This window comes from Moschus berezovskii, chromosome 13, assembly GCF_049115385.1.
Source record: "Moschus berezovskii isolate FMDL1 chromosome 13, NW_MosBer_1.0, whole genome shotgun sequence".
Taxonomy (NCBI): Eukaryota; Metazoa; Chordata; class Mammalia; order Artiodactyla; family Moschidae; genus Moschus; species Moschus berezovskii.
In genome coordinates this window covers 62,068,852-62,357,209 of record NC_142472.1, presented here as the reverse complement: position 1 = coordinate 62,357,209, position 288,358 = coordinate 62,068,852, and the positions used below count along the sequence as shown (strand labels likewise).

General features: G+C 40.4%; 5 protein-coding genes across 20 annotated transcripts; 3 read left to right on the top strand and 2 right to left on the bottom strand.

Annotated features, from left to right (window-relative positions):
- Nucleotides 1-80,835: 80,835 nt before the first annotated feature.
- SUPT20H (SPT20 homolog, SAGA complex component) lies at nucleotides 80,836-117,133 on the top strand. 12 transcript variants are annotated; one of them, XM_055426221.2, is made up of 26 exons: nucleotides 80,836-80,893; nucleotides 83,129-83,225; nucleotides 86,082-86,117; nucleotides 86,775-86,833; nucleotides 87,292-87,358; nucleotides 90,308-90,437; nucleotides 91,407-91,510; nucleotides 93,113-93,229; nucleotides 93,344-93,397; nucleotides 94,767-94,906; nucleotides 96,346-96,502; nucleotides 96,595-96,651; nucleotides 98,424-98,495; nucleotides 98,803-98,960; nucleotides 100,722-100,748; nucleotides 101,267-101,299; nucleotides 101,855-101,972; nucleotides 102,574-102,676; nucleotides 102,848-103,006; nucleotides 104,704-105,010; nucleotides 105,461-105,615; nucleotides 107,750-107,805; nucleotides 109,694-109,816; nucleotides 114,400-114,505; nucleotides 115,770-115,873; nucleotides 116,631-117,133. In XM_055426221.2, exons 2-26 carry the CDS (start codon nucleotides 83,223-83,225, stop codon nucleotides 116,766-116,768), a joined length of 2,583 nt encoding a protein of 860 aa, XP_055282196.1. In that variant the 5' UTR covers nucleotides 80,836-80,893; nucleotides 83,129-83,222; the 3' UTR covers nucleotides 116,769-117,133. The 12 variants fall into 12 exon arrangements, with proteins under 12 accessions (XP_055282196.1, XP_055282199.1, XP_055282200.1 ...); XM_055426224.2 differs by lacking the exon at nucleotides 80,836-80,893 and adding an exon at nucleotides 80,907-81,206 and having other exon boundaries at nucleotides 102,577-102,676; XM_055426229.2 differs by lacking the exon at nucleotides 80,836-80,893 and adding an exon at nucleotides 80,908-81,206 and having other exon boundaries at nucleotides 90,311-90,437; nucleotides 104,941-105,010.
- On the bottom strand, nucleotides 117,055-124,206 carry EXOSC8 (exosome component 8). Its single transcript, XM_055426233.2, has 11 exons — nucleotides 124,146-124,206; nucleotides 122,720-122,756; nucleotides 122,424-122,487; nucleotides 121,360-121,433; nucleotides 120,385-120,430; nucleotides 119,555-119,660; nucleotides 119,423-119,468; nucleotides 118,578-118,674; nucleotides 117,873-117,993; nucleotides 117,559-117,665; nucleotides 117,055-117,268 (listed from the first exon to the last, which is right to left on the bottom strand). The coding sequence occupies exons 1-11, from the start codon at nucleotides 124,160-124,162 to the stop codon at nucleotides 117,153-117,155; spliced, it is 831 nt and encodes a 276-aa protein (XP_055282208.1). The 5' UTR covers nucleotides 124,163-124,206; the 3' UTR covers nucleotides 117,055-117,152.
- A 284-nt stretch (nucleotides 124,207-124,490) lies between these two features.
- ALG5 (ALG5 dolichyl-phosphate beta-glucosyltransferase) lies at nucleotides 124,491-157,465 on the top strand. 2 transcript variants are annotated; one of them, XM_055426235.2, is made up of 10 exons: nucleotides 124,491-124,817; nucleotides 131,433-131,604; nucleotides 132,002-132,048; nucleotides 132,383-132,451; nucleotides 132,983-133,075; nucleotides 134,460-134,573; nucleotides 143,219-143,278; nucleotides 148,149-148,300; nucleotides 155,136-155,221; nucleotides 157,273-157,465. In XM_055426235.2, the coding sequence occupies exons 1-10, from the start codon at nucleotides 124,758-124,760 to the stop codon at nucleotides 157,386-157,388; spliced, it is 969 nt and encodes a 322-aa protein (XP_055282210.1). In that variant the 5' UTR covers nucleotides 124,491-124,757; the 3' UTR covers nucleotides 157,389-157,465. The 2 variants fall into 2 exon arrangements, with proteins under 2 accessions (XP_055282210.1, XP_055282209.1); XM_055426234.1 differs by lacking the exon at nucleotides 124,491-124,817 and adding an exon at nucleotides 125,712-125,867.
- An 11,988-nt stretch (nucleotides 157,466-169,453) lies between these two features.
- Nucleotides 169,454-239,006, top strand: SMAD9 (SMAD family member 9). 4 transcript variants are annotated; one of them, XM_055426238.2, is made up of 7 exons: nucleotides 169,454-169,677; nucleotides 170,705-170,892; nucleotides 209,512-210,148; nucleotides 216,324-216,581; nucleotides 219,911-220,132; nucleotides 231,173-231,429; nucleotides 235,234-239,006. In XM_055426238.2, the coding sequence occupies exons 3-7, from the start codon at nucleotides 209,737-209,739 to the stop codon at nucleotides 235,375-235,377; spliced, it is 1,293 nt and encodes a 430-aa protein (XP_055282213.1). In that variant the 5' UTR covers nucleotides 169,454-169,677; nucleotides 170,705-170,892; nucleotides 209,512-209,736; the 3' UTR covers nucleotides 235,378-239,006. The 4 variants fall into 4 exon arrangements, with proteins under 4 accessions (XP_055282213.1, XP_055282212.1, XP_055282215.1 ...); XM_055426240.2 differs by lacking the exon at nucleotides 169,454-169,677 and adding an exon at nucleotides 175,786-175,928 and having other exon boundaries at nucleotides 170,004-170,892; XM_055426237.2 differs by lacking the exon at nucleotides 170,705-170,892.
- A 4,097-nt stretch (nucleotides 239,007-243,103) lies between these two features.
- On the bottom strand, nucleotides 243,104-256,967 carry RFXAP (regulatory factor X associated protein). The gene is made up of 3 exons (XM_055426244.2): nucleotides 256,298-256,967; nucleotides 251,964-252,071; nucleotides 243,104-250,282 (listed from the first exon to the last, which is right to left on the bottom strand). Exons 1-3 carry the CDS (start codon nucleotides 256,784-256,786, stop codon nucleotides 250,172-250,174), a joined length of 708 nt encoding a protein of 235 aa, XP_055282219.2. The 5' UTR covers nucleotides 256,787-256,967; the 3' UTR covers nucleotides 243,104-250,171.
- Nucleotides 256,968-288,358: the final 31,391 nt, after the last annotated feature.

Sequence of the window (288,358 nt, the reverse complement as noted above, 5' to 3'; positions counted from 1 at the left end):
TGAGCACTTATTATGTATTGGGCTTCCCTGGTGAACCAGTGGTAAAGAATCTGCCTGCCAATGCAGGAAGCAAGAGAGGCTTTTGACTCCTACATCAGAAGAATGCCTTGGAGGAGGAAATGGCAATCCATGCCAGTATTCTTGCCTGGGAAATCCCATGGACAGAGGAACCTGGAGGACTTCCATCTGTGGGGTCCCAAGAGTTGGACACAACTGAGCACATACATACGGTGATAAATTAATGTCACCTGAATGGTGTTGGAAGGATATCAAACCTGATTAATGCTGCACACACTGAATCCCCACACACTGCATCACCCCTATCTATTTTTCAGAATAGAAAACTAGAATTTCACGTGAGTAAGTGGCCTCATAAATAATAAAGTGGAAGCCAGAACTCAAGCCTTGTGATCTTCGTCCATTGCACCACCTCACATCCCTCATAACAGTAAAAATGGGGATGATTATTAAATCATAAGGTCTATGTAAGAACTGATTATGTGAATAAGCTTTTAAATGTGTTAACTTTTAAAGCTATCAAAACTATGCAAATGCTAGAAAGCATTATCATTACAAAGTAATGGGAAGAAGGATATATAAGCAATGAATAAAAGATAGAATGTGAAAAGTGTCACCACAGAATACAGATAAATTGCTACGGTGGTTCATTTCAGTAAAGGCCAAGGTTCAATGAGGGTATCAAGGAAGACTTCATGAAGAGAACAGCACTTCTGCTCTGCCCAGAGGTATGAGCTAGCAAGGCTTCAATCAAGGATAGGGCTTCTCTGGTGGCTCAGATGGTAAAGAATGTGCCTGCAATGCAGGAGACCCAGGTTCAATCCCTCGGTTGGGAAGATCTACTAGAGAAAGGAATGGCAATCCACGCCAGTAATCTTGCCTGGAGAATTCCATAGACAGAGGAGCCTGGGGGAGCTACACTCCATGGGGTTACAAAGAGTCAGACACCCTCAATAAGGGATAATGAAAATAATCAATATTGTGCTTACAATTTCATTTATCAAAATACTGCAGTTATTCATTCATCAATATCATTCTCCTCACTCTGGTTGGTTGGTGTTTACCTAAGAATCATACCAAAATTAAAATATGTGCACCCGCATGCCATTTCTGTTGATACTGAGGGGTCAGAGGAGACAGGCTGACACTCTGTCCCCTGACACACAGTGGCCACTAATCACTTAATTCCAGTACTTTTTTCTACTGGCCTGGAAATCATTCTCCCCACAACTCTTTAAGCAGTACCACATAAGTTCAAACCTGTCTGAAATTAAGTGGTTAACACCATATTGGATTTCAGAAGGTTTTGCTGAAAAAAAAATTACTGAATTCAATTGCTCTAGGGAATGTACCAGTTTGGTTTATTTTGATCTATTTATAAGAGGTGAAATTATTTCCAACTGAATACACGTAATCCTAACTAGAAGTGAAACTTACAATCATTCAGATACTAAAGCATTATCTGAGAGCAACTTCATGTATATGCAGACTTGGAATATATCACATGATTATAACTACTCTGTATCTGAAGATAAATTCAGAGAACTGCTTATCATTCTTCTCTGAGACCATCCTTGGGCTTATTGCTCCTTTCCATGTCTTCATCAGTCACTGGTATTTTTAACACTAATCAGGATATTTTGACTCTTTTTGATTCGGATCCTATTGAAGTAGCACATTCCTTATTTTTCTAACCCTATGTGACTGAGTAGGAGAAAGAGTCCAGATTTAGGAATGACTCATTATTAACAACCTAATAAAAATGAGAATGATGCTATGGTCTAAAATCTTAACAAGTTCAGGGACTCTCCTGGTGGTCCAGTGGCTAAGACTCCATGCTCCCAATAGAGGGGCTCCAGTTTGATCCCTGGTCAGGAAACCAGACCCCACATCCTGCAACTCAAGAACCTGCATGAGACAATTAAGACCTGGCAAAGCTGGTAAAATAAATAAATATTAAAAAAATAAGAGTGGTAAACCATATTTTTCAAAAAAATAAAATTTTAATAAGTTCAAATATTCCATAGACTCTTTCCTTTACCCCTAAAAGGAAGTAAATTCTAGTGACAGATCATAGTTTCTTTAGCATCATGAAATATTTAACAAAATAACTGAAAAATGAAGATTCAAGTGCAATGCAAGTATATCTCTATTATCAATTTATAATCTAATTCGAGATTGCTGGTACTGGGTGTCAGAGTTACTCAATTGCTGAAGAAAATACCAATATTCTCCAGTCTTACCTTTCCCTGAACACACCTCATGTGCAGTGAACATTTTTTTTTAATTTTGTCACTATATAAAAGCTACACTTTTGAAATAATAATAAGTCTGTTTTCTATCAAGTTCCAAAAGTTATGTGACATGTTACCCGACAAACATTAAAATTCTTTTAGTAAGTTACTATGATACTTATTCTATTATCTGGAATACTCACCACATAGCCAAGTTTATTAAGTAATGGGTAAGTCTACAGCAACATTCCTTCCTTTTAACTCATTCTCCATATGTTCTGTGCTCTTCTGGAATCAAAGCAGTGTGTGAGGTCTCTATTTGATTGCCTGGAATGTAAGTGTATAATATAAAAGTTTAAATGCCTGTGGTGTTGGAGAAGACTCTTGAAAGCCCCTTGAACTGCAAGGAGATCCAACTAGTTCATCCTAAAGGAGATCAGTCCTGAGTGTTCACTGGAAGGACTGATGTTGAAGTTGAAACTCCAATACTTTGGCCACCTGATGCGAAGAGTAGACTCATTGGAAAAGACCCTGATGCCGGGAAAGATGGAAAGCAGGAGGAGAAGGGAACAACAGAGGATGAGATGGTTGGATGGCATCACCAACTCGATGGAGATGAGTTTGGGTAAACTCCAGGAGTTGGTGGTGGACAGGGAGGCCTGGTGTGCTGCAGTCCATGGGGTCACAAAGAGTCGGATGCGACTGAGCGACTGAACTGAACTGAATCACTCAACAGTAATAACAATGAAAAGAGATCCTGAAAATTGCTTTTTTAAAAAGGAAAGTGAGTTGACTCACTGGAAAAGACTCTGATGCTGGGAGGGATTGGGGGTGGGAGGAGATGGGGACGACAGAGAATGAGATGGCTGGATGGCATCACCGACTGGATGAACATGAGTTTGAGTGAACTCCGGGAGTTGGTGATGGACAGGGAGGCCTGGCGTGCTGCGATTCATGGGGTCGCAAAGAGTCGGACACGACTGAGCGACTGAACTGAACTGAGGCACCCGGACCACCTTAAGAAAAACGGAGTTTATCACAAGGATATAGAAGATCTAGAACTACAGCTGTTAACTGACAAACAGTTGGAACTGATAAATCTCTGGAAAGCAGTATCTCTGTCTCTCAGGTTCCCTCTCCTCTGGCTTTCAGTTTGCTGAGTTCTCTCCCACTAGACCAATGGCTTATCCTTTCCTTCATTTTGCATTCTTTTTACTATTTCATAGGTCCATTTTTTTTCACCATCCCTGTCATTGTGATATCTTTGATCTTAAATCTCTCTGTATCTTATGTATGAATAGATGATGAAGGTGAAGGTGATGGTGAAGAGAAAGAGAAGGGAGCAATGAAGAGGAGGAGGAGAAGGAAGGAAAGGAAGAGGAGGGAGATGGGGAGAAGGAAAAGAAGAAAGATTAGATAATAGATACAGACAGATACATAGATACCTATCTAGTTCTAGATAGAGATCATGGATTTCCATTCATTTTGATATTTTCCATGTCCTTCAATTGAGTTTTAAGATTTTTCTTTTGTTCATTCTTTCTTAGGTTAATTCCTATATAATATAGAATTGCTTTCTTTTTACAAATACCATTCTATTCTATTGTATTTCTTGTTGGGTTTTGTTAGTCTAGAAAGAGAATGTTGACTTTTATAAGTTGAAGTGAATTTTTATTTCTGAGTTAATCCTTATTGTGTTCCCCTGGATAATTCCTCTTATAAGATATATTCTCTGTCTCCATTCTGTTTTGTTTTGTTCCCTTTTTATTGCATGTTCTTTATGCTAGTTCATTTTATATTATCATCTCTCTCTGAAACTGGTCAGCCATTGGTGAAAAAGAAAAATTTGAGTTTTATGCTAACCAAATATGCTTTTTGCTTAGCACAAATATTTGGTATTAAAAAGTTTTATGTGACTCACAGGAATGTCGATAAGTCCCGGCTCTGTGCTGTGATCCACACCCTCCCTTTCCTTACTTGACCTCTGGAAATCTTACTCAACTAGGGGGTATTGTAGATAATATAAATGTCATGTCATTGAACTTCTAGGCAAAATGGTTATCTAAACAGATACAGTCTCCCTCCCAGCATCCATCATAAGTGTGATTTTGTCTAGGAGCAAAAACAGTGCCAAGAAATCAAATTTTTTCTCGTTAGGCTTATTGTTAGCAAGCTTGGTATAATAGTTTGTAACTATTCTCCGTATATTGATCAAATAAAATATAAGTAATTATATAAGGTTTTAGGAACTGTCTTATTTTAAATTGTCCCAGAAGCAGGGCTTGAGACAGGAATTCAAGTGAGAGCCGTTGGAAAGCACAAGTAACACCGGTGAGGAATGGGAAATTAATGTGGGGAAAAGAAGGCATCCCGTGGTGGCTATGCCACTACACCACCTACGACAGTAAGCAACCAAAGTTTAATCCCACAGAGGAACTCTGAGGGTGCATGCAAAATACACATCTCAGAATTGCCCAGCACCTGCTTATAAGAGTCATTGACTGAGGGTTGCCCTCCGGGACTGTGGCTTCACCGGTATTTTCAGTCTGTCACGTGGACAGGCAGCTCTCCGTAGTTGCAGGAGAAAGAGCCTGAGCCACAGATGCAGACACCAGCAGTTGTCAACGAGCAGGATCTCCCACAGTTATGAACAGGGAACTGACCGTATTCGCCACTCTATCCCTTGCACCAATTAGATGTACTATGTTCCCATACTAACTTGTATCTTTTTTTTTTTTAATTGAGGTAAAACTGACATGCTTCCCTGGTGGCTCAGGAGTAAAGGCCAATGCAGGAGACTTGGGTTTGATCTCTGGGTTCAATCCATGGCTTACAGTCTATGGGGTCGCAAAAGAGTCAGACACGACTTACTGACCAAACAACAACAAATAATTAACATATAACATTATGTTAGTTTCAGGTGTACAGCATAATGCTTCAATATTTACATATATTGCAAAACGATCACCCTCATAAGTCTAGTAAACAGTCATCACCATATATATTAATATTATAGTTACAAAAGATTTTTTATGATAATTTCACTTCTTCTAGTTACTGTTTCTGGTAGCCAGTCACAATTTTGATTAAAAAAGAAAACTACTTGGGTATAATTACTTAATTGGTATAATTACTTAATATTACTATATAGTTACCCTGGCAAGCAGCCATAAATCTCTTCAGGAAAAGATTGTGGACATTACTACTGCCTGTGCTTGCTGAGGCTGCAAAGTTCTTCATTGGGATGGCCCATCTTTCTCTTGGATCAATTCTGGGTCTGAGAACTGCTTCAGATCTGGACACTGGATAAGGGATCATGATTTTTGTTTGCTGTTGTTGGCACCTGACATCAATACCTGTTCTTGACCTTTTCACTTAACAGAGGTACGACAAAACTCTCACTGGGTGCCCCTCCACCTCTCTGTCTTTATAAAAACACTGAGAATTGAAGTGTTTTATTTCTTTGTTTAAAAAAAATAATCCCTACTGGGCTTCCCTGGTGGTTCAGTGGTAAAGAATCTCAGCCTGCCAATGCAGAAGACAGGGGTTCCATCCCTGATCCAGGAAGAGCTCACCAAAAAAAAAAAAAAAGATTAAAAAAATAACCTATCAAGAATAATTTGAACAGTGCTTGCCTTCTTCTTTCTGTCTATAACTTAGGATATAAATCAAGGATCTTTTCATGCCTTGGCAAATTGTCATATGACTTTCTAAGTTGGAATCCGCTTCCAGTACTTTATCCTTCCCACTTTCAGTGTGGTGAAATATCTCTGAGCATTCCATGAATGTGAAGTTTTTCACTGGCATCCCTTTCTCTGAGATATCTTCAACCTGTCATGACCATTTTTCTCATTTATGCTGATAAGGCTGCCCTCTCTGAGTTTCTCTGATCACATGTCTGGCGTCTCTTAGAGGCGGTGTCCATATTTCCATGGTCAGCTATTTCTTCTCTAACCTCACTTACATTTGATCAGAGTTTCACTTCTAGCATTGTCATTTTTCTTTTCTCTAGTTGATTTTTGATAGCCAATTCCTTCTTTCAGTTATCCATTTCGGTAAAAGGTTACATGACTGTGTCACCGGGTGATAAACAGACAATGCAGCTCTACTCTTCCACTCGTGTGGGAACTGAGTAAGACATGCAGTGACCAATTACCCACTCACTTTGAAAAAAGTGACACAGCTGGTCACTGATCACAATGTGCCTCTGTTATCTACATAGTGATGTCTGCATTGAAGAGCTAGCAGCAAAGTTTATGCTTTATGCAATTACTTACAGTTAACATATCTTAGTAATTGCAATTTGAACTATGTCGTTGGAGCGCTGGTAGTTTTTAACTGAACTGCAGCAACTGAAATTCATGTATGTCAGAACCGTGCAAAGCAAGGACTGCAAATCTGTTCTAACAGGCTCACATCTCTGAGCCTTTTGACTCCTTCAGTCTCTGCCATGGTAGTTTCAGCATCTCCACCATTCAAGCAGAATATTACAACTGACTCCTGGTGTCCTCATCAGGATACTAAATTCTTGAGTCAAGTGAGAGTACACCTATCAGTCAACTCTACTTTACCAAGCCTTATTTTGTAATTTCTGGTACAGCACTCTCAAAATTTATTTCTAGGCACAATTTTCCTGGTTCCTGACAATACATTTTCGCCTGGTCCTGCAAGTCATCTGGTGAATGATTCCTTTCCTCCCAAAGCAGAGATAGTACTTCCCCCAAGGTTATGCTGAGGTTGATCTTAGATACCATAGGGTCAGTTGGAGCAAATCTAGAGGTAAGTATACTTGCAAGCATTGTTGTTGTTGCTGTTTAGTCACTAAGTCATGTCTGACTCTTTTATGACCCCATGGACTGTAGCCCACCAGGCTCCTCTGTGCATGGAATTTCCCAGGCAAGAATACTGGAGTGGGTTGCCATTACCATCTCCAGGAGATCTTCCCAGCTCAGGGATCAAACCTGAATCTCCTTGTCTCCTGAATTGGCAAGCGGATTCTTTACCATTGGGCCCACCTAGGAAGATACTTATAAGCATATTATCCAGCAAAACATCTGCCTCAGGTAAGGACTGTCTCTCAGTGATGTCCAGGCAAAGAAGGATTGAGAGAGGTAAAGGACTTAGCAATTTCTACAGGCCCAGGAATTTAAGGAGATTTTGGGGGAATTCAGTAGGCTACCTTTATAAGTCCAAGAGTTCACAGAGCTCTTGAAAGAGTTTAAGATTCTAAGTCAATCCATTCTAGATAGCAGGGTCCCACTCTTTTCAGCTCCTTAATTTTAGAAGGAGACTTGCCAGAGCTGTTATTCAGCTTTTTTTGTAATTCTGCTACTCTCACAACCAGATACTGGACCTAATTTTCAACACAACCTGTCCTCCACCTTTAGAAGACTAGAGCTTCCTCAAATACTGTCAAAGTGATTGTCTGGCTTTCACACAGTTCCCATGGTTCATGACTGGCTAGTGTGAGTGTGTGGTTTTCTTCCTTTCTTCATATGTTAAATGACATGCTAAGTGAAACAAGTCAGACAGAGAAAGTCAGATACCATATGATCTCACTTTTATATGGAATCTTAATTTAAAAAAAAAACAGATACAGAGAATAGAATGGGGGTTGCCAGAGCAAGGGGTGAGGTTTGGGTGAAAGGGCGAAGGTGGTCAAAAGATACAAACAACTTCCGGTTATAAGCAAGTCTGGGGTTTAAATGTACAACATGGTGATGATAGTTAATAACACTGTAGTATACATTTGAAAGTTGATAAGAGAGTAAATCTCAAAAGTTGTCATCACAAGAAAAAAAAATTATGTTATATAACTGACACTAATATTATTTGTCAATTATATCTAATCAAACAATTAAATAAAAATTTTAAAATAAAATGTATACATTAAAAGAAATTAGCACACAATAAGGAGAGAGAGAAAAATTTCAGAATGGCAAGAGAAAATACAGAAAAGTACAGGCAAGAGAAAGTACAGGAAATTGGGAACTGGTTCAGAAATCACTCTCCAAACTACATATACCCCAGGATAGTTCTCTTCTGGTGGTCTAACATGGTTTCCCCAGTCTGAGGAGGAACTTCAAAGAGTAAAGTCCTTACAGAAGGGATGGACTCTCAGTGAAGATAACTTCACCTACTTCATATCTTGTCCCAGGGCTTGTGTTAATCAATGGGTAATGTTCTAACTTTCACAAATTCTGTTATTCTAGGTCTTAAAGATAAACACCTAGAATTCGATTCCAAATTAAACTCATAAAGTACAAAAAGATTTATGCATGCAAGTCACACACATATACACACACATAGAGCATATATATATATATATATATATATGAGATGAAGAACCATTATATCAATCACCAATATATGTGTAGCAAATAGTCTTAAGAAAATAAAATTCTTGCCAGTACCATGAGTTATGATCATTTAGGATTTAGAAATAAAGTTATTTTTTCCATAGCATCTCTCTGTTTTTTCTAAACATCTGAAGCATTATCTAAGCACAAATATGAAATATCTGATGGAAAAAAAATTCTTTGACTATTCAAAATGCCTTCTGGAGCACAGACAGATTTTTCTGATGCAACAAATATTGAAATAGATGAACTGGCTGATAGTACTTTTCCTTTAATAACATGCTCCGAGGTTATATATGTTTTCCCAACTTGAGCTCTAAGCGAACATTCCTTTTCACAGTTACTCTTCCAAAAACAATCCATTAGAAACTTTTACATTATAAAGATCCAGTCTACATCTTAACTTTATAAATCATATTCATGCATACACATATTAAATTTTATCAACAGATAAATTATAATGGCAAAGAAAGAACTGTCATTATTTGGGATGAAAATTTAAAACTGAAGTTGTCTATTACTTATATGGACATCAAGGGCCCCTGATGATTTTTTAATAATAGATGTTTATTCTTATTTCCATTTATTGCCAGAATTTTTTGCAACTAACCAGTAAACTAGGGGCCAGCTTATTTCCCCAGAGATATGATTACATTAGTCACTCAGTAAACTTTGAATCAATTTAGTTCCAAGGTTTTCTACGGAACTCATTAGGTAATCTCTGGATCTAGGGAAATTAGTCACAGGGCCTAAAGGAATTCACCTTCGCTGAACCAAAAGGAGAAAAAAAATCAGTAGCAGCAAATATGCTGAAAAGAATCTTAACCAAAAGACTCCCCAATTCTTAACAAGTATGAATTCATCGTACATTGAGTATTTTTGCTACAAAGTAAATAATCGAAACCTATATTTATAGCATCATAGGCTAAATGGTCTGTTAATGTCAAGATCTGGTGTAAACTGGTGATTTAGTTGGAGCAGCAGAGTTCTAGGTCTAGCAGCTGTTGGAGTGGTTCTTCAAAAAGGGACAGGTTAATAAATGCACAGACTTGAACTAATGTTCTGATGTGTCACTGACAAATCTCTACGCTGCTGGAAATAACGTCTTTCAAGGACTGGATGAAATTGTAGTTCTCTCACCAACACCCTGCATTCACCCTTTTCTCCCATTATGTTTGAATCACATTGAGGAGATAAGCAGAGCCACGTTGTCGAATATTCTCTTAGCTTCATCCCAGACAGCCCTCTCAGTGGCACACTCTCTCTAGATTACTTGCCCCAGAGAGCACACTGGCAAGAAAAGCAAATAAGCTGTAATTAGACTCCAATCCACAGAAATACATCATCCCTACCCACCCCCCTATTCGGTGTATGATGCTAGAAATTCCATCTAACATCATACACTGAGTAGCTCTAGAACCAGTTCACTCATTGCATTTCCAGATCGATTTTCTATCACATAACTTTTCTTTCATAAAATTTCAAAATGGCCTTAGAAGGAAGATACCAATTACTTCCTTCCTTTAACTGCCTGGAAATAAACTCCAAACATCATAAAAACAAAACTTTGTTTCATAAATAAACAAGACTGATCCTGTCCACACTTTTTATATTTATCTGCAGCAAATTGAGAACAAAAGGTACCATGGGAAATTAGAGTGCTAATAAAGGCAAGTCAAAGCAAGTATCAAAAAATGCACTGTTAAGTCGTGTTACTAATTAGCAGTAAAGAGTCAATGGAATTCAGAAAATCCTTGTAACCGTGGGCTCTTTCATCACTGTGCTATGTTAGAGAAGGTTGCTTTTCACTGAGTTGTGTCCTCACTAGAGTTTAATTTCTTTCCAGCAGTGGTAAGTGACAATCAAAATCTAAACCCTGCCTCTGAGGCCTCTTAATGGCCAGTTTTCACTGGAATATAAAAATCTTATGAAATAAAGTGTATTACAGTGAATAAAGTGTATTCCAGCTGGCCTTGGTCGCTTAAAAACCAGAACAGCTGTGTGAACCCCTTCATAAATTTGCCCCTTCAGTGAAAGGAGAGGTTACAGGCTACAGTAAACAATGCAGGGGTGCTAAGCTGACCAAAGGAATTCTGCTCCATGCAGGAAACACCCAGGCCCCGATGCTCAGTTGCCCATAACCTGTAAGCTCTCACATATTCTCAGTTTTTTTTTTTGTTTTTTTATTTATTTATTTATTTATTTTTATTTTTTTGTGACTTTCTCAAAATTTATTTATTTTTTTTTTTTTTATAATTTTTTTTTCTTTACAGTTAAAAGTATTTTTATTAAAAAAGCACAAATGCAAAGAAATGAACAGAGGAAAAATTATGCGTCGAACCTGGACTGGTCACTTATGATAATATACATGCTACAATTCCATTCTCCCCAATCATTCCACCTTCACCCTCTCCCACAGAGTCCCAAAGACTGTTCTAAATGCCTATGTCTCTTTTGCAGTCTCTTATACAGGGTTCAGGTTACCATTTTTCTAAATTCCATATATATGCGTTAATATACAGTATTGATGTTCTTCTTTCTGGCTTACTTCACTCTGTATAATTGGCTCCAATTTCATCCACCTCATTAAAACTGATACATATTCTCAGTTTTTACAAAGATTTTGCTGTTACAGTCTATATCCATCTTGAAAACAGACACATGAGAAAAAAAAAAAAGGATAAATGGAAGGGGAAAAGGAGAAGGGAGGAGAAGGATCTTTGCAAGACTGATCCTTTTCAAGATTGGAGAGCTTCTTAACTAAGGGCAATTTGCCCAAAAAGCAAAAACATCTTTGTATTTATGCTATGGAATAACATATTTAGATAATTAGGGAATGAATAAAATGCTAGGACCATAATTTTTTCCCCATGGAAAAGTATAAAGTCTGTTTTTATAGCCCAACTGTTGCCCTTTCTCATATCTTTTCAAGTATTTTGCTTACAGTGAGTTTTCCCCAAAGAATTACTTATCTGAGCAAATCATCTGAATTCCGTGAGTCAGGCCAGCCCCAACAAAGATCAGTTCTGATATCAGCAAGTTGCTATGAAGCAAAGGGAATAAAATTCACCATCACCCACCAAATCATAATATACATCCATTACATATTGTTTAAATTGAGCACTGCAAGAGAAGTTTAAAGAGTAACATTTTATGAGAAATATAGTCTGTTAGTCCACTTTTTAATCTTCTGAAGCATATATATTACAAGAGATTCAACAGAGATATAAACACCTGACAAATAAAATTTCCATTCCTGGCATTTATAGATCTATAAATTAAAACTGATTATCAAAATGTTCTTTTTCAACCTGTGTAGAATTTATCTGTCTGATAATTTATGAACACTTGTTACTCGGATTTTAGAGCTCTTCCTGAATCAACAGCAGACTCACAACAACCAAATGCCTCTGTGAACTCTTTTTTCTCAATATTCTACACGAGGTGTTCACAAATTATGACCCCCCTCTCCAGCACACTTTTATAAATGAAGTTTTATTGGAACACAGCCATGCTCATTCATTTACATATTTTACTATGGCTGCTTTTGAACAGAGTTTAAAAGTTGCAGCAGAGAGTCTGTATGGTCCACAAAGCCTGAACTTTGTGGTATTCTAACAAAAAAGGCATTTTAGCAAAAAGTTTTCTGAACAGTGCTCATTACCCCCATCTACCTATCTTTACTTTCCCAATTTTACTCTCTTTCCAACTGAAATACACATTTCTAATTCCTAATTTACTATAAACCTTAAGGATCATTCACCATACTTTCAATATTTGGCTTGAAAAACACTTACAGTAAAATTTAGTTCTTTCCAAGGAAATAAGAATTGCTGTCACCCTTCATAATATAAGCCCTACCCTTTATCCCCTGCTTGTTCTACATTTACTGGCAACACACTTACCAGGCAGGCCACATACAGTTGTGCAGGTTGCTCACTGCACAAAAGAGCCCAGCAAAGGGGATGAGCTGAGGCTGGATGCAACCCCCACACCACTTTTCTAGCCATAAACCTTGACACAATGCTATATCCTTCCAGAAGAAAAGTCAGCTTTATTCTAAATTGCATAAAGTTCTCTTCTGCTCATGAAGCTTTGCACCTATGTGGTTGATTATGCCAATGTGAACAAAGGTATCATCTGATCCAGCAGAACACTATGTTCTCTTGTTCTTTTTTAGCAGATCTCTGACAGCACCATAGAAAATGCAGGTAAAATTCCTAAGTAACATTCTGAATGTACCAACTTTTGCATAGCCTAGCTCTGGTATTATGCACAGATATTCAGCAATTTATAGTGATGAAGTAGACACTAGAAGTTGAGATAGAAGATAAAGGTAGGCTGATAAACAGGATGTATTTATGCATTGTGTTGAGGAAGTGAGAGGAAAGAGGCTTTACTTGTATAAGTCAAATCCTGGCCCAATTTCTGTGTGGAATTCATACATTTCCAGAGTTAAGCAATTATTTCATAAAAAAATAAAAGAGACGAGGAAAGAGATTAATTTCTAGGGGGAGCGGGGGAGGGCAGTAGTGATGGAAAAAAATGGTCTATGAGAGAAGAGGTTGAAAGGCAGGTAAAGTAATGGTTAAAAAGAGGAAGCAGATTCTCAAGGAAAATTCGGATGAGGAAAGGTCAAGGATGAGAATTAAAGGGGAAAAGATGACTGGACATGGAGAAGGGTCTGAGTATGGAGTGTGAGAGGAGGTTCTGAGATAAGGAATCTGAGTTACAGAGAGAAGAAAAAGAAGATCCACAGCTGTGGCTCTAATCTTCTGGCTAATAAGTAATTTTAAAAGATCATTGATCTATTTTACCTTAATACAATATGCAATTACCCTACAAACATAATGCATGATGGACTTCTCCAGTAGCTCAGAGGGTAAAGAATCTACCTGCAGTGCAGGAGACCTGGGTTTGATCTCTGGATTGGGAAGATCCCCTGGAGAAGGGAATGGCAACCCACTCCAGTATTCTTGCCTGGAGAATTCCATGGGCAGAGGAGCCTGGCGGGCTACAGTCCGTGGGGTCGCAAAGAGTCGGACACGACTGAGCGACTAACACTTTCACTTTCACATGATGCATGATAGTAGAGCTGAAAGAATTTCTGAAGAGATCAGTGTTAGAATTTCAAGGAATTAAATATTCAAACATTTCATACTAGGGAAAGAAGATAAAGAACAATGCATAACATTAGATCTGCATTTTTATATCTTTCTCAAGAAGTTTCTAACTTCACACCTTTGGATTCTTTATTCAGTCTAACCCTCTTGAAATAAATATATTATAATTCTGAGTATTCAAACTATTATATTGAACTTGTGAAAAGCTTCTGGAGATGATGTATGGCTTACCAGTTAGAAAGTGAATTATTTTTCAAAAAAGGAATTAGCCCTCAGCCACTCTAAACTGAGGATTACAATGTGATCATCTGAGTCACATACCTGAGTTTGAAATATTATCAAATTTTGAACTAACAAATCAGATGACTATTCTAAACTCCATGTTCATAGATATATTAATGATAAAAAAAAATGGTGACCCAAATATACCTATGCACATTCAGAAAGTTTATGGGGAAAATACACTTTTAAACTTGTTCCTAGATTTTACAAGGATTGAAGTGGACCTCTCCAGAAGGAACCACCTTTCCATTTTGGGAGGTCTTCTTCCAGCTGCGTCACCTCACCATTGAGATCATACCTTTCTGTATGTTACCTGAATAGAGCAATAGCACCACAAGACCAATTTCAACACAATATCACATCCAAAACAAACAAACAAAAATTGGATAAAAGTTGTTTTGTTTTCCTTTTTGTCTTAGTTTTCTTTTCTCTGTTTGTTGCACAACAAAGTACCACAAATTTACCACAAAATACCACAAAAATTCTAAACTCACTCACAATTCCGTAGTTCTGACATCCAGAGTGGTGTGACTGGGTCCTCAACTCAGTGCATCATGAGGCAGAAATGAAGGTGTCAGCTGAGCTGAGTTTTCATCTGGAGGCCCTGAAAAAATAAAATCCACTTCTAAGCTCATTCTATTGTTGATAGAATTTAGTTCCTGAAGGTTTTATGACTGAAGTCCCTGTTTCCTTGTTGGCTGCAGACCAGGGCATCTGTAACTTGTAGAGGCTTCTCACTGTTCCCTGACAAGTGAGCCTTTCCATAGCAAGGCACTTGTTTCTTTAAGACCAGCAGAAATATGTCTCTATTGCTTTGAAACTCTGTGTTCTGAAACCAGCTGGAGAAAACTCTCTGCTCTTAAAGGGCTTCCCTGATTAGTCCAGGCCCATCCAAGATAATCTTTCTTTTGCCATACATATAATCACCTCATCATGTTCACAGGTGCACCCTTACTCCCAGAGGAGGGTATTATATATGGGTGAGGGTCATTGGGAATTATCTTAGAAATCTACCTGCCAGTTTTGTTTTAATTTTATTCACACTATAGAGTCGGTGATGCTGTCATGACACATGCACTGTCATATGGCCAAAAACTAGCCTCTCAGAAACTTCTCAACATAATAATCCTCCATCAAACATGGCAGTAATTGTCCTGAAAACACAGTAGCTGGCAAGACAGCAGCTGGTAAAATCAGGATCTTACTATAGAAAGGAGACTGGGGGAACTATGAAAAAGTCATTAAATGTGTTAGGGTCAGTGTATTCTTTCTTAAGGCATTTGCTTCCTAAACAAACTGTATTAGTTGACATTAAGCTGTTTGAATAAACAGTTGTTCTGACTCATCTTTGATTATTCAGGGAACAAGTCTGCAGACATCATGATTTGCTAAGATCTGTAAACTTTGGTTTAATTTGCTTGTAAAATTTTATGCTTTTATAAAGTTTTTAAAATCAACTCTTGCAATCTTATAAATCTAGTATCTTTTGCACTTGCAATTTCCTTTACTTATTTTCACAAGTTACAACAAAGTGCTTGTGTTGCTCCCTAGCTTAACACATTTTTTTTTTTTTTGGTCTGGATCTGATCTTGTATCAATATCATTGCATTAGTCTCAGTGACTGTATCTTCAATAAATGCTTGTTGAAAGACCGACTGACTGAATGAATGCTGAGTGGGCACAGCATAAAGAAATGTCTCTACTCTTTCCTAAATCTAAAGGAGAGGGCAAAAATAATTATCACACTCTTTGTTTTAAAAGAGTTGGACTGAACTGTTTATATATATATGAACAGATAATGAATTTTTAATTTGGGGCATATTTTTGTTTATTTCAGAACAGCATCTAACAGTAGTGGAACTCCTCAGGTATAAATGAAGAAGGGGACGTGTGATGTTAAGTTTTGGTGTCAACTTGGCTGGGCCACACTGCCCAGATATTTGGTCAAGGGTGTTTCTGATGAGCTTGACATTCTTATCAGTGGACTATGAGTAAAGGAGATTGCCCTCCACAATATGGGTGGGTTTCACCCAATCAGATGAAGATCTGAATAGAACAATATCTGACCTCCCCTGAGCAAGAGGGAATTCTGCGAGCTCTCCCTTGGGTCTCTAACCCAAAAGCCCAACCCGCAGATTTTAGACTTGCCAGCCAGCCTCCAGGATCACATAGGCCAATTCCTTAAAATAAATCTGTCTCCATTTCTGCACACACACGCACACACATACCCCTATTGGTTCTGTCTCTCCAGAGAACCCTGGCTACCACAAGAAGTCTCAAGGAGGCACACCCACACTCTCAAAGTGGGAGCCTGCTTCTGTTTTCTAGGAACCCTCCCTCCCTCACAGCAGCTGGGGCTGTACTGCTGACCCACAGTCACCATTTAAGGTGGACTGTCCCTTTGTCAACTTGACATCACAGCCACCCTCTCCGGAAGTCTCTTCTGCATCCACTGAAGAGAAACTGGGAACTGCATCTCCAGAATCTACTTCCTTGTATAATTACAAGTTAAGAGTCTACCAGCTACGGGCATTAGCATGCACTCTAGGGGACAGAAGAGATGGAGAGGCTGTTACCCTCTGGAGGCAGCTGCAGATAGACACGTGAGCTGACATGAGGATCAAAGTCACTTGAGCTTCTTTCAGAATCATGGAAATCACTTCTGTGGGATGAAATCATCTGTACAGCTTTCCTGCCCTTTGCCCCCACAGCGTTTCAACAGTTACATAAGCCTCTATTTCCCTATATTGAAACTCTTCCTATTCAGAACACATACAATGACTCTGTGTTCTGACCAGACCCACACTCCATCACTGATACATTCTTTGGAATTAGAAGGGGAGGAAGCTCTTCATTGTCCCATTATCCTAATGTATCAGATAGGGTATAATCACACTGAACTCCAGGAACAATCATAAGCCTCTTCCATCCAGAAATTCCCATGACTCCTATGAAAGTCGGTCACCTCCTCATCCTCCTGTCTAAATCCACGGACCTGAGATCCCTGGGCAGAAGCAGCAGAGCAAGAATGAGGTGATTCCCCTGGAAACATATTTTCCATTACACATCCCTTGGAATAGCAGGTTTCAACGTGTCTTCTATGATCATGACTGAGACACTAAAACAGTTCTTCCCAGAATGAAGAAGATGAACTCATAGTTCCACCTTTAAAAATAAAATTTCTGACAATATTAGAACAGCTTATCCTTCTTAAATATCTGTGTGCACTGTGTCTGACCTTCATTTCCATCTCACAGGCATCCTGTTACAACAGGATAAACCTTAAACTCTTAACCTAATTATGACAACCCAGTCCATCCAGCCTCTGCATACCATCTCAAACTTCCTTCACTCGTTCTGAATTCAGCCCTCATTAGCCTCTTTAAAAGTCGATCCCATTCCTTTTGGTCATAGGGCCTTTGTGCCTTCCATTCTCTTTGCCTGAAAAAACTCCCATGGAGTCCTAACCTCACACCCTTTGTCTCCATAATTTCTACTCACCCTCTAGATCTCCTTTTAAACATCACTTCCACGGGCATCATCCTGTTATTTACACATATATTATCCACTTTGCAGTGCTTGTTACAACTACAATTCACTAATTTTAAAATCTTTTCTCCCTTCTGGACTAGAGCTTCCTTGTGTCCTGTTTTCACCATGGTATCCTTGGCCATGAATCAAGGCAAATTGGAAGTGGTCAAACGGGAGATGGCAAGAGTGAACGTCGACATTCTAGGAATCAGTGAATTAAAATGGACTGGAATGGGTGAATTTAACTCGGATGACCATTATATCTACTACTGTGGGCAGGAAACCCTTAGAAGAAATGGAGTAGCCATCATGGTCAACAAAAGAGTCCGAAATGCAGTACTTGGATGCAATCTTAAAAATGACAGAATGATTTCTGTTCGTTTCCAAGGCAAACCATTCAATATTACAGTAATCCAGGCCTATACCCCAACCAGTAATGCTGAAGAAGTCGAAGTTAATTGGTTCTATGAAGACCTACAAGACCTTTTAGAACTAACACCCAAAAAAGATGTCCTTTTCATTATAGGGGACTGGAATGCAAAAGTAGGAAGTCAAGAAACACCTGGAATAACTGGCAAATTTGGCCTTGGAGCACGGAATGAAGCAGGGCAAAGGCTAATAGAGTTTTGTCAAGAGAATGCACTGGTCATAGCAAACACCCACTTCCAACAACACAAGAGAAGACTCTACACATGGACATCACCAGATGGTCAACACCGAAATCAGACTGATTATATTCTTTGCAGCCAAAGATGGAGAAGCTGTATACAGTTAGCGAAAACAAGACCAGGAGCTGACTGTGGCTCAGATCATGAACTCCTTATTGCCAAATTCAGACTTAAATTGAAGAAAGTAGGGAAAACCACTAGACCATTCAGATATGACCTCAATCAAATCCCTTATGATTATACAGTGGAAGTGAGAAATAGATTTAAGGGACTAGATCTGATAGATAGAGTGCCTGATGAACTCTGGACGGAGGTTCGTGACATTGTACAGGAGACAGGGACCAAGACCATCCCCATGGAAAAGAAATGCAGAAGAGCGAAATGGCTGTCTGAGGAGGCCTTACAAATAGCTGTGAAAAGAAGAGAGGCGAAAAGCAAAGGAGAAAAGGAAAGATATAAGCATCTGAATGCAGAGTTCCAAAGAATAGCAAGGAGAGATAAGAAAGCCTTCCTCAGTGATCAATGCAAAGAAATAGAGGAAAACAACAGAAAAGGAAAAACAAGAGACCTCTTCAAGAAAATTAGAGATTCCAAGGGAACATTTCATGCAAAGATGGGCTCGATAAAGGACAGAAATGGTATGGACCTAACAGAAGCAGAAGATATTAAGAAGAGGTGGCAAGAATACACAGAAGAACTGTACAAAAAAGATCTTCCCGACCAAGATAGTCACGATAACGTGATCACTGACCTAGAGCCAGACATCTTGGAATGTGAAGTCAAGTGGGCCTTAGAAAGCATCACTACTAACAAAGCTAGTGGAGGTGATGGAATTCCAGTTGAGCTATTTCAAGTCTTGAAAGATGATGCTGTGAAAGTGCTGCACTCAATATGCCAGCAGATTTGGAAAACTCAGCAGTGGCCACAGGACTGGAAGAGGTCAGTCTTCATTCCAATCCCAAAGAAAGGCAATGCCAAAGAATGCTCAAACTACCGCACAATTGCACTCATCTCACACGCTAGTAAAGTCATGCTCAAAATTCTCCAAGCCAGGCTTCAGCAATATGTAAACCGTGAACTCCCAGATGTTCAAGCAGGTTTTAGAAAAGGCAGAGGCACCAGAGATCAAATTGCCAACATCCGCTGGATCATGGAGAAAGCAAGAGAGTTCCAGAAAAACATCTATTTCTGCTTCATTGACTATGCCAAAGCCTTTGACTGTGTCGATCACAATAAACTGTGGAACATTCTGAAAGAGATGGGAATCCCAGACCACCTGACCTGCCTCTTGAGAAACCTGTATGCAGGTCAGGAAGCAACAGTCAGAACTGTACATGGAACAACAGACTGGTTCCAAATAGGAAAAGGTGTACGTCAAGGTTGTATACTGTCACCTTGCTTATTTAACTTATATGCAGAGTACATCATGAGGAACGCTGGGCTGGAAGAAGCACAAGCTGGAATCAAGATTGCCGGGAGAATTATCAATAACCTCAGATATGCAGATGACACTACCCTTATGGCAGAAAGTGAAGAGGAACTAAAAAGCCTCTTGATGAAAGTGAAAGAGGAGAGTGAAAAGGTTGGCTTGAAGCTCAACATTCAGAAAACAAAGATCATGGCATCTGGTCCCATCACTTCATGGGAAATAGATGGGGAAACAGTGGAAACAGTGTCAGACTTTATTTTGGGGGGCTCCAAAATCACTGCAGATGCTGATTGCAGCCATGAAATTAAAAGACGCTTGCTCCTTGGAAGGAAAGTTATGACCAACCTTGATAGTATATTAAAAAGCAGAGACATGACTTTGCCAACCAAGGTCCGTCTAGTCAAGGCAATGGTTTTTCCCGTGGTCATGTATGGATGTGAGAGTTGGACTGGGAAGAAAGCGGATCGCCGAAGAATTGATGCTTTTGAACTGTGGTGTTGGAGAAGACTCTTGAGAGTCCCTTATACTGCAAGGAGATCCAACCAGTCCATTCTAAAGGAGATCAATCCTGGATGTTCATTGGAAGGACTGATGCTCAAGCTGAAACTGCAATACTTTGGCCACCTCATGCGACGAGTTGACTCACTGGAAAAGACTCTGATGCTGGGAAAGGTTGGGGGTGGGAGGAGAAGGGGACGACAGAGAATGAGATGGCTGGATGGCATCACCGACTCTCTGGACATGAGTTTGAGTGTACTCTGGGAGTTGGTGATGGACAGGGAGGCCTGGCGTGCTGTGATTCATGGGGTCGCGGAGAGTCGGACACGACTGAGCGACTGAACTGAACTGAACTGAACTGGAGAGGAAAAAAGACCTTCACAGAAGGATACAGTGTTCTTTCTGGCAAAAAATTAATGCCATGCTGGATCACTGAAAGAAACCATGTTCTTTTAAGATGGTGAGGAAGACAGAAACTGGACAGGGTTCTGTGCCCCGTCTGCAGTTCGGGGAAGGTAACTAAGTTTTTAAGGAAAGTAGGTGGACATGGTGGGCCAGCGGAAACCGCACTACCTCCATTTGTGGAAGCATTTGGCTGCAACTGTTCCCAACGGAACTCGGTGGACTATGTCAGCGCACAATGGCTCCAGGCTTTTCTAGTTCCTGGCAATATAAAATAGCCTGAATCAAAGGACAGGAAACAAAGCAGACGTGGACTGTTCTCCCCTGTGCACAAAAGCAGCCACTTGCCGCATGAAAAGGAAAGAAGTGGATACATGATGACACCCACTCAGAATATGTATAATGACATAATGAAAGGAGCTCCTCATTTGAATCAGTTTGTTCAGCAACATCTACTGAAGTCCTGTAGTTCCTCTCCAACTTCTTTATTCTACCTTTATAACCACCCCCTCCCCCACTAAGAGTCAACAGAGTAAGTTTTCCCAGGGATTTGTGTGCATGTGTGGGGGTGGGACACACACACAAGCAGAACAGTCACAATTAGATAAAGTCAGATGAGGTCAAAGAGAAAGGTCAGGTCAAGAGGAAACGGGAGATACACAGTGAAGGATTCATTTCTTTGGAACTAGATTTATGGATGTTTGCCAGTGCTGCACAACTGCTTATTGTGTGGAAGAAAGGCAAAATGTGACAGCAAGAAATTTCCACAAGTAAGACAATAAGAGAGTCTCTCTCTTTGAGGGCTTAACGCACTGAAAAATAAAAACAAATTCAGTTTTACAGCTTTAAATTATAGGAAAGACAACTGAGTGAAAAGAGAAATAAAGTTTTAAAATGATGTGTACTGAGGAAAAACCATCCAATCCATACTACATAGAACAAAGGTGCCGCACCCAAGGCGTGTAACGTTCTAAAGTGCAAAGTTTTTAAATCTTTCCAATTCTCTGGAGATGAAAGAATCAAACATACAGATATGGATACACAAATACACATTGATTTTTTTTGTTGTTTTTCATCATGAACTTTTTTGCATCAATTTTTATTTTTAGTTATTTCTTGGCCACACCCCCAGGCATGTGGGATCTTAGTTCCTCCATCCGGGTTCAAACCCATGCTCCCTGCAGAGCAGGCAGAGTCTTACCCACCCTACCACCAGGGAAGTCTCACAAATACACATTGATGTCACAAGAAAAATAAGGGGAAACTCAGCTTCATGAGGATTTTTATGAGAATTCTTGACCATCAGACTTCATTTCAGCTTTCAGAATTGTATTCTCAAATTGATTGCTCTTTCCTACTTTTCTTACATGACTGTTAATTCAGGGCATCACCTGAGTCTTGATCACGTTCTTTCCTAAATCTGCACAATCTTCAGAGATATTTTCTCTGCTAGGAACCGTTTTCCTTTCTTCATCAGTTCAGTTCAGTTCAGTTCAGTCGCTCAGTCGTGTCTGACTCTTGGTGACCCCATGAATCACAGCACACCAGGCCTCCCTGTCCATCACCAACTCCCGGAGTTCACTCAAACTCATGTCCATCGAGTCAGTGATGCCATCCAGCCATCTCATTCTCTGTCGTCCCCGTCTCCTCCCACCTATTTCTTTATATGTTTCAGGTCCTTAATATCCCCCAAACCATGATAAGTCATCTTTCAGAAAGACTAGGGTCTAGTCAAGGCTATGGTTTTTCCAGTAGTCATGAATGGATGTGAGAGTTGGACTGTGAAGAAAGCTGATCACCGAAGAATTGATGCTTTTGACCTGTGGTGCTGGAGAAGACTCTTGAGAGTCCCTTGGACTGCAAGGAGATCCAACCAGTCCATCCTAAAAGAGACCAGTCCGGGGTGTTCATTGGAAGGACTGATGCTGAAGCTGAAACTCCAGTACTTTGGCCACCTCATGCGAAGAGCTGACTCATTGGAAAAGACCCTGATGCTGGGAGGGATTGGGGGCAGGAGGAGAAGGGGACAACAGAGGATGAGATGGCTGGATGGCATCACCAACTCGATGCACATGAGTTTGGGTGAACTCCGGAAGTTGGTGATGGACAGGGAGGCCTGGCATGCTGCGATTCATGGGGTTGCAAAGAATTGGACATGACTGAGCAACTGAACTGAACTGAAAGGGAAAAAAGCATTTAAAAATTTTCTTTAAATATCTATTTATTCCATGTTACCTGTACGTCATTTGGAAATTTTGTCCAGAAATCCCACTTATAGTAATTTTTCTTTTTTTTCCCCTCAAACCATAAAGTCTGGCTTAGTCCATAGTTCAGTTTGCTGTTGCCTCTAATGCAATATTATACAGATTGATTAGGCAGAATGATTGATCCTCTCCTAATTTTCACCCATTGTAATAAATAACTTTTCAGTTTCAGTCAGTGGGTGAGTAGAAATACATGGAGGAAATATAAATGCACTTTTTTTCCTTCTATAGATCACAGCTTTTCCCATGTTTTTGGTAACAGATGATTTTGAAAAACGGACACTAAAACACACTGTTCCCAATCTCTTGTGCAAATTTGTACTAGTTTTAAAAAAAGCCCTGGAGGAATTATTCAAAGAATTAATGTATCACTGTATGTTAATAGCAGTTGCTCAATAAATAAAGAATAAACATGTCATGAACAGATTAATAAATTAAGATAGATTAGAGAGAGAGAGTGTGTGTGTGTGTGCACGCATGTGTCTTTGTCTGTTTGGCAGCTGTAACAAAATACTATAAGCTGGGTAGCTTACAAACAACAAACATTTTTTTTCTTATGGTTGTGGAAACGGAAAAGCCCAAAATCATGGTGCCAGCAGATATGGCATCTGATCAGAGCTCATTTCCTAGATGATCATCTTTTTGCAATAAACTTGCAGGACAGGAAAGGGACAGGGAAGCTTCCTAAGGCCAATTTTAAGAGCATTAATTCCATTCTTGAGGGCTCTGCTTTCATGACTGAATCAACTTCCAAAGGCCCCTACCCAATACCATCACCTTCTTGGGTTAGGATTTCAACACATGAATTTGGGGTGGGCTGGGAGGGACACAAACGTTAGATCTAAGATAGACAGATAGATTAATTAGACAGACAAAGAGCTACAAAGGTAGATAGATAGATGGGTAGATAGACAGGATTTCCTAAAAATCCAAATTCCTGGGACAAACTTATGGAAACAGTGATTAGGCAGGTGAACCTGAGAATCCACTGACTCTTATGACCCTTCTGGTCAAAGATAGATAGATACAGGGAGGGAACCACTCTCTTTGGTAAAGTCTCTGAACACACGTATCTAACTTTAAGGGCAAAAGAACCATGAAAGTGAGTCATTCGGTCGTGTCCAGTTCTTTACGACCCTGTGGACTATACAGTCCATGGAATTCTCCAGGCCAGAATATTGGAGTGGGTGGCCTTTCCCTTCTCCAGGGGATCTTCCCAACCCAGGGATAAAACCCAGGCTTCCCACATTGCAGGCGGATTCTTTAACCAGCTGAGCTACAAGGGAAGCCCAAGAATACTGGAGTGGGTAGCTGATCCCTTCTCCAGCAGATCTTCCAGAGCCAGGAATTGAATAAGGGTCTCCTGCATTGCAGGCAGATTCCTGACCAACTGAGCTGTTGGGGAAGCCCCAAAAGAACCATAAACAGTAAGAAAAAGCGGCATCCTTCAGAATACATTCAGTTCAGTTCAGTTCAGTCTCTCAGTCATGTCCAACTCTTTGCGACTACATGGACTGCAGCATGCTAGGCCTCCCTGTCCATCACCAACTCCCGGAGTTTACTCAAACCATGTCCATCGAGTCAAGTCGGTGATGCCATCCAGCCATCTCATCCTCTGTCATCCCCTTCTCGTCCTGCCCTCAATCCCTCCCAGCATCAGGGTCTTTTCCAATGAGTCAACTCTTCGCATGAGGTGGCCAAAGTATTGCAGTTTCAGCTTCAGCATCCGTCCTTCCAATGAACACCCAGGACTGATCTCCTTTAGGAAGGACTGGTTGGATCTTCTTGCAGTCCAAGGGACTCTCAAGAGTCTTCTCCAACACCACAGTTCAAAAGCATCAATTCTTCGGCACTCAGCTTTCTTCACAGTCCAACTCTCACATCCATTCATGACCACTGGAAAAACCATAGCCTTGACTAGACAGAACATTTTGGCAAAATAATGTCTCTACTTTTTAATATGCTATCTAGGTTTGTCATAACTTTCCTTCCAAGGAGTAAGGGTCTTTGAATTTCATGGCTGCAATCAGCATCCACAGTGATTTGGGAGCCCCAAAAAAATAAAGTCTGACACTGTTTCCACTGTTTCCCCATCTATTTCCCATGAAGTGATGGGACCAGATGCCATGATCTTCATTTTCTGAATGCTGAGCTTCAAGCCAACTTTTTCACTCTCCTCTTTCACTTTCATCAAGAGGCTTTTGAGTTCCTCTTCACTTTCTGCCATAAGGGTGGTGTCATCTGCATATCTGAGGTTATTGATATTTCTCCCGGCAATCTTGATTCCAGCTTGTGCTTCTTCCAGCCCAGCGTTTCTCATGATGTACTCTGCAAATAAGTTAAATAAGCAGGGTGACAATATACAGCCTTGACGTACTCCTTTTCCTATTTGGAACCAGCCTGTTGTTTCATGTCCACTTCTAACTGTTGCTTCCTGACCTGCATACAGGTTTCTCAAGAGTCAGGTCAGGTGGTCTGGTATTCCCATCTCTTTCAGAATTTTCCACAGTTTATAGTTATCCACACAGTCAAAGGCTTTGGCATAGTCAATGAAGCAGAAATAGATGGTTTTCTGGAACTCTCTTGCTTTTTCAATGATCCAGTGGATGTTGACAATTTGATCTCTGGTTCCTCTGCCTTTTCTAAAACCTGCTTGAACATCTGGAAGTTCACAGTTCACGTATTGCTGAAGCCTGGCTTGGAGAATTTTGAGCATGACTTTACTAGCGTGTGAGATCCCTTGGTATCGCTCATTTTCTTGATGAGATCTCTATTCTTTCCCATTCTATTGTTTTCCTCTATTTCTTTGCACTGATCACTGAGGAAGGCTTTCTTATCTCTCCTTGTATTCTTTGGAACTCTGCATTCAAATGGGTATATCTTTCCTTTTCTCCTTTGCTTTTTGCTTCTCTTATTTTCACTATTTGTAAGGCCTCCTCAGACAACCATTTTTCTTTTTTGCATTTCTTTTTCTTGGGGATGATTTTGCTCCCTGTCTCCTGTACAATGTCACAAACCTCCATCCACAGTTCATCAGTCACTCTGTCTGTCAGATCGAGTCCCTTAAATCTATTTCTGTCTTCCACTGTATAATCATAAGGGATTTGATTTAGGTCATACCTGAATGGTCTAGTGGTTTTCCCTACTTTCTTCAATTTAAGTCTGAATTTGGCAATAAGGAGTTCATGACCTGAGCCACAGTCAGCTCCTGGTTTTGTTTCTGCTGACTGTATAGAGCTTCTCCATCTTTGGCTGCAAAAAATATAATCAATCTGATTTCAGTGTTGACCATCTGGTGATGTCCATGTGTAGAGTCTTCTCTTGTGTTGTTGGAAGAGGGTGTTTTCTATGACCAGTGCGTTCTCTTGGCAAAACTCTACTAGCCTTTGCCCTGATTCATTCTGTACTCCAAGGCCAAATTTGCCTGTTACCCCAGGTGTTTCTTGAGTTCCTACTTTTGGATCCAGTTCCCTATAATGAAAAGGACATCTTTTTTGGGTGTTAGTTCTAGAAGGTCTTGTACATTGGGGGCCTAAGAAAATCACCTCTATGAGCCCTCCAACAAATCCTGACGCAAAAGGAGAGAGAGTCCTTCAGACTCATTGCCCATTTCAGCATAAATCATCTCACCCCGAGAGCTCTGGGCCATGGTCTATGGAAAAAAACTAGACTCAGGAGCACATTCTGCCTGGAGTGAGGAAATCACTGCCAAGTCAGTGGGGTTTGGGGAGCAGCCCCAGCAGCCACCACATTCGCCAAGGACAGATTTAGGTATGCAGTGGAGTGGCACAAGTTTGTAAAACATTGCCCAGCTCCTGGAAACACTCCCTGGAGAGTCACAGTAAGGCTTAGGAGGACTGTCCTGGGGCTTGACTGCCTCCTCTGAGCAGAGGGAGGATAGACCTGGAGTGATAAATAATATACGTGTTCAAGAAAAGAATCTGTGAAATATTTCTCTGAAGAAAGTCCTTACTTTTACTCCTATCCCATACACAAGAAAATAACAGTTTTTAGAAGTAGTATATCACAGTCAGATTGATAATGCACCTTTTCATTCAGTTGAGTCACACAGTCGTGTCTGACTCTTTGCAACCACATGAATCATAGCATGCCAGGCCTCCCTGTCCATCACCAACTCCCGGAGTTCACTCAAACTCACGTCCATCGAGTCAGTGACGCCGTCCAGCCACCTCATTCTCTGTTGTCCCCTTCTCCTCCTACCCCTACTCCATCCCAGCATCAGAGTCTTTTCCAGTGAGTCAACTCCTCGCATAAGGTGGCCAAAGTATTGGAGTTTCAGCTTTAGCATCAGTCCTTCCAATGAACAACCAGGACTGATCTCCTGTAGGATGGACTGGTTGGATCTCCTTGCAGTCCAAGGGACTCTCAAGAGTCTTCTCCAATACCACAGTTCAAAAGCATCAATTCTTCGGCGATCAGCTTTCTTCACAGTCCAACTCTCACATTCATACATGACTAGGATCATGCAAAAATAGCTCCTCTCCTTTTTATAAAAGACATTGTTCATCTGGATAATAAGTAACACAAATAAAAGACTTTTCTTTTCAAGTAAAATGTGAAGTAGCATGTCAGACAAGGTTTTCCTAGTTAAAAACAAGATGAACCTATGACTCACTGGTCTGAATAATTCGAGAGGAAAATTATCTTATATTTATCTCCTTTTCAATTTCAGTTTTATAATCTAAGTTGTCCACAAGCCAACTATTTTGGTTATGTTTGCTTTTAATAAAGCACTAACATTCATTTGTCATTTCTCTAATGTTTCAGAATATAGTTCACACCACTTAAAGGTGAAGGGGGATATTTAAAGCATTGATGTGGGGGGGCTATTTCTAGTTCTCTTCCTCACACTCAGGCCCACTGTTTCAACACAACCTTGCTCCACTCCAGCTAGCCCGCATCTCTGGCCTCACCTTCAAAGCTACACTTCCTAAAAGCATTGTGCACATCATCACCTTCATTTCCTCACCCTTCATTCACTCCTCAACCCACTCCAGTCCGGCTTCTACCAAAACCACCCTTGCAAAGATCATCCATTATCTCCATCTCCAATGACAACATTTCTCTGAAGAATTTTAGAACGCTGACCCCTTCTCTCTCTCCTGCTTGTATGACTCCACCCTTTTACCTCCCCAGCCACTCCTTTCCTACCTCAGCTCCAGAGTTCCCATCTACCAGCCTTTATATGTCGGATTTCCTCCAGTTTTTAGTCATAGGTCCCTTCCTCCTCCCACCCTACACCAGTGACTGTGCTCCCAGATGCCTCAAGAGCGAGGCAGGTAACGGAATCCAGTGAAACAGACCAGGAAAAGCCCTCCAGTGAAGGAAAATTCTTCCATCTGAAAGGGATACCCAGCCCCAGTTTATCATGGACTTGCAGGAATGCAACGGAAATATGGCTTCCTAGCTTCAATTACTAAATAAACATCAACTCCTAATTACTTATCGCTAGTATCAGTTCAGTTCAGTTCAGTTCAGTCGCTCAGTCGTGTCCGACTCTCCGCGACCCCATGAATCACAGCACGCCAGGCCTCCCTGTCCATTTTAAAAACTCTAGCGTTAAAGATAGTCGCTCAGTCATCTCCAGCTTTTTGCAATCCCATGGGCTGTAGCCCACCAGGTTGCTTTGTCCATGGAACTTCTAGGCAAGAATGCTGGAGTGGGTTGCCATTTCCTTCTCCACAAAACTCTAGATATATACATTCAAACACCTACTGACTGTTTTCTTCCAGATGTCTCAAAAGGGTTTCATACCCAACACATCCAAAACAGAATTCATGATCTCCCAACACAGTTCTCTTGGACAGCAGACTCATTTTACTCTCTGCAATAATTGGCGTCATTATGGTTACTAAAAGCTAGATGCTGAGTAGAGTGGGGCATCATTCAGCCAATTGTTAACAACATATTCACAGATCACACAAAGTATGTTTTCAGAATATATCTACATAGTATAGATGCACATGAATATGTGCATAAATACAAATTTGAGCCTTGCATGATCGCCGAAGAATCGATGCTTTTGAACTGTGGTGTTGGAGAAGACTCTTGAGAGTCCCTTATACTGCAAGGAGATCCAACCAGTCCATTCTAAAGGAGATCAATCCTGGATGTTCATTGGAGGGACTGATGCTAAAGCTGAAACTCCAATACTTTGGCCACCTCATGCGACGAGTTGACTCACTGGAAAAGACTCTGATGCTGGGAAAGGTTGGGGGCGGGAGGAGAAGGGGACGACGGAGAATGAGATGGCTGGATGGCATCACCGACTCTGTGGACATGAGTTTGAGTGTACTCCGGGAGTTGGTGATGGACAGGGAGGCCTGGCGTGCTGTGATTCATGGGGTCGCGGAGAGTCGGACACGACTGAGCGACTGAACTGAACTGAACTGATGTATGTTATTAATTATTAATGTAATACAATTACTAATATTTATGTTAATTATTATATTAATATATTGATAATTAATGGTATATTCAGTTCAGTTCAGTTCAGTTCAGTCGCTCAGTCGTGTCCGACTCTCCGCGACCCCATGAATCACAGCACGCCAGGCCTCCCTGTCCATCACCAACTCCTGGAGGTCACTCAAACTCATGTCCACAGAGTCGGTGATGCCATCCAGCCATCTCATTCTCCGTCGTCCCCTTCTCCTCCCGCCCCTAACCTTTCCCAGCATCAGAGTCTTTTCCAGTGAGTCAACTCGTCGCATCAGGTGGCCAAAGTATTGCAGTTTCAGCTTTAGCATCAGTCCCTCCAATGAACATCCAGGATTGATCTCCTTTAGAATGGACTGGTTGGATCTCCTTGCAGTATAAGGGACTCTCAAGAGTCTTCTCCAACACCACAGTTCAAAAGCATCGATTCTTCGGCGATCCGCTTTCTTCACAGTCCAACTCTCACATCCATACATGACCACGGGAAAAACCATTGCCTTGACTAGACGGACCTTGGTTGGCAAAGTAATATCTCTGCTTTTTAATATATTATCAAGGTTGGTCATAACTTTCCTTCCAAGGAGCAAGGGTCTTTTAATTTCATGGCTGCAATCAGCATCTGCAGTGATTTTGGAGCCCCAAAAAATAAAGTCTGACACTGTTTCCACTGTTTTTCCATCTATTTCCCATGAAGTGATGGGACCAGATGCCATGATCTTTGTTTTCTGAATGTTGAGCTTCAAGCCAACCTTTTCACTCTCCTCTTTCACTTTCATCAAGAGGCTTTTGAGTTCCTCTTCACTTTCTGCCATAGGGTAGTGTCATCTGCATATCTGAGGTTATTGATATTTCTCCCAGCAATCTTGATTCCAGCTTGTGCTTCTTCAAGCCCAGCGTTCCTCATGATGTACTCTGCATATAGGTTAAATTAGTGGTTAATAATACATTAATACTGTAAATATATCAATATATTGATGGTTATAACTGATCATATAATATTAATGTGTTATTAATACAATGATTGATATAATACTAATATATAACACATACATAAATCGCTTATATATGTAAAATATATGCATATATATGCATCAGTATTATAGAACAAGTGCTTCCAGATTATAGTAAAGAATTATGTCAGAAAATATTGGTAAGACTTGGAATTGACTCTGAGGAGAGTAACTTACACGACAGTCACAGTGAGGAAGGTTTCCACCCGACAGAGGGCTGAATGCTTTACCTACAGGGCTCATCTGATAGAAGCAGTGATGCCCAGGTGCCCCTTGGCAAAGGAAAGACTCCTTCCCTTAGTTGCAGGAGTAGATAATCTTCAGTTTTTAACTCTTTTTGAGGACTGCCTCAGTCTAAAAAAACTGCCTCACCCAAGATTCAGTGATTGGTCAATACAAGAACATAAAAGTCCAGCCCTCTAGCCCAAACTCGTGACAACTCTGGTGGCCCACTGCAGCCCCGAGCTTGCCCTGGGTTGCTCTGAAGCTTTCACAGGGACTGACTGCATGACAGCTTGACTTCTCCCTCTGCCCAGTCCTGCCTCCCTGCCTCCCTCCCTCAGGTAATGGTGTGAAGAGCACCCTCTGATATATGACCTTCACCCTAATTCCTTCTTTGAGTTTGCTCATGAGGAACCTGACCTGTGATACTTGCCAAATATAGAATGACCTGCTCCCTAAAGAATATGGGCCCATTGCCAGAAATGTCCAAATACGGGGCAATTATTTTTAAATGTTACAGAAAAGGTACATTGAGTGGATGTTGTCTATACATAATTTTATCTTTTAAGTTTTGCACATTAGAAATCATACAGCTAATATACTTTGTATGTATATTATTTTACAGCTTGTATATTACTTCATTCAAGCACAAAAACCAGATAAAGTAGGGAGAGTATCAGCTCCATTTTACAGAAGAAGAAACTGTGGTTCAGAAATATTATTTGGCCCAAGGTCATAGAGTCATCAAATAAATGATCTAGTGCTTGAAATGCGTCTTTCTTAGTTCTCAACTTACAACCAAGGTTTCTTTCACTGTGTTAATTATGAAAGAGAACTATGGGTTTTCATAAAAAGTACTGTCCAACCAAAAATTATATTAACTTTTTAATTTGCTCTGTTATTGCCAGTATTTTAATGAGTATTTTTTTAATCATTGAAAATGCAGCTGTGTTTCTACTTGCCAGGTATAAGTAATTCCTTCCAAGAATTTTGATGGGATCTTTGAGACTTATAGGAGTCCTTTATTATTTCATTTGGTTCCACATGAGAGCCTGCCTTTCTGCCCGGTTGTATAGGCATGTCCTATGACATACCTGGCAGCACACATTTCACAGCCTCCAGACTACCAGGACCAAAGCCAGAGGTCTTGGAGCAAAATTTTGGATGTTCATAAGAACATTACAATAGCAGATGAGGGAAGCTTTGTACAAAATATTTCTGAAATTAAAAGTTAGCATATAGACTCTATCCTAGCATCCTCCATGCTGGACAAAGAAAAGACTTGGCCTTTGGGTTGTTGGAACTTAACACTGCGTGGTAGAAAGATGCTTGAACAAAGGCCAGCAAAGGCCACAATCATCTTGAGAGTTACATTAGAGTCCCGGAATGGTCAAAGCATTGGACTGCACTCTGAAGAGAGGCAATAACATCTTTCTCTAGCTTCAGATTATGTCCTTTGAAACAATGGTATAATCCAAATTAATCTGTGTGCCTGCATGATGTCGCTTCAGTCATGTCTGACTCTTTGTGACTCCGTGGACTGTAGCCTGCCAGGCTCCTCTGTCCATGGGATTCTCCAGGCAAGAATACTGGAATGGGTAGCCATGCCTCTTCCAGGCGATCTTCCCAATCCAGGTATAGAACCTGCATCTCCTATGTCTCGTGCATTGGCAGGTCGGTTCTTTACCACTAGCACCACCCCCAGGAAGCCATTTACCATTCTAGAGGATGTGAAAGATAATCTCACTATTCTTACAGTTTTAATAGACTTGTTTGCATCTCCTTGTCTGTAAATTGTCTCTATATACCCTTAGGTCATTAATAGGGTGATGGTGGTGATATAATGACAAAACCCACTGGGTGGAGTTTGGAGCAGGCACTCTCAGCTGAAGTGGACTAATGCATTCAGCATGTATTGTCTCAATGTCCACTCTAGGCCAAGCTAGTTACAGTCTCTAGACATGAGAGTAACAAGGTACTATAAACTCTATGAGTTAAAAAAAAAACTATATGGGGTGCTTTTGGGGTACAGAGGGTGACTAGTAGTATATCCAGAGAGGAAGAAGAAGTTTTATAATCCAAGTGTATGTTTATAGTCAAAGTATACATTGCTACAGTTTAAGCCAAGTTAAGGGCTTTGCAAGCATCCTAGCTGAAACTTTGGTGGTATTACTTCCTCTATGCAAATAAAAAAAGTGAAGTTCATTTTTTCTAGGATCACTTGGCTTTTAGGTAATAGAGCCAGTACTTGAGCTTCTAGACCCAGAATCTGAGCTCTTAAATGATGCTTGACCTGCTTTTTCTAAGATCTATAAAATGAAAAACATTCCATTGGAAGTCATCTGAGAGCGTCACAAATTGTGCAAAAACCAATCTGTGAACTATGAAAATGGAGCAAACCTCATCTCGTATAGCAGCAATAACTCTAGCTGAAAAGAACTGGAGGATTCCTACAATGTACTATGTATAGGGCAACCTGTGCCATAGAGAAGAGGGACTGTGTCTGAAACTTTACCCTGGAGTGGGCTTCCTACTAAGGAGTCAAAGGGGATAACCTCACTGACTATGATTTTGAGTTTCCTTGAAGAGCAAAAGAGAGTAATAGTTTAAGGGGCCAAGAATCATAACTGCTAAAGAAGCTGTGGTAATAATCAAAATGCACATTTTCCAAACATACCAGAGTCCAGAGGCTTAGGAAAATAAGCAAGTCAAACATTAGTAATCAACATTATTCTAAATTCATTTAATGCAAACAATTTGTCAAATAAAGTGAAAATAGTCTAGCTGTGCATAGCTTACAATCTCTTGAGGAAACCAGAGAGAGAAAGCCAGGAAGACTTTCCCAGAAATAAATCAAAGGTTTAGCAATGATATTCACTACTGAAATATGGGACAGAAGTACGAGGCCAAAGAAGAGGCAGAACTATTAAATGGTTTCTGTCAGGAGCCAGAGTTATTGTAAATAGATTTGAAACGGAGAATTAAAAGGCTATTACAGAAACATATGGCTTATAATACCACATGCTATTCAAGGGAAATATAAATAAAGCAGTTCAATGCTCTGTGAAACATAAAATATTTCTGTAGGTGGAGTAAAAGAATGAGGTATGTTATACTACTAATTCCTTCCAGTTCCATAAGCCACTTCACCGCCATTGCAAACCACCAAGCAGAGGCTGCCGTGATTACAACTGCTTGTCAGTTATCTACCTATCCCCCAGAGTCACTGAAAACCGTGACATGATTAGAAACACAACTTTTTAACTAGTGCTGATATATGAGAGAAAACATTATATATAAAAGATGAGCCCAGATCTTTAGAATAGTGGAGCTATTCTGCATGAAACTATCACGGTGCATACATGTCAAAACCCATATAACATAAGCACTCATTGTTGCTCAGTCACTCAGCCGTGTCCGACTCTGCGACACTTGGACTGCAGCACACAGGCTCCTCTGTAGGGTTTTTCAGGCAGGCAAGAAAACTGGAGAGGGTTGCCATTTCATCTTCCAGGGGATCTTCCCGACCCAGGGATCAAAGCTGAGTCTCTTGTGTTTCCTGCAACGGCAGGTGGATTCATTACCTGGTGAGCCATCAGAGGGGGATGGGGTGAAGCTCATACAACACTAAAAGTGATCCCTCGTGTAAACTACGGACTTTGCAGGTTCATCGATTTTAACAAGTGAACCAGTCTGGTGGAGGATGTCCCTAGTCGGGGAGGTTGTGCACAGAGGAGCAGAGGTTATATTGAGTTGGCCAAAAAGTTCATTCAGGTTTTTCCATAAAATGTTATGGAAAAAAAACAAAAGAACTTTTTGGCCAATGCAATATATGGGAACTCTCTATACTTGCCACTCAGCTTTTCTGCAGTGAATCTAAAACTGCTACAAAAATTAGCCTTAAAAAAAATTAAGAAGGCAGCTAACTCACTGGTCACTGATGGACCACAGAGTCCGTAGACAACACCTTAAAGAAAAAGGAGGATGAACAAAACAAATTCTGCAGCTCCACCCTACTGCACTAGAGCTGTTTGTTCTGTTACGGCAAAATGGCATTTGCACTGAGTTATTTGTTTTTGAAAATATATCATCAGTGTGTCCATTTCAAAAGGAAATATTTATAGAATAACAAGTTAGTAAAAGCCATTATTGAAAAAGTTTAATTACAAATTTAAAACTTATCAGTATTTACCCTACCAAAGTCAGTCTATAATTATTTCCCTTTTGTAGTGAAGATGAGCATGGCAAGTAGAAATTTTAGCATTCATAGAAAAAGCGCAAAGCTGTGTGATGGGGACATACATGAAGGATCATGATATTATTATCTACTTTTGTATCTGTCTGAAAGTCGCCTTAATATAAAGTGTTTTTTTAAAAGTTCAACTAGAAAGTTAAAATACATACCTGCTTAACGGACCAATAACTCAACATAAGGCCATTTGATTGCTATCAGATAGAATTATTATAGTTGCAGAAAAAATATTTTATATTATATAGCATCAACATTTGAAAATTTAGCCTAGTGCCTAAGGATATGAATCCAGAAATGAGATTGTCTTCAGGTGCATTCCACCTGTTCTGCTGCTTAGCTGTTGTAACCTTGGGAAAGGAATGTATTCTACTTAAATTCCAATCTCCCCATTCAGAAATGGGGATAATACTACATGGGTGATTGCAGAATTAAATGACATTAAAAAGTACCGAGACGGCACAGCATCGAGCTGATAATAGGCACTTAATTAGCTATTGTTAACATTCCAAAGTTCTCTATTGATATTAATGATATCTAAAACTGACAGAATCCATCTGCAGATGAATGGATAAGAAAGCTTTGGTACATATACACAATGGAGTATTTCTCAGCCATCAAAAAGAATGCATTTGAATCAGTTTTAATGAGGTGGATGAAATTGGAGCCAATTATACAGAGTGAAGTAAGCCAGAAAGAAGAACATCAATACCGTATATTAACGCATATATATGGAATTTAGAAAAATGGTAATCTGAACCCTGTATAAGAGACTGCAAAAGAGACATAGGCATTTAGAACAGTCTTTGGGACTCTGTGGGAGAGGGTAAAGGTGGAATGATTGGAGAGAATGGAATTGTAGCATGTATATTATCATAAGTGACCAGTCCAGGTTCGACGCATAAATTTTCCTCTGTTCATTTCTTTGCATTTGTGCTTTTTTAATAAAATTCTTTTTTAGAAATAAAAAAAATAAATAAATAAATAAATAAAAATAAAACTGACAGAAACACTAAAGGTAATTAAGAATTCTATTTTGTAGGTGGGGAAAGAGATATCAGAGATTCACAACTCAGATTAAAAAATTCTTCCCTAGTCTAGTGTATTTCTAAATTAAATATTTAGAAATTACAGAATTTACAGCCATAGAAGACATTATATAATCCTATCTTGGCCTTCAACCCTAATTAAATAACCTAAAGAAAGTTTTGCCACTGGATTAATCAATCAGTTTTCAAGACCTCCCTGGCTTTTACCTCCCACCATGCCTTCTACACTGGAGAAGGAAATGACAACGCACTCCAGTATTCTTGCCTGGACAAGTCCATGAACAGAGGAACCTGACAGGCTACAGTCCATGGGGTCACAAAGAGTCGGACATGACTGAATTGACCATCACTCACACCCACTCAGGCCTTCTGCACAGGTGTATGGTCTCACACGTAGCCAGGGATATATGGATCTAGGGGACTTCTCCAGTCTCTCCTGAGTGGATATGAAGGAGAGGTTTTCAAGACCCTCTGTGGCTATCTCATTTCCCAGATCTCTCAGTTAAATTTCAGGCTAGTCCGCCAGTCCACCAATTTGTTGCAAGCTGCACTACAGCCTGAGCCATTGATCTCCCTCATTCCTTTGCCTCCAAAATTAAGACTTTACTGACAACACTCCTGGATGTGAGGTTTCCCACCCTCAGCTCCAAGCAAAGTGAGCCCCTTCTGGCAAAGAAGCTTCTGGTGTTCTGGTTCTGCAGAGCCCTCTTCATTTCTGCTGAGATTCACCTTGTGGGTAACAGTCGATGAGAGAAGCCCCATGCAAGAATGCCAGAGACTCCCACCATTCATAGCTGACACATGGTATTTTTTCAGAATAAATTGCTTCTCAATTTGTTGTATGCCTTCGGTCAATTTTAAAAGCCCCTAAATGGTGATTTTTTTATCATTTTGTCCAGTTTTATTGCTGTATAATGCTTTATCAGAAAACACAATCAGAATATACCTTGTTTTATCACAAAAAGTAAATAGTAGGGAGTGACCTAAATTGTCTAACTGGTAACGATCATTATTCGCATTTTGTTTGGGGGATCACAAAAAATATATGCAAAATAAAATGTTCATCTGATCTCAATAAAATATTTGCCCTTTTCTATATAATGTTTATATTTTTTCTATAGAAAGTATACAAGGGCCCATGTCTATATAACATTTCAATTTAATACCTGTATTTTTATGTTATGTTCCCATATTATCTTTATGATTCAATAAAATGTTAATGTTCATCTAATCTCAATAAAAAATTAGTCCTTTCTTATATAATATTTATATTCCCTAACAGCTAAATTATTTCAGCTCTTCATAAAGCAAGGATTCTGAAAGCTGGAAATGAACAATAATCCATTTTTCTGAAATTCTCTTTCATCTAAAGACAAGTCCTTTCTAAAGGATGATTCGAATCTGTTTTTTAAGCAAGATATTAGAAATGTACTTTAAGTAAGAGTTGGGTAAGATGAAAAGTCTCTATTAACATAATGATATTATTACATTACAATATCCAGGTTGAGACTCTGAAAATAGGTATATTTGACTACAGAACCCATAACTATCAAAGGTACTTGTGGTCTGCAAGAGACACTCTCTCCTAAACAACAGTGTTAAAAAGGAACTCACTAGGATTAAATGCAAACCCATGTCTATCTATTCAGAGTGCACTGAACTGTAGTTTGACCAGTTCTCTTATTTTCTGTGCCATTATCCTTCCTGACCATAGTCAAACCAATAGCAAGATGAACCCATAGAATAATTAAGGCAGGCTTAATTAACGTCACCTGTACTCAACCCCATTCCTTTTGAACATCTGACATAGATATAATCTACAACTTTTCTTTTCTTTTAATTATGGGAAATAACTTTGTTAGAACTTGAGCACAATTAGCTGAAAGGCAACTGAAAGATATGTGTGATATTATATTATGTACTCTTGCCATGCAATTTTTCTCATCTGTGAATAAAGTAAAATAACTTGCCCGAATGTGTTTTCATAATAATCTGCCAACAAATTGAATGGTCTTAATAAAAACAGTAACAGCCTGAAAGAAAAAGCAAAAAAGGGTATACAATTCTTCACTGTGTGTGGATGGAAGTGAAGAAAGATGTCAAAATTTCAACATCTTCACAGGAACCAAGAAGAAACATAATGGTTTTTAGGGCTTAAATTGCATCCTACATTCCCAATATAGTAAAATTGGTATTAAAAAAAATTTTTTTCCACATAAACATACTGCAAGTTTCAAAATAAGAACAGATGCAGAGCAATGGAGAGAAAAATTCATGAAGAAAGAAAAATCTAGCACATTGCAATGAGGCCCTCTGCTGCCATCTTTTAAATACTACACTAAAAAGCCTAATTTCCAGTGGTATCTCATTTTCTTTGCAGGAGCCAACACTTCAACAAAGCTTGAAGGAAAAAATGACTTGAATTCTTCAGCAAAGCTTAGTCATTCCCAAGATTTTTAAAAATGGAAGTGACAATTCTAGGTAATGCTATTCTGAACATAGTGTCAGCCACATAAACCTCAGCTAAATCCCTTAGTGACAACATTATTTACTTAAGAACCAATTTTCATTACTTCTTTTGTATTCTATTTAAACATTTCCAAAATTAAATTATGTTCATGCTAAATGGCTTCTATGAAGACAGTAGTCTAACCAATGCTATGGCTAAAAATTTTTTTTTATAATTTTAAAGAAATCTTTGTATTTGAAAAGGCTATTCCCTAGTAAAATATCTCCATTTGTTGAGAAAAAGTACCAAGAAGTTCAAAAATTAACTCGAAAACTCATATGAGACTAAAATCAATTGCATTTGACTGTAGTTTTTGAATGGCCAGGACCAGAAGTGGACTTATGGGAAACGAATAAAGCCTCATGTGCAGGGTCACCGTGAGTGTTGGGTGAGGCCAGGAGCTATGAAGCACCCTGGGTGAGTGGGGAGGAGAAGCCCAGTGATCAGGTGGCAATAAGGAAGCATGTTTGTAAGCATTTCTGGTACACTGCCCCAGATAGATTAGAAAAACAGGAAGTTGAACCTCCAACACTCAAGTAAATTATTGTGTTTTCCTACACTAAATATGTCAGGCTTATTTTTATGTTTATACTTTTATCTTCATTTTCTTAAAGAAAGCCAAAAAGTTCTATAAGCTCAGGACTCATAAAACCTGAATCTACCCTAGGCAGTACAATTTACTCTATACAGTCCACCCAGAAAATGTTATTTCATTTTTAATGGGATCATCTAGGATTCATACGGACAAAAAAACGGTTTTAATGACAATTTTTAAACTAAGACTAACAGGAGTTTAAACAGGCATTGGTGAAACACTTCATACAATTTTTTAAGAAAAAGAAATAAAATTAATAGCTGCCCAACAGTGAAGCCAACTAGCATTCAGGAACCTCTAGCTATTGATATCTATATAATGATTAAGTGTACTGGTTGTAGAGTCAGGCAATTCTGGATTTCAACCCTGAATCAGTCGGTCTATATAGCCATGTCACCTTTGGCGAGTCAACTGTGTCTTGCAATGAAAGACATTGAATAACTACTTGTTGAAGAAACAAGAACACACATCAACTCCATACACTGTCCAGAAGATTTTCAATTTAGCAAATGTAACAATTTTTAAAACTATTTGTTGCACATCTTTTAGAGGAAAGGTATTGGGCTAAAGAGTCAGTTCAGTTCAGTCACTTAGTCGTATCTGACTCTTTGCGACCCCCATGGACTGCAGAACGTCAAGATTTCCTGTCCATCACCAACTCCTGGAGCTTGCTCAAACTCAAGTCCATTGAGTCGGTGATGCCACCCAACCATCTCATCCTCTGTCATCCCCTTGTCCTCCTGCCTTCAATCTTTCCCACCATCAGGATCTTTTCCATTCTTTGCATCAGGTGGCCAAAGTATTGAAGTTTCAGCTTCAGCATCAGTCCTTCCAATGAATATTCAGGACTGATTTCCTTTAGGATGGACTGGTTTGATCTCCTTGCAATCCAAGGGACTCTCAAGAGTCTTCTCCAACACCACAGTTCAAAAGCATCAATTCTGCAGTGCTCAGCTTTTTTTATAGTACAACTCTCACATCCATACACGACTACTGGAAAAACCATAGGTTTAACTAGACAGACCTTTGTTGGCAAAGTAATATCTCTGCTTTTTAATATGCTGTCTAGGTTTGTAATACTTTAGTAAGAAGGAATACTGGAGTTTACGCAAAGCATTGTTTGGATTTTTTACTGGGATGTGTACTTGTATTTGATGAGATTGGGAAAGTCCTGCCTGGAGCAGAAAGCATTTAAGGATAGAGCCTGAAAATTTATCAAGATTAGACCTGGGTGATGGAGAAGGTGGAGCAGGCTGGAAGCATTTCAGGCTGAGGGAATAGACTAAGTCAAGACCCAGAGACAAGAAAATGCAGAAATCTAAGGATTCTGGGAAAAGTCAGCAGCCCTGACACCTTAAGATTTAGAGAACTCATGGGAGACTGGAAACAATTCAGGGTCATATCTCCACTTTCATTAACAAAGCACCTCAATCTGGAGATGCTTGCAAAATTCCTATTCACTAAAAATCCACACAACCATCACTATAAATTATATTTGGCTTTAACTGATACAATGTCTTTAATTGATGCAAAGAAATTTGAGATTTAGGATTGCTAAAGGAAAATAAAGTTAATCTAGTTCCAGTGTTGGAAAGGGATTTTATTTGTTAATTTTTCACCCAAGAATGGACTATCGGTAACTTACAAAATATTTCTCTCAGGTGGAACACATTTGCATTTCAAAGCCATTTTAAAGCCGTTTATTGGAGAATTGAAAGGGAAGGAAGCGTAATGGGCACTGGGTTAACTACTTTCCTAGGAAGTCATTATGAGGAAAACTGTTCTCAAGACAAACAGCAACAAAGATGGATGACTAAATGAAGCTGCCATTTTTGTTGGTATAATACAAAAAAAGTAATGGCCTTGGGTCAAAATTTGAGATTCCAAGTTGGCTTCTGCCAGTTGTCAGTGGTGTGAACTTGGACAGTTTAACCTCTCTAAGCACCAGTTTCCACCCCTGTAAAATAAGAAGCACAATCACAATAATAAAACTTCCCAGTGATGTACTGCATTATTATTGTACACTTTCAAAGCAGGCTTCCCGGATAGCTCAGTTGGTAAAGAATCTGCCTGTAACGCCAGAGCCCCTGGTTCAATTCCTGGGTCAGGAAGATCCGCTGGAGAAGGAACAGGCCATCCACTCCAGTATTCTTGGGCTTACCTTGTGGCTCAGCTGGTAAAGAATCTGCCTGCAGTGCGGGATACCTGGTTCAATCCCTGGGTTGGGAAGATCCCCTAGAGAAGGGAACGACTACCCACTCTAGTATTCTGGCCTGGAGAATACCATGGACTGTGTAGTCCATGGGGTCGAAGAGAGTCAGACATGACTTAATGACTTTCACTTTCGCTGTCACTTTCAACCCACTGTCTTTGGATCCAATCATATGATGTGTCCACTGGCATGTGATGCTTGTCCCATCTCTTTGTTATTACAACAGTGTGCCTGTAAGGAAGCTGCTCTTTCAGCTGGAATTCTAAAATGACGGGGACATGGGAAGCAGAGATGCAGTTGATCTACAGCCTACACTAAATGTAAATGTTAAATCAACTTTGTTGCTGTAAGTCACTCAGATTTGAGGGTAAGCCAAGTAATATGCTGTGCTACCCACTTCACATACGTGTTATAAAGACTGAATAAAATAATATATGTTAAAGCACCTTGTAACTTTCTATGCCCACTCATTCCTCAAACTATCTCCTTCTCTCCCCTCAGGTTGTTGCAGATCAGAAACTTGTGATGTGACAGAATAAGGAAGAATGGAATACCAACTGTCAAAGCTGCACTTCCCTCTCCTGCCTCTCTGCCACTGTCTCCTCAAATTCAGTGCTACTGCCCCATTAGCAGTACACTCAAATCCTGTCCCATCTGCTTACCATACCTCATAAAACAAAAGAATCTTGGGTTGTTTTTTTTAAATTAGTTCTGATGTGAATTCCCATAAGAATAATAAAGCTGGGATATCTTTCAAATGATATAGCCTTTCATGCTACTGCTTGCCCCAATTCTTCTGAGAAAATGTTCAGAATCACTTAAGTCTTGTTTCCCTTTGAATTTCAGTAAAATCTTACTCAATTCTTTGTTCAGCCAGAGTTTAATCAGAACTTCTCTATGGAACCCTGTTTAACTTGAAGGATCCCATGGGGAAGAAAAAAAAAAACCAACATTTAAAAGATAGCTTAAAAAAAAAAAAAGGCATTTCAATGTAACTAATAGTTTAAAAAAAAAAGAACTTTGAGTAAATTCAACAAGGAAGTAATAAAAGAGATAGCAGAGGAAAAACCCAACAGATGGTACCATGATTTTCCATGAGGGCTAGGGAAGCAGGTGAGTTCAAGACTGGGCAAGAAAACAAGAAAACCTTTTTTTTTCCCCCAAGTCCCTGGGACTCCCATTTCTGTATGAGGAAGTTGAAAGAACACAAAGTTCAGAGTTACACAAGCCTCAGAGCTTTGAATACCAGCTCAGTCATAATCTCTGTACAACCTTAGGCCAGTTATGCAATTTGAGACTTACCCCCCTTATCCAGTAAGTTAAGGGAAATAACAGCTACCAGATAAGACTGCTGTTAAGTACTAAATGGATTCAGGTGAAGTGAGTGAAGTTGCTCAGTCGTGTCCGACTCTTTGCGACCCTATGGACTGTAGCCCACCAGGCTCCTCAGTCCATGGAATTTTCCAGGCAAGAGTACTGGAGTGGGTTGCCATTTCCTTCTCCAGGGGATCTTCCGAACCCAGGGATCAATCCAGGGTCCCCCGCACTGCAGACAGGCACTTTACCATCTGAGCCACCAGGGAAGGATTAAGGTGAGTGGAGCACTAAAATAGCATTTGGACAGTAATAGCTTCTCAAAAAAATTCCCATTCTTGGCTCTTTGACATTAACTCTTCTCTCCATACCCTGAATTAATCAACAATCCATGTGCAAGTCCTTTTGTGTCCAGGTTGGGGATCTCTTATAGAGTAGTAAGTGAAAGTTCCTCAGTCCAACTCTTTGTGACCCCCTGGACTATGTATATGGTCCATGGGATTCTCCAAGCCAGAATACTGGAGTAGGTAGCCTTTCCCTTCTCCAACAGAGTAGTAAAAATGACTTTAATCTACCACATAAAGATGGATGATAATGAAACATTTTATGTTTTAAAGTTCACAGCATTTTTTAAAGTATGCATACATTTATATGTAGATATTTTTCTTAACATATTGATACCTTTACACGGGACACCAAAAAAGCACTTATCAGAAATACATAGAAATAAAATTACACATTTTCCAAAGGCACATCATCAGTTGTCTGTTTATTTGACTTTCAACTCTGAAATCCCCAGGAACTAGAAAAACGAGAAAGGGAGCCCCCACCCACCAAGAGGTCATACTGAGTGATTCCAAGGAACAGCAGAAAACCTATACTGAATCCAAGTTTTTAACTGCCAGGTTTTTAACTCCTGGCTACAGTTCCCAAGTATGATATAATTTAGAAACTTGGCGTAGGCACAGGAGAATCATGGAATTTAGAAGTGTCCCTCAACATGTAAAACTTTAATGAAAAACCCAGAAAAGTCATAAATTATCATAAAGAAATTCAGAAACAAACAAAAAATTTGCAAAATGCTAGGGGGAACTTTTTAAACCAAATAAGAGGTAAAAAGGAAGGACAGCTCTTTTATTCATGTGTAAGTTGAAACTGCAATACTTTGGCCACCTCATGCGACAAGTTGACTCACTGGAAGAGACTCTGATGCTGGGAAAGATTGAAGGTGGGAGGAGAAGGGGACGACAGAGGATGAGATAGTTGGATGGCATCACCGACTCTGTGGACATGAGTTTGAGTGAACTCCAGGAGTTGGTGATGGACAGGGAGGCCTGGCGTGCTGTGGTTCATGGGGTCGCAGAGAGTCGGACAAGACTGAGCGACTCAACTGAACTGAACTGAAGTTGAATGGAGGGCTTCCCAGGCGGCTCAGTGGTAAAGAACTCACCTGCTAATGCAGGAGACATTAGTTCGATCCCTGGGTCAAAAAGATCCTTTGGAGTAGGAAGTGGCAACCCACTCCTATATGCTTGTCTGAGAAGTCCCATGAACAAAGGAGACTGGCAGGCTACAGTCCAGGGGGCCACAAAAGAGTCGGACACAACTTAGCAACTAAACAACAAGGTGAATGGAATCTCCCTAGTCCCTCCGCCCTCTTCCTGTTCTCCAGGCATCTTCTGCTCCAGTGACTCCCGAGGGCCATTATGCCACCTACTACGAAGATGGAACAGCCAAGAATGGTGCTACATTTCCAACCCAAGTTGATCACAGAAGTTTGAAAATATACATTTTTCATCCCAATCATACAGTACAAGCATGACTACCCACAACAGTTGCACACATAAGGACTTGTTCATATAAACCCTGGGGAAAAAAATCCCAAAGGCTTCCTGCTGCATTTCTTTGAACCCATTTGTTGACTCTTAGTCTGATATTTGACTTGAAAATTGTAGATAAAATTAATTTTTACTGTAAGTCTCATATTTACCCCTCAGATCCCTTATGGTCAATCTCAGTTATCCCTGTCACAGAAAGGAGAATGCACACGGGAGAATTTATCAATTCAGACAAAATAGTTTTCCTCTGTCCCTATTAACATTTAACCTTAGACATATTCTGATAGATAAACACCTATCTGGGCATGAGTGTTGTTCTCCATGGTCAGGGAAATAGTTCCAGAATTAAACAGTGGAGAGAAGAGTCAAGTTCCAACGCAGTTCATTCCCATCTTCACTTATTCATTCAGTATTCATTTATTGAGTACCCACTACAGGCCAAATAATGTACTGGTTGCTGGGGTTTTATCAGTGAACAAAAAGACAAAAATCCCTACTGTCACAGAATCTGTACTCTAGTGGGGGCAAATAAATAAAAGAAGTAAATTAAATTACTGATAACTGTGATGAAGAATAACATAGTGGAGGGGATAAGGAGTATTGTACACAGTTACAGACATAAATAGGATAGTCATGAATACCTCACTTAGAAAATTCCATTTGAGCAAAGACATGGCGCTGAAGGAGCATTTCAATAAGTGCGAAAGTTCTGAAGCAGGCACAGGCTAAGACTATCTGAGAAATGGCAGGGCTTCCCAGGTGGTGCTAGTGGTAAAGAACCCACCTGCCAATGCAGGGGACGCAAGAGACGCAGGCTGGATCCCTGGGTTGGGAAGATCCCCTGGAATAGGCACCCCACTCCAGTATTCTTGTCTGGAAAATCCCATGGGCAGAGGAGCCTGGCAGGCTACAGTCCATAGGCCACAGGGTCAAACACAACTGAGCATAAGAAGGCCACCAAGGCTAGAAAGTAGAGCAACAGGGGATAAGGTCAGAGAACTGGGAAGAGAGGAGAGCAGGTGAATGAGATGAAGAAAGGTTGCACGGTCTCAGGCAGAGGAGTGGCATGACCTGATGAAGGTTTAATGGAGTCAGTTTGGTGTGTGGAAAACAGCTTGAAGGAAGGATGACAAGCTTGGAAGCAGAAATCCCATTCAGTTTCTACCACAAAAATCTAGGTTCTCAGGTGACCATGGTTAGGATCAGGCTGAGAAAGAATAAGAAGTTACTGGATTCTGGATGTACTTGAAAAGTAGAGCCAGTGGTGTTCTTTATCCATGCAGGAAAAAATGACAAAGATGACATTGATGTTTGGACTCAGTAACTAGCTGAAGACAGTTACTGTAAATGTTACTGTAAATGGAGATGGAGAAGACCTTGGCAGGGTGTATTCGGGGCAGGGCAAGATCGGGAATTCAGTTTTGTGTGTTGTTATATGTTTGAGATTACTGTGAGCTATAGATACCTAATGAAGACTGCCGACTGCTAATACCTACAGGGATACCTAACAGGCAGCAGTCAATATGGCTGACCCTTCCTCTACAGCGATGTAGCTTTATCTACCTCCAGGGGTCCTTGATGGTCTCTCTAAATACTTTTACATTTTCTCACTTAGGGGATTGAGACAGCACAGAATTTTTATTGCTGATTCACCCGTGAGTCAAGATTTCCTTTATGCGTTGCTTAGGCAATAGTGTGAAAGATAAACACAGTAAGGGGCCAGCAGGAAAATCTTAAAGAGACTCAGTTATCCTGGAGATAAGTCAGAATTTTATAATCACATGCAAAAAAGAAAAAAACTCAAAAGTACATTGAGAAACCAGCCACGGCTGAAACATGGTGACCATGAAGGCCACTGACCAGTGCGAGATATTTGCATAACTGATTCTTTATAAGATCAAATTTTCCCTGCCTTTATTATTAAAATAATGCATGTCAGCTGCTGTGTCCTGTGGTTTACAAATCATCAGGAGCTTGGAAAACTCGTGGTCATATGAAGAGCCAAAAAACATGACATTTCTCAAATTAAAAACTGATCTTAATAGGAACAAACATAAATATGATGAGCAACGAGGCAAACCACAAACGCAGGTTTGCTGCAGATCTGTAAACTTTCCACTGGGGCCAAGTTCCAACAGGGGTGATGCTCTAAATTAGATGACAATTCTAACATCTGAGTGGGTAAAGATTTGTTCTCAAATTGAGTATTTAAAGACACATAGTGTGCCATTAATTGACTATATTCCAATACAAAATTATAAAAATTTAATAGAAAAAAAAAAGATACACAGTGTGGACCCTGCCTGCTAGTAGAGTACATTCTAAATCTTAAAAGCAAAGATATATATAAGTATATATATCCTGTATAATATATATTTTGTTGTTCAGTCACTCAGTCATATCTGACCCTTTGCGACACACAGACGGCAGCACACCAGGCTTCTCTGTCCTTCACAATCTCCCAGAGTTTGCTCAAACTCATGTCCATTGAGTCGATGATGCCATGCAACTATCTCATCCTCTATCATCCTCTTCTCCTCCTGCCTTCAATCTTTTCCAGCATCAGGGTCTTTTCCAATGAGTCAGCTCTTTGCATCAGGAGGCTGAAGTATTGGCGCTTGAGCTTCAGCATCAGTCCTTCCAGTGAATATTCAAGGTTGATTTCTTTTAAAATCGATATATAACATATATATCACATATAATATACAGCATATGTATAACATATATATCATATATAACAATATATATAGAGAGAGAATTCTTGAGCATTGTCATTCTATCTCAAGATAAGCAAAAGCCTACCTTTCCCATACCTATTAACACTTCTCAATAAGTGATACAGAGCTACTTCTGTTCAGGTTTCAAGTAGATTCTTTCCATTCTTTTGCTTGTTTATTTGAAGAAACTCCCATCTGAATAAGATTACCCACTCTTTCCATTGTGCAGTTATATTACTTAAGGCAGAACTAATTACAGGTTAATGTAAGCAGTTTTTACAATTAGTCTCATGTCTGAAAGGGCAAATCTTGGAGTCTGAGCAATTTGTTGCAGATTCCCAGACGATTATTATCTCCAGACAACCTCACTACTTGTGGTTAATGAGTCTGTTTTATTCATTTCAAAATAAATGTGGATCACAATTGCATTTTAATAGCTCTACAGAAGCTAACAGTTCAATCTCTGAGCCAGTAGCCCCATTCCAAGCCCATTTCTGACTCTTCTGAGCTAGGAGACATTTGACAAAGTTACTTAACATCTCCATGTTTCAAGTTTTATTGTGTGTCAACTGAGGTCAGCAATAGGACCTATCAATTGGCTAGTATGTGGATCATATGATAAACGACACTTGGCACTGTGACAGGCAAATAATAAATGCTTGGTAAAAAGCCCACACCTAATATCTGTGGATGTGAGAGTTAGACCATAAAGAAGGCTGAGCACTAAAGAATTGATGCTTTCAAATTGTGGTGCTGGAGAACATTCTTGAGATCCCTTGGACTACAAAGAGATCAAACCAGTCAATCCTAAAGGAAATCAATTTTGAATATTCATTGGAAGGACTGATGCTGAAGCTGAAGCTCCAATACTTTGGCTACCTGATATGAAGAGCCGACTTACTGGAATAGACTCTGATGCTGGGAAAGACCGAAGGCAAAAGGAGAATAGGGCGACAGAGGATGAGATGTTGAATGGCATCACTGACTTCAATGGACATGAACTTGAGCAAACTCTGGGACACAGTGAAGGACAGGGAAACCTGGCGTGCTGCAGCCCATAGGGTCACAAACAGTTGAACATGACTTAGTGACTGAGCAACAACAACAAGATCTGTGGAGTCTGGACAGGACTATAAATGAAGATTCTTAAAACTGTCAAAGAGACCTGAAGCCAAATACTCATCAAGTTGGTGAAGTAGGATTTTATTCAGAAACTATTATAATCGAGGAAAAGGAGACTTAAGTATAGTATAAGAAGGATAAACAGTAATTTATAGCCAAAGAACAACATGAGGAGGTCAGTCAATGAAAGTTACTATGAGGAAAGAGACCTCAAGAGTAGGGGAATTCTTGTTAAATCAATATAACAGGATTCTTGCTGAAGGTAAGCCAGGGAGATCATATATCAAAGGTGGAGAGATTCTCTATAAACTGACTTAGAAAGATTCTTCTTGTCTTTGTGTGCCTAGCTTATTTTACTTAACATAATGCCTTCCAGATTCAACCGTGTTGTCCCAAATGGCAGGATTTCTTTCTTTTTTAAGGTCAAATGTATACCACATTGGAATATATTTCCGTTGTGTTTACATATACCACATTTTCTTATTCATTCATCCATCAATGGACACTCAGTATGCTTACATGCCTTTTCTATTGTGAATAAGGCTGCAATGCACATGGGAATGCAGAAGGAACGAAAATTCAGAATCCTCCTATTTTGCCATCCTGGTGATGTCTTTTCTAAAATGTTGGTAGTTGCCCATGTTAGAATTAAGTAGGGTCATTCATTCCCTCCTCCTCAACCTTACTACCAGGTAGCATGTTACAATGAAAACAAGTCCCCAGGTGAATTTAACCATCCTCTCCAGATTCAAAGTTGATCAAGAAATACAGAAAAAATATTGAAATCAAAATATAGTCTTTATTATTATTGGAAAAACAAGATTGGGACCTCAAGTGGTACTGTGTAAGAATGAGTTTTAACATTTTATTTTAACTTGACAACCATCAGGAAGAAATATCTAGGCAAAGAGTTTCAAATATATTCCTATCTAAAGAGAATTTACAAAGTTTACATATGAAGAGGGTCAATTTTATTAAAATCAATGAGGTCACAGTCAGTGGGTTAATTATCACAAAGCTGGTGAGCAAATTCAATTTCCTAGGACAAACATAACTTACAACTTTAGTGAGCGAACACAATTTCCTATAGCAAACATTTGATTAAGCTTTGGGTTAACATGGGCTTAACATTATAGGTTTAACATGAGAACAACAATAAAATTCTGTCCTTCCTTAATCATTCTTATCTGAAATGAAATAGTAAACATCGTAAACTTATACTTTGAATTCTTAAAGCACTTAAGTCAACAATGTTTATTCTGATGCTGTTTCTTCCATATTAAACAAAGTTGAATTTACCTGCTCAATTTGGACCATCCCAGGCTTGTCTAATATGCTTACTTTCAAGAAAAGAATATCACAGAAGACTTGGAAACACAAGGTGAAAAGAAGAGGAATGGGTAAGAAGGAAAGAGACAGAGAAACAGAGGGAGAACTCTAGCAATCCAAAAGCTACATTTATACACAGAGTCCCCTTTTCCCAATGTCATCAAAAAGTAAAGTCATTTCCACTTCTGGGCATAAAAGTAGACTGGAGGTATGAAGAAGATGGGAGCTTGTTCCAAATGAGTGCTTCTATGTGTGTGAAAGTGTGGGTGGAATTTCCTATTTATGACCCAAAGGAACTTTGGGAAAGGAAAGAATAGTTTCCCTGGTGAAAATATTGCTCAGGCAGAGTATGGCGAATGGGAAGAGGAAACCCATGATGGAATCTCAGGGGAAATAAAGAATAGAAAATCAGCAAAGGTGAGGGGCAGCCAGAAAGATAAATTGAGAAATGAGGGTAGTGTCTCAGAAACGTAAATCAGACAAATATGGACTAGAGAAAGTTTAGACAAGGAGAAAAAAATATTCAAGCTACCAATAAAGACCATGTGTTGTGAGTCCCTACGTGTCAGGCACAGTGGGACACGTGCACCTCAGCCAATCCTCCAAATAAGAGGTCGTCCTACTTCAGAGAAGAAAAGTAAGGTTAAGACAACTTCAGTAACTCTTACAAAGTTAGGCTTTGAACTTCTCTCTGACCATGGGGTCTATTGGGTCTTCACCATGTTGTAAAGCCTCTAAGAATGGGGGATTTGGCAAATTCATCATCTTCATCTTATGCACCTCCTTGGGGGTTTATTGAGGCCATTACTAAACTCTCTGGTGCTTGCTCCTTCCCAGTTATCCTACAGCTGCTCCTTTCATGACCCGGCCTATCAACTCCACTGGGCTTCCCATTAGTCCCGCTGCCTGGGGTTGATGTGTTGCTTACCCAGCATACCGGCTATTTATTGCTGCATAGAGAATAGCTTTTAATTTTATAGTTTCTGTGGGTCAGGAGTCTGGCTTTCTCTGGCTTCAGAACTCTCCAAGGGCTGAAACTAAGGTGTTGAGTGTTTCTTAAATCCCTCTGTAATTGATGAGCATTTATTGGGTATCTCTCCTCCCCCCATCTCCCAGACACTTTTTGTTGTTGTTGTTGTTGTTGTTTTAATGTTTCTATCCTACCAATAACTTTAAGCCTACCTGAGGTTGCTTTCAGCCTCTCATCATTTCCTCTCAGGAGCCCCACTTCCTTCATTCCATGGGATGCCATGGGGGCTGCCAATCATCAGACATCACCTCTCTCGTCCTGGGAACATGGACAAGACCCAGACCTGTCAATCAGAGACACTTCTGCTCCCTAAGACTCAATGACTGGTGTACTTAACTTCAGGGAAGATCACTTGGAACCTTCTTTATCTTTAAGGGGCTAATTTGTTGCTGTTCACTCAGTCATGTCCGACTCTGTGACCCCATGGACTGTAGCACACCAGGCTTCCCTGCCCTCACTATCTCCCAGAGTTTGCTCAAGTCCACTGAGTTGGTGATGCTATCTAACCATCTCATCCTCTGCCACCCTCTTCTCCTTTGGGCTTCAATCTTTCCCAGCATGAGGGAATGAGGCAGTTCTTCCATCAGGTGGCCAAATGGACTCATAAAAAGTAGAATACTCCAGGGTAGAGTTATAAGGGCTATTTTGATCCAAATATATGTGAAACCATCTTTCCTATCATTTGAAAGAGAACCTGACACAGAAATACAGCCAACAGAAAGAATATAAGCCAAGAAATGAACAAAATAAACAGATACCTGACAACATTATTTAAGTAGCTGGGGACTGTCATGTCTGAAGAATTGAATCCCTGAACTTTTCAAGTTATATGAACCAATACATTATCTTCTTTTCCCTAAGATGGTTCAAGTTAGATTTCTGTCACTTGTAAGAAAAACAACCGAACCAATTTATCTCCATTTCCACAGAGCAACTCCACAGTCACTTTTAGGGAAGGGAAAATATTTTACCGCCATCACGTGTCTCAGTGGTAAAAGAATCTGCCTGCTAATGCAGGAAACATGGGACATACGAGTTTGATCCCTAGGTTGGGACAGTATCCTGGAGTAGAAAATGGCAACCCACTTCAGTATTCTTGCCTGGAAAATCCCCTAGACAGAGGAGCCTGGTTGGCTACAGTCCACAGGGTCACAAAGAGTCAGACACGACTGAGCACACACACCACCATATATTTTACAGTGTCACAGAAATCATGTTCTTTCTTTTTGAACCTCAACCAGTTAAATAACTGTGATGAGCTTCCCAAATTGTCAATATTTAATAGGCCTATTTTATTTTTAAACCTACACTGCCTTCAAGTATCTGTGGAGAGGTGTGGTCACACAGCTGCAGAGCGACTGGCTTGTTCCCAGCACAGAGGTAAGCCCACCTTCTATTTGTCAACATGGCCATGCTCACTCTTTCATGGTTAGGCCATGACATACACACAAAACCTGTGTATTAGTGGCCTGAAACTTAGAGGAAAACAACATGCCACCAATCTCAACTAATAATTATCCCTTCCCAATTTCCTCATTCCTATCAAAGTTACCCTTTCTCCTTTGCCAGCTACTTTTGATCTATTATTATGGTCTGTTGCTTCTTTTTGCATGAGGCCTCTTAGGTGTGATGCTGTCTTTTTACATTCACAGTCACATTCTTTTAGGGTCTGGTTATAAGCACTCTCAGTCACCCTTCATCGCATGGGTCCTGGGAATGTGTTAAAATGAAATCCACTGCCACTGTATCCCGTCCAGGCTCCTCACCACTCAGCACTTCCTCCTCCTCTCACCTACTACTTCCAATTTCTCACCTCCATTCTCTTTTTTGATCCTCTTCTATTTTTTAAATATCTATTTATGTCACTAACCTATGTGGGGTCCTCCCTGTCAAAATCTGTTTTTAAATTTTTCAAAAAGAAAATCATGTTTAGGAAATGCAGGTGTTATATTAATTACACAATTCCTAGGAGCAATTTTACGCTGAGTGAAAAGGAAAAAACTGTGTGGTTTGATATTTTAACTTGATAAAAAAAAAAAATGCTTTCTAGGTTTCACTGTTCCAATGTATTAGTTAAATAATACACTAAGTGCTTCCATATGACAATGACCTCATTTCTGTGAACAAATAAACTGACCTAAATACATGCCAAGAGAGTTTGCTCAACTAATCCATGAATGTTGGATCACAAAATATAATGAAACTCTAGCCAAAAGAGTAGAGGCTGAGAATATAAAATACTGTATATAGTTCAGGTCAAATATGTGGTTTTTTATTTCTAAATCCTCTTTAAACAGTTAAAAATAGAAAAAACAGGAGTGTGCTCCTGAGAGAGTCAATCAACTGAAAGGTGTTTTTCCCACATTTTGAAGTTCATTGTCCTTCAAGTTCATTCTATCTGAAGAAGTAGTTGTTTTGAACAGATACCCTTAAAAACTCTTGCCAGAAGTCTCACCAAAAAATAGTTAAGATACATAAATTACCCTACATGTATGAGCCACCAAACTCTAAGAATAGTTATTTGCTGAATCCTGAGATTCTGATTTTACAGTCTTCTTGAGAACTTATTTTAAATGGCATCTCCCCATTGAAACAAAAAAAGAATACTGAATTAACTGCAAAGGCTAAATTTCAGACTAGGAACAATTTACAAGGTCAACAATGTGACTTGCAAGGTAATCACCAAGCAAATAATTTGACTTCACAGTCTATGCAGTTAAGATTATTGAGGTTCATTTTATTAACTCAAACCAGATCTGAACATGAGGATATTTACAGTCTTTGTTGTTTTTATTTACCCACTTATTGTGAAATATTAATGGAGAGTACTACCTCAATGAAGAGGAAAGATTCTAAGTTCTAAAACAATCTGGCTCCAAGGGTTCTGGAAGAGGAATGGGGACCTGTCCCTTTATTTTGAAATACTGGAAAAGTTGATCCTGTTTCTCCACTGTGTGTAGACTTCAGAAACTAGATTTAACATCAGTGTCTTCAACAGAAAATTCCATAAGTGATGAGATTAGCCATCTTCTCACCTCCCTCATTACCAAATATTATTTATTACTGACCAGGTTCTCCAAAAAGAGCACTGTTCCAGGCACTGAGGTAACAAAGAAAGAAAAGGCATGATCCAGATGCTCACAAACTAGTTGGGGAGTTGTGGGACATGCATTTTTTTAAAATCCATCAAATCTGTAAGTAAATTCTTTAGGATTTCCAAGGAAAAAATGGTCACTCAAGCCTTTAATCTCCTGGGGACTCTATGAAAGAAGTGAGATTCATGCTGGAGCTGGAAGGATACATAAGAATTACTCAAATGGAAAAGAGAAAGTGCATTCCAAAATAAGAGAAATGGTATAAACACAAGAAATTGGAATGTGCAGGGCCAGTTCTGAGAACAATGAGATGACCAATTTAGGTAGAATGGAAGAGATAAGGGATTTATTTAATACTTCTCTTTTTTTTTTTTTGCCAGCACTCAACTAGAAACTTGAAATACAACTGATAAATAAGAGAGTAACTATGCTCTAGAAGAGTTATAATACAGAAATATCTATATAAAAAATTTGTCCTAAAATTTTATACATTTGTTGTGATAGTGTGACATGACCATACACAGAAAGAAATAATCAAATCTTTGTAGATGGCTAAGGAAAGGCTTCTTAGTGATGGTACTGATTGAACTGGGTCATAGAAAATATACTAGGATAACCACATGTGCAAAGTCAGAGGCTGTTCTAAAATTTTCTTAACTTAAATGGATCTGTGTTATAAGTTTAAAGCTCTTAAAACATAAAAATTCTGCCACTTCTTTTGATAACCCGTTCTAGCATTCAATAGCCTTACAATATTCTTGCTTACAAAATTCTTTTTGCTCACCATGTTGACGCCTCTCCTCTGATACAGCTCAACCTGGAGTATTTTACAACTTCTGGTTTATGTGTCTCCCATTCATAGTAACCTTTTCTATATGGGACAGTTCAGCGGGAAGATATATTACTTAAAGCCCAAGATAGACAACATTAAGTCTGTGACTCTGATACAGAAAAATATCTGATTTAGCATCAAAATGCTGGAAATCTACCCTTGTTTGGCTTCCATGGGCTGCTATACAAATATGGAGAACATTACTGCTTTGGGAAATAGGATTAACTAAAATTCAGGCGTTTACATACTCCCCAGTGCAAATATAAACAACCAGAGGAGCTGTTTATCCAGCAATCATTCCAAGCACTCTTCACAGGTTATTTTATGCCCCACTTTAGTTTACTCTTTGTAATCCCTTCTGAACATACTCAGACACCCCATTAAACAATAACAAAGATTTTCTCTTTCTGGTAGATGGAATCTCTCTCTTTCCATTGATAGACTACAAACATACACAAATCCCTTTAAATTTTAAGATAATCTTATTGCTTAAGAGTCAAGCTCCAAAAAAGAGAAAAAAAAAGAGAAGCTCCCCCAACCATCTTCTTAATAGACTTGGTGTATTTTTTTTAATTTTTTATTTATTTTTTTTTTAATTTTTATTGGAGGCTAATTATTTTACAATATTATATTGGTTGGTTTTGCCATACATTGACATGAATCCGCCCCGGGTGTACATGAGCTCCCCCTCCCAAACCCCCCTCCCACCTCCCTCCTCTCCTTATCCTCCCTCTGGGGTATTTTTTTTTTAATACTTGGTCCATTAGCCCCCAATTTTCTTACAGTAATCACACTCCTGGTTTTCATGTACTCAGAGAAAGAAAGTTCCCATATTTTCCAAAGAAAACATCTTTTTTGTTCACATCCCCATATGAATGGATCCATTCTACCATATATATTTAGAATTTTATCATAGTTGATTCTTCAAAACAGAAGATCACCTTTTCATTCTTAGGCCTACAGTACAACTTCTGGTACATAATAGTGGTGTCTAAATAGTTGTTCATTGAATTAAGTATAGAAATAAAATTAATGAATTTACATTGTTATGTGCAACACTATTTTAAACCTATGGTGCAAATATTAAAATTAAAAGCTCAATATTTTATAAATTTCAAAATCATTAACAAAATAAACTATATCTAGAATTTGAGTTTCTTTGTGAAAAAGTTACTTGAAAGAGAAAATACCAGTATAGTTTTACTTTCTGGGAACTAGGAACCTTGCAGAAATGGGGGGAGAAAAGTCTATTTGTGCACATTGAGTGATCTGGTATCTCCCTACCTTCAGTGTTCCAGGAGCTGTTTTTATCTTAAAACCAAATAACTTTTTTTGACAAATTTATAACTATTAGCTCATCTGTCACTAATCAAAATGTGCCAAGGAGTATGGGTAAGATGTTTTGGGGCAGAGCTGCTTTCCCAAGAGACCCGGCAAGACGGATGGTACTGCCAAATCTATCTGCAGGGCAGCAGTGGAGACGCAGACTAGAGAACGGGCTTATGGACACAGCAGGGGAAGGAGAGGGTGGGACGATAAGAGAGAGTAGCATGGAAACACAGACATTACCATATGTAAAATGGATAGCCATCAGCAATGTGCTGATGCAGGCAACTCAAATCCTGTGCTCTGTGACAACCTAGAAGGGTGGATGGGTGGGAGGTGGGAGGGAGGGTCAAGAGGGAGGGGGACGTATATATTCCTATGGCTGAATCATGTTAATATATGACAAAAACCAACACAATACTGTAAAGCAACTATCCTCCAACTAAAAATAAATAAATTTAATTAAAAAAATTTTTTTTAATAGAGGAGCCTCAGGGCAGTTTTCTGTGCTGCTAATCCTTCATGTTTCTAGAAGCCAACTCTAAAAATGCTATTTTCTTCACAGCATTTACAACTCCTGTACTGGCTCCACAGTTCCTGACTCAGGCGCATTTCATTATTTTCCTAGGAGTTAGGTACACTCGGTAACTTTGGTTCTAGGTTTCTGCCACCCAGATTATTGTCAGTTTTAGTTCATTATGTGTGCTGTGCTTAGTCACGCAGTGGTATCTAACTCTTTTCAACACCACGGACTGTTTGTAGTCTGGCAGGTTCCTCTGTCCACGGGGATTCTCCAGGCAAGAACACTGGAGTAGGTTGCCATGCCCCCCGACCCAGGAGATCTTTCCAACCCAGGGATTAAACCCAGGTCTCCTGCACTGCAGGCAGGGTCTTTACCGTCTGAGCTACCCCCTGCCTTCTAATCTGGTGGAGCCATGTACCGTGCTGTGGTTGAAATTGCTCTATGGGAGTAGAATGCAAATTTAGGTTAGTGAAGAGAACTCAGTATGACAGATTCCTTCCAGAACCGATGACAACATATTTTCTGAGAACTTTACTATTAACAAAGCATTTTCAGAAACAGATACCTAATTCAATGCTTTTTCTTTAGAGATGTGCCTTCATCATGTCTTTCCAAAGATCTATTTATTTTTCAGAAAAATAACTTTTCCTACTCATTATTTCATACATTACACAATACCTAACTAAATTATATCACTGCAATCACAAATACGAGGACAAAAAAGACTGATTCATGGTAAGAGCATCACTTGTGTTAGTCACCTTGTGAAGTGAAAGTTTCTCAGTTGTGTACAGCTCTTTGCAACCCCAGAATACTGGAGTGGGTAGCCTTTCCCTTCTCCAGGGGATCTTCCCAACCCAGGGATCGAACCCAGGTCTCCTGAATTGCAGGCAGATTCTTTACCAGCTGAGCCACAAGGGAAGCATTAGTCACTTTGGGATGCCATAAAAATACCAGATTCAGTGGTTTAAACCATAGAAATTAAAAACAAACTTTTAAAAGGCAACAGAACTCTATTTTCTCACAGTTCTGGATGCTAGGAGGTCCAAGATCAAGGTGCAGCCAATTCAGTTTCTGGGTACAGCTCTCCTCTGACTTACACATGGACAGTTTCTCCCTGGGTCTTCATAGGTGAGAGGAAACATGAAGAGAGAGCTCCCTTGTGACTCCTCTTACAAGAACATAAATCCTATCAGATTAGGGCTCCTCCATAGCCTCACTTAACCTTAATTACTTTCTCACTCCAAATCTAGCCACAATGAGGGGGCTTCAACATATGAATCTGGCATTCCCTAAAGAATCTGCCCACAATGTGGCAGACCTGGGTTTGACTCCTGGGTGGGGAAGATCCCTTGGAGAAGGGAATGGCAACCCACTCCAGTATTCTTGCTTGGAGAATTCCACAGACAGAGGAGCCTGGTGGGCTACAGTTCCTGGGGTCGTGATGAGTCAACACAACTGAGTGACTAACACTTACTTACTTAAAGAGGTTAAGTACAGAGTTATCAGATGATTTAGTAATCCTATCCCTGGATAAATTCCCAAGGAGGGGCAAAACAAAACAAAACATGTGCACCATAAAACTTATACATAAGTGTTTATAACAACATTCATCAGATTAACCAAAACATGAAAACAAACCAAATTACCCTAAACTGGTTAATAAATAAATGTAATAGATCCATAAGATGGAATATTCAACAATAAAAAGAAACGAGGGAACTTACCTGGTCCAGTGATTAAGACTCTGCGCTTCCACTGCAGGAAGTACTAAGATCCCCCATGCGGTGTGACCACAAAGAAAGAAAGAAATGAGACTGGGACTCTACAAGTATCCAGCAAGGGAAACTGAACAGAAGCAACCAAAGAAATAAGATGAAAACCCAGTCCTTGCAACCACCCAGGCAGCTCTAGGTCTCATTGGTCCTGCTTTCAGTTCAGTCCAGTCGCTCAGTCGTGTCCGACTCTCCGCGACCCCATGAATCACAGCACGCCAGGCCTCCCTGTCCATCACCAACTCCCGGAGTTCACTCAAACTCATGTCCACAGAGTCGGTGATGCCGTCCAGCCATCTCATTCTCGGTCGTCCCCTTCTCTTCCCGCCCCCAACCTTTTCCAGCATCAGAGTCTTTTCCAGTGAGTCAACTCGTCACATGAGGTGGCCAAAGTATTGCAGCTTCAGCTTTAGCATCAGTCCTTCCAATGAACACCCAGGATTGATCTCCCTTAGAATGGACTGGTTGGATCTCCTTGCGGTACAAGGGACTCTCAAGAGTCTTCTCCAACACCACAGTTCAAAAGCATCAATTCTTCGGCGATCAGCCTTCTTCACAGTCCAACTGTCACATCCATACATGACCACAGGAAAAACCATAACCTTGACTAGACGGACCTTTGTTGGCAAAGTAATGTCTCTGCTTTTTAATATATTATCAAGGTTGGTCATAACTTTCCTTCCAAGGAGTACGTCTTTTAATTTCATGGCTGCAATCAGCATCTGCAGTGATTTTGGAGCCCCCAAAAATAAAGTCTGACACTGTTTCCACTGTTTTCCATCTATTTCCCATGAAGTGATGGGACCAGATGCCATGATCTTCATTTTCTGAATGTTGAGCTTCAAGCCAACCTTTTCACTCTCCTCTTTCACTTTCGTCAAGAGGCTTTTGAGTTCCTCTTCACTTTCTGCCATAAGGGTAGTGTCATCTGCATATCTGAGGTGATTGATATTTCTCCCAGCAATCTTGATTCCAGCTTGTGCTTCTTCCAGCCCAGCGTTCCTCATGATGTACTCTGCATATAAGTTAAATAAGCAGGGTGACACTATACAACCTTGACGCACTCCTTTTCCTATTTGGAACCAGTCTGTTGTTCCATGTCCAGTTCTGACTGTTGCTTCCTGACCTGCATACAGGTTTCTCAAGAGGCAGGTCAGGTGGTCTGGTATTCCCATCTCTTTCAGAATTTTCCACAGTTTATTGTGATCCACACAGTCAAAGGCTTTGGCATAGTCAATGAAGCAGAAATAGATGCTCTTCTGGAACTCTCTTGCTTTCTCCATGATCCAGCGGATGTTGGCAATTTGATCTCTGGTGCCTCTGACTTTTCTAAAACCTGCTTGAACATCTGAGAGTTCATGGTTCACATATTGCTGAAGCCTGGCTTGGAGAATTTTGAGCATTGACTTTACTAGCGTGTGAGATGAGTGCAATTGTGAGGTAGTTTGAGCATTCTTTGGTATTGCCTTTCTTTGGGATTGGAATGAAGACTGACCTTTTCCAGTCCTGTGGCCACTGCTGAGTTTTCCAAATTTGCTGGCATATTGAGTGCAGCACTTTGGTCCTGCTTTACATACAGGTAAACAGAAGCTCAAAGTGGCTATGGTACAAGATGCCATAATGAAGAAGAGTCAGAATCTACACCCTGAGCTCTCCGGGTTAGTCCGTGCTTTTCTACCCCTGTAAGATTGCTCATTGGAGAAAAGATGTGATTCTAACAATGTACTGCTATTATCATACTCATCTATTGTTTTGGTGTTAAGGTTTTGGGCCAGTAATTTATCATAACAGTTACACTGCTGAGTTAAATTTCTCCCACTTGTGAAGAACACAGATGAAGCATAGCAGCAACCCCAAACAAAACTCTTAAAATGATTAAACTGAAGAACTTCTTTGGACCCATAAGGCTACCCATAGCAAGGCATGTTTCATACACAGTGCTGGAGATAGCACTGGGAAACAGCCTGTCCCAGAGAGGAAAAAGTCTTGGGCTGCCACTGCAGCCACGGATAACATACATTTACTTCTTCTTCTCCTTCACTGCTTGGTGCTTTTTATTCCACGTTTGGGTTCACCAGTATTTTCCTTCTGTCCTATATTTCCTGTTTTTCCATTTTACCCAGAGTACTATATTGAGTTAAAGCAGCATACAAAGTGACTTGAACTTCTAGGGTAAAGGAGTATTTAAATCTAAGAAACAAAATTTTAGCATAGTAATAATCGTTAAACATGGGAAAATTATATTGCAAAAGAAATGTATTCAACCTTTCAAAGTGACATTTATATTTCAGTCAAAAAAATTTACCCATAAACTCCTAAAGATGACACCTTATAAACATAGTTGTTTTTACTCTTTTATAAAACTTACGTCTAGATCCTTCATGAAGCACTTATTTTTAAAATAAAGTCCTGACCTCTAGTGGCTAAACTGAATTAATTCAATACCTGAAACTACTGAACAATCTTGACATCAGGAAGAGAGACAGCCGGACATTATAGCCTCACGTTAATGTAATGTAATAGGCAAAATAAGGAGATCCAACCAGTCCATTCTAAAGGAGATCAGTCCTGGGTATTCACTGGAAAGACTGATGCTGAAGCTGAAACTCCAATACTTTGGCCACCTCATGCGAAGAGTTGACTCACTGGAAAAGACTCTGATGCTGGGAGGGATTGGGGGCAGAAGGAGAAGGGGACGACAGAGAATGAGATGGCTGGATGGCATTACCGACTCGATGGATGTGAGTTTGAGTGAACTCCGGGAGTTGGTGATGGACAGGGAGGCCTGGAATGTTGTGATTCATGGGGTCGCAAAGAGTCGGACACAACTGAGCGACTGAACTGAACTGAACTGAACTGAATAGGCAAAATACAAACACATCCATGAAATAGTTGTGAAAAAACTCAAACTTGAATCTGATCTAGACTCAGTTCTAATAGCCAGGCTAGGGGAAATAAACAGAAGATAAACATGTTAAACAATATTAATCTAGAAACAGAAATACTACCTCACAAAAGGCCCAATCCGTTTTCCTTTTTTTAAAACAAAACATTAAAAAACAGAGATAGAACTTCATAGATTTAAAGGATCTTAAGAGACATATTGGGTTTCCCAGGTGGTGCAAGTGGTAAAGAACCCACCTGCCAATGTAGGAGATTTATGAGACATGGGTTTGATCCCTGGGTGGGGAAGATCCCCTGGAGGAAGGCATGGCAACCCACTCCAGTATTGTAGCCTGGAGAATTCCATGGACTGAGGAGCATAGAGAGCTATAGTCAATGGGATTACAAACAGTCAGACATGATTGAATGACTAACATACACACACAACATTGACAGCAGCTGGAACCTTGCCTGGTAGATACAGGCTCTCCGTAAATACTTCTTGAATGAATTAATGAATGAACAGTAAGCACTCAGATTTCAGTAGGCATTAGAGGCGCAAGCATGAACCAGATCAAGTCCTTGAGATGTTCAGAGTGAGACTGGTTCAAATATGTTTGCCTGAGGAAAGGAAGAGAGAGACGGGCAGAGACGAAAGTCAAATTCTACAGTGGGGACTGCTGTGTAACTCTTCTGTCCATTCTTGCTTTTTTTTTTCCTTTGCTTTCTTTCCTTATCAGGGTCATCCTTGGGAGAAAGTCAGACACACTCTCCTCAGTGCCAAGTTAAAAAAAAACAAGAAACTATGGCTTTTCCTGTGCCAATGAGAACTGAACATGCTACGGAATCGTCATGCTAAATCTATAAAATGTAGTCGTTATGGCCTCACTGAGATAATAATTCAAGAATGAAAGTCATTCATTGTAATTTAGAAACCCTTCTAATGGTTCTCAAGTTTAATAGCATGTAAGAATCCACTGAGGAGTTAGAAAAGGAGACTACTTTTAATCAAAACAAAATTTACTAAGTTTATAATAAAATAAGTACCTTGAGTTTAAAGGTCTAAAAGATCTAAGTTGAATATTCATTAAAACATCAGCAACTGTAAATAGTTTTTTTCAAGCACAAAATCTTCCTTCAAGACAATTGGCAAGCCTTGTGCCTCAACAGCCAACACACATACTTCTCCTTTTCCTTGGTTTCAACTATCACCTTTATGTCAATTATTAATAAATTAATCATTATTACTTAGGAACTCTCTTAAAAATGTGACTTTCCCGACCTGGTTGGGGCTGTGGAACTGTACCAGATAGGCTCCAGCCACAGAACAAAAGCATCCTTTAGCAATACCTTATCCTTTTACCCCAAACGCACAATGCTTATTTGGGGTAAACTTTTTAAAAGATATAGAAGATCCAGATTTTTTAACAGACAACAATTTGTTTGAGAAAAACACTGATAGAATTCTTGCAATTCCATTTGGTGCCACAAGATGTCACCCGTATACAAGAAAACTTTCCATGTACAACAGAAACAATTTAAATTGTATTCAGAAACATGTTTTGAGGCTCTAATTTGTAAGGACACCAGAATGTGCATTCTGGATGATGAAAACATGAACACAGCATGGTTCCTAACCTCAAGGAGCTTAAAATGCCACATGAAACAGATGTGTGCTCAAACAACTATACATAATGCATGGAACATACCAGGAAAAAACTGCCCCAACAAAGTTAAAAAGGTTAGGAAGACTTTACTCAAGGCTGTCTAAATAGTTACAAGAGATCAGAACACAGTCTGAACTCATCCCTACTGAAACAAAGAATCGGAGAGTTATTTTGGTGGCTTTTAAACATTTTTCATTATAGTAAAATACACATAACATTTACTACTGCAACCTATTTTAAATATATAATTCAGTGGCACTGAGTAAATTCACAGTTGTTGTGCATCAGAATTATCTATTTCTAGAACATTTTCATCCTCCAGAATGAAACTCAATACCCATTAAACAATAGTTTCCCATTCCTTCCATCCCATAGTCCCTGATAAACTTTTATTTTCTGTCTCTATACATAGTTAAATAGAATTTAACTATTTTAGGTATCTCATTAGAAGGAATCATACAATTATTGTCCTTTTGTATTTTGTTTATTTCACTTCGTATAACGTTATCAAGATTCATCCACCTTATAGTGTGTCAAAATTTTATTCCTTTCTAAGGCTGAAAAATATTCTGTTGAATATATACACCACAGTTTATGAATTTATCTGTTGATGGACATTGGGTTGTTTCCACCTTTTGACTACTGTGAATAATATTACTATAAACACTGGTGTACAAGTATCTCTTCCAGTCTCTGCTTTCAGTTTTTTGGGGAATATACCTAGAAGTGAAATTGCTGGATCACATGATGATTCTATATTGAACTTTTTTAGGAACCACAATACTGTTTCTTGGGCTTCCCTGATGGTTCAGCAGTAAAGAATCCACCTGCAATGCAAGAGATGCAGGAGACACAAGTTCAGTTCCTGGGTCAGGAAGATCCCCTAGAGGAAGAAATGGCAACTCACTCCAGTATTCTTGCCTGGAAAATCCAATGGACAGAGGAGCTTGGAGGGCTACAGTTCATAGGGTTGCAAAGAGTCAGACACAACTGAGCATGCAATATTGTTTTCTAGCACATCTGCACCACTTCACATGCCCACCCTCAAAATCCAGGGCTTCTGATTTCTTCACATCCTTGTCAGTACTTATAATTTTGATTGGCAGGGGGTGGGGGGTGGGGGTGGGCGGTAATAGCCATCCCAAGGAATGTGAAGGTGGTATTTCCCTAATGATTAGTGATGTTGAACATCTGCTGTATATCTTTGGAGAAATATCTATTCAAGTCCTTTGCCCATTTTTTTCAAGTTTCTTATTGCACTTTGAGTTATAGAACAGAAATTGAAATGGCTATCTAATTGCTTTGAATATATTATTTCACTGGATTGGTATTTACATAAGATGATTAGTCCTCTTAACAGTCAAAAGAAGCTATCAACACTAAAGAAACAATTAAAAGTATATTTCTGACTCTCTGAGGCACACGCTAGTAAAACTACTCCCTCTTGGGAGGAAAGTACTTGTCCATATTAGGTAAACTGTCTAAAGGAGCCAAATAATAATTTCAAAAGGTCAAGTAATAATTCAATGATAAATAAAATTTTTCCATAGCGAGTATGAGTCTGGAGTGTTAAATTCCCTCAATATATATATATTTATATAGCAAATGGCCAATAATTTGCTATTTTCTAAACCTAAATGTATTTACCTAACATGTAGCTGGTTATCAGAGCTCACAACAGTACTTATGACATGAGTGTTGGCTCTGTAGGGGTATATACCAATATAGTCTTTATGACATATTTAAAACTTTAAAATGTAGTTTATCAGGATATAAGCTACTGAGTATCTACACATTCAGAGTAACAGTTGAATAATTACAGGTTATACACACCTATTCCCTCTTAAGGATATAGCTAAAAATCAGTCAGAAATGTTGCCACTTGTCATGAAATGTTTTCCTTTGTTTTCTATCATGGAACTAGCCACAGTAGATGCTGAGGTCAGTGATAACAGAAGTATGTTTGTTTTCAGTGTTTTCTCAAGGTTCTTCTTTATCATTAGCAGGTCTTTCAAATAAATGTACAGATCTCCATAGGGCTGACAGAGAATTACATCCATGGGCAGTGGGTACTTCACATGGTGGGAAGCAGTATGATTTCTCTGCCAAGATGTGTTTAGTCCCAGTATAGTCAATAAAAAAGTAAACACGGCTGAGTCTTCAATACAACCTAAGACAGCCTTCCTTCAATACAAAGTACAAAGGTGCAAGGTGATTGAAGTACAAAGGTGCAAGTCCAAAATAACTAAATATTCAGGGGAAAACAATAGTACATGTTCTCAAGTAATGAAAATATATATCAATCTATCACACTATTTTTTCTGCATTTGACTTTCAGTTTTGATAAAGAAGAAACTGTTGCAAACTCATCTTCGGCACTAGTCCTGCCATCGCCTTCATTTTATTTTCTCATTCTCTCCAAACAGCATTCTCTTGTATTTCCTCGCCCCCACACACACACACACAAATCCCTTACATAGCTTATAAGCTCTCATAATTCCAAATGCCCTTTGAAACAATCTCTTACTTGATAAAATGACACAAATGACAATCCAGAAGAACAAGAGTATAGGAATCAGGAGAAAGATCCTCTACCTGTTTACTGTGAAGGATATTGTAAAGGATACAGAAGAACAGCCAGAAGAAGAGGTACACAGGATGGAGTACAGAAGGGTTTTAGGCCCGGGAGCTTCTGTCTCCAAGGAATCAAGGTGGCCACACCCTCCTGGCACGTGGATGCATTCACCAAAACCAGAAGCTCCTCCTTTGGCCATTTTGCAATTAAATTGTTTGGGGTTTTTTGTTGTTAAGTTGTAGAAGTTAATAATATATTCCAGATATTAACACCACATCAGATACGTGATCTGCAATAGTTTCTTCCAGTCCATGATTGCCTTTTCACTCTATTGACTATTGATTCTTTTCAATCCTTTGAAATATGGAAGTTTATAGCAGGAAAGGTTTCAAGAGCTGGGGTGAGGACTTTGTTGGTCACTTGTGTTAACTGGTCTTGCCCAAAGGAAGAGTACATCTTCTTTTATCTTCATGATGGTGGGTATTTTACAACCTAGAGCTAGGCAGCCTTGCTAACTCTCCCAGCAGGCACTATCCTACTCTCCCAGCAGACAATAGGAGATGGGACCGTATCTTCCTTGATGACTGCATTTCAAATGGATGGCTGGGGGAGAGAAGAGGTTAAAGGCTTAGAGGTTAAAGGCTTTTTTAAAATGTGTTTCTTTACAGGTTCCTTAAAAAATAAAAATAGAGTCACCATACGATCCAGCAATCCCACTTCTAAGCATATATTCAGAAAAGATGAAAACTCTAATTCAAAAAGATACATGCACCCTGATGATCTTAACATGATGAAAATCTGATCCTACCAGTCCTTCTGCATTTATTAGCCTTCATACTTCTTTAAAAGGAAATGTCCACTCATGAATTAATCGGATCCCTTGAGGTACAGTGAATTATAAAAATAGGATAAATGCTTAATTCTATTTATTTACCAGTTTTCATCAGTATTAGTAACAGGAGATATAAGTATTTCTCTATGTTACTTTTTTTTTGATGTGGACAATTTTTAAAGTCTTCATTGAGTTTATTACAATATTCCTTCTGTGCTATGTTTTTTGGGGTTTTTTGGTCACAAGGCGTGTGGGATCTCAGTTCTATGACCAGGGATCGAACGCACACCCTCTACACTGGAAAGTGAAGTCTCAACCACTGTACCGCCAGGGAAGTCCCCTGTATCTATTATATTGCATACTATGTTAAATAGCAGAATAAAGCAAAAAACTAAAACATAATGGTTACCAGTTGAGGGAAGGACAAACAGAATGAAAAACTGGAATGGAAACTAAAATTTCTGACTTCAATTTTATTTTGTAGATTTGATTTAAAACTATATGATTATTTTAAATACTTATGAAAATAAACTGTAAAATAATTCCTAAGAACCAAAAAAGTTTCAGTTTCTAAAAGCAAAAACAAACACCTCTGTGTATCAAGTTGCTGATAGAGACAACCAGAGAGAAATTATTTTAAACAACTTTAAAAACTCATAATTTGTATATATATTTCTAGTAGTATACAATCTAAGGTCAAATACCTTCAATAAAAATCTTTAAATGTCCCAGAGATCATACTGTTGATGGTGAGCATTCCTGTTGTCATTCTGAGATAGCAGCAATTGTTATGTGGGATAAAACAATCATGATTTTGATGCAGTTGGGGACCAATATTTTCAGTGCGAGAAAAAGGCTATCAGATATAGGAGCTAGAGGTTAAATAAAAATCTTATAGTACCAAATTTTTTATGTGACAAATCTTGTTTTATTACCTCCCGACCTTATTAATGTTTTTATTTAATTAAGCCTAAAAGATTAATAATAATTTTAAGGCACTGTTCTAGACAACAATTTATCTACCAAGCTTAAGCTCTGAAATACATTTTTTGGACATATTAAACATTTAGTACAGGTTTGAAGTTGCCTCCTTTTTTTTCAAGGAATATAAAATATACAGATAATTGGGTTTGTGTATAAACAGATTATACTCGGCTTATTAATGTAAAAAGGATTTAAAATTCTAACAGAATTTTATCTTCTCCTTTTCTTTTTTTTACTTACTTACTTGTAAAAGGTACATTTTGTATCTCTAATAAATGAAGTCCATTTTTTTCTTATTCTCATAATGAAAAAATCCCTATTCCACCTAATGTCACTGTATTAGTTTGCCACAGCTGCCACAACAACGTACTGCAGGCTAGGAGATTTAAACAACAGGAGTTAATTTTTTCAGCATTTGGAGGCTGACATCCAAGATCAAGGGGAGGGCAGGTCTGGTTTCCTCTCTGGCCTCTCTGATTGGCTTGCAAATAGCCCCTTATTGATGTACCTCAGAAGGTCTACTCTCTGAGTGCTGGCAGTCATACTGGATTAGGGCCCGCCCTAACAACCTCATTTAATTTAAAGGCCCGATCTTCACAACGTGATTGTGAGGTACCAGGCCTTAGAGCTTCAATATATTAATTTGGGGGATGGCACAATTCAGCCTGTAACAGTTAACAGTAATCCCTTAGTGTTAATATCACATAGCCAATTCACATCCAATCTTCCTACACTTTACTGCACTATGCATTGGGCAGATTGTATTATCAAGCTGTCACTTTAAACTGTTACCCTGTGGCTCTTTTCTCTAGTATACTGACAATTAGACCTAGGGGCTTGATTCAGTTCAGTTTCAATTTCTCTTTTTGTGAAGATATTTCATAAACAGTAATAGTATGAAGTACCCTATGTCAAGAGGCATATAATACTTGACCAGCTCACTTTTTGTATTGCAAAGATTGATCAAGTGTTGTCAGCCTGATCCATTCCTTATAAAGTTCCTTTTCACACTTCCACTAATGGAAACCATTAGTTATTATTTCCTCAGTCATATCCAGTCTATTAATACGTCCATCAAAGGAATGCTTCATTTCTGTTGCATTTTTTTCATCTCTACCATTTCTTTTTAATTCTTTCTTAGGATTTTCATTTCTCTGCACACATTACCTATCAGATCTTGCATGTTGTCTATCCCTTAGAGTTCTTAGCATATAAATCATAGTTTTATTTATTGAAGTATAGTTTATGTATTGTCCATTATATTAGTCACAGGTGTACAATACAGTGATTCACTATTTTTAAAGGCTTTACTTCATTTATAGTTATTATAAAATATTGGCTATATCCCCAGTGTTGTACAATATATTCTTGTAGCTTATTTTGTCCATAACAGTTTGTACCTCATTAATCATAGTTTTACAGTGCCAGTCTGATAATCCCAACATCCATGCCACATCTGATTGTGATATTTGTTCTATTTCTTTAAACTGTATTTTTGGCCTTACAGTATGCCTTGTAATTTTTCTTGATAGCCAGAAATGATGGAGTGGATAAAAGGAACTACTGTAAGTCAGCTGTTAATTATGTGGTGGTGGGACTTCCCTGGTGGCTCAGACAGTAAAGAATCTGCCTACAGTCCCTGGGTTGGGAAGATCTCCTGAAGAAGGAAACAGCAACCCACTCGAGTATTCTTGCCTGGAAAATCCCATAAACAGAGGAGCCTGGTAGGCTACAGTCCATGGGGTCGCAAAGAGTCAGACACGACTGAGCGACTTCAGTTAGCACTTACGTGGTGGTGAGGTGTGGGGAGCGGAAGCAGTCTACAGCCCTTTGATTAGCTCTCAGTCTTTTAGTGAGTCTGCGTCCCTGAAGTGTTTTTCAGACTTCCCAAGTGTTTCTCAGACTCCCCTGCCCGTAGGTGAGAGAAGACAGCTACAGTTGATTGGATTCAGGTATTTCCTTTCCCCCAGGTCAGCTTCATGTTTAGTCACTAAGTCATGTCTGAATCTTTTTTGACCCCATGACTGCTCCTCTGTCCATGGAATTTTCCAGGCAAGAATACTGGAGTGGGTTGCCATTCCCTTCTCCAGGGGATAAAACTCCAGCAGATCAGGCTTTGGTTAACTAGTTTCCCCTGAGGGCAGCTCTTGTTAAAACAACAAAAGAGATCTGGCATTTTCATCCTACCAGCTTGCCTTATAGATTTCACACCTGCCAGCCTCTACAATTGCACGAATTCAATTCTTTAAAATGAAGGGATGACTAGCCAGAGCAATTAGGCAAGGAAAGGAAATAAAAGGCACCCCAATTGTAAGGAATAAGTAAAATTTGCTCAATTTTTAACAGATGACATGATTCCATATATTAAAAATATTAAAGAACACATACACACACACCATATACAACTATTAGCACTAATAAACAAATGTGGCAAGTTTTCAGAGTGCAAGATCAATACTCAAAAATCCATTCTTTTTTAATACATCAACAATGAATAATCTGAAAAGATAATCCAGTAATGATTTTATTTATAACTGAATTCACTATAGTTTGGTGACCTGATGCGAAGAGCCAACTCACTAGAAAAGACCCTGATGCTGGAAAAGATTGAGGGCAGGAGGAGAAGGAGGGTAACAGAGGATGAGATGGTTGGATAGCATCATCAACTCAATGGACATGAGTTTGAGCAAACTCTGGGAGATGATGAAGGAGAGGGAAGCCTGGCATGCCGCAGTCCATGGGATCACGAAGAGTCAGGCATGACTGAGTGACAAAACCACAACTATAGACTAAGTTGTGTCCCCCAAAGTTCAGATGTTGAAGCCCTATTCTGCAGTGGGATTGTTTTTAGAGAGAGGGCCTGGTATCCTTAGAAGAAGAGTTACCAAGGATTCCTTTCTCTCCTTCACCGTCACATGAGAAGAAGACAGCTTTCTACAAGCCAGGAAGAGAACTCTCACCAGAAACCAAGTCTGTCAGCATCTTGATATCTGGACTTCCCAAGCAGAACTGTGAGAAAGAAACTTCTGTTGTGCAAGGCACCCAGCCTGTGGCATTTTGCTATAGCGACCCAAAGCAGACGAAGATAGCATTCAAAAATGAAAAGAAATATAAAGGAATAAATTATCTAAAAAGATGAAAGACTTGTACCCTGGAAACTACAAATATTGCAAAAAAATTAAAAAGGATCTAAATAAATGGAAAGACATCATGTTCACAGATTTGAGGGCTTAATGTTTTAAGATAACAACACTTGTCAAAGAGACCTACTACTTCAATGCCTAATTCAATCCCTATCAAAATCCCAGTTGCTTTTTTTTGCACAAATGAAAAAGCTGATCTCAAACTCATATAAAATTGCAAGGGGCCTGAATAGCCAAAACAATATTAGAAAAGAAGAACAAAACTGGAGCACTTACACTTCCCAATTTCAAAACTGAGTACAAAGCTACAGTGTGGTACTGGCATAGGACAGACATATAGAACAATGGAGTAGAATTAACAGTCCAGAAACAACCCGTACATCTATGGCAAACTGATTTTTGACAAGGATGTCAAGTTCATTCACTGAGGATAAGAACATTCTCTTCAACAAATGGTTGAGGAACAACATGCAAAAGAATGAAATGGAATGCCTACCACAGAACAGATACAGAAATAAACTCAAAATGGATTAATAACTTAATATAAGAGCTAAACTATAAAACTCTTAGAAGAAAATAGTGGTAAATCCTGTAGAACCCAAACTAAAGTGATGTCACTTATACTGGGGACAAAATGGAGGACAATAAAGGTGTATTAAAGAAAAACAAAACATTATCTAATGTAATTTGCAAGAATTTACACCCTTCTCAGAAATCAGCAGAGGATGCCAGTCATCCTCAAAGACCAAGTCTGTTCATGCTATCTTTGGACTTCCTTTTTCCCCTGACACAACTACCCTGATCCAAATAAAGATCAGCTGAAAAAGTCAAATTACTTCTGCATATACCCTGTATACACCCTTTAGTCTGTGAGGAACTCAGAACTCCCACAGCCTGGAGTTTCTTGGCTTGCAGGTTGAAATCCCTGGGATAAACTCGCTTTCTGCTTTGTGTAAAACAAAATACAGAGATGACTTTCAACAATCCTTATGACCTTGGATTTGGCAATGGATTCTTAAATATGACACCAAAATAACAATTCACAACAGAAAAGAAAAACCATAAATTAGACTTCATAAAAAATTTGTTTGTATATCAAAAAAATATCAGAAAAGTGAAAAGACAGTTTACAGAACTAGAGAAAATACTTGCAAATCATATATCTAATAAGTGGCTAGTATCTAGAATATGTAAAGAACTCATAACTTAGACAATACAAAGACAAACAACCCAATTTAATAATGGGCAAATGACTTGAATAGAAATTTATGCAAAGAATATAGACAAATGGCCAATTAGAACATGAAAAGATTTGCAATCAAATTCACTGGCCATCAGAGAACTGCACATCAAGACCATAGTTCAGTTTGGTTCAGTCGCTCAGTCATGTCCTTGACTCTTTGCAACCCCATGGACTGCAGCACATCAGGCCTCCCTGTCCATCACCAACTCTCGGAGTTCACTCAAACTCATGTACACCGAGTCAGTGATGCCATCCAGCATCTCATCCTCTGTCATCCCCTTCTCCTCCCGTCTTCAATCTTTCCCAGCATCAGGGCCTTTTCCAATGAGTCAGCTCTTCGCATCAGGTGGCCAAAGTACTGGAGTTTCAGCTTCAGCATTAGTCCTTCCAATGAATATTCAGGACTGATTTCCTTTAGGATGAACTGGTTGGATCTCCTTGCAGTCCAAGGGAGCCTCAAGAGTATTCTCCAACACCACAGTTCAAAAGCATCAATTCTTCCACACTCAGCTTTCTTTATAGTCCAGCTCTCACATCCATACATGACTACTGGACAAACAATAGCTTTGACTAGATGGCTCTTTGTTGGCAAAGTAATGTCTCTGCTTTTTAATATGCTGTCTAGGTTGGTCATAGTTTTTCTTCCAAGCAGTAAGAGTCTTTTAATTTCATGGCTGCAGTCACCATCTGCAGTGATTTTGGAGCCCCCAAAAATAAAGTCTGTCACACTTTCCATTGTTTGCCCATCTATTTGCCATGAAGTGATGGGACCAGTTGCCACGATCTTCGTTTTCTGAATGGTGAGTTTTAAGCCAACTTTTTCATTCTCCTCTTTCACTTTCATCAAGAGGCTCTTTAGTTCCTCTTCACTTTCTGTCATAAGGGTTGTGTCATCTGCATATCTGAGGTTATTGACATTTCTCCCGGCAATCTTGATTCCACCTTGTGCTTCATCCAGCCCAGCATTTCTCATGATGTACTCTGCATATAAGTTAAATAAGCAGGGTGACCGTATACAGCCTTGACGTACTCCTTTCCCTATTTGGAACCAGTCAGTTGTTCCATATCCAGTTCTAACTGTTGCTTCCTGACCCACATACAGGTTTCTCAGGAGACAGGTCAGGTGGTCTTCTATTCCCATCTCTTTCAGAATTTTCCACAGTTTGTTGTGATCCTCACTATCAAAGGCTTTGGCTTAGTCAATAAAGCAGAAGTTGATGCCTTTCTGGAACTCTCTTGCTTTTTCGATGATCCAACATCAAAAAATTGATGGCAATTTGATCTCTGGTTCTTCTGCCTTTTCTAAATCCAGCTTGAACATCTGGAAGTTCACATATTGCTGAAGTTCACATATTGCTGAAGCCTGGCTTGGAGAATTTTGAGCATGACTTTGCTAGCGTGTGAGATGAGTGCAATTGTGCGGTAGTTTGAGCATTCTTTGGCATTGCCTTTCTTTGGGAGTGGAATGAAAACCTACCTTTTCCAGTCCTGTGGCCACTGCTAAGTTTTCCAAATTTGCTGGCATATTGAGTGCAGCACTTTCACAGCATCATCTTTTAGGATTTGAAATAGCTCAACTGGAATTCCATCACCTCCACTAGCTTTTTTCCTGGTGATACTTTCTAAGGCTCACTTGACCTCACATTCCAGGATGTCTAGCTCTAGGTGAGTGATCCCGCCATCGTAATTATCTGGTGTGATAATCAAAACCTTCTGAATCTATGCCCTGACCAGTAACGCTGAAGAAGCTGAAGTTGAATGGTTCTATGAAGACCTACAAGACCTTCTAGAACTAACACCCAAAAAAGATGTCCTTTTCGTAATAGGGGACTGGGATGCAAAAGTAGGAAGTCAAGAGATACCTGCAGTAACAGGCAAATTTGGCCTTGAAGTACAAAATGAAGCAGGCCAAAGGCTAATAGAGTTTTGCCAAGAGAATGCACTGTTCATAGCAAACACCCACTTCCAGAAACACAAGAGAAGACTCTACACATGGACATCACCAGATGGTCAATACCAAAATCAGATTGATTATATTCTTTGCAGCCATAGATGGAGAAGCTCTACACAGTCAGCAAAAACAAGACTGGGAGTTGACTGTGGCTCAGATCGTGAACTGAACCTTGTGCACACCAGAACACAGGTGACAGGAGCAGTTACACCACAAGAGACTCACCCAGACTTGCCCATGAGTGTCCAGGAGTCTCCAGTGGAGGCGTGGGTCGGCATGGCCTGCTGCAGGGTTGGGGTTACTGAGTGTAGCAGTGTGTGCATGGGACCTTTTGAAGGAGGTTGCCATTATCTTCATTATCTCCACCATAGTTTGGCCTCAGGTCAAGTAACAGGGAGGGAACACAGCCCTGCCCATCGACAGAAAATTGGATTAAAGATTTACTGAACATGTCCCTGCCCATCAGAACAAGACTCAGTTTCCCCCTCAATCAGTCTCTCCCATCAGGAAGCTTCCATAAGCCTCTTATCCTTCATCAGAGGGCACACAGACTGACCACAATCACAGAAAACTGACCAATCTGTTCACATGGACCAAAGCCTTGTCTAACTCAATTAAACTATGAACCATGTAGGGACACCAAAGGTGGACGGGTCATGGTGGAGAGTTCTGACAACGTGTGGTCCACTGGAGAAGGGAATGGCAAATCAGTTCAGTATTCTTGCCTTAAGAACCCATGAACAGTATGAAAAGGCAAAAAGATAGGACACTGAAAGATGAACTCCCCAGGATAGGTGCCCAATTTGCTACTGGAGATCAGTGGAGAAATAACTCCAGAAAGAATGAAGACATGAAGCCAAAGCAAAAACAACGCCCAGCTGTGGATGTGATGGTGATGGAAGTAAAGTCCAACACTATAAAAAGCGATACTGAATAGGAACCTGGAATGTTAGGTCCATGAATCAAGGCAAATTGAAAGTGGTCAAACAAGAGATGGCAAGAGTGAACATCAACATTTTAGGAGTCAGCAAACTAAAATGGACTGGAATGGGTGAATTTAACTCAGATGACCATTATATCTATTACTGTGAGCAAGAATCCCTTAGAAGAAATGGAGTAGCCAACATACTCAACCAGAGTCCAAAGAGCAGCACTTGGATGCAATCTCAATAACGACACAACGCTCTCTGTTCGTTTCCAAGGCAAACCATTCCAGGCCACAATGAGACCACAATTTCATAACCACTAGGCCTGCATGTGTGCTCAGTTCAGTTCAGTCGCTCAGTCATGTCTGACTCTCTGCGACCCCATGAATCACAGCACGCCAGGCCTCCCTGTCCATCACCAACTCCCGGAGTTCACTCAAACTCATGTCCACAGAGTCGGTGATGCCATCCAGCCATCTCATTCTCTGTCGTCCCCTTCTCCTCCAGCCCCCAACCTTTCCCAGCATCAGAGTCTTTTCCAGTGAGTCAACTCGTCCCATGAGGTGGCCAAAGTATTGGAGTTTCAGCTTTAGCATCAGTCCTTCCAATGAACACCCAGGATTGATCTCTTCTAGAATGTACTGGTTGGATCTCTTTACAGTATAAGGGACTCTCAAGAGTCTTCTCCAACACCACAGTTCAAAAGCATCAATTCTTCAGCGATCAGCTTTCTTCACAGTCCAACTCTCACTTCCATACATTACCACGGGAAAAACCATAGCCTTGACTAGACGGACCTTTGTTGGCAAAATAATGTCTCTGCTTTTTAATATGCTATCTAGGTTGGTCATAACTTTCCTTCCAAGGAGTAAGCGTCTTTTAATTTCATGGCTGCAATCAGCATCTGCAGTGATTTTGGAGCCCAAAAAAACAAAGTCTGACACTGTTTCCACTGTTTTTCCATCTATTTCCCATGAAGTGATGGGACGAGATGCCATGATCTTTGTTTTCTGAATGTTGAGCTTCAAGCCAACCTTTTCACTCTCCTCTTTCACTTTCATCAAGAGGCTTTTGAGTTCCTCTTCACTTTCTGCCATAAGGGTAGTGTCATCTGCATATCTGAGGTGATTGATATTTCTCCCAGCAATCTTGATTCCAGCTTGTGCTTCTTCCAGCCCAGTGTTCCTCATGATGTACTCTGCATATAAGTTAAATAAGCAAGGTGACAATATACAGCCTTGACGTACTCCTTTTCCTATTTGGAACCAGTCTGTTGTTCCATGTCCAGTTCTGACTGTTGCTTCCTGACCTGCATACAGGTTTCTCAAGAGGCAGGTCAGGTGGTCTGGTGTTCCCATCTCTTTCAGAATGTTCCACAGTTTATTGTGATCCACACAGTCAAAGGCTTTGGCATAGTCAATGAAGCAGAAATAGATGTTTTTCTGGAACTCTCTTGCTTTCTCCATGATCCAGTGGATGTTGGCAATTTGATCTCTGGTGCCTCTGCCTTTTCTAAAACCTGCTTGAACATCTGGGAGTTCACGATTCACATATTGCTGAAGCCTGGCTTGGAGAATTTTGAGCATGACTTTACTAGTGTGTGAGATGAGTGCAATTGTGCGGTAGTTTGAGCATTCTTTGGCATTCCCTTTCTTTGGGATTGGAATGAAGACTGACCTCTTCCAGTCCTGTGGCCACTGCTGAGTATTCCAAATTTGCTGGCATATTGAGTGCAGCACTTTCACAGCATCATCTTTCAAGATTTGAAATAGCTCAATTGGAATTCCATCACCTTCACTAGCTTTGTTCGTAGTATTCTTTCTAAGGCCCACTTGACTTCACATTCCAAGATGTCTGGCTCTAGGTCAGTGACCACGTTATCGTGACTATCTTGGTCGGGAAGATCTTTTTTGTACAGTTCTTCTGTGTATTCTTGCCACCTCTTCTTAATATCTTCTGCTTCTGTTAGGTCCATACCATTTCTGTCCTTTATTGAGCCCATCTTTGCATGAAATATTCCCTTGGAATCTCTAATTTTCTTGAAAAGATCTCGTTTTTCCTATTCTGTTGTTTTCCTCTATTTCTTTGCATTGATCACTGAGGAAGGCTTTCTTATCTCTCCTTGCTATTCTTTGGAACTCTGCATTCAGATGCTTATATCTTTCCTTTTCTCCTTTGCTTTTTGCTTCTCTTCTTTTCACAGCTATTTGTAAGGCCTCCTCAGACAGCCATTTTGCTTTTTTGCATTTCTTTTCCATGGGGATGGTCTTGGTCCCTGTCTCCTGTACAATGTCACGAACCTCCATCCAGAGTTATCAGGCACTCTATCTATCAGATCTAGTCCCTTAAATCTATTTCTCACTTCCACTGTATAATCATAAGGGATTTGATTTAGGTCATATCTGAATGGTCCAGTGGTTTGCCCTACTTTCTTCAATTTAAGTCTGAATTTGGCAATAAGGAGTTCATGATCTGAGCCACAGTCAGCTCCTGGTCTTGTTTTTGCTAACTGTATACAGCTTCTCCATCTTTGGCTGCAAAGAATATAATCAATGTGATTTTGGTGTTGACCATCTGGTGATGTCCATGTGTAGAGTCTTCTCTTGTGTTGTTGGAAGAGGGTGCTTGCTATGACCAGTGCGTTCTCTTGGCAAAACTCTATTAGTCTTTGCCCTTCTTCATTCCGTGCTCCAAGGCCAAATTTGCCTGTTACTCCAGGTGTTTCTTGACTTCCTACTTTTGCATTCCATTCCCCTATAATGAAAAGGACATCTTTTTTGAGTGCTAGTTCTAAAAGGTCTTGTAGGTCTTCATAGAACTGTTCAACTTCAGCTTCTTCAGCATTACTGGTTGGGGCATAGGCCTGGATTACTGTAATAGTGAATGGTTTGCCTTAGAAACGAACAGAAATCATTCTGTCGTTTTTAAGACTGCATCCAAGTACTGCATTTCGGACTCTTTCGTTGACCATGATGGCTACTCCATTTCTTCTTAGGGATTCCTGCCCACAGTAGTAGATATAATGGTCATCTGAGTTAAATTCACCCATTCTAGTCCATTTTAATTCACTGATTCCTAGAATGTCTATGTTCACTCTTGCCATCTCCTGTTTGACCACTTCCAATTTGCCTTGATTCATGGACCTAACATTCCAGGTTCCTATGCAATATTGCTCTTTACAGCACCGGACCTTGCTTCTATCACCGGTCACATCCACAACTGGGTATTGGTTTTGCTTTTGCTCCATCCCTTTCTTCCTTCTAGAGTTATTTCTCCACTGATCTCCTGTAGCATACTGGGCACCTACCGGCCTGGGGAATTCCTCATTCAGAAGCCTATCATTTTGCCCTTTGATACTGTTCATGGGGTTCTCAAGGCAAGTATACTGAAGTGGTTTGCCATTCCCTTCTCCAGTGGACCACATTCAGCTGTGATCCATGTGAACAGATCGACTAGTTTCCTGTGATTGATTTCAGTGTGTCTGCCCTCTGATGCCCCCTCACAATACCTACCGTCTTATTTGGGTTTCTCTTACCTTGGGCGTGGGATATCTCTTCACAGCTGCTCCAAGAAAGCGCAGCTGCTGCCTGCTGCACCTTACCTTGGATGAGGGGCATCTCCTCAAGGCCGCCCCTCCTGACCTTGAACGTGGAGTAGCTCCTCTCGGCCCTCCTGTGCCCGCGCAGCCACTGCCTATTGGACGTGGGGTAGCTCCTCTCGGTCGCTGGCCATGGCCTCAGGTGTGGGGTAGCTCCTCACGGCCGCGCCTCTTTGCGTGGTCGGTTGCACCGGGGCCAGCGTCTCTCGCGTCTGCGCCGCCGGGGCCGGCGTATAATATTGATAGGTCCCTTCAGTTTAACTTCCACCTGTGGCTGGAAGACTCTTATTAAGATAGAAAATATACCACGTCACTCCTCAGCTCTGTCCTTCCTGGGGATTCAGAATCACTTAAGAGTAAAAGAAAAGTCACTATATGGATGGACAAGAGCTCAGTGGTGTCCAACTCTTTGCAATTGCATAGACTACAGCCAGCCAGGCTCTTCTGTCCATGGGAATTTCCAGGCAATACTGAAGTTGGTTGCCATTTCTTCCTCCAGGGACCTTCCTGACTCAGGGATCCAACAACCCAAGTCTCCTGCATCTCCTGCATTGGCAGGCAGAGTCTTTACCACTGAGCAACCTGGGAAGACCCACGGATGGCTATCAAAAACAAAACAAGACAGAACTGTTGGTGAGGATGTGGAGAAATTGAAAATGTCATACATACATTGCTGCTACTGCTGCTTCTAAGTCGCTTCAGTCGTGTCCGACTCTGTGCGACCCCATAGATGCCAGCCGACCAGGCTCCGCCATCCCTGGGATTCTCCAGGCAAGAACACTGGAATGGGTTGCCATTTCCTTCTCCTATGTGTGAAAGTGAAAAGTGAAAGTGAAGTCTCTCAGTCGTGTCCGACTAGTAGCGACACCATGGACTGCAGCCCACCAGGCTCCTCTGTCCATGCGATTTTCTAGGCAAGAGTACTGGAGTGGCTCGCCATTGCCTTCTCCGGTCATACATTGCTATCAGCATGTAAAACATCTCCGCCACTGTGGACAACAGTTCATCAATTCTGCAAATATTTAAGCATGGAATTACCACATGACCCAGCAGTTCCATTCCTGCATATCGACAAGGAGTGTTTCCTTGACTTTAGTCAGGCTCCTCTAAGCCCTCTCAGCCTCTACTTTAGAATTGGTTTTGTGGGACCTGCATCAACTAGTTGTCATAAGAATCCAGTCAGGTCAGTTTGGAGAGAACCTCTACCGGGATATCTTATCATCCTCAAAGTTAAAGTGAAAGTGAAGTCGTCAGTCGTGTCAGACTCTTTGCAACCCCGTGGACTGTGGCCCACCAGGCTCCTCCGTGCATTGGAGTCTCCAGGCAAGAATACTGGAGTGGGTTGCCATTTCCTTCTCCAGGAGATCTTCCCGACCCAGGGATGGACCCCAGGTGTCTCGCACTGCAGGCAGAAGCTTTAACCTCTGAGCCACCAGGGAAGCCCTTATCATCCTCCATATCTCAGCAAATTCTTCATCCCCTCCCTTCAATATTACATCACCCTGGTCCGGCTTCAGTTAAGAATCCTGTTAAAACTGTTTGGCCAGAATTTAGCCCTTACATATGGTGTTTCATTTTAGGAAATTTCCACCCGCTGGCTACAGGTTCTCACTTGTTTATGATATTTTTGTTTAACTGACCCCAGTTCTACACTAAGGTCTCTTTTCTCTATTGCAATAATTCCTAAGTAAAATGTTTCGTTTTGTTTTTATTCACTGATTGAATTGTCAGATTCTGATTTTCTTCAACAGTATATACACCAAAGCGTTGAAAACAGGGTTTAAACAAATACTTCCACACACATATTCATAGCAGCACTATTTACAATAGCTCAAAGGTGTAAACAACCCAAACGTCCATCGCTGGATGGATGGGTAAATTGCAGTATATACATACAAATAAGATGGAGTATTAGCCATAAAAAACAATGAAATACTGATATTTGCTATAAGGTGGATGAACCTGGAGAACACCTTTGTGTGCGAGCAGACAGAACAAAATGATCATATAATCCATTTACGTGAAATACTCGGATTAGATAAGCCCTTAGTCTGGGCTTCGGTCCATGGGGTCTTAGAGTCTGACACGACTGAGCGACTTCACTTTCTTTTTTTAGAGTCTGAAAGCAGTTGTTCCTGCTAGGTTCCAGGAGCGATAAGAATAGAATGTAATTCTTAATAGGAGTGAAGAAAATGGTTTGCAACTAGATATTGTTAGTGGTTTCACAACATTGCGATTATACTACACCGAATTATATATTTAAAAGATGTTTCATTTTACGTTGAGTGTCACTTCAATAACAATTTTTTAAGTTTATAACCCAACAGCTGAAGTTGTTCAAAAGTGCGGAATTACAATCAGACACTGCAATGTGCGCTCATTATTCTGAATTTTTAGAACTCTTCAGCGGAGTGTTTTGTTTTTTAACATTAAATTCATTGGCACTTGATTGGTACACCAAGGCCGGCACCTTGCAAGGCCGGCACCAGTATAAGCAGGAATGGTGTGGTTCCCTAGCATGAGGATGGACTGAGCAACAAGGAAAGTTCTTTACAAGCTTCTTTCACTGTAGTATTTCAACCGGGCTTCCTACCTCACAAATAGTCACAGGCTACCGGCTCAGACGGTAAAGCATCTGTCTACAATGCGGGAGACCAGGGTTCGAGCCCTGGGTTGGGAAGATCCCCTGGAGGAGGAAATAGCAAGCCACTCCAGTACTATTGCCAGGAAAATCCCATGGACAGAGGAGCCTGGTAGGCTACGGTCTGTGGGGTCGCAGAGTCAGACACGACTTCACCTCGCCTTTTACGGACCCGGACGTCGGGTCGGCGAAGGCGCCCGTGGACCTCGCCCCGTCACCAGGCTCGAGTCACTCAGGGGCTGGCGGGTGTGGACTCAGGCGGGAGCATCGCGGCGGGCCGCGGCCCAGCCTTCCCACCTCCACCACTTCCGCCCGCGGCCGGCCGCCCGCCCCGCCCCGCGCGCCAGTCGGAAGCGTGGGCGCCGGAACAGGCGGTCGGCGGGCCAGAGCCGGGGCGGGGCGTGCGGGGACAGCGCGCAGTAGCCGGCGCGGGGCCGAGGTCGGTGCGTCGCGTTCTGGCCGAGCGGAGGGCGCGGTCGAGAGTCGGCCGCCTGCACAGGCGGGCCGCGGCGGGAGAGCAGGGGCGCGCCCACGGCGGGAGGCGTCGGCGCGCGAGACTTGGGGCGGGGTCAGAGGGCAACGAACGGCTTCCCGACTGGCTTTTGGCCGCTTCCGGGGCCCGGCGCCCGCGGGAGGAAGACGGTGTTCTTGGAGACCCGGCGGGCTGGGCCGAGCCAGCAGCCCCCCGGCGGTCGCCTTCGTCGCCTCCCGCGTCTTTTATTTTAGTGTTGACGTTTGGTTTGCAGTTACAGGTATTTCCGGAGATTCGCTGGAATTTCGCGGAGCGCTATTTGTAGGGAGGGGGACGGGGTTTTTGGTGTCCATATTGAAAAAGGCTGTCAGCTGGGCTGTGGAATTGGGGCGTTTTTCAGGTAAAGTCTAACAAAGCTCGAGCAGTTGCAGGAGACTCGCGTCCATCAGGGAAGTCGGTGGGATTGATGGCGGTATTTAGAATTGGATTGATGACCGATCCTCGCCGTGGTTCCTGGGAGTTCAGAAATAAACTTGGCGAATAGCCGCCCCTGGAAGCCATCTCCATAACCACCACCCGAGAGGGGCCGCGCGTATCCTAAATAGTCTCTGTTAGGACTCGGGATAGAAAGTGGTTAGCGCGGTTTTCGGAGTTAGATTGAGTACAGTGAAAAATGGTTGAGAACCATGATGTAAAAATAGATCAAAATTAAGACAAAAGTATTAGTCTGAGCAGCATCAAGTTCTTATTTTAAATGCTTTTAAAAATTCAAAAACGGGTGCTGGGTTGAGTGGTCTGAAGGTTGTAAGATTTAATAGTAAAAATCTCAAGATTAAAAAGAGGAGTCTGAATTCCGGTCTAGTTGTGTGATCCTGAGAAAATCACTAGTTCTGAGAGCCTTATTCTGTAAAATGGTTACGATGATAATTACAGTGGTATTCTAACAGTTCTAGTAGATTCTGTATTACGGTTAGACTGTTTGGATTTGTAAATGGTTATGGGGTTTTGTAGTACTTAAATATTTAAAGTCACTAAGCCCTCCTCTCCTCCGTCCCCCACAGTTTAGTGAAAAGAGATCTGATTTTAAAGTCATCACATTTTGCCTATACCTAGTGTATCTTCATCTTTAGATTCAGTGGTCAGAAAAATTTCACCTTAAGTTCATCTTAAATCTCCGATGAACTTTTGTAGAATAGGATTAACATCTTATTCATTTGTGAAATGCTTATTCCTGGAACCTGTACGATGCTTGTCATTTTTGGTGGGTTTGTGAATTTTTTCCTGTCATACCTTCTTTTTCAAGACCGAACTGGCAAAACTTAAGCTTTGGGTTCACCGAAAACAAACCAAAACTATTTTACATGGAAAATACTGTTTTCTGTTGCTTAAAGGTGTGCTCAGTTGTATATAGACACGCGGGGTGATTACAAGGAGTTAGGTAAAGAATTAGATTACAAATAAGCTTTATTTAGCATCACTTTCAGAGCAAACATAGCATCTCTGTGAGAGGCAGAGAAGATCTAGCAGTAGACTTCAACATTGGCAGCACTTTTGAATTGCTTCTGGAGAGTCAAAAATGCTGACCCCTGGGCCCTAATCCAGACCAATTAATAAGAATTTCTGGAGGAGCTTGTGTATCCCACCTGTTAAAAGTTCCCAGGGTTACTCTTGTGCAGCCAGAATGAGACCTTGTGTATTAGAGGAATGAGGTTCTTCTAGAATGTGTCTTGTTTGCTTGAGGAGAGGACAAGCTGGAAGGACTGGAGCTACATTGGATAGTGTAGCCAGGGGCATTTGGGAGAATGTTAAAGAGGACTTTTATCTGCAAGTGTAATGAAATGTTTTGATTTGTAAAATGAACTGTGCTGTGACCAAGGCCAAAGGGCAGGCTGTTAAAATCCTGAGTAACAGAGTAGTGACTGTGAAGATAGAAGAAATTAAGCAAACATTCTCTCCTGGATGTTAAATATTTTTGAGAAATTGAGTAATGATTTTAACTTGGAAACTTTTTTTTGCCCTACCTAGTTAAAACTATTTTTCAGAATGAGTGAATAGACTGTCAATGTGTGAATTTGTGACTAGTTATTTTTAAAGTGTCATACAAATATATATATTTCAAACAATTTTCCTCGTTAATTACTAAGTAATCTCAAATATATTGATTTATGTTAATTTAGGGGTTTTGTCATTTTTGTTTTTCAGTACTCTTAAGATTGATTTCTAAAGATATGGTTTTCATCCGGCTTCATCAACGCACATAAATTTTCTCCTTTTTGGACTCCTGTTTTATATCACAATGGTGAGCTACAAATTAATATGTTAATATTCTTAGAATATTCTCTTCCCTCAAAAAATATCAATATGAAACAAATATTCTTGTTAGCTTCCCTAGTTACCCTAACTGGGAAATTACTTAGCAATTGCATGCAAAATCTTAAAATATGAGGCTCATCTCTCAATTCAGTATTACAATCATATCCAGGTTACATAGATAATCTATCTGTCCTTATTTTTGTGAAATAGTAAAAAAAAAAAATTACTTCCATAGAATTCTCCAGGCAAGAATAATGGAGTGGGTAGTCATTCCCTTCTCCAAGGGTCTTCCCAACCCACAGATCGAATCCTGGTCTCCTGCATTTCAGGCAGCTTCTTTACCATCTGAGCCACCAGGGGAGTCCTCTATTTACTTTCAGTTCAGTTCAGTTCAGTTGCTCAGTCGTGTCCGACTCCACAACCCCATGGATCACAGCACACCAGGCCTCCCTGTCCATCACCAACTCCTGGAGTTCACTCAAACTCATGTCCACAGAGTCGGTGATGCCATCCAGCCATCTCATTCTCTGTCGTCCCCTTCTCCTCCCTCCCCCAACCTTTCCCAGCATCAGAGTCTTTTCCAGTGAGTCAACTCGTCGCATGAGGTGGCCAAAGTATTGGAGTTTCAGCTTTAGCGTTAGTCCTTCCAATGAACACCCAGGATTGATCTCCTTTAGAATGGACTGGTTGGATCTCCTATTTACTTTACCATAGTCCAAATCACTGGCAAGAACCTTGGGTATAAGTGTAAATAGTTTGGGGGGCACAGGTTTCTCATATTTAGAAGTTCTTGTTAGTACAGATTTTTTTTAAAAATTAACAAGTATAACCTGCTTACTGCAATTAACATTTATGCAGCATTAGGATTAGCCTTCTAATGGCACATTTCTGCTTACCACTTACAGTCACTAAACATACTTAGGGCTGGGCATTTAACTTTAGACATTAAAAAATTAAAAGCAGAAGAAAAAGATCACTTTCTAATGTTATAAAGAAACAGCATTTGACAGAGAATAAATGAGCACTGATGTTGAATCCACCATGTTGAATAAACTTCAGAAAACATGTGTCTTCTCTTGTTGGGATCTTGCCTGTGTACCCTTGCCTTTTTAGAGAAAAGTAGAGCTATCGCAATGGGGTTCTTACCTTATATTTTGCTTTCATATTGTCTTAAGTATTTGAATGCAGTCTTGAGTAAATGATACTAGCATTTACATATGCAGGTATATCTCACTAGACCCTTTACAGTTTTAATATCAGAAGATTAAATATTTGAGAAGAGTGGCTGTTTGAAATGGTCTTGGAATATACATTTGATTGTGTTTGATAATTTTTTGATAAGTTATAAACTTACTCTATAAGGTTTTATGGCCAAAATAAAAGAACCTTGTGTTTTTGTCAAGAGTATATATTGGAAAATAGTTTATGCTCAAGAATCTAATCTTGAGTCCCTGGGGAACAGTTTCACTGAATTCTGCCCATGAGATTTTTTTTAATAAATTGATATAAATTTAACAACCTTTTGAAGTAATGGCATATTTCAGACTTTTTTTTACCTACTCCGTTTAGATGCTTGATAATGTACAGGTTCTATTGCTCTTTTAAAAGACTGGCTGTTTTTGTAATGTTAATTCTCCATCCTTATAACTAGGATGACAGGGTCACTTCAACCTTCATGATTTCTGAAACCTGGCAACATACTTACTCCTGCCCTCTTGGGATTTTGATGGGTGCTAGGAGTTTTTACTCCATGGAACTTGGTAGACTGAATTGTTGGAGAGTCCAAAATAACACAGAAAAATAGAGGTTCTTAAAAAATGAAAATTCTTTGCCTCTCATTGAAATTAAAAGTGATTGTCATTGAGAATGAAAAATGGTATATCTCTGTGTGATACCCAAACCACAAAAATAGAAAGAAATTATTGGTGGTATATTGGCTTAAATTTTTTTAAATCTAGTACTTTTTATTCTTGGGTATCATTACAAAAGAATACTATACAAATAAGGAAGACAGTTTACCCTTCTTATTAATCTCTCTTGCCCTATAAGACAGGTCTCTAAGAAATCAAAGAAGAATGGGGATCTACTAGTAGATCTCAAACTATATGTAATAATAATACTGTATTTTCATCAGTTCTAAGGTGCATCTGCTTTTGCTTTTACATTTTAATTACTGAATTGATACTGTATCTGTGATACAGTCAGTGACATCTTAAACTTATTATTGGCAGCGTACTCTTCTTCCCTAATGTTAAATAATAATTCAGGCACGTAATTGATGGTATCTTAAATTCATTAAAAATTGGTAAAGGTAGCCATCGTTCTGTTTCTACCAGGCACTGGCCTAGTTTCTATGCATAATGTTAAGAATGTCTAAGTTGATATTAAGCACCAACATAATACCCCCCTCAGTTTTTAGGATTCCTAGCAGCTTAAGGGATTTTAGCTTTTGCTTCACTTTAATTGCATACCTGATGGCCAGTATATTTTCCTAAATGATGCTCTTAAAATGCTGAAGTTTATAAAATGGTAATAGTTACCATATAGAACCTTCAGCCCTATATCAGCTGTACAAGCATGACCAGAGAAAATCATTATAAAATCATTATAACATTTCTTAACTAATTTGTAGTCAGAATCAGGTGTCTGAGATGACCATATCTTTTCCTGTAATATGTCTTGAGCCTGCAGTGGGGTGGGTGGAGGAGAGAAAGGAAAATGTTAGACCTATTTTAAAAGATAAAACATATTTGAACACTTAATTAGAAAATGTTACATGTATATTAAGTTATTTTTGTGTGAAAATACTAATATGATAAAATACACCATTTACTTTTTACAGCAACAAGCTTTAGAACTAGCTTTGGATCGTGCAGAGGTGAGGCATGACTAAGTTACGTATTGAAATAGTGTTGTCTTTAATTGACAAAACTCGGTTTTAAGAGATTTTCATATGTGACTGTCCAGGGCATACATTAATATTAGGATGAGTATTTACTTTCTGTAAATATGTATGTAAGAATACCAGATGATGTTTGAATCATCTGTTACTTGAAATGCTCAGATAGTAATGCTGTGGAATAAAAACTGAACAGTATTGTGAGTTAAATATTTGAACAAGGACATAGAGTTTCTGAAACTATGTTTTCTGTTTTAACAGATTTTCTATTTGCTTAATTAAAGGGGAAGTAGCTCAAATATATAGTCTTTGTAATTGGGTATGCTGTATATATTTGAACAACTATGAAACATTGAAAATATTATTGACTGTGAAATCACAGTGGTGAAATGGTATGATTTTGCTTATAACATGCAAGTAAATATTGAGCTAAATTTTACTGCATTTTAAATTTCACTTGTTTGTTACATATATTTAGAAGTTTAGTAGGTTTCCCTAAAAGGTATGATTTACTATGCATGAGAGACTCGAATGACTGAACAGTCTTTAGCCTTACATATGATTTAAATATATTTAATGCAGTTGTTCATGCACTAAGCAAAAGGCCTGCTGTTTTCTTAAACTTTTCTTTTTTAGTATGTCATTGAAAGTGCCCGGCAGAGACCTCCTAAAAGGAAATACCTATCTAGTGGAAGGTATGAATACTTAATTGATAGTATCTTAGATATGCTGAAATGTGATGATAGCCACCATTTATTTCTTACTAAACACTGAGCTAGAAATGTTGTTATCATGGGCACTTTGCATATACAGTTGATCCATGAACAGTGTGGGTTTGAACTGTGCGGGTCCATTTATTTGCAGATGTTTTACAGTAAACACTACTGTACTTCATGATTGAATCTGTGGATGCAGAGGAACCACAGATACAGAGGGCCAACTATAAGTTACATGAGGATTAACTTCCATGTTGTGCAAGGGTCAGCCGTATTAGTAATTTCTAAATTGATGTTAGCTGTCATGTCCAGCCCATCTTCACCACCCAGGTTTTGGAAAATTGGGGGGGGGGGGTGGAATGACAGGAAAATTCAAAATTTTATTTTATGATTATTAGATTCACAGCACTTTGTATGTTGTCCTTATTTTATTTTAGAAAATCTATATTTCAAAAACTTTATGACTTATATATTGAAGAATGTGAAAAAGAGCCTGAGGTTAAGGTAAGTATAATTTTTTTATATTATTATGGTTTTTGAAATGTAGTGGAAGAAGGGAAGTTTGAAGGAAATAGATTTGAAGCAGGTAACCGTTTGTATTTTTGTTAGTGAACAAATATACTCCTTTCTAACCAGACTACCTGGTTCTGCAGCTAAACCAGAGCTCTGGCTAATCTGGCACCAGGCAGATAGCCTACTTGGGTAGGAGAGGTGAGCAAACTCAACATGTTTGCTGAGTAACAGACTGTCTCTTTGGGAAGTTAGAAGAAGCAAAACCACCATGTATATTGTCTTTTGCTTCTTTTTCTTCCTGAGAAGTTATTTGTAGACCAAAGATCAGGAGAAAAGTAACCTGTCTCCTCATGGTAATTTGCACTGGAAAGTTAAAACTATTGCAGGACATGTAGGAAATTTAGATATGATAATAAAAGGTGAATTTGGTCACAAAAATTAGTTCATGGCCAAGTTAAATTTATTTTTATTGAGCATGAACATATGGGCAGTAGAACTATAATAGAAATTGATTTCTTGATATTTTTTGGACCCTTGGGTTGTAAGGGCCTTAAAGGCTCTAGTGAGCTTCTGTTGTGTGTCTTTAATTTAAAAATGAATACCTCTTAGGCAAAAAATTAGTGGAATTCTAATAGTATCTGTTTTAAAATATTTAGGAAAAACATGATTGTGAAACTACGAGTTTTATGGCATGTTTTCCATACATTTTATTGGGGTATAGTTGACCTACAATAATTTGCATATGTTTGAAGTATGTAACAGATTTTGTAAGTTTTGACATGCATTGTTTTTAAAAAAAATTGAGTAAATTTGAAGATCTAATTTGCCTTATTAAATGACTCATGAATTGGACAGCATCTCATCAGACAGAGATACTCTAAGGAGTCACACAACATGGAAGAGGTATATTGTTAAGGAGCGCAGGACAAGGAAAAAAAGTCATCAGCAAGGAAAAACTGAGTTCACTGGAGGAAAGTGAAACTTCAGGAGATGCTGGCTTTTCATTGCCTGAGCTACAGGTGTTTTCCATTGCCTGGGCTGCAGTCCCTTCCCACTCACAGAGCTTGTTGCTGGGCAAGAAGAAAGTCTTCCCCCAGTTGGGGAAGGAAAATAGTTGCATTTCCTGTTTAGGAGTGCAAGGTTAATTCTCTTCCGGGTGGGATCAGTAATTGATGTCTTCCTGGTGGGGTAATGGATGATGAGTGGTGGGGCAGGAGAGTTCCCTCTGCAGGCCTTCCCCACTCCAGTTTTAGTTGAGATTTCCTTTTATTAATTTTCACATTATATCGCCGAAGAATTGATGCTTTTGAACTGTGGTGTTGGAGAAGACTCTTGAGAGTCCCTTGTACCGCAAGGAGATCCAACCAGTCCATTCTAAGGGAGATCGATCCTGGGTGTTGATTGGAAGGACTGATGCTAAAGCTGAAACTGCAATACTTTGGCCACCTCATGCGACGAGTTGACTCACTGGAAAAGACTCTGATGCTGGGAAGGGTTGGGGGCGGGAGGAGAAGGGGACGACCGAGAATGAGATGGCTGGATGGCATCACCGACTCTGTGGACATGAGTTTGAGTGAACTCCGGGAGTTGGTGATGGACAGGGAGGCCTGGCGTGCTGTGATTCATGGGGTCGCGGAGAGTCGGACACCACTGAGCGACTGAACTGAACTGAACACCCACGAGTTATCACCACAGTCTGTATGATGAGCATACATAGAACTACAGTAGGAGAGATACATAAAAGATTCCAGACTGGTGTTGACAGCCACTGTCCACCAGCCAGATCTGGCTCACAGCATGTTTTTGTAAGTGAACCTTTACTGGAATCCAGCAGCACCCCTTGTTTTATGTCTTGTCAGTGGCTGATTTTGAGATAATAACATAGTTGAATAGTTGCAACACAGAACTTATGGCCCCCAGGCTAAAGTGCTATGTGGTCCTTTAAGAATAAAGACATTTTCCAGCTTTCCACCACAGTGGTTAAACGTTGCGTTGCTTTGCTTTTTAAATATTTATTTATTATTTTCAAAATACAGTTTTTTGTTTCTATGTTGACTATAGATTAAGAATTCATAATTTTTGTGTATGACTATATATATACATGTTGAAAACAATAGTCTAAACAGGCTTGTTTTTTGAGGTCATGAAAAATATTCTATTAACTCATACCTTTCACAAATAAGATTTGATGAAAGAAATTATTATATCTATAAGTGGGTGTCAATTTAAATTTATGAGTTTCTAGAGAGTCGGACACGACTGAGCGACTGAACTGAACTGAACTGAAAGAACGGATTTTGATGTATATGTTTCCTGATTGTTTTCTGTTTTTTGGTTTTGTTTTTTTGTTTGTTTGTTTGTTTTTTATTTTTTTTTTTTAGTTTTGTTTTTGTTTTGTTTTTTAAGCAAAGTGATTTCTAGGAAGCTGTTCAATTCAATTTACAGAAAATTACTTAAATCACTTTCATCCTCTTAACCAGTTGGATATCTTTGAATTTAACATTTCAGCTAATTAGAGCTGTTGAGCTTATTTGGATCTAATTTAGGCCATAAAATGTTTTAAAAATGTGCTCTGTAAGTACAACCAAAGAGGATGCCTCAAATTATTTATGTTCATTTAAACCTAATAGACACTAACTATACATTATAGCCTTTTTTAAAAAAAACTTACATTTAATGGTTTTCCTTTCTAAATATTTTTAATATTTGCTACTTGTGTACTCAGGTGCATATATTTATTTATGTTAGTGGTTTTATTTTGTGGATCACTTTTTCTTTGTGATATTCATTTGCATAAAACAGTAATAGATCAACAAATTAATTTTATATAGATGTGGAAGGAGCATCAAAGATTAACTAACTCAGGTCTAGTTTCGTTAAGTGATTGCATTATTTGAAGTTATGCTAGATTATTTTCATGAGCTCTGCCTCTTTTTAAAGCAGAAATTAAGAAGAAATGTGAACTTATTAGAGAAGCTTGTTATGCAAGAGACATTGTCATGTTTGGTGGTCAACCTATACCCAGGAAATGAGGGATATTCTCTGATGCTCAGGGGAAAAAATGGATCAGGTAAGACCCTCCAGAGGGCAGCAGCCACGAACTTCTCACCCTGCTGAATGATCTGTCCTTTACATCAGTGATGCCTTGACAACAGAAAACTTTGATTTGAGATTTTCTTTATGATGTTCTGTTAGAATATGAGAAGTTAACTCTCTTGTGGTTATCCTTGCTGAATTTGAGAAATATTCTGATTGAGAAAGGTCTTTGAAATTAAATCATAAAAGATGTACTTTTAAAATGTGTCAAAATTTCCTTTCATTCTGTTGCTGTTAATGTATTTAAGATAGTGTAAGGTGTTTTGATCTATGTTTTTCTTCCATGATTTGAATATATTTTGAGTGTGAAACTTTCAGTTAAGCAGACTCAACTACCTTTTGAATAGTCTTCAACATCTTATTCTGATTAATGTGAATGTCAGAATAGAACTTTACAGTATTAACACTCTGAGATGTCACCAAAGAGGCATTTAAATTTTGATTCAGTGATGACACTATAAGTTATGTAAGGAACTTACCTAGTTAACTATTTTTAAGGATTTTTTTCTTGTGTTGGTCGTTAATTGTAAAATGTAATACCAAGAGAAGTTTGGCCTGTAAGTAGTCATTTTTCAGAAGCTATACCAGATTATCAATCTGACTTCCAGATTAGATTAAGGAATCTTCAAGGAAGTTTTAGTTAACATTCGGAATGTTCTCCCACTCTCATTATTGTACTGCTGGCTGGGATTTGTTTTGTGATTGTTGGGCCAGGTGTTTTCCTATAGGATATTAGGTATTTTTCTCTCTTCCAGTCTAAAACTGTTTATATACAGTTTATCAAGATTTTTATGAGGTGATTTATTTTTTAGACTTAAGTGAAGGACTTCAGGAGAGCTTTTAGTTTTATTCTCTTTATTTTTATAAAAAGTTACTTCAGTTATTACCTAAGCTTTTCGGTGAGCCTGATCACTTTCAGAAACTTTTATGTTTTAACATTAAGATTCTGAGACCATTCGACTGCCTTATGAAGAAGGAGAATTGCTTGAATACTTGGATGCAGAAGAATTACCTCCAATTTTGGTTGATCTCCTTGAAAAATCTCAGGTACAAAATTTTTCTCCATAAAATGTCCTTAGATTTGCTAAATACATGTTTTGTGATAAAGAGTATTTCGTTTTATTCTCATTAGTTCTTGGAAAGGGAAGTGAGACCTAATATATATATGCCTGTATGAAAATTGGTTTATTGTGGGATATTTATCCTTTAGGCTATATGCTGAAATATATAGATGTAGTTGATTAAGCTTCCAAAACAAAAACAGAAAACAACAACAAAGTTCCCTGCTTAGAGTTCTCCAGTGTCCTCTCACTGTACAAAACCCCTGTCTTTGTATTTGTCTTCACCTCCTGGTTCTAATCCCCACTCACTACACTCCAGCCATTCATGCCATTTTTCTAGATTAAAACACACCAAGCTTATTCCTGTCTTATTCATCTGCTCTTCTGTCTGGAGTGATCTCTCCCAGGTGTCTGGCCCTTTGCTGTGATTCAAGTCTCAGCCGAAAATTACTCTTTATCAGAGAGTTCTACCTGAGCACATAGTCTAAATTAGTCACTCCCTATTTTATTTCTCTGTAGCATTCACTCTCTCAAGTTACCTTGTTTTTGTTTACATGTTTATTGCCTGTCTTTCCACACTGAGAGCAAGTTATCTCACCACTTTATCTGTGAAGCTTCTTGGATATTTGGACAGTGCGTAACAACAGTTCACATTGTAGTGGCTCAGTAATTATTGGTTAAAAAGCATGAGCAGAAAAATGACTGATAACATGGAAATCTCAGTACTCACTCAAGTTCTAAATGGTGAAAAAAAACAAAAAAGACCATAAGCAACTGTAACAAGTGATAATTAGCAATACTTAAGTGATATAGTTCCTTACCTTGGACTTAGAACTGGAAAATAATATCATGAGCAGATTATTATTTGAATTAATGTTAGCTTCCTTCCTCTTATTAATGAAACCTGTCTCCTGGAAATTTTAGCAGAGCAGATACAGCAGTTCTATCTGTAAGCTGAAATTCTGGCCTGGTTTATTAACAAATTTATAACAGTGACAGTGTTAGCAGAGTACAGCAGTGACCCACTGAGTGTCAAGAACAGCAGTTCCAGTAATCTGTATCATTAATAGTAAGTGAAAGTGAAGTCGCTCAGTCATGTCCGACCCTTAGCGACCCCACGGACTGCAGCCTACCAGGCTCCTCCATCCATGGGATTTTCCAGGCAAGAGTACTGGAGTGGCTTGCCATTGCCTTCTCCGCTATGCAGTTAAGCAGTTTTCTTTCTTTTCTTTCTAAGTCACTTCAGTCGTGTCCAACTCTGTGTGACCCCATAGACAGAAGCCCACCAGGCTCCCCCGTCCCTGGGATTCTCCAGGCAAGAACACTGGAGTGCGTTGCCATTTAAATGCCAAATGTCAGTCTGAAACTAGGAAACAGTGTTAAACTGCTTCCTGAGTCACAGTGATGAACATAAAACAGTTCCCTTTTCAAAGAGTTTATCAGGTGGTTATTTCACCAAGGAATTTTGAGTATGTGAATGGTCCGAAACATTGCATGAGAATGCTAAGAACCTGAAACATTCAGTATAAACGTACGTACTTAGGCTTTTGAAAAATGGCATTTACTTAAATATTTTCACTCAAAATAGGTTAATATTTTTCATTGTGGATGCGTCATAGCAGAAATACGTGATTATAGGCAGTCCTGTAACATGAAATCTCCTGGTTACCAAAGTAGGCACATTCTGTTACGTCCAACAATGCAGGTAAGGAATGTTTAATTAAGAAATATTTCAGATTTCATTTTGAGTTTTACCTATTCAGTGTTTTCATGTGTTCGTATGCCTGTATATTAATATTTTTTTAATTGTTTCTTTTAGACTTTGATCTGTGATGTACATTCAATAACAAGTGATAACCATAAGTGGACCCAGGTTAGTTGTTCTGTTGTTTTTTTAATCCCAAACAGGTAATATATATAGGATGAAGCAGTGCTTACTAAGTTAAGCAAAAGATATTTCCTGCTCATAATTTGATTTATGAGTAAAGTATCTGGTTCATTATGAGCTCTACAAAGATGCATTTATCCTGCATCTTTGGATGCAGGTTTAAACTAAACCAGTTCAGTTCCAGTTGCTTTAGGACATGGTAAACTAGGGTGAGATTGACCTAATCTATCCAGTGTGAAACTTAGTTTTTTATCCGCTCTCAAGTAGAATGTTGTGTTTGCACAGTGGATACAAATAGATGCTGATATTCTGTCATCTTGGGTTTTAAAACACAACCTAACCTGTCTTTTTGCCATCTGCACTGGGTAGAGCCCTAGGAACTGACCTCTCTCACTCAGAGAATAGCCAGTTAGTCCTCCAGTGCTGATTCAGTGAGGTTCCCATGTTCACTTCTCTGTTACTATAAAGAGGAATAGTTACAAAAGAAACTGTCAGTAATGGAAATTATTCTAGCTGTGAAATAGGATTATAAAATAAGATTCAGTTCATCAGTAATTATCAAGCATTGTGTTGTAGTTTGGGCTGTAATCTTTCATTTATAAGGTTCAGTTCAGTTCAGTTCAGTTCAGTCGCTCAGTCGTGTCCGACTCTCCGCGACCCCATGAATCACAGCACGCCAGGCCTCCCTGTCCATCACCAACTCCCGGAGTTCACTCAAACTCATGTCCACAGAATCGGTGATGCCATCCAGCCATCTCATTCTCCGTCGTCCCCTTCTCCTCCCGCCCCCAACCTTTCCCAGCATCAGAGTCTTTTGGTTAAAAGCTATTAAAAGACGGTTCAAAAACAAACTCATTGGTCATCTGGAGGTTCCAAGGGTATTGATTTCTCACTCTGGCAATTGGTAAATAATGGGAGAGGCTGTATCCTTTATTGTACCTTTTCAAGGAAAATTCTTCAGAAAAATGTCATTTTCATTTGAAAATGTCATCAACCTGAAAATATTAATGAATCTAGACAGCTGTATTTCTTAGTTATGAAAAACCTATAGTCTAAACAAAAACCCCCTGACATCTAGAACAGTGCCTTACATATTTTAGGTGTTTCGTAAATGTTTGTTGGGTTAACAGATAGGCATTCTTACAGTTTGACCTCTTTGTCCAAATTACTGAAATTCCATTCATGGTGTCATGCTGTTCAGTTTGTAAAGTTGACACACTTAAGTTGGTACTTGAAATACTACATTTTACTCTATTCCTTAGCAGAAGTACTTCAGGAATATTTCTAGGTTAAGTGATATGTATGATTTGAAAATCTGAAAGCTAGTATTGATATTTACTCTTAACCATTTCAGGAAGACAAACTTTTGCTTGAGAGCCAACTGATTCTGGCTACAGCGGAACCACTGTGTCTTGATCCTTCCATAGCTGTAACCTGCACTGCAAACAGACTGCTCTATAACAGGCAAAAGATGAACACACGCCCGATGAAACGGTAATCCCCTTTGTGGAAGGAGAAAACAAAAGAGAGCTAGAGAGAGAGCTCTGAATTTTGACATTTATGGTATCTTTTTCCTCTAAAGAATAAAAGTGTAAGAGTTAGGATTTTTTTTAATACTCTGCTTTATTTTGAAATGATGCGTTCTGTGCATTCTTTTGAAGAACAAACTACCTATAACTTTAGTCTGTTCACCAAAAAGAAATTCTGAGCAGAGACAAGTATGAGAATAAAGAATAATTTATCCCTTCCTAATACCAGTGTAATTTTTGTTAATGTTACCTTTAAAAAAATCAATTTATAATTTCTTTTACAGATCTGGGGAAAACTGGTAATAGTTTGAGAAGTCAGTTTGTAACTAAATGCCTTTTTATAACATGGTAATTTGTCTGAATATTTTAGCCATCTCAATAAAGTAAAAGAATGCATAGTAATTTAGATTGCACTTATAGTTGGCTCATCATTAAGTTCTCTTTGAGTAATTATTTCAGTTGTCCACTTTGGATCTTCTTCAAGTTTGAAGGGGCTGAAATAACCTACCCATTTTCTAAATTCTCTGTTTTACTGTTGAAGTAATATATGCTGAGGAAAAGGTACAGCTTTGGAAATAGTGCAATAAGTCCATAGAGAATCCGTCAGCAGTCCCATAAAGTGTCATGGGACCTCTTTGCACGTCTCTCCACACCCACTGCCAGTATCTTAGACCAAGCCACTGTCATCTTCATCTTGACTTCTGTGATAAACGCCTTCCTACCGTGTCTGACTGCTTCACCTTTGCTCCCTTTTGGTCTGTTTGCCACGCAGGCAAACCAAAGTAATGTTTTAAAAACCTCAAAGCAGATCATGCCACCACTTGCTTAAATTCCTCTAAAACCATCCCATTGTACTTTATGTTATCATTCATCTGCAAGGCCCTTGCCTTGCTCTTTGACCTCATTTCCTGCTGGTGCTCTGGTCCCACCTATATTTTTCCTTTTTGAAAACAAGCCAGCTTTGTTTCTGCCTTAGAAACTTTTAAAATTCTCTGCTTCAAATAATCATTCCCTGATCTCTCCACAGGTTGTTTCTTCTTGTCATGTCTTAGCTCACACAGTTTCTTCAGAGTCCTTCCTACCCTCCCCTAGTGTTGCCCTCCATATCACTTATTCCTCCCAGGACCCTGGTTTTTACTTGTACTCTACTGGAGTTGTTATCTGAGTGATCTGACCTGTTCCTTTGTGAATGTGTGTCTCTCCTTCTTGACTGTCAGCTCCATGGGAGCAGGAATTGTGTTTGTCATGTTCATTTTTATTTCACCAGTGCCTGGAACATTGCTTGATAAGTGATAGTGTTCTACAAATATTGGTGATTTAGTTATACATTTTTTAAACCGTATTTATTCTGAGTTTATTTTATTAACTTGTCGTGTCAGTAGTTCTAATCTCTTAATATTCCAGATGTTTCAAGAGATATTCCAGGTCCTCTCTGAATCGGCAACAGGATCTGTCTCATTGTCCACCTCCTCCTCAGCTAAAATTACTTGATTTCTTACAAAAAAGAAAGGAAAGAAAAGCAGGTCAGCATTATGACCTCAAAATTTCTAAAGCAGGAAATGTAAGTATATGTTTTTAAATGAAGCTTATTACGCCAAATGCCTTATTTTGCATTTTAAGTATATTTATTTATACTGTTTTTAATTTTTTTAGTGTGTAGATATGTGGAAACGGAGTCCCTGTAATTTGGCTGTACCTTCTGAGGTGGATGTAAGTCAGTTCATGAATTGCACTTATTTTCATATATAAGATTCCTAAATCTCACTAATAGCATCTTATACTTTGGGAAAATGAAGATTCTTATTACTGCTACTTTTCTCTTTTAATTTTATTGAATGAAAGATTCTTTAAATTATATGGTGCTTTATAGTTTTCAAAATTTTCACACATGATTTTATATAATCCCATAATAACCCCCTTTTTTTCCCTAGTTTTCACCACTAGTTCATTCTCCATGTTTGTGCAAAAACACTTAAGTCAACTGCTCATTTCCAGAAGCTGTTCTTTCATATTACTTGTCTAAGTATGTAATTCCTTAATATAGGTTTGTATTTAGAGCAGGAAAAATAAGCAAAGTATTTCCAAATGTGTAAAAGTACATATTACATAATATGCATAAAATGCCTCTTTTTTTCATAATATTTTATCATAATTTCCTGATAATACTTCTCACTGGTTAAATTTTAAAATTAACAATATTGGAGCGGTGGGCAAGGTTTGCATCCTTGAGTAGTATTCTTTGCTGGTCCATAATGCACATGAACTAAGCAACGACAGGAAAGAGATCTTTTGATAGGAGGTCCCATATTTCTTTTATTTTCCTATTTCTCCTGTTTTTATTATTCATTAAACTCTAGAAGTGGTTAATTATTTTAACAGATGTTTGCTCTGTGCATACTTCCTAGGCTAGCACATGTGTAAATCTTATCTGTGATTTTTAAAAAATTTTCAAAAGCACAAAGCCAAAAGCATTAGAAGTAGACTGTATATACAACTCAAGAAAGTAAGCCACATTATCTTTCAATGTGTATCTGTGTATACACCCCTCAAGGAACATGACCTGAGAAGAGATGTTTGGTGCAAATACCAAAGGGAGGAATTAAATGCAGAGAGCAATCTGGGTATATAAAGCAGCGCTTCCCAAACCTTTATGTACATAAGAGTCACGTGGGTTGCTTATTAAAATGCAGATTCCAATTCAGCAAGTCTGGGCTAGGGCCTGATCTCCTGCCATACTTGACAAGCTTTTAGGTTGCATGGTACTGGGTTCTGCAGACCTTGCTTTGAGTAGAAAAGCCGTAATACAAAGTTTCTCAGTCTGACTGATCAGTTGAAACATCTAGGACACCAGTTAAAGCCCTACTTCAGTCCACCTTACTGAGTCAGGTCTCCAGGGGAGGGACATGGGAATCTGAATTTTTATCAGATACCCAAGTGAGTCTATTACTCTTAAAAATCATGGTTACAAGAAAGATGAGAACTTTCAGTTCACGGAGTCTGGTAGAAAATACATGGAAAATATGGTTTGAGTTTGATGAAAAAATGGAGATTTACAAAAATTTTACCAATTTTAATGTAACTCCCCTAGTCTCTTTCTAGCTTTGTCCGCACCGTTACATGACAATTCCAGTAAAGACCCAGCCAAAAGAAAAGACCCTGGTCCTAATCGCCTTTCTGACATCCCAGTTTTCCTAAAAGACAAATATGATACCTACTTACGGAGTAAAAGGAAGAGGCATTTGTGTTTATTACATTTGTTTAATGGCAAAAGAGATCCTAATTTTGTTTTATTGTAAAAGCAGTTGGTCTAATTGAGTATATATCAGGAGAATTTTAAACTACTTAAGCATCAATAATTGGTGTTATTAGTGATTCAAGAATTCTTGTGCTAAAAAGCATATTGTATTAAGTTACTTAGGTTTTTGTCTATGGTCATAATACTGGTTTCATTATATCTGATGTCTCTTGATTTGGTTGCTTAGGTGGAAAAATATGCCAAAGTAGAAAAATCTATCAAGTCTGATGACTCACAACCAACAGTCTGGCCAGCCCATGTAAGTAACCACTGTAGGCTCCATTTCTTTAGATGTCGTTTCTGATCTGGAATCTGAATTTATTAAACATAAAGTACAATAGCCTTTACTTTGGGATCTCCTTCTGTTTTTAAAGAACGGCAGGCAGATTCTTTGCCACTGAGCCACCAGGGAGGCCCTCTTAGACAGTTTTAAATAGGTCTACAGACTATGTTCCATGTGTGTTAATTGCTAGATGTAAGTTAGTGTGTCATTTATTCCTGGTTTTTGTTAATTCTGATTATGTATTTTCGGAAGAGGGTATTTATTTGGGATGCTTTTTTTTCAGGATGTAAAAGATGATTATATATTTGAATGTGAAGCTGGTAATCAGTATCAGAAAACAAAGCTGACCATTTTGCAGTCACTTGGTGATCCACTTTACTATGGTAAAATCCAGCCATGTAAAGAAGATGAGGAGAGTGACAGTCCGATGTCGCCATCCCAGTGAGTTCTGTTAAATACATGTATTTGACTAAGTAAACCATCAAGAGTTTATTCAGTGATTACTGATGAGCTTTTGATGAATAAAAATTTCCCTTTTTTGTTAACTTCAGTTAGATTTGGCAGCAGACCTCAGTAAACTTAAATTGTAGTTACCATTCTTTTTTAAAAACTATGCTTAATTATTTTTATATTTGCTATAGAATCTATGCCTGTGCTATTCCTTTTGGTGTATTTATATGCTGCCACTTATGACTTTGGGAGGCTTCCCTGGTGACTCAGACAGTAAAGAACCCACCTGCAATGCAGGAGACCTGGGTTCGACCTGAGTAGGGAAGATTCCCTGGAGAAGGGAATAGCAACCCATGCCAGTATTCTTGCCTGGAGAATTCCATGGACAGAGGAGCTTGGTGGGCTACAGTCCATGGGGTTGCAAAGTGTCAGACTTAACACTTTCACTCTCACTTATGACTTTAACCTCTGTGAGCATCAAGTGCTTCTGGCAATAATTCGTTTAAATGGGAAGCAAGGTTACTGTAAATGTAAAAGCAGTTTAAATGCTTGATATTTCAGCACTGCCTGTAAGGACACAGACTCAGTGCTTCATGTAGTTACTGGCTCTAGAAATATATTTACATGGGACTTCCCTGCAGTCCAGTGGATAGGACTCCACACTACCACTGCAGGGCCAGAGATTTGATCCCTGGTGATGGAACCTGGATCCTGCATGCTATACGGTGTGGCTAAAAACGGTAGAAAGCAATATGTATCAAGTTGTTCCTCATTATCTGCAGGACACCGGTCCCATGACCCCTTGGGTACCAAAATCTGCAGATGGTTATGTCTCTTACATCAAAATAGTACATATTTGCAATTTACGCACATCCTCCCATATACTCTAGGTTACAATACCTAATACAATGTAAATGCCATGTAAATAAGTAGTAAATACAACTTAAATGGTGTATAAAGAGTTGCCAGCCCATAGCAACTTCAAGTTTTACTTTTCGGAACTTTCTGGAATATTCCCCACCCGCCAATATTTTCACTGCATGGTGGTTGAATCTGAGAATACAGAATCCACAGATATAGAGGGCCAAGTGTAGTTGAACTTCCCAAATTTATGGATTGCATATGTTTACTACAAGGTACCCAGTATTTTGTTTTAATGTTTTATTATTAGCTCTCTTCTTTTAGTCAAGTTGATGCTGTTTTGAAAAGAAGGAAAAAGAGAACCTGAGCAGAAAAAAAGCAAGAGCCAGCTCTGTGTTAAATGATAACAAAATACGAGTTGAAATTATCGCAGAAAGATGGATTTTAAAGAATAACCTCACCAATACCTAAGTAAAAGTCACTAGGAGAAAACAGTAGCAGTCAGGGGATCCTCAGCTACTATTCTATTTATATTTAGTAGAAAGACCAGATATTTTGATTAGCCATATTTTTTTTAAGTCTTCCCTTTAGAAACACATGTTGATCACTTTAAATAGTTAACTTTTCTGAAACACAGTGGAATGACATGTGATCTCTCATTTAAAAAAAATTTGGTTCAGAAAGCCAACTGATTATATTTGTTTGACAATTAGAGAATTGAATTTTTTGCCTTTTACTTCAGGACATTGCTGCAGAAATGCTCCGTGGCTTATTACCTTCCAGTCATTCTCACATATTCATAAATTATTTGATTTAATAGCTATGAAGTTAAAGTTTGAGCTGCATTAACAAGTTTTTTCTTCTTTTTTTTTTTTACATTTTATATTTCAGCTTCTCCACAGATGATCATTCAAATTGGTAATTAAAAAATAAACAAACTCACTATTTTAATCTGTTAAGAAATCATATAAATGTCAAATCCTTTTAAAAGAGTTGGTAAAGACTTTATTTGAATTGGCGATAAAATCTTCTTTGTCAAAATGTACTCTAAGGTCCTGCTATGTAAACATTAATAATGACTTCCAAAATCAAAAGTTTAAAGCAAGAGGAAGGCCACAGGCCTTCACACAAGGTAGTTCAGTAAATTTTGCTGTAGGACAGACACTTGTAAGGCTGTGTAGCACTTGGCAACTTTCAGCCCCAAATAAATCTCCCTTAAATTAAATCAGCCAATTTATTCACAGAATTATTTCGTAATGCATGCAAGACTTGGTCATCATTTAATATTTTTTACTGTGTTTTCAATATTTTTTTCATGATATCTTGATAGATTTTAATTCTATATTTAAAATTACTGAAAGACTTCAAAAGTAATCTCAGGGCTCCTTAAAACAAGTCTATTTAATACTTTTCTCTTTTCTTAAAAAACAATTTAGGTTCGTTATTGGATCAAAGACTGATGCTGAGAGGTAAAAGTATTTGCATCTTTATTTTTGATTGGATGGATATGATAAACTTTACTCTTATAGGATAGAGAATACTCCGATAGGAGTCAAGCTTTGCTTTTCATTATATCTTAGGTACTCCTAGGATTTTTAAATAGAAGTAAGAAAGTAACAATTAAAAGGATAATGTTTAAAATACAGTTTTTTAAAAATAAAACTTAGATATATCTATAGTAGCTAAGGAAAATGAGTTTTCGGTAGTACTTTAATCAGAATATAAGTCAGAGTCAATGGTTAATTCTTTCGGCTGCTTATTGGTGGAATAATCCCTGTGATTTTATATTAGAGACAAGATACTGAAAGGATCTTTAAATTGTTAATTAGCAAAATGTTTTCAGCTTTAGCTTGTTACTGAAAATATTAAAAGGCTGCTTTTATCAAAGATAAATTGTCTAAATTTTAATTTTTGTGTTATTTTTCATAGAACTTTTTTCATTAAGTTATTCATTTCCTATGTAATAAATTTATGTTTAAAATAGAGTTAGCTAATCATTACTTGTTTTCCCCCTAATATTTCAGGGTAGTCAGTCAGTACCAGGAATTGGTCCAGAATGAAGCCAAATGTCCAGTGAAGATGTCGCATAGCTCCAGTGGCTCAGCCAGCTTGAGTCAGCTTTCTCCAGGGAAAGAAACAGAAGTGTGTTTGGTTAACTTTTTTGTGCTGTTACTTTTTCCTGCCTGATTGTTCTCAAGGAATCTGAGAAATATTAAGGACTAGTTTTTGAGGGATTGTTGCCATCCAGTTGCTAAGTCATGTCTAATGGACTGTCCATGGACTGCAGCACACCAGGCTTCCCGGTCCTTTACCATCTCCTGGAATGTGCTCAAACTCATGTCCATTGTTTAGTTTTGTATTTACTTTTAACTTTAATTTTCTTTTCATTGTTTAACTTGATATAATGGAAATTTTCAAACGTACACAGAGGCATCAAACAAAAAGTGTAATGAACATCTATGTATATTGATCACCTGCCTGGCTTCCACAGCTGTCATTTTTCTGGGGAAGATTTAAGGGTGAAGCTTTGCTGTCATCTTACTCTGCTCTTCTCCTTCAGACTCTTTCTTCACCTTTTTACTCAGAAATATTTTTCCCTTTGTGAAGTTGCAGTCTTTTGAAATATGTGTAATGCCTAATTTTTTTAAACTGTGTTTTCATCCAGAAGTTACAGTGTTGTGAATTTGTGAATTTCTGATTTGACTTCATTTTAACGAGTATGCCTAATGTCATTGTTTCTCAGCAGCCTGAGACCGTGTCAGTTCAGTCTTCAGTACTGGGGAAGGGAGTGAAACATCGACCTCCACCCATCAAACTTCCCTCAACCTCAGGAAATAGTTCCTCAGGTATTGCAGTCCTTAATTTTCTATAATCTAGAGTAAGAAACAGATGATCATAATCCATTTACTCATATTTTGATTTGCTCAGAAGTTTTAATTGTAAATCTAATAAATAGCAGAATTCATGGAATCTTACATTGTAAACCTAGCAAATAACTTCTATATTTTTTTCCCTAGGTAACTATTTTACACCACAACAGGCCAGCAGCTTTCTTAAATCTCCAACTCCTCCTCCTGCTTCTAAGCCACCAAGTCTTTCTCGGAAGTCATCCGTGGATCTTAATCAAGTTAGCATGCTTTCTCCAGCTGCCCTGTCTCCTGCCAGTTCATCACAAAGTAAGTTGTAACTTAAATTCTTCATTAACTCTTCATAAGCTTTTGCATTAGTGTTTCTTAAGATAGTTCTTCCAGTGAAATAGTGAAATCTGAATGTACTGTCTACCCCAAATGTACAAGTTTTAAGAAGCTTCAGGCAGATCTCTTGTTGACTGTATGTATTGTGTGTTTATTGTAATTGTATTGTTTTTCTGTATTTATGTATGCAGCTTGTGTATACCTTTCTTATAGACTTGCAACCTACACATCTCCTGAAAAAAATAATCTGATAGCTAAATGTAGCAGTAAGATTCCAAATTGGTTTTTATACCAGTGTAACTTAGGACATTTTACATTTTATGTAAACTATGCAGCTGATACGAAAAAAAAAGTCATATGAGTTGTTGCTGCAATCCTATCTTCGTAAATGTAAGAAGTAAACTGAAAGCTAGTTTTTTAATAATACCCGTACACTCTCATTAATTGCTGTCAGTTACTAAAATGTGGGATGATCATAAAGCATTCTGAAGATAATAAAATGTAATTTTTACTACTGAATACTTTTTTTAAACATCAAGAATTGCTCAAGAATTTTAGCATTAGTTTGAATTTCTTCAAATTAACAAATATCTGAGATATTTAGGTACCAACTTGCAAGTAAAAAAAGCATTCCAGTTTTTTAGATTTTTTAATAAATGACTAATATGTGCTGAAAGTTTTAGTACACTGCACAGTGACAGGGTGGTCTTTGCATTAGATGTAAACATCTTCATCTTGATAGCTCAAAAGGTGTAATTTTTCTGCCTTCTTGTTTTGCACAAAGAAAAAATTTATAAATTTCCTGAAAGTCTTATTCACACTTCTTATGTTGTGGGTATGGATTATTATGTTAATCTACTGAACACAGTTGTTACTTTAAGTAAGGGTTGAGTGACAGCTTCTGGACATTCACATTTCTTTCCTTTCTTTCTGCAGGACATGAAAGCTAAAAAAGAAAACACCTCAAGAGCTTTTGGTTTTATTTTTCTGGTTTTTGTTTTTTTATTTTTTATTTTTTTTTTTTAAAGTTGATAAACTGTGCATACTTCATTCACAACAGATTTTCTATACATTCTACATTTAAACCGAAGTACACAGTTACTGTTAAAGATGCAGTATTATCTATCAAATACTTGCTTTATTACTGTGTTTTGTAAAATTTGTTTGTCAGGGTAAACTTGATGTGTTAGGAATTAAATATGTATATTTAGGTGCCAAATAACGATGGTTAACTGTATGTAATTTATTAAATATGTTCAGAGTTTTATCTCAGACCGTTAACAGAAAATAAGCAATATTTCTAAGTGATGTCCTAAATTAGAGAAATCGTAAATAACAAAAATTAATTTGAATTCCTTTTAAAGTTTTTAGGCCAAAGATAGCATGGTAGGAAACTAACTTTTAAATGGGTTTTGTGATAGAATACGAATGTATATTTTTACTGTTAGTGTAATAGCATCTCTGATGGCATTTGTAGGTGATATACTGCATCCTTAATTGTAATTGAGTGTAGCAACACTCATGTATCATGTGTAGAAATTAACACTTGCAGTTAACTGCTTTAAAAAAAAAAAAACTGGAACAGACTGTCAGTGCTAAATAAGATTCCATTAACCTTATTTGAAAAAGGACTGGCCATTTATAACAAACTAGCAATTTTTATTTTTCTCAATGAGCAGGATCTGGAACTCCTAAGCCATCTACTCCTACACCAACCCCTTCATCGACCCCACACCCTCCTGATGCTCAGAGCTCAACTCCTATTACCCCTTCAGCTACCCCTACTCCCCAAGATTCAGGCTTCACCCCTCAGCCCACTTTGTTAACTCAGTTTGCTCAGCAGCAAAAGTCTCTGAGCCAGGCAATGCCTGTAACGACCATTCCTCTTTCCACCATGGTAACATCTATAACTACAGGAACCACAGCCACCCAGGTCATGGCAAACTCTGCTGGACTTAACTTCATCAACGTAGTGGGCTCTGTTTGGTAAGTTTGCATCGAAGCCCTGATTTTTTTTTTTTTTTTAAGATAATCTCACCCATCTAAAGAAATTACTTGTGAAATTAAAAACAAATTGTATATTGTTGAAACTGGAAAAAAATGGTTTCTGCGTGACTAGAATTTATCTCAACAAGTATGTTTGAATTTTAGGTAGTAATACATCCATTATAGGCATCAAGGTGGCATGTTGACAGCAGCTTAGATTTTTCCTGTTTATCCTGTGTTACCATCTTTTAATCTATTGATGAATACATTACCAGATGATATTTTAAACCTTGGTAGATACATAGTACTTCATTTTTGCCAACCTCGCTGTTAATATTTAAGACAGAAATATCTGTGTTTGTGAAGCAGTTTGTTTTTTTATCCAAGGATTTATGTAGCTGATTTTTCTTTTACAGCACTAGCCTAATGCCTTGTCTTACTCTCCTGCAGTGGAGCTCAAGCTTTGATGAGTGGTTCAAACCCTATGCTGGGCTGTAACACTGGTGCCATAACTCCTGCAGGAATAAACCTGAGTGGCCTTCTACCCTCAGGAGGTCTGCTACCAAATGCATTGCCAGGTGCAATGCAGACAGCCTCTCAAGCAGGTCAGAATATTGGAAATAATAATCTGTAACAAAGTTACACTCCATGCTTATGTTAAAATGTCATTTAAGTGTCATTAAGTGATAAACATTTAACATCCTTTTTTAATGAAATATTATGTTGAAAATATTTCCTTTCAAAAGCTTTTAAAATTCTGATATTTGAATTAAAAACCATCTGGCTATCAAATTCTCTGAAGAAACTTGGTAAGCCTGTAAGTCTCTGCAGATTTTATCTTGACTTCCAAACATTATTATAAAAGTAACTTTGATGGTTACCAGTGTAGTCCTGCTCCAGGTAAAAGAAACATTTTGAAAACATATGTAAGCAAGAAAAGCAACATAGCATGACATTTAAAAGCCTCAGTTCTGAAGCTGGACTGCCCGGATTGAATCCTTCTTTTGCAACTTACCATAACTGCATAATCATAGCAAAGTTACCTTTGGGCCTCATTTGCCTCATAAATAAAATAAGGATAATAATAATACTTTACCTCACAGTTGTGAAGATTAACTGAATAAATACAAATGAGGTGTTTATGCCTGAGACATGATAAACATTCAAAAATAACTGCTGTCCCCATCATTAGTAGTAGTTTATTGTGGTAGTTGTAGTAATGTAATTACATGTACTGGGAAAATGTTTTAACAACTTCTGCTACTTTTAAAGTTCTTTACGAGAATGTATCGTAGAACAGTCTCATTTCTTATTCAGAAAAAAAAAGATTAACAGAAAAACAAACTCAGCATAGTAAGAAAAACTTACTGTGAGTTAGGAGAAACTTTCTATGAGTAGGAGAAAGAGAACCCAAAGAATATAATTTAAATATGTTTAATATATTGCTGTGATTTTCTGATTCTAGTTTATTCTTATTTTACTGTGTATAAGTTAGCTTTAGTGGTAGGAGCCCTGGAAAATGGAATCAGTGTTGAATTTGGGATAATATATTTACATGTAATTCTTTTAATTACTGGTAGCTACAAATTCTTACTGTAGGGCCCGGAAGAAGTCACTTAATTGTTCCCCTTCAGCCTCAGTTTCATCTGTTCTAAAACCGGAGTAAAAGTAGCTAACTTAAGTTGCTACTTACAAGAAAATGAATGAAGTGATGTGGAAGTGCCTTTCGTAAGCTAGAAAGCATTACCCAGATGTCATCCAACCTTAAGGGGAATTATCTCTTTTTTTTGTTTTTTTTTTAAATGAGAATTCCTGGACGGGCTATCCGTATTGTCACATTTTTATCTGATTACGCTTTTTCCATTTTTCAGACAAGGCTTTCATACTGTCTTTTGTGCATTATCTACTCTTTATCTTTTTTAAATACAATTACCTGCTTAGAGGACTAGTTATCTTTTAAACTAGAGTTCAAATTGGTATATTTAGTGAGGAGATATATACATACTTGAAGACTGCCATCAGCAAACTGTAACACACAGTTCAAGCTAAGAATAGTTTTACATTTTTAAGGTTTGTTTTCTTAAAAAAAGATATGAGGAACAATAAGGGACAGAGTCTCTGTGGCCCACAAAGCCTCCTGGAAAAGTTTGCCAACGCCTGCTTTAGGATTTGCTCTGTGTTGTGTCACAAATTTGAGGGAATAATTTCAGAATTAACAAAGCGTTTTTTCCTGACTTTCAGCCTGATCCTTAAACACAAAATTCGGTGTTCTTCAGCATTATTAATATTACCATTTGCACTTTAAGAAATAGCACAAAGCACACTGGTTCTCAGAGACAGGATTGTTATCACATACTGTTTAGCACTGAGAAATATAAGTAGATAGCAATATGTGAAATGTATTTGCACAGTAGTGATAGTTTTATCATACCTATGGTGTCTGCATGCTGCTAGATTACTTTTCTAGCCAGTAGTTAAAGTAGTTATAAAGAAGTCTCAGTTTCTGAAATACAGAATATAAGGTACATCTGGTGCTTCACATCTTTGAATAAGATCTCGTTATCAACAAATAGTGATGAAATTGGGGGGCTGGTTTTAAGAAAATTTTAAAGTATAGAAAATAAGCACATCTGTGCAGAGAGTACTTAAAATGTTATATTTTTATATGCTAAAGTATAAAGTACCTCCAAGTATAATAAAGTTTTAATTTCCTGTTTAACCATGAGTTTTATTTAATAGGTGTTCCATTTGGTTTAAAAAATACTTCAAGTCTCAGGCCCTTAAATCTACTCCAGGTAAACCTGAAACACTGCTTTTGATAGTTTGTTTTTTTAAGTTTTTTATAGTGCTTTTTGTTTTATAACCATGTATGTTTGCACCTTTTAGCATTTGAAGTTCTGAGGTTGTTGAGAATCATCTAAAAGTATGATTAAGTGGATAAGTGGGAAAAAATTGGTACCCATGTACCACACTTCCATTGGCTCTGACAGCCCTGCCAAATTAAGAACTAGTTCCAGAGGGGAGAGTTCACAGCTGCCAAGAAGAATAACTTGCCTACAGTAGTAGCAGCAAATATACTTAGAAATTAATTGTTCTGTAACAGACATTTTATGTATATACAGTATTGCTGTTTGCTTCCAATAGATTTTATACATGAATAGAAGCTTTTTAGATTAGGTGTGTGTGTTCTTTTCCTGAGGAGAATATGACTTAATAGCACAGTGCCGGGCAGGTGACTGTTCAATCACTATTAAATAGTCATCCAGTAAATGTCCATTAGGTTACAGTTTGTGTCGAGTGATGAGACTTTTCTTATACGTTTTCTCAGTATTAACATAAAGAAAAAAGGTAGGTAGAAAATTTAGTACATGTTGTGAACTTAGAGTATTCTGGGCTATGCTTGGTCCTTTAAGGGTCGCGTTCACTGTTAAGCCTAGTAGGTTGGAAATGGATGAGATTGTCTACAGAGAATTGTTAGAAAAGGTAGACATGAAAATAAAGATTTGGAGACACAGAATAGCAGAGCTAGGGATTATTGGAAAATAATAATCACATCCATCCAACCTGATATTCAGAAATAATAAATCAGGAAATACATTTAGAACTAAAAACTTACTTCCTATACAGTATGCAGACAGTGTCAGTATTTACAGACTCATTGCAGAATAATCTAATTATAATATGGACACATTGGGTTAGCTTGTTTAGCCCGCTTTCCTGCATTTTGCTGTAGGAATTTCTGTAGGGATCAAGCTCAGTGTTAAGAGTAGTGGCATTCCTTAATAGCACTGATAATAAGGGCAAAAACCACCTTACAAATTATATTCTGCTACTTTTTTATTATCTAAGTAATTGAGAAGGAAACACTTGACCTATGCTTTGTCCAGATTTACCTAACAATAGAGCTTTTGACCCTAGACACCTCTTTTTTGACTGTACAGATCTAAGAGTTTCTCACTTGGTATTTGCTTGGGACTTTGCCCCAAAACTTCAAAGTGCTTCTAACTTAAACCCCTACAGAATAAAATGGAAAAACATTTGTTTTCTGATGCAATTGGAATGCATAGTTTTAGTGTTTAATGTAGAATTTTCTGGATGCTGCTTGTAAAAAAATTTTTTTATTAATTTAGATTCATAATGACAGAGCTTGTAATGTCTCCAAACTAAATATGGACGTCTAATGCATTTTCTTTTCAGCTTTGGACTTCCTGGCTATGTTATATAAAAACCTATGCACCTCTGGGTTTGGGCAAAACTAGACCAAATTTAGGGAAATGAGCTTTTTTAACTTATATCCCTCATTATCACTAGCTTTTTTTAATACTTGCAAATCCATTTAGTGCTGTTTTGTGTTGATGTATAAACAGAGTTAAGCAAAAGCAGTGTGTTTGTTTAGACAGCTAAGTATTAACTTGAAGCAGAAAGATTTATGTTTGAGATTACTAACGTATTTGAGAACCAGAGTTAATAGCACTTGAAAATTGTGTTTAAAGAGATTGTCCCTATTTTAAAAAAAAAAAAAAAGAGCAGGGAGTTTGTTTTGTTTTCAATTTTGTTGACTTTGTTTTCTTCATCCCTGGAAGACTACCTGACACATAGGGAATGCCCCAGAAACATCTGTAGAATAAGGAAATTTAAATAATCTGAAATTGCCTAATTATTTCTTGCTCAAATTCTTAATAGCTTCCAGGTGGATCGCTCATTTTTAACACTCTGCAGCAACAGCAGCAGCAGCAGCTCTCCCAGTTTACACCACAGCAGCCCCAGCAACCCACAACTTCTAGTCCTCAACAGCCTGGGGAGCAGGTATGTCCTTTCTGCTTTCCATATGATATGCTTTGTATTGTAGAATTAAATTTGTTTTTGGTATATTCCAGGCCTATTTCAAGTGTTTTTAGACTGTTTGAACAAACTTTTCATATGCTGTCCTTTCTTTATTAACAGTAGTAGCTATCAGTTATCAAGGCCTATTTCTGATTCTCACAAGAGCCATACTGAACAGATGATGTCACTTCCATCTTGCATAGTCTGACATAGATTCAAGTAAGCAACTTGCTCACAACCATACAGAGAGTGGCAGAGCAGGGATTCAGGTCCAAGTCTTTCTGCCTCTATAGGCCATGTATTTTCTACCCCATCATCATCTTTCTGTTTATAGTATTATTGTGAAGCTTAAAACAGAAAATAGACAAAAACAAATACTCTGTATACTGCCAAAGAGAAATTGAATAAGAAATGCAGTAAAGTAGTAAAAGGAACTTTACTTTTAAAATGATCAGGGTTTTCTGAACATTTGCTGTACTTTGGAATAATCTGGGAAGCTAAAAAATACTGATTCCTGAGTCCCACCTCCAACATTTCCTTTCAGTTTAGTTCAGTCACTAGTCGTGTCCAACTCTTTGCGACCCCATGAACTGCAGCTTACCAGGCCTCCCTGTCCATCACCAACTCCTGGAGTCCACCCAAACCCATGTCCATTGTGGCGGTGATGCCATCCAACCATCTCATCCTCTGTCATCCCCTTCTCCTCCTGCCCTCAATCTTTGCCAGCATCAGGGTCTTTTCCAGTGAGTCAGCTCTCTGCATCAGGTGGCCAAAGTATTGGAGTTTCAGCATCAACATCAGTCCCTCCAATGAACACCCAGGACCGATCTCCTTGAGGATGGACTGGTTGGATCTCCTTGCAGTCCAAGGGACTCATAAGAGTCTTCTCCAACACTACAGTTCAAAAGCATCAATTCTTCGACATGCAGCTTTCTTTATAGTCCAACTCACATCCATACATGACTACTGGAAAAACCATAGCCTTGACTAGACAGACCTTTGTTGGCAAAGTAATGTCTCTTTTTAATATGCTGTCTCGGTTGGTCATAACTTTCTTTCCAAGGAGTAAGCGTCTTTTAATTTCATGGATGCAATCACCATCCACAGTGATTTTGGAGCCCAGAAAAATAAAGTCAGCCACTGTTTCCACTGTTTGCCCATCTATTTGCCATGAAGTGATGGGACTGGAAGCCATGATCTTAGTTTTCTGAATGTTGAGCCTTGAGCCAACTTTTTCACTCTCCTCATCAAGAGGCTCTTTAGTTCTTCTTCACTTTCTGCCATGAGGGTGGTGTCATCTGCATATCTGAGGTTATTGATATTTCTCCTAGCAGTCTTGATTCCAGCTTGTGCTTCATCCAGCCCAGTGTTTCTCACTGCGGATGCTGATTGCAGCCATGAAATTAAAAGACGCTTACTCCTTGGAAGGAAAATTATGAGCAACCTGCTGCTGCTGCTGCTGCTAAGTCATTTCAGTCATGTCCGACTCTATGCAACCCCATAGACGGCAGCCCACCAGACTCCGCCGTCCCTGGGATTCTCCAGGCAAGAACACTGGAGTGGGTTGCCATTTCCTTCTCCAATGCATAAAAGTGAAAGTGAAGTCGCTCAGTCGTGTCCAACTTGTAGCAACCCCATGGACTGCAGCCTACCAGGCTCCTCTGCCCATGGGATTTTCCAGGCAAGAGTACTGGAGTGGGGTGCCATTGCCTTCTCCGATGAGCAACCTAGATAGCGTATTAAAAAGCAGAGACATTACTTTGCCAACCAAGGTCCATCTAGTCAAGGCTATGGTTTTTCCAGTGGTCATGTATGGATATGAAAGTTGGACTGTGAAGAAAGCTGATCGCCAAAGAATTGATGCTTTTGAACTGTAGTGTTGGAGAAGACTCTTGTGAGTCCCTTGGACTGCAAGGAGATCCAACCAGTCCATTCTAAAGGATATCAGTCCTGGGTGTTTATTGGAAGGACTGATGCTGAAACTCCAATACTTTGGCCACTTCATGCAAAAAGTTGACTCACTGGAAAAGACTCTGATGCTGGGAGAGATTGGGGGCAGGAGGAGAAGGGGATGACAGAGAATGAGACGGTTGGATGGCATCACCGACTCGATGGACCTGAGTTTGAGTGAACTCCAGGAATTGGTGATGGACAGGGAAGTCTGGCATGCTGTGATTCATGGGGTTGCAAAGAGTCTGACACGACTGAGCAACTGAACTGAACTGAACTCTGCATATAAGTTAAATAAGCAGAGGGACAATATACAGCCTTGATGTACTCCTTTTCCTATTTGGAACTGGTCTGTGGTTCCATGTCCAGTTCTAACTCTTTCTTCCTGACCTGCATACAGGTTTCTCAAGAGGCAGGTCGGGTTAGCTCACTATTAAATATATGAAATGTTCACCATCAGTCCTTCTGCCAAAGATTGCCCAGTCAAGTCTTGGTTGGATAATACTCATCCTCTATTAGATTTTTCAAGAAGGGCATACTTAAAACTACTTTTTGGACACATGTATATGTGTGGCTGAATCCCTTTGCTGTTCACTTGAAACTATCACAGCATTGTTCATTGGCTGTACCCCTTTACAAAATAAAAAGCCCTTTAATAAAAGAGAACTTTAAGTCAAAAAAAGCAAAAAAAAAAACTGGTTTATTAACACATGAAGGATTACTTAGCTTGATAAAAAATTCTTGATTTGTACTTTTCTTTACAAAATTGTGGTAAAATACATACAAAATTCACCATCCTACCCATTTCTAAGTGTGCACTTTGGTAGTGTTAGATATATTCTTACTATTGTGTAACTAATCTCCAGAACTCTCTCATCTTGCAAAACTAAAACTGTATACCCATTAAGGAATTCCTTATTTCCCTCTCCTCCTAGCCTGCTTTTTGTTTCTATGGGTTTGACTACTCCAGGCACCTCATAAAGGTGGCATTTTACAGTATTTGTCTGTTTATGACTGACCTATTTCATTTAGCATAATATCCAAAAGGTTCATCCATGTTGTAGTGTGTGTCAGAAGTTCCTTTCTAAGACTGATTTGGGTTGCTTCCACTTTTGATGGAAGTCGGAGTTTTTTTTTTTAATGAATTTTGCTTTAGGTGTGAAGTGTTAAGAACTCCTCTCTGGCTTCTCTGCCCAAAAGAATTTTTTATACTTTCCATTTTTAATCTATGATCCATTTTCAGTTAATTTTGTACAAGGTGTGAGACGTTGGTCCAGGTTCATTTATGGGGGGTAACTGTTGGCCATTTGCTCCAGCGCCATTTGTTATTAAAGCCATCCTTCTCAGTTGAATTACTTTTGCACCTTTGTCAGAGGTCATAGTAAATCTTAAAATCAAAGGGAAAATCCTCTCGTGTTCTTTTCAAAATTGTTTAGCTATTCTAGATCCTTTGCTTTTCCTTGTAAATTTTAGAATCACCTTGTCTATATCTACAAAAAAAAACCTTGCTGGGATTTTTAAAAGGAATTGAGTTTGAACCTATAGGCCATCTTGGGAAAGGTTTACCATATTTATGTGAGTTTTCTAGTCCATGAACATGGTATGTCTATAGGCTAAAATCAGCTAGTTTTCAGCATGCAAGTCCTATATGTGTATTACAGACTTACACCTAAGTTTTGTTTTTGTCCTTTTTCCATTTGGGGGGTAAATTGTTAACGGTACTATTTTTCATTTTCTACATGTTCATCACTAGTATGCAAAATTGGTGTTGATCTTGTGTTCTGTGATCTTACTGACCTCACTTATTCTGGTTTTTTTTGTAGATTCCTTAGGGATTTTTTTTTTCCTGTAATAGTCCTGCTATTTGCAAATAAGAATGGGTTTTTTTCCTTTATAATCTGTTTCCTTCTCTTGATCTAATGTGCTCACTAGAAATTGTAGTATTGTGTTGCAAAGAATGTTTTAAGCTTTTTAAAAAATGTTTTGATGAACCTTTATAGAAGCAATATCAAAAAAAAACAAGCAGCCCTATCAAAAAATGGGCAAACCTAAATAGACGTATCTACAACGAAGATGTATAGATGACCAACAGGCACATGAAAAGATGCTGTCAGCATTGCTAATGATTAGAGAAATGCCAATCAAAATCACAATTAAGTATCACTTTACATCGGTCAGAATGTTCATCATCAAAAAAGTCTACAAATAATAAATGCTGGAGAGGGTGTGGAGGAAAGGGAGCCTTTGTGCACTCTTGGTGGGAATGTCAATTGATGCAGCCACTAAGGAGTTACTTTGCTGTACACCTGAAACTACACAGTATTGCAAATCAGCTATACCTCAAAGTTCTGATGAAGCTTTCTAGACTTCTTAGTAATTATTAATATAGCATCAAATAAACTAATCCAGAATCAATTCTGAAAATTAGGTTTCTTGCTTTTGAAATAGTTTATTCTTGCTAATTCTAAATACTTTTGAAGGCTTTTCCTTGTTACTCTTTTTATAAGACCTAGTCTAATGTTGATTTTTAATACAGGAAAAAATACCAATCCTTCCCACCAACCCAAAATTGTTTTTTCTTTTTGTACATGTGATTTTTTCTTTTTTTAATTCAGGGTTCTGAACAAAGTTTGACCAGTCAAGAACAAGGCTTATCTGCTCAGCATGCTGCAGTTATTAACCTTGCTGGAGTAGGAAGTTTTATGCATTCACAGGCAGCTGGTTGGTATCTTCATAACTAATGCTGAATTTATTAAAAGTATCTCTTGGGATCTCACCATTGCAAGCAAAAACAAGGAAAATTTTCAGTTATATTTAACGTGTGTGGACTGTTGATTGAGATACTGAGATGTTTTCCTCATTTTGATAAAAGTGCTTTGACCCGCATATAGTAATAGGGGTTGTTTACCTCATGCTAAATTTTGTACAGTTACGGTAGGATGCTTCCAAGCAGTTGACTCTAGTTTATCGAGACTGCACTTTTCTAGATTGCAGTTTTTTGTCTCATTGTAATAGCTTATAGTGCATGAATAATAGTCAAGTAGCAAAGCTTCTTTAAGACAATTGTTAAAAAAAAAAAAAAGATATACTAAATGACTGCTCACCACTTCTCGTAATAAATGGTGAACCAAAGATTTATCTTTAGTGAAGATTATTTCATCAATTTAAGACAGCAGTTAAAAGTTCATATTAATACAAGTCAGTCACATGTCTGCAGAAACTGAGATAGTGTGTCAAGACTAATGAGTGAACTTGTGAATATTTTGAATTATCACTGGGCTTACTATGAATTCAGTACAGTTTCCAGTGTCTGGAATATCTACATAAGGTTCTCATTTAGAGCTAGTGAATTTCCAAATGGAAATTTATTATTAATAAACCTTTACCCTACAAACTATAAATTTCCTAAAATAACAGTAGTATAGTTTTAATGGAGCTCCAGACTTGCCATTAAATTACCTTGTAGCCAGTCCCTCAGACCATTGAGGCCTGCAGTTTCCTCATCTGTACAGAGTTGAACTTAACCCCTGATCCCACTCAGCTCTAAAAGGTTCACCACCTTTGTTGCTAATAATGTGGTCTGAATAGTCATCATATCGTCTTTTGGCATTTGTCTACCAGTTTTGTCCTTACGGTAGTTTGGGTTTCTCCCACTCCATTTCCTACTTGACTGGTTGTATTTTAAACATAGCATAGTCAGCATTTTGCTAGAAAGCCTTTTCAGGGAAATGGCACTGAGACGCAGGAAGAGAGAGGGCACAGTGCTCTGGCCACATGCTCTCCCCTCTTCATGTCCAGGAAGTCCTACAGGCAGTGGTTCCCCTCAACTGACAGGATACTGTACTAAATTTATTCTGAAGCGTCTGTGACTTGATTCAGGTTAATCATACTGGTACTTTCCTGTTTCACTTTCTGTGTTGTCCTTTTCTAACCCTGGTAGCCTTCACTTCCTGACTGGCCTGCTTTCCCCTTCTCCTCTCTGTAGTGTTGTCTCAGCTTGGCTCTGCCGAGAACAGACCTGAGCAAAGCCTTCCTCAGCAGAGACTCCAGCTCTCCTCTGCCTTTCAACAGCAGCAGCAACAGATCCAAGTAATCCAGCAACTTCACTCTGCTTACATTTTTAAAGATACTTTGCTCCAAAAGTACTTCAAAATACCTTACTTCAGTTTTATGTTACTGTCTTTTGAGACTATACAGTAATTGGTAAATAATTTAGCAAATTTATTTAAACGTCTGACAACTTTAGTGAGTCAACTTGGAGCACTGCATATATTTTGTACATTTAAGTCATACTCTCTGCCTAATTTAAAATCTTTCATGAAGTGCTGGTGGCACATTAACATACATTTCGATTGCTTTATATTCTGAAATAGTCAGTTGTAAGTGCCAATGGTTAACTTCTTAATAATGTACTGCAGAAAAAGGCAAGTATACCAGTGTTCCTATTTGTAAATTGTCCTACCTGTTTTAGAAGTGTTATTCCATTCTTAGGAAGTCAGAATAGTATACTTGACTATCTTTAATTTGCAGGGTGGTTTTATACTGCTATAAACTATCATACAACACAATGGTAACTGAAGTTGCTGAGTTACTGCAATATAGACTGGCCAGGCAAAGTAACAGAGCTTCTTCTAAAGTTTAAAAAGCCCTGTCTTTAAAGCCCTCAGCAGGCTTCTGTGCCACTGGTGCTGTCTGACTGTGCATCGTCTCGATGTGGTTTAGTCCCTTTTTGTTATCTTGGTGCTCTCTCCCTTTCAGTTTTGTTGTTCTCATCACTCTCAGGAAAATCATCTTTCCATACCTACCTACATTTAACCTAACTAGATTTTTTTCCCTCTGTTTGCAGCAGTTACGATTCTTGCAGCATCAAATGGCTATGGCAGCAGCAGCAGCACAAACAGCTCAGCTACATCGTCATCGGCATACAGGCAGCCAGTCAAAAAGTAAAATGAAGAGAGGCACGCCAACCACTCCAAAATTCTGAGTCTTGAATAGTTTTCCTTTCTTTTTAAAAACATAAGACCATTGAATCAAAAGGATTCGGAGTTTCTACTTCATTTTTGTTTTTTAAAATGTGTCAGTATTTTACATTGCTAGATATACAAACTTTATACAAAAGTTTGATTTTTAAATAAAAACAAATAATTTTTAAATAAAAACAGGGAAATGGTTTAACAGACCATTAGGGTTGGTTTGCCTAAGTCATTGTTTTTTAAAAATGGTTTCACTGTACATAATACAGAAGTGTCCTGAGAAATACTAGAAACATCTTTCAAAAGAATGTAGTTTGGTATTTATTTAGTATAAAAGGTTTGTGCCCAGTGTAACAAATACAGTTTTTACAAATCTGTTTTGAAAATGTGGCTGCTCATTTGGGTTTCATACTCTTAAATACTTCATCCATCAGTTTTTTTACTTCTTTGTGTCTTGTAACCGCTCGGCTCATACAGTCTTGAAGTTTAGCTCCAGTCAGTCCACTTCCACCTGAAAAATTGTGCCAACACTTATTCTTACATGACCTACATCATGTCAAGTTATAAAAAATTTGAATAATATAAACCAGTGATGATATGGTCTCAAGATTTGTAGGTTATATGTTAACAAGACCTCCTGAAGTTTAAGAACCACTGACATATAAGATGCAAGGCATCTTAAGTAAATTTACATTAGATAAAAAAACATCCCACATTCCATTTGGCCCTCTCTAATGTAAAGAAGCTCACTCTACGTTTGCATCTACATGTTTAGTACTGAGATGGAAGGAAAGTGCGTGCCTGGTTTGTGAAGACAACAGAGCCTGCCTTCCTCATCCATTACAACTGTTAAGGTTCCAGTTGCCAGATGTTCCTCCTCTTCAGTAGGATCAACTATAAGCAGAGTGCTGTTTTAAAAATAAAAAGGTATACATTATCAACCCATGATACACATTTTATTTTAGAAAATTAAATTGAACTTACTACCTGCATTTTAGCTTAGGTGGGAGCTAGACAGAATTGGTAGAAACCAGAAAAGCTAGTAGCAAGCTGAAAATTCTACTTGTAAGAATCTTTGCCCTTCAGTTAAATACACAGCCTTTTGATTAACTTACTCATCAAACACAGCAAAGGAAGTTGCAACTGGATGAGCTCTAATATTCAAGTAACTTTTCTTCTTTAAATTAACTTCTGCTAAAGCAGTTTCTTCATTTATAGTAACTTCAGGCAACTGTACTACAAAAAGCAAATATGTAAAGTCAGTTTCTCACTCTAGCTGAATGGCATTCTATGCTTGGTTAATGCACTTTTCCCTCTGTTTAAACTTGTCCAGAAGTATTTTTTTGTTTTAAACTTTATTTTGTATCAGGGTACAGGAGGGCACAGCAACCCTCTCCAGTATTCTTGCCTGGAGAATCCCAGAGCAGCCTGGTGGGCTGCAGTCCAAAGGGCTGCACAGAGTCGGACATGGCTAAAGAGATTTAGCACTCACGCACACATAGCCAATTAACAAACAATGTTGGCAGTTTCAGGTGAACAGGGAAGGGACTCGGCCATACATATACATGTATCCATTCTCCCCCAAATCCCCCTTCCCAGCCAGGCTTCCACATTAACACTGAGCAGAGTTCCATATGCTATACAGTAGCAGAAGTATTACTTAAAAGAACAATTAAAGCAAATATGGTGGATACAAACATTGTTTTTCCTTAGTTGAGAAACATGGATAGGTGAATGCTCACAAAAACCTTTAGAAAATTTTACCAAAACGGAACACTGGCCTATAAGTAGGAATATTCCCTTTTATTAAAGTTGCTTACCATTTTTTAAAGCTGCTAACAAAGCAAAGGTACAAGCATCCAAAATGTTTCCATCATGGTTGAGGCAAATGAGATCACAGTACAAAACCCAAGCAAGCTAAAACAGAGTTGACAGAGAAATTAAAGCTTTCTGATGGGTCTAATGTGTTTGTTTCTACTCACACACCACATCCTTGGTTAAACATTCAACTTCTGAGGCAAAAACTTTTAAAAAATTCACCTTTATAAAGTAAAAAAGTGAGCAAGTTTGTTAAAAGCTTGGCTTCTAACTACCAAAAGCTGACAAGTGAACATCTCCGTCTCCCCTCAAGGGAGCTACAGATGTAGGAGGAATTTCCATTCTTACTGCTAAGTTAGCGATGAGGAAATTGCTTCTGAATATCCCAGATGAGACTCAAAATGTATTTTACCACAGAAACCTTAATACATGAAATTTTTAGGTCTTACACTGCTTAATAAATCAATATAATCAAACATGAAAAGCATCTAGGTACTTGTCAATGTAGTTAAAAGTTTTCAAACGGACTTGAAATTTATAATGTGGATTCACCTTAAACACGTTAGCTGATCAGATATTAACTATGCTGGAAAAAATTTTTAAGTGACTGCATTATTAGCCGAAAAAAGATTACATCAGCTTAAAAGATAGTTTCTAGCCAGGCAATGAAGTAATCAAAATTTACTGGGTTTTTTTTTTTGTGAACTATAGTTACAGAGTAAGAGTGATTTTTTTAATTCCATCTAGAAACAAGATATCTGTATTTACGGCTACTGTGTTTTTTTAATTTTCCTCACCCCAAAAAACACTTCAGAATTAATAAAAACACAGCTTTACTCCCTCTTACCTTTCCTGAAGAGATGCATAAATCTTCTTTCTGAATTATCTGTGAACTTGATTTAAAGACAAAGAGCACAGTAAACAAAAGTTCAAAAACTCTAAAATGAATGACAGTCAAACTTTATCATGATAATCTTACTTTTCAATGACATCTGCAATGAACTGGCTGGCCACTTGGGCCTCTTCTCCAGGAGGTCCAGACCGAAATCTCCAGGAACACAGAGGGGATAGATCCACGTTAGGAACTGAAAGAAACACTGCAGCTGTGAACCAAATTTCACCTCTGGTTTAGTTTTAAAGGCGTTATCCACTGCAAAGGCAAGTGGAAAGCATTATAGAACACATCACATTCTTTTCCATTTTTTGTGAAAATCTTAGGCTTAGATAAAATTTATATTTTCTGACTTTCTCTGCACAAAAATAATACACCACCACACAGCACCCCAAGCATCTATTTAAGACTTCCTTCAATCGTAAATTACTCACAAAAGTTTTTAGGTTTCTTTTAAAGTACCCCAATCTGTAACAATATATAGCCTCACTAATCATACCAGCTGTTCGGGATTTTTAAAATGTTGGTTCCCACCATAAAGAAAAGATGGTCCAACTTAAGAAAAAGAAAATCATAGTGGTATAAAGGAAGTGTTTATGGAAACAGAAAAGTTTGCAATTACAGCCCTTTGCCTAAGAGTCAAAGGTTGATGATTGATGACACCTGTATAAACAAAACTGATCAAGTCTGACAAAGGTGTTTACAAAATTCTATACTTTGCTGTTTGTTATACTATCTTAACAAGTTCAATATTTAACAGGATTATTTAACTTAATTTACACTATCTTCTAACATACATACATTAAACTTTTCAGGACTGTCTGAAGCTTCTGAATAATTTTCAATTCACCCACTAAGATTTAACTATAATAATAATAATAAAGTATTTATTAAAATTACAAAACTATTTAACTTACCAACATATCCTTTATCAGGGGCATCTGTTGGTGGTGCTCCAAATTCCTAGAAGCATACAAACGTTTCCTATGAAAGAAGCTACTAGAAAACTCTGAAGACAGCAATCAGTCAAGGAAGGCTCTACCAAAGACCATATTAGCTAGTTAGCAACATCATGAGCATCCACTGTGCCTGGGAAGGTGGGTCAGGGGCTCTGGAGACATCAGCACCACTCGCACTAGCTCTGCAAGGCAAGAAGGCGGTATCGCAAAGCTGCCTAGTGCACCTCAGCAAAATGACCAGAGGTTCTTAAAAGTTCTGCCCCACCTCTCTTCTCCTTACTCAGTAGCCAAGAATCTGAATTTAAACCCCAACCTCAAATGAGACAATATTAAGCCCCTAACCTGGCAAATCTTGTGAAATGTCCCCACCTTTATTGAGGAAGAATCTCAACTTTGAGTAACTCAGAGCTCAGTGTAGTCAAAGCAGAGACTTTGGAGTCAGCTTATACTGAAGTATTTGGAGAGAAAAATTTCCAGTGACTCTTCAGAGGACTAAAATGGGCAATTCTGAAAGCACCCAACGTAAGGTGCTAGAAACAGCAAGTACTCAGTAAATGGTAGCTATTACTCCCTCAAGCTTTTAAGCAATTTTCTACACATTTGCACAGATTAAATGCCATCACTGGATAAAAATATGTCACCAAAAACCTTAAAATTTCTCAAATTACAACCAAATTCTTTAAAAATAAAGGCAGTGAGGATTTTTTTTAAAGTTTCATTTCAGCACATTTCCAAATGTTCACAAATTATAATTAAGTCACTAAACTTCAGTTTTATTATCTAAAACTCAAAGGTGAAAACTTGGGAAATGAAAACAAATACTAAAACACCTGATTGCCTGATGAACAGAATTATAGATGTATATCATAATCTAATAAGTATATGAAGCTAACTTAGTAACTCAAATCTTGGTAATAAGTATATTAAACCTACCGCTTTAATTCCACAAATTACTGTAGTATTTCCCAGCTTCACTAAAGAAGAACCATCTGCAGTCCCAATCGAACCTGAAAAGTATTTTTAAAAAATGAAAAAGTTTTCTTCTTTTACGTATGATTTTTATTTCTAAATACCTAAGATGTCCATGAAAATTTACTCCTTGCTTGAGTCTTTATAAAATTACAGTTGACCCTTGAACAACATGGGCTTGAACTATACCAGTCCACTTATACAAAGATTATTTTCAATAAATACTTCCACAGTACTACATGATCCACAGTTGGTTGAATCTAAGGATGCTGAACCTTGGATATGGAATGCCAATCCATAATGGTAAGATTATACTCAGATTTTCAACTCTGTGAAGGTCGGTGCTCCTAACCCCCACACTGTTCAAGGGTCAACCGAATTGTTTTAGGAATTATTCATTTTCTTGATTTTGAGTGAATCATTTGTCGTTCAATCAAAAGGCTGTTATAAAGATTAAAATCTCTTGACAGAAAATTCATTGTAATCCCTTAGACATGGTAGAATTTGTCTGAAATACTGTTTAAATGGCTCAGAGCCTAAAACTTGGGAATGTCATATCGGTAAAATTGGAAAATTCCATGTTTGCAACAGAAGATTTAATAAGTGTAAGATACAGAAGGAAACCAAACCTTACAACTTGTGAAGGAAGGGGGGAAAACAGAGTTACTTTAAAATTTAATATGAACATAAAAACTGAAAGGATGTGCTTAGTTGCTCAGTCGTATGCGACTCTTTTGTGACACCATGGACTGTAGCCTGCCAGGTTCCTCTATGGGATTTTTCAGGCAAGAATACTGGAGTGGGTTGCTGTTTCCTTCTCCTGGGGATCTTCCCCACCCAAGGATCGAAATTGTCTCCTTCATTGCAGGTAGATTCTTTATGCACTGAGACATTTGGGAAGCCCACTAGTGAGAGGAGAGCGAGTTAAAAAAACTCTACAAATAAAAACTTGCTATTAAGAAAAAAAATTCTATTTTCAGAACTGAAGCAACTTCAACATTCTCTTTTAGAACTCAAAGTACTCTCACCTACGTTGACAGTTGTGGTTCTGAATTCACCAAGTTCCCTTCCATCAGGACGGCAATTCTCTTTCTAAGTAAATATATGAAAGTAGATTACAGTTACATGTATATCTTACACAGATCGGGGAAAACACACTGAACCTCATTAATTCAAATAAATTAATCTGTATTACTTTGCAATTGTCTTTTAAAAACTGAAATGTAATTGGCACATTAGGTGTATAACATGATTAATACTTGTATTTATGAAAAAAGCATATGATACCATTATCAAAAGGGATCACGTTATCACCTTTACTTACCAGAAATCTCCTGTAATACTCCAGAGGTTCCACAGTTCTGAAAGACATGTGAAAAATATGAGATAAATTATAAATCAATATAAATCCAGAAACGCAACAATCTTAATAGTGGGGTGATGGAGCAGAAATCTCCAACATTTGTAACTAAGCTTCTGTTATGAATTCTAGTTTATGTTGCCACATGTTGCTAATTATAAAAAGTAGCTACCTTTGCCGGAGAAGGCAATGGCAAGCCACTCCAGTACTCTTGCCTGGAAAATCCCATGGACGGAGGAGCCTGGTAGGCTGCAGTCCATGGGGTTGCTACGAATCAGACGTGACTGAGCGACTTCACTTTCACTTTTCACTTTCACACATTGGAGAAGGGAATGGCAACCCACTCCAGTGTTCTTGCCTGGAGAATCCCAGGGACGGGGGAGCCTGGTGGGCTGCTGTCTGTGGGGTCACACAGAGTCGGACACGACTGAAGTGACAGCAGCAGGAGCAGCTACCTTTGCAATAACAATCGCACTCAAAGACTGACTTTAATTCTGCTTTAAACAAGTGTAAGGATGGAGACCAAAACCCTAGGTCTTTTTAAAAAGAGAATTAATCCAGGTGTGCATCACTCACACTTTGAAGCAGGAATACTTCGTTAGTATGGGGGTGGGGGGAATTACGTATTTGCACTACCCCGTGACTTAAATTTAGCATATTCTTCGATTACTATCATAAGCAATAAACCACTATAATATGAGCCCTACCTGAGACTTCAACAACCACAGATTAAATGTTTTCGTTTTTACTTTATAGTTGCCTAAGGTAACTGTAAGATGTATCGTTACTTCGAAATTTCAGGAGTTACTTTAGACTTCCCACTAGGCCTTATCTAAGAAAGGTAATTTCAAAACAGATATTTCCCTGTGTCAAAAACCCGTAGTTTATACAAATACATGATCGTTTCAATATAACTGGTTTCCTTTGGAATCCTATTTATTTCATCCATTTAAAACAACTCAGAACGAAAAGCTATAGCCTTCCCCAGAGAGTAGGACCAAAAACGCTTAAGGAAAACCTTTCTAACGAGGCAGAATGCTTTTACACATAAACTGCTGGGCAGGGAAAGGAGGGCGCCTTGAGGTTTTGACGCAACGCTTTTTACAAGGTTACAAGTGTCTCTCCTGGGCAGCGAAGTCCATACACAGAAGCCTAGCGCTCGCGGCGGGTACCGGCTCAACGCGGTCCTTCCTGCCGCCCGCCTCACTGGGCAGAAGATGCGCCCTTTCCTTTCACCACGACCACCTCCAGTTCTCCCGCCCAACGTCTGCTTCTGCGTGGAAACAAATGGGAACCAGGTGGGGTGGCCTCCCGATGAGAAAATCCCAAGCGCAGAGTAGCCGCCGACCGCTAGGCTACAGACTCGCGGCCGCCTGCCTCCCGCACTCACTTGAACCCCGCCGCCATCTTCCGCCGCGGCTCTGCGCCTGCGCCCGCGCCCGCGCCTGCGCACCACCGCCCCTCCGGCCCGCGCCTGCGCACCACCGCCCCTCCGGCCCGCGCGGCTGTTTCGCTTCAGCACTTTCAGCGCTGATTCTGCCACCTGATTCTAGGAGGCAGGGTTGTGTGGGCCAGGGTAGAGGTAGGAAAGGTGAGGGTGGTTTCCCGCATGGCTTCGCTCCCACCACCCCTCGCCGGACGCCCCTTTAGGTTTTCTTGACCGTGATGATTTTTAGCGAATCGGCTTTTACGGAAGTTACGAGTGTTTGTTTAGAAACAGTTCGATAGTTCAAGCGTGCTTAGTCTCTTCTGTAGACTCAGACTTTTCGCGACCCGCTGGACTAAAACCCACCAGCCTCTTCTGTCCCTGGAATTCTCCAGGCAAGAATACTGGAGTGGAAGGATCTTCCCAAACCAGCAGTGAAACCCTGTCTCCTGTGTCTTCTGCATTGAAGGCGGATTCTTTATCGCTGAACCACCAGGGAAGCCCACCATTCAAGAGTTTCAGAGAAAACCGACCTTATAGTAAAGAATCAAGTGTTGAGCGTGGAGCATTATTCCAATGTTTCAGCGTCCTTTTCCCCTCCTCCTTAGGCTGAGCCCTGGACTTGCCTTCTTCCAGGTAAAAGCCTCCTGCTCGAGCACCGAAAATTTAAAAATTCTATGCGCTTGTTATCCACATCAGGTTACATTACGCAGCTGCCAAGAGTGGGCTCCAAAGAAACAACTTTCGTTGTAGACTGTGTCGTGGCTCAAAACCTCCACTCCACCTCCTTCCTAGAAAGGGTTGCCGATAAAACGCAGGGCATCCGATTCAATTTGAATGTCAGGTGAACAGAGTACACGCAAAATAGTTCATGTTAGTTGTTACAGAAGCTGGGGGAGAACTGGGAAAGTTTTAGAAATAGTAGTGATGATGGCCCAGAGGTTAAAGCGTCTGCCTCAAATGGGGGAGACCCGGGTTCGATCCCTGGGTCCGATCCCTGGGTCGGGAAGATCCCCTGGAGAAGGAAACGGTAACCCACTCCGGTATTCTTGCCTGGAGAATCCCATGGACGGAGAAGCCTGGTAGGCTACAGTCCACGGGGTCGCAAAGAGTCGGACACGACTGAGCGACGGAACAGAACGGAACGGATGGTTGCAGGAAGCTGTGAATGCAATCAGTGTCACTGTAGTAGACACATAAACTCGTTAAAATGGGAAATTTTGTTTTATCAGTTTTTCAAAATTAATATAACAAAAAGCTCTCAAATGGGTGAACTTTATGAGTGTGGGTTATATTTTAATAATGCTGTTAAAAACCGATCCGCTGCTCTCTGAAATTCAATTTAAGCGGACATCCGCTTATTTCTCCTTGTTGATTCTGACAGCCCTGCTGCGTTTGAACAGAGCCGCTCGCACACAACATAGTCTTCGTCCCGTCACGCGGTGGCGCTGTGGGCAGCGCGGGTCCCCGGGCGTGACCGGGTCTGGCCGCGAGGCGGCGCTGTGGGCGGCGGCCGCCCGGCTGGCGTGGCCTCTCTGCGGGCAGGAGGCGGGGCTGCGCGGCCGCACTTCCGCGTGTGTGTAGGCGCGGGATAGGGCGGCTGGCGGCCCGGCATGGAGGATGGCTCCGCTCTTGCTGCAGCTGGCGGTGCTCGGCGCGGCGCTGGCCGCCGCGGCCCTGATTCTGGTGAGGAGAGGGGTTGGGGACAGACGCGGGCCTGGGTTCACTGCGCTCCTGGAAGCGCGGCCCCCCAGGCATCCTCTCCACCGAGCTGTCCGCTTTTTGACGTGTCCTTGCACCACGCTTCCCCAAGCCTAGACCCAGAATTTCACACTCCCTTTCCTTCCGTTCTTTATTTTTATTTTGGAGCTCCTTCTCCCTGCGTGCCCAGAACCCAGCGCTTGCGTTCCCTGGGACGTGCCCACCCCGACTTCTCTTAGTCCCCTGGTTCCTGGACCTTCTGCCCATCCGCCTTCTCAGCCCTGACCTCTCCAAGATTCCTTCCCGGGTCTGCAGTTCTGGCCCTACCCGGGGAGGTCCTGAGCACCCCCAGAAAGTGTGTCCTTTCTAGACACTCTTTCTTGGTATAGTTAAAGCAAATGGAAAGTGGTGACAGCACTGACCAAAGCCAGCTATTAGCAGAGTAGATAAATCAGCGGATCAGAAGACCAAACTGGTCAAGGCCTGGTGTTACCGTATGGTTGGGGGTCGTTATGTCCTAGAATTCAGCACCCTAAGTTTACCGCATCTGCACAAAACAGTACAGTGATATTCAAACTCAGATTTTCTTTGCCACTACTGTGGGGTGTTCATTGGAAGGACTGATGCTAAAGCTGAAACTGCAATACTTTGGCCACCTCATGCGACGAGTTGACTCACTGGAAAACACTCTGATGCTGGGAAAGGTTGGAGGCGGGAGGAGAAGGGGACGACAGAGAATGAGATGGCTGGATGGCATCACCGACTCTGTGGACATGGGTTTGAGTGAACTCCGGGAGTTGGTGATGGACAGGGAGGCCTGGCATGCTGTTATTCATGGGGTCGCAAAGAATCGGACACGACTGAGCGACTGAACTGTACTGAACTGTGGAAACACAGAAACATTGTAACACTTCCTGATCAGTAAGTAGTAGAAAATTTGCCAAGTGAACTTTCTCCCATATAGTTTGGGATGGGCCGGCCATCTAGTTAGTAAAGGGAGAGATTTCTGCTTCCTTGACGTTGAGGTTAGCAGCCTAGGTAGCATTGCTAGGGACGCCACTGGGCCATCTTCTCAGAATTTACAGCTTAGAGGTAGTTTAGATAGAGAACAAGCAATGTAGCCTGACGTGTTTAGTGTTTGTGTCTGCGTGAGAGAAGAGGTCTATTTTTCCCTTAGCACTATATGGAGGTTTGTTTGTTTCTTTCAGGTTTTTGGTGGGGCAGAGTTTGACAGAATCCTAGGTTGAATCCGTCTTGTGTTGACCCTGTTAAATGTGCACCTCATGAGGTTGTACTAGAAGTTTTTGATCCTAGTAGCTCAAAGTGGTTATAAGAGCTTTCATTTATTGAATACTTCCAATATGTTGGATATCGTATTCAGCTTTCAACCGGGATTATTTCTTTTGATCTTTAAAACAACAACTGACAGAAATGTTATCATTAGTTTCCCTTGACGGGGAGGAAGCTGATGTTGGAAAGATGGACTCGTGGAGGCAAATGTCACCCAACTAGTGGAACTTTTCTTTTTTAGATGCCAGATAAGGAAATCATTACAGAACACATCGGTCTTGTTTCATATATAATCTCCGCACCCACTTCTTTTCTGAATTAATTTTGAAGCAAATCCAAGACATAACATTTTATCTGTAAATGTTAAGCATTTTTCTCTGAAGTTAGGACCCCCTTCCAAAAACATAATCATAATAAGGTTATCGCAGTTTTAAGTTTAACGTTGTTAAGTGATTTAAAATACACTGTTGGTTCAAATGCCTTTGTATTAGTATAACTGGTTTGTTTCATTCAGTATCCACACACACTTAGCTCTAGATCAGTTTGTCTCAAGTCTCTTAAACAATTTCTCCTCTTTTTATTTATTTTTTTCTTGTCTTTCATAAACAGTCATTTGTTCTGTTGAATTTCTCACAATCCGGATTTTACTAACTGCATCCCTTCGGTGACTTTTAACATTTTGCTCTGTCCCCTGAATTTCCTGTGAACTGCTGGTTACAGCTGCAATTTGATGAAATGCATATTTGAGTTTCAATCAAGAGAAGTGTGTGAATCGTGCTGATTACTCCTTTTGTGTAGTATCAGGAAGCATGTGATGTCTGATTTTCTTTGGTGTCTAGTGGGTTTCACAGCTTCTGGAGTTACAAGCTTGACTCACCGATCAAGTTTGTCATTGCTGCTGCTGCTGCTAAGTCGCTTCAGTCGTGTCTGACTCTCTGCGACCCCATAGATGGCAGCCCACCAGGCTCCCCCGTCCCTGGGATTCTCCAGGCAAGAATACTGGAGTGGGTTGCCATTTCCTTCTCCAGTGCATGAAAGTGGAAAGTGAAAAGTGAAAGTGAAGTCTCTCAGTCGTGTCTGACTCTTAGGGACCCCATGGACTGCAGCCCACCAGGCTCCTCCATCCGTGGGATTTTCCAGGCAAGAGTACTGGAGTGGGTTGCCATTGCCTTCTCCAGTTTGGCATTAACCTAATGGTTTTAGCAGCCACTGATGATCACTGCCTGAATCCACGTTTCACTGGGGATTGCAGAGTGGAATATTCTATCGTTCCTTCGCGTGTTACCTAGAATTTTATAATGAAAAAGATTCATCCTCAGCTATTTAGTTACCCTGAAATACCTTTCATATTTTAAAAGGTAAAGATAAAAGGCAACTTTTCAAAATAATGAGATGATTCCTTGGCTTCTTACAAAGGTGATTAGTTAATTTTTTATTTTCAGTATCATTACGAACCCATGATATAAAGTTTTTCCTGTGTTTTGATAGACTGCACTAGTTATTCTTTTTGAAGCTTCAATTCTTCCCTGTCAAGTTGGCTACTTTGTCATTATGTTTGTATCTTCCTAGCCTGACTGCTACTCCACTTGAATCAGCTATTCCTCTTAGGAATACTGGTTACTTTTAGTAGGAAATTGAATTTAGTAACCACAATCTGGTCGCTTGGAGTTCAGTTCAGTTCAGTCGCTCAGTTGTGTCCGACTCTCCGCGACCCCATGAATCACAGCACACCAGGCCTCCCTGTCCATCATCAGCTCCCGGAGCTCACTCAAACTCATGTCCACAGAGTCGGTGATGCCATCCAGCCATCTCATTCTCTGTCGTCTCCTTCTCTTCCCGCCCCCAACCTTTCCCAGCATCAGAGTGTTTTCCAGTGAGTCAACTCGTCGCATGAGGTGGCCAAAGTATTGCAGTTTCAGCTTCAGCATCAGTCCCTCCAATGAACACCCAGGATCGATCTCCCTTAGAATGGACTGGTTGGATCTCCTTGCAGTCCAAGGGGCTCTCAAGAGTCTTCTCCAGCACCACAGTTCAAAAGCATCAATTCTTCGGTGATCAGCTTTCTTCACAGTCCAACTCTCACATCCATACATGACCACGGGAAAAACCATAGCCTTGACTAGACGGACCTTTGTTGGCAAAATAATGTCTCTGCTTTTTAATATATTATCAAGGTTGGTCATAACTTTCCTTCCAAGGAGTAAGCGTCTTTTAATTTCATGGCTGCAATCAGCATCTGCAGTGATTTGGAGCCCCCAAAAGTAAAGTCTGACACTGTTTCCACTGTTTTTCCATCTATTTCCCATGAAGTGATGGGACCAGATGCCATGATCTTTGTTTTCTGAATGTTGAGCTTCAAGCCAACCTTTTCACTCTCCTCTTTCACTTTCATCAAGAGGCTTTTGAGTTCCTCTTCACTTTCTGCCATAAGGGTAGTGTCATCTGCATATCTGAGGTGATTGATATTTCTCCCAGTAATCTTGATTCCAGCTTGTGCTTCTTCCAGCCCAGCGTTCCTCATGATGTACTCTGCATATAAGTTAAATAAGCAAGGTGACAATATACAGCCTTGACGCACTCCTTTTCCTATTTGGAACCAGTCTGTTGTTCCATGTCCAGTTCTGACTGTTGCTTCCTGACCTGCATACAGGTTTCTCAAGAGGCAGGTCAGGTGGTCTGGGATTCCCATCTCTTTCAGAATGTTCCACAGTTTATTGTGATCCACACAGTCAAAGGCTTTGGCATAGTCAATGAAGCAGAAATAGATGCTCTTCTGGAACTCTCTTGCTTTCTCCATGATCCAGCGGATGTTGGCAATTTGATCTCTGGTTCCTCTGCCTTTTCTAAAACCTGCTTGAACATCTGGGAGTTCACGGTTCACATATTGCTGAAGCCTGGCTTGGAGAATTTTGAGCATGACTTTACTAGCGTGTGAGATGAGTGCAATTGTGCGGTAGTTTGAGCATTCTTTGGCATTGCCTTTCTTTGGGATTGGAATGAAGACTGACCTTTTCCAGTCGCTTGGAGTACAGAGCAGGAACTCTTTAACCACTAGGCAGCACACTGCCTTCATACTCATGATAATCAGAAGCACGTTCAATTTCAGTCTGTTTCCAGTAGGATGTTATAAATGGTCATTGAATTACAAATGAATTGCATTCTGAAAGTTGGTAGGTTGATTGTTTTGAAAGCAGAAAGTATATCAGTAGAAACAGTGCTACAAGAATGGTTATTTCCAAAGCCAGTTCCCTAGTGAATCTGGAAGAGGGCTATATGATGTTAGCAATTCATAATGCCTACATAGGCTCCAAATTTGATACTCGACTCCAAAATTCTGTGTTCCGAACTGAAATCTGGGATGAGTATATATTCTTCAGCTTTTTTGTCCTTATTCTGTGGCCGGCAAATGCTTTCCTTGCAACCCTGGATCAGCCTGGTCGTGAGTGAGAGGTCTGCCCTTGCCCCCAGGCTCTCCCTGAAATGTGTCCTTTGTCACATAGGCTCTGGGGGGAGTGGGGCAAGGTATTGGGGGTTCCGGGCATCTCGGGGTAGGTGGCACTTCCATAGTAACTGTTCCTTCTTAGATCTGAGATGACAGAAGCCTGGGGCATGACAGGACACAGAGAGCCTCCTGGGACATTGGCTCAGAGGTTAAAGCGTCTGCCTCCAATGCGGGAGACCCGGGTTCGATCCCTGGGTCGGGAAGATTCCCCTGGAGAAGGAAACGGTAACCCACTCTGGTATTCTTGCCTGGAGAATCCCATGGACGGAGAAGCCTGGTAGGCTACAGTCCACGGGGTCGCAAAGAGTCGGACATGACTGAGCGAGGGATCGGAAGGGACAGAAGGACAATAGTAATCAGTTTACAAGAAGAGCTGAATGGTCGGAGTTTTGAAGTCACCTCCAGACCATTGTTAATGGACTAAAAACAGTAAATATTTCACCTCATGGGGGAAGCACCATGTAAATGATGTATTCACGTGTAACTGTTAGTCATTCAGTCATGTCCGACTCTTTGTGACCCCATGGACTTAACCCGCCAGGCTCCTCTGTCCATGGAATTCTCCAGGCAAGAATACTGGAGTGGGTTGCCATTCCCTCCTCCAGGGGATCTTCCTGACGCAAGGATCAAACTCAGGTCTCGTGTACTGCAGGCAGATTCTTTACCATCCAAGCCACCAGGGAAGCCCCTATTCTAACGTAACACATGTTTTAAAAGGTCACCACAATATAATCTCTTATTAACATATCTGCTTTTAGATTTCGTTTGTTGCATTTATAACTGCTACAGAGATGCCACACCTTCATCGACATGAAGAAGAGAAGTTCTTCTTAAATGCCAGGGGCCAGAGGGAAGCCTTACCCAGCATTCAGGACTCACCTACCAAACAGCTTTCTGTGGTCGTGCCTTCATACAATGAAGAAAAACGGTGTAAGCTTCCCTGATTCTTCTCCTAAGGGGTAGTTTGGGAAGAAAAGGAAATTGAAAGTCTGGACCTGGCCAGAGCCTTGATACTTGTAGGCTGTAGACAGCGGGCACAGTTGGTGGTTGTGGATTAGACAAGAAAGGATGAGTGTGGATTAGACGAGAAAGCAGCATCCGGTCCGAGGCTGAAGTGTTGAAGAGAAGTGATGAGCGAGAGGGGAGCAGAAGATAGACGTTCCAGATAGAAATAGCCTCTAGGGGGACAGCGCAGGAGGGCTTACTTAGTCAGGCTTCTTTGATACATAAACTGTGTGCTGGGACAAAGTGATTTTCAAAAGCAATTTATATATGTATATGTGTGTGTGTATATATATATATATATATTTTTTTTTTTTTCTTTAAGTGCCTGTAATGATGGATGAAGCTCTGGGTTATCTGGAGGACAGACAGGTATCATGCTTTCTCTGACGTCTAATTAATACGAGAACGGGTCACCAAGCTGTGGCCCTCAGGCTGGATCCGCAAAGAGAGGCTGTGCCGGCCATTCTCGGGCTGTCACGGCCCTGGCCTCTGTGCTCAGCCTGTTGCCGTGGCCTTTTTACACATTATGCACTTTGTACAGTTACATTCTGTAAGTGTGCTTTGTACACTTAAATTTATATTCATATTTATACACATAAACAGTAAAAAAACACTAGTTGTTTTTTTAGCTTCCTTACAACTTGATTAGAATTCTTGATGTTGGCCGTGCCGAATGGTGGTATTTTATTTTTGCTTTTCGCAGAAACAAGATCCCACCTTCACTTATGAGGTGATAGTAGTTGACGATGGCAGCAAAGACCAGACTTCAAAGGTAAGTCTGCTGAGGAGCCAGCAGAGAGACAGAGGTTGAAGACTCAGAGGAGGACGAGTCTGGTGGGGTTCTCTGCTGAGAGTGAGGAATTCGAGGAGATTTGGGGACAGTGCTGTAGGATACAGACAGCTTCTCTGGGGAGTAAGGTTGGCTGCTGACAATAAACAGGTCTTCAAGCGGTTCTGAGAACCCAGTCACAAATGTGTAAGAGTCAGGGAGCACGTGGCTTTTAGTTTTATTTTCTCTAGAAGCTCTGTAGCTTCAGCAGAGGAGTCAAGAAAAAAGAGACAGCCACTGCCTGTTCTGGTGTCTCCTCTGAGGGAAAGGGAGCTGTGACCTCAGCAGTCAGGCTCGGATCTCAGCCCCAGGGATTCAGCAGCTTCTCTAGGCCACCAGAGCCTGCTGTGGGTGTCGCCTGGTCACAAAGAGGCAGCAACTAGAATAGCAAGTGTTTACACCAAAATCAGAAACCCAGTTGCTGTTACTGTCTTGGAATTCAAATTCGTTTTAATTCTGACTTTAATTTGACAGGTAGCTTTTAAATACTGCCAGAAATACGGAAGTGACAAAGTGCGAGTGATAACGCTGGTGAAGAACCGTGGAAAGGGCGGAGCAATTAGGATGGTAATAACCTAATTTCCGCATTTTTATTTGAAATATGAGGGTATTTTGAATAGCCTTCAAATAATGCTGGTAAATTGCTTTTAATAATAACTTCTTACATATATGTATATATGATGCGATCATAATAAAAAGAAAATATCATGCCATAGCTGTGATGTGCTGGGTGATTCGGAAAGAAGTATTCATCTTGATCTAGCAGTGAGGTGGAGGCCCTCAGTGGTAGAATCAAAAGGGTTGCCCACATTCAGGAAACCCCCTATTGTGTATCACTGAGTTACTCCTTTATTATTATTTTAATCTCAAACGTATAGCTACAGATTTTGTACCTTGTAATGTTTCTCTTTTCAAAAACTTAATATATGATGTTCAGATGTTAAATACAACTTTTTATTTCTGCTTTTTCACCCATATTCTAATGAGTATGATAAAAAGACATCACATTTACTAATAAGTGGCTTCATCGTGTAGAACAGATGATCAGATTTCTGTCTAGATTTGTTTGTGCTGTGCTGTGCTTAGTCACTCAGTCATGTTCCAACTCTTTGTCACCTCATGGACTGTAGCCCACCAGGCTTCTCTGTCCATAGCATTCTCCAGGCAAGAATACTGGAGTGGGTTGCCATGCCCTCCTCCAGGGGATCTTCCCAACCCAGGGATCAAACTGGGATCTCCTGCATTGCAGGCAGTTCTTTACCAGCTGAGCTACTGAAGAAGCCCCCTGGATTTGTATGTGTGTCTTATCTATAGGCACATTGTTAAGTGACAATATATTTACACTTAAGAAACAGTGTGTCCACTGAAATGCACCGTGAAATTAAGAGTTGATGCATAGTTTCTGTGTGAAGTATGCATTGGTAGGGCCATATTCTGTCCAAAGATTGATCAATTCAAAATTGAGTGGCATAAGTTTGCTAAGTGTCAGATGCCTAAAGTAATATTTGAATATATCCACACTCTCTAAATTTTAGTGGCATTCTACCTTTCTTTATTGAACAATTAATTTTAAATATTTTAGATCCCATAGTAAAAAATACCAAAGCTCTGTCATGTTATGATGTATTTCACAGCAAAGCTGTCTGTATTATATTTGTTCAATCTCTCCATAAATATCTTCTCCATATACTCTTCTCAGGAGCCCCTGGTCCCTGTTAAGTGCCATTGTACTTGCATAATACAGATATAATATTTATAGTAGGTATTTTACATTTTTATTCTTACTGATGTAGCATATCTTTATCCAAGTCTATTTTCTCATCTCCTTCTGCCATGTCATACCTAATATTTCTTTCTTGGATATTTTAAGTAAAGCAGAACAAATTGCTATGTCACCAAATTTAGCTTTGATTTTAAGCAACTTTCTTTTAATTGAAATTTTGACATATAGGGTGTATTCAGTTCTCGAGGAAAAAAGATCCTTATGGCAGATGCTGATGGAGCCACAAAGTTTCCAGATATTGAGAAATTAGAAAAAGGACTGAATGATCTACAGCCTTGGCCAGTGAGTATAGAGTATAGTTTAAATGATATTTGATAAAGAACAGAGGGGGCCTAAAGTAAAATCAAAATGGTGTTTTGTTTTTTTTTTTTAATTTATTTAAAAATCTTTTATTTAATAAATGGTACAAAGCACAATGCCATAGACAAAATGGTGTTTTTAAGTTAAACAGTTGGGAAATTTTTTTTTTTTTGGTATGAAATTCCTATATGCAGTCCTACAAAAGTACTAACATTCACTGATTTTCTGAGGTTCACTTCACAATTACTTATTTAATATTCTGTCCATCTCTCTCGATTTTAAATTGCTTTACTCCCACCAGAGTTTTAATATTTATCATGCATATTCAGCTAACTCTTTTATGTAAAAGCACAGACTGACACTTCTAGGTGGAGATATGAAATGAAACTGGATCACAGAATCTTATTTTTATGAAACAAAAACAAAATACACTCAACAACCACTCGAAAAAGATTACGTGTCTATTTGTGCCACAACTTCAAAAAGTGGAGGTTGACTTTCACTCAGTATAATGCATCTGAAATTCATCCCAGGTGCTGTGTATATCAGTGATTTGTGCCTTTTAACTGCCAAGTGGTATTCCATTGTGTGGGTATACCACAGCTTGTTTATCCATTCAACTGTTGGAGGACATTTGGACACTTTTCCAGCATTTGGCAATTATGAAAAAAGGCAGAATCAACATTTGTTTTAAAAGAAAATAAAAAAAGTAAAGGTTGAGGAAAGAAAGAAAATCCTGGTGCCATTTCTAGCCTTTAAAAGCCATTTAATCCAACAACACATTAAGAAGGTCATACATCATGACCAAGTGGGCTTTATCCCAGGAATGCAAGGATTCTTCAATATCCGCAAATCAATCAACGTAATACACCACATTAACAAACTGAAAAATAAAAATCATATGATTATCTCAATAGATGCAGAGAAAGCCTTTGACAAAATGCAACATCCATTTATGATAAAAACTCTCCAGAAAGTGGGAATAGAAGGGACATATCTCAACATAATAAAAGCTATATACGACAAACCCATAGCAAACATTATCCTCAATGGTGAAAAACTGAAAGCATTTCCCCTAAAGTCAGGAACAAGACAAGGGTGCCCACTCTCACCACTACTCTTCAACATAGTTCTGGAAGTTTTGGCTACAGCAATCAGAGCAGAAAAAGACATAAAAGGAATACAAATTGGAAAAGAAGAAGTAAAACTTTCACTGTTCGCTGATGACATGATCCTCTACACAGAAAACCCTAAAGACTCTACCAGAAAACTACTAGAGCTAATCAATGAATACAGTAAAGTTGCAGGATATAAAATCAACACACAGAAATCCCTTGCATTCCTATACACTAATAATGAGAAAATAGAGAAATTAAGGAAACTATTCCATTCACTGTTGCAACGAAAAGAATTAAATACTTAGGAATATATCTACCTATAAGACTTGTACATAGAAAACTATAAAACACTAGTGAAAGTAATCAAAGAGGACACTAATAGATGGAGAAATACACCGTGTTCATGGATTGGAAGAATAAATATTGTGAAAATGAGTATACTACCCAAAGTAATTTATACATTCAATGCAATCCCTATCAAGCTACCAACGATATTTTTCACAGAACTAGAACAAATAATCTCATAATTTGTATGGAAATACAAAAAACCTCTAATAGCCAAAGCAATCTTGAAGAAGAAAAATGGAACTGGAGGAATTAACCTGCCAGACTTCAGGCTCTACTACAAAGCCACAGTCATCAAGACAGTATGGTACTGGCATAAAGACAGAAATATAGATCAATGGAACAAAATAGAAAGCCCAGAGATAAACCCACGCACCTATGGACACCTTATCTTCGACAAAGGAGGCAAGAATATAAAATGGAGAAAAGACAGTCTCTTTAACAAGTGGTGCTGGGAAAACTGGTCAGCCACTTGTAAAAGAATGAAATTAGAACACTTCCTAACACCATACACCAAAATAAACTCAAAATGGGTTAGAGAGCTAAATGTAAGACCAGAAACTATAAAACTCCTAGAGGAGAATGTAGGCAAAACACTCTCTGACATAAATCACAGCAGGATCCTCCAAGACCCACCTCCCAGAATATTGGAAATAAAAGCAAAAATAAACAAATGGGACCTAATTACAATCAAAAGTTTCTGCACAGCGAAAGAAACTCTAAGCAAGGTGAAAAGACAGCCTTCAGAATGGGAGAAAATAATAGCAAATGAAGCAACTGATAAAGGATTAATCTCCAAAATATACAAGCAGCTCCTGCAGCTCAATTCCAGGAAACTAAGTGACCCAATCAAAAAATGGGCCAAAGAACTAAACAGACATTTCTCCAAAGAAGACATAAAGATGGCTAACAAACACATGAAAAAATGCTCAACATCCCTCATAATCAGAGAAATGCAAATCAAAACCACAATGAGATACCATTTCACACCAGTCAGAATGGCTGCTATCCAAACGTCTACAAGCAATAAATGCTGGAGAGGGTGTGGAGAAAAGGGAACCCTCTTACACTGTTGGTGGGAATGCAAACTAGTACAGCCACTATGGAGAACAGTGTGGAGATTCCTCAAAAAACTGGAAATAGAACTGCCATATATGATCCAGCAATAGCACTCCTGGGCATACACACCGAGGAAACCAGAATTGAAAGAGACACGTATACTCCAATGTTCATTGCAGCACTGTTTATAATAGCCAGGACATGGAACCAACCTAGATGTCCATCTGCAGATGAATGGATAAGAAAGCTTTAGTACATATACACAATGGAGTATTTTTCAGCCATCAAAAAGAATGCATTTGAATCAGTTTTAATGAGGTGGATGAAATTGGAGCCAATTATACAGAGTGAAGTAAGCCAGAAAAAAAAACATCAATACAGTATACTGACGCATATATATGGAATTTAGAAAGATGGAAACCTGAACCCTGTATACGAGACTGCAAAAGAGACATAGACATATAGAACAGCCTTTGGGACTCGGTGGGAGAGGGTGAGGGTGGGATGATCGGGGAGAACGGCATTGTAGCATGTATATTATCGTAAGTGACCAGTCCAGGATCGACGCATGATACAGGATGCTTGGGGCTGGTGCACGGGCATGACATGGAGGGAGGATATGGGGAAGAGGGAGGTGGGAGGGGGGGTTCAAGAAAGAGAACACATGTACACCCGGGGCAGATTCATGTCAATGTATGGCAAAACCAACCAATATATTAATGTAAGGTAATTTGCCTCCAATAAAATAAATGTTAAAAAAAAAAAAAGAAACACCAGCTAAAAAAAAAAAAAAAGGAGATCCAACCAGCGCATTCTAAAGGAAATCAGTCCTGATTATTCATTGGAAGGACAGATGCTGAAGCTGAAGCTCCAATACTTTGGCCACCTGATGTAAAGAGCTTATTCATTTGAAAAGACCCTGATGCTGGGAAAGATTGAGGACAGGAGGAGAAGGGGAAGACGGAGGATGAGATGGCTGGATGGCATCACCGACTCAATGGACAAGAGTTTGAGTAAACCCCAGGAGCTGGTAATGGACAGGGAGGTCTGGCGTGCTGTGGTTCATGGGGTCGCAAAGAGTCGGGCATTACTGAAAGACTAAACTGAACTGAAGATGAATTTTGCTTAGATTTTTCTCTAGTTATGTTATTCTAGACTGGCCCAAGCTAGTCAAGGTTCTGTTAACTCTTTTAAAATCTACTTCATTTCTGTTTTTTTTTTAATACAAATATTTTATCATTTAAATTTAATGACATGTAAAACAGAATCTAGCTACAGAATCTTTGTCACATAATATGTACTTTCTGCTTCTAATTGATAAATTTATTCGTTTACTGTAACAAAGTCTGCAATTCACAATTCTGGCCATTAGCAGCTTTCCACAAAATACCATTGTCTTAAATGTAGTAAATTAGCTTTTGAAAACTTTTCATAAATATTTAATGCCTAATAGGATTAAATATGAAGAAAATATGTGAAATCCCAGTTTGATTATGAAATAAAATTTTGAAAAGATATCTTAGTTCTGACACAGCATATCACCAATTTATTTTTATATTACCTATGAAAATATTTGTTATCACTGAAAAATCATTGATATTTGTAATGTTTTCTGAAAATTCAACATATTTTACAAATGAATTTGATTTCTCAATGAAGTTTAACTTTAGACTTGCAAGGTGCAACTCAAATCACTCAGAGTTTCTCCATGCAGTGATGTTTTATGATAGCTGATAAATGCTGAAATTACAAGTTTGAATCATTAAAATATATTTCTGATACATGCCCTGATTTCATTAACATAAGCAGAAGTCAATAAATTTTCTGCTATCAGAGATTAAAAAAAAAAAAAGCCATTTAGAGAAAGAAGGTAACTTTACCATATTCTGAGCTTTTTACCAAATACTCCTGATCTAGAAAGATTCAGACTTTGAGGATGAGTTAGTGCCTATGACAGCATTCACTGACACACTGTATCCAGGATTTAGCAGGTTACTAGGGCTCCCCTTTGTCAGGGCTTCAAGCTGGGTGTGGATCCATTCCTCAGAGCCGTGCACCCTTGTACCGGAATGACAAAAATCTCACAACAGCGAGGAACCTGGGTGACCCAAGAAAGCTGCATAGGACTTTATCTGTTTTCCATGTCTTCCTGACTTTGGCCTGTCAACAGTTATTTCAGTTTTTGAATAGCAGATTTCTTTTTCTTATCATCCTGGCCGTCTTCTACCAAAGCTGGTGATGATCCAGTTAGGACATGACCCCGTTCCCTAATCGATACTGCCACTGAACCTTGACTCCCATCCTTATACTGGGGCCTCTGTACCTCTTGAGAGGTGTTACCGCTGTTTCTGTATTTCTTTTGCTTTGTTAAGAAATGGAAATATGGCTCTGAATTTATTACACATCAGCATGTTCAGTTTCAGTTTCTCAGGATACAGGCTCTTGTTCTATCCTTAATGTGATTGGTGTTCCCTTTTCAATCCATTTGAGCCACAAAGCCCATAAGCATGCCTCACATGTATCTCCTTAAACCCTAATGAAAACTGACTAGAATAGTTCTGAAAATAATGAAGCAGGGACATGAATTTCAAAGTAGTCGAGTTCTCTAATGAATACACAGCTGACTCACTGGATGGCAGAAGTTAACTTAAAGGTCTTTTATAGCATTGGTGTGACAGGATCGCCAACATGTCCTTCAGTGGCTTCCACTGTTCTCTTTCTTCTTGGCTGGTTTTATTTTTAATTGCAACAATAGGAAGTCTGCTGCTCCAGCTGACCCTTGAACAACAAAAGGGGTGTAGGAGTACCTACACCCCGCCTCCCTCCACAGGCCCGGGTCAGCCCTGTGTTGTTCAAGGGTCAGTGTACTTCTTTCTTGTGTATCCTCTTAGAGTAATCAGGTCACATATTCTAGGCTAATTATTCTTACCTGGTGAACTTTAAAAAGTTTCCTGCAATCCCTTCTCTGAAGATGATTTTTCTTTTAAGGTTGTGAACTAAATGTGTATAATTCAAGTAGAGCTTTATATGACAAATGAATGAAATAGGGATCTACAGTTCCAAGTATTTTATCTTTTTTTTTTTTTTAATGTAAAGCTTTTCTCCCAGCTTTTCAGTTTCCTAACCTGTAGTATCCTACCGGAATAAAATATATTTGATTTTATAAAATAATTTTTTGAGCAAAGTATATGATGATCACTTGTTTAGTAGTTTGGCCACCTGATGTAAAGAGCTGACTCATTTGAAAAGACCCTGATGCTAGGCAAGATTGAGGACAGGAGGTGAAGGGAACGACAGAGGATGAGATGGCTGGATGGCATCACCGACTCAATGGACATGGGTTTGGGTGAACTCCGGGAGTTGGTGATGGATAGGGAGGCCTGGTGTGCTGCGGTTCATGGGGTTGCAAAAAGTCAGACACGACTGAGCGACTGAACTGAACTGAACTGTTTAGTAGTTTAACTACTATAAACAGAATCAACTGGGACTAGCATGCAGGGAGTGATTTCTTAAGCCAGTTTTTTTGGTTTTCTCGCCCAGACTGGGGTAAATAGTACTTGAGAGAGGAGAGCAAAACCAAAAAAGCCACAAGGAAAAAATACAAAATGTTAGCAGTGGCTGCTTTTAGGTAGCAAGATTATGCATAAGTTTTTATAACTACTTTTTTTCCATATGCATGTAAATGTATATGCTTACAAGTGTTTTTTACAATGAACACTTTTTTAAAATTTATTCTGATTAATGGTTCAAAGTTCAAATAGTATAAGAAGGTATGCAGTGAACCTAGCTCCTCGTTTCTCAGTCACGCAGTCACTCTCAGAAGTTACTGTTACCCATTTCTGCATTTCCACCTAGAAGATGTGTGTTGTATCCTTTAGTTTTTAAATGCACACTATGCATCATTCCTGTTGTTTGCATTTCACAACACTGCTGGGAGATTGAGCCATCTGTGTGCATCAGAATCCTTCTTATTCTTTCACAGCTCCATAGCCAGTCCCTTTGGATGGACATACAGGTTTGCTTCTTCAAACAGTACTGAAGCGTTCAACCTCATACAGATGTCATTTTACACATATGCAAGTTTATTATGGGAAGAATCCCTAGCTGTAAAATTGCTGCGTCAAATTATGTGTATATTTGTAATTGGGATGACAGTTTTCAAATTGCTGTCTATATAGAATGCGTGTGTATAATATGGTAAAAAAATTAATAGATTTTATTTAATTGCTCTTGGTAAAAGTATGATTGCAGTAGGAATCTCATCAGTGATTTAAGAGGTATTTCCACTTCCTATTTTTGTGAATTTGTGTTTATAACCTTCACCTCTTTCCAAATCAGTTGTTGAGTACTTTTTTTAATAATTTGTAGGAGCACTTTATATATTTTGGAAATTAGTCTTTTGTCTGTAATATAAATTATTGCTGTATTTTGCCCCAATTTATTTGTCTTTTAATTTTTAATGTGGTTGGATTTGTCTTGTTTTGCCACACAATAATCTTTAAGATTTTCTTGTCGAGTTGATAAATTCTTCTGGAGTTTGTGTATTTGTGCCTTCCTTGGAATCATTTGGAGAAGGAAATGGCAACCCACTCCAGTATTCTTGCCTGAGAAATTCCATGGACAGAAGAGCCTGGTGGGCTGCAGTCCCTGGAGTCTCAAAGAGTCGGACACAACTGAGTGACTAACACACACACCTTAGTTTTTCGGGCTTCCCTGGTAACTCAGCTGGTAAAGAATCTGCCTGCAATGCAGGAGACCCTGGTTGATTCCTGGGTCAGGATGTTCCCCTGGAGAAGGGAAAAGCTACCCACTCCAGTATTCTTGGGCTTCCTGGTGGTTCAGACAGTAAAGAATCTGCCTGCAATGTGGGAAACCTGGGTTCAATCCCTGGGTTGGAAAGATCCCCTTGAGGAGGGTATGGCAGCCCACTCCAGTATTCTTGCCTGGAGAATCCCCAGGGACAGAGGAGCCTGGCAGGCTACAGTCCATGGGGTCGCAAAGTCGGACACAACTAAGTTCTAAGCACAGCATAGCACCTTAGTTTTTCTAGCTTTCCTGGTGGCTCAGTGGTAAAGAATCCCCCTGCAGTGCAGAAGACATGGGTTCAATCCCTGGGTTGGGAAGATCCTCTGAAGAAGGAAATGGCACTCCAGTATTCTTGCCTGGGAGATCCCATGAACAGAGGGAGTACAGTCGGGGGTTGTGAAAGAGTCAGACACACTTAGCGACTAAACAACAACAACTTTAGTTTTAATTATTTTTAGTTTTATAATGTAACTTTAAATCCTCTGGCAACAGTCCTTTCTCACTCTTAGAATATTCTTGGCTCTTCTTGGTTCTTTATTTTCAATATTAACTTCCAAATTAGCTTATCTAAATCGGTGAAAAAATATTTTTATGTTTCTGTTGGTATGGCTTTAAATTTAAGGTTAGCTTAGGGAGTTGTGTTTTTAATGCTGTAATCACATCCTCTCATCCATGGTCATGGTCTGCCCTCTGTGATTGGATATCTTTCTTTCCTTTGGTTGCATTTGTCTGTTTCCTTTACTTGGATCTTGCTACATTTCCTGTAAATATTATAAATTTTTCCTTTTCATTCATGTTATTAATATTGTCTTTGCTTCCATTATGATTATCTGATCATTGTATCTACATGTAAGACTAAAATATTACATATATATTCATTTTGTGCCCACTCATCTTTTACATTCTCTTATATACATTCTCTTATTTGTAATCAGTTTTCAGTTGATATTCTTGGCTTTTCCATAATGCAGTGATTACATATAAAATCACACTATCTACAGATAACCCTTTTCTTTCTAATACTACTAACTTTTTTTATAATTATATTCACAAAGTATTTTCAGTTAGAAAAATCACTTAAATATATGAATTCTGAAATAATCCATGAATCTTATGTTTAGCAGGGAAAACTGTCATCTCAGTAAATTCAATTAGACTTCTTTAAGATTCTGAACTCCTCAGTAAACCTTTAAAGATATTTAACATTACTTAAAAAAAATAGTTTCTAAAAAATAAGATATTTACATTGAAAGCAAATGTTTTTATTAGTGATACTGATTTCATTGCTTCTTTCTTCAGGATCAAATGGCTATTGCTTGTGGATCTCGAGCTCATTTGGAAAAAGAATCAATTGCTCAGGTGAGGCTTTCATCAATCATGCATCCTTTTTTTTTTTTCTTTCTTTTTTATATATACATTAGCATGAAATAAGCTTAAGCTTTCATAATTAATCTCATAAAAATGAGGTTCCTTTCAAAAGGAAGTATTGGCACATACAGGAATTGATTTTTTTTTTTCTTTTTCGTGAGTGTAACGGGAGAGTGTAGACTTCACTTTGATTTAGGGGGCAAGCAGCTCTTTTTCGAAGATACGAAGAGCGTCCCCATTTAGTTATCGTATAAGGCAAATTTCTCCAAACGATGCGTTTTTGAACCAATCAACTTGCCTTTAGTTTTTCTCGTGTCAGCACACTGAAATACTATATTTTAAATTTTATTCAAAGTTTAAGTTTTTAAAACCTGTTTCCCTTAGAAAAGCAACATAAGTTCACGTGAGTACAGTTGTGCTGCCCTTTTCAGTATATTTAAAAAATCATTGAAGACATTAACTTCTCCAGGTGGTAATTTACAGATCAGGCTAAGAAGTGGAGTGACTTCGAGGAAAAAATATAACACTGAATCATTCTATGCAGTGTTTTTTATTTTAATTCTTTTTCATGTAAAAATGTAGACCTAATGTATCAGGCTCAGTAATTGTCCATTGTATTCTTATATGTTCATCTGCTAGAATGGTCACATAGATTGAGCATAAAGCTGTAGTTTTCAGAGGAAAGTGAAAATCATCTGGGGCGTTTTTTCTTTGTTTCTGTTTTTCTTTAATGCACGTTCCTAGGCCAGTCTCAGACACTAAATCAGATTCTAGCTATGGGACCAGGAGTCTGCATTTTTAAGTTTCCCAGGTCACCCTATGCAACCAGAGTTTGAGAACCAATGGAATATAACATTGACCCTTTCCCTCGGTGATTTTGAAATAGGACATAAAAAATTTCTAATGTTTTCCCAGGATATACTGATAGCAGAACCATTAAATCCCTTAAGGATTTTGCTCAAATGTGAAAACTTGAACTCTCCTTTTTTTTTTTTAATTTAAGAAATAAATTATTATATCATCTTCAGCATCTAGTCCAAATGTAACTCTGTAACCCTATGAACTCTTACTGGTATTTGGAAAAGGGTAATCTGTTAACCATAGAGAATATCAAACTCCTAGAAGTTTAGTGCTGAAAGCGTTTAGAGGCTAGCTAGTCCAACTTCATCACTTCACTGATACACAAGCGATAAGGAAAGGAAAAGTGTATGTGCAAGATGTTCAGAACATGATTTTTAATTGTGAAATACTAGAAACTATAAAATACTGTATCCCAATGCTAGAAACTGTACATATTTCCCCTGGATGAAATGGCATACAGCAATAAAATAGACAATAGTGGGCTTCCCTTGTGGCTCAGCTGATAAAGAATCTGCCTGTAATGCTGGAGACCGGGTTCAACCCCTGGGTTGGGAAGATCCCCTGGAGAAAGGAAAGGCTACCCATTCCAGTATTCTGGCCTGGAGAATTCCATGGACTGTATAGTCCATGGGGTCACGAAGAGTCGGACACGACTAAGCCACTTTCACTTCACTTCACAGTGGAGACTGTATAATAATGTAGGGAAATACTAAAAGGTTGTATGGAAAACACTATGATACTATAAATGCAGTATACTTGTTTGTGTAAAAAATCTATTCAAACAAAAACACTTAATGAAAACAGACATATTAATTTAAGGGTTTTGTGAGTAAATTTTTTCCTTTTTTAAAAACATATATAAATGGGGAAAAATTATAATAAACTTGGAAAGGAAAAAGATTGGAGAAATAGGAAGCAGTTGAAGTAATCTAGAAAAGAAATGGTTGGGACCTGTTAAACTGTCGTTGGCAATAGACGGGAATTGTGGTTTTTGGTTTTGTTTTTAATGATGTAAATTCTTTTCACTTAGAACTTCCATTAGTTGAAAGCTTTTTTAATTTTTTCTTAATCGTATTTAGAATGAGACTGTGCTATGGTCTGGACCTTCTTTCACTTACTGCTGCTTTTAACCAGTCATCAAGGGATCTACCCCCGGATCTCTTTCCTCTTGTCATCTGTCCATCCATTCCTCCATCTCTAAAACTTAGTGACTGACATAGTGCTTTGGGGCTCTATAGAACTGCCAGCTGCTCCAGAGAGAAAGGGTAAACTGTTCAGCAGTTATCCACTGGAGCCGCTGTGTATAACTCCCGCTGAGTAGGCTAGTTAAAGTCCAGGTAATTCTCATAGAATTATATCTGTCATAGAGAAGGTCATCTCTAAGGGGCAACACATCCATTGGCCACATGTCCAAGAAACTGTCCATCCACTTCTTGGACACTCGGGGTCTTTTAACGTGCTACAGGCGATGCAAATCCTCCATGGTGATCAATCTGTGGACAGTGAGAAAATTACAGGAGTATTAATTAGCACAGTAAACAGCAACTTTGGTAACTAAACTGTGTAGTTTTCAGACTGCTTTCCTGAATACCTTTATACATATCCTCAGTTAATCCTACCGTCTGTTCTTTTGCCCTCTTGGAAGACAAACGTGCATGATACAGCACTGGTGGGGTCATTTAAGCATCCTTAAATGTGTTCGTATGCCCGTATGTTCTGTGTAACAGTTAAAACAGTTGTGTTTATATTGTCTGGGTATTCTCAAATTTATCATTTTTAAAGGATTCAAAATAGAATCCATTCCTGCTTGTTTGATCTCTTTAGGTTATATTTTTGAAGAATCTTTGCTTAAATCTTGAGACTTCTTTAACTTTTTTTTTTAAGATAATAAAATTACCAGTCAGCTTTAAATTTCATCTGAATTCCTTGTTTATGTTTCATAAATATTAGAAATTATTGTTAATATTAAAATAGTAAATATTTCAAAATACCTACTTCAGAAGTTCACATAATGCTCTCCCATGACTTTGTTACCCTCATTTAACTAAATAGGTCTGTGTTTTCAGATGTCTTCTAAACTTTAAGATACTTTTTCATGTTTTAAAAATTAAAGATCCTGTTGTTTATATTGTTATGCTTTTCAATATATTAGAAACCAAATAAGTTAAAGTCCTCATGTGAACTCCACATGTTTGTATTTTGTTTTGTTTTGTTTTAGATAGCCATTATCCTAAAACAAACAAAAATCTTCTATTAACATCCAAGCAAAAGCAGTCATGAATATTTTTATTTGGCTACTAGTAAGCTCATCTCAATCACATTAAAAATCATTTGAGAACTAGTTTATAGGTATTGTTTTTCTACCTTTTAATTTTTATTTTTCTATCTTTCGATTTCTATTTTTTCCTTTCCTAAGCATAAATGCTCTTTTGGAGGTTTAATCAGTCAACCAGTATTTATTGGAAATATATTAAATGGAAGGCACTGAGCAAGCTGTTGTGAGATTCCCAGAGTATTTTAAGATGAGGTTTCTGCCCTATCTGCTTAGCGAGGTAAGACATACTTACATCAAAACGTAACTCATGATTCTAGGTGATCAGTGAGAAGTGTTAGAGCTTTCCAAAGACTTTGTTTTAGTACCATCTAGATAAATTTGATATTTTATTCTTCCTTCCCTTCTTGTCCTATTTAATACACAAGTGAAATTCTGTCAGGAGGTTAAAGTGAGCTTTCAAACCTCCTTCCTTTATTAAAAGCATTTATTAAGTGTCTGTTACTTCCTGTACCAAACACCAGGCCAAAGACTTTAATATTATACCATTTAATCTTTACTTTTGTGAGGCAGGCATTTTCATTCTAGATGAGGGAAGTGGGATTTAGAGCGGAAGTAACATGCTCAAGGTCAGCCTAGTTATAAATGGAGCCAGGATTCAAATACAGGCCTGCTCAGTACAGTGGCTTTTCTCTTATGTCATCTTATATGACTGTTGAGTTATGATTTTGTTCCTTGGTGATAGAAAGAGTCATGTGAATGAAGAACAATCCTAAAGATTACAGTAGTGAAAAGCCAAAAGGAGGAAAGGACCTTGATTTACTAGGATGAGATATTATTCTGCATAGACTTTTACTGGGTTTCTTATGTGCATATGTAATATATCATTCCATGGGTTTCTATTACCATAATTATAGAAAATTTTAAGAGGTCTTATCTTTTTTTAATTGTAAATATGAAAGTCTTGACTGCCATGATAATTACTGATCTGTTTTTCTTATGCTTTTAAGTTTTCAGTGTTTTATGAATAAAATATATGTTGTTACAACTAATAATAAAATTAATGACTGCTAACAATAGGGAATACTTAGATAAAAGACCACTTAAATTTAATTTCCAAAATATTAAAGAACTTAGTCTGTTAACATATATTTTGTCAGAAATATCTGTCATACTTAATTAGGGAGACTGGGTATTTGTTTCAAACTCCTTGATGGTCTGTGGCTTCTGTGACACTCCTGCTGACCCCTGCTGTTGTATTCTCATTAGCCAGGTATCAAACTTCAGGTTGAAATCATGTTTCATTTTTCCAAGATATTCTGGTAACTTACCCTTTTTGAAACCAAAATATGTTTGGGGCACAGAGGTACAAAAGATGGGGTGGAGGAAATATTCCTCTTGCTCATAGCAGCCCCCCCCTCCCCCAACTGCTGTGCAGGTTTCTGGCCAGCTGAAGCCTCGACTCTCACAGTCACTGGATTCTTCTTGTCTGACTAAACCTCCAGGAAGGAAGCAACTACTTCTCTAGCCCCTGCCCAGCTCCAAGCAGTAGGCATCCTCAGTGTCTAGAATAGACTTCACCAGGGCAGTTAATGGGATAATGGTGTTCATGTGTGAGATCTGCCCAGTCAGTTAAATATAAAATTGCAGTTCTCTGCAGCCAGATTTTTTTCAATGTCTCCTTTTTAGGTAAATGGAAAAGTCATTTATATTTTGTCTTTGTTGCAGCGTTCTTACTTCCGTACTCTTCTCATGTATGGGTTCCACTTTCTGGTGTGGTTCCTTTGTGTCAAAGGAATCAGGGACACACAGTGTGGGTTCAAATTATTAACTCGAGAAGCAGCGTCACGGACGTTTTCATCTCTCCACATTGAACGATGGTAGGTTCCTAACCGGCGTATGTCTGGTATGTCTTCTTATGCAGCAGTTACTCCAGGTAATGGGAAGCAACCCTGTATTCTCATAATGAACCTCCAGGTTTAGACGAAATTCATACTTATGTCTGTAAACTTAATCTGTGCCTATACTGGTTTGGTTCTTAGTTTTAAAATCTCAAACCAAATATAGGGTATGAAGTTATATATTCACCTTAATTATAGACAGTATCAATCAAGAGGCCTGAAAACATCCTGTTTCCTTAAGCTTCCTTTTTTCCTTTGAAGAAAAATTCAGAAATATCAAAGCAGAAAAGGGTATCCAGTTTGTCTTTTTTCTTTTACAGGAGTGAGTTCCCTCTCCTGCCCAAGGCCAATTCTTGGATCTCTGCATCCCCTTCCACCTTCTAAGAACCCAGTCCTGTTCACTTACTTTCTCTCGTGTGTTTAGCCTTTTCTCTCAACCATGTTTTTCTCATCAATTTTTTCAAGTTTAAATTTCCCTCGCCATTAAAAAAACTTGGTCTCCATTGACACCAGCCACCAGCACCCCTCCAGCCCTAGCCCTCTTTCCTTCTGCAGCCAACTTTTTCCTAGAAAAATGGTCTGTATTCATGTCTCCATCTTCCTACTTGCCACTCCTCACCCGTCCTCCCATCTAAACATCTCTTACCCTCCTATCATTAAATCCAGTTGTCTTGTTTAATATGACTACTTACCATCTTGATGAATCCGTCAGCAACATTGAATACTTCAGAGCACTCTATCTTAAAATACACTGTTCTCTCAGCCTCTCCTCATCCCAGACCTCGTGTCAGCTCTCAGCCTGTTTAGGGACTAACAGTATGACACAGAAGCCTGAAACCTGGAGTCATTCTGACTGTCCCTTCATTTCTCTACATCTTCACCACCATCACTTTGATCATTTTAATTCTGAAACTCCAGTTTCAGAATTTAAAACTCCATAGGACATCAGTTCCTATGCTGCAGCCAAGGGGATTCAAACATTAGAAATGATCAGACACACCTCTTTGCTTCCCATTGCCTTTGAGGCCTTGAGAGTGATAATGATATCAGCATTAATATTGATTTTATGATTTTGCCCACCTGAGTCTCCACATGCAGTTTCTTCCCTTCTCACCACCCACTGCCTCTCTGTCAGCATCCGCTTATCCTTAAGATCTTCCTTAGGACAACCTGCCCTCACTCTGTAGTAGACCAGATGCCCCTGCTGTATGCTGCTGGAGCACCATAAACCTCTCTTGTAGCACCTGTCACATCTGTAGTGTTTTATTTGTGTAATGTTTCTCTTTCTCTATTAAAACATAAACTCCACAAGAGCAGAAAATCCTAGCCGGTTGCACACTTTAAAAAAAAAAAGTAAATGGATTTGCGATGATTAAATGTCATAACATTTATGACAGAATATAAAATATTAACATATGGTATAGTTCACTGTCTAAGAGAGTGCCTGACCCATCATAGCTACTCAGTAAATATTGTTGAAAGAATTAATACTCAGTGCTAGTTCTGGGTTTTTTGTGAATTCTGTTTGTGGCAGGAGTCTGCATAATGATTCTAGTAGATATTCATTCATGTAGTCTGTATAACTTTCATGCATGTGTTTGCAAATATTTATTACCCTCTAGAAATAGATGCCATATAATCTTCCCAAATAACTTTAAAGAAACTGAAGTTTCAGAATTAAAGTGATCAACATATTTTTAAATCCTTTTTCCCTCGGTTACATTTTCTTTTTTAAGTACTTATATTTGGTCTTTAAATTTAAACACATGTTTCTGTTATGTTGTTGGAGAAGAAAATATACTAATAGTTAATGGACTCCAAAATCAGAGACTCCAAGAAGCCACTCCAGAAACACACCTCTGCAGTAGGTATTTTTCATTTAGTGGTTATATCCAAATCTAGGTCAAAGAGCTAGGTTCTTTGTAGTTTGAAAGGAAGGATTTAAAAATGGAGAACAGTAGGGTTTTAGGCTTGATGACTTTAAAATCATGAAATTTCCCTGTCAGGATTGTTCTAAGGCAGCACTGTCCAACAGAAATACAATAGGAGACACGAATGCAAGCCATATATGTAATTTTAAACTTTTTAGTAGCCACATTAAAAAGTAGAAAGATGAAGTTTAATACTATCCTTAACACAATATAAGCATGGTCGTTTTGGCATGCATTCAGTATGAAAAAGATATTGAACTCTTTTACATTCTTTTCTTTGTACTGTGTCTTGAGAGTATAGTACCTGTCGGTTCAGACCAGACTCACGTCAGTGCCCAGTGGATAGTGGATATGTGGACATGTGGATGGTGGCTGCCCTAGTGGCCAGCGCCATTCCCAGGTTTTATGTGTTTTTTTTAAGTTAAAGAATGTGTTTTGTTTTGTTTTTTCTTCTGTAAATTTTATGTTCACGTGCATGCCTTTCTAATTACTTATTTGAGATTTGATTGACTTAAAATTTTAACCTCTCACATCTCTTTTAAGGATCCAATAATGTTTCTTTTGTGCCCATAAAGGAGAACCATCAAATAGGCATGTATCAGCCTGATAAGCAATAATGTCTCACTGTTTTTATTTAAACATCTCTGTTCTTACACTTCAATCAAGAAACACTATAGAGCTGATGTGGGTTTTTTCTTATGCAGTGTAAGTCTTAGAAATCAAATTGTGCATCTACTCGTTTCCATGTAGGTGTCACCTTACAGTTTTCTTAAGAGGACTTATTCTAAAGATTCACTGAAATTTTTCTCCTAACTTTCAGGAAATACAAGTCAAGTAGAGTTTCTAGGTGTTAGAAAACATCAAGGTATAACACTGTATTGCCCAAGTTGAAAGACTACAGCCATCTCTTTGATTCAGAATTGCTTGAGTATGAGTAACATTAAATGTTAAATATAAATATATATAATCTCCATCCTCTGAACTCTACCTCACTTAAAGTTTTCCCATTTAATGTTAAGGTATAATTTGACCCTGTTTATGAGTAATTTTTAAAATGGGTTCTTTGAACTGTACCTTCTGCTAGTAAATAGTATTTTTTATTTTTAATCAGTGTTATTCATGTTTATAATTTAAAACTACTCCATCGGTTTATAAGAAGCAGACTGTTGTCTTTTGCCCCATCTCCTTTTACCCCCCGCCCCCCATTTCTGCTCCCTCACTGTAGCCACTATCATTTCTTTACTGCTCGCTTGTGGCATTTGCTTCATACTCAGAACAAAGTGTCTGCGTAGCTGTGTCTCAGTTTTTTCAGTTTTAGATATTACTTTTCAAAGCAGGAAATGAATGTTTAAGTATTCTCTTAAACTCCTGTCTACCCTCCACACTTATGTGCCTACTGAAGTTTTAAAATAATTTTGCTCAGCTCAGCATTGCTCATTCTAGCTGGGTGAGGAGAATTCAGATTTGATCTGTAGCACGCAATGAGATTATAGACCCGTATAATTGTAGCGCTTTTTGTTTTTCCTAAAGGTAATAACTGCCTGGAGCTTTTTGCTGGCATTTCTTGACTGTGGATCTGCCACTTGCTCATGCTTCCTCTGACAGGAGCGTGAATTCCCAGAGGCATCAGATTGTGCCTCAGTTCCATCTTTTTCTCAGGGACAGCTCCTTGGCTCTTCCTCTCTAGCTGTTTCCTGGTCTGCTGCAGCTCCTGTCCTCCATCTCTTTCTCCTTGGCTTCCACCCTATTTCGGTAGAGCACGTCCTCTATGAAACTTCCTGAAAATGTGAAACAGGCACTGCAAGACCCCGTGTGTGGAGACGTGCCTTCACTCCACCCTTAATGCTCGTTTGCCATTTAGCTGGAGAAGGAGTTACAGGTTGGAAACCATTTTTCCTCAGGATTTGGAAAGCGTTGCTCTGTTTTCTTTGGCACTCAGTGTTTCTGTGGAAAAGTCCAGTTCTGTCGATAATCTAATCTTGATTCTCTTCTGTGGCATATTGTTTCCACCCGCCTTTGGAAGCCTTTTTTTCCTCCAGAGTGTTTTGAAATGTCATGATTCAGCGACATTAATATGGCTCTTTTCCATGCATTTTGTTGAGAACTCAGTAGGCCTCTAACTCTGGAAACCCATGTCCTTTGTTTCTCAGAAATGTCCTTTAATCCTTTCTTCAACAATTTCCTGTCTCTTCTCATTTGTAAAACACATGTAGAACTTGCCAGTTGATCCTCTAATTTTATTTTCTCTTCTCCTTCCTATTTTTCCATTGAGGTTTCCTCGATTTTACCACCTGACCTTCCTTTTGAATTTTTATCTCTGCTGTCAAAACTGCAATTTCCTACAACTCTTATATTCCAGCATTCATTTTTCTCTGTTTTACGACTATAGTATCTTCCGCTACGTCTCTTAATGTCTCATTTAACACTTTGAGATTTTCTTCTTTCCTTGCCTTGTTTCTTTTGCTCCAGTTTTTTTATGTTTATTTCTATCATTAAGGTTTACCTTCAGCTATCTTTGGTATGACCCTGTAAAGCTCATCAGCAGCTGTGTGCATGGTCAAAGAACTCTGGACCAACTGGTAGATGTCACTGTGGACTAAACGAGTGGGGCCACTTTGTATGGGTAACTCCCAGCTGTCACTATGTTTGGGGGCTGGTCATTTTCACTAAAGTGAGATCCTTCAATCTCCTGTCTAGGACACATGAGCCTGGCTGCCAGAATTAACAGAACCAATTGGAAGAAAGGAGAATCTCATATAGATTTTCAGTGAGTCCTCCAGTTTGCAGCCCACTGCACCTCCACTTAACAGAGGTCCCTCGAGGCCCCTGATGCCTGAACCTCAGGGGCCTCTGTGACCATTAGCTGCTCTGGGCTCCTCTCTCTGCCTGGTTACTTGTCCAGCTGCTTTCCTACATTCAGATATTTTTTTTTTGCTACTCTCATCATCTTTTGTTCTTATCTTACTATCCTTTCATTGCCTTTTTAATTTTAGTGGTCTTTCAGGAGGGAGCAGGAGGGTGTGTGTGTATCTGCCGTTTAACAGAGTCAGCACACTTCATTCTCCAGAAATAGATCTGTTCATAAGGGAACAGATACATCAGGAACTAAGTCACAAAAGAAAACATGGCAGCTTTGCCCTCTCCACACTTAAAAAGCTCGAGAAGTCACTTAGTTGGAGAATGACCCTTCTCTTTATTATCCAGCTAGAAGGACTTGGTATTTTAATTATAATGTTTGCTTTGGTACTAGATTGGTCTTTTATTTATAATATGGTAATGTGTTTTGTTTTAATAAACACCTCACATCTAAAATGTTTAAGGGGTGAAGGCTATAATAAAAATAATAGTTTAGAAGATGAATAGCCCTTTCAGTTTTTTAATATAAATTCAGTTATTCAGCTGCTTTTTCACCCCACTCCTTTTTGTTCATCATTCTTGTTTTGTGCCTTTGATGAGTCAGTGATTCTATACTGATATCCTTGGAGAAATATTTAATAATCATGATCAGATTATTGAACATCATTAGAACTAACTCTGAAGCCCATTAGGTAATTTTTGGGTTTTGTGTTGAGAGAGTGAAGGATTAAGCACAAGGCTTAATATTCAAATTGTTTCCTTCTTTCATGAATATCACAATTCTATTTAACGGAAGTTTTACATAGTCCTTTTAGAAACACAAAGAACACTTTTGTAGAAGGTTTTATCATCTTAAGTAAATATTTTATTAGGATAAGAAAAAGCATTACATGTTTAAAAAAAAAGTTTTCATATTGAATTATCCAAACACTTGGGATTTAAACTAGTTGCATAATGGACATTGGTAGTATTGTAGCCAAGAAAACAAAACTCCAAATTCAGATTGCTTGGAATCAGGGAAATCGAATGGAAGTGGATTTGAGGCGTTTTGCTATTTGTGCTAATATTTTAAAACCAAGCTTGGGACGTCTGAAGCATGTTCTGTGCAGTTGAGAAAGTGGAGTGAGAAGGGGGTGTTAATGTCTCAAGAATGAAAGCAGAACAGTGAACGACGTCAGTGCCTTTAGAGACAGGCGAAAGCACGGGGGAGTGCAGCACAGGGAGTGGCACTGACGCCAGTGAAAGGAAGCAGCTGGTGGCGAGCGCTGTAAGGGTCCCGCCTATCAGGATTCAGGAGTGTTAAGGGAGGCAGATGTGACCTGAGCCAAAGGACTGACTGAAGAGGATCTTTAAGAGAGAACCTGTCACAGGCGGTTGAGCTGGGAATTGAAACTGCAGATGATTTCTCTGTACACGTGTAGTTATACATACCCCCCAGGCCTTTCACACCAGCCGAAACTGGCTTTTCACTTTCGCCAGCTGCCACTCGCGTGCAGTCCGGGACAGCGTTGGGAATGGGAAGGTGGAAGGTAGGCCACAGGGACCCTGTACTTAGAAACGAAGCCTTGGTTCTTTGACAGTAGAAGAACATAATCAAGCCGCTCTAAAGTGACTGAGAACATTCTCCCCTGGTGCTTCTCAATGGTTGTATCATCAGCTCTCTCAGGCAGTTTAAAATGCTATCAGTTCTGTATCTTGAGTTAGCTAAAGCTGGGATGTGAAAACCATCAATCTTAAAAATTTCTCTTGGACACCAAGAGAACATTTTTACCTCTGCGTGTTCCTGCATTGTGAGAGAGACGCCAAATTTCTCATTTAAATGTTACGCAGTGACACACAACATTTTTATTTGCCTTGAAACTGCCCCACTCCTTGACTTTTATTTGACCTTACATTTATCTGACCTTCACTTTTACAATATAAGCTTCTATAATCTGTCGTGTAAGCTTCTTTAAAACATGCCAAGATAGAGATTTAGTTACACTCTGTCTTTTTAAAAATAAATAGCCATATATTTTCTATTTCAGGGCGTTTGATGTAGAACTGCTTTACATAGCACAGTTCTTTAAAATCCCAATAGCAGAAATTGCTGTCAACTGGACTGAAATTGAAGGTGAGCATGTTATTTGTGTCACAGCTGATCTTAAGTCGGGGGAAGACCTCAGACCATACAGTTGCCCAGTGACGTCAGCTGGCTTTCCTGTCACCCCTCAGCCCTCTTCAGGGCCCACTCAGCTGTCCCAACTCAGAGAGGCAGTTTCATAGACAGTACTGACTACTCATCCCCACTACCTGCCTCCAGCTGGTTTACTGCCTTCTGGATTTTTTAGTCTCTTCTTAGGGTCTTCATTAGGCCTAGTGGCTTGCCTAAGAAATTCAGTAAAAACTTGTACAGTAGACAGAGTCATGATGACTTCGGGCTATAAGCAAGGTGGATAGTCTTGGAGTAAACTTTATTTTTTATAATACTTTTTTTTTAGTATTGTATTATGTCGTTGCTCAGTGAGTTTAGAATACCTACAAACCACTTTGCAAAGCTAAATAAAGAATTATAGCTGCTTTTACTCCAAATATCCATAATCCGTTCACAGCTGGTTTTTAGCTAGTGTCTATACATACATCCAAAAATGTAAAGATCTCTGAGGTTTATAATAATGTGAAATCTATCATAATTCCTGATAATTTCTATTCAGAAGTGCTTAAACAGCTCTCACTGTTTAGAATTCAAAATATATTCTAGTGTTCTCCTTTGCTTACCTTAGAATGATCCCAAATTAATTACCGTGTGGGAGGAGCATTACTGGAGACTTTCAGTTACCTCTCCTCCAGGTGAGCATGGCCTCCTCTTGAAAAATCACTGTGGTATTAAGCAAACTGAGATATGTAGGGACAGAAAAAGCTTAAGAACCAGTCTAGAAACTATGCACACCTCTGGGAGTCTTGCTGAATCATACTGAGTTTACAGCAGTTTGACTCATCTCCATGGTAGCAGCGCAGACCATCTGGGAAAGGAAGCAGGTGAGAGGATGCTCAGACCCGTTGTGATCGGCTCCATCGAAGTGTCTGTGTTGCTCTGTGCCCAGCATAGACTCTGGGAAGCCGAAGTGGGGGAAAGTAAAACTACGTTTCAGTTTAGCTCATTTGCTCACTTTGCATTTCTCAGGTAGCTGAGTATTAAATCTCATTAACTATTTCACTCAGTGAGCAGGTTTTGTGTTCATCATCCCCAGACCCTCTGCTCGAGACTCCCTGCTCGAGCAGGGGCCATCTGAAATTCTCAGTTTAGATCCTCCCAAGTTTTATTTCACATCAAGGTGTTTTGTATTTATTGTTTTTAGAGAAACCATTCACTTTTGTTTTAAAGATGTCTAACTGTCTTGTCCACGATTTAAATAAAATTACGGTGGACGTGTTAACTTGATTGTGGTACTCGTTTCACAGTGTATCCGGGTAGCAGATCATCGCACTGTGCACCTTAAACACATTTCAGTTTTATTTGTCAATTATACTTCAGTAAAGCTGCAGGGAGTGGGGGGAGGAAGAAAAAGAGAAAACCAGAGCATTTGGCCTTAAATCTACAAACTGTCAGCGACTGTCCTGCGGTCCTGACCAGGTCACTTTACCACCCAGCACCCCAGTTAACTGAAACTGGAGAGGAGGGAGGCCCTACTGCTGACTTACTTAAAAAACAATTCCACGGGGTAAAATAAAGGAATCTAAGCTTTAAAACACACTCAAGGAGGCAAATCTCATGGAGTCAACTGGACTTGATATATTGCCATTTGACAACCACTGGACAAGACGGCAGCCTAGCTAAGATGTATTTCTCTTATCTGATTTAGAATCTTTAGTAGAAATAGAGTAAAATTTGGATTTCTGTCTTGGCTTTCTTATCTCATATTATTAATCTGTACTTGTATTATATACAGAGGTGTGCCCAATTCTCTGTAGTGCATGAAACTGAAAAGCAGTGTGTACAACATGAAGACTTACCCCAAAAAATCATTTTTACATGTACAAATGGAATTGTGTTTTACAAACAGATAATACAAATTATGGTGACTAGAAGCTCACAAAGATTGTGTAGATTGGCTTTAAAATAAGTTTTAACTGTTATATTTTCCTCTGAAAATATTTTTATTTTTAATTATTTTTAAATTACAGGTTCTAAATTAGTTCCCTTTTGGAGCTGGCTACAGATGGGAAAGGATCTACTTTTTATACGATTTCGATATTTGACTGGTGCCTGGAGGCTTGAACAAACCAGGAAAGTGAATTAGGTTATCTGCCGTCTTTGATTGTATTCTTATGTATCAGTGTCACATTATTTCATTTGAAATTAAAATTTTAAAGCTGGAATAAACCTGTGTATTGTCTGCCTTTTAATAATTATGAAGAATTTACTGTCAGAAGTAAAAATCTTTATACCTCTTTTGGATAAAAATTTTTAAGGTATTTATAGCAAAAGTCAGATTTCGTTTTGCTTTATCTATTTTACTTATTAGTAGGTCAGTTATCATTATGATTCTGAGAAATATAATTTTTAAACAAGACATAAGCATTCTTATTCTAAAATGCCTATATAATTCTCATGAATTTAAATATAAATAGTAACCATATAACAGTGTTGAGGGATTTAAAAATCAATATTTAAATGTATATAAATTTATATTAAACTCATATTTCATCCTATTAAAAAGTATAGGAAATTGTATGTTAAAGGATATAGGCTTGTTCACAAGGTATCCACTTTCTTATACATTAGTCTTATCTCCTTCCTAATTTTTCTTATCTATACCATACTTTCTTACCTCCCAGCAGCCTTTCCCTCTTGAGTTCATGTTAATAAAAATTAGAAATTCTCTATTAAAAAGAAAGTTTTATGATATTAGTAAATACTTACTTAACATCAGAAGCCTAATGTGTTTTTGAGAAGCTAAAGAGTAAAAAAACAGCCATTATAATGATCCCTTGAAACTCAGAATTTGATTGTTTCTGATGTTTTAGAGAAAGTAATAATACCTACCATTTATTGAGTGTTGACTATCTGCCGACCACTGTTGTAAGCACTTAGTACATAATCACTCACCTAACTTTTACAACAGGAGACGAAACTGAGGCACAGAGCAGTCACCTGCCCAGCTCACATGGCTAGGACGCGGAGCAGTCATGATTCTAGCCCCCAAAGCCCGGATCTGGGGCCTCCGCTCTTTCATGACCATGCTACTTCAGTTTCTGAAGGTATGATAACTGGGGTGTGTAAATAGAAAGCTTCAGAAGCACATTAAATACATTATAAGTTATGTGGAAAAGTAAATAAGCTAAAAATGACTCCAGTAGTTTCAACAACAGTGACACTGTCACAGCTGCATTAGAATATAAGCTCTCTTAAAACAGAAACCATTTCCTATTCAAATTAGTATTCTCAGGGACTTCCAGGGCGGTCCAGGGGTTAAGAATCCATACTTCCATTGCAGGGGCCTGGTCGAGGAACTTAGATTCCGCATGTCACTCAGCATAGCCAAAAAATAGATAAATAAAAATAAATTTTTAAAAAACTAGTATTCCAGTACAGTGCTTAGCATAAACACTTAATTATTGATCAAGTGAATAAACAAATTATTCACCACCAGGTTTTGAGAACCTTTAAGTCACTTAAACAGAACAGGAATAGAACAAGTCACTTGAACAAGAACAGAACAAGTCACTTGAACAGAACAAGGCTTATGCAAGTAGAAATGAGAGAAAACAAACAGAATGACCTTGAGCATTTACAAGATTTTTAAGTTACAAGCCTTGAGCCAAAAATAAGATCCTTAATGAAACTATAATAAGACAATAAAATAATTTATTGCTGTTTGCAAGCTAGTGATAAAAATGTGTTTGAAGCATAGGGGAAATTTCAGGAAAAGTGTCAGTATTTTTTTATGCAGCTCACCCTCGAGCACTGTTACAGGTTTCTGATATGCTTGATATGAAGCACAGGTTCACCTAAGCTAACAGTGTGGTACAGACTCGGAAGCACTCTGTAAGAGAAAACATGTATCATATATAGGTATGATTACCCACATCTCAGAAATGAAGCAGGCTTAGACCAGTGATTGGCCCGTGATCAAACGAGTAGCCAGTGTCCTGCTTCTACTAAAATAAAAAAATAGGAAACATATATGGGTTTGATTAAAACTGAAGGTACAGTCTCATTCTAATCAGACAACATTATCATTTACTTTCAACCTTCTGACTTGTTCTTACAGAATATGTATGTATACATGGAGTTTATTTGACTCAAGATTATGTCTGAATGATAACATGTTTCTTGCCATCTATAATGCTGTATCTGTGTCACTGTGTATTTCCACTATTTATAGTTGATTCCCTAGTTCTGTTTTCCATTTTTTTTCATTCAGTCACAATAGCCTTGCCTTTTATTTTATTTGTGTGTCTCCACAGCATCCTAAATTGTGATTGTTCAGTAAAGGTTTCCCAAATGGTTAGATAATGCCACCATTACAGTTCATTTGCTGAAGAAAAGAATTACATGAATGAAGTTGTTCATTTTATCGACAGCTAAATCCCCTGAAGTAGTCTAATGGGTTGCTTTGTTTTTGTGCAAACTCAAAAGTACCAAATCTACAAACTAATGATTTTAACATGTCCATCCGATATAGGGCTCATTTACAATTCTCTGATTTTAAATTAAAACTCATTAGTATTTTGATGATCTCAAAAAGCAATACCTTACAGATTTGATCCTTTAGACAATAACTGCTATTCTACAACCAAACACTACGGAAAAGAATGGTGCCCTCACACCTGCTGACAACAGCAAAGGCTGAGTGAGGAGCCTAGATGCACACCCTCATAAGGCTGGAATCAGGCACCTGGACGCCCTGACCTGGGCGATGTCACAGAAGGCCCAGCGGCGAGCAGGACTTTCACCCCTAACAGCCAACCCTGAGTCTTCACTGGGGGTGCCTGGACTCGTGCTGAGATGGGGTCAGAGGAGGCGCTTCCTCCCGTAGCCGAGCAGCAACAAAGCCACCCCACCACGGTGACGATCAAGACCACGTAGAGCCAGAACTCCTACCCCTACCCAAGTGTAATAAACAGTCCCCCTTCCTCTGAGTGTTAGTGGGGGCCAAGTGGGGAGCCCGTATGTACACCTCCCCCACCAGTATAACAAGATGGTGCTTCTACTCAACCAGAGTAGCGTCAGCTAAAACAAAAGGTCTGAATAAGATCCAGAGTCTCACAACATAATAAAAAATGTCCATGTTTCAAAAGAAAATCACTCGTCAAAGCAGGAACCAGAAAAACCTCAACTTGAATGAAAAATAGACGAGATGCTGACACAGATCACAGAGATGTTAGGATTCTCTGAGAAGGATTCTACAGCCACCATGATAAAAATGCTTCCATGTAATTACAAACGTGCTTGAAATGAATGAAAAAATTAGAAAGCTTCAGCAGAGAAACAAACTCAGCAAAGAAAAAGAAGAGATTGAGAAGAACCAAACGGAAATTTTAGAACTGAATAAAAAGCTTGGTGGATAAGCTCAACAGTAGAATGGGAGTGGCGAAGAAAAGAATCAGTAAACTCAAGATAGCACAATAGAAATTATTCAGTCTGATCAAGAGAGAAAATAGAATAATAATAAAAAACGGCTCAGTGAAATTAATAAGATCTAACATTAGTATTATAAAAAAATATACTAACTGAAAACTCAAACTTCCAAAAGGCATAGAATCACAGAATCAGATTCCTTATAGGATAAACCCAAAGAAATCTATGCCAAGACACATCATAATTAAACTTTGGAAAACTAAAGACAGAACAAATCTTGAAAGCCACCAAAAAAAATAAAAGAGGACGGCGTCCCTATAATAGGGAAACAGAATGACTGGATTTACCATCAGAAACTATGCCGGTCAGAAGGATGTGGCACACTATTTTTAAAGTACTAAAAATAAGAAACTGTCAATGCAGAATCTCATACTCAGGAAAGAAAAAAAAAACCTTCAAGTATAAAGGGGAAATAAAGACAATCTCAGATGCTTAAGAGAATTGGACACCCACAGACCTACCCTAAAACAATGGCTAAACAGAAAATATCAAAAGAAGGAAACTTGGAACCCTAGGAAGGAAGAAAATACACGATAAGAAGAATACTGATGAATACAAAAGACTTGCCTGCTCTGCAACAGTTTTATATTATGTTTGATGGTGAACGCAAACACTGTACAGGTCTGATGCGGTTCTGAATGTCTACAGCAGGATTTATCAGACAGTTTATTACAGGTGAGGGAGGGCAAAGGGGCGAACACAGAGGTTGCACACGTTGCCATCCCCTAGGCAATCTGCTGCCATCGCAGCTGGGGAGCTCCGACCCACTGCTGGAGCGTCAGTAAGCTAAGCGTGCAGTTATAGCCCAATCTGTCTTTTTTAAGATAAAAAGCATTAGCAGAAGGTGACAGGTTCTCATGCTGAAGAAGGGAGGGTACGCATTTGATCCATTAATATTTTCCACTATGATTACTGTTCTCTTTCCATTAAAGAGAAAAGAGAATCAAGATTATAAAAGAAAGAAATGAATCGAGATTGTAAAATTTAAAATCCTGTTTAGTCAAGTCCCATACAGTTTTTTTAATTTCTCAAATACCTGTGCGTTCACCATTGTAGATGATTAAATCAGTGCACAACAGCTGAGTTTTAGCTGCAATTACATCACATTCACTTTTTTAAAATGACCATTTCAGGAAACATACTTCCAATAAAAACTGAACCTTATTTACATTTCTTATAGAAAATATATGTCAGAAATTTAAATTTCATTAAAAACGTGGTTTCTTGCACATCATTCTTCCCTCTGGATAGACAACAGATGTGGATGGATACTGTTTAGGTGAATCACGAGACGTTTTTCCAGTGATGAAAGCTGTGTGCATCACAGTTTTCTTATCTATGAAGTGATAAGACAGACACAGTACATGAGCTGCCTCCCTATAGGGTTACTTCTGAATTAAATGAAATAATGCAAGCCTAAGCTTTAAAACTCCAGTGCTTTGCTGGAGCAGCTGTGAAGAGATATTCCACGGCCAAGGTAAGAGAAACCCAAATAAGACGGTAGGTATTGCTAGGGGGCATCAGAGGGCAGACACACTGAAATCATACTCACAGAAAACTAATTGATCTGATCACATGGACCACAGCCCTGTCTAACTCAATGAAACTAAGCCATGCCCTGTGGGGCCACCCAAGATGGACGGGTCATGGTGGAGAGGTCTGACAGAATGTGGTCCACTGGAGAAGGGAATGGCAAACCACTTCAGTACACTTGAGAACCCCATGAACAGTATCAAAAGGCAAAATGATAGGATACTAAATGAGGAATTCCGCAGGTTGGTAGGTGCCCAGAGTGCTACTGGAAGTCAGTGGAGAAATAACTCCAGAAAGAATGAAGGGATGGAGCCAAAGCAAAACAAATACACAGTTGTGGATGTGACTGGTGTCCGATGCTATAAAGAGCAATATTGCATAGGAACCTGGAATGTTAGGTCCAAGAATCAAGGCAAATTGGAAGTGGTCAAACAGGAGATGGCAAGAGTGAACGTCGACATTCTAGGAATCAGTGAACTAAAATGGACTGGAATGGGTGAATTTAACTCAGATGACCATTATATCTACTACTGTGGGCAGGAATCCCTTAGAAGAAATGGAGTAGCCATCATGGTCAACAAAAGAGTCCAAAATGCAGTACTTGGATGCAATCTTAAAAACGACAGAATGATTTCTGTTCATTTCCAAGGCAAACCATTCAATATTACAGTAATCCAAGCCTATGCCCCAACCAGTAATGCTGAAGAAGCCGAAGTTGAACGGTTCTATGAAGACCTACAAGACCTTTTAGAACTAACACCCAAAAAAGATGTCCTTTTCATCATAGGGGACTGGAATGCAAAAGTAGGAAGTCAAGAAACACCTGGAGTAACAGGCAAATTTGGCGTTGGAGCACGAAACGAAGCAGGGCAAAGGCTAATAGAGTTTTGCCAAGAGAACGCACTGGTCATAGCAAGCACCCTCTTCCAACAACACAAGAGAAAACTCTACACATGGACATCACCAGATGGTCAACACCAAAATCAGATTGATTATATTCTTTGCAGCCAAAGATGGAGAAGCTCTATACAGTCAGCAAAAACAAGACCAGGAGCTGACTGTGGCTCAGATCATGAACTCCTTATTGCCAAATTCAGACTTAAATAGAAGAAAGTAGGGCAAACCATTCAGATATGACCTAAATCAAATCCCTTATGATTATACAATGGAAGTAAGAAATAGATTTAAGGGACTAGATCTGATAGAGTGCCTGATGAACTCTGGACGGAGGTTCGTGACATTGTAGAGGAGACAGACCAAGACCATCCCCATGGAAAAGAAATGCAAAAGAGCGAAATGGCTGTCTGAGGAGGCCTTACAAATAGCTGTGAAAAGAAGAGAAGTGAAAAGCAAAGGAGAAAAGGAGAGATATAAGCATCTGAATGCAGAGTTCCAAAGAACAGCAAGGAGAGATAAGAAAGCCTCAGCAATCAATGCAAAGAAATAGAGGAAAACAACAGAATAGGAAAAACAAGAGATCTCTTCAAGAAAATTAGAGATATCAAGGGAACATTTCATGCAAAGATGGGCTCGATAAAGGACAGAAATGGTATGAACCTAACAGAAGCAGAAGATATTAAGAAGAGGTGGCAAGAATACACACTTCTGTATCACGATGGCGTGATCACTCACCTAGAGCCAGACATCTTGGAATGTGAAGTCAAGTGGGCCTTAGAAAGCATCTCTACGAACAAAGCTAGTGGAGGTGATGAAATTCCAGTTGAGCTATTTCAAATCCTGAAAGATGATGCTGTGAAAGTGCTGCACTCAATATGACAGCAAATTTGGAAAACTCAGCAGTGGCCACAGGACTGGAAAAGGTCAGTCTTCATTCCAATCCCAAAGAAAGGCAATGCCAAAGAATGCTCAAACTACTGCACAATTGCACTCATCTCACACGCTAGTAAAGGCATGCTCAAAATTCTCCAAGCCAGGCTTCAGCAATATGTGAACCGTGAACTCCCAGATGTTCAAGCAGGTTTTAGAAAAGGCAGAGGCACCAGAGATCAAATTGCCAACATCCGCTGGATCATGGAGAAAGCAAGAGAGTTCCAGAAGAGCATCTATTTCTGCTTCATTGACTATGCCAAAGCCTTTGACTGTGTGGATCACAATAAACTGTGGAAAATTCTGAGAGAGATGGGAATACCAGACCACCTGACCTGCCTCTTGAGAAACCTGTATGCAGGTCAGGAAGCAACAGTCAGAACTGTACATGGAACAACAGACTGGTTCCAAATAGGAAAAGGAGTGCGTCAAGGCTGTATATTGTCACCTTGCTTATTTAACTTATATGCAGAGTACATCATGAGGAACGCTGGGCTGGAAGAAGCACAAGCTGGAATCAAGATTGCCGGGAGAAATATCAATAACCTCAGATATGCAGATGACACTACCCTTATGGCAGAAAGTGAAGAGGAACTCAAAAGCCTCTTGATGAAAGTGAAAGAGGAGAGTGAAAAGGTTGGCTTGAAGCTCAACATTCAGAAAACAAAGATCATGGCATCTGGTCCCATCACTTCATGGAAAATAGATGGGGAAACAGTGGAAACAGTGTCAGACTTTATTTTGGGGGGCTCCAAAATCACTGCAGATGCTGATTGCAGCCATGAAATTAAAAGATGCCCACTCCTTGGAAGGAAAGTTATGACCAACCTAGATAGCATATTAAAAAGCAGAGACATTACTTTGCCAACCAAGGTCCGTCTAGTCAAGGCTATGGTTTTTCCTGTGGTCATGTATGGATGTGAGAGTTGGACTGAGAAGAAAACTGATCGCTGAAGAATTGATGCTTTTGAACTGTGGTGCTGGAGAAGACTCTTGAGAGTCCCTTGTACCGCAAGGAGATCCAACCAGTCCATTCTAAGGGAGATTGATCCTGGGTGTTCATTGGAAGGACTGATGCTAAAGCTGAAACTCCAATACTTTGGCCACCTCATACGACAGGATGACTCACTGGAAAAGACTGATGCTGGGAGGGATTGTGGGCGGGAGGAGAAGGGGACGACCGAGAATGAGATGGCTGGATGGCATCACCGACTCTCTGGACATGAGTTTGAGTGAACTCCGGGAGTTGGTGATGGACAGGGAGGCCTGGCGTGCTGTGATTCATGGGGTCGCAAAGAGTCGGACACGACTGAGCGACTGAACTGAACTGAACTGAAGCTTTAAAGAGAAGGAAATGGCAATCCACTCCAGTACTATTGCCTGGAAAATCCCATGGACAGAGGAGCCTGGTAAGCTCCAGTCTAAAGGGTTGCAAAGAGTCGGACACAACTGAGTGACTTCACTTGAAGCTTTAAAAAGAAGTTTTATGTAAATGTAAGATAATACACATGCACACATCAGAAAGAATATTTTTGTACTTGTAAATGCAGAATGGCTCGGTGAAGAATCCACCTACCAATGCAGGAGATGCAGGTTCTATCCCTGGGTTGAGAAGATCCCCTCAAAAAAGGAAATGGCAACCCACTCCAGTATTCTTGCTTGGGAAAACCTATGGACAGAGGAGCCTGGTGCGCTACAGTCCATGGGGTCGCAAAGATTCAGACATGATTTAGTGACTAAACAATAACAAATGCAGAATAATTTCTCATATTTTATTGTTTATTTATGACCTTTATTCTAAGGTAATATGACTTTTTTTCCCCTCCACCCAAATTTCTCTCTTAAAGAGGAAAGCCAAAAGTAATGAATCTGTTTTCTTCTGTGCTTAACTATTTTCAGCAGAGGTCTTAAAAGTAGGCTAAGGCTCACCAAACAATATGCAGTATGATAGAAGCACAGACACGATTAAGATCCTTTATTAATCTTAAATTCTGTATGAACATGAAACATTATATTTGTACAGAAAATGCTTTCAGAGATATCCTTTTATTCTCATTTAAAGAGTTTTGAATATCTCTTCTATTTCTCCTAGGATTCATTCTGTCAGAAGTCATCTATAAATTAAAAATAAAGAGCAATGTGTGGGTCAAACAGTATAAATTTTATCAAGCCCTTATAAAAAAGAAAATGCCACAGAGCATGGCAAAAAGTCAACCTGTTGATAAACACCAGGGAGAAACTTGCATCTTCCAGCCAGGCATCCTGCTGGTCCAGTGGTCTCAGCCTGTCCTTTAAAGTAGAAAGGGAGAGACTTTTCCTCATCAATTTGAGTTAAAGGCAAAAACTTGACTTGAAGGGTTTGGTTAAAAGGATGGTATTCGGAGGTGGGGTCTTTGGGGATGATTAGGTTTAGATAAGGTCACGAGGGAACCTGAGGTCACATGGGAAGCCCCCATGACAGAGTCAGTGTCCTTACAAAAGAGAGAGGAGAGCTTGCTCTCTTGGGCACATGAGGATATAATGCAAAGACAATCATGTGCCAACAAGGAAAACGGGTTCTCACCACACACCGAACCTGCCAACACCTTGATCTTGGACTTCTAGAACTGTGCTGTGAGAAATTTCAGTTGGTTAAGACACCTGTGCTTAGTAGCAAAACTCAACCATAATTCTGTGATGCCTTAGGATACTGCCTTCTATTTCAAAACATATTCACAAAGTTCCCAAATCAAAACTAAATTTATCTTCATCTTGCTGCTGCTGCTGCTGCTTAAATTCCTGCTATTCAAAAAGAATGGGATCCCATAGAGTTCTGGAGGGATCAGATGCCACAAAATCAAGCACCACCCCCCACAACCCACAAAAATGATACTGAAATAAGTAGATGATATTTAAATGAAAAAGTCATTATAACTGGTTTGAAGTGTATGCTACATATACCATCAAATAATTAACTTCTACATAAAAATAAGAATAAACCTTATCCTTACTGTAAAGGTACGTTTTGTGAACCATATGACTCTCTCTGCAGGTCCTTCATCGTGCCCACCGCGTCCCCAACATGACCGTGAATCACCCCTAACTTCACCCCTCAACAGACACACAAACACGCAATTATTGTTAGATTTTCAAAGAGAAGACCAGAGGCAGGCATTGATACAACAGATGTACAAAGCAGGATCTTTGCATCTGTGGTTTACTGCAGACTTTGTCACAACCTTGCACTGTATTGGGCATATGACAAGTGAAAAGAATGAACCTTCTCATGGGTGAGGGGGGCTGCCCTTTCCTACTACCGGTTTATGGGCTGCAGAAGCTCACATTCTGTCAAGTTCTTGTAATTCAGAAAAGGGAAGGGGGTTTCATTTTGCCATGGTTTTCAGGTTTTGAACCAAAATCTTACTGGCATTTCTACCAAATCACAACCCATGACTGAATGACCCATAAATCCTGTAGTGTTGTTTTTTGGTGGAAGTTGTAACGTGTGTGCGTGCTCCCAGTCGTGTCCGACTCCTTGTGATCCCATTGACTGTAGCCCATCAAGCTCCTCTGTCCGTGGAATTTTCCAGGCAAGAATACTGGAGTGGGCTGCCATGCTCTCCTCCAGGGGATCTTCCCAAACCAGGGATTGAATCTGCATCTCCTATATCACCTGCTCTAACCAGCAATACAATTGCAGCCAATCAAAAAATCAAGAGGGAAAAAATAGTGTTTAGATTTCCTATTGCAAGAATATTCAGCTTCTGAATAACGGGCTCTGAACCTTCCCTCCCAGAGTTGGCATTTTCTCCTTGGAAATCAGATCTGATTGTTCAGGGGTCTGAAGGATTAACCTGCTCTCCTAGGTTTAGGGGATACATGATAGGCATGGAATAAGTGCAGGCTAACTTCTGGATGCCAAAATTTCTTGGCATGTAAACGAGAATGTACAGAAAACACAGACTACACAAGAAGCAAGTCCTGCCAAGAGCCCAGAGAACTCGGAGCACCTATAAAGACTGTGCTGGAAGTCCGAGCCTGCACTGCAGAGGTTATCGTTTCTTGCTCTACATTGTCTAATGCACCTAAGGGAAAGAAACAGTGGCTGGGTCATTTCTTAACAACATTAAAAAAACAAATAAGCTACAGGGTATCAATTCTGAGGATCTAATTAGTTTGCTGCTGCTGCTGCTAAGTCACTTCAGTCGTGTCAGACCTGCAATAAAATGCCCAGGAAGTGCGATTGGTAGCAGTCCAAAGGTTTCCTGTACTTTCACACCCAGAGCGATCTCAAACTTAACACCTAGCCTGGAACACAGGTGTATAAAGATGATTCAAATGCTAACACAAATGCTGTTTTACACAGGGTCGTTGCTCAGCAGACAACAGTGTGATAATGCAAGCATGGCATCTGCCACAGGAAGAAAGTGCAGTGCTTTGAGGACAAGAAAAGGCAGTTCAATAAACGGCCTTGCATTTCACGGGTATCAGGACCTTCTGGAGGACCGATTTTCCTACATACAGGAGCAAACTGAATACTGTCCCTTGTGGCTTTATTCTCCTTTCTAGTATTCTTTCATCCCTGCAGTAAATGCCTTTTCTATGAAGAACCGCTGGCTGATGGGGTCAAAGGCCAAGTAAGCTGGTGGCATTCCTTACACATGTTCTGAGCGCGTTCGAGGGGTCCACAGCGACCTCCAAAGGCAGGCTATCCAGGGGGATAGCCGGGCCGTGAGCAAGGAAGGTTGTCCATTAACCCATTAACGTTGCTCAGTGCCCATAAGGTTGTATCTTTATTAGATTAGAGAACAGTATATATTATAGGCTAGGCTGTTAAGCAAATAAATACGGGTAAGGAAACGACAACCCACAAAATTACATGCCTAGTTTTAACCACCACTCACTACTCTGAGTGAGTCGATTTTCATCCGCTTATGCAGGGGCAAACCAGTTACTCTGGCGCTGTCGGTTGAGGGTAATGACCCCCTTTATACTCTTGCAAAGCAAGTAAGAGACAAACAGCAAGGAACAGCCACCCTCGGGGCCCAGAAACACGTCGGGAAGAGCCACTTGTTGGGCGTGGCGGTTTCCAAACCGATTTGTCGGTCCCACACCTCGAGTTCTGGAAACGGGCCTCCGGCCTCGGGCTCCAGGTGGGGAGGCAGGACGTCTCGGGGAGACAGACGCGAAGTGCCCCCGCCGCCCAGCCGAGGGGGCCGAGCCGCGGCGAGGGGAGCCGGGGCTCGCGGGAGGCCGGCGACGCCGCCCGGGGGCCCGGGAGGCCCCGCGCCGGGGCGTCCCCGAGGCGCCCCCGCCGCGGGCTTCCGCGCACGTGGCCGCGGGGCGGGCGGCGCTCGCCCCTCCTCGCGGGCTCCCCGAGCGGCTCTGGGCGCGCGGCGGCGGCGGCGGGCGGGGGCGGACCCGCGAGCAGGGCTCCTGGCGGCTTTCCAGGTCGGCGCACTAATACGGGCGATGAGGCTTCGCGGCTCCAGTCTGACTGACGCCGGCTGGGGCCGCCGCCGCCGCCGCCGCTGCAGCCGCTGTCTCGGGCCCCGCCGCCCCGCCGCCGCCGGGCCCTGCAGGCGCTGGGCGCGCGCAGCCAGGCAGTGAGTGCAGCCGCTCCGAGCGGGCGGCGGGGGACCCACCTCGGGGCGGGGGGCGGCCAGACCTCCGTGGGTGGGTGGCTGGGTGCGGGGGGCGATGAGTAGCAGCGCGGGGACAGGTAAGAGATGCCCTCCCCGGCGCGCGCCGGCGGTGTGCGTGTGCGCAAGTTTTCCTTCCACAGGGCAGGGTCTGGCGCGTGGCCGGGGCTCTTTGTGCTCCCCGTCCGTGTCTCCTTGGTGGGGCGGGCGGGGACGGCTCCGGGGAGACGGCCGCGGGGGCCGCCGGCAGCTGGGACCTGTCAGCGAAGGCCGGGCCCGCCGCGTGCGGGGCCGCGGCCCGGGGAGCGGCAGGGGTGCGCGCTAGCCGTCCGTCCCCCGCTCCTCTTCCCGCGCCCGGCCCGGGGCTGGGCGCCGCACCGAGGACAGGCTCCGAGGAGACCCAGACTCGCAGCTGAGTAACCGTTTGCCGTGGCCGGAGGGCTTGGGGAGGACACTGGAGAAATCGGGGTGCATGCAGGGCAGCGAATGTGACTCAGCTGGCCTCCCCGGCCTCCTGTCTCATCCGGTTTTTACTCTGCTTACCTTTGAGGCGCGCGAAATGAGCAGGGAAAAAAAAAGTTAGGAATGTTGTTCAAGTGTCTCTAGGCTAACGCTTGGATTGTGTTGGGAGCTGGGGTGTTTGTCTTTTTCCCTCGGCTGCCATTCGGTGCCAAGACTCTGCAGAGGGGAGGGGGCGAGGTGGGGAACAGACACAGGAGACTAAGTGACGCCAGCATTGTGATGGGAAGGAGGGGGTGCATTTTTATGGATGGCTATCGCTGACAAGTCTTCCCGTTACTATTCCTTCCTCCTCCCACCCTTGACAGTGGAAATTTGAAATGATGGTTTAGAAATACTACGTTGACTTGTTTCTGGGCGGGAACTGGGTACTCGTGAGAAATAACCTACAAATGAGGTAAAATCGAGTTTGGGAATGAAATTGCACGTAAATTCTTTACCCAGTAATTCACAGTCGGATACACACCCACAGGTCACTGTAGATGGCTTTGAACGGATCCAGTTTACAAGCATCATTTTCAGTGGCTTGCCAGATTTCTCGGATGATCTTTTGGAAGCGTTGCTGAACAGGAATGATTGAGGATAGCTGTAAAGTCATAAGGCACTTAATAATGCTAGCTCCTTGGCCATGACAACCACGCATTTGAGGCATCCTTCTGGGTGAGTGATGTTAATCCTGCAGTGTATCTTCTGCCTTGGGATTCCTGTCGCTGTGAGGGAATGCCATTGATGTTTACATTGTAGAAATAGTGATCTATATTTAAAAAGGAAATAAAAGTAAAACCCAAACACATTCTTCTAACTCCAGATAGACAGTTCAATTAGTAAGTGTCCCTATGTTTGTAGGAAACCATGAGCAAGATTTTGGACCGCTTTCAAGTTTGTGGTTATCCAAGAAGGACGCTGCAGATAAGAAAATGATGTAATCATTTATAAATAAGGAGCGTTTAAAATATATTATGATAGAAGTTGCAAATAACATCAGAAAAGTAACTTTTAGTGGCAATGATCGCCTTCATTGATGGCAAGACAACTGTCTTTAGCGGACAGCCTTCAGCCTGTTAATCTATTCTGACACAACCAACTCCCATTTTTATGCTTGACTGGCCATCTTTGTCAGAGCTGTTTTTTTGCTTGGGCTCTGTGGTTTCAAGCTATGTTTAAGAGAATGCCAACATACTCTTGATCTGAGCAAACTCATTTTTATCAGTACAGTGTTTGCTAAAAGTCAAAGATACAAACAAATTTTAGGCTAAACCTCTAAACAGTTTGCAATTCTCACATCTTTGTTATTTGCTAAAGTCAGCATGAGCTATTTGACTTTGCTTCTTTTAAAATTTTCTTCTTTTTTAATATATTTCCACTTAATGAGTAATCAGAAAATATTCACAAATGTCAACTACTAATCTCTGATTACCCAAGACCATGGGATGAGACAGAAGGGTTTTTGTTGTTAATGAAACATTGCAGAGGATTCTAGAAGTAATAAACAACTGGTAAATTTGTTTATCCTTTCTAATCGTGGTCAGTAGGAGGAGGAAAAAAATCTGTCCAGAAACTATTTCGTAAAGATTAAAATAGTCAACTTCAATTTTATAAACAGTTTCATTCTTTTTAATGAGAGTGCAATTTCCTTCTGCCATATTTGAAGAGTTGGTATTTAATAAGTGGTCACCATAGCACTTAGGCAACTAATTAGTTTACATCTGACATCCCCTCTGCAATAAATAAAACAGCAATTTCATCATGTTTGGCTTAAGTATGTTGGAAATAATACTTATACACGAAATGTACTCTGATATAAGGAAAGCTAAAGTTATGAAAACGAAGAAGTGGTTTTTCTGAAATTTGGAAAACATACTACCTTGAATTTTAAAACTCTAACAAGGCATAATGCAGATTTTCTGCTCATCACATCTAACATTTAGTGAGAAATTCAGAAGCGGGGAATAGTCGGAATGAAACTATAAATGTAACAGTACATCGAAAGCATGAGTCTCTTCAAATAGTTGTAATTCTAGGCTGTTGTATTTATATTTCCTTGGTTACTGTTGCCAGTGAGTTGAAAAGTTATTCTAAAAGGGGGGAAAAGCAAACAGTAAATTTGTGAGTGAATTTAATAGTATGAGCATGTTAGAACATTGACCTAGTGAACTGTTCATGACAAGTAGGGGCATAACAACAAGAAAAAAATAAATATCTTTTGGATATAAGGTAACCTTTAAAAATAAATATTCCTATACAATTACATCTCTCAAGGAATGTGGGCTGACTCGAGTTAAGATTTCAAGATGTTTGGTAGCGTTAGAAACCACCAGACCCATAGAAGCTGAGTGTTCTTGCCAGTGAACCACGGCCTGACACTTGCCACCCCAAACCACCCTGAACAGCACCCACTACTCTCTGTGTCAGCCTTGAGCTGACCCCAGACCAATTTCCAGGCTTATCTTCTCACTCCTTCCATATTTCATGCTGCAATTAAAGAATTGTGATTCCCCCTGCTTATTACCCTGGCTTTCCTCTCCTCTGCACGTGTCCTCGGGCAAGGCCTAGAACGCCTTCCTCTCCCTCCCCACCTCTCACCAGATCCACAGACCTGCCAGCACCTTCCTCATCTTTTACAGTCGTGTCCGGGTGTGTCCTCATTTGCCAATTTCCTTCTTCTCCTCAGACAGTCCTGTCAAAACTCTATGAAGGAAGGGACCTTGTTTTATCTATCTTTTCCATTTGTTTCATGCCGACTACAGTGCCCTGTCTAGTGCTTTGTCAATAAATATTCGTTCAATGGCACGTCTTTCCCTGAACCCATGGTCTGAAATAAAATCTGTAAAGGAGTTTCCCCTAAATGATAGGTGTTAACGGTCCATCATTCGCCAAGCCAGTGTTGAGCTGGAGCTGAGGACTGAGGACCTGTGGAGAGGCTGTGGAAAGTGACCCCACCCCCACCCCTGCCCAGTGGAGCCTCTTTCTCCTGGATATTGTGGTTGAGCGTTAGAGTCAGGAAAGCTTCTATGATACTCTTATTGCATTAGCAATTTTCCATATCAGATTCACTACATACACAATGGAAACCATTTAGCAAAGAAAAACCCAGATTTTTAATGTGATACGGCTACCACAATGAAACCCTAATTCGATTCCACAGAAAATTGCTAACACAATATGCTGACCCCCCTGCCCCCGCCAGCAGCAGCCACAGAAAAACTGATACTGTTCTTAGTGTATGTGTTTCAAACTCTGCTGGCAAAAGAAGCCGACTGCTGCTGAGATGAGCTCTGTTTTGGTCAGGGTGGATGTGGAAGGGGTCTCATCAGTCTTGTCAGAAGACCTGAGTCCCCCTTCTGTGCCTAACTCAGTACGTTACCAAAAAATACTAAACCCCATCTTAGCATTCATCACATTCTGTTCAGTGGTTCAGAATTAATAGAGTTAATATAATGTAAAAAATACAATTTGTATATAAATATCATGCCTATATAATATAGTTGATTATACAGTTTTAATTGGGAAGTCTAATGAACTCGAAACCAGTTTTCTAAACTCAAGAGACTCTGAAATAAAGTTTAAATGCAAAATTTAAAGTGAAAATGCATGAATATTAAGATACAGATGATAAATGTGTATGTGCAGAGCTGTATCATGTCAGAAGTCCTAACCACCAAAGAGCTGTTAGTTCTCGCGCTTCATTCCCTAAACCATATTTAATTCAAAGACAAAACTTTAATCCATGAAATCAATATGAAGGGGTTCTCCAAAGTTCTGATTTTTCCAGAAAGACAGCTTTTATTTTCTTTTTTGGTGGGGGCTAAATACTATCAAAATCGTTCTCTCTCTCCCTTCTGATTATCTGATATCACTGCTGCTGCTGCTGCTGCTAAGTCACTTCAGTCGTGTCCGACTCTGTGTGACCCCATAGACGGAAGCCCACCAGGCTCCCCGGTCCCTGGGATTCTCCAGGCAAGAACACTAGAGTGGGTTGCCATTTCCTTCTCCAATGTGTGAAAGTGAAAAGTGAAAGTGAAGTCGCTCAGTCGTGTCTGACCCTTAGCGACCCCACGGACTGCAGCCTAGGCTCCTCCGTCCATGGGATTTTCTAGGCAAGAGCACTGAAGTGACTTGCCATTGCCTTTCTCTGTCTGATATCACTGGTGGGGGTTATTTTTATATATGAAATTTCCCTAGGGAAATTTAATATTTCATATCCGATGCCTTCCTTTTCCCCCCTTTGTCACATTTACCTTTGAGGAACTGTACATAGGAAATGTGTATTCCTCAGTCACGCAGTGGGTTTAGGGCTGCAGTTGTGCAAAGCTGTCTCTGTTTACAAACACTGGGGCTATCAGGGATGGCCATCTAGTTTCCTTCCCACTAGACAGATAAGAGTTCACATGTGCTCTAGGGGCCACCCAGATGTGCTGATGGCCTTGGGGATTCGTCCTGAAGCAAATGAGAGGGTTTGGAAGTGGTGGAGGTGTCAGCACTCTGAAGGAGCAACGGCTTCACCTGATCGATTCTGAGAGCACCTCCCCAGCCGGACGGGCGGTGGGGGGCTCCAGTCTTCACAAACCCTTCTTAACCCATGAGATATCTTCCGTGTAGCCTAATATTTTTCATTTTTTAATCTGTTAAACTGCTTGGAAGTTGATCGAGTGTAGATTTGCTCTAGTTAATGTGTGTATGTGTGTATGAGTTTGTTTTTAGAAACTGCAGTCCATTGTGAAATAGGTATTTTGGGTAGTTTATCAAAAGCTTGGAAGGATTTTGTCCCAAGCACTTATGGCCTTTGGAAGGTTTAGAGCAGATTTGCAGATTTTTTTTCTTAAGGAGAGGGTGATGGATAGCAGAGTTCATCTAAAGTGGTACAAGTTGCTTTCTGAGTTGTTGAGTCACTAAGTCATGTCCAACTCTTCGTGACCCCATGGACTATAGCCTGCCAGGCACCTCTGTCCATAGGTTTTCCCAGGCAAGAGTACTGGAGTGGGTTGCCATTTCCTTCTTCAGGGCATCTTCCTGACCCAGGTATCAAACCCATGTCTCCTGTATTGACTGCTGGCTGGCAGATTCTTTTCACTGCTGAGCAACCAGGGAAGCCCTGCTTTCTGAGTACTTGTTAATTTAATTAACTTGGTAGTACCACATTTCAGAAAACAACTCGGAAAAAGATGACAGATTCCATCAGAATTCTCCATCTCTTGGTAGAATATTTAATATATCTTATTAATGACACTTCATTGTAAATCCATTCATTCATCTTGCCTTTTTATTTACTAAGACTCATACTTGACAAAATTGGAGTTCTGTAGGCAGAGGAAGGAGAAAGAGTAAGTCATTTAAAAGTTGGTGCATTAGAACAGTTGCAAGGGTTAGAGATACCTGAACTTGGGGAGAAGGTGCGGCAGAAAGCAGGTCAGCAGATGCCAAAGGTGGACATCACCTATTTGGGTTAGTTTTATCAGTATTAGAGGCCACCTGTACGAGGAGTACAGGTGAATATTCATTGGAAGGACTGATACTGAAGCTAAAACTCCAATTCTTTGGCCACCTAATGCAAAGAACTGACTCACTGGAAAAGACCCTGATGCTGGGCACGATTGAAGGCAGGAGGAGAAGGGGACGACAGAGGATGAGATTGTTGGATGGCATTACCGACTTGATGGACATGAGTTTGAGCAAGCTGTGGAGTTGGTGATGGACAGGTAAGCCTGGTGTGCTGCAGTCCATGGGGTTGCAAAGAGTCAGACACAACTGAGCGACTGAACTGAATTGTACCAGACATGGAGAGCCTCTTGGTGGGCTGGCCAGAGAATTTATCATCTCTCAGGACATCATTTCTCTGAGAAAAGGAATTCCAATTTTCAGATGACCACACAGAAAGGAATATGACTTGATTGTAAAGTGGAACTGCTAGGGTTTAAAGACATGAGTGATTATTATTAATGATATGAGTGATTACTAGAAGCCAGTGAATGTGGAAAATGAGAAAATGTGTTAAGTTAAAAAGATATGGGATCCCAAGTGCTTTTCTTTCCCTTGTTGATACCTTTATATCATTCTTCCCCTATCTCCTAGTGAAGTGAAGTGAAAGTCGCTTAGTCATGTCCAACTCTTTGCGACCCCATGGACTACACAGTTCATAGAATTCTCCAGGCCAGAATACTGGAGTGGGTACCTTTTCCCTTCTCCAGGGGATCTTCCCAACCCAGGAATCAAACTGGGGTCTTCTGCATTGCAAGCAGATTCTTTACCAGCTGAGCTGCTGGGGGACGAATCCATTTCTATTTCCTAGGGATAGTTGGATTTCATTTTTAGGAGCAAAAGTAGGATATGATGTTTGTCAAAGACAAACCCTTGTGTACATATATGCTTTCCTTAGGATTTATTATTTATTATGTGTTTCCCAAGGCAGTTGTTAGGTGTTGGATGCTTGCAAACAGTAACAGATTGGTGCCTGGGTGTTATTTCAAGGGAGTGTTACCTTCTTTGTGTGATAATTGAACTAAAATGACTAAATTTTTTTAAAATACTGGGGTCTTCTTAAAATGTGATTTTGTGGCTGTAAAAGTTGCTCTGGAAAGTGGGACACATTTGGTCATTCATTCAATATTATTTACTCTATGCCTCTTGTACCAATCCTGCCTGTGAGGCCCAAAACCAGGCCCTCAGGACCATATAAAAAGGTAACCACATAAAGTAGCATAACAAAGTAAAACTCTGGTCTCCAGGACTTCTTAGCCTAACTGAGAGATAGAGAGGTCAGGAAAGCAAATATCAGAATGTTTACCTAAGATTTTTTATACCAAAAATTGTCATATGCTTTTTGTATTCTGATTTCTCTCCTTTTTTTCTGGCTAAAATTCCATTTTAACTGTGTGTGAATTTTGAGTCATTCTTGACAAGAATAATTAGGACCATATTATGGTCCTTACAGTCCAAAGCCCCATAAAAATAAAGAAGGCTAAGTGCCGAAGGATTGATGCTTTTGAACTGTGGTGTTGGAGAAGACTCTTGAGAGTCCCTTGGACTCAAGGAGATCAAACCAATCCATCCTAAAGGAAATCAATACTGAATATTCATTGGAAGGACTGATGCTGAAGCTGAAACTCCAGTCCTTTGGCTACCTGATGTGAAGAACTGACTTGTTGGAAAAGACCCTGATGCTGGGAAAGATTAAAGGCAGGAGGAGAAGGGGACAACAGAGCATGAGATGGTTGGATGGCGTCACCAACTCCACGGACATGAGTTTCAGCAAGCTCCGGGAGATGGTGAAGAACAGGAAAACCTGGCCTGCTGCAGTGCATGGGGTCACAAAGAGTCGGACATGACTGAGCAACTGAACAGCAACAAAGGACTGTAAGCAGAGACGAAACAGAAGGCATCACGGGAATAGTGATGCTGTCAGCAAGTCCCTGTGAAAATCTAAGGATGCTGAGGGCATCCCTGGGCCTGGAATTGCACCCCTGTGTCTTTCAGGAAAAGGACACTTTACCACTCTGATTTCCCCCATTATCCTCTGCTGTCTCAAGAGGGAGTTTGCATGGCCCCTCCTTTAGGAAACCTTCCTCAGCCCTTTTAATAACAGTTATAATAATCCACCTGTCACCTGTCTGATGACAATGTGTTTAGATTTCTGTCTCTCCCTCTGAAGACTGTAATATCATGGAGGAAAGGTACTACGTTTTTATCTTGAGATACTCAGCGCCTGGCACCATGTCTGGTTCCTCATCGCTATTTGATAAATTTAGTTCTTCCTTTGACCTTGTCCTTTTCCTTTCCCCTAAGATAGGTTGTTTCGTAGAGTAAAGGAAGAAAGCATTTGGATTTTAATCTCTAGGCACAAGAGAACGATTCCATTTTAACCTTTGGTCAAAAGAGAAGTACTTAAGTGTTTGAACAGGAGAATCACATACTCAAAGGGGTTGGAAGGAAGGTGAAGACCAGTTGTAGAGGCGTGGTGCATGTGAATTAGCCCACATTAAGACCTGGTGAAGCTGGTGAGTTGGTTGATACACCCTGAATGCCTTGGGCCATTAAAAAATCTGCCTTTCCCCAAACTTCAATGCATAATACACCTTAGTAGTGATTCTCCTCTATTGGTTTTTAATCTCATCCTTCAGGCAGCTTGTGGCCAGGAAACTCAACCTCCCACAATACGCACACATCAATAAAATGTTTTAAATTTCCCATGCATTATTATTAAAAACACTTGAAATGATCTTCACAGACACTGAACACTTTGTGAGTATTCAAGTACAGGTTGATGTTGTCTGTAACATCACCTTAAGTAGACAAAGACAATTAAACAGAACAAGAAGGAGGGAATGCATTCTATAACTCTGCCTTTTGGAAGAATTTATTGTATCACATCAACAAAGCAATAGGCATCAGTTCAACAGTTGGAGAAGGAAATGGCAACCCACTCCAGTACTCTTGCCTGGAAAATCCCGTGGATGGAGGAGCCTGGTAGGCTACAGTCCATAGGGTCACAAAGAGTCGGACACTGAGCGACTTTACTTTCACTTTAAGCAGTTAGACTAATAGCATCAGTTCAGTTCAGTTCAGTCGCTCAGTCGTATCCGAGTCTTTGCGACCCCATGAATCACAGCACCCCAGGCCCCCCTGTCCATCACCAATTCCCGAAGTTCACTCAAACTCATGTCCATCGAGTCGGTGATGCCATCCAGCCATCTCATTCTCTGTCATAGGGCCTAATAATAAAATAGTTACTATTAGTGATAAAACTGGAATTTACCTTCACTCATGCAACATTTATTGTAGTATAGACCTGCTGTGAAGCTGTCCAGAGCACAACCTGTACCCCTTAGAAGGAGCTTGGCATCTCTGGGGAAAACAAGTAACAAATAAGGTGTCAGGAGTGAAGGTCAGTGCCAGGTGAGGGGGAAGCCCAGTGGCGCTGTGGAGGCTGATGCATGCTAGTGCCCAGGCCTCAGGGATGGTTTCCAGGAAATCTTCTAGCGCTCTTTAGTGAGGAGCAGAAGGCAGTTGCATACAGCCCTCCTGGGGAGAGGGGAGGGAGTCAAGGGCACAGGGCACGAGGATTGATGAGGCTGGGAACCTAGTTGGAGAGGCCAGTTTGTGAAGAGCCTGGTTTGAAACAGAATGCCAAAAACATCAAATCACACCCCACCCCACAGTAATATTTACCGTTATGTTTTTATATAAAATAAGTAAATACATACTGAGAGGAGAAATTTGGATAAAACTCTTTTTAAGAGCCAACTCATTGAAAAAGACTGATGTTGGGAAAGATTGAGGGCAGGAGGAGAAGAGGTCAACAGAGGATGAGATGATTGGATGGCATCACCGACTCAATGGACATGAGTTTCAGCAGACTTCAGGAGGAGACAGTGAAAGACAGGGAAGCCTGTCCTTCAGCCGTGCTGCAGTCCATGGGGTTGCAAAGAGTCGGGCACGACTGAGCGACTGAACAAGAAAATTTAAAGCACAAACAAAGCAGTTTTAATCCCCACTGCTGTAAACAGTTCCTGACCATTTGGCTGCAGACTCACAGCAGGGTGTCACTCAGGACTGGGAAGGACATCCCATGAGAGCCCCACGGGGAGGAGGCTGTCGGGGGCGGGGGGCTGCTGGTGTGGGGAGGCACAGTCCATGGCAGCTACCTGGAGTGACTCGGACTCACTGAGGGCGTCTGGGATGGGACCTACTCAGCAGGGTGTGGCGGGGCCCAGCGCAGGATCTGGTGACCTGTAAATCCAGGAAGAGGAAGGGATAGAATTTCTGTAGGACCGTTCAGGGTCAAGGGTGACTCCTGGTTCCTAGTCTGGACGAGTGGTTACAGAGTGGTTCTCCCAGGAGGGAGAAAAACAGTGCTTTAAGAGACCTGCTGCTGCTGCTAAGTCGCTTTAGTTGTGTCCAACTCTGTGCGACCCCATAGATGGCAGCCCACCAGGCTCCCCCGTCCCTGGGATTCTCCAGGCAAGAACACTGGAGTGGGTTGCCATTTCCTTCTCCAATGCATGAAAGTGAAAAGTGAAAGTGAAGTCACTCAGTCGTGTCCGACTCCTAGCGACCCCATGGACTGCAGCCCACCAGACTCCTCCGTCCATGGGATTTTCCAGGCAAGAGTACTGGAGTTGGGTGCCATTGCCTTCTCCATTAAGAGACCTAAGAGGGTCTAACTCTCTCTCTCTCTCTCTTTTTTTTACATTAACTTTATTTTTAGAGCAGTTTTAGATTTAGTTGCTAACTCATGTCTGACTCTTGCGATGCCATGGACTGTAGCCTGCCAAGCTCCTCTGTCCATGGGATTTCCCAGGCAAGAATACTGGAGTGAGTTGCCATTCCCTTCTCCAGGGGATCTTCCCAACCCAGGGATGGAACCAGGGTCACCTGCACTGCAGGCGGCTTCTTTACCAACTAAGCTATCAAGGAAGCCCAGGAGCAGTTTTAGGTTCACAGCAAAACTGAGTGAAAATTGCAGAGATTTACCATATATATCTGCTTGCACAGCCTCCACACTGCTGATATCCTGCACTGGAGTGGGTACATTATCACCCCAAGACCATAGTTTACATCCCAGTTCACACTTAGTGTTGTATTTAGACAAAAGTGTAATGACCTGTCCCCACCACTGTCCTACCCTACAGAACAGTGTCACTGTCCTAAAAATCCTCTGTGTTCTGCTCGTCACTTCCTTGCTCCAGCACCTGGACTAAATCCCATTTCTGCATTCAGATATACTGCTCTGGGGGATTCTGGAATTAGCAGTGTGTGTGTGTGTGTGTGTGTGTGAAAGTGGTTCAGTCGTGTCTGACTCTTTGTGACCGTGCAGACTGTAGCCTGCCAGGCTCCTCTGACCATGGCAAGAATACCACCGGAGCTGGTTGCCATTCCCTTCTCCAGGGGATATTCCCAACCCAGAGATCAAACCTAGGTCTCTTGCATTGCAGGCAGATTCTTTACCCTCTGAGCCACCAGAGAGTTAGTGGTAGTCATGTATTCAGTTCAGTTCAGTCGCTCAGTTGTGCCTGACTCTTTGCGACCCCATGAATCACAGCACGCCAGGCCTCCCTGTCCATCACCAACTCCCGGAGTTCACTCAAACTCATGTCCGTCGAGTCAGTGATGCCATCCAGCCATCTCATTCTCTGTTGTCCCCTTCTCCTCCCGCCCCCAACCTTTCCCAGCATCAGAGTCTTTTCCAGTGAGTCAACTCGTCGCATGAGGTGGCCAAAGTATTGGAGCTTCAGCTTTAGCATCAGTCCTTCCAATGAACACCCGGGATTGATCTCCTTTAGAATGGACTGGTTGGATCTCCTTGCAGTCCAAGGGACTCTCAAGAGTCTTCTCCAGCACTACAGTTCAAAAGCATCAATTCTTCGGTGATCAGCTTTCTTCACAGTCCAACTCTCACATCCATACATGACCATGGGAAAAACCATAGCCTTGACTAGACGGACCTTGGTTGGCAAAGTAATGTCTCTGCTTTTCAATATGCTATCTAGGTTGGTCATAACTTTCCTTCCAAGGAGTAAGCGTCTTTCAATTTCATGGCTGCAGTCAGCATCCGCAGTGATTTTGGAGCTCAAAAAAATAAATTCTGACACTGTTTCCACTGTTTTCCCATCTATTTCCCATGACGTGATGGGACCAGATGCCATGATCTTTGTTTTCTGAATGTTGAGCTTCAAGCCAACCTTTTCACTCTCCTCTTTCACTTTCATCAAGAGGCTTTTGAGTTCCTCTTCACTTTCTGCCATAAGGGTAGTGTCATCTGCATATCTGAGGTTATTGATATTTCTCCCGGCAATCTTGATTCCAGCTTGTGCTTCTTCCAGCCCAGCGTTCCTCATGATGTACTCTGCATATAAGTTAAATAAGCAAGGTGACAATATACAGCCTTGACACACTCCTTTTCCTATTTGGAACCAGTCTGTTGTTCCATGTACAGTTCTGACTGTTGCTTCCTGACCTGCATACAGGTTTCTCAAGAGGCAGGTCAGGTGGTCTGGTATTCCCATCTCTCTCAGAATTTTCCACAGTTTATTGTGATCCACACAGTCAAAGGCTTTGGCATAGTCAGTGAAGCAGAAATAGAAACTCTTGCTTTCTCCATGATCCAGCGGATGTTGGCAATTTGATCTCTGGTGCCTCTGCCTTTTCTAAAACCTGCTTGAACATCTGGGAGTTCACGGTTCACATATTGCTGAAGCCTGGCTTGGAAAATTTTGAGCATGACTTTACTAGCGTGTGAGATGAGTGCAATTGTGCGGTAGTTTGAGCATTCTTTGGCATTGCCTTTCTTTGGGATTGGAATGAAGACTGACCTTTTCCAGTCCTGCGGCCACTGCTGAGTTTTCCCAATTAGCTGGCATATTGAGTGCAGCACTTTCACAGCATCATCTTTCAAGATTTTTTTAAAACTCGTTTTTGAGTCAGCAGGCCTTTCATCATGGAAGCCTCAGGAAGTAAGGGTGAGTGAAGCAGGCCTGCTCTGGTGGAAGGTGTCATCCATGTCGGGGGCGGGGGGAGGGCAGAGAATCCTGCATGCCCGCCTCCCTCCCCAGGTGTCCAGCTCCTACCACTCTCCCCCACCCCCACCTTGTTGCTGTGCCCAAGGCTCCTTCCAGTCTCCAGAATCCTGAGGAACCCCCCTTGGAAACTGCATACAAGCAGCTCTGCAGCTCAGAGGAGGGGCTGGTCATTCCCAGATGCACTGACCTCAAACTCTTGGGCTTTTAGAGATCTGGTGTCTGTTTCTTAATAGATTTTTTTGGTTTGTGTTTTGTTGTTTTAGTTTTCGACTGTTTGCTTGTTTGCTTTGGTCCCCTTCCTCAGGGGCACACTGCCAGCTTTGATTTCACTTTGCTGTCCTGCCTGCTGGTAGCACCTCCTCTTATCCATTTGCAGTTCTGATTCGCTGTAAGCTTGGGAGTCCTAGAAACATGCTCGTTTAAACAGGGTCGAGAATAGTGGCGAATAGATCCTGCATGATCTTTTTTTGTGCAGGCTTGATGACGCATTTGTTTTGGCAGGCAGGCCTCTTTTTTGCTTGTTGCTGCTTCTCAGTTATGTTTTTTACGAAAGCAATTACTGGATAGTCAGATTTTGTGCACATTTCACTCCATCTCTGTCAGGGTCCATCTGTCTTCTGCCTTCCCTCTCCCTCTGATCCTGGAATTATATAAAAAGTATATATTATGGGCTCAAGAATTTCTATCCACCAACTTCGCTGGGTGAATAGTAGCAGTTGAAGCTGATCAGGAAGGAAATGATGTCATAATTTTTTTTGGGGGGTGGGCTGTGTTGGGTCTTAGTCGATGAATGTGGGATCTTTAGTTGTAGCATGTGGGATCTTAGTTCCCTGATCAGGGGATCAAACCTGGGCCCTCTTCATTGGGAGCACAAAGTCTTAACCACTGGATTACCAGAGAAGTCCAAATGCCATAAATTTAATTCCTAATGAAATCCTGATATGAGATAATAGAGATAGTATTTTTTTTAATGTGAACATTCATCTTCCTTTCGACTTTTTTCCATTTCTTTGTGTCAGATCCATTTCTTAGATTGTCCCCCCCCCCCCATTTTTTGGACACCTTTTATTTCTACAATGAAGTATGCAGAAAAAATAAGCAGAAGTATAACTGTTAATATAATAATGAAAAGAGTGTCCTTATATAGTTTGCAGTTTTCAAATTGCTCTTGTTCATACATCCTCTTAGTATGAAAGGTAAGGCTTATTGTTTCAGTTTTACAGAGGAGAAAAATGAGATCAAAGTGGTTAATTATTTAAAGGTCCCAGTTAGCTAGCAGTGGAGCTAACATTCAGATTCAAGTGTTCTCCCACTAATTACTGTGTTTTCAATTGCTTACATCATGTAGCCTCTTGTTCGTGGAACCACTGGTTAAATTGTGGGCCCTTCCAAACTTGAATAATAAGATACCACACTTGTGGGATGGTGTACTTGATTTCCAACCATATGTGGACAGTGTACAGGATATAAGTTGGAATGCTAGAAACTTATGCCATCATCTTCCCAGAGTAGTGTTGACATTCTCTTATAAATGTTGAGAATTGCTTGCTCTTAAAAGTGTTTGATCTTGCTCTTAATGTTCAGAATACTAGAAAAACAGATAGCATTCTAACTCCACCTTAAAAGTGGCTTAGCCAATTAGGTATGTTCTTTAGATTCCTTCTGTTAACCTTTAAAACAAAAAGGTAGTAAGTAACTTAGCCAGCAAAATCAAGTTTGTTGAGGAATAGCAGAAGAATTGCAATTAAGGACAAACTTAAAAAAACTGTATAGAAAACTGTAGGCAAGTCTGGAGACCAAGAGAAAGGAGCATTCTTTTATAGAGGAAATGAGGAAGTTGGGAGGGGCTGTTTTGAATGAAAGTTCATTGGAGGAGAGCAAGAGTTTGGGATTGTGGCAACTTCTCATTGGCTGAGTTACAGCAGTTTCTCATTGGTTGACTTGTTGCTGGGCAAAGAGAAAATCTTCCTTCTTCCTGCTGGTATATATAAACTAAGCTTCTTGCTGGTACGTATAAAGTAAGCTGCTTAGACTTCCTGACTCCATTGTGAATGAGGTTTTCTTTTACTCATTTTCATGCCTCTTTGCTGCTCTAATGCCTATTCCACTTCCCTTTTATTTTATTTGGCATCAATAAAATACCAAATAAGTCATGGAATAATAATTCCATCTCCAAAGGAAATGACAAAGAGCATCAATAAAAATGTATCTTGTCCCTTCAAAAACATATAATTCTAAATCTCCAACAATTCCAAACTAATTCTGAGTCTGAAATTTAGGAAATGATCTCTAACCAACATTGACATTCTAGCTGAAAAATCAAACTTTGAACACCAAGAGAGCTGTGTCTCAGGGATTTAAGTGAACATAGATCAAGACTTCTCAAAGGCTTATTAAGCTTAGGTTCAAATGACATCAGCTTACCTTAGTACTTCATATCATGACTACAAGGCTGCCTGGTATAACCACATCTTGGTTTCAGCGAGATATATCACTTTTTGTTAGGACCTTTGTTTTGTGTGAAATTCAGTATTAATATCAAAAGAAACCAAGCTGCTGTTGGAGTTCTATTTTAAATTGAGATTGTTTATATGCTTTATGCATTATGAGGTTTTGAAATATTTGTGGGCTTTTATCAGATGAGGCTCAAGCAGTCATTATGTCACTTCCTCTGAGCCACACTATACCCAGTGATGAGTAAAAATACATATATTTAACTTCAAATATTCTTGTTATTTGATGTGTTGTTTGTTCTGGTTTAGTTACTAAGTCGCGTCAGACTCTTTTGCAACCCCAAGGACTGTAGTCCACGGGTCCTCTGTCCACAGTATTCTCCAGGCAAGAATACTGGAATGGGTAGCCATTTCCTTTTCCAGGGGACCTTCCCAACCCAGGGATCAAATCCACATCACCTGCACTGACAGGCAGATTCTTTACCATTGAGCCACCAGGGAAGCCCACTTAGGTGTGTAGTAGTATAAGATTAATTTGTTTAACCCAATAATCTTCCCATGCAGTAGATTCTATTATAGTTCTATTCCAGGAAGGATTATAAAGTCAATTTATGGAAGAATGAATTTCAAATCGTGTGAACCTCCCAATAGATTTGAAGTCATAGAGATTCTGGAATGTTAGTAGATTTTAATACAACTTTAAATGTCAGGCGTGATAGTGCATGAAAACGAATTCATATTTCTGCTTTCTTTCAAAACGCTCACAGTTGTTGAATCTGTGAATGCTTGTATAATTTATTATAAGTGAAGAAGTTTTATAGTTTTCACTATGAGAATAACTGATTCCAAGAAAATAAAGCTCAGTAATACCAATTAGGGGATTCCCAGGTGTCGCTAGCTATAAAGAACCCACCTGCCAATGCAGGAGACATAAGAGACATGGGTTCGATCCCTGGGTCAGGAAGATCCCTTGGAGGAGGGGATGGGAACCCACTCCAGCTTTCTTGCTTGGAGAATCTCATGGACAGAGGAGTCTGGTGGACTGCAGTCCATAGGGGTGCAGAGTCGGACATGATGGAAGTGACTTAGCACACACTCACACAGTATCAATTAGTGGTATGTAAACTTGCCCTTGGTTGGTTTTGAGAAGGTAGATCTCCTTTCAAAAAATTATCTCTCTAGAGATACTTCCATATTTTCCTCTTATTCTTAGCATAGAAATGTTATTTTTAAAACAGTACTTCCCTCTCCCCAGGCCCAACTGCCACTGTCAGAGAAAATTGATATGTTTATATGATTCAGCATTAAATGGAAAAAAGGATCTGAAAGGCAGGCAGAATGCCAGGACTGCACAAAACTACAGCTGACCTGCAGTGAGTGTGGCTATTGAAAGGTGAGGAACCTCCATAGTTGGGCCTGGGCTGTGTATGAATATTTTCCAGCATTTTATGTTACCAGGGAGTCTAGTTTCTTTCAAGATTTCTGTATAGCAATGGTACATTATTTTTCATCTCAAAATTAGAGCTTTAAGAAACCATCTAATTTTGAACTTTATTTGTAAAATCCCTTGAAGGTAGTGATGAAGCAAATTATCATAACATTTTTAATAAGATTTTTCTTTGATAAAATATACATAAAATTTACCATTCTAGCCATTTCTAAGTATGCAGTTCAGTGGCGTTAAGTACGTCCACATTGTGCCGTCACCACACTCTCCATCTCCAGGACTTTGCCATCCTTCCAAACTGGAGTTTGTTCAGCACTCTCCCCATTAAACAGAAACTCCCCTTTCCCCTTCCTCTCAGTCTGTGTAACTTCTGTTCTACTTTCTGCCTCTTCGAGCTTGCCTGTTTTATTTTCCTCGTGTAAGTGGAATCACAAAATTTACCTTTTGTGCCTGGCTCATTTCATTAGCATAACGTCTGTAAGTTTCATTCATGTTGTAGTGTATGTCCGAATTCCCTTCCTTTTAAAGTCAAATAATATTCCATCATATACACACACACACATATATATGCCACAGTTTGTTTATCCACTCGTCTGTTGATAGACTCTTAGGTTGATTCCACCTTTTGAGTACTGTTAATGCTGCTCTGAGCAATAGTTTGAGTACCAATAAGTGTCTGAGTGCCTGTTTTCAGTTCCTTTGTGTAGGTACCTGGATTGCAATTACTGGGTCATATGGTAATTCTATGTTTAATTTTTGAGGAGCTGACAAACTGTTTTCCTTAGCAGCTGAACCATTTTCCATTCCCATCAACAGTGTACAAAGTTTCTATTTTTTCCACATTCTTGCCAATGCCTGTTAGTTTCTGTTTTGTTGGTAATGTCTATCCTAAAGGGTATGAAGTGCTATCTCATTGTGGTTTAGATTTGAATTTCCTTCGTGACGAATGATGTTGAGCATCTTATCATGGTGCTCATTAAGTCGTGCCTTGTTCGCCACTTCTATATTTTCTTTGGAGAAAGGTCTTTTTGAGTGCTTTTCCCACTTTGAATTGAGTTGTTTGGTTTTTTTGTTGTTGCATTCTTTATGTATTCTGGATATGAATTCCTAATCAGATATATGATTTTCATGGAATGTGATTTTTAATGGAAAGAGTCTAAAAAACTACATATATGTAACTTCTCCATATTTAAAATTCTGTGGCGTTTCATAACATACAGTCATAGAAGTAACAGAAATCAGATATCTTTAAAAATTCTTTGTTTCTAAAACCCACTAGTCTGAGATCTTAATTTTAAACAAACTGTGATTAGTATCTAGCAAGTGTGCGGGATAACAGTCTGAGGTGTGATTGACATTCAGTGACACAGCATTTGCCCTGCAAATGAAATTTGAAGGACCATTTGGTCTTTGTAGCTCTAGAAATTTGGATCACTGAAGAAAAACTAGCCGCCACCCTCTAGAGTCTGTTTTTTTTCCCCCTCAGTGTTCTCAAAAGCTTTCATCTGAAGCAAGAGAGCTGTCAAGCAGGTGCATTAGAAATAAGAATTTCAAAAACTTGGTTCTAGTTCTGCTTTTGATGTAATTATATGTTGACAATTATTTTAAACCAAGTTATTGAAAATCCAGCAACAACTATTAATTGAAAAATAAAGATTTTTTAAATATGTAAGACCTTTTGAACAGGATAAGGGCAATAGTTTTAGTCTCACTTATATGGGGAATCAAAGGAAAAAAAAAACAAACCCAAAACAAAAAGGCAAGCTCATAGATACAGAGAACAGATTGATGGTTGCCAGAAGTGGGCGAGGGGCACGATAGGTGAAGGAGGTCAAAAGGTATAAGTTATGAAATAAATGTCATGGGATGTGATGTATGGCATGGTGACACATGATCATACTGTGTTTTACTACGTATTTGCAAGTTGCTAAGAGAGTTGAAGTTTTCATCGCATGAAAAAAATTATGTGACTGTATGGTAACTAGACTTACTGTGTTGATTATTTTGCAATATGGACAAATACAAAATCATTATATTGCACTCCCAAAACTAATATAATGTTATATGTCAGTTATACTTCAATTAGAAAAAAAGGGATTTTTTTATAAGAACAGAGGAGAGAAAGGGGTAGGAATAGAGTAGAATGATCAGGAGTCAATGTCAAGAAATGAAAGTCTAGGGCAGACTTTCTCAGCCTTCTCTCTGTTGCCTTTTGGGCTGGGATAATTCTTCTTGTATGGGGTGCTGTCCTCTGCTTATAGGACGTTTAGATCACCCTTGACCTCTACCTACTAGATGCCTGTGGCACCTGCTCCCACCTGTCTGGTCATGACAACCAAAAATGCCTCCAGATATTTCCAGATGTCCTGTGGTGGCAAAATCCCCCCACCCCCTCCTTGAGAACTACTAGTCTAGGGTAGTAAGAGCCTGAGTTGAGTTCTAACAGCAGGACGTGATAAAAAGAGGATAACAAATGGAATTTTTAGTAAACAAAATTTCCAGTAATTAATATTTATTCAGTTCAGTTCAGTTCAGTCGTTCAGTCGTGTCCAACTCTTTGCGACCCCATGAATCACAGCACGCCAGGCCTCCCTGTCCATCACCAACTCCCGGAGTTCACTCAAACTCATGTCCATAGAGTCGGTGATGCCATCCTTATTAAGCAACTACTATTTCCCAGGCACCAGCACTAGGTGACACAGTCGTTTAACACAAATAATAATAAAATGTGTATTCAATGCAGATTTTATGCAAGGGATTGGAACTACAGAGAACAAGAAGATAGTCGCTGTCTTTAAAAGACTTCTTTAATAGAGAGACATATGAACAAATACATTACAATCCCAAGTGAAAATACTAATGTGCACAAGCAACTGAGAAGAGAATTCTTTCAGGGAAGTCACGTGGGCTGAATTTGAGGGGTGAATAGCAGTATTGCCTCCTGGAGTAGGTTTTGCAAATGAGGCGGTGAATTGCCTGTGGTCTTTTAGTCGCTAAGTTGGAGACCAAGTGGACGCAAAACTCTCTCCAGACTGTTACCTCTGTCCAGGGAATAAAGCTCCCGGAACATAATTAAACCTGGGATGACTGCCCAGGGCAGTTGTACACTTTCTCTGAGGCTTTGAATAGAGCAATTAGCACCTGGCAAATCCCAGAGCTGTGCCATTTTAGTGACAGTTTATATACTTCACATATTGTTTTAAATCATTGTCAGATAAAGAGCTCTGTATCTCACTCCCTTCATAAATCAGACACACTGCCAGATTATATCAGCAACACCTTGTTGATTTTGAAAAAGTTAAATAAGAGGCATGTTTGCATCCTCTGGTTAATAGGTTCTTTATTAACTGGTAGGTGTGCTGTCTTGGAACCTGGAAACAGATGGGGCTGTATGGCTTAATTTTTTAGAATGGCAGTATGTTGCTTCCTCTCATAGCAGCAGTATTTGCTGTTAGGTAGGAAAGATGCAATTATTCAGTGGCGATTTACATAATATATATTCAACAGTAGTGGTGGCTCTTCATACTTCCTTAATTATTTACATTTAAAAATTTTTACCCAGCGAAAGGAAGCAATGAGCATCAAAGAAAATTGCCAAAGCATTTATCTTAAACTGCACTGTGTATCCCAGCTCTGCTGTTTCTTCACTGGCTTCTGTCCCATTAGTAACAATAGTGTTCAGACTTGCTGATGTCACTGCCCACTTATTTAATTTAACTAAATGTGATAAATGTGTTTACTAAAGATTTTGTTCGGAATTTTTTTTAAAGGTCAATATGGTCCTTTTGCATTGCGGTGTATGTTTTCTGATATGATTGTAAAATTACATTAACTTATCAAAAATAATTATTTATGTACACTAAAAGCTATGGAGACAGCTGAGATAAGATGCAAAAGCTCTTTTTCCTCTCAGTTCAGAGAAGGCAATTCATGGTTGTTCTACTTTGTCTTATCTGATGTTTTGTTTTTGAAAAATATAAAATGTTAATGTGATAGTAACAAGATGATTTTTAGCTTTAGTACATTTGAATTACTAAAGACTGACACACACACACTACAATGGCTGCAACTCCTTGCGACCCCTGGCAATATGGTTTTGAAAGTGTTCCTTGTCACCGGATCCCAAGCTTCAACCACCCACCTTCCTGCCGTTTCAACTCTGACAGGATTTGTCCAACCATATTTTCCTCCTCTCTTTTCCTTTTCTCCTTGCACCTCCACCATTTTCTCTGAGCTGTGGATGACTCTGTCTTCTCAAGACCCCAGTCATCCATTTACCACATATTAAGCACCTGCTATGGGCTTCCCTGGTGGCTCAGTGGCAAAGAATCTGCCTGCAATGAGGAAAACCTGGGTTCAATTCCTGGGTGAGGAAGATCCCCTGGAGAAGGGCATGGCAACCCACTCCAGTATCCTTGCCTGGAGAATCCCGTGGACACAGGAGCCCTGGTGGGCTAAAGTCCATAGGGTAGCAAGGAGTCAGATACAACCGAAGAGACTGCGCAGCAGCATCTCGCACCTGCTATATGCTAAGCCCTATTCTAGGAGTAGGGGTACAGTTGTGAACAAAATGGACAAAAAATCCACATCCTAATATAGCCTGATTCGTGGTGGGAGAAAAAAGACAATAAACAAAATCAATAATATACAAAACAATCTTGAAAGAGGACAACAAAGTTGGAGGACTCATACTTCCTCAAACTTATTACAAAGCTACAGAAATCAAAATAGTGTGGTATTAGCATAAGGATAGTTAGAACAATGGAATAGAAATTGAAAGCCCTGAAATAAAACCAACCATCTGTGGACATATGGCTGGCTGAATTTTTGACAACGGTGTTAACAGACCACTCCATGAGGAAAAAATAATCTCTTCAACAAACGGTGCCGAGATAACTGGGTATATGCATGCAAAAGAATGAAGTTAGACTCCTGTCCCACACTACACAGAATTAACTGAAAATGATCAATGATCCAAATTACACAGAATTAACTGAAAATGATCAAAGACCTAAATTAAAAAGCTAACACCACAAAACTTTTAGGAAAAAACATAGGGGTAAATAATTATGACCTTGAATTTGGCAACAAGTTCTTAGATAGGACACTAGAAGCACAAGTAAGAAAAGAAAAAGTAAATGAAGGGGATGTCATCAAAATAAAAAACTTCTGTGCGTCAAAGAGCATTATCCTGAAAATAAGAAGACAATATACAGAAAGGGAGAAATATTTGCAAATCATGTATCTTGGTATCTGTATATCCAGGTTATATAAAGAATTCTTACAGTGCTACACAAAAAGACTCACAGTGCAATTTTAAAATGGGCAAAGGCCTTGAGCAGTCTTTTCCCAAAGAAGATAATATAGATGGCCATCAAGCATGGGAAAAGATGCTCAGCATCATTAGTTGTTAGGGAAATGCCAGTAAAACCACAGTGAGACAACACTTCACGTCCTCTCAAGATATACTGCATTCTTTAAGTTGATGCCAGTTTTCAAGCAGATAAACATGAATGTATTTTAGATTTCCCACCCTGTGGTAGATTCTTTTGAATGGGAGGTTGAACCTAAGCAGGAAAAGGCTTTGTCCTAATATGAAATACTGTATGCAGCACTTTAAAAGAATGAAGTAGATTTACATAATGCTCACATAGAAAATGGGCTTCCCTGGTGGTTCAAAGGTAAAGAATCCACCTGCCAATGCAGGAGACGTGGCTTCGATCCTTGGGTTGGAAATATCCCCTGGAGAGGGTGATGGCAACCCACTCCAGTATTCTTGTCTGGGAAATTCCATGGACAGAGGGGACTAGCATGGGGACCCATGGGGTCGCAGAATCAAAAACGCCTTAATGACTAAACAACAAGAACAACAACATAGAAAATACCCTTAAGTTGCAGAATGATTAAATGTTTTTAAAAATTAAAATGAATACTGTATTTTTTGGTGAGGATCTGTCTATATATACACATACAGAGGAAAATATTAAAAAATAAGCCCAAAGGGGTAATAGTAGTTACACCAGGAAGGGCATGAGGATTTGGAAATTGTTGTTGATGACCAAATGAAATTTAACCTTGTCCATGTTTTAACTTTTGTAAGAATAATAGCTTAATGAGGAACTTATATAATTAGAGCTGTAAAGAGCCTTGACTCGTTTATGTATGACTAGAAATAAAATGCCTCTGGGTTTAGTTTGCTTTCGTTTTAGCAATTACTCTGAAACTGTTGACAACCAGCTGTAAAAATCCGTACAGGGAGTGCTCAAAATCTCTTTTTTTCCCCTTTTATTTCAATCTATGGAACAAGAAAGTATTGTAAGTGAAATAAACATGCAACTTAGAATTAAAATTGAAAGCTTAGTATTAATCTGACTACCACAAAACTTTAAAAACAAAATATTTACCAACATGAAAATGCTTACAATATTTCATTCATTGAAATAGGCAAAATATAAGACATATATGTGAACTAACCCTATTTTAAAACATGTTTTATTTAGAACAAAGATTTTTAAATTCTTAAAAATGTTTGCAAGTGATCAGCATTTCTCTGTGAATAAGCAGGGCTTTTGGGGGTTTTCTTTTTAGGAAAATTTTTTGTTTTTTTTTTAGGTTGTTTGTTTTTCTTTTTCTTTTTCATGAACATAAAATGTTTTTAAAATCAAAATGCCCTCTCTATCTTAATTAAAATCAAAAGGAAGGAAGAGAGAAGAAAGGAGGAGACACAGGGCAGGGCAAGGCAGAGCAGATGGGAAATTCTTGTGCTGATCCTCTGCCTCAAGTATTAGTATCATGAATGTTGTGTTTTCAGTGCTTTAATGTTTAAAATACAATTCTACAACATGTGTGTATCTCCATGATATTTAATTTTGTTCATTTGTTTTTCAGCTTTATAAAAATGATTTAACCCTCTGTTTAGTCTTTTAGGGTCTAATTTGCTTTTCCATTTAACATGGAAGATTAATTTTTGTCAATATAGTTAGTATATTTTTATGACTATATGATATTTCACTGTGAGATTATTCCATTGTTTATCTGTTCGTTCCCTAGCTGATGGATGGGTTGTTTCCAGATTTGTGCTGTTTTGAATAGTGCTACTATAAATATTATAGTATATGCAATAGTGTCACTTAGGACATGCATGCTGCGTGTGTGCTAAATCGCTTCAGTCGTTTCCAACTCTGTGTGACCCTATGGACTGTAGCCCGCCAGCCTCCCCTGTCCATGGGATTCTCCAGGCAAGAATACTGGAGTGGGTTGCCATGCCCTCCTCCAGGGGATCTTCCTGACCCAGGGATCGAACCTGCGTCTCATGTCTCCTGCATTGGCAGGCAGATTCTTTACCACTAGCACCACCTGGAAAGCCGTTACTTAGTGTGGTGGCTTCCAAATGGTTTTCACTATAACTCAATAGGAAATACACACAGATAGCTCTGTCTCTCTCTTCTCTCTCTGTGTGTATCTGTGTACCTACCTGTCACTTCAAACTTCTAGATATAATGTTCTTCCCTACTCTGAGCAATAGTTCTGATAAAAATCCAGTATATTTTTTAGAATCCTGATAGAGATCCAGTGAACTGATTTTATTACCCATTTCTATCTGAGGTTTGAAAACTAGTCTAGGACATATACCAGGTTGTAGAGTTGCTAGGTCTAAAGATGTGTCACAAGATGATAGCAAATTGTTCCCAAAGTGCTGATCAACCTATTCCTATCAATTTTTGTTAATCACGTCTCTTTTTTAACTTTTTATTTTGTGAGTGAACTCCGGGAGCTGGTGATGGACAGGGTGGCCTGGCCTGCTGTGATTCATGGGTCGCAAAGAGTCGGACACGACTGAGCGACTGAACTAACTAACGAACAGCCAGTTAACATGTTAATCACCTTCTTATCAACACTTGGTATTTCAAACAAAGTTAGGTTTTCAACAAGAAGTCTGTTAACTTAATGAACAAGTGAGAACATGTTAATGATTTTGACTTATGTTCTAATCTTATGACTAAAAATTTCTAGCCAAATAAAGTGCCAGAATTTCTAGACGACTGGACTACACTGAGTTGTTCTGTATTCTTTTTGAGATCTTGCTTGGCAAATGCTTCACATATTCTTTGCTTGAAAGTACATCTTGCTTGTTACTCTGTTTGCTTTGCTGCTCAAGTTTGCAAATAGTAATCTCTCTCGGTTGTGGCCTCAGTGCTTGATTATTTTAAGGTTAAGCATCCCTGAGATATTATCTGCTAAGTAACAGTTTAACTGACTGAGAAAACAGATACGTTGTCCTTGATATAGTATGACACGCTTCGTTTGAAAACGAATTTTTATCGGTGATTTTGATATCAGTTTAAAGCTCAGAGGCTCAGTTAAGTAAAAGCAGGATGTTTGATGAAAAGTTTTGGTTGATTATGTCAAAATGTGTCCTTTTGTAGAACCAACCTGACATTTAAGGCTTCTAGTAAGAACCTAGTTTAGCTAGTTTGTGGGTCTTGTCATCACTTGTAAAGTTGAGAATGTCTTTCCTGCTGTTTTTACACTTGCCAGGGGAGTGCCTCTTTTCATTGGGGCACTTCCCCTTGGCTCCTGCTGTGTTTCATGACTCCTTGGCACATAAAAATCTACTTGTTAGTCTAGATTCAGTGACAGAATCTACAAATGGAGAATTTTTGCTCTGCACAATGATTGACTTCATTATTCACAGCTATCCTCTTGGTTAATGGGCCATCACCTGTCATCTTGTAAGGCACCTTCCTTATGTCTGTCTGGCCTAGGTGACTCCAGCAGGAGATAAACTTCCCTCCAGTTTAATCTTTCAAGTCAGCGGTACAGTTAAGCCTAATCACCCAATAATGCCACCTTGTATATATTTCAGTGATACGACCATCATCGTTGACAGAATCTTTCCCAACACGGCCTTGCACCTTCTCATTCTTCTGGGTGTAAGTTTTTCTAGGTTGAAAATAAACAGAGCTTGTTACAATGGGTGAGTTCACTTTGACTCCAGCGCAGACTCCATTTTTTGTTTTGTTTTTAGTTTCTGGAATTCTTCCTCAATGGTGAGAATCCAAGCTGTAGATTTAAAGAAGCCCTTGCTTGCAACGTGGGGCAGTAGCAGTTTACAGAGGCCCAGTGGAGTGGAAGGAGTAGAGAAATTGACAGTGCAGAAATGTTAGGACTCCAGGTGGTGTCGTTTCCTCAGTAACATCATATCTACCTTTTCAGAGATTCCACCTGGAGAAAAATGTAACAGGTTGGAGCAGTTCAAGTTCACGCCTCACGGTCCATCCACAGTCCAACCACAGTCCAACTGCCCTGGGGGTGCCAGTTACAGATGGTGGGTCTCCCTGGCCCTGGTTCACTGAAGCAAATAGATTGCTTCTGGGCTGACCCAGAGTTTTAGACTCTCTATGATAAAATCACTCTTTTGCCACCTATGTTTAAAATAAAAATAAAGCAAAACCTTCCCATAAACCATTTGGCAAAGCCAAAAATATCCCCTTCCCCTCCTTGTATTTTTAAAACTCTAAATATTTTGAAATAGTTTAATGGGATGGTTTCCTGACTTGGATTCTTTTAATTCCTTAGGTAATGAAGACTTTAAATCTGGGAAGCTGTTATATGGTTTTAGCACAGCACAGCACCCATCTCACTGTAGAGGCTCAATAAAGATGTGTTGACTGATTCAAAGAATGAATGAAAATGTACAAACTACCTACCATTCATAAAATAAATAAATCACTTGGATATAATGTACAGCACAGGGAATGTAGTCAGTGGTATTATAACAACTTTGTATGGTGTATAATCTATAAAAATATTGGATCATTCTGTTGCACACCTGAAACTAATACAGTATCATGAGTCACCTGCACCTCATAGGAAGGAAGGAAGAGAGAAGGGAATGTTGAGAATTATTTCAGGATGGCTTCACAGCATATATTTTAGAGCGCTTTTTGGAAATAATCCCCACTTCTAGCAATGCACCTAAGCACAAGGGAGGGTAGTAAGTTGCTTTTGGTCGTACAGGTAAAGGGCCATTCATTCTGTCGATCTGCATCTCGGAGGAATAGAGTGGGAAGAGGCAAAGGGGAAGGTGACTTGTGTGTTTACCGTAATTACAGGCCGGAGTTTTGGAAATGAGCTGAAAAATCTTTTTTCGATTAAGCTCCTTGCACATTACTTGTATGTTGACATATGAAACCTTCTGAATGAAACATAGGGAAAGTTTTGAAAAAACATGTTTCTGTGCTGTGCGTGGTGTGGCTGTCACGCACTGTTCCTGCTGTTTCACCACACCGCATTCCCTGGATTTGGGCCAAACTGCGTTTATTGACAAACAGTAAAAGAGGGACGGAGGGAGGGAGGGAGAAAAAGAGGATGCGTGTGTTGGATTTCTGTTCCTAAACACTCTTCAGGATTAAAAAATGAATGCCATCTGGGTGTCCTGGGATGACTCTATAACAATGAGAAGGTAGAAATATACTTCCTTCCCAGAAAAACAATTTCAAAACATCTATTTAGAAAAAGGGAAATATCTGTTTTCTGAATTTGAACTAAGCTATTCTACGTGGATATCATCTGATAGAATAACAGAGTTTTCTGAAGGACACACTGGGAACATTTTTAAAAAGTGGTTTATTAACTGCATCAGTAAAATAATACCATACTGCTTACCCAAAAAGCTGGCACAGTTGTAAAATTCTTGAAGTTTTAAAGATGTTTGGTGTTTTGATGGGCGAAGTGTTTAGAAGATAAAGCATCCCCAAAGCTAATTTGATTTGTTCTGCAGTTTGCTAACAATGGTGTTCTTTAGTTCCTAACCAAAGTGTTTCGATAATGAGATGGCCAGAGTAGATTTTTAAAGTTAGACGTGTATTTTAAAAGTAGCAATGTAATGTGAGATCTCTTAATTTTACTAAGGTGTCTAGATTGTTTCTATCAGAGATACTTACAAAAGTAAAGTTTAACAGTTCATTCAAGGAACTGCAACATAGACAACTTGGTAAGTATTGACTGAAAGGATATTTTTCCTGAAAAAGCTGTATGTGAATCAGATTTTTGTCCATTGTGTCATAATTTTACATTTAGTATGATTCATTTTGTAAGAAAAGTACTCTCCCAAATTTATATTTGCGTCAAACCCAAATTTTCATAGATCAGAATTGCTCGGAGTAAGGGCTCCTTTAAGATGCCTTGTGTTGTGTAAGATCTTGTTTATTCTTTTTGAGGTTGCTAAGGTACAGAAAGTTTGACTTTTTTAAAAGGGCAATAGTTATTCACCAGTTTATAAACAGTTAAGTAAAAATAGATTTCTAAGGATCTTCAATTTGTAAGTAATAAATCATCCACATTGAAATAGTTGACCTGGATTCTATTTTACTTAAGGATGTGGACTGTTTTATAAACACACCAAGAGTTACAAATATAGAAGAGAGGAAATAAAGAATTGCACTGTCAGTAATATGCAGTATACATTTGTGCCTGTATGACATTTTAGTCAAAGCATTCTAATACACACAGTAAAGCACGTTAGAATTGGGTCTGAATTAAGACTAGTCTCTGAGTAACACAGAGAGACTTCGTTGCAACCCTATTTGGTCCTGTGAGTTGTTGTTCAATCACTCAGTCTGTCCTACTCTTGGGACCCCATGGACTGCAGCACACCAGGCTTCCCTGTCCTTCACTATCTCCTGCTCATGTCCGTTGAGCCGGTGATGCCATCCAACCATCTCATCCTCTGTCGTCCCCTTCTCCTCTTGCCCTCAATCTTTCCCAGCTTCAGGGTCTTTTCCAACGAGGTGGTTCTTTGCATCTTGTGGCCAAAGTATTGGAGCTTCAGTTTCAGCATTGATTTCTTTCCAGTAAATATTCAGTGTTGATTTTACTATTAACTGGTTTGGTCTCCTTTCTGTTCAAGGGACTCGAGAGTATTCTCCAGCACCACAGTTTGAAAGCATCAGTTCTTCATGGCTCAGCCTTCTTTATAGTCCAACTCTTGCATCCATACAGGACTACTGGAAAAACCATAGCTTTTGACTAACTTCACCTGAAGTTACAAGCCTTCAATTGACCAGAGTTCCAAAATAATTACGAGACAGATTCTGCTAGTGTAATAGTGGTCTCGGTGGGGAGACAGTTTCCTGTTGCCTCGTACTCTGCCATCTTCTCAGAATCCTCTTCCTCTAGACTGTCCCCCATGCCTCCGCCACCAGCACCTAATTTAGTTTGAATAGTCAGCTGTTCTCTTTAGTCTCTTCGGCTTTTCCCCCTTCTGTCTCATACTTTCTCCTTCTCTTTCTCCTAATTCAATGGGTCTTTTTTTTTTTTTTTTTTAAAGAAAATCTTTTGGTGGACACAAGTTCTTTTAAGAATTTGAAGAAAATTACCTATGGATTGTCTGCCTAGAAAAATGCATGTATCTCCCAGTAAGAGCTGATGGCTGAGGCCCATTGTTATTGTTTAGTCGCTCAGTCATGTCTGATTCTCTTGAGACCGCATGGACTGTAGCCTACCAGGCTTCTCCATTCATGAGACTTCCCAGGCAAAAATACTGGAGTGGGTTGCTGTTTTCTTCTCCAGGGGATCTTCCCAACCCAGGGAGCGAACCTGTGTCTCCTGCATTGGTAGGTGAATTGTTTACCACTGAGACACCTGGAGGCTCCTCAGAGGTCCATTATTGTTATTGTTTAGTCGCTAAGTCATGTCTGACTGACTCTTTCCAATCCCATGGACTGTAGCCCATCAGGGTCCTCTGTCCATGGGATTTCCCTGCAAGAATACTGGAGTGCGTTGCCATTTCCTTTTCCAGGGGATCTTCCCGACCTAGAGATCAAACTCTTATCTCCTGCATTGGCAGGCAGATTCTTTACTGCCGAGCCACCAGGGAAGCCCTTCAGAGGTGCCCTGAAATCCCACCTTGGGAGCCCTTGTTATAACGATGCATGTTTGTCAACTTCCCTTGACACTCTGGGAAGGAGGCTTTCTACCCGTGGCTCAGGATGCTCACTAAGGACCGGTGAATGGAAACTTCCCTCATAGATTTGGAGGAAGTCTCTGAATATGGTTAGAAAAACCTCTTTCCCAGAGTGTGAAATCATGACACCGTTTCCATGTTTATCCACCAACTGGCATGTTTATCCAATGACATTAAACTGGTCTGTGTATGAGGTAGTTACTTATACCTTACAAGACAAACTTGTGACTGCCATTCATTTGGAACATGTAGGGATGACAGGCTAGTTTAAGTGTGGACCAATCTGAATAAAATCTGTGTATTTGTGTATGTGTGTGTTTTCAGTCTGGTTTCTCTTCAATAATTTGAGATGATATATATGTGCCAATAGTAATAATAACAGCCAACTATTTTCTAGATGGATGTTCTTTGGGGTGTCTTTTTACCCTTTCAAAGCCATATTAATTACTGATATACAAAAAAGTGATATAGAAGTAGTCAAGGAAACAGTCTGTTCCTTCAAGGGGGTTAAATGTTCTTTTGGAAAGTGTGTTCAGATTCTAAATTTCTATAGTAAACTGTTTTATGGAGGGGATACCAAGGTGTACTTCATGCTGGCTGTGGATTAGAAGGTCAGAAATGACAAGGTTGATCAGTACCCTGTGATGACCTGGATGGGTAGGATGGTGGGGATGGGAGGGAGGTCTAAGAGGGAGGGGATATATGCATACATTTAGCTGACTCACTTCATTGTACAGCAGAAATGAACACAACAATTGTAAAGCAATTATGCCTCAATTTTTAGAAAATAAAAACAGGCTTCTTCAAAACCCCTAAAAATTGATAAGGTTGAGAAATTAAAAAACAAAACAAATATGAATTAACAACGTTCTGTCCTGGTAGTTTCTGGAGTGGCCCTTGCAGCATGGACACCCTGGGTCGACGGGAGTGCACAGCCTGGTCGGTGATAAAGACTTTTCTTGTCTGGACTGACCAAGAAGCACTGCCCTTGAGGGACTGTTCAGCAGTTCCATATGCTCCAGGGCAGACAACCAAGGTATCCACCTTAAGCAGTAATTTTTGAATTTTATTTTCTTCAGGATTGAATTCACCAGTTGGATCTTCCAGTGAGGCCAAGTAAGTGGAAATAAGATTGAGTAACTGGTAACAGAAGTTCAGTTTAAACCAACAACTTAAAAACAAAAGTCTCATTTCTCCCACACTTTTAGCCAGCCAAATTAGATCTGAGTGTGGAATAATGTACAGTCAAATCATGGTGAGTGCACATGGTTAGTTCTGCTTTCTTTCTCCCCCCACTTTTTTTAAATTTATTTTTTAATTGGAGGAAGATTGCTTTACAGTGTTGTTTTGATTTCTACTGTACAACAACGCAATCAGCCATGTGAAAATGTTAGTTGCTAATTCATGTCCAACTCTTCGTGATCCTATGTACTTAACCTGCCAGGCTTCTCTGTGGAATTCTCCAGGCAAGAATACTGGAGTGGGTTGCCATTTTCTTCTCCTGGGGGTCTTCCAGACCCAGGAATTGAACCCTGGTCTCCTGCATTGCAGGCAGATTCTTTACCGTCTGAGCCACCAGGGAAATCTGTTCCCTCCCTCTTAAGCCTTCCTCTCCTTCCCTGACTCCACCCCTCTGTGTCATCTCAGAGCACCAGACTGGGCTCCCTATGTTATACAGCAGCTTCTCACCAGCTGTCTGTTTCACACACAGGTAGTGTATTTATACCAGTGCTACTTTCTCCATTCATCCCATTCTCTCCTTCCCCCACTGTGTCCACAGGTCCGTTCTCTACATCTTCGTCTCCATTCCTTCCCTGCAAATAGGTTCATCGGTACCGTTTTTCTAGATTTCGTATGTATTCGTTAATATATGAAATTTGTTTTTCTCTTTCTGACTTTCTTCACTCTGTATAGCAGACTCTAGGTTCATCCACCTCACTAGAGCTGACTTAAATTGTTTCCTTTTTATGGCTGAGTAATATTCCATTACTCATTATTCCACACACCACATCTTTTTTATCCATTTATCTGTAGATATACATCTAGGTTGCTCCATGTCCTGGCTACTGTAGGTAGTGCTGCAGTGGACATTGCGGGTACATGCGTCTCTTAGAATTGTGGCTTTCTCAGGGTATGTTCCCAGTAGTGGAATTTCTGGGTCATATGGTAGATATATTCCTAGGTTTTTTTTTTTTAAGAAATCTACATTCTATTCTCCGTAATGGCTGTATCTGTTTACATTCCCCGCAAAAGTGTAGGAGAGTTAGTTCCCTTTCCTCCACATCCTCTCCAGCCTTTGTCGTTTGTAGATTTTTTGATGATGTCCATTCTGACTGGTGTGAGGTGATACCTCATTGTAGTTTTGATATGCATTTCTCTAATAATAAGTGATGTTGAACATCTTTTCCTGTTTTTTTTTTTTTTGCTATCCATCATACTGTTTCCTTTTCAGTGGTTCTGTTTATTTAAAGAACTTGAAAATGAGAAGTTGTTTTGCTCACTCAGTTCGGGTTTATTGTAAAACTCAGTTGCCAGAAAAAAGAGAGTACAGTACTGTTTTTGTGCTGTGAGTGCGTGAAGTGGACCACGAGTGAACCGGAGAAGGCATGGCCCCGCTGCTTTTTTCCTTCCACCCACAGAAGGAAAGCTCTAATGGTCAACAGATGGCGTTTGTGGTTGTCTGGCCTCATGAACGCCTAGATGCAGGCGCCAAAAATGGTGGTAGACCCAATCACACTACGCATATGTGTTCACTCTTATTCCCTGGGGCTGATAAAAATAATGCTGGAAAGAAACAGAAAGCTGGAGAGAAAAGTGGGCACTGTGCTGCAATTGGTAGATGACATTTGTCATAAAAAGGATCAGTTTGACAACCATGGAGAGAAGTTGTTTTGCCCGGGTCCATGTGATATGTCTTCATGGGTAAAAGCTTTACTTTCAGACTCCACGGTGGTAGCAGCATAGCACCAACAACCAAGTTGAGAGAAAAGTAACTGTTTCCCCTTTTCACGCATACTTACGCTCCTCTAAAACAGAATTTGAACAAATATTTAAAGGTGCAAAATACTATTTGAAATGAACGTTTTAGTAATATCATGGCATAATGGCCACAAAATACTTTATTGCTTGGCAGAATAGAGGTGTAGAGGCAAGTGGCCCATCAGTGTCAAGGAAGGCTTGTTTCGCTCAGTAAAAGCAAGTGCAGTGGACAAAGAAGTATATTCTTCATGCTATTGGAACTGTGTTGTGGAAATGTGATGTTTCCATTCCTTTAGCACAAATAAATCATTTGGTTTCACTTTAAAGTGGGAAAAAAACAATCCATGTGGGGGATTGTTTTGTGACACCACAACCATGGGATCAGGGACCAAGTGTCCAGACAGACCCTCCCCATGAGGCTGAGCCCTTCTTGATCCACAGATGAGGAAATGGGCCCCAGAGAGAAAGCAAGACTAGTTCATGATCACACAGTCAGTCTATGGTAGGGTTTCAGTTTTCTTACAGTGAGCGTTTAACCACTAAAAGCTTATTAGAAAGTTGTCCTCACCTGCCTAGCTAGGTTATCTTTTAACTGTGACTTAAAGCCTTCCTCGTGCAGCTGAGAGATCATCTTTGGAAACTTCCAGAACCCCCTGAGTTGGGCCAAGGATTCTTCCTCCTGTGCCACTTATTGCCTCTCTTCTGTAGCTCTTGTTATATTTTGTAGAAGTCATCTGGTTGTTTTTGTGTATCAATCCTGCATGTACATTCATCTTCACAGTTTATTCTGTTTCATTCTTCTTTGTACCTTATAGGAATGGCATACGGACAAGCTTTAGTAATGCCCCCCACCCCTCCTATTTGCGTGACAGTTTTTTAATCGCTCCCCAGGATGCTGTGTGTTAATTACTAAAAGTGTTATGAGTCTGACCAGTGGTATTTTCATGAGGTTAGAGCTTGCTCTAGGTTAGAGCATATAGTCTGTGTGAACCTAAATTATTTGACAGTAGAAAGCCGTTTGAATCAGATTGACACGACTGGACAGACTCGGGCAGGGTGGGGGTGGTCTGCACTGTGGATGTCAGTGTGATGACCAGCTGGAGATAAGTAAGGACCCTTTGTTCTACTAGTGGCTACAGTATTACAGGAATGAGAATGGGGTAACCTTTAGGAACCCTGAAGTGCACCCCTGGACAATTAGGAACTATTAACATTGACAGGAAAGCCTTCCTCAGCGATCAATGCAAAGAAATAGAGGAAAACAACAGAATGGGAAAGACTAGAGATCTCCTCAAGAAAATTAGCAATACCAAGGGTACATTTCATGCAAAGATGGGCTCGATAAAGGACAGAAATGGTATGGACCTAACAGAAGCAGAAGATATTAAGAGGTTGCAAGAAAACACAGAAGAACTGTACAAAAAAGGTCTTCACGACCAAGACAATCACGATGGCGTGATCACTCATCCAGAGCCAGACATCTTGGAATGTGAAGTCAAGTGGACCTTAGAAAGCATCACTACAAAAAAAACTAGTGTAGGTGATGGAATTCCAGGTGAGCTATTTCAAATCCTGAAAGATGATGCTGTGAAAGTGCTTCACTCAGTATACCAGCAAATTTGGAAAACTCAGCAGTGGCCACAGGACTGGAAAAGGTCAGTCTTCATTTCAATCCCAAAGAAAGGCAATGCCAAAGAATGCTCAAACTATCGCACAGTTGCACTCATCTCACACGCTAGTAAAGTCATGCTCAAAATTCTCCAAGCCAGGCTTCAGCAATATGTGAACCGTGAACTCCCAGATGTTCAAGCAGGTTTTAGAAAAGGCAGAGGCACCAGAGATCAAATTGCCAACATCCGCTGGATCATGGACAAAGCAAGAGAGTTCCAGAAAAACATCTATTTCTGCTTCATTGTCTATGCCAAAGCCTTTGACTGTGTGGATCACAATAAACTGTGGAAAGTTCTGAAAGAGATGGGAATCCAAGACCACCTGACCTGCCTCTTGAGAAACCTGTATGCAGGTCAGGAAGCAACAGTAAGAACTGTACATGGAACAACAGATTGGTTCCAAATAGGAAAAGGAGTACGTCAAGGCTGTATATTGTCACCCTGCTTATTCAACTTATATGCAGAGTACATCATGAGGAATGCTAGGCTGGAAGAAGCACAAGCTGGAATCAAGATTGCCAGGAGAAATATCAATAACCTCATATATGCAGATGACACCACCCTTATGGCAGAAAGTGAAGAGAAACTCAAAAGCCTCTTGATGAAAGTGAAAGAGGAGGGTGAAAAGGTTGGCTTGAAGCTCAACGTTCAGAAAACTAAGATCATGGCATCTGGTCCCATCACTTCATGGGAAATAGATGGGGAAACAGGGGAAACAGTGTCAGACTTTATTTTTGGGGGCTCCAAAATCACTGCGGATGCTGATTGCAGCCATGAAATTAAAAAGACGCTTACTCCTTGGAAGGAAAGTTATGACCAACCTAGATAGCATATTGAAAAGCAGAGACATTACTTTGCCAACCAAGGTCCATCTAGTCAAGGCTATCGTTTTTCCAGTGGTCATGTATGGATGAGTTGGACTGTGAAGAAAGCTGATCGCTGAAGAATTGATGCTTTTGAACTGTGGTGCTGGAGAAGACTCTTGAGAGTCCCTTGGACTGCAAGGAGATCCAACCAGTCCATTCTAAAGGAGATCAATCCTGGGTGTTCATTAGAAGGACTGATGCTAAAGCTGAAACTCCAATACTTTGGCCACCTTATGTGAAGAGTTGACTCACTGGAAAAGACTATGATGCTGGGAGGGATTGGGGGCGGGAGGAGACGGGACAACAGAGAATGAGATGGCTGGATGGCATCACTGACTCGATGGACATGAGTTTGGGTGAACTCCGGGAGTTGGTGATGGACAGGGAGGCCTGGTGTGCTGTGATTCATGGGGTCACAAAGAGTCGGACACGACTGAGCGACTGAACTGAACTGAACACTGACAGGAATCCGAAGCCTTTGTTACTGAGAGTCCAAGTTTGATATGTTTTTTTGCACTTAAGTTTTCCTATTAAAAATATATATATCAAACAAGTGTAGAGAATCATATTTTGAACATCTGTGGACCCACCAATCAGCTTTATTAGACCTTAACTTTTCTTAAACAGAACCTGAATTTATGTATTTTCAATTTACTTTGTGTTTCTATTAAAATTTTTTATTGACGTTTGATTCACGACGTTGTGTTAGTTTCAGGTATATAGCAGAGTGATTCGGTTATGCACATATATATGTATATGTATGTGTGTATGTGTGTGTATGAGCTTCCATAATGGCTCAGCAGTAAAGAATCCACCTGCCAGTTCAGGAGACGAAGGTTCGATCCTTATGTCTGGAAGATCTCCTGGAGAAGGAAATGGCAGCCCACTCCAGTATTCTTGCCTGGGAAGTCCCATGGCCAGAAGAGCCTGGCAGGCTACAGTCCATGGGGTCACAGAGTCAGACCCAGCTTAGTGACTAAACAACAACTATTTTTATATATTCTTTTCCAGATTCTTTTCCATTACAGGTTTTTGTAAAACATTAAATTTAATTCCTTAACTATAACCTTTTGGTATTTTGTATTCTTTTCCTTCCCTATCCAGAGGTCACTGTTATGAATTTGGTGTTTGTTACTCAGAGATTCTAAAGTTGACTCTTTAGGACCTCCCCCCGAAGGCAAGGGCTTTGTGTGATGGAACAGGAGCTGTGTCTTGTGGCGATAAAACCATAGTTTTGGAGCCATGGTGAGATTCATAAAGATTTGAAATGTGGCAGTGAAATCAGACTGCAGAGCCAGGGTTCCCAGATCCTGGATTCTTGAGTAGTTGGAATTTCCCCAGGGGACGAGGAGGGACGGTGGACCCCGAAAGTCACTCATCAGGGTAAAGCTCAAATAGACATAGCTTGAGGAAATGTATTGTTTAGGAGTAATGCTTTTCAAACATTTTTCTACCGTAACCCACGATAACAAACAAATTTTGCAGAGTGACCCTCGATACTTGCGCGCACGTGCACACACACACATGCACACAGAACACGTACCTCCAAATGAAGCATTTACATGAAATAATACCTATTCTTTGTTTGTTAGCTGCACTGCAGTCAGGTCTGTTTTTTTTTTACAAAAGCAATTTGTTCCAATAAATTGATTTCCCAGGCCATTAATTGATCAGAGCAGTTAAAACAACAGCCACAAACCCGGGTTTGCAGAACTGTGATTTGTTTCCTGGAGCAAAAGTTTTTTTAAAGGGTCTTTTAGTTTAACTCTACTGAACATCCTTATAAGTAGCAGTTTTCTACTGATGGCCTAAGCTTCAAGAGTTATGCCACGATTTACTAATAAAAAAATTCTATGTAAAACTAAGCAGAATTCAGAGCTCTTTTGAGGTTCAGGTTATTCTGTATCATGTTGCTTCTCCTCCTCAGAGCCCTTCGTCCTCTTCAACGATTGCTTTAAGGCAGCCTCTCTCAATTAAGTAAACAGAGCTCGAACACAGTGACTTAACTATACTTTATAAATTCATGATTGTTAAGCCACAGAATCAACCTTTCCAAATAAAACTGAGTGTAAGTCAAACTGCCAAGAGAAAAAGAACAGCTATGGAGTCTTTAACTCTTTCAGTATACAGGGCTAACTAAAGTCTACGCTAGTAATAAAGCGATGTATGTGTTGCTTCATGTTTACTGAATATCATCCATTTTTGTGTAATCAGACTGCCATCCTCTTCACAGAGCTTTGTTATTATTGTTTAGTTGCTAAGTCATGTCCTACTCTTTTGAGACCCCATGGACAATAGCCCGCTAGGCTCCTCTGTCCATGGGATTTCCCAGGCAAGAACACTGGAGCGGGTTGCCGTTTCCTTCTCCAAGGGATTTTCCCAACCCAGGGATTGAATCCGTGTCTCCTGCATTGGCAGGCGGGTTCTTTACCGTCTGAGCCACCAATAACCCCTCTTCACAGAGCTTCCTGATGATCATCATAAGAGCAGGCGTTGTGACAGCAGCTCTGTCCAAAGACGTGTATGTAAATGAACCCAGAAAGGTGCAACTCCAGGGAGGCAAAGGGGGAAATTACGTCTCATGCGTATTAAACACACAGTTGTTGGAGATGGTGAACTAGATTGATTCCAAGATGGTAAAATGAGTCAGCTTTCTCCAAAATCCTACCAGCAACCACTTTACAAGGGAAACAAGGGAGCTGGTTTCTAAAATCTGGAAGAAGCAGAGGGTTTTGTTTAAGCCAGTTATTTTTTCACAAAAGAGGAAATGCAGAGCTACTTCAGGAAATTTAAATGGGACTGTTGAATAACTGGGGAGGAATGTCTCCTTGGGACAAGAAGGCAAAGAAAAGTTCAGCTGATTTTCAGGGAGAATAACAAAAGTTACAGTGTGCATGTTGTGTGTGTGACTGTGTGTGACTTCTAGAGTGGTCTGGTCTTATGACTCCTTTCTACTTTTAAGAATTATTGAGAACTCCAAAGAACCTTTGTTGATGTGGCTCATTTTTTTTTTTTTTGGCACCATTTTAGGAATTAAGACTGAAAAGCTTAGAATGTTTACTGACTTATTAAAGACAATGATAAACTCATTATATATTATTAGTAACATAAACATTTTTTATTTTTTAAAAATCAGTTTTTACCCCCCAATAGTGAAGAGTGTTATTGTTTTGTATTTTTGCAAGTCTCCTTAATGCTTGGTTGACTATGATACTTGGATTCTCATAATTGCTCCTGCAATCTGTTGTGACCTGTTGTTTGGGTTGAAGTGCATGGGGGAAAGTTTAGTGCACCCAGATGTGTTAGTTGGAAAAGAGAGGGTCTCACAGTCCCCTGAAGGGGACTCTGGGACTCCCAGGGGCCCTTGAGTCATTTTGAGAACCACTATCCTATAAAATGGGCTTCCCTGGTGGCTCAGAGGGTAAAGCGTCTGCCTCCAATGCGGGAGACCCGGGTTCGATCCCTGGGTCGGGAAGATCCCCTGGAGAAGGAAACGGTAACCCACTCCAGTATTCTTGCCTGGAGAATCCCATGGACAGAGAAGCCTGGTAGACTACAGTCCACGGGGTCGCATAGAGTCGGACACGACTTGAGCGACGGAACGGAACGGATCCTATAAAGTAGTTTGGAAGCATAAACAGTGGTGAGATTACTGTGTTAATCCCTCCGTTGTGTCCAACTCTTTGCGACCCGGTGGACTGTAGTCCGCCAGGCTCCTCTATCCATGGATTATAATTGGAAGAGAGGAGCTCCTTCAGAGGTGTTGCAGTGATCAGGGGGAGAGGTCAGGTGGGGCAGGGCTTAGGTGTTGGCGGAAATGGAGAGAAAGCTCCCAAACTTGAAAGACGTTTTGAAGGCAGAATTACCAAGACTTGGAATAGAGCATAAAAGAGAAGGAAGAGTCAAGATGACTAATAAGAGTTTTCTTTCTTTTTTTTTTTTGGTGTCTGCCTTTATTATTTTTAATTAATTAATTTCTGGCTGTCCTGGGTCTTTGTTGCTGCACACGGGCTTTCTTAATTGCATCAAGCCCGAGCTACTCTTTGTTTGTGGCGTGCAGGCTTCCTCACTGCGAAGACTTCTCTTGCTGTGGAGCATGGGTTCTAGGGCACTCGGGCTTCAGTAGTTGCAGTTCAAGGGCTCAGTAGCTGTGGCGCACAGGCTGATTTGCCCCGTGGCATGTGGGATCTTCCCAGGGTAGGGATAGAACCCATGTCTCCTGCATTGACAGGTGGATTCTTAATCACCGGACCACCAGGGAAATCCTACATATTTTCAAGTATAGAACATCTGAAAAATACTTTCTCTCTTACACCCAACCTTTACCCTTTTTTGAAAATTATCCCAATGAATTTCACTGAAGTCTTTTTTTTTTCCTCCCCCAGAGTTGTCCTGCCCACCCCAGGGCTTTGGAGAAAGTCAACTGCTTCCCAGCCTGCACTGGTCACAGTCACTTCCAGAGGAAAGGGAAGACCTATGACGTCCCTGGGGACTTGGGACCTATGACCTCCCAAGGGGCATCCTTGCTCTCTTCACTCGGGCCCTGCAGGCAGTGAAGGGCTGTGGGTCCAGCTCCTGTGTGCACCGGACGCCTGCAGTTCCCCCCTCTTATGCACTCCAGCACCCCTATCAGCTCCCTCTTCTCCTTCACCAGCCCAGCAGTGAAGAGACTGCTCGGCTGGAAGCAAGGAGATGAAGAGGAAAAGTGGGCAGAGAAGGCGGTGGACTCTTTAGTGAAGAAGTTAAAGAAGAAGAAAGGCGCCATGGATGAGCTGGAGAGGGCGCTCAGCTGCCCGGGGCAGCCCAGCAAGTGCGTGACCATTCCCCGCTCCCTGGACGGACGGCTGCAGGTGTCCCACCGCAAGGGGCTGCCACACGTCATTTACTGCCGGGTGTGGCGCTGGCCGGACCTGCAGTCTCACCACGAGCTGAAGCCGCTGGAGTGCTGCGAGTTCCCTTTCGGCTCCAAGCAGAAAGAGGTGTGCATCAACCCCTACCACTACCGCCGCGTGGAGACGCCAGGTGGGTTTCCTTCATGGTTTAACTGTGACAGGTAAGAGGGTACGTCCCGGTTAGTGGAGAGCCATGGGCCACCATCAGGAGAAGGAACCTTTTACCACCACTGCAAGAGAGGCAGAAAGAGAGAGGTTCAGTTTGGAGAGGCCGATCTAAAATTTTGTAGTCAGAATAACCTAGACAGAAGATCTTTCACTTCAGTATAGATGTAAGCTTTGTGTGATTTTGGAAAACACCATTTTATTTTGATGTATTTTTGAGTCATCATCCATTTCTTGAAAGGTCTGAATATGGCCTTGACGTGATAAACTGTTTAAAAAAAATCTTTCTCCCCAATTCCTCCCCTTGAACTCAGTTGTGCTGAACTAAACCAGCTGTACTCTCCCCACGCTAAAGTAAGCAGAGGTATCCTCTAAACTAAGGAGAGGATGGAAGAGTTGCTGGAAATCCTTCCAAGACTGACAACAATGGCAGTGAGGGGAGATTGGCAGCTCTTCTTAAATATGACTTTAAATATAGGAGAGTATTAATCCTAAAACATTTCAGGCACACACGTGTGTGTGTAAGTCCGGTGTTCATCTTTGTTCCTTCACACTGGGATAACAGTTTGACTGCTTTTCTCCTTGAGTGGAGTGTTCCTGCAGCTACAGGGATGCAGTTTTTGCAGGACCTTCCTCTCCCCATTCCTGGAAGGGCCGGCTCATGCGCGCTGGGAAGCAGCCCATGTCCATTAGGAGGCGGTTCTGTCTAGGAACGCAGATGGTGGGGGAGTCCAGCCTGCCGCCTGACTCCCTCCCAGATTCAGTTAACCTTGTAGCCATCCCTGTTAAGTCCTGCCCAGCCTAGAGAATCTTCGTGAGATGACCTTTCAGGCTCCTGAATCTCGCCATCATGCTGTTAAACTGATGTCAAGGATGTCACCTGCCTGAGCGTGGACGCTTCTCACAGTCACGTCATTCAGGATACAGGATGAGACCATGATGAGAAAAGCCCACCTTCCTGGTGAATCCAATGTGTTTTCCCCTAGATCATATACCTCTTTGCTTTCTTCTCTTTCTTGCTTCTCTCTGGGCTTTTTTCATCTACTTTAAAAACATGTCATTAAGGAGTTTATGACAGAAACAACTTGATTCTTTTTTGTTTCTAAGATTTGAGTTATCGTAAGCATTCAGAATACATCCCATGAAAAATGTTCATCAGGAAATCATTTTTCTCTTCCTCAGTAATGTAGTTATTAGATGTGTTTGTAAGATGTATCAGGTGTTCCTTTTGAACACTTGAAACCCTGATTTTAAAGGATTATTTGATGTTTTCATTTTTCATATTATGTGAGGTTCTTTCAGGAATAGTATGAATATTTTTCATATGGCAGGTTTCATATCTTGGTATTTTAGGTTTGAGTTTCCAAGATGAAAGATAGCTAAATATGGTATTAATTTTAAGGTGATGTTTAAGCTGTCTTTTTTTATTCCTAACTTTGATTTTTTAAATAAAAAGGCAAATTTTATATCTAGCTTTCTGGCCAAGCTTAAAGTCAATATTTTGAGAATAATGAAAGATGCTAATGTTCAGGAAGTTTGCTGGGGTCCCTAATTATCATAAAACAACTGAAGTTTTGCCTTTGAAATCTCTCATCTTTTGACCACCCATGCTTGGAACCTTGAAGGCTGCATTCTAGCTTTTTTTTTCCTTCTCACAACCCACTAAAATAATCTATTTTAGTGCTTTTCAAACTATCTGCAGTGAAGCACCAGTTTTTAAAAAGCTTTCAATCCATCAAATATCAATATTTTTCAGTTCAGTTCAGTCGCTCCGTCGTGTCTGACTCTTTGCGACCCCATGAATCACAGCATGCCAGGCCTCCCTGTCCATCACCAACTCCCAGAGTTCACTCAAACTCATGTCCATCGAGTCGGTGATGCCATCCAGCCATCTCATTCTCTGTCATCCCCTTCTCCTCCCTCCCCCAATCCCTCCCAGCATCAGAGTCTTTTCCAGTGAGTCAACTTTTCACATGAGGTGGCCAAAGTATTGGAGTTTCAGCTTTAGCGTCAGTCCTTCCAGTGAACACCAGGATTGATCTCCTTTAGAATGGACTGGTTGGATCTCCTTGCAGTCCAAGGGACTCTCAAGAGTCTTCTCCAGCACCACAGTTCAAAAGCATCAATTCTTCGGCAATCAGCTTTCTTCACAGTCCAACTCTCACATCCATACATAACCACAGGAAAAACTGTAGCCTTGACTAGACAGACCTTGGTTGGCAAAGTAATGTCTCTGCTTCTTAATATGCTGTCTAGGTTGGTCATAACTTTCCTTCCAAGGAGTAAGTGTCTTTTAATTTCATGGGTGCAATCAGCATCCGCAGTGATTTTGGAGCGCAAAAACATAAAGTCTGCCACTGGGCAGATGAAATTTTTAAAAGACTTAAAATTGCAAGCTTGATTTTAAAAAATACAACCTCAATTTTTTTTCTTACTATTCATTTCAACAGATATAAAATTACTCTGTCAAGTGGTTATTAAGTTTCTAAACACAAACTCTCAGTTTGAATACTTGTATCTGGATGGACTGGCACCCAACAGTTGGTAAAGTCTCACCAGTCCTCAGACCTTACTTTGTGTGGCTTGTGTCTGGTAGAAGCCATGCAAAAATGTTTTCGGGGCTCATAATGATTTTTCTTCATGCAGCCGGAGGTGATTTCAGTATAATTTCTCCTCTGTGTTAAATTCCCACATTTTATCAAAACCACATGACTTTTGAAAAAGATACAAAAGCTTTTTTCAGCTTTGCTCTGCAGTCCCTTATAGACAGTTAACTCCTTCCATTATCTGCCCCCAGGTCATACTTAGATAGTGTGGTATTTAAAAGCCCCGTGTTGAGGGGCTTCCCAGGTGGTTCAGTGGTAAAGAATCTATCTGCTAGTGGAGGAGATGCCAGAGACTCAGGTTTTATCCCTGGGCTGAGAAGATCCTCTGGAGGAGGAAATGGTGACCCACTCCAGTATTCTCACCTGGAACGTCCCATGGACAGAGGAGCCTGGCAGGCTACAGTCCATGTAGTCACAAAGAATCAGATGCGACTGAGCACACATTGAGACCAACATTTGTAAGCTCACTAGGTCTTATTTGCAAGCAGCAGTTGTCACACAGAAATAGAACTGAGTGATTAAGAATAGCTATTGCTCTAGATTGAATGTCTGTGTCCCCCCAAATTCATATATTGAGAACCTCATGCCCAAGATGATATAGTATTAAGAGGCAGTGCCTTTAGATGGCTAGATCATGAAGTCAGACCCCCATGAGTGGAAGATTAGTGTCCTTATAAAGGGGTCCCCAGAGAGAACCCTTGTCCCTTCCTGTATGAGGACACAGCGAGAAGGCAGCCTGCAGCCCCGAAGGGGGCTCTGCCCAGAACCTGACCAGGCTGTACTCCCTTCTTGGACTGTCCAGCCTCTGGAACTGTGAGAAAGAAATTTCTGTTGTTTTTAAGCTTCCCAGTCTATGGTCTATATGTTCTAGGAGTCCACAGGGGCTAAGACAGCTGTGCTTTGAGTGAAAGTATTTACAAATATGATCAGTGCAGTCCTAAGGTTAACGGATCTTGTCAGGCTGAATTACAACTCTGATGATACTATCAGTTTTCCTTACACATCTCCACTGCCTTTAGTTTTACTCAGATGATGGAAATACATTATCAAGATGTTCGTCTCAATAAAGACAAATTCATCTTCTCTTTCGGTGCCTCAGATCTGCAGGCCATGGAGGAATGAAGGTCTCTGCATTCAGATACGAGGAATTCTGTTTATCAGTGTTAAGGATACCCTGTAGGTATATTAGAACTGAAGTCACAGACAGTATTCAAATTCTTCATCCAAAAAAGAAAAGTGTTTATTTGATGATCATTGTTAACACTGTGCTCAAGAAGCATCATTGAAAAATAAGCCCTATGTCATTTAGTGTGTCAGCCCCTCACTTTCAGAGTATTCATGAGGCAAGACATCTTTTTATTCCTCTATATTCATGGAATACATAAAAGGAGATTGAATGGCTTATTGTCTGTGTCATTGCTGCATCGTGATATTGAGAATTGTTCTATAATGTCATAAGGCAACATATGCAAATACTGGCTTTTAAATGAGGAAGAAATCACTGTTTCCCTGCCACCTCATTTGTAGTGGTTTAGCTTAAAACTATCCATCTGCCTCTTGGAGTTTATATTCTACCCATAGAACTGAAAATTACTGCTTGTTAAGAAGAGATAACTGTATGATAGTGGGTAAATGGTGGAATTTGTGATGGATATGGTTGTTACCATACTGTTCTTATTGTCTGTTTACTCCAAAATACTCACTTTTTATGAAAGTTTTTATAGATACTTGCATGTGATGAGAAATCCATAGAATGATTTGAAACAAGTGCTACCTCAGCTATCTCCAGAAACAATTTCTTTTCATCATTCTTGCTTGGTTCTTCTGCTAGCTCTCTCCATTATTACTAAGAAAAATAAATAATTCTAAATAATATTTTTATACATCTATTTCCAAATTTATCACTTTTAGCTAATTTCATTGACTCTAACATAAAAGGTGAAGATTTAGTTAATTTATATCACCTTTATCCTTTCTTCCTTTTCTCAAACTATATTTTGGTTTATATTATATTATTATTTAAGTTAATATAACATTATGTTATTTTTTGCTATTATATTAATTTCCAGTGTGGGATTTGAGGGTGTGAATTAATTCCCTTCAGAAGATTATTAGTCCATTGCCTTTAAATAATTAATTATTTTATTTTTTGGTTGAACCAGATCTTCGTTTCAGTGCAAGGCTTCTTATTGCGGAGGCTTCTCTTGTTGCAGAGCATGGGTTCTAGAGCTGGGACTTCAGTAGTTTAGGCACATGGGCTTAGTTGTTCCACGTCATGTGGGATCTAGTTGCTGGCTCAAGGATCGAACCCATGTCCCCTGCATTGGCAGGTAGATTGTTAACCACTGGACCACCAGAGAAGTCCAGTCTGTTGCCTTTTGCTGTCCAGCATTGATGACGGGAAGTCATAAATCGGTTTCTCATGTCCTTGTGGTGACTTTGAGGTGATCCTCTGGGAGCTTTTCAGTTTGTCCTTAGATGTTTGAAATTCAAGATGGTATGACTATGATGGATCTTTTTTTCATTCATTGGGCTGTATACACTGTGGCTGTTTTCAATCTAATGACATAGATCCTTCTTCAGGCTCCATGACATTTTCCCCTGTTGTTTCTTTGATCACTTCCTATGTCTGTTTTCCCTGCTTCTCCTTCTGCAACTTAGGTTGGTCCCAGCTCAGCCCTCAACAACACTCCATGGAATAACTTCTTTCTGCCAAGCCTGGGGACACTTCAGAAGCCAGTGGGCACTAGGGATGTCTGGACAACGCTTGCTCTTGAGAACTGCATCTGTCCTTGTTTTTGTGTTGACTCAGGAGCAAAAACACTCATGTTCTTTTTAAAGTAGGGAACCCAGAGGGAAATATACTAAAATGAACAGATAAATTCTCTATTACTGCTTTATCTTCTACTTATTCACTTTTATTATTATTCACTGTTTATCTTTTATTTTATAATTTTTAGTTACCTTTAAATATTTCTGGTAAAGACAAGTAGAATATTTTAACTTAACAAGCACCATGGAGGCTAAAAATTTAGGCTAGTCATCTAAATAATTCAACACAGTTCCTGAGATATTAATATCTGAATAAAAATATCCAGGGCATGACTTGGGGTTTCATCATGAGCAATAGAAACTGATTTTGATTAAAAAAAAAAAAAGAAATAAAGAAAAAACACTTTAAAGGCAGAATCAGAGGAAGAGGTGAACGATTAGATCCCCAGAAGGTCAGGTAACAGGGCAGCTCTAGTCATTTCTGCTGTGGGCATGAATTGGCAGTTCTCAGACTACTGACATCAGGAGGAGTCTCCTCTAAACTTTTCCTATATTGGCTGCGAGGAGTGAAACCATTGCTTTAGCTTGATTGCCAGGCTCCGTTTTGGAGAAGAGATGGGGCCATCTTGGACAGTGCCACGAGGAGCACACAGAATGATGGACAGGTTGTGGCCCGAGTGGACAGACAGCAGCAGCCCGCGTCCACTCTGTATTTGGGGGCGCCGAGCCGAGAATCTGACGCATCGGTTCTTCCTCCCACAGTGCTGCCGCCCGTGCTGGTACCCCGACACAGCGAGTACAACCCGCAGCTCAGCCTCCTGGCCAAGTTCCGCAGCGCGTCCCTGCACAGCGAGCCTCTCATGCCGCACAACGCCACCTACCCCGACTCCTTCCAGCAGCCTCCGTGCCCGGCGTTCCCGCCGTCGCCCGGGGCCCCGTTCCCGCCGTCCCCGTGCACGGCCGGCTACCCCCACTCCCCGGGCAGCCCCTCCGAGCCGGAGAGCCCCTTCCAGCACTCAGGTCAGTGCCGCGGTCTCCTGGGATGCAGTCCAACGCGGTTGTGTGGGCGGGGCCGTCGTGAGCGTCATTTGTCACTTGCAGTTCAAACCGCAGGCTCTAGGGGGCCCTTGGACCCTGCCCACCCTCTTGATCAGGACTCAGTCCATTTTGGAGCAATTATCACTTTTTTCTTTTTTAAAATTTTTATTGGGGTGTAATTGATTTACAGTGTTGATTAATTTCAAGTGTATAGCAAAGTGAATCTGATACACATATACATATTCCACTCTTTTTTAGATTCTTTCCCCATATAGGTCATTATAGTGTATTGAGTAGAGTTCCCTGTGCTATACAGTAGGTCCTTATTAATTAGCTATTTTATGTAGTGTGGTGTGTGTATGTAGGAGAAGGAAATGGCAACCCACTCCAGTGTTCTTGCCTGGAGAATCCCAGGGACGGGGGAGCCTGGTGGGCTTCCGTCTGTGGGGTCACACAGAGTCGGACACGACTGAAGTGACTTAGCAGTAGCAGCAGTGTGTATGTATGTATGTATCAAGCCCAATCTTCTAATTTATCCTTCCCCTCTCTACCCCCAGTAACCATAAGTTTTTTTCATAGGTTTATTTTTTATATGTGTGACTCTATTTCTGTTCTATAGATGAGTTCCTTTGTAGCCTTTTTTTAGATGCCACATATAAGCAATATCATATTTGTCTTTCTCTGACTTGCTTCACTTGGTATGAGTTATCAGTTTCTTCTAGTAAAATAAGGAATATCAGGAGCTGACAAGTTCCTGCATACATGCATGAATGCATTTGGTGCTGGCTGCTGCCATCCATCTCATACAGGTCTTCCTATGCTCATTTATTTAACAGATATTTATTGAGCTCTTACTGTCTGCAAGCCTTGCCTGGGGTGCAGGAGATCTGAGAAACTAGATGGATTTGAACATCATCCTTGGGGATTTCCAGGGATTTTTCTTTTTTAATTTAAGGAATTAGAAGTAAGATTATAAGATGCTTCTCTAACATAACCAGGAAGATGTGGCCTGAGGGCAGGCAGTGTAGGGAAATCAGTGGTAGGCCTCTTCTCTGACTGGCTCTCTCAGGAATCCAAAGGAGTCCTTTCCTTCGAAAGATGGGTCTAAGTCAGGTAACGAAGGAGAGATTTACATACCTGTGAGAGTGAGATAAAGAATATCTCCAGCTCACAAGTTCCTAAGGGTGTTGTTATTTGGTTGCCCAGCCGTGTCCGACTCTTTGTGACCCCATGGACTGTAGCCCACCAGGCTCCTCTGTCCATGGGATTTCCCAGGCAAGAATGCTGGAGTGGGTTGCCATTTCCTTCTCCAAGGGCCCTTCTCGACCCAGGGATTGAACCCATGTGTCCTGCACTGTCAGGTGGATTTTTCACCCCTGAGCCACCTGGGAAGCCCTTTTAAGGGTGTGCACAAGTGCATTTGGTGCCAGATGCTGCGACCTGCCCCTCACGTCTTCCCATAGCCGTTTATTCCTTAAGACGTTACAGAAAAACCCCAACAAACTTTTTGGCCAACCCACTATTCGACAGTTATTTGTCAAGCTCTTATTGTGTGTAAGCATTGCCTTAGGGTTCAGAAAGGAGAATTAAAATGTTAATTGAAATTGTTCCTGTCCTCAGAAAACTTATAAAGTGTGGGAAGATAAGGGAGTTGCCCACCTTTTCCCTTCTGAGTTACACGTCAGTCATTCATTTTGCCTTTCAGCAATACGTCTGCAATTTTCCACATGTATCTATTGTCACATCTATCACTCCGTTTTTTGTCATTTCCTGCCAGTCTGTTTCCATCACTCAGATGTCAGTTGCTTTCTCTGTTGTGCGTCCAGCACAAAGAACCTACCCGCAATGCAGGAGACCCCAGTTCGATTCCTGGGTCGGGAAGATCCCCTAGAGAAAGGGTAGGCCACCCACTCCAGTATTCACGAGCTTCCCTGGTGGCTCAGACAGTAAAGAATCCGCCTACACAACGAAACGACTGAACAACAACAAAGCTTTGTGGTGGATTTCCTTCCAGTTTGTGTCCTTGTAATAAGCTAGATAAATGTTGCTCAACTTTAAGGCTCATACAGACCATGTGGTGATCTTATATAAATGCAAATTTCTGGAATGGCTTCTAAGAATCTGCATTCCTAAGAAGTCCCTAGGTTGCTGCAGGGGCTGTGGTCCCAGGAACCACACCAAGAAGGGAGGGTCTCGAGGACTTTACTATTCAACGTATCTCAGGGGGAATTCTTTCATAAGTGAAGGTCCATTTGGAAGCCAAATAATAACCCCCTAATGATGCTGGGAAAGGTTGGGGGTGGGAGGAGAAGGGGATGACGGAGAATGAGATGGCTGGATGGCATCACCAACTCTGTGGACATGAGTTTGAGTGAACTCCGGGAGTTGGTGATGGACAGGGAGGCCTGGCGTGCTGTGATTCATGGGGTCGTGGAGAGTCGGACACGACTGAGTGACTGAACTGAACTGAACTGAATTTATCTGTTTTGTAAGTTTATATTTTAGTGCTTATAAGAACACACTCTCGATACAAGAATTACTAGGATACACAAAGAAAAGAAAGATACTATAATCAATAGAAAGGCAGAAAAAGAACATGAGTGGCAAAGAAAGAACTCTGAAATTGGGTTTCTGAATTTACTGGCAACTTACTTTGAAAAATTTGGGGTGAAAGCATAGCATTCATCAATTTCCTAATGAATTAGACCTCTCCCTTTAAAGTATATTTATGCCATGAAATAATAATCCCATATATACACAAAGAAGAATGTGAGTCTATGTAGATTTCTTTTTTCTTTCTTAACAATTTTAAATCATATGCAGTATTTTTGCTTTGATTTTTTATCATATCCAAACAATTATTTTTCATCTTTAGTTCTTTAGAAAAAGTTACTGTTTACTGTAGGAATTCAGTTTGGCAGTAAAATGCTGTCTCTCAGCTGTAAAGATGACATGACCTTCTAACTTCCTTTTAGCTGTGTTTCCTTTGGGTAGGGGGATGCAGTTTACACAGATCCACTCATACCAATGTTGCCTGACCCCTCAAAACTAATAAACTTATTTACAAAGATTCCAGCCTTGGGAGAGTCATCAGGACATCGGCCCCTGTTCCCAGGTACGTGGACCAGATGAGCAACCTGCAAGCAGCTTCCATGAAAGAGGCAAGTCTGAAAATAACACACAGCAGTCTGCTGGTTCTCACAGCCAGCCTTTGGGGAACAGTGGTCACCTCGGTTTCCTGGTAGAGTCGTGAGCTGGGAGGTCCCGGGCATGGTGGTAGTGATGTCCTGTCTGATTCGCTTCTGTTTCAGATTTTCGGCCGGTTTGCTACGAGGAGCCGCAGCACTGGTGCTCCGTCGCCTACTACGAACTGAACAACCGCGTCGGGGAAACATTCCAGGCTTCCTCCCGAAGTGTGCTGATCGATGGATTCACAGATCCTTCAAATAACAGAAACAGATTCTGTCTCGGACTCCTTTCTAACGTAAACAGAAACTCAACGATAGAAAATACCAGAAGACACATAGGAAAGGGTAAAGGCAAATGTGTAATCCACTTCATATATTCTTCTGAGCTAACAAACACGGCAACAGAAATGAGGCATGGATTGGCTGCGTGGCCTAGTGGGGTGTTCCCGGGACTGGGAGCTGGGAGGCTGCTGGGGATGCTGTTGGGGAGAGTGTGAGGACTTCTGGGGTCTTTCCGTGTCTCCACCTCTGGGGCAGGCACAGCATCTTCTGGGGGATGGCGTAGGGTAGGTGTTAGGAAGAGGAACAAGACAGGATGAAATGATTGAAGGGATGTAGCAAGAATTATTTTTGAGTCGCCTCAAATGCTAAATAGGATGACTTCTGAAAAGGAATCTGTATCAGGTAAAGTTACCTTTAGAGACGGAGAAGGGAGCTCTTTAAAAAACCTATGACTTGTTTGTTTGGAAGCCTTTGGTAGGGGATTGGGGTTTTCTTGTGTCCAGGGACCTTTACAACAGCTGAACAAGCACAGGCCTCAATTGGGTCTGGAAATGACGCCTTTGAAACCACCTCATTGGTGTGATTGTCTCAGCCTAGCCTGAGGCCTGGTTGAGGATCTTAAGTTATTTCTGTTTGTTTAGTTTTGACTGTGCTGAGTCTTCGTTGCTGCGCGGGCTTTTCTCTAGTTGTGGCGATCAGGGTCTACTCTCTAGTTTCGGTCCACAGGTTTCTCATTGCCAGGGATTCTCTGGTTGTGGAGCACGGGCTCTAGGGTGCAAGGGCTTCAGTAGTTGCAGCTCCCGGGCCCTAGAGCACAGGCTGAGTAGTGGAGCACGGGCTTAGTTGCTCCTGGGCATGTGGGATCTTCCCAGACTAAGGATGGAACCTGTGCCTCCTGCAGGAAGCCACCAGGGAAGCCCTCATATTTTCTTTTCTATCCGAAGAATTGGCAGTCTGAATGATGCCTGGTTGTCCACTGAAATCTCAGGTGTAAAGAAGCTTCAGGGTCATTTGATGTTTTCTCTCCCCGTCCAGCACTTACATCACCTTGGGAAGTAGCCACAAGCCTTTTCTTTCAAGTTTCCAGGGAAGAAACATTATTTCACGTGCGATGCAATCTGTGTTTTTCCTATCTCCCAAATGTCTCCTGTTGTCAACCTACAGACCATCGATTAGAGGCAGGCCGAATTTGTTCACTGATGTTAACCCTTAATGGTGACAGTTACTTTACTTTATCCTGTATCTTCCCATAGTGGCTCTGTGGTGGCTTACAAGAAGCCTTTGTAGAGAAATGATAAATGAAAAAGAGAAAGTCAGAAGCTGGGGATGAGTCGGGGAGAGGAGTACAAGTATGTCGTCCCTCAGAATTAGTACTGTGATTATGACTGTGGTTAAAATTTTCCCCTAGGCTCCCAGAGAGTTCAGAAAACTGAAACTCAATCTGTAACTTCTATCCCAAGGGGGAAACATATTCATTCCTCAAAGGAAGTGATACTTTTGACTTCTTAAATTTCTCAGGATGGTTTTACTTTGGAATGATTTTGATAAGAATCGTCAGGTGATCTAAAGATAGAATGTCAAAATGTGCTGCTGTAGAGCCATTTGCTGCAGGGCTTTGCAGATTGGTCTGCACGAGAGACTTCTACTTAAGCCACTTGATCTAAAAATAGAATTAAAATATGCAGAGAGTGTTGAATACCTTCTGGGAAGCTTTCTGAAAGCAGCTTGTTCAAGGTGCTGCTGATGTGGACGGACAGATGTGGAGGGCTGGTGTCATGTTACTAACTGAGAGATAATATTCAGGGTTAAAAAAACATCAGAGCAAGATCCAGAGAGCCTAGGAAACACTCACCTGGGTGGAAGGACACCCCACTGTCAACAGGGCACCCAAGGCAAAGGCACAGTTTTCTCAGAAAGCTGCTTTGGAATTGCCTTAATGTGGGAAGAATAAAAGGCAGGGGAGCTACAAGACATGCCATAAAGCATGGCATGGGATATTTCCAAAGCAAGAGTGATTGGTCTTCTGTGAGGTCAGGGGGACCTCTTTCAGGGGTTCCTGTGGCTTCTCTGGTTCTGAGCTGCATGGCTTCCTGGAGCACCAGCCTAAGTAAGTTTGCAGCCAAACACACCCCAAGGTTAGGGAGCAAGTTAGCCTGATAGTTAACTAACTAATTCCATAACTGTGGACATAGTTACGGGAGATGCTCAAACTTCAGAGATACACATTCATCTCACAAATATTTATTGAGCATCCGCTCTGGGCCAGGCAAGTCTGCCTTGCAATGGGAAACAACCAAAACAAAACAAAAAACTCCTGGCTTCGTGGATTACCTACTACTAAAGAAAGACAAACAAGAAATTACACACACACACACAGGGGCTTCCCAGGAGGCACTAGTGGTAAAGAGCTCACCACCCAATGCTGGAGATGTAAGAAATGCATTCGATCCATGGGTCAGCAAGATCCCCTGGAGGAGGGCGTGGCAACCCACTCCAGTATTCTTGCCTGGAGAATCCCATGGACAGAGGAGTCTGGCTGGTTACAGTCCACAGGGTCACAAACAGTCAGACACGACCTGACATGACTTCGCACATATACATGCATACACACACATACACACTAGGTCAAATGATAAGTAACTAGAGAAAAACAAAGGAGGGGAGGATGGGGGAGCCAGGCAGGCAGGGTTGCTAAGGAAGTGACATCTGAGTCGAGAGCCAGAGAGGGAATCAGCAGTGTGGGTACCTTTCTGAGCAAAGGGAACAGCATGTGCAAGGGCCCTGGAACCTGCCTGGCACAGTGTGAGGAACAGCAGCTACGCCAGGGCAAGTGGAACAGAGTGAGCAAGGGGACGAGGAAGTCATAGCACAGCGGGGGACAGGACCAGGTCTCACGGCCTGGGAGCCGTGCAGAGTGCTTTAGCTTTGCCTGTGTGACACAAGAAGGTGGAGTTAAGTTGGAGTTTATAGACCTGAGTTTTCACTGTAAAGGATCCCCTGGCTGTTATATCGAGATGAGACTGTGGGGTGTGGGGGGTGAGATACCTATAGAAGTTCTTTTTGTTGTAGTTAATAATGGGCCATTTCTCCCCTCAGTAGTTATCAGTTGCTTTGAGGTCACTTCTGGCTTGTGTCTGTTGCCGCTCAGGGGAGATGGCGGTCCACTAAAGGAGATGCGTGCTGCCACCCCGTCAGCAGCACATGCACGTTGAGCTTCTTGTCTGTGGTGGTGATGGCTCACGTGCTGACTCACCTGTGCTCTTTCATCCTGCTCTCCATCTAGTGCGATGCACCGTGAGGCAGGGGGACTGGCACGAAGCCTTTCTCTGTAACCTTGCAACAGTTAACACATCTATTGCTTTGACCTCTCTGGCCAAGAGCTTTAGATCGCCATTAGCAAGTTCGCACTAGAATCTCAGAGGCTGCAGCTTCAGTATCAGAGGCAGGACCTCATAGAACCTGGAACACTGCCTTCTAACCTGAGGTCTGTCCATACTCTTCCTTAAAAACCAGCCAAACTGTCTGAACTCTTCTGAATGATTCAGTTACCCCCACAGATTCCCAGCTCTGAGAGGCACCCTGGCAGGCACTTACACATATTAATGCTTTATAGTCACTCTACAAGTTAGGGTTTCTTAGTCCCATTTTACAGGTGAGGCAACAGAAGCTCAGAAGAGTTCAGTAGCTTACCCATGGTCCCTCAAATGATACAGATTTTGCACCCATGGCTCTGTCTTCAGGCCCATTGCTCCCTTCTGCTGGAGGGGAGGGACCCTCCTGCTTTTTCATCTCAGCACCCCTCTTAGTTCAGTGCTTGAGGAATTAAATCTTTTGATATGGAATGAAAATGGTTGTCATATGCCACAGCCACAATATGTCATAATCAACTCTGAGATGTTGAAATAAGGCCCTCATAGTACTGCAGTGATGAAATTTTACAATCATTTACTTTAAAAATGTAAATCATAAAAGATTTTGTGTTTTCCCCCAAGAATACTCTAGAAAAGCAGTCCCACACCGAGTTACACTGAGCTCCGTGGGAGGATTATTAGCATCTTTATAGGGGAAAAAAAGATGAAGAACGGCTGACATATCATACCTGTCTGTGATTGCCCAAAATAAAGCCAAGATTATTTCCTGAGGTTTGGGGAATGATGGAATAGCCAGTTTGGATCACTGGAGTATACAGCGTGCCTGCTTTTTTAGAGTGGCTTTTAAGATGGCCCTGATTTCCAAATAATGAGGAAAGCCGCAGTTTTGAAAGGACTGCATGAGCATATGTGTGCTCTTAAGGTCATTGAGGTCGGGTTATATTTCTTAGAAATGCACAGCGTAATGTAATCCTAATCAATAGTGGTATTCTTTCTGAGCACCTGTGATTGCGCTGTCACTGCAGTCAGCACCACTGACCCACACGAGGAGCCTGCTCCAGGTTCTTGATGTGAAAGGACACTTGGGGCAGGACGGACATGGTTCTTCTTTGCAGCTGCAGGCGAGTTGCGTGTGTCCTGGCTGCTGGCTGTTCCTCCTCCCGTGGGAGAAGGAAGGGGTAACAGATCATTCCTGAGGCATTAGCCCCACGTATTGAACTTACCGGGACTTCCCAGGTGGCACTAGTGGTAAACAACCCGCCTGCCAATGCAGGAGACATAAGAGACGTGGGTTTGATCCCTGGGTCAGGAAGATCCCCTGGAGGAGGAAATGGCAGCCCACTCCAGTATTCTTGCCTGGAGAATCCCATGGACAGAGGAGCCTGGTGGGCTACAGTCCATGGGGTTGAAAAGAGGCAGACACGGCTGAAGTGACCTAGCACACATACACGCACATTGAATGAGGCAAACCTGGACCCTCCCAGACATAATTAGCATAGATTTCAAATCATCAAATTGCACTGAGAATTAGTTTTTCACCTTTTTATGAAACTTTATTTTCTTGTACATTTCAGGTTGTTCTGTAGAAATCTAGTAATGCTTCCCTTTTTCACGAAAGGAATTATCCTGAGACAAAGGTTTAGTTTGTCAGTTCCTTAGAAGCAGGGTCTCCACCTCGAGGTGATTTTTTTTCATTTTTTCAGTTTTTAAAAAATTATTTTTGGAGCTATGCTGGGTCTTAGTTATAGCACTTGGGATTTAGTTCCCTGACCAGGGATTGAACCTGGACCCCTGCATTGGGAGTGTGGAGTCTTAGCCACTGGATCACCAGGCAAGTCCCTCAAGGTGATTTTTGGATTCCTTCTTTCCCAGTGGATTTAGTTTCCTGGTCTCAAAATGTCCTTTCTACTCTGCCTTTGAATGTGTGTAAAGTTTCTCATCCATGAAAAAGCAAATCCTAAAAATTACTTAACACAGAACATCATACTGTTGCAGTAATTACACAGGATACTGAAGAATACTTAATATCATGAGAAACTGTTGACAGTTTATATGTGAAAAAAGGTTATAAAAGAGCTTATAGAGTATGATCCCAATTTTATTTAAAATGTACACATGAAAGACTGAAAGTATATGACAGATGTTAGTACTGATTATTTCTAGGTTGTGGATTTGTGGCTGATCTTTATTCTTTGCATCTCAGTATTTTCCACATTTCTTCTAGTGGGCTTTCCTGCTCCTATGAGGATGGGGTGAGACCCGGTATGTCCAGGCGAGCTGGGGTTACTGTGGTCAAGAGCAGTAGTGAGAGAGTAGAAAGTAGTGCCAAGGGGCACCCACCTTGGCAGAATCACTGATTGTGTGCGTGCACAGTGTGGCGTTCAGGGTAGTTCAGTGCTGTGCTAGTCACTCAGTCTTGTCTGACTCTTTGCGACCCCGTGGACTATAGCCCGCCAGCCTCCTCTGTCCATGGGACTCTCCAGGCAGGAATACTGGAGTGGGTTGCCATTTCCTCCTCCTGGGGATCTTCCCAACCCAGGGATTGAATCCAGGTCTTTGGAATTGCAGGCAGATTCTTTACCATCTGAGTCACTAGGGAAGCCCAAGAATACTGGTGTGGGTAGCCTATCCCTTCTCCAGGAAATCTTCCCCACCCAGGTATCAAACTAGGGTCTCTCGCATTGCAAGTGAATTCTTTACCAGCTGAGCTACCAGGGAAGCCCTGATAGTGTAGTTCATTTGGGCCCAAATCTGCTTGTTCACCCTATTTGACCAGAGATACTTCAAGTCTGGCGTCATGGAACAACCGACTGGTTCCAAATAGGAAAAGGTGTACGTCAAGGTTGTATATTGTCACCTTGCTTATTTAACTTATATGCAGAGTACATCATGAGGAACGCTGGGCTGGAAGAAGCACAAGCTGGAATCAAGATTGCCGGGAGAAATATCAATAACCTCAGATATGCAGATGACACCACCCTTATGGCAGAAAGTGAAGAGGAACTCAAAGGCCTCTTGATGAAAGTGAAAGAGGAGAGTGAAAAGGTTGGCTTGAAGCTCAACATTCAGAAAACAAAGATCATGGCATCTGGTCCCATCACTTCATGGGAAATAGATGGGAAAACAGTGGAAACAGTGTCAGACTTTGTTTTTTTGGGCTCCAAAATCACTGCAGATGCTGATTGCAGCCATGAAATTAAAAGACGCTTGCTCCTTGGAAGGAAAGTTATGACCAACCTTGATAGTATATTAAAAAGCAGAGACATTACTTTGCCAACCAAGGTCCGTCTAGTCAAGGCAATGGTTTTTCCCGTGGTCATGTATGGATGTGAGAGTTGGACTGTGAAGAAAGCTGATCGCCGAAGAATCGATGCTTTTGAACTGTGGTGTTGGAGAAGACTCTTGAGAGTCCCTTGGACTGCAAGGAGATCCAACCAGTCCATTCTAAAGGAGATCAATCCTGGGTGTTCATTGGAGGGACTGATGCTAAAGCTGAAACTCCAATACTTTGGCCACCTCATGCGACGAGTTGACTCACTGAAAAAGACCCTGATGCTGGGAAAGGTTGGGGGCGGGAGGAGAAGGGGACGACGGAGAAGGAGATGGCTGGATGGCATCACCGACTCTCTGGACATGAGTTTGAGTGTACTCCGGGAGTTGGTGATGGACAGGGAGGCCTGGCGTGCTGTGATTCATGGGGTCGCGGAGAGTCGGACACGACTGAGCGACTGAACTGAACTTAAAGTCTTCAAGCAATAGCTTTAGGGGACTGACTTTGTACCAGCCCAGAGGCGGCTCTGTGTGAAATGAAAGGAGCCCCTGCTGCCATCTGCTGGAAGAGTCTTGTAATAACCATACAAATCTCGGAAGTCTGAGGCACACCCTGGGGTTGTGTAGTGCACAGCTGCAGTCACAGTCTTGGGCAGGCCCACCTCCATCCTCTGGCCCAAAGCCCTGCTGTAGATCTGGAAATCTTTACTTTTATATTATTTTTATAATTTATTATTTACTGTGTTTTCTTTTTTGTTGTTGAATAACTGCTTTACAGAATTATGTTGTTTTTTTGTCAAACTGCGCTGAGTCTTTGTTGCTGTGCACGGGCTTTCTCTAATTGCAGCAGGCAGAGACTCCTCTCTAGTTGCCATGCAGAGGCTCCTCTCTAATTGCAGCAGGCAGAGGCTCCTCTCTAGTTGCCACGTGCAGGCTACTCATAAGTGGCTCCTCTTACTGCAGGGCACCTGCTCTAGAGCTTCAGTAGTTGTAGCATGTGGGCTCAGGAGTTGGGGCACAGGGACTTCGTCACCCAGAGGCGTGTGCAGTCTTCTTAGACGAGGGATCAAACCCTTGTCCCCTGCACTAGCAGGCAGTCTTTACCACTGGACCACCAAGGAAGTCCCATCCACAGTATTTATATGAGAGTGAAAGTGAAAAAGTGAAAGTGAAGTCGCTCAGTCATGTCCGACTCTTTGTGACCACATGAACTGTAGCCTACCAGGCTCCTCCGTCCATGGAATTTTCCAGGCAAGAGTACTGGAGTGGATTGCCTTTTCCTGCTCCAGGGGATCTTCCTGACCCAGGGATTGAACATGGGTCTCCCACACTGTAGGCAGACACTTTACCATCTGAGCCACCAGGGAAGAGTAGTTTAAGGCAAATTTCAGCCCTCGCATTCTTTCTCTGGTATATTTAAGTATGTGTCTGAGCTGGTGAGGGGGTGATGAGATTTCCACAGGGATGGAATATCCCTTCCCCGCCCCTGATCCCACTCTGGAGGGAATCCATGCATATTCCTTCCACTTTGGGACATGCCCCTCTGTTACTAGACTCCAAGACCATTGGGACACACTCACCAGCCTAGTTAACCTGCTGTTCCCTGAGCCTCCCCTCCATCATCTCTGTCAGTCAAGGCTTCAGAAGATACCAGAAGGGAACCAGCTGCAGTGTGACTCAGCAGATCCAAATCCAGCCCAAAGAGCCCTTAGTATTCACCACAACCAGGAATCCAGACTCCCTAGTCTGCTAAGGGGTAGGTGCAGGCACAACAGGTGGGACACTCAGATGGAGGCAGACGCAGCCCAGGAAGAGATGTAGTCCCAGCAGTGGCTGGAACTTCTGGAGGACCACGTTGCCTGGCTTCTCTCGTCTCAGGCGGCACCTTCTTTGGTTGTTTATCCTTACCGCTCACGGTTCTCTGTGGCGATTTAGCATCTTGCAGGTATGGTTTAAAGCCAGGCTTCTGGTCTGTCAAATGGATGTGAATAAAATCCCTTGCTTACTTGACTCTTTAGATGCTGCTGTCTCTAGCCTTCTTCTTCATGGGGTTGCATATCCGTCCTTGTTTTGGTGTCCAGGGCCAGCTCAGGGCTTCCCCGGGCACAGCCCATCCGCTCTGCCCCTTCTCCTCACTCAGGACGCTGAACTCTTGCCTCCCCATCCAGGCTCTTCTCTGCTTTCTGTGCTCTGCCAGGATGTCTGTGGCTGCGGATAAGACTTTTAACAGGATTGAAAATCATCCCCTAAATAAAGAACAGAGTCAGATAGCAAAAAAATCTTATCTGTTCTCCTTAGTAAGCTCTAGGAGGATTATGTATTTGAAGGGCATTCAACTCAGACATACTGAACACTTAGCAGCCTCATGCTCTGGCAATTTGACCACTTGCTTTCCAGCTGCCCCAGAGGCAGGCCTTCCCCTGGGAGTTTTTAGAGAAGTCTGCTTGGATTTGCCTCTTCCTCATCTCCCAGCTGAGAAGGCAATGGCAACCCACTCCAGTACTCTTGCCTGGAAAATCCCATGGACGAAGGAGCCTGGTACGCTGCAGTCCATGGGGTCGCTAGGAGTCGGACATGACTGAGCGACTTCACTTTCACTTTTCACTTTCATGATTGGAGAAGGAAATGGCAACCCACTCCAGTATTCTTGCCTGGAGGATCCCAGGGACGGGGGAGCCTGGTGGGCTGCCTTCTATGGGGTCACACAGAGTCAAACATGACTGAAGCACCTTAGCAGCAGCAGCATCTCCCAACATGTGGATCCAGCCAAGTAAGTCTGGGCTTCCCAGGTGACTTAGATGGTAAAGAATCTGCCTGCAATGCAGGAGAGCCTTGTTTAGTCCCTGGGTCCAGAAGATTCCCTTGGAAGAGGGCATGGCAACCCAGTCCAATATTCTTGCCTGGAGAATCCCATGGACAGAGAAGCCTAACGGGCTACATACAGTCTATGGGGTTGCAAAGAGTCACACATGACTGAGCCACTAATAACACACACCTCCCACATGTGGGTCCAGCCGGGTAACTGTGTCCCAGCCAGTTAGGACCATCCTTCTGCCTACTCCTCAGGGCCAGGCCATGGGGATCAGACCCCAGGGCATTCAGGGGAGAGAATCATGGAGGTGAGGCAGAAAAGGGAGAGGAACGCTGAACAGAGGAGGGGACCTGGTCTGACAGTCAGTGAGAGGGGAACCTTGACCTGAGTATCAAGAGCTTTATCATTGTGACCCTGAATCAGTTTCTTCAGACTGTGTTGGAGTCTGTGGTTTGAATACATGACCCTGAAAGCCATTCTTTTTAAAATTGTATTAAGGGAAAGGAGATAGGAAAAGGAGACCATAAAGCTGGCAGGAAGTAGTTACATAATTGTGCAAAAATTGCCTCCATTGCTACTTAGATCCTGACAAAGAAACTGAGTGACTATGTCAGTCATGTTTCCTAAATGCAGGTCTGAGAAGCCCTGGAAGTCTTTCAGTTGTATTATTTAAAAGTGTGTGTGTGTGTTTTTAAGTACCGAAATCTGTCCCTATAAGTAGATTCAAGATCATTTCTACAATCCCCTTGCCACTGCATGGAGATTGTATTTACAACCATGTTGACACCTGGAGATAGAGATTTTGTTTCTGCTAAAAGGTTGGGGAACAATTGTTCTGGTATTTAATATTCCCTAGACTAGAACATCTTCACCTCATCTAACTCCAATCCCTTGTTACAAATTTATGTTGAGTCTTAAACCCAGAATTTGGAGGAAGAGCATCAACTAAAATGTACTTTGAGCAACAACATTCTCAAGACCCACTTCGCCTTTAGTTCTAAGAATGTGAGATGAAATAGCATAAACTACATTTTGATTGAGTCTTTATATTTTATCTGAAAATGTGGCATTTCACTGTAGGTAAACATAGGCATTATTTCTGTGACCTGTAAATGTAGGTGATAAGCTTTAAAATGGAATAGGTCTCTCTGAGGTACTAGGAGAAATGGATTTATAATTGTTAGTAAAATAAAATGTAAACTTCATTTATCCTGTCCTCTGAAGTGGATTTAGTATATGCATATAAGTAACATTACCATGGTACTTACTGTGTCCAGTTCTTTGCTTCTATATGTCCCTGAAGGACTATTTGATGGTTTCTGCATTATGTTGTTATTTGCCTCTAATAGTATGAGATCTTCCTTTTAGAATGAACAGGCATGAGATGGAAAGTGACAGGAATAGTATTAATACATGACAGCCTTCTTCTTTGTTCTTGGCTATGCAAACCTGAGTTGCGATATACTTTGATAATTAATGCAGGTCAACCTTTGGGGCACTCATGGTACTAATCAATGATTGGCGATATTAAAATTAACCTCACAGTTGATAGTCACGTCTCTTTAGGTGGCAGAGGCGGATGAGAGGGGAAGGGTGGTTAGTCTAAGTGGAATTCAGTGCTGGTGTTGGAAGACTGTTTTTGCCACACAGGCGTGCACCTGTACTACGTCGGGGGAGAGGTCTATGCCGAGTGTGTGAGTGACAGCAGCATCTTCGTGCAGAGCCGGAACTGCAACTACCAGCACGGCTTCCACCCAGCCACCGTCTGCAAGATTCCCAGCGGCTGCAGCCTCAAGATCTTCAACAACCAGCTGTTCGCTCAGCTGCTCGCCCAGTCTGTGCACCACGGATTTGAAGTCGTCTATGAGCTGACCAAAATGTGCACCATCAGGATGAGTTTTGTCAAGGTAAGGAGTGCTCGTTTCCCAACTGTTAGATAGAGGCCAAAAGCACAGGACTTCCGGAGTGCTTCAGTGGCTAAGACTCCCTGCTCTCAACGCAGGGGCCCCAGGTTTGATCCCTCCTCAGGGAACTAGATCCCACATGGGTCAGCTAAATATCCTGCGTGCCACAACTAAGACCAAGTACAGCCAAATAAGAAAATAGGTAAGTAAAAAAATACCTACTTTAAATCAGTTTTCGGTTGATGTGGCAGCGGGACAGCCAGGGCAAGTAGACAGCATTTTGGGAGGAAAACTCAATTGTTTATCAGAAGAGCTCCTCCATGAGTATGACATCTCTTGTTTAACAATTTTAAGAAAAAATTCTTAAGTATATTACTTTTGGAGGAAAACCAAGTTAAGACAGTTACCTGATTTTTCTTTAAATAAAGAAGATAAAGTGACTATGATGGTTGTATAGGCCTTAATGCTACAGAGATTTTTTTTTTCTTCCCTCAAATTGCTGCACACTGTGGTCACTCGGTAAATGGTGAATTTACCTGAAATCTAATAAGACACTCTCCTTACTCTTACAAAGCAGACAGGCAAACAGAAGTGATCATATTTATAAATAAACTACAAAACAGAACTGGGTCTAATACAAGAGAGTATGAATTAAGTGCTGTTTACAAAGGTATAAACAGGTTGGGATAAAACATTATGGGGCTTATGATTAATTCTGAGACAGCAGATGTTCTGCTTATGAATATTTGTTGAATTTCTCAATTCAGTTCAGTTCAGTCACTCAGTCGTGTCCGACTCTTTGCGACCCCATGAATCACAGCACGCCAGGCCTCCCTGTCCATCACCAACTCCTGGAGTTCACTCAAACTCACCTCCATCAAGTCGGTGATGCCATCCAGCCATCTCATTTTCTGTCGTCCCCTTCTCCTCCTGTCCCCAATCCCTCCCAGCATCAGAGTCTTTTCCAGTGAGTCAACTCATCGCATCAGGTGGCCAAGTATTGGAGTTTCAGCTTTAGCATCAGTCCTTCCAATGAACACCCAGGACTGATCTCCTTTAGAATGGACTGGTTGGATCTCCTTGCAGTCCAAGGGACTCTCAAGAGTCTTCTCCAGCACCACGGTTCAAAAGCATCAATTCTTCGGCGATCAGCTTTCTTCACAGTCCAACTCTCACATCCATACATGACCACTGGAAAAACCATAGCCTTGACTAGACGGACCTTTTTTGGCAAAGTGATGTCTCTGCTTTTTAATATACTATCTAGGTTGGTCATAACTTTCCTTCCAAGGAGTAAGCGTCTTAATTTCATGGCTGCAGTCAGCATCCGCAGTGATTTTGGAGCCCAAAAAAACAAAGTCTGACACTGTTTCCACTGTTTCCTCATCTATTTCCCATGAAGTGATGGGACCAGATGCCATGATCTTCATTTTCTGAATGTTGAGCTTCAAGCCAACCTTTTCACTCTCCTCTTTCACTTTCATCAAGAGGCCTTTGAGTTCCTCTTCACTTTCTGCCATAAGGGTGGTGTCATCTGCATATCAGGTTATTGATATTTCTCCCAGCAATCTTGATTCTAGCTTTTGCTTCTTCCAGCCCAGTGTTCCTCAAGATGTACTCTGCATATAAATTAAATAAGCAAGGTGACAATATACAGCCTTGACGCACTCCTTTTCCTATTTGGAATCAGTCTGTTGTTCCATGCCCAGTTCTAACTGTTGCTTCCTGACCTGCATACAGGTTTCTCAAGAGGCAGGTCAGGTGGTCTGGTATTCCCATCTCTTTCAGAATGTTCCACAGTTTATTGTGATCCACACAGTCAAAGGCTTTGGCATAGACAATGAAGCAGAAATAGATGTTTTTCTGGAACTCTCTTGCTTTCTCCATGATCCAGCAGATGTTGGCAATTTGATCTCTGGTTTCACTGCCTTTTCTAAAACCTGCGTGAACATCTGGAAGTTCACGGTTCACATATTGCTGAAGCCTGGCTTGGAGAATTTTGAGCATGACTTGACTAGCATGTGAGATGAGTGCAATTGTGCGGTAGTTTGAGCATTCTTTGGCATTGCCTTTCTTTGGGATTGGAATGAAGACTGACCTTTTCCAGTCCTGTGGCCACTGCTGAGTTTTCCAAATTTGCTGGCATATTGAGTGCAGCACTTTCACAGCATCATCTTTCAGGATTTGAAATAGCTCAACTGGAATTTCTCAATTAGATCTTATTAAAGTTGATGTGAAGGTTGGAGAATGGAGAGTGTTACTTAGTCGGAAGGAAAAACTGGATTTGCACGTTGAAGCTAAGCCCTCAGTTTATCGTCTACTATTTCATTCCTCACAAAGCACTTGCAAATTCTATTTCCAAATCTGAGTTTGTTTGTGAAACTGAGTATATGTGACAAGTTTCCCCATGGTGACCTATCTATTCAAGGGGTATCAGTATGGCTTGTTCCAGATTTTTTCAAAGAAAAATTTATTCTGTAAAATTACCATGAAAAATGTGTCCCATTTTTCTACACTCTTATTTATAATTTCAGTAATTATTTTAAGAATGAGATTCAAGAATTACAGTTTCCAGTTTAGAAAATGACTTCTTGAATCCAGTTCTTTCATGGTGACAAAGCAGTTTTATTCAAATTTTCATGCGTGCTAAGTCGTTTCAGTCGTGTCCGACTCTTGTGACCCACTTGGACTGTAGCCCCCTAGGCTCCTCTGTCCATGGAATTATCCAGGCAAGGATACTGGAGTAGATAGCCATTCCTTTCTCCAGGGGATCTTCCTGACCCAGGAATTGAATCCAGATCTCCTGCACTGCAGGCAGATTCTTTACCATCTAGGCCACCAGGGAAGCCCTTATTCAAATTTACCTTTAAGCTTTAAGAGCATTTTTACACCGTCAGGCAATTAACAAATACCTGAAAGTCTTTTCAAACATTCTGATGCTTTAGAGCCAGCAGAGGGCGATAAATTGCCGTTAATAAGCAACCATTTGACGTACATTTTTTTAGGTCTGTTTTAAAAATTGGGATGAAATGGCCAATGTCTCAGACATAATTATTTCACTGTATTATAAACCTGTATAGGAATCTGATTTTCCTAAGATCAACTAGATGTACTTCTCAGATATGCAACCTTTAAATTCATAAAACTACATAATTCACAAACTGTTACTAATATTGCAGGGACTTAAAAAAGATTCCTAGCAAATATAACTATAGGTGATCAGTGTAAAAGAAATTGGTAAGTTCTCACCACAATAAAAAACTGCAACCATGTGAGGTCATGGATGTTAATGAAACTTCGTTTATTTTTTGCGGTCTCTCCTGTGGATGGTTACCAATGGCAAGCTGCCACAAGTGAGCCAGTGCGGGAGAGGAGAGACAAGCTTTCTTCATCAACCCCGAGTAACAGAGAGCACCCTCAGCTCTCACTTAACAACATTCAGATCCAGCCACTGCTCTGTTTTGTGCAAAACACGGACTTCAGCATTAAGCGGGGTGAACGTGCACTCAAGCTCCCTTCCCTGGGGAAGACAGCATGATTTCCGTGTCTCTGATGTGGCTGGAACCCAGGCCCTCTCTAGGTCCGTAGATTTAGTTGCGAGCCCAGTTGGAAACCTCAGATGGAGATTCATCTTAGGGTGTCTGGTTGATGAAAAGGTTGTCTTTTACTTGCAGGAATGCAGAGTTCATGTTCTCAGGTCCCAGAAGCTGCCCTGGTGGGTGGGCTGTGTCCAGCAGGCCTGTCTCATGCCCCTGGAGGCTGCCTGGAAATCTGGCACAATCACTTGGCTCCGTTTTTGCTTTTCAGGGCTGGGGAGCCGAGTACCATCGCCAGGATGTCACAAGCACGCCCTGCTGGATTGAGATCCACCTTCATGGACCGCTGCAGTGGCTGGACAAAGTTCTGACTCAGATGGGCTCCCCACACAACCCGATTTCTTCGGTGTCTTAACGGTCCTGTCCCAACGCACATTTCTATAGGGTAGATGCTGTTGCAGGCATGTATCATTGTGGCTTGTATCATTTCAGATTCACGACTAACTGAAGTTTCTAAGTACACATGTAAATACATTTAATATATACTCTTCATATTTTGTATCAGCATCTTGTTTTGTGCTTTCTAGTTAACCTGATGCCACTACAACGCCATGAGAAGAGCAGGGTTTTTGCGCCTGTGCTCTAATAAGCAGCAGCTTCTTTTGTGGAAGAGAACAAATGAGGCAGGTCTGTGGACAGCATTTGAAGGGTGCTGGCAGAACAAAGGCAGCTTTCGTCTGCCACATCACATAAGGCGTGTTGTATGGCCAGTCCAGAAAAATACTAAGACTGTTTACGTAGCAACAATCAGGTACTAGCAGCACCAGGGCAAATAACACTTTGGACAAAACAAAGCTATCAAACCCGTAACATTTAAATGACCTCACTTCAAGTGCTGACAGAAAAAGGAAATCAAGCTTGTAAAATCAGTTATGTAAGACAAGTCACATAAGCTTTATTTCTGAAGCTGAAATACCTGTAGGCAGACTGTTGTGCTGACATGAATGGTACTGTTTAAACAAATTAAAACTGTGATCAGAAAAGAAAGAAACTGTGAAGCTGAGAGCCAGGTTGCCTCATTATCTTACCACTGTACAAAAAAAAAAATAACTCTAATATGGGAAGATATTATAAATATGAACTAGCATGAGATGAGCTATCTCCCCCAACTACAAAATAAGACCAGCACTTTCTTAATCCATGCATCACCCACAGAGATGCCTGCCTTCCACGTAGGAAATCACGTTAAGTTCCACGTAAGTTCTCCTGGTGATTCAGGGCAGGCAGCTCCGCAGGTCTGTCTGCACGGCATGCCTGCTGGTCGTGTGTTTAAGTCCTGTGTGTGTGTGTGGAAGCGGCAGTAAAATAAGAGCATCGGACAAAAACACCCTGTGTTTACTTACTCCTTCTCACATTCCCACATTCAGTCTCTAGGCGAGGGCACATTTTGCCACATGTTCCTCACACGTTGGTAAATACACTAACTCTTCACAGATGACTCAGTGTTCACTGAAGCCTTTAAGAAAACCTAGACCCGTTGCTGCGATAAAATCTGAGTTCTTTAACTTAGTGTCTCTACCGATTAAGTGACCTGCTGGTCATAGGTGGTAGCCTCTTATAAAACTAAAGCCTCATAACTAGAAATAACTTCCCAAATAAGATAGTAATTCCATAATCCCTATCATTTCTGAGGAACAATGGTCCTGAATAACAGGACATTTTAAAAAAATGTATACAAAATACCAAAACCTGTTATTTACTCTTGGATGATAAAGAGGGCCATTTATCAAATTTCTAGGTACTTTCATATATATATATATAATTCCCAACCACTAAACACCGCATTGCTTGGAAAATTATTTCACACCCTCTTTAAAATGTATAATTTAAGAAGGTGATTATGCTTGTTAACAGACGGTACTTCAGTGATCCAGGAGGTTTCTTCATTTATACATTCTGTCTCTTTCTAGCATTAGTGTATAGTAGCTGTTTCTCATTAAATTGTATTCAAGGTAGGAATGATCATACAAAAACAATATATGCGTGAGCTACTGCCATCACCTCTTGTAATGACTAGTGTTACTTAGTAGAAGCTTTCGTATATACAATAGAAAATATCACATTTTACATTAAAGCTAGGTGATCCGTTTAGTGTTTAGAGAACTCTGTAGTTTATTGGTTCACCAACTATGTATGTGCCCGGCACAGTTAGGTACTGTGGAGTCAATGTACACAAGAAACCTTCCCAGCCCTCTGGAGCTGAGAGTCTACACAGAAATCTGTAGAATCATCTCCATGTTTCAAGAACTATTAAAACACATTCTCTTTCTTATGCTTGAAAAAAATATAACTGATTTCCTAATTATCTCTATTTTGAAACTGATTTTCTTTCTCTTCTGAGCAATCAAGTCATGGATGAAGACATCCTTGGATAAATGAGGCTTTTCTTCTTTGTCTCAAAGTTGGTTTTTTCTCCTCTTGCTTCCCTATTTTCCAGTAATTCCCTATGCCCCCTTTCCTTGGAAAAGGCATTAGTATAGTGAAGTCTTCCTCAAACGAGTACTGCTGCACAAAACAGCATGAGGTACACCTGGTTTGGGCTCCAGGGATCAAACATCGCTTTATCCATCAGCGGTCAGACTCCTCCTCTGATAATCTTACACCTTTACAGAATTAATCGGTACTAGTTACTTATAAATGACATGAAAAAAATACACTGGCTTTCCACGCAGCTTTGGGAAACCAGGACAGAATGTTCCAGTGAATCAGAATTGTATCTTCAAAAAATAAATGATTAAAGTGGTACGTATGCATCACTACCAGGTCTATCTCACCAAAAGCCTTTATCAAGATACTGTGAAATTCAGAGATTTTAGAAGTGATGGGAAGTTAACCCTTAAGTCATTGTAACATAGTCATTTTAGATAAGGCTTTTAAATTTTTTTCTGGTAAGAATTGTTAAAAACTGTAATGCAGGATTTGATTTCTGACTTCTAAATGTGTTTATTTAACATTCAATCCTTGAGGTAGACAGTCCAAACAAGGTCTTCACATTCTTTTATAGGATTGTGAGCAAAGTGGACATGCTGAGCCATTAATTGCATCAGCAATTGCCAAACATGTTTTAAGGTTGCCGTAGACAAGGCAATAGAGAACAGTAACATCTGGCCTGCTGACAAGACTCAGAACATTTATAGTGCTGTTCAAGTCTGGGTTTTGTTTTTTCTCCTCTTAAAAATTTGAGATGTAAAAATTTTTAGTTAGATGATATTTTAATACCTACCAGTGCTTTGGAACTATTAAGATGTCAATTCTCAATACATTTACTTTATTTTTTTTTTACACTCAGTTTAAATTAGAAAAAGTTGGACAACCACCTAGCATTTAGAATCTCCTTTTAATTGTCTTGTTAGGAAGTGAATACCCCATCACAGCAACAAAAACATCTTTTAGGTATTGCTTGCTAGACTTCAAGCACCGGCTTAACTCTGAGTATGTCCTGAATATTTGGTATACATAGTCAAATAAAGCAAAATGTAACATGCATTCCAAATTGTGTCTGCTCTTGTTAAGGGTTTAATGGCCGAACTATATGACAAATTACATGATCTTGGTGTATGTTAAGTTCAAATTAATGTAAAACAAACTAACAAAAAAGAAACTATTTCTATTTAAGTCATGTTTTTTATTATAGCTAGGCCTCAATTATCCTTCAAATGCACACTTACACTGTTATCTGATTGTTTATAATAAAGAATACTGTACCTAAATGTCTTTGGCTCATTATTCCCTGCAAACCTCATAGAAGGATTCGTTGCATATGGGTCCTTAAGATGATCTTATACAATTCTGTTTTGAAAATGGGATTTTTTGAAATCCAACATCCTATAGAGAAATTAGGTAACAGTTTTGAATTAAACATCTTAGAATATAACTGGCATTAACTATAGAACCTTGGAGGGGGAAGGATAAATTAGGAGGTTGGGATTAACATATACACACTACTGTATATAAAGTAGAAAAAAATATAGCCCTTGAAGATATCTTGCAGTAATTTTAGAAAGAATATGCATAGAAGCTTTTTTCCCCTGTGTATTAGCAAATATTAAATGATATTACAGTATATGGAAATGAACAATTACTGTAAATATCTATACATTGCTATATAGTACCTGTTAGAAAGTGTTAAAGGCAACTCAGGAAAAACAAAGATGGAATCCAGGAGGAATATGAAAATATCTAAAAATGTAAATTTTCTGTTCTCTCCATTAAATTTCCTTCCAGTCTAAATGGGGGGTGAGGGGTAGAATATGTAAGTATTTTGAGAAAACTTGGTCTTTTATTAACTTGATTAAAGTTTTCTTTTTTTAAAAAAATGGAGCCCTTTATTCAAAAGAAATATTTTGTGGAATTCCAAAATGTAAACAGATGAAAAGACGAGCTATTCTGGTTCCACAAAGAGGAGGGTTCAGTCAGTTTAGTTCCTTAGTCATGTCAGACTCTTTGTGACCCAACGGACAGAAGCATGCCAGGCATCCCTGTCCATCACCAACTCCAGAGCTTGCTCACACTCCTGTCCATCGAGTCAATGATGCCATCCAACCATCTCATGTTACTTAAGCTGGAAGTTTATGGAAAGCAGTGATTGTGTCTTGCTTGTCTTTGCATCTCCTATGGTTCCTGACCCTATCTTTGCATCCAAAATTTGGTACTGGCATTTCAACCACAAACTAGTACATATTTTTAAAAATACCATTGTATAGACAGACATATTTTCTTTAAACATTGGCCTATCTAAGAGACAGAGTATTTTCATTAGCCTAGAAACTTCCACATATTCACTTAATAGATGATTCTTGAGCATCAGCTACTACCAGGCAGGCACGGTAGATAACAATGACAGATGACAGTTTCTGCCTTAAAGAAACTTCCAAGTCTGTGGAGGAAGATGAACAAGTAAACTGATAAAGGTCAATGTGCTATCAGCTGGGACAGGCTGCTGGAGGGCCTAGCAATGAGATCTCCACCAGGCCTGGGTGGGTACCCGGGAAGCTTTCTGGGCTGATCCACCTTGCCTTCCTTCCCATTGGTTCCCATTAGCAAGGCACCCAGACATTCCCAGACCAGCTTAGGTGCCCAACCTCTGTGCCCACATCATAATTTGTGCTCATTAACGATCAACTATCAATCCCTACACCATATTGTCTTCTTATCCATCCATCCCTACAAGGTTGGGAACTTTTAAAGGCAAGGATTGTATCTATCTGTGTTCAGCATTTTCCAGCTGTTGTTTGTTTAGAAAGGCATCTGGGGTTCCCATGATGAAGGCAGAAATGGTATTTGTCTCCGATTCTCCTTTTTTAAAATCAGCAATTATTTAATTTCTTCTCAAATTAAAAATAATCGCAAGCTTCCAACTGCATGTCCAGTGACCATGCTGCAGCTGGTGGGGAAGAGAGAAGCATGCTCATGATTTAGTTTGCAAATACTCAGCTGCACAGTAGCAGCAAGGAAAGGCAGCTTTGACAATTAAAACTGTTAAAATCATTCTACTCAAACTCTTCCAGAAAACTGCTGAGGAAGGGAAACTTCCAAACTCATTCTATGAGGCCACCATCACCCTAATCCCAAAACCTGGTAAAGACCCCACAAAAAAAGAAAACTACAGGCCAATATCACTGATGAACATAGATGCAAAAATCCTTAACAAAATTCTAGCAATCAGAATCCAACAACACATTAAGATCATACATCATGACCAAGTGGGCTTTATCCCAGGAATGCAAGGATTCTTCAATATCCACAAATCAATCAACATAATACACCACATTAACAAACTGAAAAATAAAAATCATATGATTATCTCAATAGATGCAGAGAAAGCCTTCGGCAAAATTCAACATCCATTTATGATAAAAACCCTCCAGAAAGTGGGAAGGGACATATCTCAACATAATAAAAGCTATATATGACAAACCCACAGCAAACATTATCCTCAATGGTGAAAAACTAAAAGCATTTCCCCTAAAGTCAGGAACAAAACAAGCGTGCCCACTCTCACCACTACTATTCAACACAGTTCTGGAAGTTTTGGCTACAGCAATCAGAGCAGAAAAAGACATAAAAGAAATACAAATTGGAAAAGAAGAAGTAAAACTTTCACTGTTCGCTGATGACATGATCCTCTACACAGAAAACCCTAAAGACTCTACCAGAAAACTCCTAGAGCTAATCAATGAATACAGTAAAGTTGCAGGATATAAAATCAACACATAGAAATCACTTGCATTCCTATACACTAATAATGAAAAAATAGAGAAATTAAGGAAACTATTCCATTCACTGTTGCAACGAAAAGAATAAAATACTAAGGAATATATCTACCTAAGGAGACAAAAGACTTGCACATAGAAAACTATAAAACACTAGTGAAAGTAATCAAAGAGAACACTAATAGATGGAGAAATATACCGTGTTCGTGGATTGGAAGAAAAAATATTGTAAAAATGAGTATATTACCCAAAGTAATTTATACATTCAATGCAATCCCTATCAAGCTACCAACGATATTTTTCACAGAACTAGAACAAATAATCTCACAATTTGTATGGAAATACAAAAAACCTCGAATAGCCAAAGCAATCTTGTAGAAGAAGAATGGAACTGGGGGAATCAACCTGCCGGACTTCAGGCTCTACTACAAAGCCACAGTCATCAAGACAGTATGGTACTGGCATAAAGACAGAAATAGAGATCAATGGAACAAAATAGAAAGCCCAGAGATAAATCCATGCACCTATGGACACCTTATCTTTGACAAAGGAGGCAAGAATATAAAATGGAGAAAAGACAGTCTCTTTAACAAGTGGTGCTGGGAAAACTGGTCAGCCACTTGTAAAAGAATGAAACTAGAACACTTCCTAACACCATACACCAAAATAAACTCAAAATGGATTAGAGAGCTAAGTGTAAGACCAGAAACTATAAAACTCCTAGAGGAGAACGTAGGCAAAACACTCTCCGACATAAATCACAGCAGGATCCTCCAAGACCCACCTCCCAGAATATTGGAAATAAAAGCAAAAATAAACAAATGGGACCTAATTAAAATCAAAAGCTTCTGCACAGCAAAGGAAACTACAAGCAAGGTGAAAAGACAGCCTTCAGAATGGGAGAGAATAATAGCAAATGAAGCAACTGATAAAAGATTAATCTCCAAAATATACAAGCAGCTCCTGCAGCTCAATTCCAGAAAAATAAATGACCCAATCAAAAAATGGGCCAAAGAACTAAACAGACATTTCTCCAGAGAAGACATACAGATGGCTAACAAACACATGAAAAAATGCTCAACATCCCTCATAATCAGAGAAATGCAAATCAAAACCACAATGAGATACCATTTCACACCAGTCAGAATGGCTGCTATCCAAACGTCTACATGCAATAAATGCTGGAGAGGATGTGGAGAGAAGGGAACCCTCTTACACTGTTGGTGGGAATGCAAACTAGTACAGCCACTATGGAGAACAGTGTGGAGATTCCTCAAAAAACTGGAAATAGAACTGCCATATGATCCAGCAATCGCACTCCTGGGCATACACACCGAGGAAACCAGAATTGAAAGAGACACGTATACTCCAATGTTCATTGCAGCACTGTTTATAATAGCCAGGACATGGAAGCAACCTAGATGTCCATCTGCAGACGAATGGATAAGAAAGCTTTGGTACATATACACAATGGAGTATTACTCAGCCATTAAAAAGAATGCATTTGAACCAGTTCTAAAGAGGTGGATGAAACTAGAGCCTATTATACAGAGTGAAGTAAGCCAGAAAGAAAAACACCAATACAATATACTAACGCATATATATGGAATTTAGAAAGATGCAAATGATAACCCTGTATACGAGACAGCAAAAGAGACACAGATGTATAAAACAGTCTTTGGGACTCTGTGGGAGAGGGTGAGGGTGGGATGGTTTGGGAGAATGGCATTGAAACATGTATATTATCATATGTGAAACGAATTGCCAGTTCAGGGTCGATGCATGTTCCAGGATGCTCAGGGCTGGTATGTGGGGATGACCCAAAGGGAGGATAAGGGGAGGAGGGAGGTGGGAGGGGGGTTCAGGAGGGCGAACTCATGTACACCGGGGCGGATTCATGTCAATGTATGGCAAAACCAACTAATATAATATTGTAAAATAATTAGCCTCCAATAAAAAATTTAAAAAAAAACTGTTAAAATCATTTCTAAGCATTTATTTTCAGAATGTGAATTGGAGTAAAGAAGCATAAGAATTCTCATAGAACAAGTCAACAAGGAATATAAAGAAGGTAACAGTTCTGAACGTTTATCTCTGTATGATCATCATAGATGGTTCTATTATTTGCATACATCTGATAAAAATGTTAACTGTGGCCTCAGATTTACTCCAGTAATCTGAAAGATGATGTTAAGATGGAGTAAATATAATGAAAATTATATTCACGGTTGTTTTAAGCCCCAAATTACTCACACCTGCATGCAGTATGTTATTTGGAGATAATGCTTTCAAGTGACAGGCTGAATTCTCTGTGGCCTCATCATTTAAAAAGAAAAAAAACTAAACATTCTCCAAATAACCCGCTGATGGTTAATGAAGTTGTCTGTAGAAAGACACTTAGCAGTAGGGGTCAGAAGACTTTCTATCCAGGGCCAGATAGTAAAAATTTTCAGCTTTGCAGGCCACGTGACCTTCATGTCTGTTGTAACTCTGCCACCACAGTGCAAAAGCCGCCATAAACTATGTAAGTGGTCAGGGGTGGCTCTGTGCCAGTGAAATCTTACAGATGTAGAAATCTGAATTTCACGTAATTTTCACATGTCATGAGATGATTTTTCTTTTGGTTTTCCAACCATTTAAAAATGTAAAAACTATTCTTAGCCTGTGGCAGTACAGAAAAGAACTGTGGGTTGGATCTGGCCTGGAATAGGCTCCCAGTTTGCTATGACCTGAGGATAAGGTGTCTTGAATGTTACCAACCACAGCTGTGCTCTCATCTGAATGCCTCCTCAAGGAGAGACTCCTAAGCCTGACCACCAGAAGCCCTCTGGTAAGCTCAGCTAACCCTTAACACTATTGCAGGGGTGAGTGGGGGGAGGTGATTATTGTAAGCCACTATGCTTCGGGGTGGTGTGCTAGATAACTGACACAGTCACCTTCAACGTGTGGAATGCTGATGCAGCTCTGTCTCTGGTTCTTCCTGAACCCTCAGGTGGGAGGAGCAGCTTCTTGTCACAAAGTGCAGGCAAACCTGTTTGGAAGCACCTGTAATTTGTGATACAATTGCTAATTTGGTTCTGAACACTACCCTGGCTCCATTTGCTCTGCCAGTGCAACAGCTGTTTAAGAGATCTGTGTTCAAAATACTCCTCTTTTTCAGACTCTGTGGGAAGGCTTGCCAGTTTGGTTGCTAGAGGTTAAGCATTCAATTCCTGCCTCCTGTTACTAACACCAGAGGTGAGCCCTGACACTGCCCAGTGAGGACACAGTGCAGGCAGTTAGGCGGCACTGGCCTCTGAGGACACTGGTGTTCCCACCGCCATGGTGGGGAGCACCACAGTGATCCTAGGCTTCATCCTGCGGCTGGAGAAGAGGGTAGAGCCCAGCGCTCTGCTGGCCCCAAAACACAGCCCTCCTGTCCACACTGGGTACCTGTGAGTTACTCAGTCAATCTTGGTTTTAAATTCTCATTGCCCTTCAGAATAGGCAGTGCCTGGCCCGGGCAGGGGCTGTGGTCATTTTCCAATCGCTAACAAAGCAGGAAATGTTCAAGAAAGTGAGGTCTTAGATGGACTGTATACACCATTTAAAGGTAGTGAATGTCTGCAACTAGGGAGCAAAGGGCAATTCTGATGGTTGCTGGTGCTAAAAGGGTGAATAGGAAAAAGAAGAGACACAGGAAACATGGTCACGTGGCATTTGGGCATAAGAAGAGAGAAAGGTACCTGGATAAGGGAGGGAGGCTTGGCGTTTCTCACAGAGGCAGACTCCTGACCCCAGGAGGGTCCACTCACTGGCACAAAGAGCAGGGTGTCCAAGCCCTGAAGGGTCGTTTAGAAAGGAAAGGCCAGCTCTGAAAGCATCACAGGAGCCTGGAAACAGGGTCCCTGAGTATGACATGGAGCTTCCAAACTACTGGCAGACAACTTTGGGTAATCTTAGAAAAATATGGCTTTCTCTAAGACTCATTTTCTGAAAGGAAATAATGCTGTCACAATTGCCCTCACCCACCACCCACAAAGATGATCCTAATCAACATGATGGTGAAGTGCACCTAACTACGTGTATTTAATATGACATAATTATATTACCACAACAAACAGTAGTATAATTTTGTGCAAATATCTGATGTTAATATACCCTGCTCCTTATTAGATTTTCAAAGGCAACCGCTATAAAATCTTAACAGTGGACAGTGGTCTCCAACCAAAGACAGTAAACAACCCAGGCTGCAATTGTAAGAGAGGAAAACAGAAAATCTCACTAGTTATAACTTCTTTTATGCTTGTTTTCCTTAGTTCTCTGATTTTGCTTTCCTGCTGCATATACTCTTGGGCCCTTTTAAGCCCAAACTACAAACAGCCCATGAAAATCAGTATCTCTGCTCAATGAATGCATTGTAAGAAAGGCTGCATGCATTTCTGCATCACTAGAGTAAAGCTATGAATAGAGAGCATCATTTAATTTGCTCCAGTTTATAATAATAAAAGCTTACCTTTGCTGCATTAGAATCAAACAAAGAGGAGGGTGGAGCACTATATCATAAGGAGAACAGGGAAAGTAGCCCATGTCCTGATTAGAAGATGAGATCAACTCACCTAATTATTAAACATGTCAAGTATTTTCACTAAAAAGTTTTGAAAATATTAAGCTTAAACTCAGTAAAAGCAGTATTCTAATTAGTATTTTAATAACGTTTTTTTCCTATAGCAAAACAAGTCTGCTCAACAAAGGAGAGTTCAGCCCATCTCTAAATCATAAGCTAGACTATCTGAATGCAGGTCTTATGTATGCACCATTCAACAGCATCTGTAGTCATGATTATAATACTCATTTTCATAGCTAAAGAAAGTTAGAAACTGAGGGGGTAATGATGACAGGAATACTAAAACTTCCAAGTCGATTAGTTACACAAAGGAAATCAGGACTACTTGCCAGTATCCCTACTAATCATATTTTCTAATTCGAGAAAAAGAAACAGGAAGTTTTAAATCAACAATCATGTTAAAGATCCCAAATTGAGATCTTTTAAACCAAAAGCCATAAAAGAAATGTCAGATATGTCCAAATATTCAAAACTTGAAAGCTTGCATGGGCAAGAGATACCATAAAAAGGTAAATAAACCAATGTCAGACATGAAAAAAAGAAATAAAAATGACATAGGGTTCATTCTTGTAACAGTCACTAGACTTTTTTGCACATTTTAGGGTAAAAGGAGGCTAATGGAAAAAATAGACAAATAGACGAAAGACAGGACTAGCTAATGGAGATGGAGAAGGAAATGGCAACCCCCTCCAGTACTCTTGCCTGGAAAATCCCATGGACATAGGAGCCTGGTAGGCTACAATCCATGGGGTCGTGAAGAGTTGGACACGACTGAGCGACTTCACTTTCACTTTTCACTTTAATGTATTGGAGAAGGAAATGGCAACCCACTCCAGTATTCTTGCCTGGAGAATCCCAGGGACAGAGGAGCCTGGTGGGCTGCCATCTATGGGGTCGTACAGAGTCGGACACGACTGAAGTGACTTAGCAGCAGCAGCTAATGGAGAGAAGAGCCAACTCTAAGTAGCCAACAAGCATAGGAAAAGGTTCTCAAAGTTATCAGGATTCATGGAAATGCTAGTAAAGCAACCGTCAGCAGTAATATAGCTATCAGAAAGGCAAGAGGTTTAAAAAAACAAACAAACAGCAATTACTACTGCTGGTAGAAATGCGAGGAAAAGCAATTCTCCCAGGGACTTCCCTGGGTAAGACTCCACGCTCCCAATGCAGGGGGCCAGAGTTCAAGCCCTGATTAGGGAACTAAGACCTCACATAGATGGTAAGAAACTCTCAGAGGGGACTCACAATAAATAAGTGCTACATATTCAGAAATAAAGATTCGGCAGTAAAAACATATTTCTTTCTATAAACTGAACTAGAAAGCCAAGAGAAAAGCATAGCCTATCTACTGTTTTCAATTTGTAATAGGACTTCAGTTTGTAATAACAAAAACATTTTGGAAAGAGTCATCCATGAGTACTAAAAATTTAAACATTCAAAGGATTATTTTAATAAAAGATCTCCCAACCACTGAACACCCCATGACACCAGTGACCCAATTTTCCTTTATTACTTCCAATTTTGCATATGAGCTTGCATGAGCATATAATTATACATTTACATATAACTTTGGTAACATTATTTGTGATCCTTTATATTTGCCTATTCAAAACTAACTGTAGTCCCCTCACAATTTTTGGCTAATATAATCTTTGATGGACACCTCTTTTGAAGACCATCTTGTTTGGATTAACTACTTCTGATGCAAAACATCTGTTTCATCGTTTTCTTTCTTTCCCTTTCCTTTTCTGATTGCTTTTCAGCAAGTTCTGGTGGTGCACTAGAGTTGCTGGTTGATGAGCTGAAGCAAATCCCTCTGGGTTTCTCCCTGAGTTGAGAGCCGTCCCCGAGTTATTTACTTGCCACTAAATCCTACAGCCTTGTTTATTCAATCCTTCCAAATCCCACTCTTCAAGTGGAAGTCTGGGAATGGTCTTAAAATCAAGGCATAAAGAAGCTTGAGTTGTTGATATACTCACTATTACAGAGTGTAATAGACTGGGGCAGTTGCTAACTCATTGTAACGAGTACTGCTAGTTTCCTAGATGAAACACCTCGTGCTCTCAGATTCTTCCTACACATGCTCTGCAATGTCATAGTAAACTCCACTTCCCGTTGGCCTCATTTCTTCTCTGTTCAGCAAGAACTCCATAGCTTCTATTACTGAGTACTCTCACAAAAGCAACCTAACTTCCTCCACTTCTTCCACTAAATGAATTTGAGCTCAAGCTTGCAATTTCTTTCTTCCTCTATGTCTGTTGGAGCCCTGTGAAACTGTGTCACCTTATTGCAGATTGCCATTATAGGTTCCTGGTTTCCAGACCAAATCTTTAATGCTGCTCATCAACCCTCTTACGTACAGTATTACTGAGGATAATACTAATATTATTGAGGATATTGGCTTGGCTGGATGTCACAGAACACCTGAATAAACCATGGCAGATACAACAAAGTCTGCCTCTCTTTCACACGGTAGTCCAAAACAGGGGGTCCCAGGCTAGGATGGTGTCTCTGTTCCCTGAGGCCATCCAAGGATACACACACACAAGGCCAGTTCTCCAGATTTAAAGGACAAATAAACTCACCCTCTCAGTGGGGGGAACATGAAGCCACATTACAAAAGTTATACATACATGGAGGGGTAAAACAAAGTTGGGGACAAACTGCAATAAACCTACGCCAAATAAGTAAAAACCTTACTGTTTTTTATAACATATATTAAGTTCCTTTCTTTTAATTCAGTTCTTACTGGCCTATTACTTTCTCATTTCCTCATCCTCCTGTTTCACTTGAAGAAGGATAAGCTGCCTTTTTTTTACTACAGAAGTTAACTTATACTCTAGGGATTCAAAAAAGGTCCCAGCTCCACAAGTAAGAAAACAAGCTAACAGCGGATAACAAATGTAAATGAATTCCTCTGCATCTGGTGTAGAGCAACTGAAGAACAAAATTAGTGAATCAGACAACTCAAAGGTCAATAATGACTTTAATGAGTAATTCTGGTGAAAATGTTTCTGCAGAGATATGCAGGTATAAAAACAGATATAAAAAGTGAACAAAAAGATTCCTTCTCTCCTTAAGGACATCTTAGAACATCCATATATAACTTGATATCTATTTCAGAGCTTAAAACTCAAGAGACTGTAACAACTTTCTGCACAGTTTAACTTGAGGTACATGCACTTATTACTCTAACACTGGATATACTTTCTTGACATTTGATTTGGTACTCTTATTGGTAGCTTTTCCTTTTATAAGTTTTACTAGGAGAAAGTACAAGAAAAAAGTATCTATCCAGATTGCCCATCACTCTCTGAACATTATCTAGGAATAATACCATCTTAAAATAGCTCGATTTTGAAAATCACTGACAAAAATGCTGGAGTGTTATTTTGGGGATCTCTTTTTGAAAAAGAAATGAGTATAAAAACGTAGTTTTGTTCTGACACTGGTAAGAGGACATGCATTTGTCCTGTTCACAAATTCAGTACACAAGAACTGTTTGCTTTCAAAGAGAACACTGATAGAAGCAGAGAGGCCGACTCCAGGAGGCGCACTCATCCCAGGGTACTTAGTTAATCCTCCTGGGTTTTACCAGCACATCTTTGAGAAGAGGTGCACATTCTACTCTCTCAGATACTTAATAATGATCCCTTTCTTTACACATAAAAAATACGCTTACCACTTACCTCCTTGACAGCTCCAGCCTTAACTGGAAAGAAACGGTTATTATGAGAACCCAATTCTAGGTGCCCCAACTACATTTTATCAACACAGACAGCTCTCAGTGCTTCTTAAGAGGAGGGTTATTGGCACTGAGTGTAAGAAAATTCTGAACTGTGGGGGACCATTCCAGACACTTAGCATTCCTTGTCCACTCACTAAAAACCAGCAAGTTTTCAAGGTCACTGTGATAAGACATATCCATCCATTTCCAACTGGATGGATGGCTGGCCTAAGACTGTCATGGACTGCCCCTTGATGAGAATAACTGAGTTAGATGATCCAAGATTAATATCTATTAACTTTGTGACTTCCACAGAAAGCAATTGCTGCATTACCTTCAGTAACAATGACTGAAGAGAAACACTTTAAAAAAAAAAAACCTTGTATTTAAATACTACTGCTGATTTCTTCAAATCCATGGTGATCTGAAAGGACTAGATTCACAATGTGCAATGCTTATTAGTCTCCAAATACACACATACATTCACAGGAAAATGATTGTTTACCATCTGCTGGCATGTCTTACCCCATTTATCTTTAGTATAAAAATATGTCCATCCACTACAATAAGATAAAAAACGTGTAGATCTTCTTAATAAATTCCCTCACACTGATGTTCCTGGAAACTGCTGTTGTCTTTGCTCCAAAACTTGATGATTTAATAGCTGCTGCTGTTTCTGTAAAAACTGTACCACTTCTGGACTTCTCAGTAATGACTTAAAAAGGAGAAAGAGAAAATATGTTTATTAATAGCAGTATTCTTATGAGATTGTATCATGCTATAAAATTACTCTGCTATATCCTTATACCTGATACAATATACTTACAAAAAAAAAATTCCTGAACTGAATTAATTTCTTCATCTGATGCAGCACTGCAATTAAACTTCAAACTAATAACAAAATCTGGTATCATACATCAAATACTAAAATCTAAAACTCATGGGAGAAGCCTGATTTTTCTGGTGACTTTGCACAAAGGAAATGTTTTTATGATATGCCAGCATGTATACTCTTTATGAAACATAAGGGCCAAGAAGAACACTGGCCCATGATTACAGCAAGAAAAAGAAAAGAAATGAAAAGATACCCCATGCAAGCATGGCAGTTAAATTCCAGGTTAGAAACATACATTTTTGACAAGTACTGGAATTCAAGTTCCTCCCACTGGCTTACTAAGTCTTCTGGAAGAAATTTAAAATGATGTATGTCTGTGTGCATAGGTATGTGTGTGTAAATATAGGTATACATGTATAATAAAAGTAATATTAGCACACTACCAAAACTTCAGAAAAGAAATAAAACTGCTCTAAAACAACTAATAAGTTTTATACACTGACCATTTTTAAATATAGTTATACTCACATGACAAATGTAAGACTAATAGTTTTATTAAAATATTTATATAAATTGATAAGGAAGAAAAACCTTTAGCCTAATATACTGAACAAGATAAACCAAATAAGATGGAAATACTATCATTAAATACTGATTTTAAAATTTAACACTACAGCATAGTATATTTCCTATTTATTAAAATATGCTTTTGTTTAAAATTTATTTGTAAAGACTGCCCAACCTTTATTAAATAAATGTACAACAGTCTATTTAGCTGTTATAGGGATGATGAACAATGAAGTTGTTTAAATTACTATTTTACTATTTGTGATAAATACTTTTCTGGCAATGTCCTTATGCTTATCTATATTTAGGATTCATTTCCTGTGCATGTCTTCACAGTAACATGATCTCTGAATGAAGGAATGACCATTTTAAGGACTCTTGATACAGACTGCCTAACTGCTTTCTTTTATTAATATTATAGTAATTATTATATTAGTGTTGTACTAATGTAAGATGCCATCAGAATGAGAGTCCCTTTCATGGAGTCCTCAACATCACTGTGTTATCATTTAAACAGTTTTCACTTATTGAACTATTTATTATGTGATTTTTACCGATTTGAAACACATTTCTGGATTATGTAAGGGAAGCATTTCTGCTTTTTTCTGTTTTTTTTTTTTTGCAATGTATTGAGGGCAAAATTTTTCTTCATCAGTCTGTATGACAAAAATATCAACCATATAAACCACTGTCTTTTATATATTTGTTGCAACTCTTTTTCCTGTTATTTTCAAGTTTGCATTTTTATTTTTATGCTGCCATTTTTTACTACAGCATTCATTTTTATGTAGCTCAATTATATTTTCTCTGTGATTTTGTCTTTATGAGATTCCAGTGTATACTGGCAGAGGCATAGTTCTGTTCTGGACCAATTTAACACAGTATCACAATTAAAAACTGATAACCAGTTTAAAAAAATCTCAAAAGTTGAACAGTTCCATTTATAACAAACAAATGTGTTAGGTTTGGAACTATTGTACAAACAGATATTTACCAGTCTTTTTTGATTTAACACTTGTTCTAAAAGAGTAGGTCTTGCAGGTCGATCTCCAAAAGATCCCGTTTTTTGTTTTACAATGGAGAGTATGTTGTCTGCACTTTCCTGGGATAAAAGATAAAATGCAAATAGGATTAAATGTTGATATAATAATCCATGTTTACAGGCATTTCAATGATGCTTTGCTTCTCTTCCTTCTTGCCCAGTTCCTGGGAGCCTTTGGGAAAGTCCCTCTTTAAGTCACTAGGCAAAGTGTTGACAATTTTATGTAACACGCCTCACTCCCTCACCCTCCAGGATTTCCAACCTGGGATCTTCAGTCTCCAGAAGTTCTCAAAAATCAACAGAGGGGCAGGGGTAGAGGAAGGGGACCTATTTTAATAGCTGTGAGTGATTTTCAATACTACAAAACAATGCCAAGTGGAACGGAACACTGCCTTCAGATAAAGCTATCCAGGTCAAACCGTCTGCCTGCCTTTGTATGGAATATGTGAACTCAAAGGCCATTTATACAGTGCTAATGAAACACTCTTCATTGCTTTTTTTGCCCAACAAAACAACAAACAAATTAACACCAACCAAAAAATGGGGTGGGCAGTAAAATATTACTTAAAGAAAAGCAATTGATACACAAAAATTTCAAAATTTGGAAGTCATCAGGAGAAAAATGACAAACTGACTTTGAAAAGACTGGGAAGCACTGATGTAAGTAATCTGCCACTGGTATAGACAAAACAGGTAATCCTGAAATCACACCATACCCTGAGGCATCGCATCCTTACTCAAAATCAGCAGCACTTACTACCAACTATGTTTCCCCAGTTACCTGGTAGGATACAATTTTCCCTGGCCAACAAAATGTTAAGTTTACAAAACATTCTGACTCTTAGAAAACGCTGACCACATACAAAAATTCTGACAAATATAAAGTCACATAAGCCATGCCTTGTATAAATTTACTCTTCTGCTCTTCATCTAAAGATTATTTATGGAGAAGGAAATGGCAACCCACTCCAGTGTTCTTGCCTGGGGAATCCCAGGGACGGCAGAGCCTGGTGGGCTGCCATCTATGGGGTCGCACAGAGTCGGACACGACTGAAGCGACTTAGCAGCAGCAGCAGTGGGTGGGGGAGTGGCAGGGACAAAGTGCTGGGTGTAAGACAGGCACAAGGATGTATTGGGGAAATCTAGCCAGCATTTTGTAATAACTGTAAATGGAAAATAACCTTTAAAATTATATAAGTTGGTTTGTACCATTGTTTTTAGATTCCATGTACACATGATATAATGTGGGGAAAAAAAGATTATTTAGATGTTGAGCTGTTTTTTTCTCTTGACCCTTCTTTTTTAACGTTTCCAATTTTATTTATTTTTTGCCATGCCATGTGGGATCTTAGTTCCCCAGCCAGGGATCAAATCCATGCTCCCTGCACTGGGAGTACAGAGTCTTAACCACTGCACCACCAGTCAACTCCTTTGACTTTCTTTCTACTGGCCCCTGAGTTATCTATTAGAATATTCACCTTATCTCTTTCACTATGAGAAGTTTATCACTCTAATGTTAAAAAAATATTCAATCCCTAAACATTTTAAGCCTCACACACCTGTAAAAAGGAGACTCTAATACTCAGAGAAAACAAAAATAATTTTTTTTTCTCTCCCCACAAAAATAACTACATATGGGACTGATTGATTCTTATGTGCACTAGAAATAGGATGCTGAAATTGACAGTGGAGTTCCCTTATTCTCCCCACCTCACACGCACCACTATGCATTAATACATTCAGAATGTTAGTAACACAAAATCATAGAAGCTTGTAGTGAAAATAACCTTCAGTCATCCAGTCCAAACTTCTGCAAGTGCTGGAATTATAGAAATCTTCAACAATTTTTGTTCTAAGGAGTTACCAACTTTTGAGGCTACCCATCCTGAATATTCATTGGAAGGACTGATGTTGAAGCCGAAACTCCAATACTTTGGCCACCTGATGTGAAGAACTGACACTGAAAAAGACCCTGATGTTGGGAAAGACTGAAGGCAGGGGCAGAAGGGAACGACAGAGGATGAGATGGCTGGATGGCATCACCGACTCAACGGACATGAGTTTGAGCAAAGTCCGGAAGTTGATGATGGACAGGGAGGCCTGGCGCGCCGCAGTCCATGGGGTAGCAAAGAGTCAGACACGACTGAGCGACTGAACTGAACTGATTTGGTTTTGAGTAACTAACATTTAGGTGGCATTTCCTTAGGTTGGGTTGAAACACATAACCCTTGTGACTCACCTGAGTCCTGGTTACGTCAGAACTAGTTAAAATAACTCTACTGCTTCTTCCAAATGATAGCCTTCTTAGACATTTTATGATAATGATCAATCCCACAGGTCAGTGCTTTCATCCCTGGTTCCTTTCTGTGTCACTCACATAGCACCATTTTTAGATACACGGACTAAACATTATATACATCTGTTCCTCATTTAACCTTGATTTGTGTCAGCAATACTGATTTCTTTTTTTTTAGGAATACTGATTTTTAAATATCTTAATTTCTAAGCTTGCTGCTCATACTATGGCAGCACATCCCGTCACCACCTACCAGTCCTTCTATAGCTATCTCCTAAAAATCTCTAAATCTGAAGGCCCTTGACTTTAACCCACACCATTACAATAGAAGCCCTTGTTACTGCCTAACTAGGAACTTTCTTTTGAAGCCTCCAAATTCAAATCCCACTGCCTGGCATTCAGTATCATACAAAAACTGGCTTCAAACTCTTTCCAAATTTATCCTTTGTGAATTTTCCACACAGATACTCCACTTTAGCTAGAAAGGTCCCCTTGCTGTCTTTCCAAAAATAGCTCCTGTATTCCCACTTCTCCTTCCTTTACTGAGATGTGCTTCTCTTTCTTTTTACCACCAAAATTCTAGGGAAGCGGGATAGCGTGGGGATAAGACTGAAGGTTCTAGAAGCAGACTGCTTGGGTTTGAGCACCTGCTGGCTGCATGATCTGGGCCAAGTTACTTAACCTCTCTTTGCCTCAGTTTCCACTTATGGAAAGTAAAGTATCTATCTCACTGCTGAAGGGGGTGAGACTCCATTTATAGCTAAGCACTGTGCCTGGCAGAGAAGAAACTTAGCTGATTAAACACAAACTATTAGCCGTCCTTTCTAGCTTATACTAAGTTGTATTTTCTCTGCAAAGCCTTTCTGGAATATCTCAGCCTACAGTGATCTATCCTCTCCACTTCTAAAGTAGCACTTATAATTGGCCCTTACTGTATCCTGACTGTTCCCGTTAGTTCTTTTCTTTACTCAGTTAAACAAAGACTTAGAGCTCCTGATTCCTCAAACTGATAGTGTCCTTTAAGTAAATGGCTATCATTTGTTGTGCACAGCAATTCTCTTTCCCAAGAAATCATGCAAGTTATTTCAGAATAGGAAAAAATTTAAATTTCTTTTTGTACGGAGTGGAGGGAGCAATTCTAATTCAGGTATCTACTTGCCTTTTATGTATTTCCCTCAAACAGTAGGTGTAAATGCTTGACAATAAAAAAAAAAAGAAAGAAAGAAAAAGAAAAGTGGTTACAGGTAAAACATTTCCTTCCTGACAAGAAGTGTATCATCTTCTCACTCTGTAAAGAATTCTGAAGTCATTGAGTACCTCTGGAACAAACAGAGGGTCAAACAACTACCCTTACTTTCACTGTTGAATAAGGGAGATGATTATTTACTGAGAACTGGAGTATTAAGAATAAAGTTAACTGAGAGAAAGACACAGAGAACAGAACTAAGCACTATTAATAAGAGCAGAGTACTGAGATAAGATTAAGAATATAACACAAAGAACACTAACAAAAGTACTCTTTTTTCCACTTTAGCTAGTGGAAAGGTGCTGAGAACAGGGTGCTAAGATTAGGTATAGTTAACAAAAGGATCCTGAGAATAGGGTAGTGAAAAAAGGAAGAGACTACCTTCTCTAAAGGACCGATTTCAGTTGGGTTCCTAAGTCTCTTTGCCAGCTCCTCCAGTGATGAATCAGCTCAACTTACTACCTGCCCTTCCAGCCCGTATCCCAGATCTTCGAAATTACAGCTTCGCTACCATGTCACACCATTTTCATTGAGATTTACTCACCACTACAAGGGTGCACCAAAACCGTTCAGGCTTTGCCTCGGTTTGCATAAACTTTTTAAGCACTCGCTAACTTCCCGCCACAAGTCCAGCCACGGAGACCTGGCCCCTCCGGGAGCCGGGGGGCAGGCGCTGGAGCTGCAGTCCGCCGCAGGAGCTGGGTCTCTTTTTCCACCTCCCACTCCCCAGACCCCAAGCCGTACCTCCAGCTTGACGTTCCCTGAGCTGCCGGCCGCGGCGGCCCCACCGCAGCTCAGGGCCTGGTCGCTCTTCTTCTTCTTGTACTTGTCCTTGTACATCTTGTTGCGGTGTTTCTTGCACATCCACGGCTTGCGCTGCTTGGCCACCTGGCTCGTGGTCTCGCTGCAGCCCTCGTACGTGCAGGTCTTGCTCAGGCCGCCGCCGCCGCCGCCGCTGCCCCGTCTCCGGGCTCCCGCGCCGCCGCCCTCGCCCCCCGAGTGGGTCTCCTCGTCCTCCAGATCCTCCAAACTGGCTGTGCTCTCGCCTCCTCCCGGGGGGTCCGAGGTGTCCAGCAGGTCGGCCTCGTCCTCCCCCGCCTCCTCCTCGCCATCCCCAGCCACTTCGCACAGGTACCGAACGGGCTTGCCGGGCCCGCCGCTGCCCCCCAGGCCCGGAGCCTGCCGCAGGACGCTCTCGGCCGCGGCTTCGTCCTGCCCTCCACAGGGGTGCATTACCAGCAGCGCGAACTGCGAGGCCGCGGCGCCCGGCACGGGGGCTGGAGCCAGGGCCTGGCCCGGGGCAGGGGCGGGGGCTCCGGGGCGGAGCGCGCCGCTGGCGGCGCCCGGCCCCGCGCCTTCGGTGACACCCTGCACCTCCGTGCTGCTCAGACTTAGGTGTTGGGGATCCACGACCCCGGCCTTTCAGCACCTGCCGGGCCCCACTGCACTTAGCAAACCAGCGTCCCCGGATCGCGAGAAAACACCCGAGAGGGCTCCGCGACGGCGCCCCACTGCGCCTGCGCGTCTGCCGCCGGCGCGTGAGCGTCTCTACGCTCCGAGGCCCTCGGGGAACCCGGCGTCTCTGAGAGGTGGGGCTGAGCGGTCGCCCAAGGGCCTGACTGCGCATGTGCGATTGGCGGTGGCGGGAGATTGGCGCGTCGCGCGCGCGATCCCGCGCCTGGTGCTGCGTGCCCTGGAGGTTTTGAGGGGCTGGGCCTGGCGGCGCTGTTTGACTGGAACCGACTCTGCCTAAAATGTTTCAAAGCACTTTTGTACTGGAACTCCACAGTGTAAATTCACATTGTTCATGAGCCTTCTCATACAGCATCAGGACCCGCATTGTAATATTGCACCCGACCCTGACAGGAATGGGAGCTGAGAGGCTGAGCTGTGGCCGTGTCACGACCAGGCCCCACTAGGTAGCAGTCAGTGAAGGCAGAAGCGGCCAATGTGAAAATGGTACCACCGAGGAGAAGGAGTGAACCTGACCCGGGCCGGGATGTATTTCTGTGGAGAACTAATGGTTTACTCTCGAAACCTTTTCCTTTCTTGGAAATTGGTTTATCATACATGGCCTTTGGGTTTCCCAGGCGGCTCAGTGGTAAAGAATCCGCCTGCCAATGCAGGAGACAAAGGAGACTTGGGTTGGGAAGATCCCCTGGAGGAGGAAATGGCAACCCACTCCAGTATTCTTGCCTGGAAGATGCAGTGGACAGAGGAGCCTGATGGATTACAGTCCAGGGGGTTGCAAAGAGTCGTTGGTGACTGAGGACACACAGAACGTGGCCTTTGCTATGACCTCTAAGGTAAGTCTTCAGTACAGTTTTCACCAACTGTAGTGACGTGAATGTGTGAATAGGGTTATCGAAAGGCAAACGTTAAAAAGACGGTCTATCATTCCTACCAGTTGTTAGGCAATTTCTGGTCACTGAATCTGGACTCAGTCAAATACGATCCTGCCATGTCCTGAGCAAAACTGTCCAGTACATGTGCTCTCTCCTGTTTTTTTCTTCCTCCATCTCTAGTCAGAGTTCCCATTCCACCCATTGGAAAGGAAAGAGATGGTTACCCTGCTGCTGCTGCTGCTGCTAAGTCACTCTAGTCGTGTCCGGCTCTGTGCAACCCCATAGATGGCAGCCCACCAGGCTCCCCCATCCCTGGGATTCTTCAGGCAAGAACACTGGAGTGAGTTCCCATTTCCTTCTCCAATGCATGAAAGTAAAAAGTGAAGTCGCTCAGCCATGACTTTTCGTGACCCCATGGACTGCAGCTTACCAGGCTCCTCTGTCCATGGGATTTTCCAGGCAAGAGTACTGGAGTGGGGTGCCATCGCCCTCTCCAACAAATGATAAATCTGTTCACAGGAAAGTGTTTGGATGGTGCTATGTGGGTGGGTCTTAACTACATTAAAAAAAATTTTTTAAACACTTTATTTCTTAAAAAAACTTATTAACCATCGTCTGAGCCTTCAGCAAGTTAGTCTTTTCATGTGACTAGAGCCACTTGATGGAAGCCCGCTGGTGGAGGGTCTTGCCCCAGTGTTGATGGCTACTGGTTGATTCGTGTTCAGTTCAGTTCAATTCAGTCACTCAGTCTTGACCGACTCTTTGCAACCCCATGAATCACAGCACGCCAGGCCTCCCTGTCCATCACCAACTCCCGGAGTTCACTCAAACTCACCTTCATCAAGTCGGTGATGCCATCCAGCCATCTCATTCTCTGTCGTCCCCGTCTCCTCCCACCCCCAATCCTTCCCAGCATCAGACTCTTTTCCAGTGAGTCAACTCGTCACATGAGGTGTCCAAAGTATTGCAGTTTCAGCTTTAGCATCAGTCCTTCCAATGAACACCCAGGCTTGATCTCCTCTAGAATGGACTGGTTGGATCTCCTTGCAGTCCAAGGGACTCTCAAGAGTCTTCTCCAGCACCACAGTTCAAAAGCATCAATTCTTCGGCAGTCAGCTTTCTTCACAGTCCAGCTCTCAACAGCCATACGTGACCACAGGAAAAACCATAGCCTTGACTAGACGGACCTTGGTTGGCAAAGTAATGTCTCTGCTTTTCAATATGCTATCTAGGTTGGTCATAACTTTCCTTCCAAGGAGTAAGCGTCTTTCAATTTCATGGCTGCAGTCAGCCTCCGTAGTGATTTTGGAGCCCCCAAAAATAAAGTCTGACACTGTTTCCACTGTTTCCTCATCTATTTCCCATGAAGTGATGGAACCAGATGCCATGATCTTTGTTTTCTGAATGTTGAGCTTCAAGTCAACCTTTTCACTTCTTTCACTTTCATCAAGAGGCTTTTGAGTTCCTCTTCACTTTCTGCCATAAGGGTGGTGTCATCTGCATATCTGAGGTTATTGATATTTCTCCCGGCAATCTTGATTCCAGCTTGTGCTTCTTCCAGCCCAGCGTTCCTCATGATGTACTCTGCATATAAGTTAAATAAGCAAGGTGACAATATACAGCCTTGACGTACTCCTTTTCCTATTTGGAACCAGTCTGTTGTTCCATGTCCAGTTCTAACTGTTGCTTCCTGACCTGCATACAGGTTTCTCAAGAGGCAGGTCAGGCGGTCTGGGATTCCCATCTCTTTCAGAATGTTCCACAGTTTATTGTGATCCACACAGTCAAAGGCTTTGGCATAGTCAATGAAGCAGAAATAGATGTTTTTCTGGAACTCTCTTGCTTTCTCCATGATCCAGCGGATGTTGGCAATTTGATCTCTGGTGCCTCTGCCTTTTCTAAAACCTGCTTGAACATCTGGAATTTCACGGTTCACATATTGCTGAAGCCTGGCTTGGAGAATTTTGAGCATGACTTTACTAGCGTGTGAGATGAGTGCAACTGTGCGGTAGTTTGAGCATTCTTTGGCATTCCCTTTCTTTGGGATTGAAATGAAGACTGACCTTTTCCAGTCCTGTGGCCACTGCTGAGTTTTCCAAATTTGCTGGCATATTGAGTGAAGCACTTTCACAGCATCATCTTTCAAGATTTGAAATAGCTCACCTGGAATTCCATCACCTCCACTAGCTTTGTTCATAGTGATACTTTCTAAGACCCACTTGACTTCACATTCCAAGATGTCTGGCTCTAGGTGAGTGATCACGCCATCGTGATTATCTTGGTTGTGAAGATCTTTTTTGTAGTGTTCTGTGTATTCTTGCCACCTCTTCTTAATATCTTCTGCTTCTGTTAGGTCCACACCATTTCTGTCCTTTATCGAGCCCATCTTTACATGAAATGTTCCCTTGGTATCTCTAATTTTCTTGAAGAAATCTGTTGTTTTTCCTATTCTGTTGTTTTCCTCTATTTCATTGCATTGATTTCATGTAGTATTTGCTAAAACCAGCTACGTTTTAAGGAGAGGGTAAAGGTTTGGAATAGACCAACCTGGGTGGCACTGTCCTGTGTGACCAGTGCTAGTTAGTGACAATCTCTGTGAGCTTCAGTTTTCTTGCTGGTAAAGTGGGTAGTTGGTTGTGTGTTAGAGCCAATGGATAGCCAATAGAAGCTTGCTGTTATACTTTATACTATTGTTACATTAAATTACATAAATACATTTAATAAATTAAATTACATAAATTTACAAGTAATTTATGTTAAAAACAAAGATCTCAAAACTCATCTCTTCATAATTGTTTTAGCTACACTGATAAGATGAATTATGTTGGTTGTATCTGTATGTGGAAATACTGTTTATTGGTGTGATACTGCCTATCTCTTCTCAGCTCTGCATTCAGAGATGTGTTGGTAGCTTGAAACCAGCCATTGTGGAAGTATTAACACCATGGAAATTGTCAAATGCCACAAAGCAGGGCTTGAATTTATTGTTGGTTGTCTCTAGACTTAAGAAAGTGATAGCAAAAATGTTAATGAAGACTAAAGTTAAAATGTTTCATATCTGTGGCTGTCATATAGTCAATACCACCCACCCGTAATTGAGGAAATATTCTTTCATTCTTTGACAACTCTCATGATTGATTTCAGGAAGAAGCTGCTTACCTCAGTGAAGAACAAGTGAAGTTCTGGCATATGTCTTCATTGTTTCACTTTTGTCCTGAAAGTAAATAAAAATATCAACCAACATTCTTGTCAGAACTATATTCTTGGTCAATAATGTGCATAGCTTCTTTGCTGTATTAGTCAGACATCAAGCGTTTATTTATTGTTTGAATTTGTGACACTATTGTTGGTGAAATAATTTTAAAAAACTGATAGTGGATTTTGCAAGAAATGGCAAGTCACACCGAAGTATAAGTGTTTGGAGTTTACAATTAAGAGTCATGTATTGTATTATTGATTGTAAATTGTGTGCTAAGCATTCTTTATATCAGTTAACTGGTTTAAAAAAAATACTAGCACATCACTGAGGGAAGTACTATTTAAATCCTAGTACAAATTCCTTTTATATAGTATTCAATAAATGACAGCAGTTTTTAAGTTTTATTGAGATAATTTACACACCATTAAAGAACCTATGGTTTTTATTGAACTTATAGAGTTGTGAAACCATCACCACACACTAGTTTTAGAACATTTTCTTCACCTATATAAGATCCTCCTGTCCATGCTCAGTCAACCCCTGCTTCTTCTCCCATCCCCAGGAAGCCATTAATCTACTTCACATCACTACAGATTTGCCTTTTGTGGGCATTTTATATAAATGTAATCATATAATACATGGTCTTTTGTACCTGGCTTCTTTCACTTAGCATTAATATTTTTAAAATTCATCGACTTTGTTAATTGTATCAGTAGTTTGTTTCTTTTTATTGCAGAATATTATTTCATTGCCTTGTTTGTCTGTTCACTGTTGGAGGACATTTGGATTCTTTCCAGCAATGTTCCGTAATAGTTCAGTTCAGTTCAGTTCAGTCGCTCAGTCGTGTCCGACTCTCCGCAACCCCATGAATCACAGCACGCCAGGCCTCCCTGTCCATCACCAACTCCAGGAGTACACCAATAGTAACAAGTTTTTTATCTAAGATTTAGCCTAGAATGGGCTTTCAAACTATTTCCTGAATGAATACATTAACAAGTGAATGAGTCAAGGTGAAAGAAGGAACCTGGATGGACACAAGACTTTTGGGCTCTAGGCCTGGCTGTGTCCCTAAGTGTTAGTGCGACTGACCAGGTGGGGACCTGGGCTCTCTGGGCTCTGGGGCTCTGGGCTTTCATTTCTCAGCTGTAAAATGATCAAGTTGTTCTAAATGATCTGTAAGCTCTGTCCTGAGTTTAGATTATAATATACTGTTATGGTCAGTGTTTAGGCCCACTCCTTGGGATCCTGATTCTACTGGTCTGGTGTGGGACTGGGCATGTATACTTTTAGAAAGCTCTCTAAGTAATTCTAATAAGTAGTCAAGAGTGAGAACCACTGATTTATCTGCTAAAGCTAAATGTAAGGTAGTAGATTTATGTATGCAAACAGATATCCTTGCTATGAGATTCATTAACATAGTATATTTGTCACCAACCAATAGGATTTTGCAAACGGTAAAATACTTTTAAAATGGTAGAAACTCAGATTATAGTCAAAGTAAAATTTTAACAATATTTCTGTGGTTAGTATTTCATGTAGATTCTATCTATTTATCTTCTTGAAAAACTTGCTACTAAAGACAAGGCATTGTATAAATTCTGAGGGGCTTTTTCATTCCCTCTATTGGTTGCTTTACTGTTCCTCCATAACCATGTACATTCTTTCTTCTGTGTTTTTGAAAACAATGCTTATCTGTGATCAAGAGAGTTCCTTTAAATGGGAAACTGAGATGAAGAAGTGAAGGTTTTCTTTCATGGTGTTTGGTATATGTGGGCTTTTTGACTGCCTGTTAAAGGGGATTCACGCTCTGAGAGGGAATATACTGCCTGTTAGGAAGATCTGCTGAGACATAGCAGAAGATAGTGAACGTGAGGATTCCAAGAGGGAAGCTGAGCTTATGAAGCCGGATTGGAGACATAGCTTGAACATGTTAAACTGGGAACAGGGACCTTCTGCCTAAAAATAATTGATTGCATATAGAGGTAGACATGAACCAAGGGATAGTTTGAAGTACAGTATCCAGAAGGCTCCCAGAAGACCTGAGTGTGAGAGTATAATACTGTATAGACTAAAGTGATTGAAAAGCAATTACAGAAATATGTCAGGGAGCTGGGAACAAACAGCTCCAATGAAGGTTGGAGAGAGTGCAACATGTCATCATTGTTAGCAAATATTTAAATGAAGTTTCCCACTTTATATAAGTGAATTGAGGACCATGGCAATGACCAGAAGCATGCCCTGCAGTCCCTGGTGTTTGTCCTCTCACTGCTGTGACGGGTGAGTCCATGAGCCACCTATTTCGCATGGGAATGACTCGTCAGGTGGTGAGTCTGGGTCATCCCAGGAGCTTTGACAGATTGTGAGAGGCTCTTTGATGTCCAGCAACTCCTCGCCTGTGCCCTCAGCCCATCTTACTGGCTGACTTTGTCCTTTAAAGTGCTCAGAATGCAATACATAGAGAACAGTAGTCCATTTCTCCTAGAACAGAATCACCAGTGATTTATGGACACTTTGCAGATCAGTGTGCTTAAATCATTTCTAAAACTGTAGTGTACAACTTCCGAATATACTTTTTTTTAAATTGTGGAACACTAGTTCTATTCCTAGCCAAAAAGGTTTGACCTGCTTCTCAGCATGAGGTTATTTTAGGTTTGCTAGTCTGAGCCTGGTTGACATTACGGTCAGTGAAAATCTACTTATTCTATAGGTATCCCCTTCTGTGTGGCTCACTTCAGCTTCTGTCTCAGGAGGGCCATCTAGACCTGTTGTAATGTAGCCCCAGGGAACAGGACTTCTTAAAAAAAAAGGTTGAATCCAGGAGTCATGCAAATAAAGTTAAAAAATACCAGGAGAATTATTGATAGAAGTGCTTTTTCAAATAAGGTTAAAACAAAAGAACTAGATTTCACACCATCTGTATTATGTATGCTCACTACTGCTTTTAATGAACCACTGTGTCACATTTTAAGATTAGAAGACAAAAATTATACTAAATTCAAGGCTGTATCCTCTGGGAGAGCAATAAAAATACTTTTGAGTTGAGAATACAACTTTAAGTGCTAGTGAAATTCAGCAGAAAAAATTAAGTCAAAGTGCCAAGCTTATTAACCAAGTATTAATAACAGAAATATTTAATTATTTCCAAAAGGAAACAAAAAAAAGGGAAAGTAATTGTCAAGTAACTTCTAGCTGGGCAGTAACTCCAAGGTAATGTTTAACACTATATACATTGGTACTAAATGCATTCGTAACACTCAATACATCTATATTTTCTCAATATGGTAAGAGACCATCTTGGATTTTTCTTTTCTTTAACAAAGTAATTAAATATTAAAAACTAACTGAATATACAAACTACTATACATAAAATAGATAAGCAACAAGAATTTACTGTATAGCACAGGGAACTATAATATCTTATAATAAGCTTAAAAGGAAAATAATCTGAAAAATATATATATAACTGTATCATTTTGCTGTATACTCAAAGCTAACACAATACTGTGATTTTAAAAATTGAACAATGTTTAAAATCTTTTCCCCTTCCAGCCTTAGAAATATATATAGGATAAATCTCATGTTGTTGGCCCAATTTGGTTCCTTGAGGTTGTAGGACTGAGGTCTCCATTTCCTTGCTGACCATCAAGTGGGGGCTTCCTTTGCTCTTGGAAGCTTCTCTGGGCTCTGCATGTAATCTCCTGTTTTTCAGAACCAGCAATAGCCTATCAAATCCTTCTCATACTTGGACTCTCTCTGACTTCCCCTCCTGCTGCAACTTTCTGACTCCAGCCAAAGAAAGTTCTCTGCTGTTAAAGGCTCATGTGAATAGACTGAGACCACATGGATAATTGGGTATAATCTATTTTGAAATCCCTAATCTCAATTATGTCTGTAAAATCCCTTCACAATCATACCTAGATGTGTGTTTGATTAAATAATCAGGAGAAGGGGAAAAAAAAAAAGAAATATATATAGGATAAATAAAGAGTGTACTAATGGTATGTCAATATGGCAAGGGACCAAGCTGGAAAGGCAGCAAGCTTTCTGGAACAGTAATGAGCTGGGCATGTGTTGCAAGAGTATTTCTGTTGTCCCCCTGTTGCCCACTGCCTTCTGAGGGTCAAATGTTAGATTCTGGGAGAGGAATCCAACTGAGGCCCTTGGGCTATGGAGTTTTAAACTGCAAGCATAGGTTAGCATCAGCCCTCCCCTGGCATGGTAAGGAACTAAGATCCAAAAGCAGAACCTTGACTGCAACCCTAATCTGCAAGCTCAGCTAGGGAAGCACTAGCTATTTCCCAGGTGAGATCAGGTGCCAGGGTCCAATCCTGGATACTGACGAGGGTTTATTCCTTATATAGTTGGCTGACATATGTTCTATGAAGCTCTGCCTGCAAGGGATCCACCTTGGACAATTTATCCCTTACCTCTAAGATATCATTTGCTTGTTTAATTGAGCTTAATGTGAGTTTCCAGTATAGGAAGAAACAAGTCAGTATTTCCCTTCTCTTGAATTTACACTATGCTGCTGATTTGGAGCCTGGTGGGCCACAGTCCATGGGGTTGCAAAAAGTAGGACATGATTTAGCAACCAAACAATAACAAAGCTGAGTTGGTGTCTTTAATAAAATTTGTTCTAATGGTTAAATAAAATAAAATAGTAACTTTTATTTTGGATATAAAATGCATTTGTATTTATGATATTCTGAAAATAGCATTTCAAAGGAAAGTGTAAAATCATAATTGGCTTAACATTTGATAAAGGCCTATGATTTGTCAAGGATGGGAACTACGAGTTTTAAGATTTATTCAATCGATCCATCATTCTTTTTTTTTAAACTATACTGAGATAGTTCCATATCATAAAGTTCACCTACTTAAAGTATACAATTCAGAGTTTTTAAATATATCTATGGAGTTGTGTATCCATTACCATTATCTAATTTTAGAGCATATTCAACTCAAAAAGAAACCTTACACTTATTAACAATCATCCCCCATTCTCTGTTTTCCCTTCCCCAGCCCTGGGCAACCACTAGTTCACTTATTTGCATATTTTTGACATTTCATTAAGTAGTATCATAAAATATGTGTTCTTTTCTGAGTTTTTCCTCTCCAATCCATTTTATTTTGATTTTTTTTTCGTGGAGCAGATCAGTCATTCATTTTGTCAATAAACATTTGCTGCTGCTAAGTCACTTCAGTCGTGTCCGACTTTGTGCGACCCCATGGACAGCAGCCCACCAGGCTCCTCTGTCCACGGGATTCTCTAGGCAAGAATACTGGAGTGGGTTGTCATTTCCTTCTCCACAATAAACATTTGTTGAGCTTCTGTTATTACAGAGTGCCTGGAGAAGGCAATGGCAAGCCACTCCAGTACTCTTGCCTAGAAAATACCATGGATGGAGGAGCCTGGTAGGCTGCAGTCCGTGGGGTCGCGAAGGGTCAGACACGACTGAGCGACTTCATTTTCACTTTTCACTTTCATGCATTGGAGAAGGAAATGGCAACCCACTCCAGTGTTCTTGCCTGGAGAATCCCAGGGACGGGGGAGCCTGGTGGACTTCCGTCTATGGGGTCACACAGAGTCGGACACAACTGAAGTGACTTAGCAGCAGCAGCAGCAGCAGCCGCTGTAGGCCCTGGAAATATCAAAATAAATAAAACACTCTTCTTTCAAGTAGCTTAGAGTAGTGGTCCTTGACACTGTTATTAAGTCAGGATTCTCCAGAGAAACAGAACTAATAGGATATATATATAGTGAGAACAAAAAAGAATAAAGAATGTCACTCATTTATCCATTTCTATAAGAGTAAGTCACAACCCGCTGTCGCTGCCCACCAACACTACACCCTGAGGGGAATTCAGGATGATAAACAGGATGATACATTCTGTGCTTGGGATAATGATATATATATATATATATAAGGAAGAATTTCAGTGACTTCAGATTCTTGTCCCTCCCCATACACAGAAAAGCACTGAAATTATTAACTTGAGATATGTGTTATTCATGATCAGCAATGATTTTTACCAAGTTGTGTGTTTGACTGTACATATTTCCCAGCTAAACAATTCAGATATATGGTGGCTTCTCCCCTACCTCTGGGGAGCAGTTCCTCAGAACTGTCTCCCAGGTTAGAGTCTTCACTAAGCCCCTGAATAAAACTTAAATTTTCCTGGTGTGTGCATTCTTCTTTAAGTCAACTATGTATATATATATATATATATATATATACATAAGTTGAATTAATATATATATATGGAGATTTATTATAGCAATTGGCTCACCCAGTTATGGAGGCTGAGAAGTCCCATGATCATCTGCAAAGTCGAGAGATCAGGTGGTGTATTCAGTCCAAACCCAGAGGCCTGAGAACCAAGAGCGCTGACCTTCTAGAGCAGAAGAAGATGGATGTCCCAGCTTGAGCAGAGGGCAAATTCGCTCTCTCTCAGCCTTTCTACGGAGAAGGCAATGGCAACCCACTCCAGTATTCTTGCCTGGAAAATCCCATGGACGGAGGAGCCTGATAGGCTGTAGTCTATGGGTCGCTAAGAGTCGGACATGACTGAGCGACATCACTTTCACTTTTCACTCTCATGCATTGGAGAAGGAAATGGCAACCCACTCCAGTGTTCTTGCCTGGAGAATCCTGGGAACGGGGGAGCCTGGTGGGCTGCTGTCTATGGGGTCACACAGCGTCGGACACGACTGAAGAGACTTAGCAGCAGCAGCAGCAGCCTTTCTATACTATTCAGCCCCTCAATAGATGGTGTGATGCCCACCCACATCGGTGAGATCAGTCTTTCTTAGTCAGTTGATTTAAATGCTGATTTCTTCTAGAAATGTTCTCACAGACACATCCAGAAACAATATTTTTCCAGCTATCTGGGCATCTCTTAGCCCAGTTAAGTTAACACATAAAAATAATCATCACATCCTAAGATCCAGACCTAAAGGATCTAAAGGTTCTAAAGGTCCCTCTTATTTTATCAAATATTTTATAAAATCCCTTATCTATCCAAAAATGAAGTTCACGTTTAATATACTTATGCACATAATTTAAGAATCAGTATTGTCCTGAGAAGCTGGGGACAGGGAGGAATAGGAAATTGTTGTTTACTAGTATGGAATTTTAATTTTGGAAGATGAAAATGTTCGGGAAATTGGTTGGACAAAAATGTGAATGTATTTAACACTACTAAAACAGATGGTCAATACTGAAATCAGATTGATTATATTCTTTGCAGCCAAAGATGGAGAAACTCTATACAGTCAGCAAAAATAAGACTGAGAGCTGACTGTGGCTCAGGTCATGAACTCCTTATTGCCAAGTTCAGAGTTAAATTGAAGAAAGTAGGGAAAACCACTAGACCATTCAGGTATGACCTAAACCAAATCTCTTATGATTGTACAGTGGAAGTGACAAATAGATTCAAGGGATTAGATCTGATAGAGTGCCTGATGAACTATGGATGGAGGTTCATGACATTGTATAGGAGACAGGGAGCAAGACCATTCCCAAGAAAAAGAAATGCAAAAAAGCGAAATGGCTGTCTGAGGAGGGCTTACAAATAGCTGTGAAAAGAAGGGATGTGAAGAGCAAAGGAGAAAAGGAAAGATATACCCATTTGAATGCAGAGTTCCAAAGAATAGCAAGGAGAGATAAGAAAGCCTTCCTCAATGATCAGTGCAAAGAAATAGAGAAAACAATACAATGGAAAAGACTAGAGATCTCTTCAAGAAAATTAGAGATACCAAGGGAACATTTCATGCAAAGATGGGCTCAATAAGGGACAGAAATGGTATGGACCTAACAGAGGCAGAAGATATTAAGAAGAGGTGGCAAAAATACACAGTAGAAGAACTGTACAAAAAAGATCTTCACGAACCAGATAATTATGATGGTGTGATCACTCACACTCACCTAGAGCCAGACATCCTGGAATGTGAAGTCAAGTGGGCCTTAGGAAGCATCACTACGAACAAAGCTAGTGGAGGTGATGGAATTCCAGTTGAGCTATTTCAAATCCTAAAAGATGATGCTGTGAAAGTGCTGTACTCAATATGCCAGAAAATCTGGAACACTCAGCAGTGGCCACAGGAATGAGATAGGTCAGTCTTCATTCCAATCCCAAAGAAAGGCAATGCCAAAGAATGCTCAAACTACCACACAGTTGCACTTAGTTCAGTTCAGTTCAGTTGCTCAGTCGTGTCCGACTCTTTGCGACCCCATGAATCACAGCACGCCAGGCCTCCCTGTCCATCACCAACTCCCGGAGTTCACTCAAACTCACCTCCATCAAGTTGGTGATGCCATCCAGCCATCTCATTCTCTGTCGTCCCCGTCTCCTCCCACCCCCAACCTTTCCCAGCATCCGAGTCTTTTCCAGTGAGTCAACTCGTCGCATGAGGTGGCCAAAGTATTGCAGTTTCAGCTTTAGCATCAGTCCTTCCAGTGAACACCCAGGATTGATCTCCTCCAGAATGGACTGGTTGGATCTCCTTGCAGTCCAAGGGACTCTCAAGAGTCTTCTCCAACACCACAGTTCAAAAGCATCAATTCTTTGGCGATCAGCTTTCTTCACAGTCCAACTCTCACATCCATACATGACCACGGGAAAAACCATAGCCTTGGCTGATCACGTGGTCCACTGGAGAAGGGAATGGCAAACCACTTCAGTATACTTGCTTTGAGAACCCCATGAAGAGTATCAAAGGGCAAAATGATAGGATATTGAATGAGGAATTCTCCAGGTCTGTAGGTGCCCAGTATGCTACTGGAGATCAATGGAGAAATAACTCTAGAAGGAATAAAGGGATGGAGCCAAAGCAAAACCAATACCCAGTTGTGGATGTGACCAGTGATAGAAGCAAGGTCCGGGGCTGTAAAGAGCAATATTGCATAGGTACCTGGAATGTTAGGTCCATGAATCAGGGCAAATTGGAAGTGGTCAAACAGGAGATGGCAAGAGTGAACATAGACATTCTAGGAATCAGTGAATTAAAATGGACTGGAATGGGTGAATTTAACTCAGATGACCATTATATCTACTACTGTGGGCAGGAATCCCTTAGAAGAAATGAAGTAGCCATCATGGTCAACAAAAGAGTTCGAAATGCAGTACTTGGATGCAATCTTAAAAACGACAGAATGATTTCTGTTCGTTTCCAAGGCAAACCATTCAATATTACAGTAATCCAGGCCTATGCCCCAACCAGTAACTCTGAAGAAGCCGAAGTTGAACGGTTCTATGAAGACCTACAAGACCTTTTAGAACTAACACCCCAAAAAGATGTCTTTTTCATTATAGGGGAATGGAATGCAAAAGTAGGAAGTCAAGAAACACCTGGAGTAACAGGCAAATTTGGCCTTGGAGCACGGAATGAAGCAGGACAAAGGCTAATAGAGTTTTGCCAAGAGAACGCACTGGTCATAGCAAACACCCTCTTCCAACAACACAAGAGAAGACTCTACACATGGACATCACCAGATGGTCAACACCGAAATCAGATTGATTATATTCTTTGCAGCCAAAGATGGAGAAGCTGTATAGAGTTAGCAAAAACAAGACCAGGAGCTGACTGTGGCACTTATCTCACACCCTACTAAATTAATGCTAAAAATTTTCCAAGCCAGGCTTCAACAGTACATGAACCATGAACTTCCAGATGTTCAACCTGGTTTTAGAAAAGGCAGAGGAACCAGAGATCAAATTGTCAACATCTGTTAGATTATCAAAAAAGCAAGAGAGTTCTGGAAAAGCATCTATTTCTGCTTTATTGACTATACCAAAGCCTTTGACTGTATGGATCACCACAAACTGTGGAAAATTCTGAAAGAGATGGGCATACCAGACCACCTGACCTGCCTCTTGAGAAATCTGTATGCAGGTCAGGAAGCAACAATTAGAACTGGACATGGAACAACAGACTGGTTCCAAATAGGAAAAGGAGTATGTCAAGGTTGTATATTGTCACCCTGGTTATTTAACTTATATGCAGAGTACATCATGAGGAACGCTGGGCTGGAAGAAGCACAAGCTGGAATCAAGATTGCTGGGAGACATATCAATAACCTCAGATATGCAAATGACACCACCCTTATGGCAGAAAATGAAGAAGAACTAAAGAGCCTCTTGATGAAAGTGCAAGAGGAGAGTCAAAAAGTTGGCCTAAAAGTCAGCATTCAGAAAACTAAGAAATTGACATCTGATCCCATCACTTCATGGCAAGTAGATGGGGAAACAGTGGAAACAGTGACAGACTTTATTTTTTGGGAGCTCAAAAATCACTGCAGATGGTGACTGCAGTCATGAAATTAAAAGATGCTTACTCCTTGGAAGGAAAGTTATGACCAACCTAGATAGCATATTAAAAAGCATAGAGATATTATTTTGCCAACAAAGTTCCATCTAGTCAAGGCTATGGTTTTTCCAGTAGTCATGTGTGAATGTGAGAGTTGGACTATAAAGAAAGCTGAGCACCAAAGAACTGATGTTTTTGAACTGTGGTGTTGGGGAAGACTCTTTGGAGTCCCTTGGACTTTAAGGAGGTCCAACCAGTCCATCCTAAAGGAAATCAGTCTGGAATATTCATTGGAAGGACTGATGTTGAAACTGAAACTCCAATGCTTTGGCCACATGATGCGAAGAACTGACTCATTGGAAAAGACTCTGATGCTGGGAAAGATTGAAGGCAGGAGGAGAAGGGGATGACAGAGGATGAGATGGTTGGATGGCATCACCAACTCAATGGACATGAGTTTGAATAAACTCTGGGATTCAGTGATGGACCGGGAGGCCTGGCATGCTGCAGTCCATGGGGTTGCAAAGAGTCAGACGCAACTGAGCAACTGAACTGATCTGAACTGAACTGAAACTGTACATTTAGATAGGGCATGCCATATTTTAAAATGGCTACAGTGGAAATTTCTTATGTGTATTTTAGCACATTTTTTGAAAAAAATCAAGATTGCCTTAAAGGTAATTTAAAGGAAACATAAAAAGTTATTTGTAATCAAATAATGTGTGTATCAAGTTAGTTTTCAGGCCGTTGCTGCTGCTGCTGCTAAGTCACCTCAGTCGTGTCCGACTCTATGCGACCCCATAGACGGCAGCCCACCAGGCTCCGCCGTCCATGGGATTCTCCAGGCAAGAACACTGGAGTGGGTTGCCATTTCCTTCTCCAATGTGTGAAAGTGAAAAGTGAAAGTGAAGTCGCTCAGTCGTGTCTGACTCTTAGCGACCCCATGGACTGCAGCCCACCAGGCTCCTCCATCCACGGGATTTTCCAGGCAAGAGTACTGGAGTGGGTTGCCATTGCCTTTTCCAGGCAAGAGTACTGGAGTGGGTTGCCATTGCCCTCTCCTTTCAGGCCGTTAGGCTTGACAATAAAATGACCTAGTCAGATGACTTCATCTGTTAAAAATGAACAAGAAGGTTAGAAGTCTTTTCTTACAAAGGGTACAGGACAAAGAAAGAGCAGAGGCATTGGAGGACACCAGAATAGAAATAATTTAGGATAAGTTAAAACAGATCATTTCATATGATAAGAAAGAGGGGGAAACATTTAATTGAAGTAGGGAAAATACTCAAAGATAAATTATGGACTTCCAAAGGAAGGAAGCAATGAAGAATAAGTTGGACATTATTTATAAATGAAAGGCAAAATATTTTTTTTTATTATGACATGGGATACTTATAAGATTATCTCAGATAACATTTCTTCTGTCTAAAAATCCTACAACTTATTGGGTGCTGCATCTAGCCTCTAGAACTTAAAAACATGTGAAAGACCATCCTCTAATAAGTAACAAAGAATAAAGAATAGACAGGAAAAAGAAACAGCCATACAAAAGGCTGTGGAGAGATTGTGCTAGATCTCTGCGGACTCTTGAATGTCAGAAATATATAGAAAAAAATCCCAAGTAACCAAAAAATAAATGCATAGCTTCAAAATGTAAGTTTCATAACATAAATATCAAAGTACTTATAAATTTTTTGTTATATAAATAATGAAATATTTGAAAGCAATATCTTTCATTAAAATTCAATGACGTGTCTGTTTCCTTTGTCTATGTTTTAACATTTTGTACTATTAGTTTAAAAGATCCTGTAAATTTTTACAATAAGTGCACAGACTGAAAGCATTCTTAACTATATAGATGGTAGGAAATGCTGCCATAACTTTGCTTCTTTTCAAACAAGTGGGTGTAAAAGTCTTAGCTGGATCCGAAACGTTTTTAATTAGACTGATTAAATCATGCTTTGTCCTCAAAGTTCTTTTGAAGCTCGATTAATTTTTCTTGAAAATTCTGGCTGACATGTTCCACATCTGCTTAAAACCACCCCATCTGGTGTTGTAAAATGTTAACTGATCTTTAATCATCATAGTTTCCACATGAGAGCAATATGTTTCTGAGTCAGTATCCTTTCATCTCTCTTCATGTTAGATTGACTGGTTCAAAGCTTGAAACTATTAAAATCCCCAGTGAACATTGTTATTTTAAAATATTTGGTTTGTTGAAAAAGTCAAAATAATTCCCTGCACTGTAATAAGATTGATCCCCTTTCTTTTAAGAGGGACCTAATAATATGGGACTTCCCCAATGGCTCAGTATTCTTGCCTGGAGAATCCCACGAACAGAGAAGCTTGGTAGGCTACAGTCATAGGGTCACAAAGAGTCAGACACGACTGAAGTGACTTAGTGCTGTCAATCAGTTCAGTCGCTCAGTCGTGTCTGACTCTTTGCAACCCCATGGACTGTAGCATGCCAGGCCTCCCTGTCCATCACCAGCTCCCAGAGCTTGCTCAAACTCATGTCCATCGAGTCGGTGATGCCATCCAACCATCTCGTCCTCTGTCGTTCCCTTCTCCTCCTACCTTCAATCTTACCAGCATCAGGGGCTTTTCCAATGAGTCAGTTCTTCCCATCAGGTGGCCAAAGTACTGGAGCTTCAGCTTCAGCATCAGTCCTTCCAATGAATATTCAGGACTGATTTCCTTAAGGATTGACTGGTTTGATCTCCTTGCAATCCAGGGGACTCAAGAGCCTTCTCCAGCACCACAGTTCAAAAGCATCAATTCTTTGGCACTCAGCTTTCTTTATGGTCCAGCTCTCACATCCATACATGACTACTGGAAAAGGCTCAGTGGTAAAGAATGTACCTGCCAATACAGGAGTCACAGGAGATGCAGGTTTGATCCCTGGTCGGGAAGATCCCCTGGAAGAGGAAATGGCAACCCACTCCAGTATCCTTGCCTGGGAAATCCCATGGACAGAGGAGCCTGGCAGGTACAGACCATGGGGTCGCAAAGAGTGTGACACAATTGAGCACAAAGCACACACAGTTTACACTGTAAGTGTGCATATACATTGGGAGATCTGACTGCCCCTCCTTAACCACATTATTGTATTAGTAATGAGGAGAGAGTGGTCCTCTCAGGCCTCCTACATGAGTGAATAGAAAGTGCCAACATCACACAGGATGTATTCTTACCAAAAGTATTTACCATGAATCAAATGAAGCTTATAATTTTCTGTTTATAGGAGAGGAAGCGAGGAATAAGTTAAAGCACACAATGAGGAGATACTCAGAAACCTCTAGAACATGAAAATTCTAAAACATGACTGGTCTGGTGGAAAAAAATCAGTGTAAAAAGATTTTTTTAAAAAAGATAGGGTTGAACATTTTTTTGGATTAAAAGAGTCATACAGAAAGCATGTGAAACAATTAGATGACCATTAAAAACAACAACAAAAATCGATAATAAAAGGTGTCTGGGGGACAACTGGAAACATTTGAATGTGGGCTGTTCAGTTCAGTTCAGTCGCTCAGTCGTGTCCTACTCTTTGCGACCCCATGAATCACAGCACGCCAGGCCTCCCTGTCCATCACCAACTCCCGGAGTTCACTCAAACTCACCTCCATCAAGTTGGTGATGCCATCCAGCCATCTCATTCTCTGTTGTCCCCGTCTCCTCCTGTCCCCAATCCCTCCCAGCATCACAGTCTTTTCCAGTGAGTCAACTCTTCGCATGAGGTGGCCAAAGTTTTGGATTTTCAGCTTTAGCATCAGTCCTTCCAATGAACACCCAGGACTGATCTCCTATAGAATGGACTGGTTGGATCTCCTTGCAGTCCAAGGGACTCTCAAGAGTCTTCTCCAACACCACAGTTCATAAGCGTCAATTCTTTGGCGATCAGCTTTCTTCACAGTCCAGCTCTCACATCCATACATGACCACTGGGGCTATTAGGTGATATTAATTATTTCAGTATTTTTTGGATGTGATAATGACATTGTGGTCACATATGGGAATATCCTTATATTTAGGAGATTTATGCTTGAGAATACAGGGATGAAGTAGCATGATATATATATTTTGTTTTGAAATGTTTTAGCCAAAATGTACATACATGTAAGAAGCAATCATGGCAAAATAAATGATTGAATCTAGGTAGTGAAAATGAAGATGCTTATTGTCCTAGTCTTTCTGTTTTTCTGTATATTTAAAAATAGGCATGTTTCTACTGCTGTCTAGTCACTCACTCATGTCTGACTTTGCAACTGCATGGACTGTAGCCCACCAGGCGCCTCTGTCCATGGGATTTCCCAGGAAAGAATACTGGAGTGCCATTTCCTAATACAGGGGATCTTTCTGATACAGGGATTGAACTTACATCTCCTGCTTGGCAGACGGATTCTTTAACCATAGAGCCACATGGGAAGCCCAAAATATGCATAGTAATATACAAAATATAAAATATTTATAAATTGAATAAAGAGAAAGATCTTATTTGGCTTAAAAGATAAACCTATTTTGCAGTATTTCAAATTTGATATTTATTTTTTCATTGATTATGTCAAAAATTCCATAAAAGTCCATAATGTGAGCCAAATCTTTACAAAACAAAATCTTGAACCATTTTATTTGGACAAGACATTCAAACTCTTCATTGACATTTGGTAAATTATGGGTAGTCTATCATTGAAGATATTACTTTTAAACATTCATTGTTCTATGGTGTCTTTCTCTAAGATTCTTGGTATTGTAAGTATTGTTGATGAATAATGAAATGACTTTAAAAACATTTGGTGCTTCTTTTTTAAATTTGCTGTGAACTAACATTACTGATGCTTCATCTGTTAAATAAGCAATGATGTTGGAAAAGGGCTTTTTTTAAAGTAATTTTGAGGATTTCAAATACTGAAACTTCTTTTGTATTCATTTCAGTCATTTCAAAAATAAGTTTTTTTCTACATTTTTTTCTGGCCTTGGAAACTTTCTATATGCAAATAGTAAAGCTTCTTTATCATAAAGGATGCTTTCATTTGCTTGTTTACGTTATGCAGTTGATTTCAATGTCTTTTGTAACCTTTTTCAAGCAACATTGCAATGGAATAAAGGAAATGATTTAATTTGATTTTTTCATCCTTTTTGTTGTTATGGTTTTTATAGCTAAGACTAATTTTTCTTGAATACTGTGTGGCATGCCATATTTCATGATCATTAATGTTGTTCTGTAGAAAACAAAGTTACTCATCTCCTTCTGCATAGAACACTGTCAGACAGTCCAGTGACAGTATTGCAGTTTTTAGTATTCTTTAAATATCGGAAATATAGATATATATATATGTATCATTTTCAATTTGATCAACACGTTCATTTGTAAAATGCTCTCATTTTGATGTGTTCATTGGCTTAATTAGAAAAAGTGTGTTGGCTGAGTCAGCACACTGGTGACTGTTCATTTGTACAAAAAGCTGTAAAACCCAGCTGAACTGAATATTTGCCGACATTTAAAATTTGTATTTGACATTTTGAAAGAAGAGCTAAATGAGGAAATCTGTACATTTACTTAGAATCACTATGATTCTATAGCTACAAATGCAGACCAATGCAGTTGTGTTCCCTAGACACAGTGTTTTTAAATGATTAGCCTTTTTATTTGCCTTGGGTCAGCAACAGTTTATTTCAGTTATTTCACTAGTGTAACCTAAGAAGATGGATTTTTCTTTTTCACTACAGATACTCATTTATTCTTGTTGTAAATCTCCCAGGCTTTTATGGTTCAATCTATGATTTTAGTCTGAAATCTAAAGCCTTGATTTGAATTCATGGAATTAACAAATTCAAGCCAACTTGAGTTTGCACAATTGAAGGTGACTTGAGACTGTTACATGTCACATGAATTTAAGATTAATCCCTCTGGCTCTGATTAAAGAATAGAATTTGGGCAATAAAATCTGATACTACCTACCTGAGCTTAATGTTAACAATTTAAAGCTAGAATCTTACATGCTATTGCTCAGTGACTCATAAGAAACTTAACATCTTTGCTGACCTGGATGGAAACCACAATAGAAGCAGGAAAATATGCTGCTGAAACTGGCTCTTTCAAGGCAAAACTTCACCTTGCCTTGAAGACTCAAGTCTCTCTCTTGATGGTTTAATCCCTGTATAAGCCCTATCTTTGGGCACAGATCTTCCTGGACATGTGTTGTTCAAGGTCATCTGTAGCTGCCCACAGAGTAAATTCTATCTCAACCCAGGTTTGCTTGTTAAGACCTATACGGGTAATGTTATAGGCCACCGAGATCACCTGAAGTGATCCGTGCCTGCAGTTCAGGCAATATAGAGAGTGCCCCTTGCCTGTATACAAAGTCACCAGATCACGATCTTCATGCAGCTGAGGCTTAATCTCACTCACACAGGCTGAAGCAGCTATGAATGAACTTCATGAAAGACCAAGCACCAAATATTACCTGTGAAAAAACTGTTCAATGATTTAAAATCCCTGCAGGTCCTGAGCTTGGTATGCTGCTGCTGCTGCTGCTGCTAAGTCGCTTCAGTCGTATCCAACTCTGTGCGACCCTATGGACGGCAGCCTACCAGGCTCCCCTGTCCCTGAGATTCTCCAGGCAAGAACACTGGAGTGGGTTGCCATTTCCTTCTCCAATGCATAAAAGTAAAAATTGAAAGTGAAGTTGCTCAGTCGTGTCTGACTCTTAGCAACCCCACGGACTGAAGCCTACTAGGCTCCTCTGACCATGGGATTTTCCACGCAAAAGAGTACTGGAGTGGTGTGCCATTGCCTTCTCCAGAGCTTGGTATATTCCTCTGAAAACTGAAATTATCCCAATTCCTCCAGCCTTCAGAGGCCTCATTTCCACATATTTTAGTTTTGGTCTTCAAATTGATTCAGGTGTGTGGCAACTGGCATTCCTGATACCAAACCCAAGGGGTAGATCTGGGCTTGGCCATCCTGAATAGCCCCAGCACTCTGCTTTTCTCTTCCTTTCCGGGGCTCCGGGCCTCTAAAACAAGCTTATGCCAAGGCTGAGAGCGGCCCAGAGTGCACATGTTCTCAGCAGACAGGCAGACCCAGGAGAGGGTTGAGGGAAAAAGAGGCTGAGCTCCAGCTCCCAAATCTGCCACTTGGATTATTCATGCCTCCTCTTACTCCATGAGTGAGAAGCCAGGGATATCTGGGACCTGGGAAGAAATATGAAGCAAAGTAAACTCTCGTCCCCAACTCATATGTGCACTCAGTTTAGGAGATTCTAGGTTCATAGCTTTTTTCTAGTATAATATACCGAGAGGAAATCTTTAATGCTAGAATGGTTTGAGCTTAATTTATTAGCTCTGGTGTATCATTAGAGTTTTACAGCAGGAAAGTAAAAATAATCAGAATTTAATATGGAAATGACACAGTCAGAAGGTGTGAAGAAACTGGATAGAAGGCTAATGGAATTTTTAAGCAAGAGGAAAAGATTAAACTCATAGCAAGTATGAATGAAAAGTAGGGGATTAACTTAAAAAATTCTTCCTGTGTAGATAATTTGATTATGAGCAACTCAGAAGAAGTGGCAGGGGAAGAGTCACTGCTAGTTGATGAGATCTGAAAGCTGGTTGGGAGAAAGGATGGAACTACCAATAAGAGAGGAAGAGGGGAGAGTGGTTTTGATTGAGGATATTGGGCTGATGAGTTCTTGATTGGTTATTTTGTCATTTTAAGGTATTTTAGAAACCTTACCAAGTATATATATATATATATGTATGTATGTATATAAAGATGGTAAAGGTCAGAATCTTGGGAAAGGAAGCCACAAATGACAGGAGTCCACATTATTGCTATAAATGAGATTTAAGTGGAGGCTAATAAAACAGTCTCATTAAGGGATAGCATAGAGCATGTCAGTTATTTGGAGGGGTGGGAAACAGTTTTTCTAGCATAATTTTTTTTTTTTTGGCTCTCTTGGATAGTCCCCCAAAGTCTGTTACAAAATCCATTCATTCTAAATCGATTTCTCTGGAACCCTCCTGAGCTTCTCCACAACTCACAGCTGGTACCTTGGTTGGGCCACTCCTGTTATGCAGGGATCACTGCCACCATCCAGTTCTGTCTCCACATCTCCGTGTCAAAGATCAACAAAACCAGTGCTAGATAGAGATGATAAAGATGGATATTATTGCAATAAAGGAGAGATCCCAGGATATCCTGAGTTCAACTCTGATCTCTGCTGAGGTCACTGGGTGTTTTAAAGGGAGTAGGAAGAGGGAGTGAGTGGGGGCTGGAGCAGAGTCAGGGACATGAAAAATTACAAAAAGCAGGTAAGTGGTTCCTGTTCTGGTGATTAGGCCACCAGAGCCTGCTTACACATCTACTGAAGTTAGTCTTCCCTCCCACAGAGGGTGGGAGCCAGGCCCTGTCCTTAGGGTTACATTTTAGAGGAACAGCTTGGAGATCCTTCAAAAAAACCACTTTTGGGCTATAGGAAATACAGACAATCTTCTGTAGGACAGAAGAAGGATTTACAATTGTAAGCTTTTTAAATAAATGCTCTCATTAAAGAGAGGTCAAGGACCTTTCTCAGCTGTTGGCTGGGACAAAGACTAAGTTCTTTTGGTAACCTGGACCTTTTCTAGGCAAAAACTCAAGGCTGTTCCAAAAATGGACCTTAGGTTCCTGGAAACCGTGCTACAGTTCCATGCACTAGAGTTCCGTTTGCTTGTTCTCATCATCCAGAGCCATGTTTCTAAAGTGGAAATGGAAATTTGTTACTCTCCTGCTCCAAACCTCTCACTGATTACCCATTTTAGTCTGGAAAATGTACACACTGCTCAGTATGTCTTGCGAGGCCCTTTGTGATCTGGCTTCTGCTCCCCTCACCAGCTCAGGTCACATCATTCCCTTGGGAGGAAACAGTTATGGTTTAGGAAGCGCTGCCATCTTCCCTCTTCCTGTTGAGTCTTCAGACTCCTGACTGGTGAGCTGTCTCTTCAGGGCCATCAGGGGACTTCCTGCCTTCCTCCAGCCAGCAGCGGTCTCTCTCCTTGGAGCCCTTGAGTCCAGGGCAAAAAGACACAAAGGTGAACACCGGTTAGGATGCCCACATCTAGGGTCAGTGCTCTGTCACCAGCAGGGATGACCTTGATGACCAGTCTCCAGCGTTGCCTGTTTCTCTTTCTGAATCTGGCTCTCCTGCCCTTTCACTGCTTCGGTGAAATCCTGACATCCTTCCCATAAACTGTTGTTTACCTCTGCTCGAGTAGGTGCCCTTCTGCTGTGGCCACAGGAACAGCCACCGTTCTTCTGGCCAACTCCAACTTTTCTTTCAAGGCCTCTGTGTTGATGTCAGTATTTTTTCCTTCCTCATGCAAGAGGCAGAACTCATCCGCCTTTACTTCCATCCTTTTCTTCTCCTACTCCCCAGACTTCATATCATTAATCAGAGGAGTAGACACATCCTACTTACTCATCTGCTAACCTCAGTTCAGCTCAGTTCAGTCACTCAGTTGTGTCCGACTCTTTGCGACCCCATGAATCACAGCACGCCAGGCCTCCCTGTCCATGACCAACTCCCAGAGTTCACTCAAACTCACCTCCATCAAGTCGGTGATGCCATCCAGCCATCTCATTCTCTGTCGTCCCCTTCTCCTCCTGCCCCCAATCCCTCCCAGCATCACAGTCTTTTCCAGTGAGTCAACTCTTCGCAAGAGATGGCCAAAGTACTGGAGTTTCAGCTTCAGCATCAGTCCTTCCAATGAACACCCAGGACCAATCTCCTTTAGAATGGACTGGTTGGATCTCCTTGTAGTCCGAGGGACTCTCAAGAGTCCTCTCCAACACCACAGTTCAAAAGCATCAATTCTTCGGCGTTCAGCTTTCTTCACAGTCCAACTCTCACCTAGTGTTTCCTTATTTTCAACAGTTTTGTTTCTGTAATGAGTTTTTCAATTATATTTACAGCAGTTATTCATGCCTGAGTCCCAGTACAGAACTGATTTTGCTTTTCCTATTCTTTAGTTCCCACTTGGGCTAGGAACAGAGTTCTTAGTTATAATCGTGATCGTGCTTAGTAATATCTGACTCTTGGCAACATTTTGGACTGTAGCCTGCCTGGCTTCTCTGTCCATGGGATTTTTTAAGGCAAGAATAGTGGAGTAGGTTGTCAGTATTTCCATCTCCAGGGGATCTTCCCTACCCACAGATGGAACCTGAGCTTCCTGTGTCTCCTGAACTACAAGTGGATTCTTTACCCGCTGAGCCATTAGGGAAGCCTCCCTCCAAATCTTCACAAATTTACCATTATCTTTAGGAACTCAGTGTTGCAGGGAAGTCTGGGGCAAGCATCTAAATTTTAATTCCTTTTAAAGAAAGCCACTTTTCCTGCTTTCTACTTGGATATTTGCAGGATTTTATTTAATTAAAGAATTAATTTTTTGACAAAGCATGTCTACGTGCAGGCATTTAGAATTAATTTCAAATTCACTTGGACTGTTATGAGTCAGTTTTCATATTGACTGTTCTTTTGTTGTTGTTGTTAGCATCTAAAGTTTATACGGTTATATCTCTCATATCAGTTGAGGTAAGACCAGAGAAGCAAAACCAGTGCGAGTATTATTTATCTTAGGGAATTGGTTATATAGTAGCTAGACTTCAAGGTAGCCCACCCCATGATCCCTGGTATTTGTGCCCTTGTGTAGACCACAGACACAATGTACTACTCTTGGTCCATATGAGCAACAGAATGTAGTGGAAGTGATAACATGTGACGTTCAAGTCCAGAAGGACACAGCTGCTTCTGCCTATTCTCTTGGGTCTCTCACTGAGGGAAGCAGGCTGTTGTGTTGTGGGGACATTTGAGTAGGAGAGATGAGGGACTGTCTCCTGCCAGTGGCCAGCAACAGATTGCCAAGTGAACCATTCTAGGAGCACACACCCCTGCCACAGTTAAACCTCTGGATCAGGGATTGGCCAACTCCCCACGCCAACCAGCCTGCTACCTATTTTTGTAAATAAAGCTGTCTTGGGGTACAGCCACAACCATTTGTACATGTATTATCCATGGCTGCTTTTGCCCCTTCACAGTAGAGTTGAGTAGTTGCAATACAGACTGTGCAGCCCACAAAATTGACAGTATTTGTTACCTGGCCTTCAGAGGAAAATATTGCAGACCACTGCTGCCATTTTAACTTCAACCTCATGGGACAGAAACACCCACTAAACCACTGCCAGATGGCTGGTCCACCAAAACTGTGTGAAACAGTGTTTCTATTGTTTTGAGGTAGTTTGTCATGCAGCCATAGATAATAAATACATTGCCCTTATATCATTGTGGCAGCTGACTAGAAAGTCTAAGTTGATGTTTCTGTATCTGGAGCTGGGGCGTGGTGTGCAGGGGGCAGGGGGCCAGAAAGGGAAGATGGATATGAACTGAAACCTGCAAGGCTCAAATGAAGCCCCCAGGGAAGGGCTAGGTTGCATACTGGTCACCTCCTGCCTCCAAGCCTCTACCCGTGATGACGAGGCCATCCTGTAGGAGGTGATGGTGTCCTTTGTCAAGGAAGAAAAGTGTGCACCTGGCTTGAAAGTTGGAGAAGCTGAGGAAGGATCCTATGGGCGTTGAATGTTGTGGGCCCCACTCTGGCCCCCATCAGCCAGGTGAGATGATGTGCTTGAGTGCCCTGTGCTCTGCCCCAACCTTTTGAGCATAAAAAGATGGCCTCTACTTCACTTCTGCCTTGTGAATCTCGAGCAAAGTGTCCCTTGTTGCCTGTGCTGACATAGAACAAGGCAGGGAAGAGAATGTAGGGAATAAAAGCTCCAGCGTACCCATCCACTGCACTGTCTCATCTTCAAAAGGTCAACACTTTTATTTAATTAGCATCGTTACTAGGTGATATGGACTTTCCCATTTGGTGCTAGTGGTGAAGAATCTTCCTGCCAATGCAGGAGACACAAGAAACCCAGGTTCCATCCCTGGGTCAGGAAGATCCCATGGACAAGGAAATGGCAATCCACTTCACTATTCTTGCCTGGAAAATTCCATGGGCAGAGGAGCCTGGCGGGCTACAGTTCTTGGGGCCGCAAAGAGCGATTTAGCATACACACATTAGGTGATGGATCTTTCTGCCCTCTCCCCTCCCAATTACAAGTGGTTTGAGAAGCTGTGCGCCAAAGGTCTGACCCAGTTTGCAGTTCTTTAAGGGCTTCAGAAGACTTAACACACAGTCCCTCTATTCAGTGGCTCTGGCATTACTATGTGAGGGTCTACTGTGTAGAGACTGAAATGTTTTCAGTATTGTGGGCTGGCTCCACCCTTCTAGAATGAAGAAAGAAAAAACATTAGATACAAGCTGTGTGCCAAGATCTTTGGTCCAAATCCTGTAGATCCTCAGATACCTGAGCTAAGATCATGGGGTCCGTGTTGCACAAGGTAGTAAAATGTTGCAGCAGTGACCCTCAAATTGTTCATGATTCCCTCTGTCCACACCCTCAGGTAGTCTTCTCTCACATGGGCTCTGACCTCTGTGCAACTTGCTATCTCCAATGAGACAGTAGCAGACATGACACAATCACAAACTTGAAAAGTGCTGGTGAACCAGTTTTGTATGCTGCTGAGAAAATACTGTTAAATAAACAAGGCAAAGAAAAGATGGGTATGTATAGGTTACTAATAGCATAACAACGAGGGCAAATACTGTACTAATTTATTTACAAGAAATGCACAAGTAAATTTAAAAATTCAGGTATTCCTCAAATAACTTCTTCTTGAATCTTACATTCTCCCTTTTTGAAGTTTACCCTTTATAAAAGTATTTTTTTAGTGAGAGTAGGTTGGAAACTTTCTCAGTTGTTGTTTGTTTCAAATGTTATTGTTTCATTCTCGTTCTTAAAGTATGATTTTGTTGGGTGTATATTTTAGATTGGCAGGTATTTTCTCTCAGAACTCTGAGGGTATTATTCCACCATTTCTGGATTCTGTCATTGCTGTTGAGAAGTCAGTTGTCAGCCTAACTGTTGCCCTTTTGTAAATAGTTTGTCTTCTCTCTCTGCTGCTGCTGCTGCTGCTACTAAGTCACTTCAGTCGTGTCCGACTCTATGTGACCCCATAGACGGAAGCCCACCAGGCTCTCCCGTCCCTGGGATTCTCCAGGCAAGAACACTGGAGTGGGTTGCCATTTCCTTCTCCAATGTGTGAAAGTGAAAAGTGAAAGCGAAGTCGCTCAGTCGTGTCCGACTCTTAGCGACCCGACGGACTGCAGCCTACCAGGCTCCTCCATCCATGGGATTTTCCAGGCAAGAGTACTGGAGTGGCTTGCCATTGCCTTCTCCTCTCTGCAGCTGCTTTTAAAACTTTCTGCTTGTCTTTGGTGTTCTGCAGTTTCCCTGTGAAATGTCTGAGTGTGCATTTCCTTGGTTTGTCTTGCTTAAGGATCTTTGTGCTTCTAGAACCTAAGGATTTATATCATCCATCAACTCTGGAAAAGTCTCAGTCATAAATGCTTCAAATATATACTTACTCCACATAACTTGTCTGCTCAGTTAATAAATCTTGAAAAATTCTACCACTTTTTGGACAGTTACTCCTATTTTTTTTCTGACTTATGTATTTTTCCCCAATAGCACACTAAATACAGTTATATTTTAAATCCATTTCAGGCAAAAACACACTCATCAATTGACACAACAGTTCATAGTCAGAGGATATCAAAGGAACAAGTGTGAACTTCACACTTTTGGTGAATTCAAAACTATTCTCTGTAAGAGAATTGAGGTGGAAGGATCTTGCTTTACATGTGCACTATTTTTGCATTTTGAAGCACTACTAAGTTTACCCATAATTTTGCACTAAAGATATTTTTCTGTGCTATATCCAGTACAAGATAATCACAAACTCTCCCAAAGGTGAAGAAAATGTTGTAGAGAGAATAATGCACCATCCAAAGTGTACCTTTCTCAGGAACTTCCCTGGCAGTCCAGTGGTTAAGACTCCACTGGCATGCATGTTCAGCCTCTGGTTGGAGAACAAGATCCAGCAGGCTGCATGGTATGATGAAAAGTAAAATAAAACCAAGTGTGCCTTTCTTGCACCCCTCTGCCATCAACTACCACCTCTCAAAAGCCTTCTCCCCTTAGCAAATATAAATACAAATAGTTGATGAGCAGACTGTTTTTGTTTCCTTTTAAATTATAGTTTATCAGGTAAAAAGAAAACCTTGTTTTCACTAACAGTATGGATGCCAGGTGAGAGCAGCTTGTGTTTTTTTTTTTACTTTGAAACTTCTGCCTCTAAGGACTAGGTAGGTGGAGAGTAGGTGGTGACCATTCTTGGTGCTGGAGAAAAGCCTGTCTGAGGGGGAAGCTACACACAGAGGAAAGCAGGGCTGAGGAAGGAAAGAGAGCATCTAGATAATATTGTTTGAACTTATGACTTCAACCTGCCACATGTGCCTCTTGACTTTTCACTTTTGTGAGCCAATAAGGTTGATTTTTTAAAATCTAGTATGTTAGGTTAACACCAGTGGAATCCTGACAAAGGCATAGTGTGACTTCTTGCCTTATGTCATTCATGTCTTTTTCAGTAAAGGCCCATGGTGTGCACACAGGGGGCTGGGATTGGGACTATAGCTGGTGGGGGCTTTTCCATTTCTTTGACAATTTCCTAAGGTTTCTCAATTTCCTAAGCCCACACTATGTGACAGCAATACCTGTCTATAAGGGAAAGCCATCTTCACTCTTTAGGTTAACTGTCCATGTTAATACTTACATAATTTTAACTAGATCTTTAAAAAAAAAATTACCCTTTTAAAAAAAGTTAATGGGTCAAACACCCTTATGGCAGAAAGTGAAGAGGAACTCAAAGGCCTCTTGCAAGTGAAAGAGGAGAGTGAAAAGGTTGGCTTGAAGCTCAACATTCAGAAAACAAAGATCATGGCATCTGGTCCCATCACTTCATGGGAAATAGATGGGGAAACAGTGGAAACAGTGTCAGACTTTATTTTTTTGGGCTCTAAAATCACTGCAGATTCTGATTGCAGCCATGAAATTAAAAGACGCTTACTCCTTGGAAGGAAAGTTATGACCAACCTAGATAGCATATTAAAAAGCAGAGACATTACTTTGCCAACCAAGGTCTGTCTAGTCAAGGCTATGGTTTTTCCTGTGGTCATGTATGGATGTGAGAGTTGGACTGTGAAGAAAGCTGATTGCCGAAGAATTGATGCTTTTGAACCGTGGTGCTGAAGAAGACTCTTGAGAGTCCCTTGGACTGCAAGGAGATCCAACCAGCCCATTCTAAACGAGATCAATCCTGGGTGTTCATTGGAAGGACTGATGCTAAAGCTGAAACTCCAAAACTTTGGCCACCTCATGTGACGAGTTGACTCACTGGAAAAGAGTCTGATGCTAGGAGGGATTGGGGGTGGGAGGAGACGGGGACGACAGAGAATGAGATGGCTGGATGGCATCACCGACTTGATGAAGGTGAGTTTGAGTGAACTCCGGGAGTTGGTGATGGACAGGGAGGCCTGGCGTGCTGTGATTCATGGGGTCGCAAAGAGTCGGACACGACTGAGCGACTGAACTGAACTGAATGGGTCAAATGTTGAAGATTTCGAAATATAAATAACAAAATATTATGTATATAATATGTCTTAATTTTTATTTATATATACATATAAAATATTTAAAACATGAATTTGCACTACAGGAAGCAAATAACCACAATCATTTCAGGCATTTAAATGTTCAAAATATGAAATAACTAGAAAAGAGTCAGGAAGTTGCATTATGCAAGCTTTATTTTTTTGAAGGGTAGAGATGCTTCAGAGTTTCTTGACAATTCATTTTAAATCACAGCTTGATTGGTCTTTCCAGGAGAACATCTGTTAGAGGAGAAATAAGATTAGACTTTCAAGGGTCTGAGGGCCTCCTTATAACCTGAGTCAGGTGTGCACAGCTGCTGTGGGGGCTGTGATAGAAATTCCAGAACCGAGCAAGGCAAGTGCAGGTGGGAGAGCTGAAATGTGCTGAGCACATTTCCTATCATCTCTGGTGCTAAAGTTCCAGAGCAGCAACCTATTGTTGGGGAAAGAGCTGGCTTGAAAATTCAGGCTATTCGCTGCAGTGATAATCTTTCTCCAAGAGGTACAACACCAGAAAGCCCAAGAACATTAAACAGTCAGCTCTGTTTGATGATACACATCAAAACAAAAACGGTGTAAGTGGAGGATGACGTGGGCTCCCACATCGTACCGGGGGCTCATCCCCCAAGAGTCGCAGGGCTTTGTGTATGCCACACCTATTTGCAGAAGATTTTAATTCATCTAGAATATGATCCACATGTGGCAGAGAAGAAAAGGCTAAAGCAAAATTAAAATGACTAGAAGAGAACTGCCTGATTGCGAATGTATGATTTATAACTGCAGCAGCATGAATATCCCTTTTTTTTTTTAAATATGTTTTTTGATCACCTTCTCCAGAGGCAGAAGCATCCATATTAATGGCCAGATCATCAGATTTTTGTACTTTTATAATAGCAGACTAAGGCCACAGTCTCTCAACAACTTCTATCCATATGTGTTTATTCTAGAATACAACAAGGTGTTTCTTCCTTCTCTTGTGGAACATTCAGATATGTCTGTGAGTGACATCAGATTTAGGAGATTTATACTTTCAGCACACTGAGAAGCCTCCACTTGCCCTTAAGGAGTTCTTACTTTTGAAAGCCAGACATTTTGCTGAACATTAAAAACAGATGTATTGAGAATTACAGAACTGAAAAATCACCTTACTCCAATCACTGTTGTTGTAATTGATACAGACAAAAATCATCATTGGAGCCTAAAACTATCAGGAGAAAAGTTGTTGGAAAACAAGATATTCATAGTCTCAAAACATCTTTCCACAAACTGCTTAAAAAAAAACAACTAATGGGGTATGACTGACACACAAAAAGCTGTACA

Bases quoted from the DNA above. Each gene is read 5' to 3' on its own strand.
- SUPT20H (XM_055426221.2), top strand. The intron at 86,118-86,774 runs GTGAGGCATGAC...TTTCTTTTTTAG, and splicing joins TAGCTTTGGATCGTGCAGAG to TATGTCATTGAAAGTGCCCG. The intron at 94,907-96,345 runs GTAATCCCCTTT...TTAATATTCCAG, and splicing joins AACACACGCCCGATGAAACG to ATGTTTCAAGAGATATTCCA.
- EXOSC8 (XM_055426233.2), bottom strand. The intron at 120,431-121,359 runs GTAGGTTTAATA...GTATGCTTCTAG, and splicing joins TAATTTGTGGAATTAAAGCG to GAATTTGGAGCACCACCAAC. The intron at 118,675-119,422 runs GTAAGAGGGAGT...ACTCTGTTTTAG, and splicing joins TATGCATCTCTTCAGGAAAG to CTTGCTTGGGTTTTGTACTG.
- ALG5 (XM_055426234.1), top strand. From the start codon at position 125,802: ATGGCTCCGCTCTTGCTGCAGCTGGCGGTGCTCGGCGCGGCGCTGGCC. The intron at 125,868-131,432 runs GTGAGGAGAGGG...ATCTGCTTTTAG, and splicing joins CCGCCGCGGCCCTGATTCTG to ATTTCGTTTGTTGCATTTAT. The intron at 132,049-132,382 runs GTATCATGCTTT...TGCTTTTCGCAG, and splicing joins GTTATCTGGAGGACAGACAG to AAACAAGATCCCACCTTCAC.
- SMAD9 (XM_055426237.2), top strand. From the start codon at position 209,737: ATGCACTCCAGCACCCCTATCAGCTCCCTCTTCTCCTTCACCAGCCCA. The intron at 216,582-219,910 runs GTCAGTGCCGCG...CTTCTGTTTCAG, and splicing joins GAGCCCCTTCCAGCACTCAG to ATTTTCGGCCGGTTTGCTAC. The intron at 231,430-235,233 runs GTAAGGAGTGCT...TTTGCTTTTCAG, and splicing joins TCAGGATGAGTTTTGTCAAG to GGCTGGGGAGCCGAGTACCA.
- RFXAP (XM_055426244.2), bottom strand. From the start codon at position 256,786: ATGCACCCCTGTGGAGGGCAGGACGAAGCCGCGGCCGAGAGCGTCCTG. The intron at 252,072-256,297 runs GTACGGCTTGGG...CTTTTATCCCAG, and splicing joins CAGGGAACGTCAAGCTGGAG to GAAAGTGCAGACAACATACT. The intron at 250,283-251,963 runs GTAAATATCTGT...CTCCTTTTTAAG, and splicing joins TGTTAAATCAAAAAAGACTG to TCATTACTGAGAAGTCCAGA.